Source organism: Melozone crissalis, unplaced genomic scaffold (assembly GCF_028551555.1).
Source record: "Melozone crissalis strain CALT ecotype California unplaced genomic scaffold, PUWL_Pcris_2 ptg000017l_1, whole genome shotgun sequence".
In the NCBI taxonomy this organism is placed as follows: domain Eukaryota; kingdom Metazoa; phylum Chordata; class Aves; order Passeriformes; family Passerellidae; genus Melozone; species Melozone crissalis.
Genome location: NW_026535795.1, coordinates 8,288,019 through 8,576,376, shown reverse-complemented (window position 1 = coordinate 8,576,376; position 288,358 = coordinate 8,288,019). Strand labels below are relative to the sequence as shown.

Sequence of the window (288,358 nt, the reverse complement as noted above, 5' to 3'; positions counted from 1 at the left end):
AAGTAGAAGTGAGAAGGACTAGCACTGTCTCTGAGCCCACCTCATTCCCTCAAGCAGGCAGCCCTGCCTGGGAGCATGGCTGTGGCCCTGGATGGGGAATGATCACATCCCCACAGCTGGCCAATACTGGAAAGCAAGAGAGTGGCAGCTCAGAGCAGGGCAAGAGTTCTGGCACTTTCACCCAAGCTTGTTTCACAGAAAGAGAAAAGAGCAGAATCTGGCAGCACCAGGGCATCCCCCTCTGCTTTTGGCAGGGGCTGGGGTAGGACTCAGGACGCAGCCAGGAGGATGAGGAAAAGCAGAAGGACAAGGCTGAGACAAGTACCTCTCTTAAAGGCATTGAGGAGTGGCTTTGCACTGGGGTTATGCAGAGCCCACCAGCACAAACAGCTTCCCTGTGAGCCTGCTGTGGCCTCTTATCCAGATATTTACAGTTGTGTGAGCACCAGACATTGCCCTGCATCCACAGGTCTCATGTTTGTGGCCAGCTAACTTCAGTTCTTTTCTACTGACAAACCCCCCCAGGACACCTTAATATCCCTGAGCAGGTCCAGCTGCCCCTTCCATGAACAGGAGGAGGAAGAGGAGGAGAAGGAAGGCTCCATCTGCTCCGCAACAACACAGCAATGCTTGAGCAGAGAAAGCCACCAGACAGCAAAGAGTGTCCCTGAGCACTCAGGAGTAATAAAGTGCCCCACAAACTAAAGAGCCCCCGAGTGCTACTGAGGACTAAGTAGTCCCTGAATACTCACATCTCTCTCAGGTCAAATTCCACTCTTTAAACCAATCCCCATTACATTTTACACATCGGGCTGTAGGAGGCCTCCGAGGGGCTGTTAGAGTCTATTGTAGGGGAATAAAGAAAGTGTCAAAAAGACTTTTAATGCCCGGTTAAAAGTGGCCAAAATACAGTCTGCAGTTACCTGATAAGCTGCAAGGTCTCTATTGGGAGAAGTATTTTGGTTTTTCAATTGTCTCAAGCCTTGCATACTTCTAAGAGGCCGGCCTTAGCTCTGAACCAAAGCTTTGTCAAGTATGTTAAAACATTATTAAAAGCCTGGCTTTTGTTCCATAAAGACTTTTAATGCTTGCTGGTTTGGTTTTGGTTTTTTCCTTTATAACGTTTAAGACCAGTAATTATTGAAGATACCAGAGCACTGCAGATTGCTGCAGCCTCTCTGTGCTTTGCAGCATCAATACTTTTCCAGCACACTGGCTGTCCTGCCACTGCCATGCCCACTGTGCAGGTGTGGGAATCAAAGTGTTTGAGGGGATTAACAACTCCAGAGATGAATAACAGGGCAGTGCCAGAGCCAGGGGACAATGCCTGAGTCCTGTGTTCATGGGCTCTACTCATTGCAAGAGAAAATATTCACATTCCTCTCTTGGTGCAAATTACCCTCTCTAAAGGGAAACTTGGGACATTTCACCTACTTGCTGGCTCAGTTACCCTTTTTCATGAACAACTACCTATAGCTATGGACTACACCTGGTGTTCATGGCTCTGGTGGTATTTTTTATGGAGATGTTTGGACATCAAATTAGGTATTTGAACAGCTAGAGTTTTGTTGGTTTTTTTTTTGTTTTTATTTTAAACAGATCTGTAATTCATTCAAAGGTTCAATCTCAGAGTGTGAACAGGCAGGAGCTGCCAAGCTGCTGGAAACAGGGTGTTTTTCACCACCCCCTGTTTGCTCCTCTGCACTGTGAGGGCTCTCTGGGGTGAACAAGCCCCATGGTGCTGTTTTGCTGTTATGCTGTGCTTTGGGAGGGGTGTTTGCATAGTAGCGAGCAAGGCCAGCACACAAAATTAATGACATTTGAAGTTCAGTGCAAGTCTTGACTGTCAGGAATGCAGCACTGAAAACAAAACTTTAAGCTTCCATATTGCAAAACTTATTAACTGCTTTACCGCTTTTGCAGTCGTGCCAGCTCACTCATACTGGAGCTTTTACCAAGGCATGACAGCTCATTTGTTTAGCTTGGGCCAGGCTTAAAGTTCTGATGAAGCCTAATCTTGTGACCTGTATTTATTTTGGCCAGGGATGCTTTTTGCACAGACGACTTCCTATCCTCCCTAATCTTTCCCGCAGGAAAGGAGCTGGGAGTTACGAGGCAGGGGAGGGAGGCAAAGCCAACCAGACATGCAGGGAGAGAGAAACAAGTGCTGCACATGTCAGTGGAGTGATCCAGGCTCAGGGACCCTGTCTGTTAGGGGAAGGAATTAAAGGGGGAGTCAACACCTCCATGGTCGTCGTTTCAGATGTGTCAAATCCATTATGCTTTCTCTGGAATTTTACCCATCTGGAAATATGGCTGTCTGTAACTTGGACAGCTTCACAACTTAAGGATGGAAATGTCTCTTCTTGGCTCGAACTTATCACACATCCAACTGAAACAGAGAAGAATTTTGGGGGCATAAACCCCCAGCAACCCCATGGGATGTGTCACAGGTTTACCACAGCTCTCCATGGAGCAAGCTGGCCCTCAGCAAAGTGTCTGTGGGAGGAGTTGTTCTCTCCTGTGTGACTACAGAGGGAGGACAGACCCTGTCACAGCCAGCCCAGCTGGATGCCAGCAGTTCCATAATGTGACCTCCCTCACTCCTCACTTCCATTTCTTCTAAAACCAACTCAGAGAAACACATTTAAGTACCTGCCTTGGGCATCAGGCTTTCACCACCCCTCTAAAATCTGCCTCTTCACATCCCCTGCCACCACAGGCCACTTGGAGATTATGTGTCCATTTACTGGAAAATCTCTGAAAGAAATCAGGGAAGGTGTAATTGGTTCCAGTCTTTCACCCTCTGCTTTGACAGGCAGGACAACACCAAAGTGTGTGGAGAAGCCCCATCAGGACCCTTCTGGTACCTTTGCAGCTTGAGCTACACCAGAGAACACCCAAATGTGTTCCTTCCCCTTGGCCTCTCCTTCAGATCCCCTACACAGTAGCTGTAAGATTAAAAACAGGGAGAAAAAGAGAGAAAACCTCAGCACAGCCTTCTGGTTGTTTTCCAGCAGAAAGCCAGAACCCCGTGGTGGCATTTCCCTGCTCTGAAGGCACAAGTCACCTGGGACATGGCACCACTTTTCCACTGGAAGCCAGATGCTTGAAGTACCAAACTGCTTTCTAAAAATGTCTTTACTCTCAAGCAATGTGGTAAGCACAAACCTGCCTTTCTAATGCAGCAGTGGGACTCTGCACTGTGCTGGCGCTAGAATGGCTGGTGACCTTCGCAAAACCCCTACTTTATATTCAGAAATAGGGCTCTGAATGCAGAGCCATGGAAATGGGGCAGAAGGGTTTTCTGAAAGACAAACCACCAGTCAGGTTTGGTTTCTGTTTGGTATCTTGAGTTTGACCAATTCCCATGAGTTGAAATAAAAAATTTCTGAGCAGCTGGAAATATTCCCCAGTTTCATTCCCATGGAAGAAAAGTGCTTAAAAGCATTCTAAGGTTAATGGGAACATAATGAAAGAGACATTTCTGTAGAGCAGCATTTTGAGTATGTGCCTCCTTTAAATACATTTTCCAAGTATTAAAGCAGAAAAATTTGGGATAGAGTTCAAATCCCTCTCTAACCTCTGGAAATTGGGTGGCAAGGAACCAATCTATTGCACTGCTGCAGGGATGCTCCAGTTCAGGGCTCTGCACTGGCTGTGCTGAGAGTCAGCACCCACATGAGCAAATCCCCCACTGAGTGGGAAACAGAGCACCCAAATTGCTCTGGTAAAAGCCCTGAAACCCAGCCCAGCCAGGGAAAAGGTGTGTGCACTCTGCCAGCAGGGATTTGTCCAGGAATCACATCTTTGCAAGGCTGACTGACACTCTTTCCCTCAGAGGGGAAAGTGTCATCCTAAAGTTTTCCTAATTAGGCAACTGGGGAGCATGTGGGCATTCTGCACACCTAATTCTCATCTAACCACTGTCCAGGAGCTGGGATTTGGGGAGATGGTGAAGTTGGTCAGTAGCAGGGTGGCACTTGCCTCCCACTGTCAAGCAGCCTGTCCAGAGGTGCTTTACAAACCCAGAAGTGCACAGAAGACTAAATTAATTACTAAATCAGGGATGATTCTCCCTGCTCCAAAGGGGCTGGGATTTGCAGAAGGGGTCACAGCAGGTGCATGTGCTCATTGTGTGCTTTCCCTGCCTGCCTATGTGCTATCTGTGACTGCATACAAAAGTTGGTAATGCAATTACACATATATCATGTTAATCAATTGTACCACCATTTAAACCAAAGAGAAACATGGGCATAATAAATAGTTTAATAATAAATAGTTTAATAATTAATATTTCATTATTGTATTTTATTTGTGGTTTACAAATATACTGACATTGGACTAAAGTGGTTGCAGACGTTTTGGTAAGAATGTCAAACCCACAAGCAGTGGGTTAGGAGAGAGCCTGAATAGGCCACTGGCTTTTAAACTACTTGAGAGCTGCTTAATGTGCACTGTGTCCTGCAAGGTTACCCTTACTGTGACCATTTACAATAAATCTTAAAAAGGCTTCACCATCATTGCACATTTCAAACCCTGAGGACGTGTTGTATGCAGAACAGACACACACAAATCCCACAGGTGATTTGCTGAATCAGGACAGTAAAGTGGGAACTATTTTCTGCCACTGCCCTGTGCTTTTCTAAGGCACTGAATTTTAAGTGCCCTGCCAAAGAGGGGCACTGATTTCACCACTGATGTGCCCTTGTCCCCTTGCTCCAGTGCCACCCTGCCTGGATGTGTTGCAGCCCAGAGGTGAGGGTGAGATCAAATCCATTGCACAGTCCCACATTACAGATGTTAGCAGACAAGCTCCTTGTCACTCCTGACCTTTCTGCCACGGGAAAATGCTGGGAGGCTCATTTCCCCTGAGAGCAAACAGCAGCAGTTCCACATGTCAGGACAACAGCCATTGAGGAGCTCCCTTTGCAGTGCAGGTAAACAGTTGTGCAAGCCATGAGCAAAGATCTCAAGAACTGCCAGGCTGAGGACACAAGATTTCATTTCTATTGACTCAGTTTAAGTGCCACAGAAGGCTCTGGGAATAGGGATGCAATGAAAGGCTGTGGTGATGGACAGCCCAGCTGAGTCAGTGGGAAGCAGTTGGAGCAGAGCAAAGCAAACACGGGGCTGGCTGTGCCAGCAGGCTGTGCCTCCCATCCTGTTTGTGTTTATGGGACACAGCCCCTGCCACCAGCTGCACTTGCAGTGATGGATGGCTTCTGCAGAGCCCTGTGTACCTGCTGGGCCATGAACAGCACCCACTCCACATCCTGGTCTGTCCTAGGTGTGCTGGGCCCAGTGCTCAGATGCTGCACAGGGGACAGCAGGACAATGTGTGTCCAGACAGACACACAGCAGCAGCTGCCTCCTTGGGAGAGAGGTGAGCTACAGAGAGCTGACAGCCACAAGGAGAAGGCAATGGGTGCTTTAGCAGCTGCCTGTAGCTCACTGACTCTTTGTCTCTGCAGAGCATACGTGTAGAAAGACAAGCCTCACCTTGCAGCTTTGCAGCATTCCCAGCATGTGTTTTTAGGAAGCCACAATGATGTTCAGGCATCGGATCACCCCTAAAAGCCAGCAGCCATCACCCTTAAAAGCCACCAGCCATCACCATGGCCCTTGTGTCAGCCCTGGGCAGCGCTGGTGCTGGAGAATCTGCAGAAGACAAGCAGCACCTTGCAGCCCTACGTGCCGCGTACCTGAGAAAGGATTTAGGAAAGGAAGAGGATTGAGAGCAGCTGTGTTCAGGCATGAATGGTAATGGTTTGTCAGGGGTTTAGTCTTGTGCTTGTAGAAGAAATGCTTTAGCAGCTCCTCAGCAGCGTGATGCCATTATCTTGTTGACAGTGCTCTGTGTCATTGATACTCTCTCTGCTGCAGCTTCTGTTCAGACACATTTGCTTTCATTAAGCTCTCCCTTTTGCAGGATATTTCCCTTCATTTTCCCACAGGTTCTAGAGCATCCCTCAATAACTGTGCAAACAAAAGTTGCAATGAGGGTGTTTGATATTAAACCAGCATTAGGAAGAAATGAGGTAACCAACAGCTCAGGAGTCTTTGCTGCCTGTGGCATGACACAGCTCATGCCACAAACCATCTTAGGGCAGGGAAGTGAAGAGGCAGCCCATTCCCAGGACCCACAGTCATGTCCCCTCTGAGACCCTCCAGAGCCCCATTTGCCCGCTCTGTCAAGCAGGCTCGCCACAGCCGGTCTCCAGCTGCGCGATCTTTAATTTCTCATCCCCCTTGACCTCCATCCCGTCCTGTAGGGAGCACTGAGGTTTGTGCCCCCATCCTGCAGGGAGCACCGGGGTGTGTGCCCCCATCCCATCCTGCAGAGAGCACCGAGGTGTGTGCCCCCATCCTGCAGCACCGAGGTGTGTGCCCCCATCCTGCAGGGGCACGGAGGTTTCTGCCCCCATCCGTGTGTGCCCCCATCCTGCAGAGGCACGGAGTTTTCTGCCCCCATCCTGCAGGGATCACCGAGGTGTGTGTGCCCCCATCCTGCAGCAGCACCGAGGTTTCTGCCCCCATCCCCATCCCGCAGCCCCGGGCTCCCCGCACCGAGCAGCCCCAGCGGAGCCCGCAGCGCTCCAGCTGCCCGCGGCTCTGCAGAGCACAGCAGAGCACAGCAGAGCAGGGCAGAGCAGAGCGTGTCATACTTCTAAAGAGTGACAAATTACCAGGAAGGGCCCCCCCCGCACCCCGGCTCTGCTATGCGCTGCCCAATTCCCCCGTGCCGCATTAACAGCTAATAAAACAATAGAGCTTTTAGTGGGGAACTTCAAAGGGCTCTCAGGCAGATGAATGAATTTCGCATTTCTTCACTTACTGTCAGCACTAAGGGAGAGAAGGGCAGGCTGAGGTCGAAGGCTTCAGCAGGCAGCAGCAAACAAATACAGCCTGGTATTCGGGCTACTGCAGAAAATGGAGTGGGAAATCAGCTAAGCACTTAGCAAGTACCAGGATTTTCTTCCACTCAGCTCATCCACCTCAGCTGCCCTATTTTCTTTTTTGGTCTTCAAAAAAAATACTATAAAAAATAAATAAACCTCCACAGTTACACCTAAACCATAGGCTGAGCCAGCAACAGCTCATTTCAGTGTGGAGAATCTTTAGGCAGCCTGGCCCAAACTCAAACAAACATAATTATTTTCAGCAACACAATTGTATTTAGTAAATGTGCCTTGAGGTCCCACAGCTAATTCACAACTTTGTGTCCATCTACAAAATATATTCTGCAAACCATTAGCTCATTGTAATGTGCAGCCACAATGGGCACCTACATGAATTAAACTATGAATTGAGTGACTAAGAGTGGGTTAATACTGCTTGAAAGAGATTTCCGGTTTAGGACATGGAGAAGGAAGTAAAATTAAGCAGGAAAAATGGAGAGGATAATATTGTATAGCTCAAATAATCAGAATTATTGTATAGCTCAAATCAAAGAGCCACAGAATTGTTTGTGGTGGATTTTAAAGCTCGTCTCATTCCAAGCCCCTGCCATGGGCAGGGACACCTTTCACTATCCCAGGCTTGCTCAGACCTCCTTCCTACCTGGCCTTGGACACTTCCAGGGATGGGGAAGCCACAGCTTCTCTGTACACCCTGTGCCAGGGCCTCAACACCCTCACAGGGAAGAATTTCTTCCTTATATCTAACACAAACCTTCCATCTTTCAGATTAAACCCATTCCTCCCTTGTCCTGGCACTCTCTGCCTGTGTAAAAACCATACCTCACTGGCTACGTCGATAAAGATTCTCCTGCAGGTTCCTCTCACATGGAGCAAGGAAAACCCAGAGCTCAGGACCATAAATTGCACCTACAACTGAGATACTCACTGGTGGAGGAGACTGTCAAGGCCACTAGCAAGACTCTGCCAGCCACACCTTCACCAGGAGTGGAGCCTAGAAGGCAGTTTGGAAGGAAATAGGGATGGAAAAGGTTTTAAACAGATGAAGCGTCATTTCATAAAACTGCCACAATCAACATGGCTCAGTTTCTTCTATTTCTCCTCTCTTTTCTGACCAACTTTTGCTAAGTCACAGCCTTTACCCCCACACAGTATCTGAGGAAGAAAAGAAAAATCTGATTGTTCTCTGCATGGCTTTTTTTTTTTTTTTTCAATCCTTATGTAGTACATGACACTCAAAACAACAGGAATAAATTACTCTAGCTTTCAGAGCTGGCGTGTTTTAGCCCCTTGAATACCATCATCCATATTCTACATCACATCCCAGCACAGCCCAAGCGGCTTCTTCTGCAAAACAACTTTAAAGGTTGCAATCATTTATGTCGCGCTCAAATCTGCTGCCAGATTTTCAAAGCATTCTGCACTTGGCTGTCCTGGCAGCCACTCCTGCCTTGGACTCTGTGCCAAGGGCTCCCCGTGGCCATGCAGGGGCAGCGTTTGCAGGCAGGGAGCTCCCGGGGCGCTCAAAGCAGCCGGCTGGCAGCAGGGGAGGGAGGCTGCCTCCTGATAACTGAGCTGACAATTTCTAGGTTCTCTAAAACCAGACTCTTCCAAGAATGCCCTTTGTTCAGCAGTTGCTCCATTCAGTCTCTCTCCCTGTTTGCTTGTAATTTATTCCTTCTAAAAGCCTTGCCCTAGGCTAGCAGAAAATGAAAACAAGGAGCCAGATTTTCTTTTTTTTTTTTTTCTCCTCACTTTTGCTCTTTCATCAAGAACAGTGAAAATTTGGCACAGTCAAATATTTTGTTCAGCTCTTTCTTTCAGTCTTTGAAGTCCCCTAAAGCCTTGGTAGGAGTCTAGGCTTCCACTCACATCTGCTTTGCATGAAGCCATTTACCGCACTTTATTTGTGCCATATTAGATTTTTCAGGACAGGGACAGAGCTAACGAAGCATTTACATTCTTGGGAAAGTGGCATAGATACAACTACCACATTACTCTGATAGTAACAAACTCTAACTGACATATTTCAAGTTCTCAAAGCAAGGAGCTATGTCATGCCACAGGCAGCAAAGACTCCTGAGCTGTTGGTTACTTCATTTCTTCTTAATGTTCATGTAATATCAAACACCCCCATTGCAACTTTTGTTTATTGAGGGATGCTCTAGTACCTGTAGGAAAATGAAGGGAAATGTCCTGCAAAAGGGAGAGCTTAGATGAAAGCTTAAGGAAAGCAGATTGTGTCTGAACAGAAGCTGCAGCAGAGACAGTATCAGTGACACAGAGCACTGTCAACAAGATAATGGCATCACGCTGCTGGGGAACTGCTAAAGCATTTCTTCTACAAGCACAAGACTAATCCCCTGACAATGCTCCATTCCAAGACCTCTATTGCTGTTAGAGCAGGGAAAGGGTGTTGACTCAATCTCTGTCAGGAGGATCCTGGCAATGCCTAAAGGAATATTGATTATCCTGCTGTTTTCTATTTTGCACTTCTCTCTACAATAACCAAACCCCTCCCTTAAGAAATATACTTCTCATTGAGAGTATTATTGAGAGAGTTCTAAGTTAGAAGTGATAAAGTAGCAACTGAGGAAAATATGCCTTGGAGGAGGCAAGAACAAGAGCCCAGCAAGCTCATCCTCTGAGCATGGTCTCCAATGGCCTTCTGAGCTTAACGAGGGGGAGTTTGTTAAAAAGCCAACTGGAACTTGGAAAGTTCATCATAAGATTGCCTATCCAAGCTCAACAGAGCTCCAATCACTGAAACTCATGGAAGAAGCATTTTTTGGAATCCAGCCCTTTGCCAGCCAGGCAAAGGACCAAATCACAATTAAATGGAAAAGAATTAAATGTACTTGGATCTGTTCAGCTTGGGAGGAAAAAGTCACTTGCTGGTTGACTGTGCATCTGCAGGTGAAAGTCTTCATCATATTGCTTAGCATTACGTAGGGCAGAAATGGCCAGATCAGGCTCTTACATGTGGCTTTGAGCAGGCAAATGCCAATTTTGTTGTCCATACAGACATGGAGATCACACCCCATGTACATCTATGAGCAGCTGCAAGGAAGGTCATAGCACAGCCTCCCACCTCAGTTTTTGTCTGTGTTTGAAAGTGAGAGAATGGGGTGTCCAGAATGGAAGTTATTTACCACATCCTGACTGTGGGATGTAGGACTGTGGATACAGGAGGATAATCCTGGGTTTGATGGAAAGCATGGAGAGGGAGCAAATCCCCATCTTTGTAAAGCCCCATCCAGTTTCCCTCACCTCAAGGTGAGCAGTGCTGGTCCCCTCCCTTCTGATACATCTTTCTTCCTAACACTTTCTGCTTCTTCATCTCTTTCATGGACAGTGTTTTCAGGGATGGAGGGTATAGAAATAACCCACAGATTGCAGCTCCCAGAAGATGACAGCCCTGCAAGAGATGTCACATTCTTGTAGGACACCCTCACTGCTGCCAAGTGTTTTGCTGCTGAATTGCACAGCCCTTACAAAAATATTGAGACATGATTCAGGTGTGCAAAAGCAGCTTAGACCCCAAAGCCTTCCCCAGCCAGGGCAGGGGATCAGGTGCCCCATCAGTGTTCAGGTGTCCCCTGTCCAGAGAGACCCAGCTCTTGCAATCACTGGAGCAGGGGTTGAGGTGGATATCAGGAGGTAGGGGCCCAAGAAAGGGATGCTTTCCCCTGCTGCCCTAGCAATTCAAATTATTTCATGATGGCAGAAAATTAGGAGAGGAGAAAACCACAGCACTATGTTGAAAAAAAGAAAAAAGAAAAACATGATTTTAAAAAATGCTGTGCCAGGTAAAACTCCTCTGCTTTGTTATTATGAGAGTTCCCAGCACTGATAATTTCTCCTAGTTGCTGGTTTGTAAGTTACTTCTGAGTAGAAAATTCAATTACATGGGCCAAGTCAACAATAATGTTTTTCCTGGCAATGGTTCATTTTGCCAGTGGAAACATTTCCCCCCCTCCCTTTTCTGGATTCAGCTCTGCAAAGTTGCTAAATTCTTCCAGATCTCTGGTCTGATGTGATCATAAATATCCTGATTGTATTCGACTGATTGACAGACTGGGGATGGATTAAGTGGGGATTACAGCCTGGAATGATCAAAATGTGCTTTCATGGTCAGTAACTCTGCAATAAGTCATAGTTCCAATGTACATTAACTATATAATCTAATTAACATGGCTGTTTATGTATTTAATATTATTCTTAAAACTTTTTAATAAAAGAGGTTTTAAGGAGAATTAAATGTTGTTTAAAGTATAAGAACCTGTTCCTTGAATGAACAGTAGTTTGGGGTTTTCTCTGTCATTAAGATGACTAATAAAACTCTCTCTTACTATTACAATGAGATTTGAGCAGTAGGAGAGGCCTAATCCTGCCCTAACTAATAGGCGTGTAAACTCAGGTTTTCTCTGTTTTATTTAAAGTTACTTCAGATGTAGAAACTATCAGAGCAGAATTTAGTCTATTAGGATTAGAAAACTACTTTTAAATCATTTGAGAATATTAAATATAGGTCCGTATAGGTACGAAACAAACAGTATTCTAAGATGCTCAGCACTCACAGCTGTCATTATTTACTGAGCAGGAGCAGCAGGAATTACCCTAATGGGTACAAATCTTAAATGTTTTACTGCACAGGTTAATACCCCTCCATACATACCTGATGATATCAAACTGAATGAAACAATTCATCAAGGCAAAGCTCCCAACAACAGCAATGTGTTCAGCAGCTGCTCTTGTGAGTATAAAAAGAGCTGGCTACTCGATGGCAAGGGCAGGGAATTACAGTGGAGATGTTATGCAGTTGTCCATAAAAAATGAAATATGATCCGAGTAAATATTTCACAGGACATTGGGTTCTCTGCTGTCTCCAATGCTCCAGTCTCAAAGTCAGCTCCTCAGAGCTGTGGATCAAATTGCCCTGTAGCTATAGGGCTCCTCCAACACCCTTTTTAATTTTTCAGATTTTGCATTTTCACTTGAGAGGTTCCCAAGGCAGTTTGCCATGGTGTGTGAGCAGTGCTGGGCCGTGTCCATGGACAGCAGGGGAGAGGGAGCCCTTCTGCCCTGCTCTCTCACACCCACCTTGGTCTCCTCCCTCCACTGCATGGCAACTTCTCACCTGTGTTCTTACAGCTTTTTCCTGGACCTGAGACCTTCTAAAAGGAGCTCAAAGTTTTCAGCTTGTCCAGCAGTTGGCTTCTGATGTCCCTCCCTGCTGCCCTCCTGGCCAGAGGCTGTGATCAGGGACAGCCTGTTCTGGTGTGTGGCATCTCCAAACCAGGGCCAGGACAGACACCACTGACCCTGGAGATCAGAGAAGGGCTCAGCCCCCTGCACACCCCAAACCTGGGGTCCTGGCACACATCACAACTCCACTGGTTGTCACCAGAGATCAGGGACGGCTTGCCTTGAGACTGGCCTTGCACGAGTCAATCCATCAACACCAGGATGGAATCCACTTCATGGCACTGCTGATCCCCCAATCCACACAGAAAACTCTGCCCAAAATCCCTTAAATGAAGCAGGAATGTTTCAATTTAAAGGAATTAAAAGCATTTTTAAAATGTGATGGTTCCCATCATCCCAAGTGCCTGCACAGTGCACTGCCCGACAAGCCTGATTATTCTCCAGCCAGCCACGGGCTTAGAAAGTATGCTGAGCACTCAAACCATTTTAGATCCCACTGCACTGCACATACCCAGAATTTGAGCAGAGTTCACATTCGAGGGCTTATAAAAACTTGAACACACTCCAATAGCTTAAATCACTCACTGAGGTTTATAGTGATTTAAAGCCATTGGAACTCTCCACGTTTGGTGCACAAGGGCTCCAGCTTGGAAAAGAATCAAGGCATGTTCCAGCATGGCAGCTCCAGGCATATTGAATCAATTTCAGCATGTAAAAATAATTAACAATGATAAAAATACATTAATAATACTGTAATTATAAGGCCAGACCAACGTTTCAGCCTGAAGAAAAAAAAAAGAAGAAATTCAGCAAGGTTTGTGAACGGCTTGGACTGTTACTAATGAGAGATTTCTGTGACAGGAAAATGAATGGAGGCAAATCAAGAGTAAGGAGCAAAGGAAGATCACATTTGTCAGTAGTTTAAAAAGTTATTCTGGCCTGAGCTGCAGGACTTGCTAAATTCTGCCCTGGAGGTGTGCCAACACAGCACTGCTAGGCCAAGGGATCAGACACAATCCAAGGTCCAAGTTCTTGCAAGCCATCAGGACAGGGATCAAATGCTGTAGATCATGGAGCTGGCTCATAAATCTCCACTTTCTAGTAGCTTTGAGTAGGGAGGCCAAAAGTAGCACCTGTCTGGAAAGGATGCCACGCTGTCTGGAGGATGCTTTTCCAGAACCAGCTCCGTCCCTGCAGGGTGATGTCAATCCCCCAGGGCACCACAGGGCTTTGGCTATTTCTACATGAACTTTCCAGCACCTGGTGCAGTGGCTTCAGCTTGGACCAGCACCAGGAAATGCCGGAGGCTACAGGAATAAACACAGCCAGGGACATTAACCACCAAATGGTTTAGTCACATCAAACAACTGATTTGTTCTGCTCAGCAGTCCAGGATGATTCTTATTTCATCAAGGCTGATTCACCCTTCCCACTTGTTCTGTACTCAGCTATCATGCAGGTGCTTCCTTGAGCCTTCCAAAACAACTCTGCAGAAAATTTTGTACAATAAAGCACAAGGTCTGTCCAAAAGCTGTGAGAAAAAAAAAAAAATTAAAAATGAAAATTTCTAGGGTTTGAGAGAAAAGGGTTGGGCACAGACAGGTGATGTCACCTTTTTGTAGGGGAAAGACACGTTAATTGGAATTCCCCTGGCAGAAGTATTTTCTCATTTTTCATGATAAGGTGAGTTTCTGCACACAGAAGATAGTGACTCTGTTCCCAGAGCCACCAGGAAAAAAAAAAAAAACCAAACCAAAAACCCTCATCATATTCCTGCCATTATATCCCCAGTTCTACTGCAGTTTTGAAATTAACATTTTGCTTTGGCATAACTCCCATCTCATTTTCTGTGAAACACAGCAGAGCTCAGGACAAATTCAACCAGGAGAGATTTCTACGGAGGGAAAAAAAATAAGCCTGTAAATCCTTTACTATCTTTAATCATGAAAATAATTCAGTCGCTGCAAACGTGATATTAATGGCCAGGGCCCAAGGACCTTGCAATTCACAAAAGCACTGAAGGGATCCATAAAGAGTGGCTGGCCATGAGGAATTTACACTTGTTTTTTAAAGGGAGTAAAAATGTGGCTGCAGCAATTTAGAAGAGTTTATATATTCTGGCCTCAGAGAGGCTTAAATCACTCAGCTAAGAAAGATGCATTGGTGCATTAGTGAGACTTCAGGAAAGTGTTTTGGGACAGAGAGTGCTCTGAAATCTTGCTCTGCCCCTAAGTGGAGTCCCTGAGTCACACTCAGAGCATCGTCCCAGCTTCCCCTGCATCCTTTCCACCCCTCCACAGCACCAGGCAGGGCCCCTCACCCCCAGCTCAGGTCCCCCGGAGCCCCTGGAGCTGCCCCTCACATCATCCATGCCTGGGAGGTCCCTTGGTCCCCTGGGATGGCCAGGAGCCCTTGGCCAACAGAAACATCCATGGCAGCGAGGCCCAGGAGGAAAAGGGCTTTCAGAGGGCTCAAGATAAGATGTGGTCTTTGGGAGATAATGACACTCCCCAGCCTCACAGCATGCAGGACTAATTGCAAAGCCCATCTCCCTGACCCAGGTCTCCAGCTCTAAGCCCTTCTCTGTTTCTCATATTCACTTGCTAATTCTCTTCAAGCATTTTAATCCCACCTACTGCCAGGACAGAAAAATAAGAACTTACTGTTTGGAAACCAAGCTAGTGAAAACACAAGAATGCAGGGCAGGAAGAGCTGCTGCTGCAAGGGCAGTGATCTCTGGTTCTGCAGGATCTCAGAGCCCTGACCTGGGTGCCCCACAGTGCTCCGGGTACCTGGGGGTGCTGCTGCCCATCTGCAGCCTGGGATCAGCACCACAGCTGCTCAGCTGCCCTCCAGTGTCACACAGCTCTGACAGTAAATGCCATCACATGCTGCTCCCTCTGACAAAGGTTTTCTGGCAGACTGCAGGAATTCAGGGCGTGACATTTCTGCTGCCTGCAGGGGAGGTGACACAGCAGCAGCTACAGCAGACCTGGAGATGGAGAAACCCAGGAAAAGGCACCTGATGCCAAGACATTGAACACAACACTGACAAAGCATCTGACTCTCAAGTGGCACAAACTTTGCAGCTCAAAAAGCCACTATTTCACCTCTGCATCTCCCAAAGCTCCCATCCCAGGAAAAGCCCAGCTGGCATTTTTGGCTGCTCGCAACCCCCAGTCTTGGGAAGAATATGGGGAAAGGCACTTTTCTTGTTCAGCTTTGGGTGTGTGTTTTATTTGCCTTGCCTTGGTGCCCTCAGGGTGGCTGTTGGCTGTAGTAGATGGTGGGTTTTATTTTCCTGACTGGTTGTACCCCTCTTGAGAGAAGTTGTTACAGTTGTAGTTGTATTTTTCCAGCTTTTCCAAGCTTACCAGCTCCCCAGGGTGCTGTTTGCCTGAGTGGTTTGGTACAGTTTTATTTTTACAATAACTATTACACTTTTAAATTTTATTTTTGTATGTTAATTAAATACTTTTTAATCACAATGCAGACGCAGTTGCAGGGGCCAAGAAAAATACATAAACAAGAAGAGAATCCAAACATATATCTGCCCAGCATGGTACAGAAAAACTTTCCAAACCCAAGTTCAGCCTATCCCAGTCCTGGATCTCTGCATTAAAAGTTTAATAGCAGAACTCAGCCACCAGTAATTTGCTTTTCAGTTCACTGCAAAGCTTTTCCTTGCATTATGGAGCAGGATGTAAAGTGCCCAGAGAGCAGCCACTGGCATATGAAAAATGCTGACCTGTGGCACCAAATCTGCACACCCAGTGCCAAACCAGAGAAAAATATCCTACAGTTTTCTGAAATAGTGTTTGTCAGATTGTGACTGTGTTCACAGGGGTCTTAGGATGAGGGAAGAGATAAGGATCTGACTCCATGTTTCAGAAGGCTTGTTTTATTATTTTATTATATATATTACATTAAAATATATTAAAAGAATAGAAGACAGGATTTTATCAGAAGGCTAGCTAAGAATAGAATAGAAAGAATGATAACAAAGGCTTGTGGCTCAGGCTCTCTGTCCAAGCCAGCTGGGCTGTGATTGGCCATTAATTAGAAACAACCAACATCAGCTAATCAAAGATCTACCTGTTGCATTCTACAGCAGCAGATAACCATTGTTTACATTTTGTTCCTGAGGCCTCTCAGCTTCTCAGAAAGAAAAATACTAAAAACCCTATTTTCCATAAAAGATGCCTGCGACAGTCAGATGATGCTGAAGAAATGCTGAGATTGGACAGCAAATGTGAGTTGTTTCTCACCCCTGGAGCTGAGCACCTGTCAGGTTGGCAGCTCAATCAGCTATGCCATACATTTTCTCCCATTTTCCGTGCTTGCCCCAGTAAATTCCACAGGGAATCAGCTTGCCCACCTATGCAAATGCAGCAGAAATGAAGCAAAGAGTCTGTGGACATCTGGAGAGACAGGCCTATGGGTATAGCATGGCCAAAGCCACCTCCTTAGAGTGCAAGTGCTGTAAAATTCTTGCCATGCCTGAGAAATAAAATGTGAGGTTTAATTTAAAATGAGAGATATTAGAATGGCGAGCTGCAGGTGATGAGGTGATGGCATTTCCTTGGCTCAGGGCCAGGAGGGTAGGAAAAGAAAACAAGTGAGATGCATTATATCCTCCATTCCTTGGCAGCTCAACAAAGTGACACTCATGGAGGGCTCATGAGCGAGGCAATTAATGACAGGGAAGTGGCAGAAAGTGCTCTGTAAGAAATTAGAGCTGAAGTTCAAAAGCACAGGACAGACAAGACCAATAATAAAATAAAGAAATCCAGCAGCACTGTGTATATGAAAAGTCAGTGAAGTGGGTATGCAGTGAAAATGGAAAAGGTATTTCTTCTGAGAACCTGCGTGTGATCCTTGCATACCTGTCACCTCCTTTTTATTAATTGTTTGACTAAGTGGTGATTTCTTTAGTATTTCCATGTATCTTAATCATGTAAGTGGTGAACACAGTGGTGCTGGGTTAACAGCTGGACCCAATGACCTCAGAGGTCTTTTCCAACCATAATGATTCTGTGAAAGGCTGGGAATGGTAAAGGTTGGAACAACTGAGCAGAGGACCCCTTGTCCTCCAGAACAGGTTTTCTACAGCCCTCTCAAATTTACCTGATGAAATTCACAGCAATGGTGTTATCTGGATAGGTACAAAAGGTAAATAATAATATTCCAGGTGAACACACATGCATTTCTGCATTTCTATTGTCAGCACAGTGGGTGAACCGCCAGGCCACTCAGTGGGGAGTGAACCCTGCTGGAGACAAGCAATGGGTGACTGTGCTCCCATTTTGGCTTTCCCATTCTGGCATGAGCAGTGGCTCTGGTAGTGACTGAGCAGGGAATTTTCCTGCTCTCTGTGTCTGTTGTGGGCCCAAAGACCCTTCCAATCACTTGGAGAATTTTTGAGGCTGAGTCACATCAGAATGATATTTTCTTCCTATAAATTATTATTACCACCAAAACTACTTATACTCTTTAGTTTGAAAACCCAATTCTAAAATAATGTCCCATCTCTCAATTTAAAGCTGGGCAGAAAAATCAAAGCAGTATGACTTCATAAAATATATTTTGATTAAAATAGATTGTTTTGTGATGTTACAAAGAAGATTTGAAAGACAACATTTTCTTGGAAATATCCATTTTTAGTTCTTTCCCACAATTAAGTTTATTCTAAGTTTGTTGCTATTTTCATGGTGGTGGGCTGTGCTCCCCTTCAGCAGAAACTGCACAGTATGCCTGGCATGTGATGGACTTATCAAATCTGCTGTAAATAATTTTTCAGTTATTTATAGCAAATTGATTAGAGCTTTTGTGAACAGGCAGCAGCTCTTCCACTCATAATTTGTCCAAAAAGACAACAGCAAGGCTCAGCTGCTGGGCTGCCAAGCAGAAAGGTCAAATTACTGACCTCCATTTTGGGGTATGAGTTACAGCCACCTCAGCACTCCCCAGTGCTGCTGCACTTGTCTTCTAAATATAGCTGCTCTCACTTGCAGGATATTCTCTCCTTGTACACAATGCCAATAGGGTTCATCACTCCCCCAGGAAAGCCTATCACAGGATACTGGCAGGATTTATCATTAAAAGTTACAGGCTTTCTGTTGTCTTATTTATTGAGTGTTGACAGAGGCTTTGGTGCTGCTGGTACACCCAAGTAAAGACAACCTTGTTTGAACAGTTTAAGCCTAAACTAGCAAAGCTGAGCTGGGAAAGTTGGCCAAATAAAGTCAGATGAGTGGCTCAACAAAATCTCAAGTCATTTTGCACAGAAAAATTAGGTCCATAGATATTTTCTACACTGAAGATTATTTTACATTTCTCTCAAATCACAGGAACACAGGTTGACCTGAAACTCATGATTCAGATAGAGCAGTCAAAGAAATGCAGAACTGGGAAATAAGACCTGGAAATAAAACCTGGAAATAAGACCTGGAAATAAAACCTGGACGATGGAATCAGCTCAGCTGCCCATGGGCCTCATTTCATCTCCAGCACAACAGATGGTGGGGACAAAGCCAACCCCAGAGCTGCATTCTGGCTTGGCCTAATTTTAGACACAAATGTGTTGTTCATAAGAAAGTCTCAGGGTGTCTATTGGTTTGGGAAGTCACAACACAACAGTGGGAGACTGATCCATCTTTCTTCAGGGAAAACCCAGTGGTTTTGCCAGCCTGCCACAGCCTGGGGCAACCAGGGACTGAGCAACACATTCCTTCACAATGCCCCCTTCCTCTCCTGCTACAGAAACATAAATATATAAAACTTCTGTCCCTAGAGGATCTTTTTCTTTGACTAATAACTGGAGGGATCCCTTAGTACCAACAGGTACCTACAGAGCTCACCCTGCAAGGATAAACACCAAGTGATTTCACTGCCCATCATCTGGGACCAAGGCTGGACTTTGGGGACAAAGAAAAAAGTCTTTCCAAATATGCAAGGGATAAGTGAGTAAGTTTGGCTTGTGCAAGGCATTTTTGACATTCCCACATCTCAAATGTCCAGAGCTTAAACACAAACAAAATCAGTGGAGATTGAAAGAACTTTGACCCTATATTCTTCTTGCCTTTAATTTCAAAAGGAGAAGCCAAAAGCCAAAAGCTTGCAGGCACAGGCTGAGCACCCTGGCTCAGGCCATCTTTCCATCTCTTCCAGGGGGATGAAACTCCCCACTGGAGCCTGGCCAGGCTGTCCAGGGCACGTTGTGCTTGTTTTCATATCTTCAGTCTCAGCAGAGCAGTGAATAAGTGCTGTCAGGAGTGTTGAACAAACCCTATACTTGACTTTTCACTGGGCTCTTATGGGCTCCGAAGAAAAGCCTGAATCTGAACCCACAGAAATTTTGGGGCATGTCAAATCTGAATCCAGATCTGAAACTTGAGGCTGGATTTCCACCTCTAGGGTTTCAGTTAGAGTTCAGTTCATAAACACTTCTCCCATGGCCTTTTTCTATTTTACTCCACCATGAATCAAGAGTTACTGCCATGAAATTAAGCTAGAACTGATCACAAGTGGGAATAAAGCAAAGTTTGCTCATATCAATAGCCATACCTTTTTTGCACTTCCATTTCTGTAATATACCTATAATATATAATATAATACAATACAGTCATGGATGTGGCTCAAATGTACACAGATTGTGAGCACAGCTCTGGGCTAAAGCATGGTGAAATGATGGTGGGAGGAGGTGAGATTAAACAGAAGAACAAAAAGTATTTAGAAGTGGTTATAAAAATTCATCTACCTCCTCTGTCAAATGCTCTGCACACACTGCAGACCGCCCTGACTGTTCAAGCCTTGCACACATCCACCAACAAAATGTTCTCACTCATGAGCTCCTCACCAAAAATTCAGCTCCTGAGCTTTGCTTGCCATTCAGAGCAGGCAGGAGTCACATATTTGAGACTTCACCAGGCAAAGTGATTCAAAGAAATAATAAACAATTGAACATAAATTAAGAAAAGCTGCCTATGGGCTTGTAACAGTAGAACTCCAAACCTGCACACCCTGTCTCCAAGCGCATTGCTGTAAGAACCACTGTAAAGCTTTTCTGCTCCCTTTCCATGGAGGGGAGAATCTGAACTGAGAGATGCTCCCCAGTCTGCCCCTAAAGCTCTGTGCAATGGGGAGCTCAGAGTACCAACACACTGCCTCATCACACAAGGTGATGCTGTCACCCTTCCTTCTCCCCTGAGTTTTGGATGCTGCTGGTCCCATTCCTGCATTACAAATTCCCCTCTCACTGAAGACTCTGTGGCACAAGGTCTAACAAGGAGTTTTATTCTTTGTTGGCCATTTTCGTGGCATGATATCTTTTTAAGGCTAAAATCTGTCAGGCAGATCCTTCCCACAGCTGATGTATCCTGCTTGTGCCTTTCCTCTAGGGCCCAACAGCTCCTCTGCATCTCTGCTGGGACTGCTCATTGCCTCCAGTGCACAGAATTATTTTCTATTTGCAGAAGGAAAAAAAGAAAATGAGCTGCTTGTGGGGGGAGCAACCAGATATGAACCATCATCCAGTTCATCAGAAAACTTTTCACTAACCCTTTGCATATTCAGTGCTTCAGGGGTTAATAAAGTCTCTTAGAAAGCAAAAGGTTTCCATCTGTAATTGGATCCTTTGTATGTGCTTTCCGCTGTAGGAATCAACTTAGCATTGACATCCTCGTAAAAATTTCCATTAGATCGAGCCCTGAATGCCCACTAAGGCTCTGTGTGGTTTTGCAATTGATTCACTGAATGAAATCTTATCTAAAATCTTTTTATTTTATGCTATTATGGGCACAAGGGAAAATAGTGATGTAAAAATTTTCACTGCTTAGTTAATGCACAGTGCCTCTTGGAAATGGCCTTCAGGTTAGCTAAAAAGATTGCCATTTCTATTTCCCACTATTTTGTTTCATATTACCAGTAATTGAAAAATGTTTCATTTCTTACTGAGTTACATATTGACACTTCAAATTGAATTCAGAACCTTTATCTTTAATCTTCTCATTAGATCTCTTCAGACAGCAGCTCATGCTTTTGAGGGCAGGAAGGCACAGTTCATCTGTTGCATTTTTTTCAGCAATAGATAACTTTCACAAGATATAAGTAAAGCTGTTCTTGTGCTTTAAAGATGTAAAGGGCAGCCTGGCCACGTGGAAGCTACAAACCAGACCTTGTATTGTCCCTTCAGTGGGGGTGCTCCCCAGAGAAAGGTGGGTCAAAATATTGCTCACAAAAAATGTCAAATCTTTTCGTCTTTAAAATTATATCAAATCCACAACAGGGAGAACCAAAGGGAAAGAACACTTTGTCTTTAAGAAAGATCTACAGGTATATATGGATTGTCCACTACATCTTTTCCTTCTTTACAAGTTTGTGGGGAATAACCCCCCAGACCAAATTCAGAAGTTGAAGCCACAATGAAGGTTGAACTGAGCAATTATCAGAATTCTTTGCAGTGACTTCTTATGTCCTCCCAGCCAAGCAGACTGGACATTCCCATCCATCCACCACAGCCACAAAGAGAACCAGATACTCACAGCCTGTACTCAGAGTGCACCCAGCCCTCAAAACACCCCTCAAACCAGGGGCAGAAGCCCTCATACAGCCCCTGCACACTCACACCCAGTGCCAACTGCTCAGATGTGCCCAATGCCAGCACTTTGTGCACAAATACTCAGCTCAGACACATGGTCTGCATGTGCACAGTATGTATCTGAAACTGTCAGGTTTATTTTCCTTTTCTCTTCATTGGTTCTGGCCTGGGAACATCTCATGGCCAACAGCTGTTGCAGCATCCCTTACTCCAAGCTGGAAGACATTTGGGCCACTGAGTAGCACCATCCCAATTTAAACAGGATCCTTATAATCTGCTCTTGGGCACCTCAAAAAGCAGACAGGAATAACAGCAACAACAATAAAATGTTTGCCTCTGCCTTCCTGCCTCTCATTTCAGTTGCTGGAGGTCTTTGCAGTGCTTAGAAATTAAAATAAAACAATCCTGTGCCCTGCTGCTGGAGGGCGGGCAGTGGAGCACTGGAGCAGCCAGGAGCAGGGTAAGGCTGTGCCAGCCTGGAGGAAATTCACATCCCAGGGTGCAGAACGTGCCCCATCCCCTGGACTGGAGGCAGTTGAGGGAGGAGGAGCAGCCTCAAGCCTTGCTCATGATGTCTGAATGATCCCTGCCTGCCCAAGTTCCTCCACGGGAGCAATGTCCACTTTCCATTCTATATGGTTCTCTACACAACATTTAATGATAATTGGAAAATATCCTAGCAGTGCTGTGTTGTCAAGTTTCCAAACATCTATTTCAAGCTGAGCTGGCTGGCAATTTTCTAAATTTTTTCTCTGAGAAAGCTACCTTCCTAATATTTTTCAGATAACCTTAAATTTTTCTTTTAAATCAATCTCAGATTTCAAAATTAAATTGTAGAGCTTTTACTCCAAGTGTTATGAGAGCTCTACTCTTTCCTCTGCTTTCCCTCACCTCCTGAGTGCAAAAACAAGAGAAAGTAGAACAAAACAGCAGGAAAGAAATTATAAAAAAAAACAAAGGTAGAACCAAACTCAAAATTTCAAACTAAATTTTCTTGTTTTCATGAGTTTTCTACTGAAAATGCCAAAGCCAGTTCTTTTTCACAAAGCAGTTTTTAAAGTAATATTAATGAAAACAGTCATTTTTCCTAACAACTCACATCTGGCCTGAGTAATCCTGAAGGCACCTGACATTAGACGAGCCATGGGACTGTTGGCTCAGTGGTGATATTTGTCATTAGTCCAGCAAGAAACCTCAAACTGGCAGAATTTTCATTCTCTGCATACACGAACACACACAGTGTGACCACAGCCTGGAAACTCCCCAAGACGACAAATGAGCTGAATCCCAGATTCCATTTCAAAGCCAACCTCGGAATTTCCATGGTGCGCTGAGCCCTCCAGCCTTCCATCCAGAAATCAATGAGGTGACATTGGCATGGAATAAAAATAATGTAGTGATGAAACAGGGCCCTAAAGTGCTTCACAGTGACATTTTAAAAACTGGATGCCATGTGAAAAAAATGAAGAAATGAAGTCAAATGCCCTTTAATCTCCATAACTCTGTAGTGTCACAGACTAATTAAACCCTCAGCCTCCACTGCTGACTTGGAGCTACACCCAGTGAAAAAGGATGCCCTGTGATAGACATTATTAGTGACCTCCTCCACCCCAACATCTGCATAAGTGCCCTTAGCTCTAATGAATGCACGAGCTGGAAGAATGATGGGATTTCCTACAAGCTCAAATTCACCCCATAAACTGCAGAGCATTGCTAATGTTTCTGTCTGTCCTGCTAAAATCCCATCCCTGGATCAGACAGGCAGAAGGAATGAGCTGGACCCCTCAGCTGAAGCCCTGTGCAGTTTCCCTCAATATAAATCTAATGCAGGAATAATGGCAATTTATAACCCAGGCAGCCAGAAGGCAGTGAAATGGAGCAAGCAGCCAGTTCACAGCCTCAGCAGTGCTTCTGAGACTGAAATGCAATTTCTGGCCCCAGAGGGTGGTTTTGGGAGAGCGATTCCACTGTGCTCACGTTCCTGCTGGACACCATTCCTGTCCCCAGCACTCCAAGCAGGAAAATCTTTCCTTTGGCTGTGGCCTCTTCTCCATCCACGTGAGCAAACCAGGTGCAAGGAGAGAAGCCACAGAGTGGGTCACCATGCTGCTAAAATTCCTCTCCCAGGCAGCTTCATTTGGCCCCTTCTGCCCCATCACTGAGCTCAGCACTTTTGGGGACACACCTGTCACAAGGTTTGACACCATTTCTCCCTCAATCTCCATCCAATTCCTCTGTGCAATTTAAGAGCTCTGCAATATAATATTTTGAAGACCAGTAATATTAGTGAGATTATGACTAAAGCAGCCATCTCTCTCCCAAAGAACCCCTTGGCAGTAGGGATAAAATTCTCACTGGTTTTGATGGGCATAATGCCAGTAGAAAACAGCCCTGCCTGTTTCAGGGAGAAAAGGACAGATTTGTCCTTCTTCTCTCATGTATGTAGCAGTGGACATTTCTATTTCTCTGCATTCTCACGTCCCTTCCAGACCACAAATGCCCCACGTTGAGCTAAGGCACCATTCAAATTCCTTGCATAGAAACTTTAGAAAGAGTAAACAATAATAAAATTGTGTTAAAACACAGCCCTGCTTGCAGTGGAGATCCATAATCATAGACCACCCCAAGACAAAGTTTTCACTGCCCAGTTTGAGCCATTCCCCAGGTTACCCAGCAAATCCAGGATGGACTGGAGAAAATTCACCTCCTTCAAGCCAGGCCTGCTGCAGCTGCTTGCCCTTCCTGAGGCCAAGCTGCCTTTCCCAGGAGATGAATCCACCCAGACAGGCTGTGTTGCTGTCAAAAGTCACTCCCCCTGCATCTTCTGAAGGAAGGTCCAGACTGCAGCAAGCAAAGCCAGGGGCTGCAAGGCAGCAAAGAGGGAGCAGAGGGGAAGCTGGCTGGAGATACAGATGGGACCACCAATGGGATCATTCACTGATGGGCACAATGCATCCTTATCCTACGACTATTGCAGGGTGCAGATGGATTCTCAAAGCAGTTTCAGACGCTTGAGCCCCAAGTTTGCTCTTTACAGTGAACCTCCACACCTGGATGGCAAAATGATTCACAGTTGGATGCTCCCAGCCTCCTTCTCGGTGCACCTCCTGGGGACAGCAGGCACTGAGGGGCTGCAGAAGGAAGGAACAGCCCCCAGCACCCAGCCAAGTCATTTCTAGGAGAAGGGCCCTGGCACCCTGCACTGGGGCTGGCAAAAAGGGAACCTGCAGCCATAAAGCAGCAAAGAGCCAATTTCTGTGCTGGCACCACTTGAGCAAGAAGAGAACATGTATCCACAGGCCACAGTGCTCATGATTTACACTGACATGAATGAGATCAGAACCAGGCCCTGGTCCTTTGTTACAACAGTAAACACGACAGGGAGCTTTGCCTCTCCTCCTCAGGGTATATCCCTATGCCTTTGTGGTACCAGCACAATAAATAATGCATTCCTGGAAAAGGAGATCCAAGGAGCTTTCCATAAACAATTCAGGGTTTCTCCTTTAAAAACCTCTGAAATATATTCTTAATGCCTGAGCCATGTAAGTCATTAGGTTTCTGTTCAGTGTGCTCAATACTTATGTATGTGCCAGAGACCAGAATCCTGGTGGAGTCTGTACTGCAGGACATCTATAAAAGAAAATTGCAGTTGAAGTGTCCAAAACAATGATCTGTGGGTGGTCCTCTGGTTAGCAGATGGGTTTCCACAGTGCACATATAGCTACCAGCACCAAACACCTCCTTGTTTTTGTCTCAGCAGCCTCTGCATGTAAAGAAGGGTTGGTGCACAGAGGATTCACTGCCTACAGATTAGCAGTTCATGTGTCTTTGTAAGACAGAGTGTGCAATCCTATCTAGGCAGGTTTGAGAGCTCTAATTGCATTCTCACTAAAAAAGGAGCTCCTTATAGACATTTATCATCATAAAATAACAACATCTGACACACATAACATCATGTCTTCCAGGGGAAGCCAAACCAGAACAGGTAGGGTGAAAAAGGAAATTAAAACCTCTTTTCCTTAGACTCATGGAGACACCCACACAGCCAGTGGGATGATCTGCCTGCTTTGGCCACAGACCCAGCACGGAGCCTCCTCAGAACAAGGTTTCTCTCAAACAGATCAAGTACCACCTTGAACATCACAGTTTAACCTAAAAAGTGCCGCTCTTCTGATTTGGGAAGAATGGGAAGAACAGTTGCATAAAGAAAATTGAGGTGGAGAGAACAGTGAGGGATGGGGACAGGGTTGTCAGGAAGGTCAGAAACCTTTAAAGGGAGCCCATGGAGACTCACACATGCCAGGAGCTCACGAGGGAGGGAGAAGGGTTTAACCCACACATGGTCTCAGTAGACAGCAGCCAAGTGATCACAGCATCCCCCAAATCCTCTGCACACCTGGGAACAGCCCAGACCTTTCTGGATGTGATGAGAAGATAGAGCAGGCTCACCACGTCCTGTTGTTCTGCATTTCCACATAGAAATGTTGCCTTTTACAGAGCTTTAGAAAATTCAGAAGAATTGACCAACTGGCCTCTAGAAACTTCCTTTCCTGCCTCCAGAGGCCTTTGAAGAGTAAAAATTACCTGTGTGAAAATGAACTGATTCTAGTTTACAGTTCTTTATGGACAGAGATTACTTTAACGCTCTTGGCTTTAGCCCTTATTTAGTCCACAAGGATCATTGTTGGAATGGGACAGTTTGGCCAAAAAAGCACTGAAATCATGAATGTTCTAAAACATTCACTCCAAAGTGAATTAGTGAATTACTTCCAGAATTACTTCCAGAGCACATGATGTTTCATAAATTTTCCATCTGGGTGTAAATCCTGGAAGAAGATGTCACCAGTCAATTCTGAGAAGTGAGAGTGTCATTAGCATGTTGCTTTAATTGTGTTTTAAATATTATATTAAACAATTTTTAGTACATTTCCTAAGAAGAGTCTTCTTTCATGAGGTGTCCCAAGTCTCATGTCAACTTACTATGGCTCAGATGTGTACATCAAATCAAATTAGCACATTCCAAACCTCATTTCCACTGAAACACAATCAATTGTAACTTATTTTTGAATCACGCTGCTTTCTCTAATTGTTAGCTCCAGCCTCTGCTGAATAGGTGGTTAAGCAAATTATTCCATCTCACATATGAAAATTGTGCTATTTATGCTGGCAGCTTTCACAGTTACTGATGAGGTTTCTTGAGCTAATGAAATAATGAAAACACAAAACAGATTTAGCTTTCTTAATAAGGAAAAAGATAATGAACTAAAATTAAAATTGAAACTCTCACTATACACAGAGTTACTGTAATATCATTTCTTTTTTAAATTAATGCCCATGCTTTTTTATTTTATTTTTTAACATGCCAGTGACAAAGCTAGTTAAAAATCCACTTCAACCATGGTAATGCAAAGATGCTATTACTTTATTGCATTTTTTGTAATGTAATTATGGGACATAGAGTTTTAGTGACTTTTCTGTGTGATTAGGGTAACACTTTGATTAGACACTGTGCTTGGCTTCATGGAAGGGGAAAGGTGAAGATGGAAGAAAATGACTTTTGGTCACCTTTACATCCTTTTATCTTTGATGGATGGGCACCTAAGGGCTGGCACCTTCCTGGTGCAGATCTGCTGGGATTTGCCTTGCTGGAGCCCTGCAATGCAAGCCAGTTTCCTCCCTCAGCACTGAGCAGAGATCTGGCTCATGAGGAAGTCTTGCCAAGGAGAAAGCCCAGCCACACTGTGCTTAAAAACCCCATCTTCTCACCCCAGGGCCAAAGAGGGGAGGAAAACTCAATGTGCGCTCGTCACCTGTATGGCAAAACCTTCTTGCTTCCTCTGGTTTGCTCAGGCTGGGTTTGTAGGGGCCTTGCAAAGTGTTTTTCTGTCTCTCTCATGGTCCCCAAGGACCGTGGGGCTCAGGTGAGGCTGAGCTGGTGCCCCTCGGGTCAGCCAGGAGGGAGCCTGGCCACAGCTGTAACAGGAGATACCCCTGGCACCACTTCAGAGCTGGAAGCCTACAGGCATGCGGTCCCTCTGGTTTTGAAATATGTGCTTCTAGAGCTTAGCACCATTGGTTTTCATTGCAGAGAGATTTTGGCTGGGAGTACAAAATCGGAGAAACGTGATACAGGGCAACTGTCAGGATACATTGGTGTTTCTGCCAAATAACCTGCACAGCAGGTCCAGAAGATGCTCCATGTGTCAGTGATATCGCTTTGGAGTTCAGCTGGATCATGAATTCATTCCTCAACCCTATAAGTGAAGTTTTCCTGAGGAAGAGCGAGGAAGAGGAGCAAGAGCAGAGCCCATGCCCAGGGTTCTGGCTACCTGAGGATCCCAGTGCTGACACACCACACAGTACTCCTGCTTTGCTGTATCAGGAAATTGTTGCTAAAGCCCCTCAGGCTCCCACTCCCTCTCTGAACTCACACATCCTTTATGCTGCAGCACCCAGTTTTGTCCTTCCCCTACAACAATTAAACATTCCTCTCAATAAATACCATACCATGAATTAGAGGGCTCGCTGGCTCCGTGCCTGCCAGTGCAGGAGGAAATGGCCTCATAAATATTTGTGCAAGACATCAATAAATTTGAAGTGTTGACTCGAGTACTCAGCTTCCCTATCTGAGACCTGGAGCTGGAGAACAGTGAAACCCCGGGGATGCTGAAACTGGAGCTGCACAGAGAAACCCCTCAGGAACCCCTCAGCAAAGCCCCTTCATGCTGCTGGTCCAGGTGGAAAAGGTCCTGCCAGTTCAGACAGGGGAGGTTTTGAGAAGGAAGGTGCTCCCTTGCCCACTCCTGCTCCTCAGTTTTTGGGGTTTTTTTTGTTTTATTTTAATTTCCCAATTTTTACTGTGTATTACTACAGAAAAGCCATTGTTGTAGAGCTTCACGTGGGCAACCCCCTCCAGCAAAGCTGCTTTAGGCTGTACACAAGACCCAGAGGAGGATGGGTGACTATGAGCCTGCTTCATGCTGTACAGCTTCAGAACACAGGGACATTGGTTTTGGGAGCCCCCGGGTGCTTCTGAGATCAGAATAATTTAATCTGGGTTAAAAATATTGTTTTGAGCTGCCCTACTTTCCTAATGTTTAAATGGCATCACTTCAGGCTGTGGGCTGTTTTGCTGCCGTTGGGGTACTACTCCCCAGCCTGGATATTCAGAAGCCTTTTGACTTCACTACCAACTTGCCCAGGTTTGCGAGGTTCTTTTTTGGGAAGAATTGCTTCTTTTTGCAACACCCCCACACTTGCATTAGTGCTGGATGCTCTTCTCCAGATAAACGGTTTTCACCAAGTGCAGAAAATGGGACCAAGCATTGGATGAATTTGATTTTCTCTCTGCTCTGTGTCCATGGTGTATGCACACATGGAGTGATCTGAGGAGCATGCCCTCAGGAACAGCTCCCGTCCTTCCTCAGGAGATGGTCCAAGTGGTTTACTGAGCCTTTCATTTCTTGTAAATCAAATATTTGGGAGTCTTGTATAGAAGTCCTCTCTTGCCACTTATGAAAATATGACTGTTGGAGGAAAAAAGGCTCTGAGGACATAATGAGAAAAGGTGAGGGTCAGGAGGTTTCGCCAGCACTGTGTGGAACTCCTCCCTTCTACCCCAAGAGATGATCAGCAGCCAACAGCTCCATTTTAATGAAACAGTGTTGATTGGAAAGACAAGTGTGATATTTTGTTCCTAGCCAGGCAACAGGCTCTCCTGTATTCTCAGTCTGTGAGGTCTAACATCATGACAACCAATTACAAATAGCTGTGAAAAAAGCACATGTGCAGAACTTGGATTGGAGGGTGGAGCAGATGTACAAGGAAGGTGCTCTCTGCCTCACCTTCTCTGGTGTTCCCAGCTCACTGTCTAGACTCAGCTCTCCTGGGGGGAAAGAAGGCAAGGAGGCTCAAGGAAGAAAAAGAAAAAGTGAAACTCAAGCCAGCAATTGTCAGATCTGTGATAATGCTAAATTCCATCATTATTATCCAGGCTACTCAGGAAACCATTTTACAAGGCTTAGAAGACATCTGGGGCTGAAGTCAGATATATTTATTCAGCCACTCACATCCATGTTTGCTAAAGCAATTGCTTTATCTCCTCATTTCCCATGTGTTAAGATGGTTACTGGGACGCAGACGTGGAGAGAATCCCCACGGGCGCTCCAGCCCAGCATGGATGAGCAGTGGCACAGCCAGACATCACCCAAGGCACCTTTTCCTGGGCACCAGGCTGGCCCAGCCCACTCCCCACAGTGCCCTTGGCTGCTCCAGCACCTCTCCCTGGTGCTGCTCCCACCAGCACATGGGCACTGTGCAGCTGCTGCCAGCACAGAACTCTGTGTGATGGGTTCCCAGCCCCACACCGCTGCCAGCACGCAATTCTGTGTGATGGGTTCCCAGCCCCACACTGCTGCCAGCACAGAACTCTGTGTGATGGGTTCCCAGCCCCACACCGCTGCCAGCACACAATTCTGTGTGATGGGTTCCCAGCCCCACACTGCTGCCAGCACACAATTCTGTGTGATGGGTTCCCAGCCCCACACCGCTGCCAGCACAGAACTCTGTGTGATGGGTTCCCAGCCCCACACCACTCTGCAGTCACATTCACAGCTCGGTGTTTCCCCAGCCCAGCCTGGCATCCCCAGCTCCCACACCAGGATTTGCCATTTGGCTGCACCCAGGAGCTCGGCATCATGATCCTTCTTCCCCACTGGGGCCTGGCTGCAGATTATTCTTTACGTGTTCTTTTCAACACAAGAAAAAGCACTTTTCTTCCTGCCCTGCTGGAGGGAAATCAAGGAGCAGGGCAAGAATTCTTCTAAGTTTTGGGAGGTCTTTTTGCTTTTTTGCAAGAGGACAAGGGCTGGCATGCAGCAACTGTGCTTTCCCCCCAGGTTCTGCTTCATGAAATGGATGTTTTAGAGAAAAGAAAAAGCACTGCTGGTGAAGTAACCTGAAGAGGCTGTAGAGCTGCTGTTTGGGTAAATGTGTGTATATCAGTTGGGTTCACCTCAGCAACCTCATTCTCATCATTTCCCAAACTTCATCAACAAGAGATTCAAGTTCAACCCCACCAGTCAGTCTTCCTGGCTTTAAAACATGAGTTGTTATGTCCCTTGTTCTGATAAACCTTGCAACAAATTGGAAATCTACACTGAAATTACTGCTGTGATAAAATCAGCTTAATACAATTACTGTAACACTGGCTATAAAGATGGTAAGGGAGTCCTCTCAAAAATAATTTCCCTTAAATCTGCAAACAGCCATCAAGCATTACCAAACTATTGAGAGAAGATGGCAAGAAGACAGCATTTGTTTTGTTTGCTGCCACATCTGCTTGTCCTGGTTACCATGTACTACCTTCCTTATACTGGTTTTCTTCCTCTTGTTAAACATTTTTATTTTGTTTTCCTAAGAAAAGCAATGCTGCAGAACAGTAACATCAGTGGCATGCATGTATGGAGGGAGAATTGCTGACTAAGGGGATTTATGCTGGCAATGTCACACACAAAAATTATTCCTCAAAGGGAAAAATATATGCCACACTTTTTTGGCCATCAGAGATCACTGTTCTGACAGAGAATCTGTTCAGCTGAGCTTATGGGAAGGACTCTCATGAGCAGCTTGGAGTTACTGGCACCACACCTGCAGCAGCTTTCTGGAGTTCGCCACTTGCAGCCCAGCGCCAGACCACAGAAAAAGGCAGAAAAGGCAAAGAACAGCCAGATATTCTGTGCAGCTATTGTGACTCACTAGGGCTCCTATTCTCAATTTGCTGTGACCTTTAGAGAAGTGGAGCTGATAGAGAGCAGACAATGCAGCTCCCTGCTCCCTGGCAAGCCGCAGCCCATGCCCTGTGCCTCTCTCAGAGCACAGCCCAGACACACACAGCACCTGCCCCGCCTGCCAGGCCGGGATGACGCACCAAGTCAGCTTGAGTTGTGGCACCTCCCTGGGTAAGATGGGCCAAATAAAGACAGATGGCAGTGGATAAACTCCAGCAACTGTGGGGCTGCTATTAGCAAGAGCTCCCACACTGTGTGCAGCGCCCTCAAATGAACCTCCCTGCGGCCCCAAGCCCCTGGTAACACACAGAGATACTGCAGCCCATCTCTTAGAAAGAACTTCTGTGCCTGTTACCATTTTACCATCTTGTTTTGCTTTACATTTTCTCCCAGTGTCCTGACTTTCCTTTTAATCCACCACCTTCCCACAGCTGTTCCTGCAGCCATCGCTGTCCAAGTTAGTGGTGGTGCCTTGGCCAAGAAGGGAGGTCTCACCTTCAGGGTCTGTGTGGGAAAGTTCCTTCCAAATCCAGGCTTTCCACGTGTTCCCATCACAAAGCACTAAAATGCTAGCTCCTCCAAATTATTTTCTCCCAGGATTTTTGCAGCATCACCAAACCACACAGAACCTCAGCAGGAGGATCCAGGTGATAATCCAGGCACCTTTCTGCCCTGGGGGCAGTTTGGCTTCTCTCTTTATTGTTCATGCTACTTCCTAGTTCAGATGCCTAAGGTCTGCATTTTCATATTTCATCCAAAATAAATGCAGGCACACACCTCTTTTTCCCTGTTTTCTGATGCTTTTTTTCCATAGGTATATCAATAGAATTCCACCACTGATTGTCTTTTCCAGAAATGAAATTAAGAGGCAAAAATAACCAAAAAGCAAAAGCCATTCTGGGGTAGCATTTTTATAAGGAACCTCTGTTTTGGAGCCTACCTGTTATCTTCAATAGTCATTTTTTCCACCATGGATTCAGGTCAGTTTTGAAGAAGAATCCTACCTTGCTGACATGCCTTTGCAATTATTCCTTTCAGCCTTCAAAGTTCATCTCCCCCCCAGGTATACAGCAGGGAGAAAACTGGGATGGTTTCATGTGAGTTATAAAATCTGAACCTTTTATGAGCAAAAATACAGAAATGAATGACACAAAGAGAACAATAACCTTTCTGGGGTTTAGTCTGACTATTATTGATGTGGAAGATGTGATAAAAGAAATGCCACACATTTCCAATGGAGAGCAATCTGGCTCTGCCAAAATTAGTTCCCCAGCCCAACAGAAGCTCAGTTATAGACTCTGGTAGCCTCACCAGCAGATTTCCAAGTCACTCTGGTGAAAGCAAAGAATTTCCTCATATGTGCAAACATACCTGATGATTGGCATAATCCCAATGAACACACATTAGGTAAGTAAAAATATTCCAGTGTATTGATATTAATTCCACAGCTCAGACCCAAGATCAAGTTCTCATTTGTCTGAATAACAGAGCATTTAAATATTTAGTTCAAATATAAAGAATATTTCAGCTTATATACAGTGTGTGGGGGGGAGAATTCCAAGGAACAAAAGTTTTCCTTGTAGCATGCACAGTGCTGATTTCCAACCCTTGGCAGCCACAGCACAACACAGCCATGGCAAACGTCTGGCCAAGACAAATCTATAAAATTTGCACTGTACATGCACGCCTTCCATGCATGAAGGTCTAATAAGCCCAGATACTTTCTGCCTCTCCAAACAGTTGAGCTAAAGAGGTTTCCCCACGGATTCTAGCAGGGCCAGGAGCATGGAGACTTTATTATGTAACAACCCACATTATTTAGTGAAAATCTGGAATGTGCTTTATTAGTTGGGCCTTTGTTTGGTCAGGAAATACCTCCAGACAAATGTGATGACACAGGCATTTTTAATTTGCCACTTCACGTTCACAGCAAATTAGGAGATTTTATGTGTTATTCCCTCCATTAAAAGCGACAGGCTGCAAGGTTTGCAGTTTCCCTCAGAAGCTCTTGATGACATTGCAGACACACACAGAAAGCACAAGCCCATCAGAATGAATTAAGATCACCTCTCTTTGCCTGTAATCTGAAAGATTCCATGTGGTCTCTCTTAGCACCAGTTCCAAATGCCAACCCTCTGTAGCAGCATGTGCAAGTGGTTGGAGGTAAGGGGAGGAGAGGTCAAATTCTGTGTGCTCCATACGATCAAATTTGTGGTATTAAACCAACAATTACCAGTGGAGTGCTGAGTGAAAAACAAACCTCCTATCTATTACCCAATTTCAAATGCCAGTGAGATGCCTGCAGGACTCTCAGTCCTCTGGCTTTTTTTTTTTTTTTTACATACTTGGTAATGTGTCAAGTCTTAATACCTGCTTTCAAAAGGAGTTGGGTTTTTCCATTTGTGAGCTTGAAGTCATTTTCATTTCAGAGCAGACTTTAAAAAAGGCCAGTTAGACTGCTGCTAGTGTAGCTGGTGAAAATACCCATTGAGGATATTTTCCTTAGTGGATTACACTTCGGCTTAGGATAAATAGGAAAAAATGCAGGAGAAATTATGTTAAATACAAAATATTTGGTCTTGACTGAACACCACTGAAACAGCTCAATGAAGACCTAAAGAAAACACTGGTAGAGAAAAAGAAAGGGGAGGAAAAAGCTGACGTCATTTTCGCACAGTGAGGATTAGGAACCGCAGTGCGGCCAGCATAGGAGCATACACTTCTGCTGGACTTCAGTCCGGGTAATAAAAGCAAAAATAGAGATTGTGTAGAGCTGGGTAATAAAAGAGGTAGCAGTGGTGAGTCTGCTGCGGCAGGTTTTTTGGCTGGAGCTTTAATGACTGGGGCTGAAGCTCTGCCAAGCAGGGCTGAGCAGCTCCTGGGGCTTGCCTGAAGAGGGGAAGCAGCCATGGAGGTCCGGGAGGGAGAGAGGGAGAGGCGGAGGTCTGCAGGCTGAGAGGGAGAGTGGGAGAGAGGGTGGGAGCCTGTGCTGGAGCTGCTGCTCAATGCATCAGCAGGGAGGGACACACTGACACCTTCCCGAGCTCCAGTGTTTGTGCAGGCTGCAGGACACCCTGAGAGCCTCCCCTGCTGCACTGGGCTCTTTTATGGCCGGGCAATGAGGTGTGGCTGGGATTTTGGGGAATAGCAGGTGTGTGCTGGAGAAGCTGATTTCCAGCTTTCCAGGTGGGTGGCCCTGTGCCTGCCACTGGCATCCCCAGCAGAGCAGGTGACTCCCCTGAGCTGTCACCTCAGCCAAATGCCAGCAACAACCTTAGATGGATGTGCAGGGAGCAAGGAAGGAGGAGGCAGAACTCCACATAGAGCTTGTCTCCCAAAACCAGGAGCTCCAGACTTTAATCTCTTCTCACCTCTTAATGAGGCTCCGAACTTAAGTTTGATGTTTTTCCCCAAACTTCTCTGAAGCTGGGCACCTAAAACTGTCAGTGAAACTCAGGTTTCAGCACAGGAGGGATAATCTGGCTTCTCTCTACACACATATTTGAGAATTACTCCCACAGCCAGGTACATTTCTGCACAGTGGCTTTGTGTGTGTTATTGCAAACACCTCAGTGGGCTCTGGGTAGAGGGAGGCTTTTTTCCTTCAGGTCAAGTGAATTCAGGCTGTGTTTGTAATGCAGTTTCCAGGTGTTGGATGGTCACTGGCCTTGGCAGGCACAACATCCTTTCAGAATTCTTTCCAATCTCAAGGATAATCCCACTATGCAAACATCCCCTCACTAGCAAGGCACACGTCCTTGGGAGCCACCTCAGCAGGTGAGACAGGGGTGGTTTGCAGGTCCTTGTCTTCAATCTCAGAAGGTGCAGGCTCTGGAGCTCAGTCAGGTGTGAGTGTGGCACTGAGCATCTGCTCCTCTGCCTTCTGCTACTCAAGGCTCAAATGCAGGAAATCCCATTCTTGCTTTTTCTCCCCAGCATCAGATAATAATCTTTATTTTTAAAGCAAGAAGAAGCACCAGGTGTATCTCCATATCTGCCCTACTGTTGTTTGCCTCCCCCCCTTGCCACCACCAGCGTGCAGTGAGCACTCTTTGTTGACTTTGTCTGCCTTGATGTGTTTTAAGCCCGTGTTTAATTGCCGAGAAACCCTCTCTGCTGAAGAGTCAGAGGAGAGCGTTTCTTTGTGTTTCTTTTTGCTCAGAAGGAGCTGAAGCAGCAATCTTGACTTAAAGGCTGACTCTGATTGGAAAATAAACAACTATAAAGTACAATAAATCCCATTGAAGAGCCCAGTCAAAACATCCCAATGAACAGCTAATGCTCCACTAACCAGCTCCAGATGTCCCAGCCTTGTCTGGCACTAATTGGTTGACTGGAGAGTCAGTAACTGTGTAACCTGGAGGAAATCTCTACTTCTTGCACTTGAGATGAGTAGCTAAGACAGAAAATGGTTTTGTTTTGTTGTGGTTCCTAATTTCCAAACTGCAGAGGAGTCACAGGTACCTGCTGATACCTGCCCAGTGGCAGGGCATTGTCCAATTTTAAGGCACCTCACAAAAATTTTCTCAAGAGCATGAGAAAATCCTTTGACAGCATCTCGGATGTTCCTCCATTCCCAAGATTTTCTGGGTTTATTTGTTTAACCAGAGGACATGCCCTAGCAGATTGCAGCTAAATTCTTAGATAAAGGTAGTTGCAAATTCCATCTGGACATGTGTGAAGCACCAAAAACCAACTAAATAAAAAACCCCTCAACCAAAACCAAACTAAAACCAAACAAACAAAATCCCAAAAAAGTAATTGCTTCCAGTTATAATTAAAACACATAGAATCAGAAAGATGGGTTTGGAAAGAGAAAATAATTTTTTTTTTAATTAGATGAGCCTGGTGCACCCCAATTCCTACAGGCTGAAAATTCCATGTCTGCCTGCATTGGCCAGGGATGTACAAAGTGGCTCACCAGGATTTTCCAATGGGCTTTTTTAGGGATTTGACAGGATCATATTATCTATTTTGTGTAATAGTACAAAGCAATGTGTGCCTGCAGGTATTTTCTCTTACCAGAATACCTCCCAGTGCCATGACTCTGCACACACTTATGTTGCTTATCTTAAAGCAAAAATATCTCACTGGCTTCTGAGACTTCCATGACATTAAGAATTGCTATTCATAATTCCTTCTTGTGGGGTTCCTGTCATATCCTGAGCACATAGGAGGAGGTTCTGTGAAAGACTTTCCTAGAAAGTTACTTATAAGTTTCTGTTTAAAATCTACTATTGATATTCCTTATTAGATTAACCTGTAAAAATAATTTCTATTTAATTAAAGTTTTTAATAAAATGGCTCACATGCATTTTAATAAACATTTCCCTTAGTGTCACTGACATGTTGTTCATACTTTGTAAGAGCATTTTAGAGCTACATAAATTTGCACACCAAAAGTTGATGTAAAGCTTCTGCTTGCTTGCATATAACAGATTTTTTTTTTTTTAGTGCTTGTAAAAATACTCAAAAAAACCCAGTCTATAACCTGTTTCTCAAGTGTCAAAGCCATTTTTTCTGCAGAGTACTGTGCAATGCAGCATCTGTTTGGACACATCCAGCCATATCTTTCACTCCTGATCTGCAAGGGAATAACACAGGATTTGAAATACAGTAGACACTTGTGCAAAGCATGAACAATGAAAATTACATCCAGCCCTTAATCCAGGGGATTCTGGGCTGAGCTCAGCCTCTGTGGGTATACATATCCATTCTGCATTTAGTTCCACATATTCCAAGACTGGATGTTTCCCTATAAGAGTCACATGGGAGCAAAAGTGGGATTAAGTGGCTTTCTCTCTATGTTTTGCTATTAGGTTTACACATGTAATATGCAGCACATGAGCAACTGTGCTGCACCATGGTCAGTGATGAAATTAATTTCTTCCAAGTTGCTAGAAGGTTTCATATTTCAGGTATCATCTTTATTTTGTTCACAGTCTTGGGAGAGAATGGGTGGAAAAGAAGCAGGAGGTTAATCATACCCCATACATTGAGATTCAGAAAAACTTTGATAAATCTTCCTCCTTTGAGCCTGAATGAAGGTCTGGTTCCTGTAACAGGGAGTGCAAAGCTGGGTCCTTCACCAAACTTACCCTTTGTGCTTTTAAATCTGCCAGAAGCTGGTCTGACTTTGGCAATGGTGACACAACAGAGGATTTCTCTGGCTGCTGAGTTTGTATTAACAGAAATAATACCCCTCTCCTTGCTGGTACAAAGGTTGGGTGCAAGGAGCACCTCATCTGCCTGGTCTGTCCTTTAGCTCAGGCTGGTCCCTCTCACCAGCAGGAGTTAGATCTGTAACCTCAATATCAACAGAAATTTTTTAAAAAATGCAATGCATGAAAGTATGAAATTTAAGTAGATGAATATTGAACTGTTAGGGAGAGGGGATTGAATTTTCTGTTAATTTCTGTTCTGTTCAAAAGTTCCTACAAAGAAATTGTGGGACATTAGGAAGGAAATGCCTATGGAAGTTAAATTTCTGTTTCTGTTGAGCCAAGTAGATAAAAATTCTAAAATAGGTTTTATATACCATTGCAGAGCTTTTTGACATTCAACATTAAATATCTCTGTTTATCACTAACCACTTTAGAACACTAAAGTACATCTTTAAAAACTGGCCTTTGATTTTGGCAGCAAAGTTGTCTGTTAAAAGAAACTGCTAACATTCAGTTGAGTGGCATTTGGAAGAGAACTGGCAAAGTAAACTCAAGGGTTAATGAAAGTAAATGAGATAATCCTCATTGATCCCCCATAATCCCCACGGTCTGAGTGCAACTGTCAATCACTGGGAGAGACTTTTTCCTAATCTGTCCCTCTGTGAATAAGTCATTCCAAACTGAGTATACTTGATACACAGACATGTATTCAAATGTACAAACACACACTCTGAACATATAACAGAAAACTTAGCACAGTCAATTCCAAAATGAAGGGGGAAATAAAGTATAGCTAAAAATATGGTGCATTAATTTAAAAAAGTGAAAGTTTCTTTTACTAGCTAAAACATATTCCAGCTGTCCTTACTAACTCACTGTTTCCCATGTAAGCTGGTAGCAACTAATGAATCTGTTAAATCCCTCCTCTGTAAAGGAGGAAAGGCTGTTCCCATAAAATTAAAACTTACTGTTTAACAGATTGACCTAAGCCAAATATGGTCTGGAGCATAAAAGAAATTATTTCAGTACTTTTCAGAGAAACTGCTGACATGAATAATGTATTAAATCAAATTATGCCGTATCTGAGGCTCAGAGGATGTTGCAGGAGGAGCTGGGTGAGGGAGGGAAAGGCACAGAGAGCTGTGCCCATGACTTGTCCTGGCTGCTTTCAGGCCCTTCCTCAGCAGTGCCAACCCCACCAAAGTTGTCTCTTCTTTTGGGAACCACATCCCTGCAGGGCCACCCCACACTCCTATGGGGTCTGAGGTCAAAGACAGAGGCACCAGTCTCTCTCCTAACTCTTCTTTCACTTTGGTCCTTAAACCCTGGAGCAGTTCTGGGCTCCTCCTGCATGGGCACAGCCAGGGAGGGATGCTCATGGACAGGCACCAGGTGTGCACTCCCAGGGCTGGAGAAAGAATTGGCTCAGAGGGTAGTGTGATCTGGGGATGTGAACACATCTGGACTATGAGGGCATCAACTCTCCAGTCCAGATTTGCTTCAACAGCTCAGTTGTGAATTCATGCTTGATTTTGTGAGAAATCCTTCCAAGATTCCCAGTGCACAGACACTGTTAATTGCAGCATTTCTAATTGCCTACTTATTGTGGGTAATCTCCCTCTAATACTTTGCATCTGGAATTCTTGATAATGCAGACATGGCACTTAGGGACGTGGTTTAGTGGTGGACTTGGCAGTTTTACATTTACAGTTGGACTCAATATTAAGGGTCTTTTCCAACCTAAATGACTCTGTGTTTCTATACTAGAGTCACTTACAGAGAAACTCTCTGCCATTTAGAAGAAAGACAATCTTTCTACAGAGCATTCAGACACACCTGTAATAATGTTACTGCATTCTGCAGAGGAAAAGGAAATTGTCTGTCAAAGGTTTGGGATAGAAATGCTTCACACCGCCCAAAGGTACCTCTTGATAACACAGTGCAACACCCATTTTCCTCCTGTAAACACTCAGAGCCACCACCTCTAACCTGAGGCTGACTTGGAAATAAATGCCCCACTCTCAGGTTTAAAGAAAAACCAGCTTGGTAGCCATTTGGCCTGCAGCCAGGATTAAAGTGTTAACTCAATGTCTGTCAACCTGTCACTTAAACATTTACAAAACTACTGACCACTTCTATTAAAAGACCATTAAACCAGGATTAAGCTTTTCCAGGGTTAAGCTGATGTAAAAATGCAAGGAATGTCACACCAAGGGCAGCTCATTTTATTTGTATTGTAAACAGGCAGAAGTTGGAGGATAAAATGTTACATGTGTATTAAATATGGGGATATACCCCTGCTTTGCATTTTCCCTTTTTTGAGCTTCCTAAACACAGATCCTATTACTCTGCAGAGCACAGCAGAGTGAACATGGAAACCTCCAAGCGCCTTAAAACCAGCCCTGGATGCTTCAGAACAGGCTGGGGTAGCTTTGCCTGGAGGGCAGATGTGACACAGTCTGGCCATAGTGCTGGGAATAGCCATGGATAACACAACATAGCATTTACTTAATGTGTCATACTGTAATCAGAGATAAATTGTTAAAAAAGGAGAGTCTTATCAAAAGAAGAAGTCCATTTGGAGCATTCCCTGGATTTATTTTGTAAAAGCAACAAAGTCCACCAAGGGGTACCAAGTGGAACTCCTGCAAGCTGAGCTGGGCAGGTGCTGGGATGGGACACTGAGATTGTTCTGGTTTCTTGCATTTCTTACCCCTTGCCAGCCCTTGCAGAGAGGGTGCAAGGCTGGATGTCCTGATGGCCTGATCTGCTCTGTTTGCATCTGCCACATCATTAGCTGTAAATAAAAGCATGCTGGCCTGAGCATCAGTGCAGAGACTTGACTCACAGAATTATTGGTCTTTATTTATTAACCACTATCCTGCAAAATTTCAAAATATATAAGCCATTGAGCAAGTCTGTCTACATAAATATTACAGAAGTGGCCATCCCCAAAAAGGGAGGTGCACACATTAAATGAAATTTCTCTCCTTCCCCACAACCCTGCCTCCATCTAGCCTGTTATCTTTATGAAATATAATTTTGCTTTCAGGAAGTATCTATGACACTTCCATCTGAAGCAGTGCTTCCAGTATTTACAGATATCAAAGAACTGGTCTTAATTTCATCTGATACTTTAAAAAACCTTTTATTCTAAAATAAATTATTGAAATGTGGTATTGGTAAAATGGGTTGCTCCAGTAATGGATTTACTGTGATGGTGCAATCAATTTCAGAGATTGGATTTCAGGATAGAAACTATTCATCACTCTCCATGTCAGGGCAAGGTTTACCTTCACACTGCGGTCACCCACTGCAGCTTGTGGATACCAAGGGCAGAGGAGGATCCATTGGAGGAAAACACTTTCTGTTGCTTTTTTTCCATTGTTGCTGAGGTGAGAGTTTGACAGCTACAGCAGCTCCAGAGCATCCTAGTGCCACTCAGGGGTGCAGAGGGACTCACCTATGGAACAGCAGATGTGTGTGAATATCCAATTTATCTGTTCTGCCATGACTCAGGGCAGGATTTGCTATAGGAGTTTTCCAACTTTTCTGATTCATTTCAGGATCAGCAGAGCCTTTTATCGGGTAGAGGCCTTCAGGGGTAAGAAATATAATGGTTTTAATAGGAATGATGAGGAGAGACCTGCATTGGTACAAATCCTTCCCACCCTGTAACACTGGGCATTCAGCATAAGTGATGCTACTGAGGGGAGAGGAGGGGAGCTGTGACATGAACCATCCCTCCTTACCCCTGCACTGACCCTCTCTTTCACATCTGAGGCTTTTCACAAGCTGGAGACCCCAAGAGCTGCAGGTCCACCCGCCCTGCCATAGCTGGAAATGGATCTCCTGGACCTCTGCAGCAAAGGAGAGGGTTGAGAACAGAAGCAGTTTAGTCCTGGAGGTCAGCAAAGACAGGGTCTTTTTCTCCATTATTTTTACTCCATAGAGGCCCATGTGCCTCTATTAGCACAAATACATATTCACAGTCTCATTAGTATCTCCTCTTTCTCTCTGCCTGGCAGAGCCACTTCAAAGTGGGACCACAACCCAGAGGGGCTCTGCAAAGCACCACAAAACACAGCTTGTCTGAGGTATCCTGACCTATCACTGGCAGGAACAATTGGCATATCTAAGCCTTGTGACACAGAAAAATGAAAGCTTTTATCCCATCCTCATCACCAATGAATCTTGCTCTTCACTCCTAGAAAGCAAAGGCAGCTCCATAAATCAACAAGTCTGTGGATTTGGGGTTTTACATTAACACCTTCAGTTCATGCTTTGCTGTGACCTCTTGGATGGGGGTGAACTATTCTACTGTGCTGGGAAATGGCAGCTCCAGGGCCAATTTCAGCACCTAGAAAATTTCCCTTGGCTCTCAGATGCCTTAGTTTTAAATCTGACCCCCTCCTTAAAGACAAACTCATGTCTACGTTTGATTTCAGGAGTTACATACAATAATTTAAGAAGTTATGTGGGGACCCAGCAAGTCTCTGACTATGGAGGGGGTTGGAAAATATTATTTGGAGACAGAATTTCAGATTTCTTGGCTATGGTCTATCTACCAACCTCAGCTCTGCATTTAGTCTTTCACCAACTTTTTTAAGCACTACAAATGATGGAGTTTTGCTCAGCTGGAGAATCACCATCAATAAATACAGCTGGATTGGAATAACTAATGAAGGGTGAAAAACTAAGCTTGTTATAGTTATTTATAATGCCTCTTAAGACAGTTAAAAGTAACTGAAAATTCTCTGGTGTTTTAAATCTTTCTTCTCACTCCACTTCACTACTCACACTCCTTCTTTTCCTGTTTTTTCATATGAAATATGGACTATACTGAAAGTTTATTTAAAAAATCAAAACTCTGAAGAAACTCATAAAATGGCTAAGACAGAGTGAGCCTTGGCAAGAAAACTGCTGCTGATGTGAAACGTGCAGAGGAAGGGCTCCTGGAAGGGCACAGATGCCAGGGAGAGCCAGCTCTAAAAGGGGTTCACAGCCATGGGGGTGCTTAATATTCCTCTTCATGCTGCATTTGAATGCACCAATCCTGCATTTAAATGCACAAATCCTTCCATCCATCCATCCATGGCTGAGCCTCTGCCTCCCTCACTGTGGGGCCTGTCTGCAGCCTCAGCAGAAAGGTGACTCAGTTCCCACCTTCCCAGCCCTCCTGTCTCTGCTCAGGGCTGTTGATTTTGCTCAGGGATGAGATGAGGCTGCTCTGCCTGGGCCAGGGACTCAGTGTTTTCCGCCATGTGGTAACCACACTGTAATGAGCAGGCTCCTGGGGTGCTGCACCCCTGCAATCCAGCACTGACCAGAGCAGATCCACACAGCCCAGTGGTCACCCACACCACTGAATCTCCTTTGGAAGGGTCTAGGAAGAAGCAGCAACACTGAATGGGGAAAACAATATTGTAAATTAAACTTTTACTCAAAATTCCAAATTTTGAATTTTGCATTTTCAAACTGCAGTGGTGAATGAAGAATTACTTTATTAATGATCCAGCACTCCTCACTGCTCAAGTAAGATGTAAGAAATCCAAATATGCTAAATAAAAAAAAATAATCTATTCCCAATTCTAACCATCATGTTATAAAAACCTCTTCCTGCAATTATTTTGTGTTTCCTATCTTAGGAATATCAATGGACTGGAAATAAATTAAACTCAAAAGACTCTTGCAGCCTTCTTAATTCACTGCAAAAAGGGGAAAAAAAGAAACAACTGGAATACCTGGTTAATGACAGCTGGAGTGCAGGACACCCTGAAGTTATCAGTGCTGTGTTAGACATTTCACAGCAAAGCAGAATCAAACACTCTCCAAGGAGCTCTGGGAGCCATGGATCTGAAATGATGATCTGACTCTGGTACTCCTTGGGATCTCACAGCCCTCATACCTGGTTCATCCATGGAGGGATGAGCTCTCAGATCCTCCCTGGATGAGCCAGCAGTGCCTCCTGCTGTACTCCAGCCTGCATTTATCCCCAGGCTCCCAACTCTTGTCAGGTTTCAGCTACCAGTGAAGCCACTGCTCGCATTTTGAGAGCTGGGATGAGTACAGGGAGATGTGTCTAACCAGCCTCAACACATCTGGAAACATCAGTTTGTGCCACAGGAACCCACCCTGCCCAGTCCAGCATGGGATAATGGGGAGCTGAGCAGTCTGGGAACACCCCAGAGATGTTCTGCCCATAAACCAGCTTTTAACACATTTCTGAGTGTGTTTGAGTATCACAGGGCTAGTCTGTGGAACCCAGAGGGCTCCAGCCTGCTCAGCCATGCTCCCTCCTCTTGCTTTTACACACTTCAGCACTAATCTGCAGGAAGTCCTGCTGCAGTTCCACGACCTTCTGCTGAACAGGCTTTCACTTGTGCTGACCCATGACAACCCATCACAGCTAGGGAATGCTGACTGTATCACAGCCCACGTGAATGCCAAGCCTGCCTTAATCCAAAAACATCAGAAAAAGGAACTTGGGGTCAATCTCACTTAAGGAATGTGCCAAACTTCCTGGAGGTCACAGCAAGAGAACAAGCCCGATTTTTCACCTCTGAAGCGGAGAGACTGAGAGGTTTTAAATCCTTTTGAGTCACCAGCCTGCAAAGCAGGTAACTGGCAAAATAAAAGAGGGGCTTGTCTCTACTCTGGGCTGTAACTGGAAGTCTTTCACTGGAGAGGGTTCTTCCTCCCCCTCGGGGTGGTTTTCTGCATATCAGGTAGAAAATCTCTTTGAAAAACAGCAAGGCAAATCTTTCAAAACAATCATTATGATAACAAAGAAGAATGAGACCACTCTGTTGCCACAGCTACCCAAAAAGTTCATGAAGGCTTTGCAGAAGCTGTTTATTGAACCTCAGCGGCTCTGGGCAGAAGCATCACCATCGATCTCCTCCACATCTTGCTGTGGCCATTCCTCAGTGCAGTTGGAAGAGCGCTGAGATGGCTCCAATTGGAGAATGCGGCAGCAGCCACCACCCTTCCCTCCCCAGGGCTATGCTAATCCTAAAAATATGCTCCCAGTAACTGATATCAGATGATGGCACTGCCAAACAGGATGTCTGTCTGTCTGCCTGTCCCACTCTCACACCATTTGAATCAGTCCTGTTTGCTGACTTCCAGACACTGGCACCAGGTAACACCCACAAAGCAGTCCAAGATCTTGGATTCAAGGATACCATGGGTGCAAAGTAATGTCTTTTTATTGCCTGACAAGTTTTAGACTACTTCTAATTTTCTATCTAATTCTTTTCTATAGAAAATAAAAAAAATATTAATTGTAAAAAATTTTCTATAGAACATTTTTCTATTTTCTAATTTTCACAGCACATCTTTCACACACATTTTCACACTTCTGCATTTTATATTCAGACAAACCAAGGCAGAAGGTCACATGGTTTCCAAAAATGACTAAATGAAGCTGTGGGAGTGCCAGATAACCCTTCAGTGATCTCTTCCATTACAAAAATCCCTTTAATATTAAATTCCCATTAAGAATTGAGAAATACTCCAATATATGAAAGTAGAGAAGGACATTTTTACCCAAAACAAGTTTAATCAGGGAATGGGGTTACTAAACAACCTTGCTTTATGCAAGTTCCAGTTCAGTGACAGGGTAGGAGTGACAGTAGACCTGGAAGCTGTGACACCTCCCTTGCCAGGACCACAGTGCTCCTGCCAGCCTGGCTCTGGAGGCTTTGCCAAGTCCAGCTTTGCTGCTGTAATCCCCTACCAGCAGCATAGCCAGGAAAAATGTGGTCTGCAAGCTGTGATGCCAACAATGCTGGAATGCTGAGCCCCAGGAGGGAGTGCCAGGGCAGCCAAAGGCCCAATGAGCAGCAGTGCAAAGCCATGCAAGGATGGCCTCAGCTGAGGAGAAGGCTCAAAAAGCAAGGATGGGATGGTTTGGAGGCAAGAAGGGGCCTGTGAACACTGATAGAGTCATTCCAGGCTTATTCTGGGATAAATGAGGGGGAAATCTTGATCTTATGCATGCACAGCCACAGGTGAATGTATGAAAAACCTGAGTAACACAAGGGAGGTATTTCTTCTCTTTTCCTTCCCTCTATAACCATTTCCCCCATAACCATTTCATACATCTTTTCTTCTTCCTCATTCCATAGGAAAAACCTGATCCATCAACAGACAGGCAATCCACTCATGATTTCAGCTTTTCTTGAAACTCTCCAAAGAAATACTTTTCCTTAGAAAATTATCTGCTCCCTCTGCAGACCAAAGAGAGCATCATCCTCTGAGCATCTGTGCAAGCCAAGCCAAACTTCTAAATTGTTGGCAATTCAAAACTCACAGTTCAAAACACAGCATAAAACTGAGAGATTTCACTTTTCCACAGCTTCTATTGAATTCTTAGAACAGAACAAGCACTGCATTTGGGCAGTAATGCAAAAGTATTAATTTGCATTATTAAGGCTGTTTTCTTTAGCTTCATTGACTGCTTTCCAAAATTGTCCTTGAGAGTGAGGTTAATTAGAACAGTAATCCTTCTGGCATTAATGGGAATGTGAGCATGTGCCAGGATTTCTGAAATGAAATAGTTGATACTCACTGTCAGCCAGAGGAAGGAAGATGTGACCACAGCATCTCTCTGCACAATTATCACAGACATTCTGTCCACAGCAGCAAGAAATGCTCAGAGTGAGAGTTTTTATAAGGGAAGGGGAAGAGCCTTCTCGACTTCACACTCTGAGATCTGGAAAGGAATATTTGCAGAACGGAAATTTAGAATTCATTTAGGGAGAACTTAAGAAGAAAATGTAACATTAAAGGCTGAGTTCTTCAGAGACAGAGATCCTGTATCAATCACCCAGTACCAACCTGCAAATTCACAAATTAATTACTCCCACAACTAATGGAAGGAATGAGCTTGCATCAGGCTGCTACAACACAGTCCAAGAATATAACTTAGAATATGTTAATTGCTGTTAATTCTGGGATCTGCTTTAGTTGTTCCACACTCTTTTTGATTCATTGTTTTTCACTTGATGTTCTGTTGTATTTAAGCATCCCAGCTCCCTTTCCTAGGCCGCCACATAAAGGGACTGACAAGAGCAGGTCCCTTAATTTTGAACAGTGAGACAGGAAAGGTAAAACTGCAGAATATTGTCCAGCCAGCAATTAAATCTGACCAACTTTCTGGCTGCCACAAGTCTTCTGGAGCCTCCCCATCTTAGCAGAGGAGCAGTTTCTGAGCTAAGCTGAAAAGACAGGCAGCCAGGAACTCATATTTTCTATCATATTTTGCAATTATTTATTTTTTATGAACTAGCCCAATTTTGTCCTTCTCTGCAGAAACAAGACCTTTTCTAAGTCATTGTCTTTCATGCATATTCACATCTTTATGCCAGTGAGACTCTAAACCAAAGCTGTCAGTCAGTCTCAGACAGAATAATCTCTTCTCACAGTGTAAATAAATACTTTTTGGACTGGTTTCCTTTCTCTCAGGCATTTATAGGTGATTATCAAGAGGCAAATGTCATATTCCTCCTTTGTCTGAGAGGCTTTTTTCCTTCTTGTCTCTCTATTTTCTGAATAGCAATTAAAAAGTTGGCATTTCTGGGGGATTTCCCAAATTTCTGACCACACTTGCCATGGGGTTGCATTCCAGCATAAAATCCCAACAATTTCCTATTTTTCTGTTGCAACTAGTAAACAAGGTCCACAAAGGATCAGCACATATAGGGAGGAGCTGTGGGTAGTCTGCTGGCAAATGACTGCAGTTAAGCACAATTTTATATTTATGAAGTACCCTCTTCTCATGAAAAAAGACAGAGATATTTTTCCTACTTACTGTACACTTGAGAATGATGTCTGGCTGAGCATTTTATTACAGTTTGATAACCAGAAATATCCTTGGAGGGATTCAATTACCTGGTACAATCCCTATGAAGAGCCTGGCAATTAGAAGCAATTAAGATCCCCGTTAGCTTTTGGTGGCACCCACCCAGCTGCTTCCTTCAGCCTCCTGAGCATCTTCCTGCCCCCTCACTGCCCTCCCTTCCATTTATTTCTGGGGGAGCCCAGGACCAGCCTTTCCCTCCAAAAGGGGTCACAATGCTGTGAGGCAGAGAGGAATCACCATTTTCTCCAAAGTACTGGCTGTGCTTTCATTAAAACACCCCCATGTGCCTTCATCACATCTGTAGTCCTTGTTCCCTCCCTCTCCTTGCTTTCCCTGAGAGGAGATTAATAGATTGTTTCAACATAGGTGGTTTTCATGTGTCCTTTACCTTTGCATAGTGCAAAAATAAAGGGAAGTGTTAATGATTTTGCAGTAGTCTCATAGTTTTGGGAAAAATTTATTCTTAATTTCACCTACTTTGCAGATAAACTCTGGGTGTAGGAAAGCCTGAAGGAATTGAAATGGGGCCCAAAACTGAGCAAATGTTAGACAGCTGCGTGCATCTTTCTGAAGTAAAACAGATACTGAATGTAACTGCTTGGAAATGAAGATTTTCTGCTTCTGCCATGCTTGTCATCCTGCGAGTTCTTCTTGTTTCATTTATCAGTTTGGATGCACCTGACCTTGTCTGTTCCATCTTGAAAACCTCCTTGTGCAGAAACAGCAGCTGGGCACCCATCCCACTCACAGCCCTGAGCAAAACAGCCAAATGACCCCAAAAGTCTGTCCATCTGTTCGCTTTGCATATTGTTGGAGCACAAAAGGAGGGGGGAACTCAGTGAGGTTCCCCAGGAGACATGCAGAGGGAAATCCCTCTGGGTTCTCAGCTCACTGCCACTGCTGTCCTGTGGCTCCCTCTGACCTGACCACCCTGGCTGCTCTCCCAGCTGTTCTTACCCTAATGGAGAATAAACTCATCTGGGGAAAAACACCCTAGAGAAGCAAGGAAAAATCACTCTTTGTACAAATTTCTGTCCTGTTGATGAAAATGGGAAATGAAAAGGCATCTCCTCTTCAGTCATGGGATGGTGTTGAGTGCTCAGTCTCTTCTCCCTGCCCTGCTCCCTGCAGTGCCTGTGGGGTGATTTGGGGAGCTCTCCCCCAGCCCAGTGGGGACCCAAAGGAGCTGTGGCTGCACACCCCAGCCCTGCCCTGAAGAACCCTCTCACTGCTGCCAGATGTTCACCTTAGTATCCCTTCAGGCTCCCTTCAGGGACTGGCAGGCATCTCCATTCTCATCAGCTGAGAACAAGAAGAGATCCCCTTGTATCCAACCTCCCCCAGGCTGCTGAGGAGTGCTGGCCTGGCTCTTCCCTCCTCTCCTGATCTCTAGGCTGGTGACACCATGCACCTGTGAGTTGTACCAGGATCAGGAGAGGTCCTGCTCTTGTGCTCTGCCTTCTACATGTACTTGGATGGTGAGATTAAAGAGCTTGATTTCATCTGATGAAAAAAGGCTTGGTGCCCTGGGCAAATGCAGAGGTCACTCACTCAAAGGCAGAGGCTCCTGGCCCTCAGCCCTCTGGAGATCTGGCTCCACCCAGGGCCTCTGGCCTTGTAAAGATTGAAAATTGAGGTTGGACAGTCCCCCATGCTGTCCTGTCCCCTGGAGCAGTGTGAGTGATGGACCAGGGTGACCCCTGTGCTCTGCAGGAACCAGAGCTGATCATCTCCTGTCTGCCACCACGGGACAGCATCACTGGGGCCACTTCTCACCTGCCCTGCCATGTGGGCTTTTACACCAAGGAAAGGGCCTGCAAAATTTATTTAAAGCAGAATAGCAACAGCCCACATCTACCATACAGCACGGAATTGAGTATGTGAGCATTGAAGAAGTCAAGGATCAGTCCTCTCCTGCACAGCAAACAACTTTCCCATCTTCAGGATCATTTCTTGGCTCCTCTCTCTTTAAATCATCAGTGTCACAGTGGAAAAACCAGAAGGATGCAGTCCCTTAAAGCTCTTTCCTCTTTTTGCCTGTTGTTTAATTAAATTATCCTATAATGAAATCTTTCCCTAATGAGTCAGTGTTTAATAATTTATTAGCCACTGAAGCCCTGCTTGGAGTCTCATCAATTATGTATCACAGCACCAGGCACTTTCAATCTCTCTTTTTTCATTTCTCATTCACTTCATTAAAAGCCCCAGCCTTGCTGCTTCTGGGTTTCAATTCACTTGCTGGGCATAGAGGTCAGTTCACTGATACCAGTTTTGCCCAGTGCCCACCAACAGATGTGTGTGCATGTGCTGCTGGGCTAAAATGACACCTGGCATCTGGGTACACCTCAGTGCACACATGGGACAGAGGTGGCACCTGCCTGTCTGCCTGGGAGCAACAATGAGCATTTATCAGATCTACAGAGATTGTCATCTAGGTGCACATGTAAATAAGTTTGGAGATGTATGAACCTGTCAGCACTTGTGCAGCCACATCTGTAAGGTCAGATTTGCAATAGGAACACTTCAATACTGGCATTCCTACCTAGGTCAGCATGTCAGCACACCCATCTAATTGCAGGGAATCCATTTGTCTTATTCCGCAATCTTTATTTTTTTTATTTTTGGTGTACTTAAAAAAAAAATGCACAGATAACCCATAGGAATCAGTGAGGAAATACACATGAAATACAGGGAGTTGATATCTACTGAAGAGATTGGGAAGGGATTACCAAGCACACATTGCTGCAGTACTGACTGTCACCCATGGGGCATTTGGGGAGAGGAGCTGGCTTTTTAATGAGGTTTCCCATCCCATTCTCTATCAGCCTTCTGCACTAATATTTTATGTGGATCAAGCTCCCCCAGTGACACACAGGTAATTATGGAGTCACTAACCCAGCTAACTGTTTATCCTGGATGCAATTTTCTGTGAAGAATTATGTAAAATACACTACCATAAAATACTAGTCCAGGAGAAGTTTTCCTAAAGTACTGTTGGCCTTGGAAGAGTTGTCATAAAACATTCCCCTTTTGCTCCAGCTTGTTTCTGTGTCAGAATTTTTCATTTAGCAGGAAAACATAATCGGTTTTATCTCCATTTTGGGAATGGAGAATCGAGCTCAGTTGTGTTAACTCATGCAGTCTCCTGGGTAATCCTGGTGTGTTGGAGAGCTGGGGCAGGAGAAGCCCCTGGCTGCACACACCTGTGCTGCGGACACAGCTCAGTGGCACTGGCAGTAGAAGAGCAGATCTGGTGTTCAACTTACATTGTCCTGCAGAGACAGAGAGTTCTTTGGTTTCTTTTCCTGAGCAAATCCTTGCTTAGCCCTCCCTGGATCTGAGCACATGGAGGCACCACTGATTTACCCTGATGTTTTACATCCCCCTGAAACTGTGGGTTGGGATAATCCAGCTGCAGCAGGTCTGAGGTTTTGGGTTCAGAATGATGCTTTTCACAGCAGCCAGTTTGAAGAGAAGAGCAGAGGAGCCACGGTGCTGGCTACCTTTCACTGGGGTCAGATTTTGACTCTGCCCAATTCCCCAGCTACGCCAAGAGAGAAGCAGACCCAGAGCACATGCAGTGGGTCGCCCCATGCCCCCAGTGATCCACAGCACATGCACTGGGTCACCCCATGCTCCCAGTGACCAGGAGGAGCCAGGGGCACAGGGGATCCCTTCCCCTCTGGACAACCAGAACAGCCTGGCTCTGCTTCACCTGACCTCTGGTAGATCAGGGCTGCTGCTCCTGTCCCTGGTGACATGAGGTGGGGTGTAAGTGCTGCTCCCACAGTGCTCCCAAGGATGGCAAAATCACAATCACTCACATGTTCATGCATTTGCATTTTGAATACTTAACTAGACAGCTGTTCATGGGAAAGATTTTTTTGATCAATTTATACCCTGAAGCACAAAATTTGATTTTCTTCTTAATTAGCTTATCAAGCATTTCTAGAAGAGCTGTTTGCTGTAACAATCTCATCAGGCCATTCAAAAAATCTACTGTGATCTTAGAGGATCTTTCTTTACCTCAAATTGCTTCTTTCCAAGTGAACACTTCCCCATGAACATTGCAAGAGAATCTGTAACAAATACCAATAAAGGGCATTTTACTAACTAATTCTTAAAAAAAAAGAGATGCAGCCCTCCAAACCAACCCTGTATTGGTGTCACTGGAACCCTGTGTTGCTCATCAGTAAATATTCTGTGTCAATAAGCCATTAACTATTAATCCCTGTGCTGGCCATTTGAGAACTTTACATCAACACTCTTGTTATTTTACACATTGCTTCTCATCTTATTAAATGCCTTGTGCATATGGACAAGGGCACAGGTTCTCAAATGAGCCCACATCAATAACACACGGGACTCCACCTCCGATAAAGAACGGAGAGAATCCCAAGAAAATGAATCTGTCTGGGGCTATCATGGGTATTTATTTACACTGAGAAGAAAGAGAACCTGTTCTTGAAGAGCTTATTGTATTACTTAAGCTGAACTTCCAACATATGTTCACTCTCAACCACATCCTGGCTTCTTTTTTTTTTTTTTTAATGCTTAAAGCAAATTTGGTGTTAGTGAAAGATGCCAGACTGACAGGCAGAGCTCCCTGCTCACCGTGCAGGCTGCTGCCCAAATGTGCTCCTCTCCTGCTCAGCTCCCTGCTGCTGCTACCTGATGCAGAGGTATGATTTCCAGGGTGAGAACTGAGCTTGCTGATCCAGTCCTACAGTGCTACCAAGGACACCTCTGGGAATGTGTGCTCCAGAATAAGAGACAACAAGGGGAGAGTTGAATTGCTTTGATTCTCACCCTTTTCTTCAACAGTATCTTTCAGCTTAATTGCATTAAATGCAAAAAGCAGGAGCAACACTTTAATAATGAAAAATGGTGCATCAATAAACAGTGTTTTTTCAAATTATTTCAGTATGCTGGACATTGTTCCTCCCAACAAATTTTCTCCAGGCACCTAATTTATGATCTCAAATCAAACCCTGACCTGCTGATTTTAACCTGACTCTTCTGTAAGTCACCCTAGAAATATTTTGATTCCCCAACTGGCTTTTCACTTCCTTCCAAGTAAGAGTCATGCAAGTCCACAAAGCTACTCCAAGCAATTATTCAACTGGACAAACTAAGAAATACAATATCCTGTATCCAGCTACTAGAGATGTCCCTATAGTATTCCTCAGGCTGTTACAGAAAGTGACTGACAAAAGTTTTGAAAAGTCCTATTAGTGACATATGTAGTGAAACTGAAGGGGAAAAAATACTCCCTTCTGGTTTTCTCTCTTGCAGAGAAATGGAAGTGAGGGATAAGGGAGGAACAGAGATTTGCAGTAGGTGTCAAGAGGATGCAGCAATGTGGCAGCCAGACAAATGGACAAACATGAGCACACATGCACATAATTGAATAATATTAACATGGCAATTGCTGCTCCCTGACTGCATGGCTCTAATTCCTGCCTTTTAGTTGGTCAGAACCCAGCAGGAATCGGTGTGTCTTCGACAGGGAGACATGATGACATTGCAACAGCTGTGCTCTCCAGTAAAATCTGTAATGATACTCAGGTTTTATGGCTCTCTGGTTTGATTCCCAATAGCAACTCTCCCATTATCCGTGGTTGAGACAGGTTAGCACCTGCTAAAAGCAATTTCCCATAAATTACTCTGCGTCAGCTCGTGAATGGCTGACGGTGGGGCCGAGGCCTGCCCGTCCCGCGGTGCAGATGGCTGTCCCCACACAGCTGGGCTCAACAATCGGGCCCTGTGACAGCCCTGCCAGGTTCTGCTGGCCTTGTGGGCACCCACACCTGTGCAGGGCAGATGGTGCTTGTGCCCCTTCCCTCTGGGGCTGCAGAGGAGGAGTTCTGTGGGCATCTAACACTGGGTATCTCGGCAGCCATGGGTAAGAGAGGGCCTTGCTCACCACAAGAAGCAGAGCCCACTCTGTGCATGGAGTCCCTGAGCAAATTGTTTGTGTCTGGTGCTGGGAAATGGGACATCTCTCAGGAGTCAGCACATTCATGGCTCAGACATGAAGTGGGCCCCACCCATCCATGGTAGATTCTTGCTGAACATTTCTTGGGTTCTCTAGCTGCTCAGAGTGACCTTGAGAAACATTAGAAAGTCTCTTTCCCCAGCCCGGCGCTCCAAGAAGAAGCCAGAGCTCTTCAGTTCTCGGTCTCAAGGTTGTTTATTGCATCTTATCTATAAATTTTTTTCTCCTGTCCAGCCAAGGTCTGCTCAGCAAGACAGTCCAAGGCACTCTGCCTGCCCCCAGGGAGATGTTATCTTTTTATACAAAAACTACAATATTTACAATAACTTCCCAATACCTAATGTTAGACAGTGAGCTTCTACTCTAAACCAATCTAAAAGTGCCACCATCACAGCAGAAGATAGAGGCCAAAAAGAGGAAGGAGAAAGGCTGGACACACCCAGATCCCTCCATCTTGTCCCCTGAACCCCCATTCCAGAAACCCCAAAAATCTATTTTTCACCCCGTGATAAATTCACTATCATTCTACTTAAACTTTCGTGGCTTGTAATTCTTCATATAAGGTTGTTAATTGTTTTTTCCAAGGGCTAAAACAAAGGCACAGGGGGCTTGGGCTCTGTGCCAAGGTCTCTGAGCCCCCCGGGCAGGGGCTCGAGTCCTCCAGGGCAGCCAGAGGAATTTCCTGGGTTCCGACAAACATTAGTCATTATTTTTGCATATTTCCAACCCAACACTTGAAGGTAGATTCTTTACCAAGCTGCTGAGGCCAAACTCAGCCCTAAGTCCATTGTGCTCTGAAGTGTCACCATGATGTTTTCTGAAAAATCCTCTCTGCCCAGGGTTTTCTTCTGGGAAGCTGAGAAGCCTCAGAGAGGAACAAACCCAATAATTATCTGATAGCTACTCCTGTGTTTGCTGCTTTGGAATGTAGCTTAGACATTGTTTACCAACAATTGAATCTTTAATTGGTTCCATGTGAATTGTTTTTAATTATTGACCAATCATGGTCCACTTGTGTTGAGGCTCTGAGGAGTCACGGGTTTTTCTTTATCATTCTCGTGGAGCCTTCTGATGTATCCTTTCTCTTTCTTTAGTATAGTTTTAGTATAGTATTCTTTTAATATAATATAATATCAAAAATAGTAAATCAGCCTTCTGAGAACATGGAGTCAAATTCTCATCTCTCACCTCATCCTGGGGACCCTCACAAACACCACAGAGAAGAGTTAAGAGCAAAATTTGAATCACTCAGCAGTAGAAATGCAGGTCAGCCCCCAGTTCCCCCTGCCCTTTGGCTGCTAAAGACCAACACGTGCTTTGTGCTCTCTGCACAGACCCAGACGTGTCTATTTGTGCCCACTTCACGTGCAAATACAGAGATGGCATCATGGAACTTGACCCACAAGCAGCAGCTTTGTGGGCTGAGCTGCCAGCGTTGACCTTGGTGGGGATGAGGCGCTTGCAGGACGGCGCAGATGGAACATTTCCTTGACACTGATATTACACAGAGTCCAGTAGGTCACTGTGAGTGCTTTGGATCAATGAGGCATCTCACAAGAGCCCATGCAGGCCCCCAGACTGGGCTGAAATCTGATCTCGTGGCTCGATGTGTTAGAACAATTTTTCAACTGCACTGAAAACAAGAGGCTACAGGGAAAGCAGTTGTCTCTCTTGAGGAAATAGCAAGGAAAGGATGAGGTTTACATGAGGCACGTTCAGGATCACCAAACAAAAAGTAACAGTTGTGAACAGTGGGGAGCAACAAAGCCTGATGCCTGTGAGCTTATCTGGCAGTGGTCAGAGCATGGGTGATCAGCACAACCTCAGTCATGGCCATTTCCTTGGCCTGGCATCATGGAGCAGCATTTCCTGCAGATGCCACAATTATCCCCTTGCAGACCATGGAGCCTTGTTCCACCTGCCCTGCTGGGCTCCACACCTTCCCTGCCCCTGGCCAGAGTCTCCCAGGCAGTGACCACTGCAGGGAGCTGGCAGAGCCTGCCCAAAGGACGCACAGGGCTACTGGGGCACACCACCTTTCCCCATGTCCATTGCCATGCTTGTTTTTACTCATTTCATAACTCTAGACTTCCTTTTGTATTTCTGACAGTTTTGTTACCATTTTATTTAATTTCAAGGGGATCATTTTATTTTTTCATTTTTTCCTGTGTACCTCTTCCTCCTACACAGTCTTTCTTGTTTTTCTTATCCACTCAGTCCTACCACCACCTCTGCTCTGGAAACAGGACAGAGCATTTCCACAGCTCCTTCTTCCTCTTTATTTGTGGCTTTTATTTTTAACTCAGCAATTTCTTTAGCTGTTGGACAATGTACTAAACCCTACCAGAGATTTAGGTTTCTGTCCAGAGGGAGGCTTCACTTTACTTTTCACTCTGATAGTGATAGCATGTCACACTTTTCAGGCAGAACATGGACATAAGCAGTTTCAAATTCACATCAGCTAAACTGACTGGCACACCTTCACCCACAGTCATGACTACTGAGAAAAACATTAAATGTCATTTTAGTGACCACAGAGCAGACCTGAGCCCTGTATGATGGTGTGGATATGCACAGGTGCAGAGCCCCAGGCAAACCTCCCTCCCCCAAAACCGAATTTCCAGCACATCCAATTTCTCAACTGTTGAAACACAGCGACAGCAAAAGCCAGAAAGCAGACAGCACATATGCTCCAGAGTTAAATAGTCACAGGGACAGGTGCACCCACCGCCCAGGACAGCACTTGCCACATCTCTGAGCAGCAAAAAGTTACATGGAAAGCTGGAAAAAGCCAGGAAAGTCAGTACAGGAAAGTCACGGTCAGCAGCAGCATAAAGACCTCAGTTTACAGCACCAGACAGGGGGAGGAAAAAAAAAAAAGAAAAAACCCACCAGAGTCAACTTCATCTGTCATAGGCAAGCTGCAATCAATAGACAGTTAATGGTCTCTCAGAGTCCCATCTGGGCAATTAGCAATAGCATTAAGCAAGCAAAGACGTATTGTAAGTCTGTTCCTTCAGTGGAAGTGACAGAAAAGAGAAATAAGAAACCAAATTACATCTTTGGATCCAAATTCTTCTCTCATTAATACTGCATGAAACCTACTGTCATGGTCAAAAATGGAATAAAACTCAGTTTTGTTTTCTTTCTGCAATTTTCTGGTGCTTTTTTCCTTTTTTTTTTTTTTTGTTTGTTTTTTTGGAGTTTTTTGGGGGGAGTTGTTTGTTTTTGTTGGTAGTGGGGGTTTGTTTTAAATTCAAAAAATTCAATCTCAGTTTCAAACTGTAATAAAATCTACCAAAGTTGGGAGATAATTATGAATGGCAGTGAAAGAAAGAATGGCCTTTGGAGCCATATGTATCAAGAAATAAAAAATAATTATTTTGAATGTCCCAGATTTCACTGAAATCAAGGAAAATCATTTATACTTTCACTCTTTCAACCCTATAATGCAGCAGACATCCTTCCAGGCCTTCTGAGGATAAAAATCAGCCCTAGCAATAACAGGCAAAAGTAAAGTTTTCCATACATCTTTTATTTCATTAATGAAAAACACTGAAGAATAACTTATTAATCAGGCAGAAGTATTTAGTGTGCTTTCAGTTTTATTAAATATGACACTGATGCACTATAGATGACAACATTATATACTACAAGTCATGCATCTGAATTACTGTCTCCACTGTGATCTCAGGACACTTTTCCTGAGAAATGAAGCAGATCCTGTATCCTGCACAAATTTAGTTGATTATCCCACATTTTTCTCTAGCAATTCAGCTGACACTATTGAATAAATTTTGACCTGTGATTTCATAGAAAATAAAGACTAAGGTTGTTGTTGGCTTGAAATAAAACTTTCTATTGTAAGTTGTGTTCTTTTATTGTCTATCTACCTAGATCTTCCAAAAACAACAGAGAAAGTCAATTATGAGTACAGTGAGTTCCTATGTGAGGTGTGCTCAATATTGCACAAGCAAAATGGGAATCTGTGCACACAGCCAACAAACTGGGTGCACTCTTGCTTTACAAGTAATTACCTGTTTTGTGTGCCATCAGTGATGGAATTAAAAGATTTTGAAAGCTTTTTCTCAGCTCAAGACTTCAGAGTTAGACTGGAGTGTTAGACTCCACAAATTTTGGCAAGTTATTAGCACCTTTCTGCATCCAAGTGGGGCTCCCAGGATCAAATTTGCAGCAGATGCTTTTAACTTCATCTGTGAAATTCTGCAGACAAAACAGACAAATTGCAGAAAGTATGTCAGTTTGCCAATGGAAAGTCATATCCTGTCTATATGTAAGTTCTGGAAAGCAATTAAAAAGGACTGGTGAGATGTGCATTCCTCATGCCTTTGCTTTGTGGCACAGCTATGAACTGAAAATGGTAATCTCAAAATGATGGAGCAGGAAAACTCCCCAGCCCTGAGCATGCTGACCCTGCGCTGTGATAACTTTCTGCATCACTTACCAGTGTAACAGAGACTCCTTTGAGCTCTATATTGCCCCTCTAAGAATCAAATTACATCTTAAACCTGCAGTGCTACTATTTTTCTTATCTTGGACCTACTGTAGGAAGCAACTTTAAATCTGCCCTGAGTGAACCTGTTTTCAACACACTTTTAAACTTTTGGACTGGTGGTGAGCCCTGAAGTCCAGAAGCAGCAGCTCAGTTGTAAAAGCTTAGTAAATCATTTTATCTGAAACAGTTGCCAGTGAGATAGAGCCTGTGTTTCTTTGCAAAGTCATGTCTAAAAAAGGGTTCTTTATAAATGCTTTATTAGATACTGCAAGAGTGACAGACATAACAACTGAGCCACAACCAGATGCCAAGAGTCTGGCCATGGTAGCAATTATATTTGGCAAGATAGGTTGCTGAAATGCTTCTGGTCATTGAATTTCTTCTTTCAAACCCCTTCCTTTCCTCTGCCATAATGAGTTTTGCAAACATATATAAAAGATGGCACTGGGACAGCTTGTAACATATTGACTGGGTTAACCAGGTCTGCCTAGAAGGGTTTTCAGTAGGAAACTGATACTGAAAGCAATCCTGAATCCTGGCTGCTCGCTCCTAATTGATTTACATAAATGTTTATGTGACTCCGATTTCGTAAACATTACATGCAACGTTAAGGGATTTGTAGGACAGATTTCTACAGCTTTCCATTTGGTCTCCATTTATCAGCAGAGACAGAGATCAGACTGAGAAGGGCCAGAAGGAGAGGCAGAGAAGGACCAGGAGATCTGGTGTCAGAGGTACTATACATCAGATTAAGTTCATAATTTCTAATGGGCTGTTATTAAATGTTTCTGGGCTCCCCAGTACAACAGAGATATGGTTATACTGGAGGGAGTCCAGCAGAGAGCAAGAAAGGTGATAAAGGAACTGGAGCATCTGACATCCGAAGAGAAGCTTAAGCCAGGACTGTGGAGCCTGGAGAAGCCCCTTGGGGAGCCCTTATTAATGTGTACAAATATCTGATGGGAACTGGATGAGAAGATGGCTCAGTGATCCCAGTGGCAAGACAAGAGGCAATGGGCACAGAAACAAACACAAAAATGCCATTTCAACAGATTATAAACTTTTTCTATGGTGAGAGTGGTCAGAGTTGCCTGGGGAGGTTGTGCTGATATCCAAAACCTGGCTGGATGTGGCCAGAGAGACCTGATCTGGCTGACCCTGGCTTGAGCTGGGGCTGGATGGCCAGGGAGGCCTCCCACCCTCAGCACCTCTGGGTTCTGCTGTATGGGATGGATGTCCAGGAATCACTCCCACCCTCAGCACCTTTGGGTTCTGCTGTATGGGATGGATGTCCAGGAATCACTCCCACCCTCAGCACCTTTGGGTTCTGCTGTATGGATGGGTCTGAGCAGCAACAGCCACATTACTCTGCCTTACTCCATTGGAAAGGTTGGCTCTGCAGCAAGACACTGAAGGAAAAAATTATTTTTATTACATTCTTTGTCCTGTAGATTAATTTGGTGGCATGCAAAATATGTTATAATTTATCATTTATTGCTGTCAAACGCTGTGGCAGCACTGTAGATAATTTTTCTTTTCTCTGAACATGCTGTGGGTGTCTGTATGTTAATTACAATATCCTGCACCTGGGTATAATTGTCATTATTAATACTGATGTAAATGAAATGTTAATTCTTGCTAATACATCAAACGATGAAACGCTTTAAGAGCAGAATTGCTGTAATAAAAGCAATTGAGCTGTTTCTTTGTAATTTGATGGCCCACAGAAGTGCAGAAACATGTCTTATGGCTTCACAAATCTGTGATAATTTCCTTCAATTTTTCCTTTTATTGCCTTGTCATTAAATTCTCATTGAGTTCTTAAAACAAAAATGTTTAAAACAGATGTGGCTGTTAAAGTTACAATATGAATTTTACAACCTTAAATTTTATGACACTGAAAGAAATTTCAGCCACCAAAGTGACAAGAATTGAAGCAGAAGGCAGCTCTAAGGGTGACAAAATTCCATAATTGCCAAAAACTTAAGTCAGTATAACACATACATTATAATCTAATTGTGTAAATCAGTATTCAGAATGATAATTATCCAAACCCCCATGAATTACCAGAATTGAATAGCAAAGAAACAAGAAAATAAAATTAAAAAAATAAAGGAGGAAAAAATAAAAAAGGGAAAAAATGAAAGAAAAAATTCTTAGTTCTACTTCTGTCCTTTATCAGTTTCCTCTATGGATCTAATTTATTTGACCTAAATAGTTCACTTGACAGTGATCCACACAGAATTTTTCAAGCAATCTTAGGGCAAAGATTAATTTTTTAAAAATTAGTAATTTTCATCGTATTTTGGAAAGGAAATTCAACTTCCATTTAATCTATCTATAAAAACCCTGATATCTGATTTCACCAGAAGTCTCACTATGGGTAGACAGACAGACAGAAATGTAGACATGGTCTCTTTATGTCTTAAAATAATTCCCAACAAGTGTAGGAATGACCCCTTGCAGTATATTATCCCACACAATATGTTTTCTGAACTTTTATGTGAATTGCTCCATGATAATTCCTCATTTCCTGGATTTAAGTCTGCGTGCCACAACCCTTCACCAGTGTGTGCATGTTTCCTTTGCTCCCTTTCAGCAAGAAACATCTTCCCATGCTGAATATTCTTTCATGCTGAATATTCTCAGTCAGTTCAGCAGGATTACATCATGGCTATCCCAAATGAGAAAGGTAAAATCTGATTTCAGACTTCTTATTTTTTGTTTCTGTCAATTTTTTTGGCCTTTCCAGTTCTTAGGACGTCTGAAGCTTTGTTCCTCCTAGCAACTGCATTTTTATTCTTTTCTGAGGCAATTAATATTAATGGTCATTTGCTAAAATTAAATTCAACATATTTCACATATGGAGTGGGTAGTTCTCTTTACAATGAAATATCCATAATTTGGTTTAAAACTTATCTTCCTTTTGTTGTTTATCAAGTTCTACACACTTCAGCTTTGTAATCAATTAAATAGTTTAGTGAGGGTTTTAATCTTATGCTCAGGGAAAGTGAAAATTCAGCCCCAAATAATCTTTAGTAAGCCTGTATCATCTCCCTGTGTGCTGTGAGAAAAACTGTGAAATTTTCCTCTTGGGTTTCAGTGGGATATATATTTAAATAAAGGCTGGTATCATCTAATTAACCCATGTAATCAGGGTGCTACAAAGCCTGGTGTTTATTTCTATAGTCCCCAAGTTTAATGGCTCAGTTTTGTCCTTTAACCCCTGTCAGCAGCAGTGTCCCTGCACCACACTGCTCCGCTTTCTTCTCTCCAGCTCTCCTGCAATGAGCCCTGCAGACTTTTCCTGTTCCCCAACTCCCTGTTTTGCTTGTATTTTGCTCAGGATTGGGCAGAGCCTTTCCAGCTTTGTTCTGATCCCTGATTTACTGCTTTTCCTCCTGTGCACCTCGCAGTGACTTCCCCGTGCTGGTTATTCCCAGAGCATCAGGCACGTTCTAGGAAAGGCAGCTCTGTCACTCAGCCACATGATGACGTACACTTTTGGCTTCAGCAGAGCAAAATCCTTCACCTCTTCTCTCCCAGGCAGTCGCAGCTCCAGCCCCTCTTCCCCAGCAGCCACATTACCTCATGGTTTCAGCAGCCCTGCCTCTGATCTTCCCTTCTCCCGTGACTGATCTCAGCTCTGGCCAGGTAACTTTCCATATTAGCAGCTAATCTCTCTGCTCCCATATGGCTGGGGTCAGTCATCATTTCCATGACTTATTTGTTTCAATATCCGTAAAAAGTGAGGAAGTCCTTGGCATCAAGTCGCTCTAAATGATGTCAGGGGTCAACTGTGCCTTTGTTCCAGTGCTGTGAATGTTCCCCCGTGCCTGTGCTCACCTCTGAGCACTGTCCTGCAGTGTGCAAAGGATAACACAGGTGCCCTTCCATCTCCTTTAATTTACTGCAGACATCATTATTTTATATCCATTGCAATTCAGCTATTAATAACATGGTCCCTTTTCTATCAGCCAAGCATGAGAAATGTCTGTTAGGAAGGTAAGTCTGGGGCTTAGAGGGAAATCTGATAAAATACTGTCTCACTTCCAGAATCACCATGTCAGCAAGACTCAAGTCTGTCTCAAAATCTGTATCATCCATGCAAGGTCACAAAGGCAAAAGAGGGGAAAATAGATTTACAAAATGATCTTTGAAAAACCCAGAGATCTGAGTTCCCAGAAAACAGAAGCTCCATTGCTAAGGGAGGATGTAGCTTGGTTTGACAGTCCAATTTGCTCAGCCCTATTAAACTTCACCTATTTTTAAATTATTTTCTTATGATTTCTTATCCATTACTGTGTAAGGTCTTTAAGAACTATATATTCTTTTAAAAATAAAGCATATATATCTGCCAGCATCTCAGCTCCCCAGTCCTCTAGACATGTTCAAAGAGGGATTGAATATCTCTGATTAATGCTAATGCTTGATTAGTGAACTAATGCTCTCATGGATGGTAGCAGGCCACCACACAGACAAAGTGCTACATGAAACATTTAAGAGACTGGCATGAGAAGATGATCTAATAGGCCTCTTAACATTTTGTTTTATTATTTATTGTAGCTAATTCATGTGCAACTTGCATGCTATAGTGTTAACATGATTTGAAAAGTCATAAATCTCTTTGAGTTTAAGAGACTCATGCACATATATACAGAAATTTTTTAACTACTCTCCAGACATTTACAACCCAGCTATTGCATGTAGCTTCGGAAAAGGCTTTTGCTTTTTTTCTGGAAGTATCACCATCAGTTCCCATGCACAAATAGTTTGGTCGTGATATAATGACAACAGAGCTTCAGCCCAGGCAGCCCCCAGATTTCACAGATGTGGTGTGTAACTGGCTGCCACCCAAGTGGTGATACACCCCTGTCAGAGCAGTGCAAAGAGATTTCACCCAGACAGCCAGGCCAGCTTTTCCCTCAGTCTGCAGAGTGCTTGTGCAGTGTTTGTCAGCACTGACCTGCACGTTTTCAGCAGCAGCAGCAGAAACAGATGGGGCATCATCCACAAGTAGTACCAGCTGGGGGATCCTCTGAGACACAACTGTTTCCTTTTGTCCTTAGGGAAAAAGAAATACACAAAGAAACTCTGGGGATAAATTCCACCTGCCATTCAAGGACATGATCAAGAGCTAATTAAGGCTCTTCTAGTCACAAGCCAGAAGGAATCAAACAGGAGGAAGAGCTGAGGGTCTGTGTAAGGTTTTCATCACATTAGGAAGCTCCAAGTGCTGCTATTCAGATCTTGACATCCTGACCCACCTGGATGATGTCTCTGAAGCTCAGAAATGCTGTAAAAATAACAATCTCACACACATTTCACTGAGTTTTTGCCTGATCCCATCTTTTCAGCAAGGCCTTGACATTTGTTGGTATGGCAATGTGTGTGGTTCCTGGATGTTTTGCAGTCCCCAGTTGTGACTACAGCTCTGCCTGTGTCTAACTCAGGCAGTTCAGAATTGTTGGTCTGCAAACACTCATCAGAGGCTTATGGAAGCCGTCTGTGTTCTCAGTTTAGCTGTGAAAGGGGGGGGGGGGGGGGTAATAATAAGATTGGCTATTGCAGCATTGATGCAAAGGTGAAATAATTGATTTTGAGAAGCATTCAGATAGAATGGTGATACCATGGGAATGTACACAACTATATTCACTTTCATATTCCAGAAGCATTGGAATAATGTGCGGTACAAAACATGTGGGATCGTGTATTAAAAGGGGTTAAAAAGTCCTGAATAGCCACTGAGTGTCCAGTGGATGAAGAAAGACAGGATGATGCAGTTATAATTTAACTGATAAACTATAGAGAAAAAAAGTCTGTGTTAAAGTTGCAACATAAATTCCTAAATATTTTTGGTTTTGAGTCCTTGAATGAAGAATTTCAGCATATTTTAAGTAAAGTAATGTAAAAAACGTTGTGCATCTTAATGACTCCAGTGGAAGTGCATGCAGGTTTGACTAGGCCATGTATAACAGCCCTAACACTTTTCTCTCAGTTACACTACAGCTGAGAAAGTAGAGATACATGTGAAATAGATACAAACAGGCATCCATTTCACTTTCCAGCTCTGGCATTTAGAAGTACCTTGGATCTCAGCTCTGCTTCAAAGTTCCTGTGGAGCAGCTTCCCAGCTTTTTGCAGCTTCCCTGAAAAATGCACTCACAGAAAATTCCTGTAAGAAAACTCGATATTACGTGAAACTAATCTGGTTTCGCATTCTGTCAAAGCCTCCAAACCAAGTACCTCCCAGCAGAAAGATTTGTGTACCTGTGACTCACTATTGTGCTGCCATGAAAACTGAGCAAAGACAGGAACAGATGCTTTAGACACACAAATGAGATTATTAGGACAGTTTAAGCTAAGCTTAACCTCTGGATTTGGGCCTCATAGTCAGCAGCTGAGTGATAGCCAGAGTAGACACTCTCTCATACATATAAACTGGGAAACATTTCTGCAGGGTCCTGGGAAATGAAATGCCGAGCTGTAACTGGAGTCTTCTCAGCTCCTCAATATGGAGATAACATCCCCAATGCCAAGAAGTGGCAAGACTGAAGATTGGCAAACCGGATTTTGGGATGTGTGCCCCCAAACAGACCCTATAGGATGCTGAAATAGCCTGGACTTTTGTTATGAGCATGCAAAATGGAGTCACAATTACAGATTTTATTCTTACACATGAAGATGGTCCCTGACGTCTGCACAGCCCCTCTGACATGAGCAGCTCAGCAGGCAGTGAAGATGGTGACCAAAGTGATCATTCACTGATGTGTTCATGGCAGCACTGGCCAACAGCCTTCCTGTGGCTCCCTCTTGGCTATGGCAGAGGAAGCATCTCCCTGGTGTATGCTCCTGATTGTCCCTTCTCCTGCCATTCCACATCAGACCTGGGACAAACACACCATGTTCCTTCACAATGGAGCAGCCCAGCCTGGGCCAGGCTGAAAGACTTTGATGAGAAGATGAATTTTTTAGTTGATTTTCACTTCCTGTTGGGTGTACACATGAGAATTTATCAGTGTGGCAGTGGAGGCAGAACTAGTTTGGTTCTGTTTGGCTCTGAAAACACCAACATGGAGTATTTACTCCTTACTTTGCTATAAATGCATATGTAATATGCAAGTAAATACTATAATAAGGTTTGCATTTTCAAGACTATAGTCTGGTCTGTGTGTGTGAGTTCCTGCAGCCCTATACCTTCATCGTGCATTACTTTGTTGGTTAAATTAGAATCTCAGCAATATTTATGGTAGCCCACTTCCTTAGTGAGTTTAAACAGGCAAATTCAGTGAACTTGGATTTGGATCATTCAATCTCAGTTTGCTGATTCTCCACTGGTTTTTGTTCTTTCAGGCTAATAAAAGTAAAAATCAGTAAAAACTTATTTTTGGCACTAGAGACAGCGGGTCTGACTGAATAGAGAAAAACAGGAGATTGTCTGAAATGGTTCCATTATTACATGGTCATTTTGAATGTTGAACTTCACTTCAAGCCAAAGAACATGCTAAAGAAAATAAAGCTTGAATATATTGTTCCCACATTTGCAAACCACTAACATAGGAATATTTTTGAGCATCCTAAATATTCACCATTTTTGGCTATGACTTTATCTCAGTCACCATCTCCAATGCCAAGTTTATTTTTAAAGAGCAGTCTAGTTCCTGCTCCTTCAGGTTTCTGCAGACAGCTGTTTTGTTTTGCTCTTCCCATGCTATGAAAAATCTGTCATTCAGTATTTAATTCTAGCACCTAACTGCCTCTCTTGAGACAACAGAGGAGCCTCCAACAACTATGAACCCATCAAGATTCCCAACCAGGATAAAAAACCCCAAAGTGAAGGTTAAAGCAAAACAGCAGGTCAGGAAGCTCAAAGGCTTGTAGCATTGATTTCTTTGGCACAAAAACCACTGGGTTAGTCCAGTCTGTCCTCTGATTTAAAAGGAATTATCCTGAGGTAAAAATAAAGGAATGCAGTGGTGAATTGGGCTCATTGTCTGGGTGTAGCACAAAGCTGAGATGAAGACACTGGTGCAAGGTGAAAATGAACAACACAATGAGCCAGGCCTGATCTGTTCCTTATGGCCTGTGCAAAACTCCTCTCAGGTGCTCCTCTGCACAGCTCCTCAGGCCACACAACATTCATCTGTTTTCTAATAAAAATATTGAGCTGATACAGCAAGACCTTGAAGAACCATTGGAGCCAATGCAATGAGGCTCCATCATTTCTCTGTCAAAATTTGGAACAAATCACTTTTAATTTGTGAGGGTTTAAAGGCTGCAAGCTCATGTTTGTCAACATTGCTTGGAAGTTTTGCTGTCCTTCTACTCCTTCCCTGTGATTGCCCAACAACTGCACTGGAATTCTTCACCCCTTTTGAAGGTTTAGGGGCTGCTTCTGCTGCTGCTGCTTCCCTCCTCCAAAGCAATTGCTGTTTTCTGCCCTGAACAACCTGCAGAAAGCAGGGCTTTGGCTGGCCAGTCACACAGACTGCAAAGGTTCATGTGGGGAGAGGCTGTGGGGAGAAACCAGGCTGGGTAAGAGCAGAGCTCATAAAGTCCTTAATGTGGCTTTCAACAAATGTTGCTCCACTGTGCTTTAAATCCCTTGGGAAAGCTGTTGGCAAGTGACACAGCCTGACTCAGGCTATTCTAAATTCTATTCTAAATTCTGGTGTATCAGACATGAGCAAGGGGCCTATCAGACCTTCTGGGTGTCCTGCAACAGGACAGTTCCACCCTCATGGTATCAAAGCTTTCCAATTAGACTGGCATTTCTGAGAATTGCCTCACACAATTTTTTAAGAGGGGCCCACAAGGCAGAGATAACCAGAGGAGCAACCACAGAGCTTTTCCCCCAACACTGCAGTGTTTGGAGTTCTGTTTAAAGCACCAGCCCTAATGGTATGGCTCTGGATAATGAGATGTGACTTCATGTGAGATACATGGAGTGCATCAAACCTCATCACAGCCATGAGGACAATCTAAACCCCCAAAAGCTCAAAGAGCACAACACAATTGTTTTAAGCATCAACTGGCCTTTCCTTATACTGGCAAGGGAACCTCCCTGAGGTGCTGGAGCTGTGGGATTAGCAGCACAGCCTGACTTGCAGGGACCACGACCTGGGTGCCCCCAAGACTCCCAGAGAGGCAGTGACACTTCTTGAAGCAGCTTCCTGCCTTTACAGAATGCCTCTTCTGGAAATTTTCATATCTCACTATAATCTGGCTGAATTTTAAACAGAAACTTAGGTGAAAAGGGGCTTCTCACTGTGTTTCACAATAGCTGGCACTGGTTGTTCCAACAGTGAGCACAAACGCCCTAAGAAAAACACTAGTTCAGCCATAATTTCCTGTCTTTCTGTTTCTGCTTTTCGGGGTTATGCATACCATTACCCAGGGCTTAGCAGTGTTGTGAAAGACACTAACCAAGTGTAATGACTTGGGGAATTCAGCTCACTTTAGAGTTTCCAGAAATCTTTCTCCCCCAAGAAGATTTTTCCAGCTATTTTACAGGCAGCAGAAGGAAAAAGTTTTTGCCCAGACAGCAGCAGCGTGAGCTATCTTTGGATCCACACTGTCAAATGCAGAAGGCATTTTCTGGGCAACTCTCAAAGTGTGCATACCACAAGATTTAATCAAGGAAACTCGAGTTCATGTCCTATTTTGCAAGAGGTATATTCCCCAAAAGGGCTGGGCATGTCTCCAGAGAAAACTCATCACTGCTATGGAGCAAAATGGAGATGGCAAATGCTTTAAGGTTGGAAACACCCATGTGCTGCTCCTGCTCTGCCTGGTGACCCCTGGCCTGCAGAGCTGGGACCACAAACTGTGCCTGGGCTTTTGCAAACTGTGGGGCACTGGCACTGCTCTCAGCACTGTGTTCCTGGTAGCAGCCCACGCAAAGTCCCTTGGTGGATCATCTAAAAACTCAAGAGGGCTGTTCAGATTTGTGAAAAGTTGTGACAAGTGCTTTTTCCCTTTGTTAGGCAGATAACTGATTTTCAAATGCTTTTTTAACTCGGAGACAGATTAATTTGGGAAGCCCATTTTGTCCCACAAATGACATTGGGGTTATACCAGCCCAACTAGAAAAACTCTCAAGAACCAAGACAGAGAAGAGCAGACAGGTTCTGTTATCTTTGCTCACCTAAACTAACAATTCTATAAAAATAACCCCACAGAAGCAGACAGTTATTGAACAAGAAAAAGATTAGTATTAAAATAATGTTCAAATAGCATGAGAATCCCTCTTTTAGAATATCAAAAATTAATGTCAAGTGTGATAACGATCAAAATTAATAAGGAGCAAAAAGGCTTCTTTTTAATGGGAACACATCTGCTCTGCTTTGCTTTTTCCCTGATCACTGCAAAAAAAATAGGTTTTGCCTCAGGAGGTAGAAAAGGTCTCACTCCTCTAGCCATGCCTTCATTTTTCCTCTGACCCCTTGGATCATTTAATTGGGCTGCTTTTCAAGCCAGTCTGTAGGTAAACTGCATGCATAATTAGCCAGCTGTGTCCCCTGCCAAGAGTGTGTCATCTGGTATCTGTGGGTGCCAGCAGGGTCAGGCATGACACATGGTGCAGCTCTGAAAAGCAAACAACCTTCGGGTCCCGTCCATAAAACAGGGAACACGTTCAGGGCTCCACCAGGCTCTTTCAGCAGTTTCTCATGCATGACCAGAGGTGTGGATTTTATGTGCAACTCATAAAGAAAACTCTCCAATTTGCACGCCACAAGCACTAGCAGGTGATGGCTCAGGGTAGCAGAGGAGGTGAAAAAAAGCTTTGGCAAAGACATTAAAACTCTGTCTGCATGTAAAGAATATTCTTTTCCATTTAGTGCAGGCAGCAGTTGCCATGTGATTGCTTAAGCAGCTAAGCAGCAAGTTAGAAATAGCTTTGTGAAGCACTTCTTTGTATCCCAGCAGGACTAGCTCAGACCCTTTGGAGGGTGAAATTTTAGGAATCTACCTGTAAGTGCATTTTAATTTTAATGAAATGCTCTGGCAGGACCTACCCTTTGCTTCCAGTGCTAGGGTGGTGCTTTGCATGGCTGGCAGAGAGGTAATGGTGCCTTGGCCACATGGTGGCCCACCCTGGCTGGATCTTGGAGCAAGTTGTGTGTAAATTGAGCTCCAGGCATCTCTGCAGCCACTTGGAAAGCTCTTGCAGTGCCAGAGCTGCATTACACTGAGCTGGGTGTTACCTGTGGCTGGAGGGTCTGCAGCAATGAGATACACTGAGATTTATCTGGATCTGATGGACAGAGAAAGAGTTTCCTGACCACAGTAATCTCAGCATTATTATAACACCACTTCCATCAAGTCACTCTTCCCTGAAGTATCTGCCTTGCCTTCCCTCCAAAATCCAAGTGAGATTCACACAGGTGCTGAAGTGTTACCTACCTGCCCACAGTGTGGAGCCATCAGACACCACCTGTGTCAAGAAGTTCCCATTTTCATCAGTCACCTCTGTTCTTCCCCTGGCTCTGCCACTCAAGAGTTATCCATTCCTTGAGGGTGAATTGCCAAGTCCTTTGTTGCTAAATAAATGCATTTTTTGATGAGGAGAACTTTCACACTTCATACAAGAAACTGAACATGGAAATCACTCATAAAACCAGTGATTTAGGTACATAGTGACATTCTTACCCTGCTCAGACTTAAAGTCAAGCCCCAGATGTGGATCCCAGCAGTTCTTCACTTGTTAAACCCTCACATTGTGTCCCTTTCCAGCTTGCAGCATCTCTGTAAAACACCCACCCACCACCTGTGTGATTCCAAAGAGCCACAGGTGAGGGATGAGCAGGAATTCCTGAAGTATGCCAGGATCCCAGGATGCCCACACCACCTCTTACCACTGACATTTCGTTATTGTGGACACTTCATAGGCCACTGCTTTTATTTTCTGAGGGATGGGCAAACTTGCAGATTCAAAATTTGCCAGATCTGCCAAATCAGGAACTGTTACTTCTTTGTATTTTACTATCTGAATCTTTCAGAGTCACATTTCTGAGCTTTTCTCCACAAGCAGCAATACCAGTACCTTGTCTGCGTGCTTGCTTATGTAAAATACATGGAAATGCTGACAAATTCATTGATTCCAGAAGCTGGAGATTCAAGAAAAACACCCGGTATTGTGAGACTCTCAACAGTCACAAGACTTTGATGTTTTGAATGATGGAGTTTCCACCACTTCCACTGGAGTTTAGTCCAAACCGGGCCCCTGTATACTCATGTTGCTGTTACTCAGCAGTTTTGTATTTTCACTACAAAACCACTCCTTTCATATCATTCTTGACATCCCATACAGAGGAAATCCAGATAATGGAGGTTTCTCAATTCTCCATAACATTTAGGAACATGAGATTAATACATTCATGTGGTCCATTTAAGGTTATCATGATTGTCTTCAGGAAATGAAAGGGGCCAGAGCTTTCATGCAGTTTTTGAGCATACATAAAAATAATTATTGAAAAAAAAATCTCTCCAATCTTCCTGTTTAACAAAGAAGATATTGTTTGGAAGATAGAAAATAAATTAATTTTCTACTATGACCTCATTAAGATTGGATTTAAGTTCCAACCCAGAAGAATTTTAGAACAACATTAGTCTCCTGCCCTTAAATCTCCATCCATTGAAGCTGGTCTATTTATTAATTTCCCTGCTGGAGAGCATATTTTGACTGGCCTGTGAGCTGAGCAGACAGTCTCTCCCCAAAAGCTCACACATGAGGGCCATTTCCTTATTCATTTCTTCTCAGTAAAAAGGGTGTTTCCAGCCATATCATTTTTAATCAAAGCACTCTTGACTCAGACGCAATTGTTCACATTGATGGACAGATGGGGATTTGATCCAGACCCAAGAAAACAAAAAAGCAGAAAGGGCAGTGCCTCTCTTATCTTCAATGAATGAACAAGATTAACCATAACCTGTTCTCTTCTCACCATACAACAAATCCAGTGTGTGCTCCCAGCACAGCCACAGATTCACATCTTGTAATTTTTAATACAAGACATATACAGCCTGAGGGAACAAATTACTCCTCTGTATTCAACATGCTTCAGTGCCTTCAGAGGACTGTGCTTGAGAAATACAGTTACTTGGCTTGGCAGAAAAAGCCTTTGAAAACAAAGGAGAGGGCTCTGTGCGATGAAAGTCAAGTTCATCCCAAAAGCAACAAAAGAAAGCAGTTTGGGAAGTTGGACAGGCTCAGGTGGAAAATTGTCCAGACACGAGTTCACTTTCTAAGTGGCACTGTGCAGCAAATTGGTTTTCTGTGCGATCCCAAAGCATGACTGTCTTTAAAAAACCCCAACCAAAACACAGAAACCGCAGCTCAAAATAGGCCAGGCTCCATATCCCAGTTTTCCTGTTGGGACCCGGAGCTGAGCTGATGGAATGAGGGAACCCTTCTGCTCCTTCTCCCTTTGTCTAACTATCCTAAAATCTCAGCTCCTCAGGAGAGGCACCATGCTCTCATGTGAAAGTGCAGGAGGACTGGGATCTCAAATGCTACTGAAATAAAAATTTCAAAGGGAGATGAAAAGTGTGGGGGTCTCTATAAATAAGCCTGAGTGGGCTCCTTGTCTGATACCCTTGGCAGCTGTGCCAGCCCTGGGGCACTGAATCATTGCAGGGCTGCTCCACACTCACACTAGGGCACTCACCCCAGAATCATGGGATTTTAAACCTTACAGAGCTGGGGAGATCTCATTTGTTTCATTCAGCATGAGTTGATTTGAGCTTATGAAAGACGTGAAAACTAGAAACTTACTCCATATTGGAAACAAGCAAAAAATGAAAAAACAAACAAACAAAAATCTCCAAAACAAAAACCAACCAAACCAAAAATGAAAAACCACGAAACCAAAACCCCCAAAACAAAAACCAAACAAGCATACAAACTATAATAATAAAACAAACAAAAAACAAAACAAGGGGAAAAAAAACAAGAAAGAAAAGAGATTTGTCTGTAATGGCCTGACTTCAGAAACAAAACCCCACAAACAGTAAATTTATTTTTACTGAGCAAGGAAATGGGAGACTTTTTTATATTGAATATTTGACCAATCACATCAGATGCTCTGTTCAAATTTTTTTTCCCCCAGGCTTTTCCACATGAAAATTTCTATAGGACTGCAAATGTCAAATACAGAAAATGTTTCTATTTCTCTCCCTGCTGTACTCCTCACTAACCCAACTACAATACTTCTTTTTTGAAAGTGCTCTTCATAAGAATCTTTTTCAAGAAAAATCCAATTACAGAGACTGCAGCTTTTCTGTTTCCAGAACTGTTTTCAAATATGATATAATTCTATTTCCATTCTAAATGGTCCAACTGAAAATATCAAAATATTGCTGCTTTATACTGCATCCGTTCAGAACATAATTATAGGTTTTGGCAACTGAACATTTTTGTTTTCCACCTCTGCTGGCAGGGCAGGAAGGTTTCCAATTTCCTAACTTTCTCCCTCTACAAAAAAACCCCAACCAAACCAATAGATCTTTAAAGAGACATGAAAAGAGAAGTAAAAAGGTTAAATAAAAGAAAGAGTGATACTGCTTTACCTATGGGATGCAAATGATGTTTATTTGCCCCCTTTGTCTCTAAAATCTTCATAAGATTTAATTAGAATGCCATTTTCAGACACAGCTTGTTTTTTATGATTGAATTGAGATTTTCTTATGCATTAAAGTCCAACATTCAAGTCCAAACTACAGTCCTATTATCTCTTAAAAATGTAGCTAGTTCTAGATGCCATTCTTCTCAAACAGTTCCATGGGTTTGGGAACAATGCAGGTTGTATTTTCTAGTTTACAAGTAATAAAGTGTAACTTCCAGGAAGGAAACCCAGGATAAAGTATCCTGTCATCTCTTTGTGCAATGTCTGGTATATTCATTTGCAGAACAAAGTATGCAAAAATATAAAGAGACCAAATCAAAAGTCATTTTAGTGCAGACACAATTGCATAGGGAATGATAGTACTTTGTTAGTTTGTGGATGTGCTACTTTTTCTCTAAGTGCAATGTTTCTTAGATTCTGAAATCTGAATTCACACACAGCCAAATTGTATTGAATATCCTCCTTGCTAATAATTGCCATAACAACAAAGAAAAGACATATGCAAGAGTTGACATATGCAGTGCCTATTAACACAGACTCAAAAAAAGAAATCTTGCAAAACTGTGTATTTGCTCCCTACCGTGGATTTGATTTTGTCTGGCCTGTAACTGAGGTCCCTTGATACTCGTTTTATGAGAGTGTGATGTAGTGGTAAATCAGGGCCATACTGATGATCTAAATCAGAACAACCAGCATGTTTTTCATTTCAGAAGAAAAAAAAAAAAAAAAAAAAGAGTTTGTGAGAGAAAGTTTGCCAGTTTCAGCACTTCCTGGCCGCCAAGAACATTTACTGAAAATCAATGGTCTGTCCAAAACCTAATGTGAGCAGGAGTCGTAGTGCAGCTGTTCAGAATCTATACTGCTTCCTAGGCAAAGTTTCTAAGCCCATTCAGTCCTTTAGAATAATAAAAATGATTAATGGTCTCAAACACTGTGAACCAAGTGTTTTGAAGTGTAACCTGCTACTTGTAATGCACTCAATATTTCTGATCTGTATTGTACTGGCACACGGCGCCTCTGGAAGTTAATGTTAAAATGGGCAACGTTTGAAATGAATGAAGAGAGGCTCATGAAGCCTGGTGGCAAAATCATTTTCTCCCAAACCAAGATATTATTTCCCATCAGTTCATAAAGGAAAAAAAAAAAAGAGAAGTGACTATAAATATATATAAAATATATAAATGCCCATTATTTTCTATGAACGTGCTCTAAGAGAGCAATGTGGATACCTCACAATGCAGGAGGAAAATGATCCATCTCCTTCAGTGCTCTAAAGAGACATCAACTCGTTTGGGAGAAAAACAAGCTGGGTCTTCTCAGAGACTGTGCAGCAGAAAGAGGTTCAAAAACTTCATGGAACAACTTCCTCCATCTGGGCCTTCCCTATTTGTGCCCAGTTGGGCACAGCCCTTGCCATAAACACAGTTTAAGCCAGTTTGGTCTATGCCCAGCGTTGGTAGAGTCACACAAATAACAGAACCCAGCGAGGCTCAGAGAATCACTGGTGGGCAGAGCCAGCCGTGCCTGCAGGGCAGTGACACAGGGCACCTGGGCACTGTGCTGGGCACAATCCCCTCTCCAGCTGGCACACAGCTCTGCCCGCCCCCGGGCTGCAGTTGCACAAGGAGCTCCCTGGCAAGGCCTGGAGCCGAGCCCGAGCTGTCGGTTGGCGCCTGTTTATCCCGGCCTGTTTGCTCATGCCCTGCACAAACTCCAGCAAACAAACAGATTCATTTGGAACACAGCTATTGCCAGATATTGGCAGCACCCTGGAGGTATGGAGTCCTTAACTGCTCCGAGCAGCCTCACCTGGGCCTCCACCCACAGCCCCTGCCCATGCCCATGCCTCTGTTTAGGCTCAGCCTAGGGTACCCAGTCCCTCTCTGGGCTAGAGGCATTTCTGTGTCCAGCCTGGAGTCCTGGGTGAGCTTTGCTCCTGTCCTGTGGATGGTTTATCTCTGGTGTCCTCTTTGCCCCCTCCTGTCCCCACCTGGATGGGCTCCCTGGATGGATTCTGCTCCTCACCTCTGGGTTCTAAATGGGCCCCATTGCTGGCACCCATCACTGCCTGGGCTGCAGCCACACTTGGGTCCTGGGCCCCCTTCCCTAAGGAATCTATTGGCATTTGCTGCTCCCTGAAAAACATAACATTGAAGTGAAAAGTTGTTAGGGAAAATATCTACCAAACAAGAGAAAGCTTGTCCACTTCATACTGGCTACCTGTACTGCCCTGTCTTCTTGTTGGGTGCAATAGAAGCTTGGGAAAGCATTTTTAGGAACACTCAGTTAATGTTTACAGAAAGGTAATGTGCCAAGTTCTTTTATAAAACTTTCAACTATAAATTTACAGGCCTTATATGCTATATTATTTTGGGGATGGCATATTGTATTCATTAGATATTTAAAATGGTATAAACAAGGCAGTAGAAGTACTCAAATTGCTGCAAGCCAGATGGAGATCTTATCATAATACCTCCCACAATTTGGAATAGCTTCTTTTTGAACATTTCTCTGTTCACAACGTAGCAGAGGAGTGGATCTCCTGGGTCAGCACTCATCTGGGCTGTGTAGGGCAGGCAGCTGCCTATCTCCCCTCTGCCAAGGAAGGACATGAAGTGCTGCTCCTCTGCACTAACACATGGGAGCAGAAGGGGCATGTGGGCTTAAACAAAAACAAAGTAAAAAATTAGATCATGCAAAGTCACATTTTTGGAGCATAAGGGAACATTTTAGTCCAATTATCTTCTTGAGCACAGAAAGAAAAGGAAGCATTTTACCAGAGTCAGTTTTTAAAAGAATTATCCTGGGTAAATTGATCTGCAGAGAATTACCCCCAAAACTATAAATCATATTGATTTGCTTGCTTTGCGCTCCTAAAAGGTGACCAGTGAGTGATTGGAAAGATGCTTGGAGCTCTTGGCCTCAAAGATTGAGGATGGGGTTTATTCCTGTCTGTAATATGGATTAGCAAGATGCAAATGATCTCTGTCATAATAAACAGGAAGGGAATTATTGACCAAAAAATTGAGAATAGATTATTAGTGATTTCCTAGCACTGACTTTCTTGAATTTTGCTGTATTTGTATAGAAGTTAGGAAAGAACACTTACTCTTTTAACTTAGGGAGGATCATTGCAGTTTGTAATCCCAAGCAATATGAAATGCAGTACAAGTTGCACTCTGGAAGCACATCTCCTTTGGTACATTTCACTTCTTCCAGCATCTGCCCTTTCATTAGTTTGTAAAACAAATATAAAAGTCCAATGACTACTAATGATGGGAAACTGGCAAAATGCTCTGAGGCATCTATTGTATTCTCAGATTGTTTCAAAATACCTAACAGCCATGGTTTGGAGCAATTTTTTTTAATATTGTGTTAAATTTGTAATTAAAGTTTTGCGGCAGCCAGAGTGGCTTATCTGAACAGAAAGATTGGTTTGGCAGAATTGACTCATGGTCATTCTACCTGACAGCATTGCCTTTTGTGGGAATGTAACTCTGACTGTGAAAATGTTGTACTAAGCAAACCTTAGTTCCGCTCGTAAATCAGTTTGATGAAAGGTCTGAAAGCCTGTTTCTATGGTGCAGCTAAATTACATTCAAAGTACAACTGAATTTGCCCCTACTTTGCCATCAAATATAATGTGATTTAAAGAAATGTTCTTTAGAGATAGAGAACAGTTTAGAAAGCCAGATGAGAATTCCTGAATGAAAGTAGATAGAATTTAGGTAAACATTCTCCAAGTTTAAAATAACAGACTGAAGCATTTGTCTTCGATTATCAATTTTAATGTACATAATAATGAGACTCATTCCCACTAGGACAGGCATACTAAAAAAGTTTTGGAGCGCTCACATTCCAATTCCTAAAATCAAACTCTTCCTCGCAGTCAAAATCAAGAATGGCTTTTGATTCCTGTGTGAGTAAACTTCCAAAATACTTGCAGTTCTACAAGATAAATTAGATGGAATATTTCTGGGAGACTGCTCATGCTCTGTGTCCCAGCAATGCTGCTCAGTTGCTGCTGCAGCCCAACCAGGGCACTTTGATGCTGTTGCATCAAAAGCCAACCAGTGCCTAATTTGGAGCCCACCCAAAATTCAGTTTTTTTTGGCTTACTGAAACATCAGCCGCCTAGAGAAAGATACAACTTTATATGGGTCAGAGGCAACTTCAAATTATGTTTTGCCTCATGCACACTGCTCCAGTTATAAAGAAAGAAAACCAGAAGTTGTAACTCATGAGGGGGTTTGCCAGCCTATGGAATTCCTGAAGAGGAAGCTGATATCTACAAAATGTTTCACCTGAAGTGTAAAGAAAAAAAAATTTTAAAAGACAAGGACCTATGAGAAAATAACTGCACAAATCCCTTCCATTTTTACTCACGGCAACAGGAGTGGACCATGTGCCTTCCTTTTAGATCACCAATACATATTAGATTCAAAGGGAATGTGCTTTTATTAAAAGTTAATATAGATTTTATTAATCTGGCTTTTAAGGCACGCATTGATTAGAACTGAAAATTGATCATTTCTCAGCTCTACTCTAGTGTAAAAAAATCCCCCCAGTCCTGCACCTCCTCTCCAAATGGATCAATGTCCAAATTCTTCCTAGTGATTTTTTTTTTTATTGCTGGTAATTGAAATAACATCAAACCTTAACTTTAAAGTATTGCTTTAGCTCAGGGGCAGGTTTTCAAATCTCTCCTGCAGACCATCATTCCTTCCACCAGCAGAGCCATGGCATTTCCCACATTCAGATCTGGGTTCGTAACTGCACGTGGAAAAGTGAGTCAGCAGGAACCATGAATTTGCATATAATGCTCCATGCAGGCAGCACAAGATAAGAATTTTAGTCTCACATTATGTTATTAAAAGAGGTCTTGAAAAAAAGCTCATGAAGAAAAAGACCAAAATGGTCATAATACTTATTTTTCATTTTAATACCTTTCTATGCAAACTAATTGTTTTTCAGCTGTGCTCAAAGATGAAATTTGGTTTACTCCTATTGTTAGAGATGTCTGCAGTAAGAGTGGAGGATCCCAGCCTGAAACAAATCACACATCTTCTGTCAGTGGATGTTTTATTTGTGAAGCTGCATTGTCTGCACAGTCCAAAACATTTTTCCTCTAAAGCATGAGGAAACAGGAAGGATGGAGTAGAGGGATCTACTGTTTCTACAGGAGAAATTCCAAGCAAAATAGTAGGAGAGTATTGGAAAAAAAAGGAAAAAAATCAGTTTTTTTTTCATTTCAGTCCAGTAGTGGAAATTGATTAATGAAGCCCGTCTGCAGCCGGTACAAAGGGCCAGATCTTCAGCTAATATTAAATAGCAAGCTTCTACTTTTGAAAACCAGAAAGAGGAAGGGGACATAAAACTAAAAAACAAACAGGCATATTTGATCATTTAGTGGTGAATAGATCAGGCAGTCCTCAGTTGCAGGGTTTTATTTTTGTGCATTGTGTCAATGATTAGAAACCATATGTTTTAAGACCAGCTTCAATAGTATCAGTAGCTACAGTCCTGCTCTCAGATTACTTTTTACTGCCTGCCTAATTTTGAGCTTTAATAGCTAACATGCACTTTGTTTATCAGTTACAAATGTTCTGAATGTTGATGAAACAGGCTAAACAACACATATTGGCTTATCATCAATACCAAAGACTGAGATAAAATTTGTTAAATGCTATGGCCTGTGACTTAGCAAACAAGGAGTTCTTAGAAATAAGAAGAATAATTTCAGAATTGATGGCTCTGGTTCTGGATGTGAGATGTTAGCACTCAGATCCTGACACAGCTCTTGTTATCCACAGAAGAATCCATCCTACAAGGATCAGAGCCTTCTGGCACCAAAAATGCAACCAAGAACAGCACAGTAAAGCCCCCTTAGATGGCACAGCCCCATATGAAATGCTTTATTGCACTGGAGGCATTCAAGTTAAACATTTTTAAAGTATTTCCAGAATCAGACCCTTGGTGTCTTGCAGGCCTGAGGACTAATATGGGAAATAGATCATTTTTACATAATTCTGTTTAGCTGCACAGCAAAGAAAATTAAAATAGTCTCTAGATTATGTTGTTTATCCTCTAATTACTTGAGGACAGAGTACCTATCCTCTGTTTTTAAATTACTGCATAAATTAACAATGTTCTAACAATAACAGCAGCAGCAATTCAGGACATTTACCAGAGAGAAAGCAACCATTAGCCTTGAGAATGAAATTTCACTGGAATCCACAAAATATTGTGTTAGGAAATATTATGGTTGCCAACTTTCGCAATTTTGTTGAAAGTCTTCTTAAATGTGAGGGTTGGGGTGTTTGGGGTTTGTTTTTGTTTTTTTTCCCCACAAAGCCTGAGCTCTGGCATCATGTGAAAACATGAAAATGTGAGATTCTCAGTTTTAATTTTAGAAGACAACTAAGTTACTCAGCATTGTGGTTGCAAACAGAAATTGAAAACATGAACCCAAGGACCAGAGAACAATTAGGAAGAGCCCAAGAAGGATTATTTTTAAATTATTACACTCTGTAAAGTGATTTCTGACTTGGTGTGTTTCTGTGCTCAGGGTTAACCACATTCAGTACCTCAATAAATTCTCTGCATCCTTTTCAAGGACTTCTCACCTTGGTTTGTTACAGAGGGTGATATCACAACTGTGAAGGAGGGTGATGAAGTTCAATACTGGCTAATTCCTTGTTTTTAAAAATAGAACCAATTGTTTGCACTGATGTAGTTCTCTTCATTTTGACAATGAGGTCAACAGCAGACACTGGTAACATTTCCTCATGGGAAATGCATTTCCACAGTAACTAAAATTTGGGATCTAGCTCTTCACCTTCTCCTCAGAGAGGCTGAGGTGTGGCTGTCCCACACTATGGGGTAAACCCTCTGGATCCCAGGTCTGGCAGAGGACAGCTCCCCATGCTCCCTAAGGATAGGGCATTTTCTGCCTGCTCAGGTGCCAAAGGAGGACAATTATCTCTTAAATCTGTGCAGGACACTGGCACCCAGCCCATGATTAGGAGCATTTCCATTTGGAGCTTTCTGCACCATTTCCATTTAATATTTGAGTTTACAATATGTGGAATGAACACAGAGTAACAACTCAAACCACCTCCTAAACCTGCCTTGGTTTTTGACCGATGAAAATTCCACTGGTCTGAGAAATCCTTGGCAATCCCTGATGATGCCCCAGCTTGATGAAATTTGAGACTTTTATCAAGCCAACTACAAGGAGTGGCTCCTTGTCTCTCACCTTGCAGCCCCATGCAGCTGTCTGACCCACCCACAGTCCCACTGATGGGGAAGGATCCATACTATTCCCTTGCCTTTCTAAATGGCTTTTAACATCTACAGGTATTTTTCTGGATGCTAACAATGATGAAAATACTTAAAATACCTAATCGAAAAAAATCCTTTATCTTCCTCTTTGCCCACCCTTTTCCCACTGTGCCTTTATTACTTTTCTAAATATTGCATACAATGTTTTCGGTAAATAAGAAGGATATTAGAGTAGACAAATAATGTTTACTCACCAGCTCAAGAAAGGTGTTTCTGGCACTGATTCACAAGTTACTCACAACTTACAAAAATTACTTATTCTGAAAGGGACAAGGAGTGTCTTTTTGTGTGCAGGTTGCTGAACAAACAATGAGGTCCTGGTCCCTGCCTGGCTTGCCGTGGCATTACCACAAACAATACTAATTCTTAAATACCTGCCTGACTTTAAGCACTTAGGTAAATAATTGTATTGATTGTTGTAGGCCTATTCACATGCATAAAACTAAGCATATATTCAAATATGTTGTGAAATCAGGGTCCGGGATAATTTTGCAAACAAAGCATTTTTAGATATGAATTTACTTGTTAAAACCAGCTTCAAAAGGAGCTAATGTGGCAATCAGGCTTTTGGGCACGGCAGGTTGAGGAAGAAAAAGATTTATTTTCAAGATGGATCCAAGGACTTTCTTGTACTTCAGAGACTCCTCAGCAGAACCCCAATTACAGGTGAGAAAGGCAGCAAGGAAACCCCCTCAGCCAGTGATTGCTCAGAGTTTAATGTGAGAGCAGTGTAAACTCAGAACTGCAGATAATCCATGGGGAAATCAGGGGGTTAGTGCCGAGAACTGATGGGGAATAACAACTGAAAGAGCTTTGGTTTTTCTAGGCTGGCGGGAGGTAGCTCATGCTAGGAAGGCTGCCAGCTCCACACTGATGCTGGGAGCTTTGTCTCCTTTGGACTGTAGGAACACACTTTGCAGTCAAACTGATCTGAGAGATTTTGATAGTAAAAACAGCTGTCTCGTTGCAATGATGTTTTTGTTCCATTGTCAAAATTTTGAGTTAAATCCATGAGTGGGCTGCAGCTTGTTCAAACCCTGAACTCAACACCCTTTGTGCTCCTTTGGCTTTTCCACTGCGGTTCATGGGATATCTCCTTCCTGAGGAAAGGGCTAGGTGTAATAAAAGCCATCAGGACAAGGATTTGAAGGTCTCCCCCGATGCCTCCCCAGTGCTGGAGAGAAAGAACTGGAGGACGGCACTCTGTCCCAGACTGGTGAGGAGGGGAAATAAGGAGGAAGAGCAGGGTGTGAAAATGAAACCCTCCAATGCTGCTGTGGCCAGGCTGCGTCCCCAGCAAGCAGGTATGCCAGTGGAAGGGGGAAATGTCTGGTACCTGAGCAGGGACAAGGCCAGCAGGGGCAAGGGGAAGCTGTTTGTGGGGTGTACAGCACAAGGGGATTGGGACGGGGTGTGCGACGGGATGTCCCAGCCCCATCTTCCCAGCATAAACCATCTGAAGGTGCCTCCTGCCACTCTTTGGATGTGCAAACAAGCAGGTGAGGTGCCTGATTGAGGCGTCCAGCACATCAGGCAGGAGCACAAGGGGCACATGCCAGACTGCTTCTGTTTTTGTGCTGACATGAGAGGTGGGACAGCACCTCTGTACGGCCACAAATCCATTCTGTGTCGCTTGAGGTGATGGGAACTATGGGCAGGGTTTGGCCCTCTGGGGAGCGGGGAGCCGTGGGATGCTCTGTGAGTGCAGAAGGGTGGCTTGTGGGAGTGATGCTGTTTCTGCAGGTCTGTAGGACCCATGGCTTTGTGGCACTGTGCGTGTTAAGACCAAATAGATGTCAACAAAAGCCCTTCCTTTTAAGTTGATATTTAAAAAATGTCACTAGAGACCCGAACCACAAGGACTGTAGTGAAAGTGACTTGTTTTCATGGAAACAGAGGCTACAGACAAGGTGATATTCACATGGCATTCAAAGGTCCAAGTTCTACAGGAAAAATTGCTTTCAAAGACTTGCAGCTCGATGAACCCTGATAGCACCAACATAAAACCATAACCCACGGGCAGGAGCAAGCGCGCCCGGCGCGTACCTGCCGCCGGTGAGCGCGCAGCCCGGCCCGCGCCCGGCAGCGGCGGCTCCGCGCTCCCTGCGGCCCGGGGGGCAGCGGGCAGCTCCGCCACAGTACTGGGGACACCGGGCAGCTCCGTGACAGTACCGGGGGCACCGGGCAGCTCCGTGACAGCACCGGGGGGTGCCGGGCGGCCCCGGGAGCCGCGGGAGGCTCCTCCTCCTCCGCCCCGGCACCGCGGGCAGCGCGGCGCTGCGGGCGCCGGGACGCGCCGCGGTGCCCCACGCGTGCGGTAGGTGCGCCCCGACGGCGGCGGCGGCGGCACGGGGGCAGCCCCGCGGCGCTGCGAGGGACCGGCGGCCCCGGGCTCGGGCTGCCGCGGGGGGCGGAGGGGCGGCTGTGCCGGACGAGCAATAAGGCAGAGGAGCCGAGGGGAAACCCCCGTGCCGAGCGGTTCCGCGGTGCTGCGGCCGTGGCGCTGCGCTCCGCGCCCCGCGCAGCCCGCGGGCGGCTCCGGCGGGAGGCGCGGCGGGGAGGGGGCGGGTGGGCGCGCCCGGGGCGCAGCGCGGGGCGCGGAGCCGCCGCCCCGCTCCGCTGCGCTCCCTTCCGCGGGCATGCGCGCCTGCCTCGCACATGCTCACTGCGCCCGCGGCGGGCGCGCACACTCCGCAGCGCCGCGGCTCCGCGCTGCACCGCCGGTGAGTGGGGCAGGGGGCTGCGCGCCTCCGCGGGTGCGGGCTGCCCGCCGGGCTCCGCGGGCTGGAGCGCTCCGCGGGCGCGGGGCGGGGGGCGCGGAGCTCCGGAGCCCGTCGGGGGGCGGCTGCGGCGGAGCGCGGGTGCGGAGCCGCGACTCAGAATTAGCACGGGGGTTAATTGCTGCGCAGCGTGCGGTTCGGTTTTACCGTCAAGCGAGTCCTGCTTATTAATGATTTTAATAGCTTTTAAATAAAATTAGCCGCTGCACTTTCCCGCGGCTGCTTCTATGAGGAAAACTTGTATGTGATTTGTGCTGCTTCTATGAGGAAAACTTGTATGTGATTTGTGCAGTTTGAGTAAACTTTTCGGAGTGTTAAATTGTGCTTGAGCCCAGTGAATGGCCTCTAAAGGAAATTATTCATGGTATACAGCTACTGTTGTTCAGACGTTTCAAATTATGATATGTTCTGTTGTATAAAGTTGTGATTGCTAAAATACATGTAGTGAACCAATAAACAGTTTATTGGTGTGTATCAAATATTAACAGAAATTTTGTTCAGCGCAATATCAAATTCACGCATCCCTGAGTGCCTTTAAAAGCAGTGGCAGGAATGGTTTATTGTTTTGTCTCTCTTGTGGACTTCATTAATTTACTGAGAATTTCTTCTCTCTGCAATGCCATCCGTGGAAGGGTCCCTCCCCTTCTTCTCCCCCAGTTTATTGAGAAAGCATGTTTAAATTTCTTCATGCTATTCACATCTGTGGGTATTAGGGCAATCTGGTCCACAAAAGATGGCATACATTTAAACTAGTAAATCTGTGTCTAAAGTAATGCTTCTTAGATAGTTTCATACATTTAGCATTGCATTGTTTTGTTACTTGTTGCTTCAGACAGGATAAATTCTTTCTCATCATCCGTTTTTACGTGGAGAAACTGTTTCCATGTCTTAATAAAGCTGAATTTTAATTTCTGCTTTGAAATTGAAGGCATCGTGTGCCCTCAGATGTAACACAAGCAAGTAGGAAAGACTTGTAGTACAAATGCCTTGAAAATAATCAGTACTCATAGCTTTGGAGACATTCCAGAAACTTTTTAAGCATGTTTTGAAAATTTACTTGAAATGGTACAGCAGCTGATAACTTAATTGTTCTAACTTAAAACTCTTAATTAAAAAAAAATATAAATTTATGTTGTAAAATTGAATTGTGTAGTTACAGAGTCAAATTGTCCACGTAATTCTTGTGCCTCTTCGACTCACCCACCAACAGGTCAAAACATTTGGCTAAATAACAAGTGGTGTATGCTTTTGGTTTTACACTCATTGATTTGTTTTGCTTTACTTTGCTTAGCCCACTCCCCTCAGCTCATTTTCTTTTAAAATTGTACGTGGAGACTCGATTCCCATGACTCGCTAATCTTATCACCATTATTTGGTTGAAATTTTTTGAAACGGCCTCCTGTTTCAAATACCTCACAACATTGGCAGCCTTAGGTTCCATTAGAAAAGCTTCATTAGGGAGAAATAAAAATGTTGTTGATAACTCCCCCTCCAACAATAAGCCCCATATTCAACTCCACGGTGTGTGCGGATATGCCTTGAATTATAAGAAGGAATTAAACTCAGGTATTCACACAAAGAACTTGATCTCAGAATATCACTTAAAGAGTCTCATGTGTTGCTATGCACAGCTGGTTAATATGCTTTTTTTCCCTGCAAATTTAATAATTTAGCTATTAATCCTGCAAATATTATGCATGTTTAACTTTAAGCCTGCGAGGTGTTGGGCTGAATTCTGCGTGGCTGTGTTTGTGTGTGTGTGTACACACTGCTGACAAAGAAAACAATTAGAGACATTACTAATTTTCTGCTGTCTTCCCAACTGTTATTTATGATGTGTAGTAGTACAACAGCTATTCTGAAATCAGCTATAATTCTCTTCAGTAAGATTTGTTTCTTCTGTGCCAAATTTTGCAGTAACCAGATGGTCTTAAGGTGTCTTCAGCCGGAGAACAAGCATGAGCAGTGCTGAAGACTAATTATTCCTTGCAGTAAATTCCTTCTGCAATAAATTCACAGGTTGTTAGACCTAATCTGTGGAAATGATTGTTAAGATTGCTTCTGCAGTGAAAAATGCTTTTATAAATATGTGAAAACTAGCAGAAGTTCTTAGAATGCCAAGAAAATATTTTCGAGTTAATTTTGCCTGGCTGGGGTAACTTTTATTTGGGACAAACTGTTAAATGAAGTTGCAAATTCAAATCCTTTTCATAAGTCATGGAACACTGCAGTTTTAATATGAATATTTTAAATGTATCCTATAAGTGGAGGGGTTATTTGGTAGATGATGTAGAGAAGGAAATTTCACACTGCCGTTCTCAGTGTATCGTTAGTTTCATTGTACCTGTGTATTTTTCACAGCAGTAGCATTGTATATTTGGGTAGTGCATGGAGGAGCGTCCTGGATTAACAGTCAGGTTATTTTCATTAAATTTCACATTGTACTGCACATGACAGGAAAATAGTTAGGAACAAAAAAATATATTCAGTTATAAACAATGGTATATATTAAGTAATACCATTCAGGCTTAAATATGTCCTCCTTTTTGGTGGCATAATTTAGTTAAAAATGCAAGATTTATTTTTATTTGTTTTTTTGTATATGTCTATAAAAAACTGTAAATACTCAAACCTCTTGGCATTTTACTTACTTTGATATGAATTGGGAGAACTTGTCAAATCTCTTTCCCTTCCTTTTCTGCTGAAAATCCTGTTCATTAAGAGATCCCATCAGAAAACAATGGTTTCGTGGCAGTCAAATTCTTAAAACAATACTTCATCGTTATTTGCAGATCTTAACTCAAGTAATGATGTTTAACAAACACCTTGTTTTAATCAGGTGAGGATAAGCCCTTCAATTAGGATGCAAATAATTACTCCTCGTGGTTGGGTCATTTGGGGCCTGGAGGTGTTGCCATTTGCAGGTAGATTTGGTGCTACCCAAGGTTGAAGCAGGAGAGAGGAGAAATCTGGAGTAAGAATTTAAGTCTTGTGCAAAATAATTTTTTATTGCAGCATTCAAAACCCGATCCAGCTCCCTTCTTTGTCAGGCTGTTCAGTTGATCTTGATTTACTGCTGCAAGAGGTGTGAGAGGAAAATTGGATCCAAAATAGTGTTCACTGCAGAGATGGTTCCAGTGAGTGTGTCACAGAGTGAATAATTAAAAATAGTCAAACCTCTTTTCACTCAGTCTTTCTGCTTGTGCTTTAATTATATATTTTAATTATTTCAAAGATGTGTAAAATGAGATGAGAAAGATTACACGGGCATAATCCTTCCCATTTAAAATTATTTGTCTGCAGCTGCCTAAGTCCTGGCATTAGGAGTCACATACAAACATGTTTATTTAACATCAGCGTTATCTGTTAGATTGTACATGGTTCATTAACATGGAGAGAATAGTTTTTGTTTAATAGTGTGTGGGAGCTGCCAGAGGTCAGGAGGGGTTGTTTGCCTGAAGTCGAGATGGCATCTTGGCTTTGCTCTCCTCCTGTTTGTCACCTCTGCTGTGCCCGGAAAACGCTTCCTTAGTGCCGTGCTGAGCTGTTTTCCCTTGTGCTGAGAGGCTCTGTGCAAAGCCAGAAGTCTGCTGCAGGGTTGTGGTAAGGTTTATGGGGAGTTTCAAGGGAGGTTTGCTGTAATTTGTGGGGGATTGTTGTAGTTGGGGTTCAATTAGAAAAAGCAGCTTGGGAAGGATGGAGCGGGAGGGGACAGAGGAGCCTGAGGTATTGTTGTGGTGCCCACAGAGTGTGTGGCTGTGATGGAGGGATTTTAAAGATTTGGGGTGATGGCTTGGGAAATTGAGAGTGCTTTGTGTGCCAGTGAATAAGGTTTTGTTGGTGTGGCTGGGTCAGAGCTGGAGTCAGGACAGTACCTGGTGACGGTGCTGAGCTGCAAGAGGTGGCAGCTCCTGTGCAGGGGCAGCTCAGGATGGGACCCTTCTCTCTCCACAGAGCTTGTGGAGGTTCTCACTCTTTCTTCTGCTGGATTAGAAACGTGCTTGGACATATAAAACCATATCAGGCACTCCAGAAATACAAAATTACCCAGAGCTTCAAGTTTAAAGAGTCAATTAAAGTGTTTTACTGTGACTTCTGTATATAAGGTAATAGCCACACACTGCACACAGTATTGGGAGAGAGATGTGCACACCCATCTCCATGCACGATATTAATTTCAGCTTCTTGAAAATGTTTCTGAATGTTTCCTACAAGTCAGTGAATTTCTCCATCCTCATTTAGATGATGGGGGCTCTTTGGGCTTTTTGTGCCTTGGAGGGAGAAGATAATTTAAATTTCCATTAGAAAAAGGTAGAAAATTGCCTTCTTTGATTTTTATCAAGCAAAGATCCGTGGTAGATAATAACCAAAAGGCGTTGAATAAAATGAGCATTATTGTAGAATTCAAAGTGCAGTGGAAGATGCAATGTGACTGAAGCGTACCGCAAATGTGCAGTTTTTAAAAAGCATAACAGTAAAAATAGAAGGTCTGAAAAAAATAAGCTGAACTACTGTGTTGATTATAAGTTGTAGCTGAATCACTCTTAAGGCCTGGACATTGTTTTTAAAAAGCCAGCAAAACATCTATTTCTAAAAAAATAGCAAGTTCCCTCAGAAGGGAGGGGAGAGAGAGAGAGAGAGAGCAAAAGTGTTATCTTGGAGGAGGGAATGTCTGGGGTAGGGTTTTTTTCCTTTGAATTATTTTCAACAAGTACTTACTCTGTTCTGTATTTTTAAGAAATTATGTGGACAGCAATTTTGTTGCTTTACCAAGGCAGTGAAAACACCAAGAATCCTTTTTATAATTTGGAAAGAATGTCAAAAGAATGAAGTAGTTAAACCTAAGTGTATTAGATCATACGCCTTAAATGCATAAATAAGCATAGCTGCAATCACAGAAACCAATGTTAAAACCACCAGGAAAACTCACCCACAAACCGTAATGACTTAGAGGGAATGACCTCAGCCATTGTGAAATTTGTGCCTATTTGTTGACTGACATTTATTTAGTAGAAGCAGGGTGCATGTTTTGTTGGGGTGTGGGATTTCGTTATTTGCAAGACTGCTGGGGGTTTTTTTTGTTGTTGCTGCCAGGTTTGAATACAAAGAGTGAAAATGGGCTCGAGAGCCTGGATATGATTTGGGCCGTAGCAATTTGAAAAGCAGGTGAAGGGTTTGTTATTGATGCACAGAGTGTGGTGGAACTGAAGTTTGTTGTTCAGATGTTAGGAACTTCCTTGATGACAGCCCACTTCTAACTTATTCCCAGCTGGTTTTCTGTTAAGGAAATGAAGGTTTAAAGTATTTGGTTACAAACCTGAGATTTCTTCACGTCCGTGTCTTTGCGTGAGTGCTGCATGAAACGCTGGTGTCATTCATCTCCCCTCTGCTTTTTGGAGAGGAAATTGATGCATGGTAGAACCTCAACTTGCCTTTGCTGCAACACCACTTAATAATTCAGGGAAATGGAAGTCTTGAATTATTTTAACTATAATAGACTTCTTCAGGAATGTTTTTACATAAAGCAGCATTACAGACTCCAAGCTCGATCAGAGCCATGTCTGTCTGCAGACAGGATTTCTCTCTGCTGCCTGCTCCTGGCTGTGGGCTCCTACTTTTATGGGTTGCAATAATCAAAGAAGTTCCAGTTTTAATTGTGATGTGCAGAGAGGTTTGAGAAAATTGGTAAGTTTGTGCTGTTGGCTTGAAAACCTAACTCTAGACATTCGGTGTCATTGTGCAAAAATTCTTGTTTGCCATCCCTGCTTTTGAGAAGGAAAGCAGCCCAGCTAAATAAGTAATCCTAAATAAAGGAAATTATTTAATACTAGTCAGCCCAGATAGTAACTGGTCAACCCATGGAGAGTTGGTGCCTCTGTCTATGCTGGAAAGAACAGACTTGACAGAGAAACTCAACCAGAGCAGGACTTCCAGAGACAGAGGGACGTGGGGAATGTTCCTTAAACTCAGCAAATGCCTTAAAAACTGGACATGCCTCTGGGATTACGCAGGCACCCACAAGAAACAGTGAGGGGAAAGTGGGGCAGCATCTGAGATGTTTTTGTTTTTTAAATAAGTTGAGTAAGCAGAGCAGACTGGGGGCCCCAGTTATTTACAGCTCTGTCTGTGCACCACACAGAGAGCCTCATCAGCTGTCCTGAAGACAAGTTTTCCATCTATTGCAAATCGTGTCTTTTGATGACACATTTGATTTGGCTGTTTGCTGTGTAATTGTCCTACAGCTACTTTGGAAAGAACTTTGATCAGTTTTGAATATAGATCTGTATCACTGGTTTTGATTCCCCTTGCAACTGCTCCTCTGTGCTCAGTTACCATCCATAGAGTTTAATTGCAACTATCTGACAATTCTTTGTTTCTAAGACAAGTCAAAATGTATTTACAAACTGCTTTATCCTCTGTAAATGTTGACAGTGTGTACTTCATTTTTGTAAGCTATATAAATTTATTATTTTTCCCCGCTACTGTGGGTGAAACAAGACAAAATCTTGTCTAAAATTGAGCAATTCTTTTTATTTGAAAAAGAGAGATTGTTTTTTCCACCCCTTAACAAACTGAAAAGCACCATTTTTTTCTGAAAGACGACACTTTTTTAAGTAAAACATGTGAATGTTATTTTCACTGTATCCAAATTTTCCTTTTTATTCTTCTTTTGTAGGCTGACTTTATTTTTGAATTTATAAACCCATGTTTTCTGCTAGCTTACATTTGATAAGTGCTGTGTTGATACTACTCCTCTTCACTGAGATAGATTTAGGATTAAGTCAGCCTTAATGCTTGTAGCAAAATACATAAATTTTCTCCTTCCTTGTGTTCAACTGTGCATAAATGTATTAAATCCAGTCGTGCTCTCACTGCAGTTGCCAATCATTTCACTTTAGGGTTGAACTTTATTGAGTGGGAGCAGTTTTAAACCTTCTGTACTTGTTACAAAAGTGCATATTTAATTTTTTTTTCAATCCCATCATAACTGCTGCCAGTGCAAGTCCAGCTGACTTCTTCAGTGCCTGAGCCTTGCAGAACCAGAGTGGGAATCATCTTTCTGTGCTGTCCATGCTCAAATGCCTGTTTGCAAATCAGCAAAGTTTCCAGCAGCAGTTAAAAAAGATGGTAAATCTGAATTTGGTGGAGAGAGGGAGGTACCACAGCCCTTTTGGTACCAGTGGTTGGAACCTCCTGTACCAAAAATTTGCAGAGAGATGACTTAGCCCGCGGTATCACATCTCTGACCTGGTACTCCTAAGTGTGTTGGTGGAGTTAGGTGTGCAGCAGGAAAATAAGGCAGACACCATTCTTCTTTTTATTTATTGAAATAAAATTATGAGGTGATTATTCTGTGTAGCCTTGGTGGCCTGGTGTGTAAATACCTACATTAGAGGAATCTTGTTTTTAATAAAATTCATTTCTCTCTGAGTAAGAGGCAAGCTTAGGTCTCTGACCAGAAATACATAATCATTCAGCAATGCTGTAAATGTGTGTCACCCTGCACAAGACAATGTAAGATTATGTTCTGTATAGCCAATTTCACAGACCTTTGCTGTCTTTCCCTCTTCAGTGTCTCTTCACCTGAAAACTTTTAAGTTGTGGTTTGAGGGAAGGCGTGTTCTGCCTACTATATATGATTTCATATTGCTTGTTTGGCAGCCATCCTTCCTGTTCACTGCAGCAGATGAACATAATTTGGGGAGGAGAACTAGATGGGGAGGGGGCTGAGGAAGCCAAGTGAGTCTGCCGTAAAAATATTTGAGATGCAGCAAAACCTTCTGGGCTAGATTAGTTCTGAAACACCATTTAGGCCCCCCTGATAATTAGGGGTGGGGTGTGGAGACAAATGCTTGGTTTATAATTGAATGTAATAAAGGAAGACAAATCTTGGTTTCTAACTGAGTAATAAAGGATGCTGCTGCTCAGAGTCAGAGGTGTTGATGCTGGAGCTTGATGCTTGCCCTCTTAAAGCCCAGGGCTTCTCCTTGCCCCAGCTCCCTGCCACAAATCAGGAGTATTCACTCCCAGCCGTGGTTTAACCGTGTCTGTGGTGGGGCAGCGTGGTTCCTGAGTGATGCACAGGAGCACTGTGCCCTGGTTGAGGACGGGAAGTGGAAAATGAATATTGTTTTGAACTTGAACCCTGAGAGCAGACAGAAGGTAATTATTGGAGCTGGAACTCCCCCGGGAGAAGCGGGGGAGTGATGCTCTGCGCTTGTAAGGAACACTGTGGGATCTTAAATATCTCGTAGCGTTTAACGCTTTGGTTTTACCTTTCTGCTTTTTAATTGATCTTCTGCTCTTCTCTTTTCTTGGCAAATAGAGGAAGAAACAATTGGATGTAGACTTAATGTGCTGTATTTATTGATAGACACACTTCAGCCTTCCTTTTGCTGGTGGGGCAGGACTCTTAAATTTCAGTCTTGGTGTTATTTTCTGTTGTGAAATTAACTCCTTTGCTGCTGGCTTACTTAGTGGATCTATTATAATTTGAAAAATTAATTAGTTGATGATTAAAAGCACATAAATGTATATGAAGCCATTTAATCAGAAGCTGTAAGCCACTTGTGTAGTATTTAGCTTTGATTATAAATTTATCTGTTTTATGAAGTAGAAAACCCTACTGTAATGACACAAAATATGTGGTTGTAAAGTTAACATTTTGAGAATCAACTTTTAAATAATATATTACTACTAAAATCATAGTAGCCTTCTAGAAAAAAATAAAAAGGTAAATCTTTGCCTTCAGTGAATATTTTGCTGTATTTCAGTGGCCTGTGGCTTCAGTAATCTACCTAAGTGTTTTTACATTTTTTTCCCTTCTCTTTTGGCTGCTATTTTAGAAGTTCTTCAACAAAGAATAGTGAGTGCCATATTTCTCCTTTTTTTTTACAGACTGTGTGGGGTCTTCTGGAGATTTTTAAAATACTGTTCCTTATTAGAAAATTAAACAAGGGAAAATATTTTTCTGTTAATTTCTACCTATGGTGGTGCACGCGTTTTCTTCTCAGAAAGGAATAATTCCATATTTTAAAAACACCATTTAAAGTATGAAAGTGAAATCACATTATTTTCAAAGCATAATTAAATACATACTATTTACTATAAAGTCTCCCTGACCAAGTTCAGAAGACTATTTAAATGGTGATGAAGTTTTAGAGGCAGTAAAATTAAGTCACTATAAAAGAAAATTGTGTGATGATTTATTGTGGCAGAGCAGGTGAAATTCCTCTCGAGGTTTTAATATCTTCCACCTGGTATAGAAATGAAAAGAAAATATTCTCTAGCTGGTGACTAATTTGTCACTAATACCCAGGGGTTCCTTCATTACAATGCAGAGATGTCAGTTCTAAGAGAAACGCACAGTGAAAAAAACGAGTGCAACTTCCCGTTGGAGACAGTTACAAAAAGGAGGAAAAATAAAGGTCTGGAAAGCAGCCTAAGTCGTGTGAAGGAAGGCTCTGAAGGTATCAATCAGGGTAAAATGCCTGGGGAAGGATTTTACCTGCAGGCTTCAGTGGAATTCATGGGGACAAGTCTGAGGAGGAGCTCTGGCACACAGCAATGCCCAGTTCTGCTCCCAGCTGCACCTACTGCATCCTGGTGATTGCTGCAGGAAGAACTGCGTTGCTAAAAAACTAGCAGCCACACTCTGCTTACTGATGGCTTTTATTCTATATCATGGTGTTAAATTAATTGAATGCAAGGCTTGGGTGAAAAAGCTGCTAGGGAATATCTGCACCTCAAAGCTTTCAGCAGAGAGCGTGGTGTTTGTGCCACATCAGTGTTTTGACAAGTCATTTTTCCCCAACAGAAAGTTACTCCAGTGTTCAGAGACTGGTGTGGTGTCCTCACTTTGCCTTTTGCTGCAGTAACAAAATTTTAACTCCGCTCTTGTCCTTCCAGTGCTGCCATTTCCAACAGCTTGGAGTGAGGGGAGCGTGAGCCAACGCAGGCCCAGGGGAGAGTGAAGTAAGGATTTCAGTCTCTCTCCCTTAAGAAACAAGCTGCTGACCCTGCAGCAGCAGCACTCTTGCTTCTTGAGGGCTTTCTGGTTTAGTCCAGCCCAAAAAGTTGTTTGGGAAGAGTGTTTGCAGTAGATGTTTATGGTAGAAGTGGTGATGCAGTGTTAGGACTCCAGTGGTGTTAGAGATTTGGGAAGGAGAAGTGAGTGCTGCACCAAACAACAAGAATGTTGGAAAAAACCTGCCCAATAAACAACATGAATGTTGGAAAAAGCCTGCCCAACAAAGGACATGAATGTTGGGAACAACCTGCCCAAGAGCTTTGTGGTGGAGGTGTTTATGTCACAGCGGAAGCCCTGCAGAGTCCAGGCCGTGGTAACACAGTTGTGTTTCTCACTGGGAGGATTTAATCTCATCTGTTCTATGGTTAGTTGGAGAAATGGAGGATTTTATGTTCTGTCAGAAGGAGATTATTGGAAAGGAAATTTATGGGATTTGCTGCATTTCTTCCAGTTATAGTGTATTCTTCAGTCAAAGCACTGAGATGAGTACCAAACACCCTTGCATGTGGGCTGGGTTCAGGATGACCAGATGTCCACCCAGCTCCTCACCCGCTCCCCATCCTTAACAGATCAGGGGAGAAAATATGAAAAAAGTTCAAGATAAGAACAGGGAGTTCACTCACTAACTCCCATCACAGGCAAAACAGACTCAGCTTGGGGAATGATTTTGGTTGAAAATGTAATTGTACTTGGATGGTAACGTGCTGGCTGTGAAATGTGTTGTCTTTTACATGAATTCCTGAACTAGGGACACTTTTTTTGCATGTTCAGGATCTTACATTTCCTAGATATGTTTTCTTAAGTGTGTTTTTTGATTTTAAGTTGCCAGAAAATTTGTAACTGCTCTGAAGACTGGAAAGGCTCCTGTAGGGGACTTCTCCTCTTCCCTGCCTCTCCAGAAGCCAAATCTTCTTTAATGTTTGGGGGCATTGGCCTGTATTCTATTAATATTCATAGCTAAAGTGTAGAAACAGATGAGATGGTCTTGCCAACAAATGGTGGCCATCCTCTTGATTTTAATCATGCAACCAAAGCTTAAATAACATATAAAATTTTCTTGATATGTTGGGCTTCAGGGCTTTTCAGCTATTAACCTTAAGCTTGCATGGCAGTATTTTTTTACCTTATTTATGCTCCAAAAGAAGGCATGTTCAGTTCCTCATGAGCCACTTGCCATTCCTGATGGTGATGGCAGCTCTGTGCCTAGGAAGAGCCTGGAGAGTGGAGGGCAGAGGTTTTCTGAGGAGGGTAAACGATCCTGCTGTTCTCAGTGGAATTAGGTTTACTTTGAGAGGAGTCTTGCTGAAGATTTGCCTGTAGCTGCTAACAAGGTGGTAATGAAAGTGTGCTGCTGGTGTTATCACACATATGAATGTGCCAGATGCTCTGGCAAACTAACATTTTGTTGTGCTGCTTTTTTTCTCCTCAAGATAGACTTACATTTATGCTCTTGCCCTGGGAAGCAAGTTAGAAAAGTCATTTGAACAGCAGTGAGCTCAGGAGAGAGAGCTCTATGTAAGCATTTTTATGTCTAACCTGACAAGCCAAAGTCTTGCCCCAAAATGTTGTCTGCTACTCTCCAAAGAAGCTGTCAGCCCTTCATTAATCATTTAGTGGTCCTTCAACTGCACAGTAAACAAAACCCACCAGGCCTGTGTTGTCCTGCTTGCAGCCAATTCTCTTTTGCTCAACACCTCATGGAGAACTTGGTTTGAAACCCAATCTAGCGAGGTGCAGCCTTCCCCAGCAGACTGCTCTTAATGGCCCAGATGTCTCCTTAATGAAAGGGCTTTGTTGTGCCAACACCATGCTCTCTGTCTTTCCTCAAGTGGATGCTCTCATCCTTGATGCAAATACCATTACCAGAAGAAGCAGAATGGAACCTGCAGTGTTATAGTCTCTGGAACTCAAAGTTTTGTAATTACTCTTGGCATAAATTATATACTCTCGTGGAAGTTATTTCATACAGGGGTTTTTCAGCATCACTGAAAAGCAAGCTCCAAATTTTGTTGTGTTTATTTTTGTAGTGCCTGAAGTGGCTGATACACCCTTGTGACTTTTGGAAGTGCAATTTGGATTGGATTCTGCAAATTAAACGTTAGTAAAGAAGAAATAGCTGGGATGTGATTTGTTGAGGTGTTTTTCACATGGTCCCCTGACAGTGAACAGTTGGGTGCTCAGATGTTGGTGTATTACTTATGCAAAAGGAAGTCAGAGTTTAGTTGCCAAAATCTGATTTCTTTAACTTGTGAGTGGATGGAATATAGTGTGCTTTGCCCTGAAGCCTTAGCCTAGAAGTTACACAGCAGTTCCCAGCACGGTAAATTTGAAGATTTCCAGGCTCACTTAAGTGCTGTCAGCCAAGGCTTGTGTTCAGTCTTAAGCATTTTTCGCTTCACTTAGGAGAGCCCAAAATAATCAGTGCTTGGAAAGGAAGCTGTGTTATCCTGACATGAGTTTAAAAGAAATATTACTCCCAGATTGCACATGTCTAAAATACACTTCTCAGATTTCTTCTGCTGAATGTTAACTTACAATGGTGAAGGTAAGTGACTGTGAAGATAATTTTCATGTTTAATTAGTTGTGTGCATGATTCATATGTGTTTTATTCTCATTTCAGTTTCTTGCCAGCCTTGTATTTTTATATTGCTGTAAATCTGTGAGTTTGTATTTGGAGGCAGTACTTGTGGAGTGATGGCCACCAGCTCTCATCTTTTTGAATGTACTAAATGCATTTTTAATCTGAGGGTTTTAACCCTCTAGATGCTGACAAGGCAGATTTATTTTTTTCAATACAAAAGAGATACAATCCAGTTGTCTTTAACACAATGCATGTAATCTCAGAAGAGTAAATCCCAATGCTTATCCCTTTAAAAACTCCTCAGAGAAAGAATTGCTTGGAGGAAAGAACCTGCTAAGCTTTCTTTGGCTCAAAAATACTTGCAAGTACCCTGAAGCCAGCCACTGTGTTCACTGATACTAAATGTCAGTGAGCAGCCTCCCACCCATCCCTAAATGCAATTTAATTTTCTGGTTCTCTAGTTGAACTTTTTGGCTCTGTTTTTGACTGCAGTAGATGGCTGTCAAGCTGTAAGCATGACAAGAAGTAAACACCCAAAGCTGCAAATACCTGAAGTAGATATCAAATAAGAATTGCTTAAAAGTCTGTGTATGAGTATAATTTATGGATTAGGTGGTATGGGCAGAGTCCTCAAAGCCATTAAATTAATCTGTTTGTCAGGTAACATTATAATGGTAAAAGTGGTGCCAGCTTCAGCTGTGTTGGAGTATTTAATTGTAATCCTGTGTTTACAGGGAAGTGCAGGTAGCTGTCACCTGAACAGGGGAGTAATTTGGGTTAGTCTTAGGTGGAACTACAATCACCCCATGGGCAGTGGGACCCTGCTGAAGCAATGGTGTTGATAGATCCCATCTATGACAAAAATATATCACAATTCCAGACTGGATTATCTGGCTGAGATCCGTGTCCTGCTCAGCCTGGCTGTGTGTTCCTGTCTCCTCCTTGGCGGTGGTGCCATTGATGTGCTGTGGGCTGGATCAGCAAGTTCATCCCGTAGAAAAACAGTAAAAGATGAGTTTGTTGGTCACTGCAGGAGGCTGTGGCTGGCCCAGGGACAGGTTATGTCATTGGTCAGTAGTAAAGCCTCTGAATGTTTGCAATCAATAGGGTTTAATCAAATCTCAGGATAGATGATGATACAGTTTTGCAATTACCCTGGATAGCTGAACTTCCAGGCAACAATTTGGGAAAGGAGCCAATTTGCAAGTAGTCATTGTAGCTGTTGAGGATTGATCAGCTTAATACTTCAGTTTGCTTGGGTTTTTTTAATGTTCTCTTTTATTCACTTAATTTATAAAATTTCAACCCTTACCTGGCTTGAACTTCCAACAGCATGTGCCAAGTCCTGTCCTGTTCATCCACCCAAGGGCAGTTTTAGGTAGGTATTTTTGAAATGTGCATCTTAAACACATTCCAGAGGAGATTCAGAGGAAGATGGGAAGTTTATTGCTGTTTTCTTTTGTAGCATCAGAGAAGCTGGAGGAGAATCATGGTTATGTACTGAATGACAGGAGTGCTTGCCCCAGTCATAGGAAGCCCAGGTGCAGGCTGTGTGAGACATCCTCGGTGTATCATAGTAACACACTGATCCTTATTTAATTCCCGTTTGGAATCTTGTCAGAAGTGACTTGCCCAAAATCCGACACTGTATTAGTAGGACAGTGATGAAAACCAGGTATCCCTAATTTCTGAATTCATTGGTGCATTGCCTACTTAAAACCTCTCTGAAATGAGCTGTAGCAATCCCATTTTCTTGGTTGCAGTTTGTAAATTGTATTTTAAAATAGCATTGTCTCTTCCTTCAGTGGGGGTTGATAGGATTGACTGACAAACCATTTTAATTACTGCATATATACAAGGAAAACTTCTCTCTGACAAAAACATAATATAGCTTGGCTCTTGGTACTAACCAGCTTAACTTAAATTTCACATCTTGCTGCCAACAGCTGCCTAACTGAGACACAGTGCTCATAATAAATGAAATTTCATGAAAAAGAAAAATGAAAACTTTGTTCCAGCTGGATTGTAAAGGCAGTTGGACCATTTCTATCATCCATATAAAGCTGCCATCCACATAAACATTGCAAATTAGTTTTTCATTTTTAATAATCAGGATCAGACCTTTTCTTATTATTGAGGCAAATGCAAGCTATTAGAACCATACCATTTCGTTCAACGTCCATTAGCTGTTGAATCCCGTCCAGAGTTAAATGTTGGAGTGTTTGGGGAGAGACTCACCTTTTAGTTTCAGGTTTTCAGGTTTCTGACAGGCTGCTTGGATGCAGAGCCTGGAGTGAGCAGGCTGCTGTGGCCCTGCTGGGCAGCACTCACAGGGGTGTTAGTTACATCATTTGTTCTGGGAGCTGGAGCTGTGCATTGTTGAAAGCCCTGCAGCTGGTGAGTGCTTGCCCAGACTACCAACAGGAATCTCAGCTGAATTATCACACACCCTCCTCTCTGCACATGGAAGAGATTAATTCTTATAGCCACAAACAGAATGAACACTTTGTACTTAGTACCATCATGTAAGTTCATGCTGAAATACAGTGCCAATATCCAGCTTTTTAACCAATAAAGTCACAGTTCTAATAACCATGTGTTTTTACAGCATCCTCATCCCAAAGGATCAAAGCAGCACTGATTTATTTAGCTTTGGGTCCCATTCCCTGCTGTTCTCACTCCTTCCCCTTGCTCCCCATGAGCTCAGCAGAGCCATAGATGAGCTGGAGCCCAACTGGTGGTGTGTAGCCCTCAGCAGGGAGGGACACTCTGGAAAACCACACCAGAGAACATTTCAGCCAGTAGAAGTGACAGGCAGTGTTGTGGGCAGACAGAACACAAACACCAGAGCCTGCTTTGGACAGGGGTCAATATTCACATGTCCAAACTGCTGTAAAATTTGTTACTGACAATAAATGGATTAAAAGTTTTAAAATTCAGCCTCTTAAAAATTATACTGTGTGTGACATACAGCTTTGCCTCTGTATAGAAAAATTTCTTAAAGGCAGAGCTGACCTCTCCAAAACCTGGCTGAGGATGCCACAAAAATTGTTAGTTCAAGACACTGGAGGGGAGAAATGATAGTGTGAGTGCCTGAGGCTGCAGGTATACATTGTGCACTTGAGGTGCCAGCAGCAGAATTTTGTCCTTGAGTAGGAAAAGGTAAATAAAGCTGTCAAGGAGCTTTGCCACCCCACGGCTGAGCTGTTGGTAATGTGATCATGCTGCTGTAAGGGCCCCTTGTCCTGGTGCGAGTGTGTGCTGGCCATGGTGTAACATCTCTCCTAAGCTGTCCCTGGGGGCTGTCAGGATATTTTTCCTCAGGGGTTTCCACAGTTGCAGGGCTGGTTGAAGTTCCTCATCAAAAGGCAAACTCAGTACAGGAAGGTTTCTGCAAAGTTCAGTGGACGGAACTGTTTAGCATGCAGTGCTGAGGCTGCATTACAGAGTCTAGTGGTTCAGTGTGTGGTGGTTCTTGATTACAGCAGCAGGTAGAACTCCAAGACCTGCTGTGAATGTAGATGTAATCAAAATGTTTCTTGCTTCAGAGTATTTCTTATGATCAGAGAAAAAACCCATGTGGGCACAAGATACAAATTGCCATAACCAGGTCACTATTTTGTTGAGAAATAAACCAAATATTTGGGGTTTGCCTCTGAATTATAGATCTTTAGAAAGGCTTAATAATTCCTAATGGCTGAGCATTTTACTTCTATGCCTAAAATTCTGCTTCCAACTAAAAAAAAAAAATCCTCTTTCTGTAAAAGAACCTGTGGCTGTACAGCTACAACTTTCACTGTTTTAAATGCTTTTCCGTGTTAGATGAGTGCATGAACAACTGGAGAACAATCCTATTCTGGCATAATCCTTACTCCAAGATATTTCTGCTGCTGGGGAATATTGTCACCTTGAGCTGTGCCTTGTTTGCTGCTGCCTGGGGTCTGTAAAGCAGAGATTGCAGCCAGTACTTGAAGCAGCATCAATTTTTGTTACCAACAAGAGTCAGTGTTGTTGGGAGAGAGGGCAAGATTACATGTTTTGTGCTCAAAACGGTGTTTCTTCTAGGTGTTTATGGAAGGAGAAGGTCCAAAAGTGTTTGCTGCAAAAATGTCACTACTTTGTGTCTCTGTAGATGAGAATGGCAGAATTACTTACATGTGTCTGCTTCTAGGGAGAGAATAATTGTTGGAAGTATTTAAAAATGAGAATGATTGAGTATCTAAAACTGTTCCCAACACAAAGTACAAATCTTTTTTTGACATTTGATCTATAGTGCTCATAGATCTTTTATATACACAGAGGGATTTACTGCTTTGTAATCAAGCTGCTGAAGAAAAACGTTGTCCTTTTATTCGCTGGGGATGACTGTAACAAATTAAAATGGTTTCCCATTAGCCTTCCCTACTTAGCTGAACCACTTAAAATGACTCGGGACTCTGCCCTTTTCCGACCTCCTCACCTTTGCTCAAGCATTTCAGCTTCCAGGGGTGCAGCAGGGCTGGTCCCACAGCCTCACCTCTGTGCCTGCAGTTACAATTCATGTTGGGCTGCAAGCAGAGAACGAGACAGAGCCCAGATGAAAAGAAATGTTTAGTTTTAAAAGCCTCTTGCACTGCAGGTGATCTCTGACATCAGAGGCTGCTGATGGTGTCAGGAGCTAATTGTAGCTTGATTGCATGTGTATTTTTTAGTCAGACTGTGCATGCAGATGAAAATAGGTTGTTTTGATTCTAGGTTTTTGTGGGCTCTTGGATTTGTTTGTTTGTTTGTTTGTTTTATTGCTCCTGTGAGGTTTCTGTGGCAATAATGGTTTTACCAGCTTGTGGGCAGAACTGTAGAGCTGAAACAACCAAACCTCTGAGGCTTGTCTGAGCACAGAAGTACATTTTAAACAGTATATGTCAAATTCTTTGTTTCTCATTCTTATTAAATTCAACCAGAGTTACACGGATTTACAAAACAAACTGCAGGTTTGAAATGGCTTTTCTGTCAAATATACAAGTTTTGTTTTGAACTGACAGTGCCCTAATGTTAAATGCCCACACATTAATCAGTTTTTATGATAAAGTAAGAAGAAAGTCACAACAATATTTGGGTAGTATATATATGTTGCTCCAGTTACAGGAATGCAAGATCTATATTTCATAATAAATTCCTAAATCTTGTTTACTCCTTCCTGTTACTTCTCTTTGTACCCAGATTCTAAATTCAGGTTTTATACCTCTCACTGGCTTGGGCTTGTAATAGTGACTTGGAGGTGATGTGAAGTTGTCTTAGTGCAGTGTCCTAATCTGGAGAGCCTTAGAGAAGATTCTACAATTGGAACAGGGCAGAGAAATACATGGCATTGCTGAGTTGGGACACAAATGTGCATAAGGAATAGTGATGGGACTGAAAAGTTTTTTATCAAATAAAAATCACTTGTTTATGGATAGAATCCTGACCAGACTGACTTATTTCTATGCTGGGAAAGAATGCAGGGCAGACCTGGAGTGACCCCAAGTTTGTGGTGTGCAAGGTGGCTCAAACATCTGACTTGGGAGGCACCAGGAGTGGAAAATCCCCCTGGCTAACCCCGGGCATGCACACCCCGAGGGATGGCATGCTGATTAATGCCTACAAATCAAATTAATGTCTTGTTTTAGAGACAGCAAAGCTGGATAGAGCTCCAGCTCTGTCTCAGCACAAGTAAATGCAGTGGGGAGAGAGGCAACAGGAAAACAAATGGAGCTCAGCAGAGGTGTCTCATGGTAGCCTCCTGTTACAGGAATTAGTAGCTAATGCCAGCCCTTAAGATTGAGGAAAAGTTCCAAAAACTGTCCAATCAACCCCAACCGTTCCAGTTTTGAAGTGTTTTTGTTAAGCAAGGGCTGACTTGTCAGAACAAAAAGAGCAGCTGTAGGATTCTTGGCTGGTCATAGTGAAGATCTCATATCTTAAATATTTTCAGCTATCTGTGGTTATTCCACATAGGTAAAAATAACTTACAGTCTGCATAAATGGGGAGAATGAACACAAGGAAACACAAGCTGACTGCAAATGCTGCTTGTAAAAGAACAACATAATCTGTTTGTTATTAATCAAAGGAATAAAATCATAGCTGGGGGCAGTTGGGTATCACTAGTGTCTTCTGGTTAAAGGTTTGCTGGGATTTGAGTAACTCTTGGGGTGTTGTGGGTTTCAGGTGGGTTGTACAGCATAGGCAATGTCTGGCAAAGAAATATGAAAAACTTCTGAAGTTTCTGAGACTGTGTTTGGATTCTCTGCTCTTGTATCTCAGGCCATTGGGGTGCCAAGGACAATATTTTGAGCAGTTGAGAAAAGGAAACGTTGCCTAATTTTGCAATTGCTGGTGAGAGCTTGCATCCTGGGAGGAGAACGGCCCAGAGTGTTTGCCTAGTGAGGCTTGTCCCTGCTCCAAAGCACACTCTCAGCTTTTTACATATGGAAGTATGCAAGAATTCATAACCTGGCCCTCTGTTTTATTTGTGTGTATACATAACCCGCAGTTCATTACAGAGATCCTTGCTGCAGCTCTGCCCCTGCCCTGTCTGGGAGTGATGCAGAGTCAAGAATGGCCTTAGAAATTGCAAGAGGTTTGATACAAAACCAAGAGCTTATCACTGGTGAGAGAATGATCTCTGGCATTTCATAAATCATCAGCAGGACTGACGTGCTGTTTGGAGATTTGTATCCTTAGCAAATTAATCGTGCTCAGGAACTCTTGGGTAGCAATGTTGGATGAGACTCTGTGCCAAATAAACTGCAGGGAGAGGGTCCTGGGGGATGGGAGGTGGAGAGGAGCAGCCAGGCTCAGCTTTCACATTACCTCAGTGTTGTCCTTGATAGCAGTCTTTAAAAACTGTTCAGCAAAATGACAGTGAAAAGCTTCTCAGCAACTTGCCTTGCTATTGGCAGGATATGAACAGAATATGGAGTGATTTCTGCTTCTGATACCTTCGGTGTCATCCCTCACATGAGTTATCCATAGGAGGTTTTCCAGTTGCCTCCCAAGTCCCATCTCAGCTCTCCTCCAGCCCTGGAGAACACATGGTCATCAGGATGAGTGGAGGTGTTAGGAGGTGCCACAGGAAAACCTCTTTTTGGAGTGAAGTTCCCCTGGAATTCCACCCACCTGAGTACTCATGTCAAAAACCATAGAGCTTTTCTTGGCAGGAACCCAAAGTTTTGGTGTAACCAAGGGTAATTTTGCCAGCCTTTCTAGAATTTCATTGACATGCTCAGTTATTAATAGATTCTTGTGGTATTCACACAACTGTTTTTCCCTTGAATTCACCAGACTTGACATTTGAATTCTAACCCAATTAGCAATATTTGCCATACACTGCAGTCTCAAATGCACGCTTAGATGTAAGTTTCCATACAGCTAAGGATGCTGTTTGTCCCTCAGCTTCTCTGGTGTTATCTCCTTTTCTCCTTAAAAAATAAATACAAATGTATACCAAGAGCCAAAATAAGTGTTGAGCTATTAAATCATGCCAATTTTTTCAGTTGCCATGTGTAGCCTGCAAATTCATTTCTCTAGCAATGCAGAGACTAATAAACCCATTCTTGCACAGGTATTTGATAAACTGACTTGTATATAGCCTTTATTTGGCTTTTTCCTTTGACTCCACTTTTTTATTATCCAGACTGGAATGCTTCCACTAAGAAGCAAAGCAATTAATTTCAGCATCCTGGAGCCAGGGCTGTATTTTGGGGGTTGCCATACATTGCATTAATCTGGAGACCACCACTGCTCATTCAGTGTTCTGGTGTAAGTCAGATAACCACAGTTAATGACTAAACCCTTGGTATAAATCTGCTGTATTTCCAGACAGCTGTTAGATTAGTTCTCTCAATTCTTCTGCTGTGCCACTGGATGCCAGCAAGTTCCTGATTTAAATGCTTTTTAATGCTTTGTGCAGCACTGGACGCATTTTATAGAGCTGAGTAGGAGATATGCTATATTGTGCTTAATAAACTATTCTTTAAAATATCCATGATTCAGCTGCTTGCATGAAAAAATGTATGCTTAGCTTTGAGAAAAATCTTAACTCTTCCAGCTTTCACTGTCAGGCTGTTCTTAAAACTTGGACTTTTGCTTAAGGTGTGTGTACGTGCTTTTCATATTATTTGTCTCACATATTTACTGGCAAAGTGGTATGTGGCAGGACAAGGAAAACGTTGCGTTTTTCAATTAGATGTTGTTAACTTCTCTCCAACAAGCCAGAAACTCAAGTTTTTGTGGGCAGTCCACAAGAATTAGAGGGAAATAGATGGAGTGTAATTCTAGCAGAAACTTGTTTTGTTTGTTTAGAAATTGTACTGAAAGTTTTTGTGGGTTTTGTTTGGGTTAGTTTGGTTTAGGTTTTTTTTAATCCAGTGCACAGAAAGGTTTCAGAAATTCTGTTTTTCAGTAGTACTGCACAGCATTTCAAAAGGCTTTTCTCAAGCCCACATCTCAGGAGATTTTTTACTTCTGTGTCACACATTCTTCTTATTTTGTGCTATTTTCTTAATGATTTTTGTCTTTCTTAGCTTTCAACCACTGGTACATGAATAAGGAAGCAGTTCCTAGATGAGTTTAGGAGATGGAGGTTCTGGCACATCTTGTCCTCCCCTGTGAGACCTTGCAGTTTGGAACATTTGCACCCATTTACTCTGCAATATCTATTGCTGAAAACACACCCTGTGAACCTTCAGAAAGTGTGTTTGAAGTGCAGGATTTTAAGACATCAGATGATGCCTCACTGCTGGTTTGTGATTAGAAGCTGAACTAAGCAATGCTGATTCTCGTAATTGCGGCATTTCAATTCCACGCTTACATTTGCAGCTGAACTGAATGAATGCAGTTTCTGGGCTCCTAAAGAACCAAACCCCTGCAAGCAGGCACACAGGCAGCCTTTGTGATGACAGCCTGTAAAACCAGCAGCTGTCCAGGGGTTAGCACATTGCTCCATGTGGAGCACGTCAGGACAGGCGCGAGCAGGAGATGCACAAACCTGGCACCTCCTGCTCCAGACAGGGACAGACCAACTGCAGTGACATCAAGAGTTACACAGCCAAATGTGAATTAAAAGGGGAGTTTAACCATGCAGAAGCTGGGTGCTGGAATGGGGAGGGATGTTATGTGGTCTAGCAGGAAATAGGAATGTGAGACTTGGGCTTCAGTTTGGTGCTGACAACTGCAGGCAGTGCCTGCTCCCTGCACGGGCACAAGAGCAGGGAAGGGTTCTGAAGTGGCAAGCAAAAGTCAGAAATGCTCTGGTTTCATGGCATTTTTTGAGCAGAAAAAGGTTCTGAAGTGGTAAGCAAAAGTCGGACATACACTGGTTTCATGGCATTTTTCATAGGTGTAGGGCTGCTTGCTGTCTTTGGTGTTTATATATTTTTCTTCCTCGTATCCTTGTGCTGATTTACCTGAGTGCAGCACATAATCTTCATAATTTTAAGCTCAGCGTGCTCAGAAGTGGAAAAATGCAGAAACCCCTGTTTTACAGAGGAGGGGAATAGAGGCAAGCAGGTTTAATAGGAGTTGGCTCTGTAAATTACTCTGGTAACAGGAAAACTGTGGCTGACACAGGGCTGAATCCAAGTCTTCCTTACAAGAGCCTTGGCCCCTGGATCATGGCATCAAACTTGCCATTTCTGACAATTCCACTCAAAAGAAATAAAGTAAATTATTTTTCTAATTGTTCTATTTGTGTTAGCATTTTAAGGTGTCTCTCTAATTAGTGATTGAGGGAAATTAATGTAGAACTGTAATTTGCTTGAGCTCAGATACCTTTGCTCTAATTTTTGTATTACTCCTGTATATGCACTAATTAAAATTTTTGAAAAAGCAAAACTGAAAAAAGCAATCTGAAATTAGACACAGTCTTGTTTTTCCTTGTTTTTTTCACTAGAGTTATCTGATTTTCTGTGAAGGGGAAAAAGAGGTGAGCTGCTGTATTTCTTTTGGAAGCCAAGCACTGCATTGGTATATTTTGCACTGTTGATTTTATATTTTAATTTTCTGGAAGCTCATTACTGCAAACAGTTGGAGCCAGCAAGAGCATCTTTGCATGCTGCTTGTGAGTGACTTGGACACATCTGTAGTAGCTGGAGGCAAGAAATGACTTTGGTTCTTTTGTCTGTGCTGGAAATTACTCCATAAAAGTGTCAGAGAGGAGCTACACTGGAGGTGATGAGCTGAAGTTAATCCAATGTCAGGAAACACATCCACTGTTGAACCAGGCTGTCAGGCTGCTCCTCTGGGCTGTGGGAAGGTGAGGGCCTTTGAAGTCCTGTGTGTGTGAGTGAAATTTGCCTTTAAGCTAAGGAAATTGCAGATCAAATCTAAGTTTTAATTCTAAGGCAGTCACCTTCTCCATGGCACATGTGAGCTTGCTCTCAAATATCCAAGCAGTGAAAGCTGGCTTTTATTTGCAGCTGGATTTTTTAATCTGCACAGATGATAAAACTCTTCTCTTAGATTATCTGAATGAGATCCAAGAGCTGCCATTTTCTGTTCCTTCGAGGAATTATCTGGAATTATCTGGGAATGGCACAGTTGCCTCTTGCTGGTTTGGATCCCTCTTGTTCCCAGGAGTCCCAAATGGGATTTGAGTGGTTGCTATTGACAGGTGGCCTTAGAGGTGAGGAGCTGTGTCACAGAGTGGCTTCTTGAGAGTTCCACTGGGGCTCCCAAGGGTGAGTGGTGTATAATATGATGGAGGAAAGCACTCATTAGAGAAAAAAAATGGACTTTAAGATGCTTGTTTTGTCACTGAAGCTGTGAACATCTAATAAAAGATACTATGGTTTGTGGCTATTGAAAGTTGCCCTTTGTTTTTGGATTTGAGAGGATTTTTGAAGAATTTAAAGCCATCAGAAAGTAAGTTAGGTCATAGTAATCAGACCCTGTTTTTTTTCATTTTGTTTGATTTTTGGTAGTGAGGGGGGAAAGTGCATTTTCACCTTGAAACAAAGCTGCAAAAGGAAATCTGTAACTTGTGTGTTTCTCCCTACACAAACATCATGCTGGCTATGCCATTAGGAGTGCTTGTTGGTACTGCTGATGAAAGTAACTGCTTGAAATCTGCCTTGAATGTTCTGACATATTTTAGTGCTAACCAAGTGACAAAAAGCTGTCACAGCACCACACATGCTTCTGACTTTTATCTCACAGGTGAAGGTGGTCCCTTATTTGAGAGTTGGTGCTTAAAGAATTTTTAAATTTAGTGACATTTGGGGTGGAATATGGAGTTTTTCTGCTAGGTAATCTTTAAAACAAAGGTTTCTTTGAAAAAAAATGAAGTAGCAATTGAAAGATGCTGCTATTACACGGCTGTCTGTGTGAAATAAGCTGGTGGCATCTGTCCAGTTGCAGACAGATGTCCACATCACAAATCATCAGGCTCCTTTTATAGAGCAGAGAAAATCAGCCCACGCTCGCTCAGTTCAAGCCAGGAGGGATCCAGTGAGGAAACCTTGCATTTCTCCTCTGTTCCGTCTGCATTTAAAGAAGAAAAACACACATTTGTGTCTCTTTCCAGAGAGCTGTTCCAGCATCACTGAATAGGAGCAAATGTCCTCCCGGGAAAGCATAACTGAAAAGTACTGGAAAGAGGAAAATTTGTTGAGACAGATGTGCTCTTGTACAGATCAAGTATTTTTCTTTGAATAATCTGGTGGAGCTTGCAGTTGTGCGTGTTAATTCTCCTGGCTGACAGGTAGCTGGCTGGTGGGTTCTGTAGGCTCAATTTGGTGTGATGGACAGATGAAAGGCGCTGTTATGTTACACTTTGGTCCCTGCTACTGCTGCTAATTTTGACATGCCGTTGTAAAACTCTTTACTTTTCATATATGAGAAGGTGTTAGATTAAGTGGTTGGCTAATGGGCATCTTTGTTCCAGTTACAAACTCACGGTCTCTTTCAGCACTTTTCCATTTGCTGCCCTGACTGCTGTTTATGGCAGCAGTGGCAAGTGCAAGGCTGCCAAATTTATTTTAAAGATCATGGTGCATGGTGCCAACCCTAATCTCTCTTGGTGCCAAACTTGGCTCCAGCAGCAGTAGCTCTACATTGTTATTCTTGTGCAACACTTGCATTACATCATGCTGAAAGGAGGAAAAGAGATTTTAAAAATTTCAGTTATTCAAATGCAATATTCACAGTGGGGAAAAACAAGACGGAAAACAAAACTCCTGCAGTTCAAATGTCAGTGTCCCTCTGTACTTCGTTAAGTTATCTGAGGCCTGTTTAATATCATAAAATGGCACTTGCAGGAAGTGTTTTTCATTATTAAATCAGGCTTTGCGAAGGAAAATAGAGATATTTGTATGCATGGCATTGGGTTGGTACACTTGTTTTATTTGGGGTTTTCACCACCATGCTGTTCTGCAGTGCATGGCAGGATCTCTGTGACTCCTCTTTGTTAATATCCTCTGGTTATCCCTGCAAAAATTCCTTCCCTCTGCCTTGAAAATAAACCTAACAGCCAACAGCTTTGGGAACTCGAGCCCAGGTTAACTTTCACCTGGGCTTAAAGAAAAAAGCTTCAGCCTGTTATCCCACCAAAACTCAAAGGAAATCAGACCTTGGCCCACCTGAACATACAAAGTGAATCATGCTGTCCCATTTGTTATTCCCCTGTTGTTATTTTAGCCTGACTTTCAAATACTCACAGAAACAAATCATTAATGGAGTTAATATCAAGGAAAACATTGTGAGCATTTGTTCTGAGTAGATTCTTGTTCCTCTTGGCTGTTTCTACACTATTAATTGGTATGAGTAACAAAGTGCAGTTTGCTCAAGCATTGCTTTTGATTATTGTCCTTTTTTCTCCTAACATCTCCAAGGTGAGTAGCAATTACATTGTGCTACTTTGCCCACTGCTGTTGTGCTGTAGCTCTTTAAAACAGGAAATCTGCTGCACTTTTATCCATAAACTGCCATTGTCAGCCAACCTCTTGATTCAGTTTGTCCCCTTTGAGCCTTCCAGTTTTAGATACAGGAACGAAAAAATTGGTATTTCAGTATTCCTGCTGGTGAGGTAACCAACTTTCATTACAGAAATATTATGCATAATGACAGTTGATTTTTATTTTATTATGAGTCAAGAACAGAGGAGAAAGGTGGCTTTAGTTATATCTGTGAAGAAGAGGAGGGAAGGATAACTTCTTGGAGTTCAGCTGAATGATAGCCTCTCTTCCAGGAGTATCCTCTGCTCTTCTCAAAGAGCAAGGATTGTGACTAAGGGAACATTAGAAGTTCATTAATTTGATTTATGTAACCATATATTTGGTAAATCCAGATCGGTGACCTGACTTACTTGGTATCTAAACAGGGAAGGTGTATCAGATACAGTTGGATTTCCTCATCCAGTCCATGCATTTGGGAAGCAGCTTCAGGGTTAAAAGGTGTTGAGTGAGCAGCAGCATTTGCAGGGCTGGACCAGCCTCGCCTACAGCATTTATGGACAGGAGTGTGTGTTAAGCAGCATCAAAAGGAGAGGAGCAGCTCTTGTTATATTATAAGGATTAACTGGTTTGGCTCAGCATGTTTGAAGATGACCCAGCCAGAAATTCACTGTAGATCACAGAATGGTCTAAACTTTGTGAACCTGGTATTTCCATGAATTGTAGCACTGGCAGAGCAGTTCTGTTCAGAAGTGCCATAGTCCTATCACCATCACTGCTCTTCTATTGATAAGGAAAACTAGGCAGAGATTCTTCAGCCTTCTACACACACAACAGCTCTTTGCTGCCTTCTCTGCTCAGAGAAAGTCTGACCTGAGGGATTTAACCAAGGAGAGAGTACGTCATTCTCACTCCAGCCTCACCTGTACTGTTATCCTAGACTTTTCCCTCACATCCAAAGTCCTTTTGCTAACGTACATTTCATAGTTCTTTTCCCATAGCTCTGTCTGAATTATTATTCCCCGAGTGCCCCTCCTTTACAGGCTGAGAACGGAGGTGCTGACACAGGCCTGTTATAAAGGGGCAGCCCTACCTTTCTTAGTGGGTTGCTGGAGCCATTGCAGGACTCTGACAGCTTTGAAAAGTAAATCAGAATGGTGAAGAAATTCTCATAGTCTGGGAATGGCGAGATTTTGGACCCAAAATGAGTGAGAGAACATGCCCTGAAGGACAGGTCTCGTGCCTCACATCCTTCTTGGCTGTCTCATGTTCACGTTGGTCATTATTCACTGGCATAGATATCAATGCTCCAGCACTGTAACAGGTTCCACCTCAAGATTTCAGAGGACTTTCCAGCCCCTAAAAAGAGTTTAATTGGCAAATTATACTGTAGTTCCCAGTTTTGCAGAGGCCTTAATGTAGTCTTGAGAAACTTGCCCAATCTCATAGCAATTGGAAGAACTCAGTAGTGTTACTTCAAGGTAAACTGCAGCGCTAGGGAAAATAATATATTTACATATATATATATATATATATATATAGTTACTGCAGTTTATTTAATACTGCAGTGCCTGGAGGTCTCACAGACAGTAGGACACCATTGCACTGGTGAATACTTCATATACATAAAGAGGAACACTTGTCCTGCAGCTTCTGCAGGGAAGACACACAGAGAGCACAGAGGACTCAGGAATCAGCTGACTTACCCAGGGCAGAGCAGGGAGAAAACCCCAGATTTTCTGAGTCTCACACCAGGGTTTGATCTGTATTTCTCTGTGACAAGAATTGATCTCATTGTGTCCTCTGTGAGAGCTGTTCCCATATGAGTGAGCACCACTTTTTCTTGCACACACTTACCTGTGGATTTTAAAAAGAGCATTACTTCTCAAGCAGCATGAGCAAGTATTTTCTAATACATTGATTTTTCTGTGGGAACTTCATGGACTCATAGAATGGCTTAAAGATCATCTTGTTCCAACCCCCCTGCCACTATACCCAAGCTGCTCACACCCTGAGGCTTGGGGCAGCTTCGTGAATGGCGCATCACTGCCTTTTGAATGAGGAGCTTTTTGTTAGGATGTGGGTGGTATAAACGTTCTAAACTTTCTAGAAAGTGTTTTCCCTTGGCACTTGTTCCAGCTAATGGCCAACTTTCACTGCATTAAGCTGTGCAGGGATAGAATTCCTGCTGCCCTGCACCTCCAGCTGTGTGAGGTGCTTTCCATCCCAAGCCCTCTGCACCTTGGGATGATTTGCATTAAATAGAGTTTCAGACAAGTTATTACTCGCCTCATTGAATAGTTAGTTTTACAAAAATAATTGCCTAAAAGTAGTTTCTCTCATGCCACTGGGCAGGTATACCCAAGGCTCCACAGATAAGCCAGGAAAACTCTGTTTTCTATTTGTGATTTTCCACTACTTTTTGAAGCTTTATTTTTTTCTGTGATATTCAATGCTTTATTGTCTCCACTTCATCCTGGTATGGTAGAGCTGAAGTAGTTTCTGGATGCTTAATTTTGCTTATGTAATTGCTTTATGTTACAGTGTATTGATGATGCAAATGTTTTACAAAATGAGGCCCTGCAAGCACACACACACACCTGAAAATGAGTTTTTTCCTGGTCAGATCAGAGTTTCATGTTCTGCCCTTTACTCACCATGACATGTGAGGAGAAAGCAGAAAACTGAGGGGAATAAACTCTAATTTCATACATATACATATACATACACACACACATATACATATATATACATATATATAAATACATATATACATATACATATATATACATATACATATATATATTTTTTTTTTTTTTTATATATATATATATTTGTGTCTTTAGCCCTTGTGATTCTTAGGAGAAGGAGTAAAAAATGTAGTTCTTCAAAGTGGAAAGAGGTGCCTAAATAGTGACAGTTGTCATGAGCTGGACTCTGCAGCCCTTGGTTTGGGAAGCTCTGATTCTGGAAGCAGGTTTTTTTTGCAGTTATTTTACATGAAGGGCCCTAATTCTGCAGCTGGAGCTGCTGGAGTGGTTTTCTGCAGTCACATGCAGCCCTTGCATGCCTGGGGGATCTGAATAGGAAGAGGTGTGATGAAATTAAAAAGCTTGTGAATGTCAAAGAAGAATGTGGAAGCTGAAAGGGATTATTTATGTACTTTTGTATGTATGCATAACATACAATTTTATATTTCAAATCACTGTAGGCTGTAAGCTCATAGTGTTTCTTTGTCAATGTATCCTGTGTGGTACTTGCTTGTTCACAGTAAGAAAGCTGAGTAATTTTATGCTTTGGAAAATAATATCTTTGCTAGGGTTATTCCACTTAGCAAATAGACCCAACAGATCCAAAAAAGGCATTGTGAAAAATTCTCCTTTCTCATTTTGACTTAGAATAAGTGAAATACTGTTGCTGTAATGAATTTTAAAAGACCCAATGACCCCAGCCAATGTCATGATGTGTTCCTGCTCGGGCTGCCAGGCTGAAGCTCTGTGGTGTGAGCCCCATCATGAGCTCACTGGAGTTTCCAAGCTGAGTGTGTGTGATTTCAGAGTGAATGGTGAAGGTGCCTTGTCCTGGGTGGTTTTATGGGCACTGAATCCCCTCTCCTGTGGGCTGCTCAGCCACAAAATGCTGCTGCTCCCTCTGCTCTGTCTTCCTTCAGTCTCTCCCATTTTAATTGCAGGAAAGGCAGGGGAATCCCAGCCCAGCTCATGCCTCTTTTTCATCTCAGTCTGCTGTGTCTGCACAGGGAATCAGGAAAACAGCACCTGGGGAAGGCAGTAATGAATTCCTGCTCGAAGGAGTAAAAACATTTATTTATATGAAGACACCCTACTTTTAATTTTTTTTTTTAAATGAACAGGTCTGAGCCAAAAAAGAAATACTGTATTTAAAGAAAAAAAAAAAAGAAATAATATATTTATAATATATTTAAATAAAAATCAATGAAAAGCAGACTGGAATAGCAGGTGATGAAGCCTGGTGAAGCAAGTCAATGCTTCTGGAAATTCAGGACTTCCAGGGAAACAAGGCATGCAATTATTTGTGCTGGTTCCAAGCACTGAAAAATCTTAAGGCTGACTTTCCTTCCAAAAAAGAAAGGGGGAAAAAAAAAGTTAATGTGGCTCAAAAAATTAATGAGACAGGAATTTTCATCTGTTTTTCACTGTCTGGTCTGTGGGTTAGAGCAAGACAGAAAACTTCCAGTGAAAGTAAAATTTTGATAAAAATGACTGTCTCATTTAAAGAAAAAAAAAAAAAAGACAAAACACAGAAACCATGTGGGGAAAGATTTTAAATCTAATGGAAGACTTTGGTTATTTTTAAACAATAGTGGTTTCAGAAGTGTGAAAGAATTGGTCTATTTTGTTGGTTTTTCTCAGTTATTTTTCTTAAACTTGTTTAGAATTAACACATAAAAAAAAAAAAGAGGCATTTGACAATCTCACTGTTAACCCAAGCTGGTTTTTTCTTTATCTATAATGTAATTTTTTCTTGTTTCTCTTGGTTTCATCCTCATCCTGAGATAACACGTGCTGGAGGCTCTGTTATGTGTGCTACAGCCACACTGAGGACTCCTCTTTCTTTTGTGTCTGGAACAGGCTGGGCAATGATAAATCCAGACAAGAACTGCTGCTTTTATTGTGCAGTTCCATGGGTAAAAAGCAGCTCTCAGGAACTCAAACAGCCCAAGGCATGTGCCCTGCAGGTCACCTTGGAAGGATATCTTGTCAGCCTTGGACATGAGCATTAATGCCAGCCCAGGGTGAGCTTGGTGCCTGTCCAGGCTTTTTCTGCCTGCATCTCTCAGATGTGCTTGTGGCTGAACCAAGGCTCATTATAAAAGAGAAAACAGGGTCGTGGCTTTCACCTGCTGAAGCATTTGTGAGTTTTTGAAATGGAACAAAGAAGCTATTATGGATGGAGAGAGGAACGGCCAAACAGTGTGGGGAGGAATGTACTGACAGAGGAAATGAAATTACTTTCCTCTGCTTTTGAAATGTGTGGATGGAAGTGGCCAAAATCTTCAGTGTGGGAGATTCCCTATGATTATACCATGTGGAAGGTGGCTGCAAGATAATACTGCTTTCTTTGCTTATGAATGATTCCTTTCTTTTTGTACTGGAGCAAAGTAAAATTGGGAGCAGAATTTTGCTACCAAAAGTCCTGGCAAGGCTGCCTAAGCTACTATGCTTCCCATGGAGTTAAAACAGTAGAAGTTTTAATTCCCAATGAAAATTAATGAGGCATAGCAGGTGCTTTTGAAAATTTTATCCATATGGGGAAAAAAATTAATCTTGTATTTCCTAGGCATGAATTAAACCCAAACTTTTTAGGAGTGGGATGGGTTTTGTTTGTTTTCTCTGAATCAGAGTGAGAAGGCCATCTTCAGATTTTTCTGCATGTGATTCACTTCTGAAATAAAGTGGGGCTGTCATCCTTTTAGTGATGAGTACCACTGGAATCATCAAGTATTTCTTAGCAATCTGCACCATTTTTTTGGAGGGTAGAAAGATGAAAGCGGTTGATCAACTAATTAAAACCAGATAAAGTCAGAGAAGCAATACAAAAATGTGACTCTTGCAATTCTGCTGCAATCTCAGTCTCTACTCCTCCCCTTCCCAGCAGAGCTGAAAGCAGAGGACTTGGCTTGTTCCACTCCTGCCTAGGGCTCTGTGCTGGCATATGCAGATGTTTAGGAAGATCTGGTGGTTTAAGCTTGTACTTGGCCTCCATCCAGATACAAGTAAAAATTCTTGAGAAGATCATTGCATGGGATTGATGCAGGGAGCATGATTTCTGAGAAACTTTGCAATTTCTCACTGCCTTGAAGTACTTGTCCTTTCCACTGTAGGCTCTGGCAGATTTCCCCCAAGGGGAGGAATTTTACCTTTTCACCTGCAGGGCTCCCCCTCTTCAGTTCCCTCACTGATGGCAGATGTAGATCTCATTCTCCTTTTTCCCACACCCATGCCAGCTTTCTCCCCTTAGTGTCTTTTCCTCCTGAGTGTCCTTTCTGTTGCTCAGATGCCCTCCAGCAGACTGCTGTCATTTTGGGGAAATGCCCTGCTCTTCCTTGCACATATTCCCTCTGAAATCTCTCAATCCTTGGCCATTGAGTTTACCTGGTACATCATACTACCCAGATGTCTTATTTGCTGAAAATGCCCTGAAAGCTCTCCTTTGAACTTTTTTTATCATTCAGGCACATTTTGAAGCCAGAATTCTGTTTTTTCACCCCAGAACTGGAGTGGAGATGAGTGAGAAGTGCAGATTCCCAGGCAGAAGCCCACTGCCTCCTTGGGGAGGATGGAAATGCCCTGAACTGCCTTTAGTGTCCTGTGGGCTGATGTTAATAACAAGTGGGAGCAGGCTGAGAGAGGATTGAGGTTCTGCCTGAGCAGCAGAGCCCCAGGCTGTGGAAGGAGACTCCTTGATCTGTGTTGGTTCCTTCTGCCTTGCCAGCTGTGCTGGGCAGAGCTGTGGTGAGGTTCCATCTGCCCACAGTGCCATTTTTGGTTTCCTCTTCCACCCTCTCAGAATATGATCCATGGAGTTCTCATCACCTTGGAGGCTCAGTCTGCACACCTGATGCCTTGAGAGGCTACCTAGAGTTAAAGGAATAAGTAGAGATTTATTAAAAGGCCTTCACAGGATACTCCTTGGGCAGTACAAGAGCCTGGCCACAGCTCCACCCAAGGTAGGCAATGGGTCACAAATTTTCACACTTTTGTAAGTGTTGGTCCATTTCAATATTGGGGTTAATTGTCCAGTTCCAGCTGCAGGTGATGCAGTCCCAGATTGCTCTCCTCAGTTTGCTGTTGTTGGCACTTTTTGGGCCTGAAACTGCAATGGTGTCCTTAGTTCTCAGGCTGAAAAGGGATTGTTTGGTGTGACTGAACTGTGAGGAGAACTTGCTAACACTCTATTTGAAGTTCAGAGTTATGTACTAATGCAGTGCAGAATCTGGAAAATATGAAAGCTAAAACTTAAGGCATCACACCAGGTCCCTCCATGGCATTGGACACCCATTTGTGAGGACTTTGCTGGAGAGAGATTGGATCACTCAGGAGTTCTGTCTTCAGCACACATTTGACTGCCTTGCCTTGGGGTCTGGAATCACTGCCTTCAAAACATCACTGTAAAAGAATAGGGGATTTGCCAGTTGCCCCAACACCTCCATCAAAAATCTGAAACCTTAAATTGTTTAATCTGGCTTTCCTAGCTTCATAATGACTGAAAAGAAAGAAAAAAAACCCCGTATATTTCTATTTTTCCTTCCTAAACATTAGAAAAAAGTTTCTGTTTTTGGCAGAGATTTTGTGGGCTAACTTTCAGGGTGAAATACTGGGGTTTGAGTAGGGGATTCTAATGGAAAAGCTGAGCAACAAATTCACACAAGGTTCTTCTTAATTACAGAAGCCAAAAGCTCTTCCAGATGTCTGTCAGCCCTGCATGCTAGATGCTGCCATCACTGGTTTTAATAAAAGCTCATATTCAGCAAAACTTTATTACTGATTTACTGTACACTGCTTAAGCCAGAAAATGTTTTTTCTCTAAAAAGAAAACAAAGACCTGATATTTTCATCAGTTGCACTCTAGCATGTCATTTACTGTGTTAAATACCAGCCCTGTTCCATTATTTGACTGTTTTCTGTAGCTTGCCATCATTAAAAGTGGAATTTCAGAAACTCTTGTCAAGAAGTCCATAGGCAAGAAATGCACGTGAATAAATCAGTAAATGGTGCGTGCAAAACAGGCAAAGCCACTAACAGCACTCAGACGTGACAGGCACAGCCAGGCAGGCAGCTCTCTGAAAAGTTACCTGTTTGTACATGCAGCTAATGCAGACTCTGAACTAAAATGAGAGCTGAAAAAACAGGAAAATACGATGTGACTTGGTGAATGCAAAAGTGAACAGAACAAAACCAGTAGAAGAACCATCAGGCAGAGGGTAGCTAATGAAATCTCTGAACAATGATGTAATTAAAGGGCATTAATCACTATAAAAGATCATTTCCCTTTAAACATCTGCTCCTGTTCACTTGGCAACAGCCTGGGCAGTGTCATGAATGATGGGGGTTTGGATTGTGCTGAAGGGTATGTGTTATCTGAGAAACAAGGTGGAACAGCCCCAGCTTGACAGGATCTGGGGCAGCAGTGCTTCCCCTTGGTTCAGGGATAGCACTGAGGAAGGGGAAAAGAAATGAGATGGTGCCTCAGAATGGGAAGGAAAAGCTTGTATAAAATGGAACCCCACCTTCTCAGCCGTGCAGACAAAATTTAATTGGGTGCTAGTGGATTTGAATAAACGAATTCCTTAAATCTTCTGGGAAAACACCCCTGCCCACCCTGCTGTTTTCAGGGAGCATTAGGAGCCATAGCTCATACCTTGTTCTGCCCCACTGAGAACCACCACAAAATTCTCCCTGAGCCCTTTCTCTGTGGCAGCCTGGCTGTGCCAGCAAGAGAGTGCTGGCTTTTCTGGAGAAAAAGCTCTGGCACAAGTTCAGTGTGCAGAGGAAGGGTTGTGACCATCCCTTACTGCCCTGCAGTGCTTTGGTACGGATGGAGCAGAACGTCCTGCAGTGCTGAGTGAAGCCTCATGAGCTGTGTTCTGAGTTGAGTGAGGAGTCATGGATTGTTGTTTCAGCTCTGGACTGTGTCCCTTGAGTAGGATTTTTTGCACCTGGGGATTATTTTGTTGTATCTTTGCACACCTCTGCCTCCTTGCTGCATTTCCACGCCATTGGTGGCATGGGCATTGGCTCTGGGCAGAGTTGGTGGCCCTGTGCTTCTGCATTTTCAGCTTGTCTGCATCTAAGGCAGGGATGGGGAGCCAGCTGTGCTCCTCTTACAAGGACACATCTGAAGGTGGAACCCTTTGAGACCCTCTAGCAGCAAAGATGCAGCTGCAGAGCAAGGCTGATTTTTATGCTGCTCTGGTTTCCTTAGCGGATCTGAAGCAGGTAGCACTTGGGGACAAAGGGATGACACAAGTGTTGGATCCTGAGAATTTCTACCACACTGGTAATTTTTAAGGTCTCCTTCATGGCACATACTTGGGAAGCCTTTTCCAGCCTCAGGAATTGAGGCTGTGTTGGTGATGAGATACACACTTGGATTTCCAAGGGAGGCAGATCCCAGATCCCACCTCAAAAGAGGATTGGGATTGTACATGGTTATGCCTCTTCATTTCAGCCTATTTTTGGTAGTTCTATGAATTCACAGAGGGTTCATGTTTTTTGTTGGGTTGTTGGGTTTTGTTGTTGTTGTTTTTTGTTGGGTTTTTTGTGTGTGTTTGTTTTTTTGGGGTTTTTTTTGTGTTTTTTGTTGTTTTTTTTTTTTTTGTCTGGGCAGCTGTCAGGTGAGAAAGCAAAAATGAATTTAGCTTTGGTTTTACTGTTTAGTTACAGATGAAATTATCTGGTTTGTGCTTGTTCTTAACAATACTTGTCCTCCCTCACAGGCTTTATAAAAGGGATTGGGGAGGTTCAGATAAAAAGGATGTGGTTTTCTGTTCCACAAAGCTGGTAAAGCCATACAGGGGTATTTAAACACAAAATCAAAACAAACCTCTTGGCTTCTCCCAGAACACATAGATTGGTATTGCAGCAGCCTGATGATTTCAGCTTTGTGTGCTGCTCTCTGTTGCTCTGGGATGTTTTAGGTGTGCTGTGCGTTGAGAGCAGCCAGGTGCTGCCTGCCCAGTCCAGCCCAGGGAAGTGCCAGCCTGGAGCAGGGATGTGCCAGCTGCCTTGGCAGCCACACTCAGTGATGAGGGGAGGGAGCCTGAGCCAGCTCAGCCAGGATCCACTCACCACCACCTTCCCTCTCCCCCATCAGCTCCTGCTCTGCCCAAGAGCACAGTTATGCTTTCCCCTAACAGCCCTAATTCCACCCAGTGATTTCAGGGAGCTGAGCTGAGGTTGTGCTCTGTGTGGCCACAGAAAGCAAAGAACAGCACAGAATCTTTGAGTTCTCTGTTCTGGGCTTGAACCAAAAGCTGCAGGTTTAGTCTTGGAAAATCCAAATAGGTTTCCATTGCATTGTGTGTATTTACAAAGAAATAAAGACATTTAATTGAGAAATTTAGCTCCAAGTTTTCTTTGCCCAGTGGGTTCTTCAGTTCTAGATGCAGGCATTGGTTGCACAGGGAATGAGGAGAGATTATTACATTATGGGAGTAAATGTTTCAAGGAAACCTGCCCTGCATAAAAGGAGTTGTGCAGGTATCAAATGTACCAGACCTTATTGTACTCACCCCATTGTCTTCACCAAAACATAGGTGTGTAAATTTGTGCACTTAATGACATATTTTGTACCCATCCAAAATATCCAACACTTCCAAGGGAAGCAAGCAGGTCTGTAGCTGCAGTTAGGCACATGAATTGAAAATGGTGGTGTGTACAGGAATAGACATATTTATTTTATACATAAAGTCTGAAATAAGGATTTAGTCCTTGTTTCTGGGCTGTTCATGTAAAGCAGAGGTTGTAAGCTGTCATGGTGGTGTAGGTCATGTGCACACATGGAGAATTGTGTTTTTCTTCAGAGATGCAAGCCCTGGATGTTGTTAATTTGAAGTTTTTGGTTGCATCAGAGAAGGTTGCTGATGTGAAAGGGACTGTCCTTGTATCACTGCCACCTAATGGCCAGGACATTGTAGTGGGTTGCCTGGTTTAGGTGTCCCCTGGAAAACTGATCCTGTCACCAGTCCTGACTTTATTACCTTGTAAGACTTGATAATGATCTTAACTCAGCTTCATTTCAGCCTGTTACAGTCTGTTCTGCAGCCTCACTGGACACTGGGGTGTGTATTCTTGCTTTGATGGCATATGAGAGATCTGGAAGTTTGTTTTTGTGTGGCAAAATCCAGGCAGAAAGGGAAATCATTAATCAGATGGGTGTAATCTCCAAGGAAGCAAGTACTGCATTTTAATTCAGCATTTCCCTTTGATGAAAACTTTAGTGAATGTTATTATGTGGAATTTATATGAAGCCTGGGTTTAGGTAATCAGCTTTAATATTTATACTCTTAGGGAAAAAAAAAATTGAATCATTAGTAAGCATGCATAATTAATGAATAAATTGTATTTTTCCTTTGTTTTCCTTCAGGTATAAGGAAATGCTAGATCTAGTGATATCACCCAGCCTGACTGTAAATAGAGAGTGCCCTGACAGACTGAAGCTTAACCTTTCTCACATTTATGCCACGGCTCCAGATGACATAGAAGGTAGGCTGCTCTTCTGCTTGCTGTTTGCTGCTTTAACATAAAATAAATGAATATAGGTTACCAAAGGGAGCTGGCCACTGCAAGGCCTCTGCTTCTGGCACTTAGTTCTACAGTATAGTGAGCAACTGAGATTCTTGAGGGTTTGTTGGTTCTTTTTTGTATACTCACCAGTTGTGGTTGAATCCTTTAGTTCCACAATGGCTTGAATGCAAATGGAATAGAAATATTTCATATGTAAATATTTATCTGTGTATAGTTGGTGCCTGCATTTACACACATGCATGTGTAGATTTTTGTTCCATTGGAACAATTGCAGGTGTAAACTGTATTTTGTGTGCACCTGGTAGTTTTTGCTGGAGCCCTAGTGATGGTGTGAACTTGAGCCCTGGGCTTTGGTGGCTGTGCTGCTGCTGCTGATGTTAATGTGGGGGCTGTGGGGGCTCCCAGGCCCAGAAATGTACTGAGCAGCCTGAAAACCTCCTGCCAAAGCAGCTCTGTGCCCAGTTTGCATTGCTCTGAGACCACTGCTGCCATCCCCTAATGGTTTTAGCCCTGCTGGCCCCTGCTCTGGCGTTTCGCATTTGGCAGGTACCAGGGACAAATTCTTTCAGTGGTTGAGGCTCTGATGGAAATTTATCTGCTCTCCTCCTTCTCCCCCCCTGCCCCATCGTACTGTTCAAGTGAAGGAAACAGAAGAATGTTAAATCTGCTAAAAAAATTATTGGCAAGTGATGCAGCTGAACTAGTTCTTGCTAGTACAATCCCAGCTATTGTTTGCTGCGGTCAGGATCTGTCAGCCTTCCTGTTAGAGGGGAGGTAGGAAAAGGCACTGGCTATTATGTTTTAGGAGTATGTTTAACCCTTCATTTAGAGGCTCTTGGAAGGCCAGGAGATGTTTTGTTTGCATGTTTGCTCAGGCATTAGGAATTGCATGGTTAAATCACACCCATCGTGGCTGCCTATTTACAAAAGCAGCAGAAGGAATTACAGGAAACATCCTTTTAAATGGTCCTGTTTGCAGAAAAGATTACAGCTAGGAATGATTTTTAGGTACATCTATTTGTAAAAGTCTTGGTGCAGGAACTGTTTTTTGTTATGGGGTATAAATAAGAGCCAACAGAGGAGCACCACTTTGCCAGTGACAGCTCACGTTGATTTGTTTCTTATAGAAATATTATGGTGTTTTTTCTACAGAATGATCCCCTGTGCTACCAAGATTGTGCTCTTTCCCTTGAAAATACTTGTGGTTAATTTGAAGAACAGGAAAATACTTGTGTGTTTTACAATTCTCAGACTGACAGAGCTCTTCATGTAATAAATGCACACAAATTTGTGCTCTGTATTACACATAAAGTATTAAATTTAGCAAGCCTAGTCATGGTACTTAACTCATTTAGATGTCCATGTAGGTGTCTGGTCTGTTGTTTTCATGGGTGCTTGTCGTGAGGTGTGCAGTTATATCAATGTAATTTTCAATATAATAGAAATATTATATGTATAAAATATATAATTTGCACATTTTGCCTGTAGGATCAACTTTGCCTTTTCTTGTCAGTGACAGTAGCATATTGCATATTCACACACAGTAAATTCCTACTTGGAATACTTGGCAAACTTATTTACTCTGTACCAAAATAAAAATTTGATGCTGTGGTGTTTTTCAAAGAGAAAAGAAATGAGGCTTGTGCTCAAACTGTTTTGTTGGTTTTTTTGATGTAAAACCCATTAAGAATTAAAGAAATTAATTGTAAATGTCTATTTTTAAGTGCAGTTCTGTTTGGTAATGAGGGACAGACAGAAATGGTGTAATTCTTGTTTTCACAGTCTGAAAATCTAATTTTCTAAACTATTCTCTTTCAGGTAAGTCAAAGCTAATTTTTCATAGTGAGTTTGAAGGTGACTCAGGTAAGCCCAGTTTTGGTTTTAAACTCAGTCTTTTTTCTGTGGAGGTGTAAGTGAATAGATATGTGTGTATAATATTATCCTTTGTCAATAAAATGTGCATTTTTATAACACTGTCCTTTGTCAGTATTTTAAACTAAACCTCTCTGCCTGTTGCTTGGGAAATAGGTTGCTGTACCACATTTTATAGGTACAGAAAGCAAGGTAGGGTTGCAGGTGGGTTTTACTTTTCTGAGGCGTGGGAGGGTTGCAGGAGTTTGAAGAGTCTTTCTGGTTTTGTTTCTGTGAGTGCTTAGGGTAATCCTGTCAGTGATTAGACATGTAGGGGTTTCACCATTAATTACGCAAATTAACATTCTAAAAAAAGAATGATACCTAGTAATTAATATTTCAGCAAGTACTCATATTGATGCAATTTTTATTGAAATTTAGTCTAAAAAGTTACCAAATGATATGGCAGTGTTGTTAAAAATAGTTTGATGTAATCTCCGTGTTATAGCATAAAATGATCAAGCCATGTAAAATGTTGTGAAAAAGGGTTGTGTGTGAAAAACAAATTCAAGAGATTAAATCAGGAAGAACAAACATTTCAGATGAGAGCATGTTGGATCTTTTTGGTCATTCTGTCCATGTTTGCAGCACAAATTACCCAAACCCACAGAACTGTTTGCGTGCATTTAGAATTTATATGTACTTGCATATTTCATTAAATGAAAAATGGTGTAAATATTTAATTTGCCAGCTGACCAATGTCTGAACCATGGAGGTTGTGCTGGAGTTTGGTCACTGGAGGTGTCACTGGAGTTTGGTCACTGGAGGTGGCTGCAGAAGCCATGAGCAGTGAGTCTGGTGTGTGCATTGATGCACAGCAGACACAGAGGCTGAATCAGTTGTGGCTTGTCATTATTGATGATTGTGAGAGTGTTTTGGCATTTGTAGTGCTGGATTAATGACAGCTCCAGCCAGGAACCAAGGAGCAAAGTTTGGATGGCACTGTGGAGGCAACCTGCAAAATGTACATGGTGGTGTTTTGGTATGACATTTTCAGTGCAACTTGCAGGTTTTAATTTAGCTTTTTTTGTTTGTTTGTTTTTAGTTTTTAATTTGATAAATATAAATTTATCTCTGAATAAAGGTGGTAGCATATTTTTCTTTGGTAGTGTTACAGCACACAGTTGTTTGGTCCATTAGAATGCATCTTGCACATATAACTCGCATGATAGGTTTTCTACTGATGTAATTTTTGATTGCTGGTAGTTCAATAAAGTATGCTCTAGTTAACTCAAAAAATCAAAATTAAGGTGATTTATGATGTTGTATATTTAATATTTACTATTATTTGATATATTTTAATGGACATTAAAGAAAGTGAGTCATGGTCTAGGAGAATACCAAAAAAAGCAAAAGATCAAAATGTGCAGTGAGCTTAAATCACTTCAGCAATCATAGTATTGGCTTTTATAGCCTTTAGCATATGAGTCATTGCTTCAAAGCCCAGCTTCACAACTGATATCAGTCCCAAGAGAAAAAGAAACTGGTAATTCAATCAACTGGTATCACCCTCAATTAAAAACTAAATCTATATTTGTTACGAAGCACAGAATATCTTTCTTACCTACCTCAGCTTGGGAATATTAACTAAAAAATAAAAAGTCTTTTGATTCCTGTATATTTTTCTCAAACCAGCAGTGGTAAAAACAATTGTATCAGCTTGGCCACGGAGCAGAACACAATGAAAATCTAAGACCCTTTAATTTTGTTTTCCAGGCAGCAGCAAAGCAGCACCACAGTGTCCTCTCCATCTGTACACCACAAAGTGAGTGCTCGTGCCAAGTGCTGTAATTTAAAATCCCTGTTTTGCTGAACAGCCATTTTGTGCAGACTTCTGTCACCTTAAAAAACATCTGCCCTAAGCCCATCCACCTGTTCCCCCACACGTCTCTGGCACAGGGAAGGAGCTGGTTCTTAATCTGCTTGGATATGGAGTGAAATAAGGTTTGAGGTAGTGTGAACTGTGTTTTTGTGCCTCTGGGTATTCAAACCTTATCAGTTTGAATATTGTTATGTTTATGAGTAACCACAGAGGGGATGTGTCGAAATGTCTGAAGTTTCCCATCTCGCTTCTTCGGCAGACTCAAAAGGAAACATGAAAAATCAGTGTTGATTTTATTTTATTTTTTTTAACTTGCATGTATTTTGCACTGTCTTAAAGTCACCATGCATTTGGGTGGCTTAATCTGATAGTTCCTAAAACAAACTTCTGCCTCAGTCAGCTCAATTCCAATTCCCAAAATATTCAGCATCCTGTGTTGAACACTATTTTAGCAAGATGTCTAGAACTGTTCTGCTTGTGCTCTAGAAGACCATGTGCAGTAACTATTGCCTTAAACCCTTTTTTTTTCTTGTTCTGAATAGACATTATCCCCACATAGTGACAGTCCCGTCCTTCCCCACGATGGCAGCCTATGGACAGGCTCAGTACAGCACGGGAATCCAGCAGGCTGCTGCCTACACTGCCTATCCCCCTCCAGGGCAGCCCTACGGAATCCCCTCCTACAGTGAGTACCCCGCAGTCCTGCTGCCTCTGAGGGCATCGTCCTCCTGCTGCTGGCAAAACAGATTTGGGGTCTTTAAGTTTTACACTGAAGTGTCATTTGTGTCTCAGCAACGTTAGGCTTAGAGGAGAGTCTGACTTTTAAAATGTTTGGTTTCCTTTGAATGTTACCAGCTTTAAACCTATCAACTTATCATGTCATGGGTTATGTTTTTGCAAAGCAGGTAAGTTTGGAGCCAGTCAATTGTAGACTATGAGAAATTCAGGTTCACTGGAATGTGCCACTTAGGAGTAATAGCTCGTGAGTGTTCCCATGATTCACTGTCAAGACAAAGTACAGTAAATATGATATTTATGAAAACTACACTTAGATATTTATGAAAACTACACTTTGCCAACCTTGATTCTTCCTGAGGTTTCAATAACACAAGCTACTTCGAGAAAATTTCTGTGCATGTTATTACAGAAGAACCAAAATGCAGAGTAGAATAAGGCATGGGTGAGATGTTACAGAGTACCTTGGTTTTGGAAGACAGTTTGTGTTTAAATGGACACTTACTGGCTGTATGTGCAGTCAGCATTTCTAACCCCAGTCAGCTTTGTTCCCTGCTTTTCTGCACAGCCTTGCCAACAGCTGTGGGGAGACAGTGCTGGGCAGGAGCAGCTGGGGCAGCTAATTAAACCAGCACTCCTGACAGAGGAATGCCTGCTAAACCAAGCCTTAAGTGTCCTCAGGCTCTGCATGGGGATACCGAGCTCTTGAGGAAGCTGAAATTTCTTTCCACTCCTAAAGACCAAAGAGATGTTGCTCTTATTTAGGTGCAGCTCTTTAACAGAAAACTTTGGGCTTCCTCCTTCTGGCTGCTCCCATGAGAGCTGAGTCTGGCACCATTAAAATGGTTTCATAGTTTTGTTTCCACTCCTGTTTTCTCTTGTGCTCCTTAACACCTTTGTTTACTTGGCAAATACAGGATCTCTTCCCAAGAAGAAGTTTTTATACAGACAAAGCTTTTACTGAAGGGGAATTTCATGCAGCGCTGTGGAAGGCTGGGGAAGTGGCCTTGGCAGAGCCAAAGCTCTACCAGGATGATGAGAGGAATGTTCAGAGACCCTTTCTGGAGCTGTTTGTGTGTTTGCATCAGCTGGCTGACTTCCAAGGAAAACTCTGAGCAGTTGTCCTGTTAGAGCAGGTGAAAGCAGAGCCATTTGCTACTGCCTAGAGGCTTTAGGCCATACATGTGTCAGCCCCATATGCTGCTTATAAATCCTGTGGGTGACCTCTTAGCATCCTTGAGCACTGATTTCCCTCCCCCAGACTGTACACCCTCTCTAAGATACTCAGCACAGCATATGAAAAACTCCACCTGGCTGACAACCAAGAACAATGAAGCAGTATTGTTTTTAGGCACAAAAAATAAAACTCGGCCAGCTCCTAGACAAAACAGAACATTATGTGGAAATTAATTCGGTGCTAAGGTATTTTGCTGTCTGACAACAATTTTTAGGCTTCCAAAGAGGCCCATTTGCTGGAGATTAATTGAAACTGAGGTGGGCAGGTTGAGTGCTGGCCTGTGGAGTGCTGATGGAATAGAAAAGCAGGGGATGTTGGGGAGAGGGACTTCTCTGCACACTCCTTTCTGCCCCAGCAGTGATGAAGCCCCACACTTGCACCAGAATTTGTCCCTTCACTGTCCAAATAAACTTCCTGCCTTTCACAGTCATCTTGTGATGAGCTTGTGCTCAAACTGCATCACAGTTCTTCTCACCAAAAGCTATAATAAGTGATTTTTATTAGAGAAAACATTATGTGGGAGAGTTTACTCCCAACCTGAGCAAACACAGACTTGCTGCTTCTAGTCAAGGTAGAAATGAGCATGTTTGGGGAAAGGCACCTGAATTCAACTTGTCTACAAGTTCTAAAAGATGACGACAGCATGGAAAGTGTGTAAATCCAGTGTCCAAACATCAGCAAGGTCTTTTTTTAATCCCAGCACCCAGGGAGTATCCATTGGCCATCCTTTGTTGTGCAAATAGGATGCAAAGAAGGGAAGGATCACACCCAAAGGGTTCATAATGTGTTGCACCTTTGAGCTGTTTATTTTAATAATACAGCTGTACAATCTCAGCTGCATCTCAGAATAAAATATCAACTCCTTTCATTACCAGCAAGGGTTTCATCTTGCAATGTTTAATTCAGCTATTGCTGTTCCCCCTGTAAATTGTCAGTTTAATTGCCTAGTTTTAGAAATGAAAAGATTTTTGTGGCTTCAGGGCTTACCTGTTGTTCCTGAATTGTTTGTTATATCCAACTGAATAGATGATAACCCCCCTGTAGGACTTGCCAATAAATGTTTTGATACCAAAGCTGAAAATACAATGCAAGTAAAAAACAACTCTTTTGAGAACAGAAATCTTGAGGTTATTTTGCTGAAGGTCCTGTTCCATTGTCAATCATTGCTTGCATCTGATAACTCTTCAGGAAGTTTATGTGTCAGTTTCTTCAATTCTACAATAGGAGTTTCTTCAATTCTTTAACCAAACTGTATCTTCAGAAATTGCTTTTGAGAACAGTATTATTCATGGTTGTTTACCCATCTTAGCAAAAGTTCTTTTGGTTGTAGATACAGGATGTAGCTGCCTCAAGTAAATTAATAAATCACAAATAAATTTAGGATTAATTTGTTTGGCTGCTAGGAGACCTGTTTGAGTAATGCAAATAATTAAAACACACACACACACATATATATCTATATCTCTATATATTATATTATATTATATTATATTATATTGTATTGTATTATATTAATGCATAATATAACTGATATATATATCACATATACATATTAGATAGATATATCTCTAATATGTGTATGTGTGTGAAATAAAGTGTAAAAAAAGAGAGCTTACTAGGTTAAAATCCAGCTGAAAAATCGTTAATGTACCTCATGGTGCATGCTGAAGACACCTGTGTTGGATGTGGCACCAAAAAAAAAAAAAGAAAAAGGAGTCCTGTGGGTTTGGGGTTTTTGGTCACCTGCTTTTTGTCCATGTTTCCATGCCAAGCACTCATGTTTTGCTCTTGGCTCCCCAAGGCATTAAGACCGAGGACAGCCTGAGCCACTCTCCAGGGCAGAGCGGCTTCCTCAGCTACGGCTCCGGCTTCAGCGCGCCCGCGGCGGGGCAGGCGCCCTACACCTACCAGATGCACGGTGAGTGAGCATCACCTGGGCACCCACAGGGCCACCTGGGCACCCACAGGGTCACCTGGGCACTCACGGGGTCACCTGGGCATCCACAGGGCCACCTGGGGCATCACAGGGTCACCTGGTGTAAGAGCCAAAAGGAGGGATGCAGGACTCCAGGCAGCTCTCCAAAATGCAGTTTATTGTATCCAAGATGTCACAGCAGTCCAGGGCCGTGGGTGACAGAGCTGTGCCCACAGCTGTCAGCTCCAGCTGCAGACAGGCCTGGAGACCCTTCAGTTTTGGTTACATTGCATTATATACTTTTCTTTTGGTTACAATACATTATATACTTTTCTTTGCTGAGCATCTTAATACAGTAGAACCAATCTATACCTTAACTATTATCTATAGCCTGTCATAACTACTATAATTACCATATCCATGTTACTATTCTCCAATCACTAAAAGTACATTACAGTTGAAGCTAGAAGTTGTTTTTCAGTTTTCTTGCAGTGGAGAATTCTGAGACCTTTTTTCTACTTGCAACATTTGCTGGCTTGTTTGCCTGTGCTCTTTTTCTGCTTGGTAAAAACATCTTGTTTGGGGTGGTTTATCCTTTGCTCCAAGCCATAAAAACCCCTTCTAACTAACACACCCTTTGCCTCCTTGGTTAGCCAGTAAGACAGGCTCAGCAATTCTTTTCTTCTATATCAAAACTTGCTTCCATCTCTATTCCTTCATTAGACTCTTCATTTAAAAATCTTTCTGCTAAGCATACATATCTGTGAGACTTCTTGTCAAACTTTCATTCTTCCCAACAACCCGGGACACTCAGAGCCCTGTGCTGGACCCATCCTCCTCCTGCAGCTGCTGTGGAAATCTTCTAGGTGCAGGCAGTCAGCACAGGGAAGGAGGTAAAGTCTCTGCTTGATCTGTTTTGCTCATCAAGGCATTGATTTCTGGCTGAGGGACTGGATTTAACAGTCTAATGACCTAGCAGAATTCCACCTATGATCAATATAAGCTTTGTCTTTCTGCAGAAACTGTGTTTTCTTTCTCTTGATTAGTTCTGTGACTGCATACCTGGGATTGTTGTGTTGGTGTGAGTTCCTGCATTCTGATGGAAGCAAAACAAAGGTGGTTTTACACTTCATGCAAACAGTCCTGTCAGTATTATGCTTCTCTCTGCCTTATGCTGACCTGAACAAACTGCTCTGTGCTTAAACTGCTGCATATTCTCCCTACTAGTATTTATTTAACAGCCTGATACTTTGATACTAAGAAAAATGAGAGTGACTCTGCTTGAGGAGAGTCTGCACACGAGGATAAAGCTCTGTGTTGGCTTTGTGCATCCCTCTGAGATTTTCCAAGGGTTGGAAAACCAAAGAGGAATTGCATGGCTTTCCCAAACTCTTGCAGAAGCTGTGGAAGGGGAGAGACATCAAGTCTTTCGCTTTGCTTTTTTTTGATATTGTTGAGGACTTTATGCAAAAAGCCCTTTTGTGACATTGTACTTAGCTGTTCCATTGCAAAACTGTCTTTTAATTCTTTTCAATCCTGAAAGTGGATGATGAGCATACACATCCACTTTTCTTTTAAGTCTGAGACCAACTAAAATGAAAAGAGAGAAAACAAGGTAAAATCCATTTTATTCCAGATATTATCTAAGAAAGCTGAAGACTAAGAGTTGACCCTTGGCTGAGCCTTCACCTGCTAGTTTTGTTAGAGCACATTATCACTAAGGTGGTTTTTGGGGCTTGAATACCTCATAGTACATGCTGAAGACACCTGTGTTGGATGTGGCACCAAAAAAAAGAAAAGAAAAAAGAAATAGAAGGCCTATGGGTTTGGGTTTTTGGTCACCTGGACTTCTGCCTACTTCTGATCCTACTTCCACATATGTTCTCTTGAGAAGACAGACTCTTGACTTTATTTGGACTGAGGTTTTTAAGATATCCCCATTTTCAAGCGGTTTAGGCGAGCAAATTTTGTGCATCAGCACTTGAAAATGTTCCACTTGCAAGCAGCAGTGACATCCATGAGTTGTACCAAGACAGGCTGAGGAGAGCTTTGTGTGTGAGCATGAATCTTTCCTATGGCCATGTTGTGATATTAGGAAAAATTACTTCTCTTCACATATTTATTCCAGGGAGATCATTCCAGCCAGCTCAGTAAGCCTTTAACACCAAAGAAAACAGTTTCTGCAAGTGGCAGGTGCTTTCTCCAAGGCACAGGGAGCAGGAGTAAATGTGTCTTCCTGTAAACAAATATTTCCACCCTTCCTCTGCTGGCTTGTGAGAGGAGCAGTGTGAAGCTGCCTGGCTGCGTGATTTATTTACCTTGCTGAGTGCTAGTGAAAGGTTTGAGTGAGGAGAAGGAGCCTTCCTGTGCTGAGTGCTGCTGAGGAATGTGCTCAGGGCTTTCCCACGCCACAGCACTTGGGGGTGGGGAGGTGACCCCTGCCTGTGCCACCAGCCCCAGGGCCACTAGGCTTTGCTGCTGATGGGCTAAAACAGCTCAAAAGGACAAACTTTTATCAATATATTTTTATTAAAAAGTCCAGTGCGGCTTTAAGAGTCAAGTTTCTAACTCCCAGTTCAATGACAAAATGTTTTTTGCATCATGGAGGAAGAGAAATTGTGAAGAGGATGATGGTCAGGGGCTCAGCAAGAAAAGGTACCTCCAACTGCTGCTCAGTGTTCTATTATCAAGTGCAAGGAAAAACATTTATTTTTTAAGCTGTTCTCTGCTAGTATTTAAAGAGTTAATAGCTCAGGTACAGAAGTGAAATAAGTTGGTATTGTTTGCCCCCAGTGAGGACCAAATCCCAAAGCAACATAATGATCTCATTTGTGGGTGAGGGTGGGTGGTCAGATTGCTCAGCCCTCGTGATTCCTCCTCACTGTCCCCTTAAATAGGAGTTACAGCAGCAAATGAGTGCCCACTGTAGGTGTTACACCACTCACCAAGGAACAGACAACCTCTTGGGTGACACATTTTTGTCTCACAGGCTCTAGGACAAACGCTGTCCTTGGTTGGTGCTGGTTTGTTCCCTCTGGTGTTTGTTTGGCAGCAGCACTGGCAGGCTGTGAGCAGTAAATGGTACCTCTGAAGGCAGATTCTGCTCCCTGCTCAGGTCTGTTTGCTTGCAGTACAAACACAGGTGATGCAGGTGTAAAGGGGCAGCATTCAGCTTTTTGTCCTGATCTCCAGCTGTCAGTGGTATCCTGGTCCTTGAGCAAGAACAGGATCCACTAAAGAGCAAGAATGAAGGGGTAACTTCCTTTTGGTCAGTAAGTGGTAAAGAAAAAGAGCTATTTTACAGCCAGCCAGAAGGGGAAATCTATTTTCATACTTCCCTAGCATGAAACTAAATTGATTGTGGAAGAGTTTGTTAGCCAAATAACTAATGCAATGTGTCACACATATATACAAATATAGAAGATGAGAGTAACAAGTTCCATACTCATAAAAATGACACAGAACCATATTGCAAAGGTGCTGTGGATTGAAATAAAGATTTTAATTGCCAAGTAAGAGTGGCTATCATCAGGCTTCAAGTAACATTCAGACGGAATGTGGTATTCATATATTTGCTCTGAAGGAGTGACTTTTCCTCTGTTATATTCCTTTTTAACCTGTGTTGTGTACAGGGTTGTTTCATGTCATTATTACATTTAGAAAATTATTTGTTTCATAGTGAAGAGATCTGAAATATGCATGTGGCCAGTCTGGGGATGGCACTCACTTTGAGAGTCATGAATCTGGAGTGGAGGTAACAGCTTGCATTCGATTTTTGCCTTTAAAGTTTGTCATGCTGGGAAAGAAATGTTTCTTCAAGGTCCATTTCATTTCTTAATCAATCCTCATGTAAGTGTTCAATTATAGCACCAAATCACCAAACACCCTGGGCTTGATGTTAGAAATATATTTTTGCTTTTTTTACACATTTTTCTAAGTTTACATTTCCTGACAGTTTAGCCATTCAGTGATTTGCTCAGACTTCTGGTAAAATTATTATTCAATGATAGAAACTGAACATGAGACACAAAGATTATCTTCCAGTTCTGCCCCCAAAAACTTACAGTCTTAACTGGCCGCTGAGGAAACTGCTTGTTGCTGAGGGTGGGGGAGAAATCTGTGGAATATAAGAAACTTAGCATTTAGTGAGCTATGTAAAATACAAAGAGAAAATTGTGCCAGCACATTAGCTAGCCCAGAAACCCATCAGCTCGGCAGAGAGTGCAGTAACAGCCAGCTTATAGAGCATTTCCTGTGGTTGCAAGAGCATGTGCTACCCCTTGATTGCACATTAGGCCATCTCTTCTCAGCTTGTCATTAATTCCTAGACAATGCCTTGCTCTTCAGTTATAATTGCTGAAATGACAGCTGGCATGAAACTATGAGGTTGCACAACAGTTGAAGCTGTGGCCAAAGACCACTGTGGATGCTGTTGTTGGGCAGGAAAAGATTTGACTGCTTTTTGGGGTTTTTTTTAATATCCAAATCTATCTACCCACAAAATACTTTTTACGTTACAAAGGAAAAATCAGTTATGTAACTGGGATAACTTTCCTTTGCCAAGGAATTGCAGAATAGTGTTGAGCTTGGGACAGACATAAATTTGGGACCAAAGACCTATGCAGTGAAATTCTTTGCTACTGCTGAACATTTGTTTTCTTTGCAGAGCCCTTCTGATGAGCTGTGAAGTAGTGAATGAATAGAAATTAGCATTTCTTTTGTGCAACACTGATTTAAAATTGATTAATTATATATATATTGCTTATGTTTGTGGAATGAATTGTTCTCCTGGCCTGAGAACAAGTAAAATCTGAATAATTAATCAATTAAAATGCTTTCTTATGCTGAAAACATTTTGACCCTTGTTGATATCTGGATAATCTAGACAATTTTTTTTCCAAAAGATGCCAGAATTTCTTACAATTATGTGCCAATCTGTGTGTTAAAAACTCAATACGAGGTCATAAATACCAATTTGGTGTGAACAGTTACCTCTGCCTGCATGAGTGTTGCGAAGGAAGTCCATGTTTAGTTTTAAACTTGATTCTTCAAGTAGTTGGTGATGAAAATAGTGATGAAATTTCAATCTACACCTGAGAAACGTGGATCACACTTTGGCATCCAGATCGTGAATCCATGTGAAGTCCCAAAAATAAAGGAAAGGGAGAGCGTGTTCTCAGCAGCCTGTCACTCAGATGCCTTAGATTGATAAAATTAAACCTCAGTGGAAAAGGAGCAGCCTCTTTGAAAAGCCTCTACTGGACAGCTGGTTTGCATTACTGGCAGTCTCAGAGCGTGGCAGCGAAGTTGTGCTCCACGCCGTGGTGGGTTCAGCAGGGAGAGGCCTCTCTTCAGGAGGGGTCAGACCTCACTTCTTGCAGTGTAAATACAAGGCTCCTCAGAATAACAGCACAGTCTGCCTTTCAAAGATTTCTAAACACCAGGGGCTGACTGTGCTCCATTTACTTTGTTTTAAAAGGAGCTGACTTGCAGGAGAGGGGAAGTCCGTGGGAGAGGTGAAGGTGTTGACAGTGATGCACTGGAGGCTGCAAGAGCTGTGCTACTGCTGCCCAAGGGGAAAGCTCTGCTCTATCTCTTGCCATTTAATGGAAATTAAATATTAACTGGTACAGTCAAGGCAGGAATCTTCTCTGAGGCAGAGCTTTTATTTTGGAGGTGTTTTGTGTCTCCTTGAGAGTTTTGTGTGACTTTGTCGTCAGGCTTGCAGAGGTGGCACTGGGGAGATGGGAGCAGCTGTGGCAGAGAGAAGCAGTAAGGCAGGGGCAGTAGTAAAGGGACTGGATAAGGAAAATACAGAGAAAAGTTTGTGTTGAGAAAGGGGGAATCTACAGAGAAGAAAGAAGTGACATTTCCCTCACATGCTGCTTGACTGTCTTGGGAGCATTAGTGGAAGTCAGATAAACATCTCAAAATGTGGACTAATGTGCAAAATCAACACAGAAAACAGTCACAGAGATGTTTGGATGTTATAGAGACTTCTCTGTGGATTTTATTTTCATTGCTTCTGTAGGATATAAAAAAATCCAAAAACATAGGATAGTAACAGCTTGGGAAATCATGAACTTGGCCTTGATTATTCAGCTTACAGTGCAACTGGCAAAGAATATGCTAAAATGTTATGGAAGCTTCACTGAATAATTGATTCAGTGTACCTAATGATTTTGAAAATGTCTAGAAGGCAATGGAAGAGCTAGTGTAAAATTACATATAAAAACCTGTATCAAGAAACATCATACCTGCATAGTCAAGCATTTGAAAGTTAGGAAACATCAGATTCATGATGCTGTGCAGTTCTGGTACTGCTTTTGTTGTATCTCATCTCCAAGCACTGTGTGAGGTAATGCTGTGGTGGAAAACACAGAATTCAGCCATTTGATGAGAGACTGGGATGATGTGTGTGGACAAGTTCAGCCTGACCCTGCTTGAGTCAGCACAGGCTGTGCAGCTCAGGAGTTTCTGAACTGCTCTGCTGGCAGTGGATAACACTCTTGCTTGGGCCTTTTTATTTGTAATTTGGATGCCCCTTCTGTTTGTATTGGCAGGGTTTAAACACTGACATCTCTGCACTGCAGCACTGTGACCTCTGTGAGAATATGGGCACTGTGTGAAGAGGAGCCCACTGAATTATCACAGATAAAAAGAGGAAGATGAAAATTTGACTTAGGAAGTCTGTAACTGGCAGATTTAATTGATGCTGACAAGTCATTACCAGGACAAGGATCACTCTGCTGTTGTCAAGTATCTTACATTTTTCTCTGTTGTGGCTCTTCTCCTGGAGCCCTTGCATTTCTGAGGCTGGAAAAGCCTCAAGACCAATGTCTGGATCTGGAGTACTCAGTTGAGGCTTCCAGGGATCCCAAGTAACAGGTCAGAGTGGAGATGTGCTGATCCCTCCCTCTTTTTTACTGATATTTGAAGATTTATTTTGCTCAAGAGGAAGAGAATTGCTAAATACCAGCTGTGCTGACAGGACAAGCTTTTATCCCCAGTGGCATGACAGTAGATGTGACAGGGCTACTTAGATTTAAATGGTGACCTGGGAACTGGAGGTTCATGGCCACTAACGAGCCTAGGAGGAGGCAAATCCAGATTTCCTTTATCATGTCTTGTTATCCATCAGTGAAGGATTGGGTCCAGGATGAAACTGCAGCTGGAGGAATTTTTGTTCTTTGGTGTCCATGGAGTCACCCAAATGAAGCCAGTTTTGCTGGTTGGTTTTTTTCAACAAGAAAGAGTCTACATCCTTGCTGTAAGGATGTTCCCTTTTTGGCCCAAAACATTTCCTTGCGATTTTTTTTTGAAGACAGACCAGTGTGATTTCCTTCTATAGCTGTAGCATTGTTAGAAGTGGTTAAAAACACTTTCTCAGAGTACAGTAAAATCTTAACTGCTTTCCCATGGTTCAAATCCTGAGAGTAACTGTAAACCATCCCAGCACTTTCAACACCATTGTTGATCTGGATTGAGCTATACAAATGACCAAGCTCAAAAGGATGGTAAAAGCCAGGCTCTTAAAGCTGCTTTGGTCATCACTTATTAAAGCTCTTTGAGGCTCTCTGGGTTGAGTACTCCCAGGAGCAGGGGAAGAACTTTGACTCAGAAAAGCTGAGCTGTGAAATGTGCTTTATATCACCATGCAGAGTGCCCTCAAACACCTGGTCAGGCTGACAGGACTGCATGGGATTGTGGTGGGAGACAGATGGACTTATTTAGAATGGGTTTTGTATCTGAAAGTATCTGCAGGAGGTGTTCAAATGCATTTGGGAGCAATGTCCTTTACCAGACACTGCTGATGTCAAGTGGTGTAACACTGTAGAATAATACTTTTCATCCAGGTTAATGCAGTGTGCTCTTCTCTGCACTGTCTGAGCCCTTCCAGATAGAAATACAAGACTTTTTGGGGAAGGGTTCATTACACCTAATGGCAAACAGTTGAGCAATCTGCTGCAAAAGTACATATGGGTTGAGTTTTTGTTCTCCTTTAACAGGTTGGATAGTCTTGAAATGCCTCCACAGCTGACAAGCATGCAGGGTTTTATGAGTCTTCTTGCCCAGTAAATGCAGGCAGATGTTGTAAGATTTGGAACCTTACAAGGCACTAGAGTATAGCTGGTGGGAGGTAATTTTGATGAGTGCTTAACCTCTCACTAAAAGTGTAGCAGCTTGGAGAGGGCAGTATTTACTGCAGGAAACATTAGCTTGTCAGAGAGCTAAAGCACTGCAAAGAACCCCTCTGAATGGCCATGGAAGTCTTCAGCAGATGTTGTTCATAGCTCAGGGTAAAGCACACAGTGCAGGGAGGAGGACTGGGGTTTGCCTTCATCACCCACAGCCAGCAGTGCTTCCTGCAGGAACACAGCCTGATGATGTCAGAGTGCACAGGCCATTGTGTGCAGGCTTGTAAAACACCAGCAATTCAGCTGACCCCTGCAGGCATTTATTTTATTAGTCCTAAATGGTCCTAAATCCTTTGAGAGAACTCTCTGTGGAACCATTGTGTGTTTCATCTAAGACTTAGAGGAAATACTTAGGTCTGAGCTTCCTCATTCTGTTTTTTGGGAGTTAAATCATGACACAAACCTACTCAGACATACCCATGGTAGCCACCCTCAGTGTTGCATCTTTTCAGTGTTCCTGGGCTCAGTTGACTGCCCAGAGAGCTGTGATAAACACTGAAGCTGTCCAGCTGTGTTGAACCTGGCCATCTCCTCTGACTGTTGTGTATTTCATTGAATGTTGGAAGTGCAAACCATCTGTTAATCTAAATATAGCAGTTTATTCTCTTTTGAGCAGTACAGGAGGCTTGGAGAACACCTCCCTGTTGGCAGGGCTCCTCTGACCTGTGAAAGACAAGGACACAAACCTGATTCTCAAAGCTTGCTGTGGTTTTGATCTGAGCTATACCACAAGCCCATCATGTCTTCATAATCACCACTCCCTAAGACACCAGTATTCCTGTATCATTCATGAGCTGAAAAAATTATTTTTTTTTCTAGCAATGCCAACGCTTAGTTCTGATTACACTGAAAATAACCATAAATATTCCTTTCTTTTCTTTACTTGCTCATACCTGGCAAGGAGGGGAAGAAATGCAGCCTATGCTGCAGTGACTGAAAGGCAGATGTAGAGGGTGAGAAGCTGGTATGAAAGTTTTTGCAGGCCAGATCACGCACCATTGCAATGATCACTGACCATGGCAGAGGCTTTTTGGGAATGCTCGAATTAAAATGTGAATGAGGGGAAAACAGCAAATGAAATCCATCTGTTTGAGAGCAGGAATAGAACATTAATCAGCTCACAAAGAGTTTTTCTGTACATGCTGCCCTTGGACACTCCCATAGAGAAAGGGCCACATCTACTTATCAAGGGAAAATCGTGGCACTGGCTCTGCCTGGCATGTGCACTCCTTTCATGCAGTGTCTGTCCATGAGAGTGTGTTTGTGATAGAAATACTTCACAGGAACACTTACAGTGCCACACATCTGAAGAGCTGTTCTGCTTCAGAGTTCAGATTGTTTTATTATGAGTTAAATGTTCCTTAAGCTACCTGTGAATGAGGGCATTGTGACATTTAGCAACTGGCTTGATTGAACACAGATGTGAGCCATATTCCATATGGAGAAGATCCAAAGGGGGAGATCCTAGGCTTGTTTCTGATTTGCAGGGAGTTTGGATGCAATTACTTGGCATTGAGCTACCAAGATAGATGGAAACAAATCGCCTGCTCCCACCTCTGCAGTATTGCAAATGTAAAACCAGCCTCAGTTTGAGAGTGTGTGTTGTCTTCAGAGGTCCATGGGAAAAAACAATATATGTGAAAGCAAAAATCCTGTAGAAATAGGCAGAAATGAGAGGGGGCCAGGCATTCATGTGCATTGCTTACCAAGGGGCTTCCTAGAAGTGCCCCTTTCCACATAGCACCACTTTCAAACTTCATTCCAGTCTTCCTCTGAACATTACAAGAAGTGCTATAACTTGGGAAAGTGTTCGAGGGGAAAAATGGTTACGTGGGAAACAGGGCTAATTTGCAATATCTGTTGATAGTTTTCCAGTTTCTTGAGTGTAAAATTTACTGATGCAAAACTGAAATTGCACCTGGCAGAATTCATTTTGTTGTGGAAGTGTTTATTTCCTACCAACAACTTACTGAGGAAAAGCAAACATTTGGGGCTGGTTCTGGTATGTTTTCTGAACTGCTGAACTCTACAAGGCTGCTCACAGAAATTGTGACCTGCAGGCCTCATTCTCTGTTTATGGAGAGAGAGGGTTTATCTCTGTCTACATTGCCTGTGGCACTTGTTTGCTTTTCTGCCATTTGAGCTGAGGGTGCATCATTGAAAACGTGGTCTCTGCAGCTGCCCTGTGAAGTGGAACAGGGTCTGAGCTATAATAGTTCCCAAGACAAACATTGCTGAACCTGAATCTTTAAGAACTTTCTTTTCCATACAGATAATTGATTTTTTTTTCTCCCTTCTTTTCATCCTTGTTCAGCTGGGAAGAAATTCCAAGTGTTTACTGACTTGGGTTGTCCCCAGTGTCCTTATCTGTAATTATTCTGCTGTAACACTGAGCTGCCAAGACATCCTGAGCTTAGCAGCTCTCAAGGTGTGCTTGGGGAGGGGGTTCAAATCTCTGAATGCACTGCTGGAGGGCAAGGAAAAGGCTTGTGTTTGATCTCAGTTAGACAAACAATGCTGAGATGGTAGTATCAGCATCAGTATCCAATGCTGGATGGATGTATCCTCCTTGGTCAGGATACAGTGATAGGAACCAGAAAAACAGAAAAACCTGAGTTGCCAGGTTGAACTTTGGTTTATAGGGAATAAAAGTCTTCAGCACTTTCGCAAATATTTAAGTATGTGGACAAACAAATCTGTCCTTCCTTTGGAAAATCCCCATGGCAGAGGGAGCCAGCCTGCAGTGGCCTGTAGAGACACCTGAACTTGGGTAGCCAAAGGGGCAAAAATACAATTTACAAACCCCAGTGTAAAATCCACCCCACTGGGTCCAGTCACAGTGCACTGTGGGGAGCTGTGGGGTCATTCCCCATCCTCTCATCCCCCATTCCTGCCCTCTTCTCCCTGCTCACTCACCTGTGTGTGCGTGGACACACTCGCTCCTCACAGCTGGTACTAAGTTCTGAGTAAATTCTTTAATCCAGCTGTGTGAATCCCTCCTTTCCTCACTCCCTCTGACTGTTTGGAAAGCAGGAAGCTGCAGTATCATGTGCAGGTAGCACAGCAATAAACATGTTCTCATCACAATTTACACATAAAGCGTGAGTCCCTCGAGGTAACTCATCCCCCTCCTGACAGCTTTAATAAAGGATGATGGATTGTTTCTAAATGACAGTTTAGGAAAATCAAAAATTCCCCCCTGTATTGTTTCAAGCTCTGGTGTACAAGAGCTGTTTTGTCTTCTGTGGAAGTTGTTTTTGCCTGTAAGCACTGGGGCTCTATTACTCTCCTTTAGAGTGGTGAGAAATGCTGCTGCCACAGGAATATATTCCTGCTGCTGCATACCTGGGGCTTTTGGCAAACCTGTCAGGGGTGGGAAGTGGGGAAATGCCAGGAGCTGGATGTGTTGCTGTCTCTGGGATGCTGCTCTGGGCAGATTCCCCATGTGGCCTGTTGGAAGGGATTGGACACTGATGCACCCAGAGCTGGCTCCAAGGCAGGAATGCCAGGAGAAGGATCCCCAGTCCCACCTGCACTGGCTCAGCTCCCAGCCAGCTCATTCTGGGCCCTGGGGACACCCAGGCCTCCAGGTACCTGGCAGTCACCTGCGCTCTGTTTTCTTCCTCTCTGCTATTTTCTTTTTAAAGACCACATGTGGCAGCAAATTAGTTCAGGAGGGCAGAGTCCTCTCTCTCGTTTCTTTTTGGCCTGAGGTTTATTTCTCAGTGCATGTGCTTTGTAGTTGCACTTGGCAGAGTGGAGTTTGTTCAGCTGTCCATTCCCCAGCTAATCTGGTGTCCTAAAATAAAAACAAGCAAGTGGAACCTCAGAGGATGGTTGCCACATGAAGACGTGCAGAGTGTCATATGGTTAAAACAGCACTGCTCAAAGTCATTCACAGGGTGAGAAGTCAGATGAGAAAAAAGGCCAGAGGTCTGATTAGGTACAGATTAGGTCAGTCTGATGGCACACTGAGGTGACAGAATGAAGCCAGAATGAGCCCAGTGCAGCCAGGCAGCACCAAATCACACCTCTGACATAGCACGTGAAATGAAAAATGCTGAAATCAAAACCAGCATAGAGTGAGGTTAAATCAAGGCTGGAACTTGAGAGGGGAGGTGAGCTTATGGCTCTGCTACCTCTGCCTGATGGGAGGCAAAGACAAACCATTCCTGTAGATCTTACCTGGACATTTACTTCTCCAAAGTCTTTGTGGTTGCTTCCTCCAGCTGAGCGAGCCTGGCTGAGCATCAGCTGCTCTGCTTGGGGCAGAACCATGTCCATCCTTCTCTTCCTGATATCCCAGGAGGAAGAAGTATCTTTGCTGTCCCTTAAATCTCAGCAATATTGTTCTCACATTGGGAATAGCAACACCAGGGAACAGATTTTTTTTCTGAAAACTCCTGGGTTCCTGATCAATTAGGACAGATACCCATGCATGAAACAGCACATGTGGGAGGATGTCTGTGTAATCTGAGGGGTTTTCCTACAGGAGAAGAAGATAAAAAATACTATTCCATTACTTATTGTAAAAATAAGTAACTGAATTTTAAATCTGGGCAGAATCCTTGTGTTCCAGCTGTATTTCCCAGCCCAGTAATCAATGTTTCAGTGCATGTAATGAATGCCTTTCAGTCAGTAAACCCCAGTAACAGCCCAGAGTTTTTACAGCCTCAGATTTGTGCCCTGCTTTTTTGCAGTGAGCTGGTACTGTGCTTCCTGTTGGAAATTATTTGAATTAACATACCCTGTTACTTTGATTGCTTGTGTATCTTATGACTGTGACACTCTTTCCCTCAGGCACAACAGGGATTTACCAGGGAGCCAATGGCCTGACAAATTCTGCAGGATTCAGTGCTGTGCATCAGGTATGGTTCAGCACCCTGTCACTTATTTTAAACCACTTGGAGGGTTTATAGATCAGAGAGATTATTTTAGTGTTCACATATATTTAAGGAAGGTGTTGCTTTATGTTTTGCTGAACACCATTCTGCTCTGCTCCTTGGGCCTGTCTGTTTGCTGGATTTCAGGGTATCCTGGTTAATTTTCAGATGTGTCTCAGTGCCCACACACAGAGTGCAGTCCTTGCAGGAGCAGGGTGCCCTGGCTGTCTCTGACTGAGTTTCCTCATCCTTCTGCCATCTTACAACTTTCAGCTATGTTGTGCATCCTCTCCAGAGGGGATGGCTCCTACAGTCCTGTCATCTCTGTGCTGGCACTGCGCAGTGAGTGTGAAAATCTGAGAGAGGCCTTGGTGGATGTTGAGCCATCTGAGCTGTCTGTGCACTTCCCTCTTTGAGGGCACACCTGTCCATGGATCCATGCCTCAGATACCTTGGTAAATGTGTGTGTATAAATAAAACACAGGACAGATGTTTTCCAGTAGCAAATGGCTCCTCTTGTTTGGAGCAAACAAATGAGTACACTGTCCCAGAAAATGTGTTTTGGTTGGCCAGTAATTTCAGTTCCTTGTTCTTAGGGTGATTGTTGACTTGTATTTTTAATGGCAACAGTGGGCAATTTCTTTGTGGCTGCAGTTTGGCCTTAAAACATCAGCATTACTGACAGAAGGATATTTGATTGAAGTATGGAGGTTGCCTAAACAGGGGGAAAAGCTGGGCTTTTAAAATTATTTTGTAATCTTCTGTAGGAGAAAGCAATGAAATTATCTCATTTCTTTTTCAGTCTAATTGTTCTTATGGCAATTTGAGTCTTTGTTCTTGAGAGCTCCCTGGTGACTGGAAGTTAATGAAATAGCTGTCACAGACAAAGATGTAAGCTGTTAAGGAGGAAAGTGCTTTTAGTCTTTCTAAAGACTATTTATTAATTAATTTTATTTAATACCAGAGGCTAATTATAATTTCTGAGGGAATAAAAGCATTCTGCTCAAAGACAATGCCCAGAGCATGAAAACAGTTTTTTGTGAAAAGCAAATTCAGTGGACAAGGACAGGAGCTGCAATTAAAACAAAAAGAAACAAATTAAACCCTTTATGCTTTGATTGTTTAGAGATGCATTTTATGTTTTCTAGTGTCCTGCTTTTCACAATACACCCACCAAACATCCAAGGATAATGCTATGGGATTTCTTTGGGTGCCTTAAAATCAAGGCAAAGAGTTTTATGATACCTCAGCTCCCCAAGATCACTTGCACCTCGTATTTTTAGTTCATTTTTCTGTAGGTAGGCAAGATCACTCAGGCATTTATTTATTGCTGAGATAGTTGGGCAGACTGTTGTGAGCATTGCTGCAAAAAATTGCTAGTTTCTTTTCATTTTTTAGCCTAACAGCTGATCAGAAGATGTTGCTGATCATGGAAAAATGCAGCCTGTTTTGCTCCTTCCCTCACCCAGTTATTCATTCTGTTCTTGCAATTTCTTAGGTATTGTTGTTTGCAAAGATTATGTGTTCCATCATGGCCCTTTTCAGAAAGCCGCCCTACTTCACTCTTACATTAAATTGTTAAACTCTGTAATATAAAATGTGTCAGCACTGATAACTAAAATCCTATCAAAAAACCCAAAACTTGCCAGATTTCTGACCTCTTGTTGGTTAGTCTATCATAATAAAACAGGAGTATGTTTGTGAGAAGCAGAAATGTAATTTCCTAAGTGAAGGCAATGCAGTTCTTCAGTGAAATATCCCCGAGCCGTGAATTGCTGCGTGTGCGAGTAACACAGCTTTTGTGGTGGCTTGCTTGTTTGTAAGATAAAACCAGACACATGCCAGTTGGAACTGTTTCTTTTTCTCCCTCCAAGGAATACTCCTCGTACCCCAGCTTCCCTCAGAGCCAGTACTCTCAGTATTACAGCTCGTCCTACAACTCCCCGTACGTGTCTGCCAACAGCATCAGCCCCTCGGCCATCCCCACCTCCACCTACTCCCTGCAGGAGTCCTCCCACAACATCACCAGCCAGAGCACAGAATCTCTCTCTGGTAGGTGCCTCTCTGGTGCTCCCAGGCTGGCAGCCTCAGCCATCTGGAGATATAAATGCTGTCCTCTCGTTGTTGGAGTTTTTTAAATGCGTATTTAAAATGCGTATTTTAAATACGTGTTTTAAATACTCGGGTTTTCTAGCACTGAACAGTCCTTACACAGGGGTTTGGGAAGAGATTGCAATGTCTCTAAACCGTCCTTTGTTGGTTTTGTGAGTCTGTGAGGTTTGATCTCCTCTAAGGTAGTACAGAATGACAATGACAATGACATAGCAACCCCAGAGCAGCACTGAGGGCTGACATGGATGGCCATGAATTCAAAACAAACAGCCATGCTCTGAAAAATTCTCAGTTTCCTCAGTGTCTGATAACTTTTTAGCCCATATCTTTGTCAAGGATTATATTCACCTCTTAAAACAACACTTAATATTGTGCATTCATAAACAACATCAAGAGAAAGTCCCTCTTTAAAAATCCAAACTGTGTCTAATATGAAAGTTTGAGATTACTCCCATGCCATAAAAAAGCTTCAAAATTTGCGTCCTCTCTTTGAATGCCTAATTTTTAAAGTTTCAAAGCTTAAGTAGTTTATGGAATTACTGGTGGATTATGATCCCCCAGTGTCCTGTTCAAGAGCAATCTTCAGATATCCCTTCCCTGCTAGTTTTCATTGGCGTGCAATAACATTTATATAAAACACCACACAATTTGTGGATGATCACAGTACACACCCACTGAAGGTCTGCTGACTTAAAAAACAAATCTGAACATCTGTGGTTGCTCTAAAAGAAAAATAAACTAGTATTGTTATTTAAAAAGAAGTGATCACAGACTGCTCTAAAAGCAGTTGGAGGATTTTCCGTTCCTTAGATCTTATCTCAGCCCTTTTGAGAAAGGATAATTTCTGAAAGGCTTCCTAGGCACAATCCCAGCTTCTCTGAAGAAGAGTATGGTTATTCTAGGAAGTTGCAGAGGCCACAACTTAGCAAGGTGTAAAGAAAAATATGTTTGAAACGGATTTGTAATGTAAGGTGAGTGAAACCCAGACAGATCTGTGAAACTCAAGCCAATCAAAACAGATACTTTATACATGGGAAGTTTGCTTTTAACTGTGTCTTCTCAGTTATTTCTAAAATACCATCCTCTGAGAAATGGGGTAAGGCTCAACAGGTTAGTTCTGTATTTTTAAATAAAAGTTGATGTTAAAAGTATATTTTCAGTCATTCGCATTCATTAATTTTAAAAAAGAAAACAAAACCAAAAAGATTTGAAAAAAATATTCAGAAGTCTGTAATTAGACTTTCAGAAGTCTGTAAATTTCAGAAGTCAAGTAATTGGTCTTGGGTTCTGTTTCTATTGCCTTTCCAATTTCTTTGAAAAGAATGGGGGGGGGAGTAAAATTCCAAGTTTTTTCTTTCCAGTGAAAATTTTGATAAGGTTTTTTGAAGTGACATGTCCTTTTTAAAATGTTATATATGCAGTTTTGGTGATTCCTGAAATCGTTTTAACAAATCTTAGGAATTAAAACTTTCTTCTCTTACACTGTTAGCTACTGGTGTGAAAAGAGTGAGATTTTCTCATGATGTTTTCACAGTGTTTCTGTTGCTTTTCAATAAAAGATTTTATGTTCTAATTACAGTGACACAATGCAAAGTTTTGGTTTACAATGGAATTTCTTTCTTCTAATAGGAGAATATTCGACAACACCAGCAAAAGATGTAGAGACAGACAGACATCACAGAGGGTCAGATGGCAAGGTACGAGCCCGGTCAAAAAGAAGCAACGATCCTTCCCCTACTGCTGACAGTGAGATTGAGGTAATAACTTCAATTTATATTCCTTTGGTACATCCAGCAAGGATGAACAGTTGCCTCTGTTAGCAAATCTGAGAGACAGAACAGAATTAGTAATACAACTGGAACCTGCAGGCACGAGTAGTCATAACAATTGCTCAGTTTCTCTGTTATCAGCATCTCAAACTATTCTTCATACGTACCCTTTTTTTTTTTCCTTTGGGCTTTTTGTAAGTCTGATGTTTTGTTCCCCTGACTTGATAGGCAACAGGGGATTTCTGTGGTTGTCAGGAGAGCAGGCTTTTGGGATGGCAGTTCCATAATTCCTGATGTTTCATTTTTGCCTGCTTTCACAAAACATCCAGTCAGTGCTCCAAATGGCTTGAGATCTTAAAAATCTCTAGTCCAACAGGACATATTTCCTGACTGAACCTGTTCTTGCAGTTGCCTAATATGTAACTATATTTCTTTTTTCCACCCCATCTGTCATCACAGCGTGTGTTTGTGTGGGATTTGGATGAGACGATAATTATTTTTCACTCCTTACTCACGGGAACCTTTGCATCCAGATATGGGAAGGTAAAATTTAATTTTTTTAGCATTACTGCTTGTCCAGCCAAATTGCGTCGGGAACTGTGGGGGCAGCTAATGAGCCAGCTTTACAAACAGATGCTGCCTGTTTTATTCAGACATATTTGTATAAACGTGTCCTGTGGTATTTCCTCTGAACATGTGAAAATTTAATTTACCTCCCTTTCATGTTGCAAGTAGCCCCCTTGTTTTTCCAAGGCTTGTGTTGTTCAGCTGCCACTTGCTGGGATGTTCTTCCAGTGTCTGTCATCTGCAGGAGAGAGCATCCAGCAGCCAGGCTCCATTAACTCCAGCCTGAATAACCTAACACTTCTTTTGTTAGACCAGTGTTTTCTTACAAATCTCAGACAATTTTTTAAGAGAGATTTTGTGTTCCTCTGTCTGGGTTGCTGTGAGGAACTGGCTGTGCTTCCCACATTGCTGCTGAAGCTTACATTTCTAAGGGGGCTTCAAAAACATGTTTAGCTGACCATACTTTAGATACTCTCTTTGAAACACAGGCAATTCCATTTTTTAGAGAACTGTGGCTGAGCAGCCTGAACTTGGCTGCTAAGGAGAAAACACTGGTTCAGATTTAGTACCATGTGCTTCAGTTTCTTCCTAAGGCAGCTTTTTATGATAAACACCTAAGTCACTTTGAATTACAGAATGTCAAGCACTTTTAAATGGGTAGGAAAAAAGACAATATCATTACCTAATTAAAGGTGGATGACATAGTTGGCAGCTGTTTCCACACATGGCTTTGAGCACTCAGCTTCATCAGGAGACTGGAAAATAACCCAGCTTCTCTCCAGAAAGCAGAAATATGATTTGACATTATTTCATGGCTTTACCAGCTGTACTTTTTTATGATGGTTATAACAAGCTGAAGGTGTAATTAGTAAGATAGATTTATTGTTCACTGTTAGATGTGCACAGTTGTAAAGGATATAAAATGGTGTTTGTGGTGTGGAAGTCTACTGCAGCACTTGGAATGCTGCTAACACTTCTAGCAGCACCCTCTGAAAACCAAGCACGTGTTTCCAGGCAGGGATTTACCCAGGGCCATGTTGTACAAGGTAATTGAAGTGGTGACTTTTCCCAGAGAACATAATGAACGAGGTGTGCACGTGCAGGCTCAGACCTACTGCCTACAAACACCAGAAGGAATTAGGCAGGATCAGGAAACAAACTCAGGGTGTGCAGATCTGCTCTGTGCTCGAGCTCAGCCTTGGGCAGGGGCTGCTGAACTCATGGGGAGAATTCCCTTAATGGGCTGGCTTTGTCTGAAGCACAGCACCTCTGAAGCAGATGCCTTCACCTGCACATTTAGGGGTGTAGAGTTGGAATCTGCTGTGTGGGGGCTTCTGTTGGCTGTTTCCTTTATTCTAATTTAGAGAATTGTATATTTAGAGAATTATTTTGGAAGAATCAATCACCTTCTCTATTGAGTTATGACAGGTTCCTTCTCTATTGAGTTGTGACAGGTTCCTTGAGAAACTTCTCTAGAAGGACTCTTTGCTTTGCAGTTCTTCATTTGTTTCATCAGTATTAAATTCCTCAGGACACTCCTGCAAGGGAAATGGTTTATAATACTTATAAAACTATTATAGGGTGGTGGCTTGATCCAAAGACAACCAGAGGCTTTGGTGGGCTTTGGAACAGACCTTGAACCAAGAGGGAAATACAGCACACTCAGACAGGCTGTCCTGGGAACTGTTAAATAGTAGCACAGTTCAAAACCATCAAGTACAAGTGAAGCAGCCAGAGGTTAAGAGTTTCAGAATCTCTTACTTCAGTAGTGTAGGAAGTGTTAATCACCAAGTAAATTAACTATCAAAACCAAAATTCTCTATAAAAGAATTCACATGCCTGTAATTAGACATGCATGTGCTTATAATTAAATCTCTTACATGGAGATCTTGGTTCACTCTGTCTTTCTTCAGAAAAGGTGTGAGTTTATGTGATCCTGACCATCCTCTGGCCAGCATTTATCTCCCACTATTATCCTGACTGTTGCATTGGTGGAGCTGCAGGTGCTCAAAGAATTAGTCTGTAAAGTAGTTCAAGCTGAAGAATAACATCTCTTTCTGAGATGATTTTTCTTGAAAGATGGGAGCAGGAACACCAACCACAGCTTCAGAGATTTGGGTCTAAATTCCTGTGTTCTTTAGCTACTTAATCACAAATGGTTGTGTCTGTTGTCCCTTCATTGGTGATGGCAGCAACAGGCAGCTGTCCAAAATGAGGAAAAAAAACAAAAGGAAGAAGGAGGGGAAAGAACTCACAAAAAGTCATGTTATTAATGGTTAATGCTTCAATGCATATTTTCTGACCTGACTTCATGGGAAAATTCTCTTTGTTTTCTCTGTGGCTCTCAACATACATATGCCCTCCTCAGGGCACTGAAATTACTCTCAGGTGTTTAGAAAATACTTTGCCCACAGCACCAATAGCAGTTAAAACCCAAAATGTACTGTAAGTTGAAGCATGAATGAATAGCCCAGCCTAGGCTGCTCCTTTTTGTCCTCTCTCCCCAAACCCTTTGCTGTAGCCCATGGATTGCAGAGTCATCAGAAATTGGGTCTTAATTTCTTTGCCATAGGGTGACAAGAAAAGGCAACTCCCCAAAAGTTGCAGAGGCAGGTAACCCTGGGTATTATGTGCAGGAGGGTTTATAAAACCTGTTCTGCAGCTTTCTGATCACTGAATGGGTGCAGAATATTTACCATGTGCCCACAGACCTCAGCAGATGGAGACCCCTGTGGCTTTTTGTGTGTCCATGGAGCCTTTTAAACCCTTTGGTGTGTGTGATGGAGCTCCTGCTCCACAGGGCTGCAGGCTTGGCCAGGTCAGCAAAAGTTTGTCCCCAGATCATTGGCATTGAATATAGTGGGGGGAAATGGCTCAAAATCCATAACAGTGCTGCTGGGCTTTCACAGGAGCTGGGTAAAAGTCAGGGGGCTTGTTTGACATAGAAAGACTCTTTTGGTGGTAGTAATTCAGAAACAATATGAGGAGACTGCTTGCAGTCCTGTGCCAAAAATAATCATGACTCTATTCCTCTTTCCCCAGCTGGGATATTTGCAAGATTGTTCCATAACCTGTGTTGTCTAAGCCTTAAAATTTCTCAGACTGAAAGAGATGCAGAAGTTTTTGTTCAAGTGTTATACTGTGGTTTCATTCTCATGCTTTTCGAAGAACTGGTATCAAGAAAAAAAGGGAGCAGTGGGAGTGTTGTTTTCCCTAATTTGAGGGAACTCTGTGAAGCCGGTACCTTTTCTTAGTATTTTGTATTGTTACAAGAATGTGTATTCTTGTTCTGTGTTGCATCCCCACTTCTTGGGATTGAAGTGTCCAATTGACTTGTGATTAAAGTAAAAACTGGAGTTAAAATTAATTTTTATATGCAAGATACTCCAAAATCCTTTAATCAAATGACAAGGATTTTATTTTAATCTGGGCTTAGAGATTTGAACACATAAGACAGTCTAAGTTCTTGAATTGTGTTGGATCTTTATCAGCACTTTGACAGTGCTGCTGATACCTGGGAGTTCAGATCTAGACAATTCCATGCAAGAGCCATGTAATTTCTGAGATTGTTCAGCATTTGGAATTAGCTCAAACTAAGAAATAAACACACTGCAAATGTATAAAGCACATTATGTGCTGGTTTAAAATCATGCAAAGCTCTGGGTGTGGGTTAAGCTTCAGTGGAAGCGATGTGGCTCCGCTGTGTGACTCTGCCCTGTGTGGTTGCTTTATGTGGAGCAGCCTCTGCACTCAGTGAGGGCTTGCAGAGAGCCCCAGAGGTGCTTGTTTGAAGCAGGTTTTCTGTGACAGACACGTTTTTTTAGTGCTTTTGTGTTTCAGAAGTGGCAGCATGAGGTTTACTCAAGCCGTGAGCAGACAGGAGATGCCCTCAGCTTTCCAGCCTGTGCAAACATGGGCTTGGCTCTCTGATGAGAGACTTGCAGTCACCCAGGAGAGGCTCCACCAATCATAGCAGGACCTTTTGGAGAGAGTAGCAAAAGTTTCTGCTTGGCCCAGTTGAGGACAGGACATAAATATGATTTTCTATCATTGGAACAAGTGTTATAGCTGCTGTATGCTGGCTGTGAACTGGACTATCTTGTTCTCACCAGAAATGATGTTGTGGATCTAAGAAACCTTATTCCTCAAAAGTTTCACTGGCTGTTACATGTTCTTATGAAAAGCTTTCCTTTGAATGAATTATAATTTCCAATTTAAAAAAAAAGTCATTGAAAAGTTCCTCCTTGGCTCTACTCGAGATCCTTGTAAAACCCTAGGTTTGATTTTTTAATTTCTTTTTTTTTTTCCCGCTTCCCTGGCTTCACTGTTTCAAGTAGCTTGTGCTTTTCCCTGCTTTGTTCTCTCCCAGGACCCTAAAGGCAGGACCTGATTGAAACACCATGGGGATTTAATCAAATCTGCTGGTGATTCATGCTCCTAATGGCCCAGCCTGTCCTTTACTACTTTACAAACTGAGAAGGAATAAAACCCCATTTTATTGCTCGGCTGTTAAAAACTATTTGTAGAAGTTGCTAAGGTTCAAATCAAAAGGGGCCTCCCCTGAGAACTATTAGTTAATTCTGAGTGCCAGGGCATTGCTTTTTTCCCCTCCTCTCGCTTGAGATGTGGCCTTATATCATGACTGCTGCTCAAACATCTGAGAGTTTTCCATTCCTTTGACAAACATGAGCCAAAGTGCTTAAGGACATCTGTTTATTTTATTTCTTTAATGAGAAAACCTTCCAATTTCTTCCTGGCTCAGCTGTGTTTATTTACATTTTGTTAGTCATATGTGTGGGGCACCTTGGGACGTTGAGAACCTGCAGAGGCCTCTGCTGAGGGCTGCTAGCAGGCATCCTGGGCAGAAAGGCAGAGTAAGCCCTTCCTAAGGAAAACACAGCCCTTGGAACTCCATAAAATAGATTTTCAAAACAAATAGAGCCTAATTCACTCAGTAGATCATGGATTAAGTCAAGATGAATACAATTTGGAAAGGATTTTCTGAGGAAGTCGGAGATTTTTTTACCCACTGGAGGCTAAACCTTGTGTTTAATGCCTTTTTAAGTTAAATTAAAGAACCATTCAATCACTGCAGGTAATAAAAAAGTCTGTTACTTTAGACATGCTGCTATATCAATTATTTAGCTCATTATTGGAGAGGAGGGAGTAAATAACTCCAGCCATTTGATTGTTTCAAACGTGTATTTCGGGAGCAGACATCTGCATTTGTCATCGGGATGAGGAGCAGCAGAAGCAGATCCCAGCAGGCTGGAGGTGGGCACAGAGATGCTCTGAGCTCCTGGGGATGGAACCCCTTGTCCTGGAGCTTAGGGCAGCAGGAGGGGCTCTGGGCAAGCTGCACACGTGGCATTTGGGGCTGTTAAAGGATTATTTTTTAAAGGACATAAAATAAATAGCAGAAACAATGCTGGGTTATTAAGCAAGCTCGGGGAAAGGGAACCTGCTTTGGTTGAATTGGGACTGAAGTTTTAAGGGGGAAAAGTTTGAAAAACCAAGGGGACATGACTTTTTTTAGGAAGCTGCATGTGCAGAATATGTCATTTGGGTTACACTCCATGGTGTGTTTCCACCAAGCTTTCCAGAAGTTTTGTGTTTTTCACAGGGCAATCAAGGGCTTTCATACAGAAATACAGTGACTTTCCTGTGCTGAGGGGAAGGAAATGAAGATTAATTTGGTTTAAATTCCACTCCCTTTTCTGAAATGCATGCCATGTACAGTAAAAAGAAATTATTTGTAGCTTTTTGGTCATGAACCTTTTGTATTACTAAATAAAAATAATTCCCATTTATCCTCAAGCCTCATGGCCCAGCTTTTAGCCTGTATTTAAGAACATATTCCCACAGGACTGGAATCCACTTCAGGCTTGATGGGTTCAGACCATGGATAAATGAGTGTGGTCCTCACTGCCTGTCCCCAAGCACAATTCCTTTCCACAGGGAGGAGAGACTTTTCACCCTCTGTGTGACCCTAAATGTGAGATTTAGTGGCCTGTGTGCCCATTTGGTTATTGGAATAATTTCCAACCATATGTGAAGAGACATGACAGTAAAAGGAGTTGTTCAGTAGACAGTAAGAACATTTAGAAGTGCCCCTAAAATCACAGGAAGGGTGAATATGAAAAGGTATCTGAAGAAAAGGGATTCAGTTATATTTGCTCTCCATCATGGCCTTCCAACAAGGTCACACTGTGCTGTCTTATGACACTAATCATTTAAATTCAGTAAGTTGTCCAATAAACCTGGATGTATCAATGCTTTCATAAACAATGTCTTTATTTTGGTGGGGAAAAGTTTGGACCCTGAAAAACTGAGAGGTTCTGTTTGAAAATGGATGGTCCTTTCCAAAAAATCCTGAGGTGTAGTCCCTTAAGTAAATCACTTCTGAAAATGGCTTTTGGGTCCTCAACTACTTTCCTTACTTTAAACAACTTTTCTCACAAATACTCTCACTGGGAAAGCTCTGAGAGGCTCAGTCTGCTGTAGCCTGTGTAGCCTGTGTTATTAAAGAGATAAAATTGCAAGCTGAGCTACTTAGGTGTAGTTAGTAAAAGAGTGAAATGTGGTTTTTTTCCTGAAAAAGACATGAATTTACTTGAACTAGAACTCAGGCACATGCTTAATTTCCTATTATTCTGGGAAAGTCTTGTTCATGTCTCAAATTTTGATCAAGGTATAAAATGTTACAACGAAAGGATGATTATTCTCACAGACTTTTTTTGTTCAAACATGTGGCCCTGGTATTTCTATATTTGAATTTTTTTTATTATTATTTTTTTTATGCTACCAACCAAGCTGGTCCATTTTCCAGGCGTTTCCAAGTAATTAAACTCAATTAAAACTATTAAATTCTTTCTTTTGGTGACAACTTTGTTATTAACAGATAACCACAAGGCGGAGATTTAACTTGGAAGGCCCTTGATTGTATCCTAATCCGTCTCTCACCTCTGGCTGACACCTGTGGCAGATAAACCCCATAGAATAGGAGTCTGCTGAACACTCTTAATTAATACTTTCTTCCTTGTAGAAAAGTAATTATTTGCTCACGGCATAAATAGGTATTTGGCAGGGATTTAAAAGGACTGATTAGTTTTAAATACCGGGGCTTTATTTTGGTGGGGTTTTTAAGGGAGGTGATGGTGTCTGAACGCAGGATCCAGGCTCAGGATGACTTTGTGCTGACAATCCCAATGTCGAGGTAATTGTCACGTTGCCGAGGAGAGCAGAGTCAGACAAGAAGCAGATTTGTTATCAGTGTCAGAGGAGCCAGCTCTGCCCCTGTGCTAATGCCTGCAAGTCTGAACAGGGAACCTGCAAGGCAGAGCCGGGAGAGGGCTGTGGAGCCAGGGCTGGAGAGACCTGCACTGAGAGATTGCCAGAGATAAACCTGCTTTCTGCTTCCCTCCAGAGCCACGGTGTGCAGGAGGGGAGAGCTGCCTGTGGGCATGCAGCCTGGACCAGCTGCAGGTGCTAACAAATACAGGGCTTTTAGGGCATGCTCTAGGGCAGGGAGAAGCAGTGCGTGAAAAATCAGTGTTCCAGGAGATCTGGGGGAAGGTGGTTTTAATTCAGAGCCCTTTGGGAGAGTGCTGGGGGTGCAGTTTGTGTAATTCAAGGGTCATTTTAATGCAGAGCCTTTTGGAGGGTCCTGGGGGTGCAGTTTGTGTAATTCAATGCCCCAGAGTGGTTTTAATGCAGAGCCCTTTGGGAAGGTTCTGGGGGTGCAGTTTGTGTAATTTAAAGGTGGTTTTAATGCAGAGTCCTTTAGGAAGGTGCTGGGGGTGCAGTTTGTGTGTAACTCAATGTCCAAGGGTGATTTTAATGCACAGCCTTTGGGAGGATGCTGGGGGTGCAGTTTTGTATAACTCAATGCCCCAGGGCTGCTGTGGAAGTAGAGCCAGCACCCCTGCCAGTGAGGGCTCCAGCACAGTGCACGCTGCAACATCCTGGCAGCACTTAAAGCTGATTTGGGTGTGCATGCCCATTCTGCATTCCCTTTGCTCTGATAAATACAGAGTAGTGGGAGTTTCCTGTGGTGTGAGCAGATCTGCCTTCCCATTGCTTGTCATAGGGAAATATTTCCTTGCTCACCTCCAGTTTTCCAATTTCCAATGGAAATTGTCTTCAAGACAAACTGAAGGCTGTTCAGCAAGGTCCTTTTAGCAATCTTCTGTCATATTATTACTTGAAACAAAGGTTAAAAATGAAAACTGAAACAGAAATAAATTTTAAGTGAGGTATTAGTAGCTCAGAGGACATAACTATACTCAAATTGTAATTTTTAAAACATAATTAATTTCAAATGTAGAGAACTACTTCAAGGGTTAGAAACAGTGCATTCAAGTGGCCAAACTAAGAGCAACACCGGCAACAAATGTGTGAGCTTGTGCCACTGGGATATGAAAGAAAATGTGCTCCTTGCTGAATGGGTGTTTTAGTCTTCCTTTACAACACACAGGCTGCTGCTGCCCATGTTTTCCTCGAGCAGGGATATGTGCTGAACAGGCAGCAAAGTTCCCCAAAGCAAGTGGATGTGGAGCTGGGGCTGGCAGTGCCTCACTGGGAGTGGAAATTATCTCACTTACAAGGGGTGGCCATTGCCAGCAGTGGCAGCAGCCCATCAGAAACAGCAGGGACATGTCCAAGGATGCTCTTTAGAGAAAACATTTCTGAGCAAAATGTTGAAAAAGGACTTGCTCTTGCTATGTTTTGATCCCTTGTTGTTTATGAAGCAGCAGTAGGGACTGGGGGCTTTTCTACCTCTGGGTTCTCTCAAGGTGTGCCCTGAGGAGAAATGGGCAGCTCTGAAACTGTGACTCTGGTCTTTGGAAGTGGGAGTGGAGGGTGTGTTGAGAAGGAATGAATAATCCAGAATGATCCCTTCCCTCCTGATGCTTGTCTCCCCCAGGTTTGTGCATGGGAGGATCCGGAATTCTGGGTCTGAGCACCGGGGCTTTGCACTAAAAGTAATTTGTGGGGCTGTTACATTTTGACCCCAAAGGAAACTCCACCAATGGAGCATGGCAGAGATGAGGCATGTGGGGATACTCAGTGCTGCCGTAAGTTTTATTTACAGAAGGAGTTTATTGCCTGTTTTGCACCCCTGCCTCTCATTGTCCTTGTTTGTGAGAGCATGACTCTGAGATTAGCACAGGGAGGACCTCGCTCTTCTAGAGTTACTGAACAAGCACTGAGGGCTGAGTTTTTAGATTAATCTGTTTTCACTGCAAAAAGTGGTTCCTGGAGGAGGTTTGATTTCAAGCTGTCTGTGGTCCTTGGGCTTCCCATGCATCAGGAGGCCTTGGCTGGAGGTGTTAGTGAGGAACTCAGTCCCAGGGCTCCTGGGCACACTTTTCCTACAGCAGGATGTTAGCAGGGATCCCTGGGAACTTCCCATTGCTCTGCTGAACCCACACTGCTCCTACACAGGCTCTCACAGTCCACCAGGGCACCACTGGCAGCACAGAGATGTCCTTTGGTGGCACTGGGTTTCTGTGCCCAGGAAGAGCACTCCTCCATCAGCATCTTCACACAAATTCCATAATCCTCTTTCTGATTATTTACACACTGTACAGAGGATTTGGATATGCCAATCTCATATTGGTGCAGCCTGATTTTCCGGTTTATTCCTCCTTGAACTGACAGCTGTAGGAGCTGTGTCTTTCCTCAGGGTGGGCACAACCTCAGTCTGGGTCTGGTGCTTCTGGATGCCACAGCACTGCACATGAATAACTGCAGGAGGAGCCCTGGTCTGGTGCCTCTGGACACCTCTGTCACTCTGGGAGTGCTGCTTGGCCTTACAACCTTATCAGCCTCTTTAGGACTTGGAATTGTGCCTTTCTGAGGGGGAAATGTCCACACTGTGGAGGCAGTGGTGCCAAATCATTTCCCCAAATGACTTCCCCTCTGGGTGGTAAAGTGCATTTTTCTGTTTTTTCATTCCATCATGTTCTGTATCTCAAGAGAAAGCTTTTTTCCCCCCACCCCCCTCTCTCATCTACAGTTTGGTTTCCATATTGTTTAGTTAAAGAGAAGGTAACTTCATACACTGTGGAAATGTTTCCTACTCCCCATTAGTGATTAATACCAATAAAGCCAAAATGAAACTTAGAGGATAAATGACAGATAGCAACCAATGAGATTTCCTGAAAGAGTTTTAAAAGCTAATGATCCTTGAAATGTATAAAAATAAATTGCTTCATTAAAAACCATTTTACAAAATAATTTCTTCCTAGCAGCATATTTTCTTCAAAACAGTTCCCCCGTGTAACTACACCTGGGCAGTAAAATTTGATTCAGTGCTGCTCCTGTGGGGCCACAGTGAAATGCCCTGATTATGTCTGTGTCCCTGTGCCTCATCAGGGGAGCAGGTTTGGGGCTGAAAATGAGAGACATGTTCAAGGCAGGCCTTTTGGAGTTTTTACTTTGTGCCCTTGTTTGTGGGGCAGCAACAAGAATGTTTAAATGTGAGTGACAGAGTTCTCTGTAATGGGCATAGGGCTGGTGAGTCACACATGGCTGCAGCCACAGCCATTCTGCTCTAATTAAAGAGAACTTCACCAGGAATGTGCAGTAATTGGCTTGGTGTGTAGTGCACCACCCATGTGAGCAGTGTCTGCCACAAAGGTTGATGGAAATGTGCTCACCCTCCCTGCACTGTGCTCCCTGTTAGAGCTCCTCATTGCTGTGCTGTCATGCAACAGCAGGAGCCACAGAAACCTGCAGAGAATTGGAGCAGAGGCTCTGTTTGACTGGGTGGGTTTCCTCTGTGTGCTGAAGTCACACACCATGCTAAAGCAAGGCAGATTTACACACCAAAATGAGATGCCTGACCTACTGAAGATGAATTAACAGCAAAAAGAAAATTCTGTGGTGGGAATGTGGGCTTTTTCCAAGTTGTCTGCTGCTGTTCAGTTTGAACAGGCACAGTGCTTTTGTGCTGCGACTGTTTATCAAATTAAATACAGATTATTTTTGCTTCTGTTTTTGAGCTGTTTGATAAATGAGAAAACACACTGCTGGTAACTGTTTGCATCAGTGTGTTCCTGTGCTCTTGCTGTGGATTTAGGAGCAAGGCTGGTTGTCTGGGGGCAGGAGGGGTGGTTGGCTGGCTTGGTAGGGCAGTGGAGTGACCGCCCTTCCACAGGCTCAGTGCTGCCTCAGCTGGGAAAAACATTCATTTTCTAGGATGCATTAACCAAACCCACTTGAGTAGAGCTGCAGGTAGCACCATCCCTCTCCAGGGGAATTCACTGAAGGTTTTGTCACTGAGTGTGAGAAAGTTCACATGTCCTTATGAAGGTGCAGGAGATATTTCAGAGCTTCTGCACCTTGTCCTTCCCTTCCAGGAGGCAGTTTGGGATCCTGGGAGGGGCTGAATCAGACCCACAGGTGTTTGGGAACACAGTCAGGGGCATTGGGGGCGTTGCCATTCCCAACACCAGCTGCAGTGACAGATGAGCCTGTCCTGAATTTGTGCTGTCTTGTATTCTTTTCTTTTCCTTTTTTTTTTTTTTTTGTAAATTTTATGTTATTTGGTTTTTTTTAAGCAATGCTGTTAATTTGGTGTTGCTGCCATTGGGGTTGCAATTGAGGCTCTGCAAGGCTGCTGCCCTGAGCAGCAATAGTTATATTGGACAAGGATTTTACTGTGTTATTTAGGATGGGGCTGTTTTAACCCTGCTGAGGCTGGTAAATAAGTAGGCAGCTTCAATGGAAATGGGATTGTTGGTTTGAAGGACAAGTCAGGAAAGAATCACCCTCTGCATGTTGTGTTGCTGGGTAATACCCCCCAAACCAGTCACTAATGATGCTACTGGAAATCAATTTTTTGTCTAACCTATTGAAGCAATTCTTGCATAGTTTCAGGTGTTTAAAGGAGCTTTGTATCATCTGAAGTGTCTGGGCTGTCAGTGGTCAGGGGGAGTCACAGACATCCTTCAAAGAACAGAATTTGTTCATCTAGGGGAGCAAAAGGATGGGAAAATCATGTTAATGTTAAAATACACTTGGGAAGTAAAATTACTTTAATAAATGTGTCTTAAGAAATAGAATTTGTAGATCCTGGGTTTGGTCTAAGATCTCCCACCCCCCACACCTATCCCCAAAAAAGAAAATCAAAGTGAATGAAAAAACCTGATTTTCCCCTGACAGGACACCACAACCTCTGTGAGGATAGGTCTCATGATGGAAGAAATGATCTTCAACCTTGCAGATACACATCTGTTCTTCAATGACCTGGAGGTATGTGTCTGTTTATTTTATTTAACATCTTTCTCTTGTAAGCATTTGTATGTGGTCTACAAACTTGGGGGGCTTTGGCCAAGAAACTTTTTATTTTGACCCCAGAGAAGTGGATCTTAGTTGGCTTACTGGAAGCATCATTTTGACACTTCCATTCTGTTCAGGTTTTCTTTTTTTCTAAATATTCAATTAACAATGATGGCTTTTTGCAGGCTTACTAAATTCTCAAATTTATTACATTTAATAATTTGCAGGTTTATTAAGTTATTGCTAAATGTAATAATGAGGATATTGCTGCTGCTTCTCCTGAAATTTGCTATTTAATAATTTTATTCAGCTAAATTGGCACAGATCCTATGGGGGCAGGCAGCAATTTGCTATGAGCCAAAGCAGAGATTTTGAAAATGTTGCTCTGTTTTGAGGAGGGTTTTGCAGAGACAGAGCAGGAGGTTCTTCTCAGGCTCAGGAATGTGCAGGATGAAATTATGGGAGTTTCAATGTAACAGAACAAGAGGAGGAATTTTTCGTGCTGGTGACATGGATAGACCTGAGTATCCCTCCTACATAGCAAAAATCCTTCAGAGTGTGTGGTAAAAGCAGGCAAGGATGCTGGCAGGATGCTGAGGAGCAGCAGGGGTGGAAATGTGCTGGAATTTGCATCCAGAGCACTCAGCTCTGGATCAGCACAGGGTGATGAGGTGGGGATGGAGCTCTGGGCACCTGGAATCAAAACCCTGCTTGGAGGCATTTGGAGAAGAAAATCCTGGCATCCCTGGGCAGACTTCTGTGGTTTTATTTTTTTTTTTTTCCCCTTCACTTGAAAAAGGAAGGATTTGTTTCTGTGCCAGATGAAAGGAGAGAACTTTTTCTTTGCCAGAGGAGTTGAGTGGGAATTTGTGGTTCCTCCAGTGCTGGGTTGCAGTGTGGTCCCCTCTGTCAGGGCAGGCACAGCCTTTCCTGCCCCTGGCTCCTGCAGCCCTGAGGTGTCACTTGCTGGGAATTGTTATTTCCTTTCAAAGACAAGCACCTGAACTGACAGATTTTTCCTCTTTCAACTTTTTTCATAGAGGGAGTTTGTGATGGGGGCACGGAAAGTACAAAGTAAAATCTTTCTCTTCGGGATAAAAAAATATAGAGCTTCTCTTTGGTAGCCCAGGGCATTATTTAAGTAGTGATAATATTTGCTACAGAACCATCACCTTTCACCCATCAGATCTCAATAAATGATGCAGCAAAGCTCCATGTCCTGCACTGTGACCCTACAAAACCCCTCTACCTTTTAGACTTTTGCAAGTTTTAAAATAAGTTTTCTCCTTTTTCACTTACTGCCCTAAAATTTTAAATGAAGCAGCAAATTGTCTGGCCTTCATCAAATTGTGCACATTTGTCACTCAGTAACAGCTCTGGGCACTGGTGGTTTGGTTTTAGCTGAACTTTTTCAATGAAAAATTGATGGATGATGGAGAATTAAAGAAAAGTAAATGTGCCTTACAGAATTTTACTTTCCAAAAAAGCCATGTCAGTTTGGAGGAATTTGCAGCAACAGAGTCACCCAGAGCTATCCACCCTACTCCTTCATTTAGGATGATAAATAAAAGCCACCTTTGTGTATTCACAGAGTGGTATTTAAGGATCATACATCACTGAGTACTGGGCTTAAAAAATGCAGTGAATGACATCCTTAAAAATGAAAAAAGGATTTGTAAAAGCCAGCAGAGGAATAGATTCAGTTGTGGCCCCACAAGCATTTCCATGTACATTAGCACCATCATGTGGTGCAGTGCTGGCCTCTACCACACGGAATGAGCTGGAACTGCTCAGGGCAGAAACCATTTCTGCGCATCTCTTGTGCTGCAGCTGAGCGAGCAGGGGGAGAGTTTCCCACCTGAAACCACAGCAGGAATTCTCTGAAACACAAAAATGCTTCTCTGGCACAAATCCAGGTTCAGCCATTCTGGGGGGTCCAGCAGACTGGAATAACCAGAGCATGGCTGGCCCAGAACTGACAGTGGAACAAGGGGAAAGAGGGGAGAAATTGTCACCCATCCTTTCCAGAGAGGCAGGCTGGACAAGGAAATCAATTCCCTTGCCTTGGCACAGGGGAATGGTTTGTTCTGCTGGCTGCAGTTTGCAGTGCTGTGCAGAGGAGAAGGTGCAAAGCCCTCTTGAAGCATTCCCAGAAGTGCCTGATGAGGACAAAACATTTGTCCATAGGTACAGCAAGGTTTGCACAGCCCTTGGTGGAATTTGTGTGATCCTCCTTAGTCTGGTGAGGATGTGATGTCACCTGGCAAAAAAATGGCTTCAAAATGTGAGGGAGGAGCCTGAACTGGAATGTAACCAAAAAAAAGAAAAATCTGAAACTCTGGTTAGCCAGGGCTTTATCTTTTCTTAGGATCTGCCCAGAAGGGATTCAGGTAATTGTTTCCTGGATGCATTAGCTGAGTGCATTTTGGCTGTGCAGTTCCATTCAGGTGGAGCTATTCAGATCCATCCTCTGTCAGTGCTGCAGTGCAGTGCAGCCAGGTTCCAGCTGATTCACCCCAAAACTTGGGGCGGTTTTGGGATCCCTGGTCCCCAGGGCAGAGGGGTGACTGCTGAAGTCTGAGACTCCTACTGAAAACTTTCAGTCTTTTTTCAGAAAGGGATTCTCTGTCAGCAAGTTAAGTCCTACAGGCAGGTGAAATCCCTGCAGTGTGCAAGTGTGAGCCATGCAAGGTGTTTGCACAAAGATCATGCTGCAGAGGATATCAGCAAATATTCACCTGACAGCAGATATTCTCCCTCTCTGCTCCCCATTCTAGGGGAATCAGGGAGAAAAGAACTTCCCCAGGGTTAAAAATCACAGTTAAAGTTAAAATACAGTTAAAATACAAACTCTGGGCTTCCCAGGGTTGTGCTTTTTTTCCCAGATGCCTTTTGTTCACAGCACACAATGCTGGCTAAAGAGCAGCACTTTCCACCCAGCCCCTCTGTGGATATTATTGTCCAGCTGTCTGGAAAACAGGTATTAGGGGCAGGAGGACTGGCAGGGGGATGAGGAGCTGACAAACAAGGGGATTAGTGTGTGTTTACAGGCTGCTGCCTTTGGGAGCCATCCCTGGAGGTTTTGTGTTCTGGGGAGTGTTAACCCCTCCTAATGAGGGATGCAAGCTCCACTGACCAGTGAATCCATGAGATGTTTGAAACTCTCTAGCACAGCCCTGATCCCCAAATAGACTGTGTGGGCCTTTGTGAGTTGTTTTCATACCTGCATGAGATATTCAGGGGGATGTGGGGGATACCAGAAGCAGCTCTCAGGAGCTCTGTATTTCACAAGGAGGCAGCAGAGGTTTGCTCCAAGCCAGCAGTGCCATTTCAAACAGCTCAGGCTCCCCTAAATGTGGCTGCTCCCACCTGGAGGCAGCTTGTGCAGCACCCAGAGACATTCCAAGAGTAAAACCAGCTCAGTGCCCAGAGCTGCAAGGGCTGGCTGAGGTCTCACACACTTGTGTGAGGTACAGGCTGTGTGTGTCACACACCATCCCCACTGAGATCCCAGCTGAAGAACCAGCAGATGTGAAACCTGGGCCGGGTTTCCTTGCTGCCATTGCAGCACCCTCCTCCTCTCAGCAGCTGGGGTATCTCAGTGTGGTGCTTCCCCTCTCACTGGGGTGCCAGGGCAGCCTGCAGGGATGCAGGAGCAGCCTTGAGCAGGGCTGGAAGGAAGGTGCAGGCTGTGGCTGGGGTAACACGAGAGGCTCGGCTATGAGGTAGCGTCTCAGGCAGTGTCAGGGTGTTTTATTAACCCAGAAATGTGATAGCTACTGTTGTCACACTTCAGTGTACAGAACAATCCATTCACAAACGAGAAAAGCAGATCCCTGCACAAATGCCTTTCCCCTGACTTCATGCAGTGGTGCAGCTGGGGTGCAGGGGGCTGACCCAGCATGTTCACAGCAGCTCTGGGGCTGGAGGAGAGAGGTGCCAGCAGGATCTGCTGTTCAGCTGCTGGGCTGCAGTTATATACAGCAATATATACTCCAGGGATGGGGTGATAAGAGGGCTGATGAGATGAGAACAAGATGCAGTTGTGTGTCCTTTTGAGAATTATCTAAAATGCTGCAGAAAATCTCATTAATATGGACAAGAATATCTGTCATGTTTTGCCATTGACAACAAGTTTGGTTACTTGTTTGGGGATTTCTTTTTTCATTTTTTGAAAGGGGCTAGCTTAAAGTAATTCATCAAACTCATCATTGTGTAAGGAAGGTAAAACAAATTCTGTGGTTTACAGAACACTGAAGTGGTGAAGAATTACCTTGATTAGCTGCAGTTGTTCTGACTCCATAGTTCTGTGGTACCAGCTGTCACAGCTTTTAAACTCTGTTGAAAAATCAACCAAAATAAAATATACTGTTCACCAGCTTGCAGGCTTTCTGTTCTGCTCTCACCTGTAAGGCTCGTGGAAAAAGGAGAGTTAAGATGCAGGGGGAAACTTCCCAATTTTTCTTTCTAATCCTGATGCTGAGACTGGGAAAGAAACCAGAGGAATAACATTTCTCACATTTTTGAGGCAGGGCCTCCCCCATTGAACAATGAGGATTTTGGAAGATAAGATCTCAAGCACATACTTGATGCAGGCTGAGCTCCAAGTGTATATTCTGGTTAAATTTCCTGTGCACAGATTTCCTCATTACTGACACACATTATTCCTCAGCTCAGTCTGTCTGTTGCCTTCAGTGTTTCAGCCCAGCTTCCCTGCACATCAAAGGCAGCTCAGAGCAAACTGGGAAAAGACCAGCAGGACAGACAGGACAGGCATCTCTGGAAATCTCCCTGGGACAGATCTTCTCCCCTGTAATTATGTGGGCACACACCTCCTGTCCAGAGCAGTGGGGAAAGGCTGCCAAGTCTCTGCCTTATCATGCATACAGAGCAGAAAAAACTCGGTTTTCCTGGCTAAGCCACAAGCATCTCCATCTCTGTCTGCATAAGGAGTTCCACTCACTGTGTTATTCAAGAGCTGTTGTGCCCTTAGATAACAGCAGATCTCTCACACACACTCTCTGTCTGTTCATATTTTGTGCAAGTGCTATGTGATACTTGTTGCTAACAATTAATTGGCTAGACTTACAATACTAGCAAGTTGTAAGATTTTATCTCCTTGACATTACACTTAAAGTAATTTTGCATAACATTATTTCAGTTTTTCCCCACAACATTTACTCACTATTGTTTGTTTTTTTTCATCTGTCTCCTAGGACTGTGACCAGATCCACATAGATGATGTCTCATCAGATGATAATGGTCAGGATCTAAGGTAGGGGGTGTCCCAGGCTGGAAGCTGCAGGACAGGCAGTCCCAGCCAGCTGGATATAGCAGGGGGCTGGCCAGAGATACTCAGACCTGCACTGTCTCCCCTCCTGGCTCCATGCTGTCTGCATTCATTGAGCACACACAAGTACAGAATCCCTTCTCTCACATTGTTGTGTCTGTGCCTTCTCTCAGGCCCTGATTATGCTGAGATTTGGACCATTCTGGGAAATATATCTAAATTAGGTTCAGCTCCAGTCTGACCACACCAGGTTCATATATGATTTAACCAGACAATTGTCACAGCTCTCACCAAAATGCTTCAAAACCAAACTGAAATGTTTCCCACTGTCCAATCTGTAGTGAATGGGCTTAATAGAGAGAAGTTGGACTTTGCCATGCCAGATCCTTGTTGAAACTTTCACCCAAACTGCACCAAACATTATCCTTACCTGTGTGAGTTGGGTCATCATGTTCACAGAAACTACTTCTGTACAATTCCATCTGCTTTTCCCAAAGTGTTGCCTGCAGAGCAACAAAAGGAAAAGAATGAAATGTGCAGAGCTCATATTGAGCTTTGCAATTAGTGGTTTTATGGATGATTATTGTGAGAAATCGATGCAGGAACAGAACTTTTTTTTAGATCTGTGCTGCTAATTGTGCTGAAGATGAACTTCAGTTCTGTACAGCGTGTCCTGTGTGCGCCTCTTGTCCCCACATTTCTTTTCAGCCCTTTCCCCTCCCTGCTGGCACTGTGCAGGCTGTAATTACACTGACCTCTCCCCTTGCCTCCTGCAGCACGTACAACTTCTCTGCAGATGGCTTCCACAGCTCCAGTGCCAGCGCCAACCTGTGCCTGGGCTCGGGCGTGCACGGCGGCGTGGACTGGATGCGGAAATTGGCGTTCCGCTACCGCCGGGTCAAAGAGATGTACAACACCTACAAGAACAATGTGGGGGGTGAGTGCCACTGCCCAGGCCCCAGCAGGCCTTCACCCTCCCAAAAACTGCAGAGCCTCTGGGGGAGGTGCAGGAGCCTCATGATGTGAGCTGAGCAAGTGCCCCCGCAGTCACCCTGAAATGGGGATCTGTGCAGGGCTGTGGGAGTCACACTCAAATACCTGGTTAGTGGCTTGAGAAAGACTCACATCCCAGTGTGGGGGTTTGTTTTGTAATTTATTTGGCAGAAAAGCAACCTTCTCCAATTTTCCAGAATGCTTAGCAGGCAAGCAAACAGTTCAAAACGAAGTATCTCCTTTTATTTCTACACAGCATGTCTGATTGCTGCCTGAAGGCTTTCTTGTATTATAGCTACTCATTTTTAACTCCCCTAAAACAATACCAGAAATCAGGATTCCCTGGGTTCCTTCATCTCACCTAGTTCCAGACAGTTCTTCCAAGAGACTCTCAGCTTCCTTTTCAGTACATCAGGGCAGGTTTCCCTCTGACTAGGAAAAGAAAGAAGCAAAACTCAGAGCATCACCACAACTTATTTATTGGTTGGAGGACAAGTCTACCCTGCATGCACTGGAAATGGGGCATGGCTTTTCAGGAGAAACAAAACCATCCTGGCCTCAGGTGTGTCTCTGCCCAGGTCACTGCCCACTTCACACAGCCCTTCATCTTCTTGCTCACTTCCCATGCAAGCTTCATGCTCACTCCAAGAAAGGTGTTCCAGGGAGGTCCTGCTGTGTGTGCTTGACTGAACCATCCCAGCAGAGGGGAAGGAAGCTGAGCTGCAGCAGCAGAGGATTGTGCTGCAACTGAGCCTTAGAGCTCAGGTGACATGGCAGTGACAAAGGGAGGCAGTGGCACCAGGGCCAAGAGAGGAGCACTGGGAGAGTTCAGAGCACAGGCAGGTGCCCTTTGGCATCCCCATGCAATTCCCTCTCTGTGCTTTCCCTGCTTGCAGGTTTGATAGGAGCTCCTAAGAGGGAGACCTGGCTGCAGCTGAGAGCAGAGCTGGAGGCTCTGACTGATCTCTGGCTCACCCATGCTCTGAAGGCCCTGAATTTGATACATTCCAGGTAAGAGCAGCTCCAGGAATGGCCTGTGGGTTTGATCCAGGAGCTTCTTTGCTTCCCTTGTTTTCCCCTTCTAAACAAATTGAGACACATTTACAGGGCTTTGCTGGCCAAGCCTGTGGGAGGCCAGTCTGCACATGTTTGCCAGGCTGAATTATCAAGGGTTGGGGTGAGCTTGGGATGGGGAACTGAGAAAAGCAAAAACAATCCTTGTCTTTGCCTTTCCTTGGCTCCCTCAGCCATGGCTCCATTTTCAGGTTTACAAAAAAGGAGAGGGAAGAGCCCTTCTGTCCCTGAACATGCTCACTCACAGAACCCAGCATGGACATCACTACATTGTGTTTAAATTCCCACCAAAGACATCCTGGCAAGCTTGCAGTGAGGCTGCATCACTGCTGCTCGTTTGGTTGATGTTTTTTTCATTCTACTGAGCTGATCAAAAGACACTTCTGGTTCTCACATTATCTCCGTCTGGCTGCAAAATCCCCCATTGGCTCGGGAACTTCCAGTGGCAGGAAGGGTTTGCTTCCTACTGCCTTTCAGTCCAGGATGGAAGAAATAAACCCAGATTTATAACAACTTCTGTTTCCTAGGCCCAACTGTGTGAATGTGTTGGTCACCACAACTCAGCTGATACCAGCTCTGGCTAAAGTGCTTCTCTATGGGCTGGGCACTGTCTTCCCCATTGAAAACATTTACAGTGCAACAAAAACAGGTAAGAACAAACTGACTGAGGCCTCACCTAAGGCAGGCTGAAGTTTGGTCCCTAAGTCATGCAATGAGTAGCTTTATTTTTAGCCCCCTACTTAGAGATGTCTAATTCACATCCTGACTTCCACACTTAACCTAGTACAGACTGCAGGGTAAAAAAAATGTCTAAAAAACACTTCTCAAGTGTCTCCAAGGGGAAGTGAGCCAGATATACAGAAATGTAGCCACCCTATGGAGCACTGACTGCTCGTGGGATGGCCAGCTGCAGCCAGCTGGAAGATTGGACCTGTTACAGAAACACTTTTTGGATCCTCGTGCTCTTGCAGAGGGGTCAAGTGTGCTGAATGAGCTTTGTGAGTAATTTGTACTGGTAGGGTTGGCTTGGGGCTTCTTTGTGTTCTGTTCTTTCTGGTGTGTTTGAACCTCTGAGGATTGCATTTTCATGTGTGTACTGCAACCAGAATGAAGAGGGCTCTGGAGACTGAATGCCACCAGTGTCACATCATTTTGCCAGCTGGTGGCCTAAGCAGGGCACCACAGGCACACAAAGCTCACAGAAACCTGGCAGCACTTGCAGGTCCTTGGCTGGAAAACAAGTGCCAGTGACTGTCATGAGATGGAGAGGATCTGCCTCAGAAGAAGATCCAGTTTGAAAAGAAAGCAAAGAACTTTGCAGACAGTTCAGTTAGGGGATAACTGTGCCTGAATGTTAGCTCTGCCTGTGGTGTGTGTCCAGATAAAAAAATGTATCTTCTCTTGTGTTGCCCAGGGAAAGAGAGCTGTTTTGAAAGAATAATGCAGAGGTTTGGAAGGAAAGCCGTGTACATTGTAATAGGAGATGGTGTTGAAGAGGAACAGGGAGCAAAAAAGGTAAAGTTTGTGGGTGCCATGCTGAATTCTTCCAAGTTTTGATTGCAATAACTCTTTATTTAAGAATACAATGAAGCTCCCTCCATTTGAAGCTTACCATTTCTTAATATGTAAAATACTCAACAATCACCTTGTCAGAAATTCCATACTCTAAATCCCCCCAGCTTTGGCAGCTGGTACAGTATTTCAGGTAATTGCTGTGTCACATGTTCCAGGAATCATTCTTGCTTAATGAGGATGGCTGTAAAGACATGTAAAGGGAAATTCCAGTGTGTGACCTCAGATGAACAGGCAGAGTGAATTTCTGATCTACACATGCTGATTTGTAAATTCTAACTTGTTGGAATTAGTTTTGAATTACTTACTAGACTATGCCTATATCCATACATGTGTTTGTATTTATGACTCATTGAGATCATGAGTGTAACTTCATTATGGCAAATACCAAAGGGCTTGTACAGAGTTGCTGCCTTCATCAACAGCTTCTGGATAAATGTGATTAATTTCACAAGCAAAATGAAATTAGAAAATTGTACTGAGTACAAAGAACATAAACTGCAAAAGCAGTGTGATCATGAATAATGAGAATTGGAACAGCCAAAATTTTCATTTCCTAAACTTTAGAACAAAAACATGCCTGGAACTTCCATTTATTTGGCTATACAGGGCCAGGAGTACAATTTGTTAATGGCAAACAATATTTGCAAGATGTCTTTGTGTATCCTGGGTCCTGTGTTCCTGAGGTGACTGGAGAAATGTGATGGAGCTGCCTTTGCTCCAGGAGCATTGCACATGAGTTGAGGTGCAGGAACTGGCCGAATGAGCTCCATCTTCAGCAAATTTTAATTTTTTAACAGGTACACAAATGCTGTAGCTCAGGTGATGTTGAACTATTCTATCACAGGAGCTCAGCTGTAGAGCTGAACCCTTTGCTGTGGGACCTGGTGTCTCATTCTCACTGCAAAGACTTTCCAAGCAAATTTGAGCTCTCTGGTTGCACAAGCCCAGTAACAAAGGGATCCCAGAAAATAAGGTGGGGTGCACATGTTCTATCCCCAGAACTGAATCTCAGGTTATCTTCAAAGCAGCAGAAACCTGGGCTTTTTTATAGTGTGTTTTTCTGGCCAGTGGAAGCAACAATATCTGCACCCACCTTGGAAGACCACCTAAAAGTGCAGATGGTTGTGCAGCTCAGCAAGGGTTAAGGAGCTGTCAGGAAGAGCCCAAATGCAGGACTGGGGCCGAAGTGACAATGGCCTGCTGCTCGTGGAGCTCAGTGCCACACTTCAAAGGCAGAGGGTCAGTGACAGGGGTGCATCAAAGGCTGCAGGGGCTCCTTTCTGCAATCTCCTCCGCTGGGATTTCCAGGGCCTCCTGTCCCCTGGCCAAGCAGCTCAGCCATTAGCAGAGCACATTCTTTGCTGGGCTGTTCATCCTTTGATTGATGACAATCGTTAATCAAACCTTCTACACACCTGAGCTTTATACAGAAAAAAAACAAAAAAAAAAAAAGGAGGGGACAGGCAGAGAGCCTTTTGCTGCTCTGCTGACAGCACTGATAACATCTCCGGTTTTGTGGGTCATTTTTCTTCACCTGTCTGATGAGAGATAAATCTGTAACTGCTGAACAACAGGAGTGGCTGGGAGGCCAAGTTTTCTTCTGGTTTAAGAAAGAAAAACATAATTTAATGGAAGGGTTTTAATAGAAACTGGGAGAGGGGGAAGGAAATAAGTTTTCTTCTTAAAGTGAAATTGCAGAGTAGTGGATTTCAGTCTCTTTAGCTGTCTTGGTTTGCTTTGTTCCTACACTTACAGAAAATGCAGTATGACCTACTGTTCCAGTTAATTGGGAAAAGGAGTTGTTAGAAAGCATCTTGATTGTGTGGCATTTTATCCCTTTATTTACATTTCTATACATTTTAATTACTTCCCTTTCCAATAGATGGATTTAATTTGTCTGTGAATCACGGATAACAGTTTCCACTACTGATGCTCACTTAAAACTGTTTCTAGTAATACTGCAATTCTAGAAATATTCCTAATTAATTTGTGGGGGGAAAAATAGGAGCAAAGTTTAGCATCAGTCCACATCCTCCATCACCTGTGAAGCAGGATACTCCTCAATTGTGGAGGATGTGTCTTCCTGTCTGCACAGATAAACAGAGACAATTCCCACTTTGTCCCTCCCCAAGATGAGCCTCCTTGCCTCTGGCACTGTGACAAGTACAAAACTCTGTTCCTGAGGGTACAAGCTAAGAAAGTTGTTTTGATCTCAGTATTATACAAAATCAGAAAAAAAACCCTTCACTCTCTTGGTTTCACTCTAGCACAACATGCCCTTCTGGAGGATCTCCTGTCACGCTGACCTGGAAGCTCTTCGGCACGCCTTGGAACTTGAATATTTGTAGCAGACCCCAACATCTGACATTGGGAGGGCTTCACTCAGACTCTGACATCGGTTCCAGCTATTCCTCAATTTTTTTTAGTAAGAAAAAATCCCACAGCAACTGCAGATTTTCTTTTTTTTTGAAGGAGAACCCTTTGAGTGGAAGCCTTTAAGAACTTGCAGCCAAAGAATATTGTCCTCCTTCCTTTGGACAGAGGAAAATGCTCCTCATCAGTCACTGGGATGCTGCAGTTGCTGGCTGAGGTGGAGGCACAGAGCTCCAATGGCCTTTTTGCCATCAACAAGGCAAATGCTACAAGTCTGGGTGTCCCTGTCAGCATCCTTGGTTTTCAGAGGGGAAGAAGGCACAGCAAGGAGTCTCTGCACAATCCATCACATCACACAGGACCTTCTGAAAATAGGAGTGAAACTGTTGATTTTTTTTTTGGTTGTTTTGTGTCTTTTTTTTTTGTATTTTTTTAATTTATGAACTAATCTCATTACTCTGGTATTAAGCTCTGTACCTGTTTTTCATCTGGCTTTTGGGGGTTGGGAGGGGTGGGGAAAGTCTTACTGTTCTAAATTAATAGTTCATTTCTCCAGAACAAACCCTGGGGAGAATCATATTGTGTACGTGAGTAGAAAGGACACCTGGTACTGCTGGTAAGAACTGTGGCTGTGGTTTTGAACCTCACCAAGAGGGTACATGGACTGTGCCTGTGCCTACACGGTGCCTTATGCTGCCTTCTTGGGGCTGAGGAGGGGGGAAAGTACCTTGTGATGAGTGAAAGGCATTAAATAAAAACATGTTTACATTTTGGGGGACTGGAGTACCTGCCTTCTCTCCCAGCACTCTTGGATCTAAAGGTAGCAGGTGGAATGTGTGCTCCATGTTTCAAGGCTGGCCTGGTATTGTTGCTGTCCAAATATTTAAATTCTCTGGGCCTGGGTGGATCTCTTAGTTTGAAAATGGCTGATTGTTCCTTGCTGTGGCACCAGGTAAGGTCAGAAGGAGCAAAGGCTCTCTGGAAGGAGGGATCAGAGATGCAGGAAATGCTGCAGCCCTCACCTCTCAAAGGGTTACACAAACCTGAGGGATACTCCTGAGCTCTAAAAACATTTAGGGAAAACAGTGCTGGATCTGAGAGGGGATTTTCTGCCAAGCTAAAGCAGAAAATCTGACATTAATCCAAGGCAGCAGCCCCACAGCAGCTGTGACACATCAGCCTCTCAGTACACACTGTGGGGGCATTTGCAAAGAGCTGCTCTCTGGGCTCAGCACAACTCCATGCAAAATGTCACTTTTCTAGCACAGGCATTGTAGGTCTCAGGGCTGGCTGAGCAGAACTTTTTCCTCAAGGTTTCCCTGCTGTAAGAATGGTTTCCTTCACTTGTGATATAACTTCCTATTTGTGACAAAGTCAGAGGAGAATTGACTAATGTTTACAGGGTAAGTGGTCTGGGAAATAAACTTCTGAAAGAATGCCAGGGATTGCAGATTCCCAGAGCACAACTTCAGCTTTTAAGACCTCATTCATCAGCTAAGTGATCTTCCTTGAAATTCCAAATTTAACACCTGAATTAATCACTGACTCTGGGTTTTTTCTTAGGGATTCTTGGAAGATTTTGCTTTCAGAATATATTTAAAGGTTTGAAAGCTCTTGGTTTTGTTATTCTTAGCAGAGCTTTGGGTGGGACACACCAAGGGTCAGGAACACATCTGTCACACAGGTGTCACCACTTCCTTCCAGTCACTGTGGCACATTCATCTCTCAGAGTACCAGCATTTACTGTTCCAGGGAGTTTATCATGGACAGAAGAGGGGATCTACAGCAGTTTTGCACTTAGGAACAGCCAGGAGGCCTGGGAACATGCACAAACACATGTACAGGTCTTGCCCAGTTCCTTCACCTGTAGTTTTATGTATTTCTACATTTTCTACATACGTTACTAGGATTTAGTCACCTGTTGTTTAGAGGAGGAAAGAAAACATATCATCTTTAGAAAAAAAACAATGCTCATTAATAAAAAAAAAACCCTCCACAGGCTGGAACAGGTGTCAGAAAGCAGTGGAGTTTCCTACAACAGCTTGTGCATCACTTTCTTTTTCCTCCAACACAAGGCCTCGTTTCAGCATCCAAGTTTCAGCATGGGGAAGGCCAAACCTCATTTCAGGCTTTCAAGTTTTGTGCTTTTCTGTAAACACTAGCACTGGGAACACAAACTGTGGTTGCTTTACAAATGCCCAGAACAAGGTAACTGCAGGAGCAGGAACTTCAGACAATATTCATAGATTTTACAATGCTTCATAAGCTCCCTGTTTCTTTTAACTTGTAATTATCACACACACAGAGAAGTCTTGTCCAATTCATGCTCTCTTGAGGGGCAGCAGTTGCACTCAGAGGCCCCATTTCTACCCACAAATACCCCTAACACTGATATATATCTGTCCAACCCCAATCCAACCACTGAATAAATGATACCCAACATAAATTGGACAGGCCTGGATCCAAAGGTACCACACTTCTGAGACAGAAGATGCCAACATAGGTGAAATCATCTGTGATCTGGAGACTGTGCAGAAATGAACATTCCTCCAGACTGAACCAAAACTGGAAATCCAGGAACACAGAACATTTTTCTAAAACAGTTTAATAAAAAAATTGTGACGTTTCTTGAAAAACTGGAGAAACCCAAAGCATATTGTGTGTGTCACCTGTCTCAGTCACAAAGAAACACAATTGTCAAAAAAGATATTTAAGTTTAATACAAATTTTATACAAAGAAAATGTGAAAAAATACTTCCATATGCTAAAAGCAATTATGCTTCACAAATAAGGCCAGCTAGGCTAGTTTTGACACAACTGCAATTAATGAATATTCTGTTCTCACTTTTTTTTTTTATTCTAATACTTTTTTTCCCTCTAATCTGGGTACTAGCTGGAGACTGTACAAACCGCATTCTTATATAAACAATGGGAGAAATCAACATGACTAAAATGTACAACAGGATGTACTGGAATGATATCATACAGTTAATTTTCTCATATACATACATCACCTTTGCTTTGTTCAATGCTTTCGTTTTACACAACATACAAAATGGGACTACAGCCTCAGTGTAACAGACAGCATCTCCAGGGGGTACTTCCTCTCATACTGCACTGCTTCATGCTTACAGAAAAACATAAATTCCATCATATAAATAATACATGCTCTGGCCCAACATCAAAAGTCCTTTGCCCATGTTTCCCAATGCATGTTTTTCTCCACACTTCGTTCTTCTTCCAAGTCCTTTGGGAAGAGTTTAAAAAAGTAAGAAAACGGTGAAGCATAGCAACAAACTTTACTTTCCTCATTCTTTGATATCAGTAATCAGAAATCCTGCTACAACCAGCTGCTATTACACGTTGCAAATTTTCTGATCTTAGACTGAATGAAATTTAAAAATAATTTTAACCTGTAAACAACATTAAGATTTGTTGTCAGCCTGGTCATTGTGAAAAACAGTTTACATTTTTATGGATTTCAAGTCCATAATTTGCCTAATAGAGTTAGTTGAAAAGAGATATCCTTCATCACTTGGTTGTTCAGAAAAATTCCATAAGAGTTTCAAAGTGCAAAAATTTTTTTCACTCCGAATGCAAAAAGTTGTTCAGATTTTCTGTATCAGATTATTTGATGCAGTTTCCCAAGACCAGTTCTCAGCATTAGGTTGTGGTAAGGCTCTTTTAAACCTTCCTTTTCCAACTTCAAACACTCTTTATAAGTTAAAGTCAATACAAATATAAAAAGGAGATGGTATTCTAATGACATCCACAAATTGTACATTATTTACAAAAGAAGCATAGATTTAATATGGATCTTACCTGTCCTTAGCTTTTCTAAGCCAGCACTAATGCTTTACATTAATGTAGTGTAATTAATGCTTTGTACACATACACAAAGCTAAAGTCTGAACCTCTGAGGTTAATCCAAAAAAACTGTGTTTATTTATCACATTTCTATTATATTTTTTTATTCCAACAATTGTATGAACTTCTTGTTAGCAGTTAGACTCTTCGTACTTGGACTGGCATTGTGGTCTGAACATACTGAACTCCAGTTCTCATTGCCACTGTCCCAGCAGAAGGACTTACCACTACAGGAATGGTCTGTGGATTAAAACCAAGAGAAACAGATTGTTATGTTAAAGGTCACATAAACATGACCACAGAAATAGAGATTTGTTTTCCAGGGGAAATCCAGAACAAGTTCCAATTTTGTGCAAGAACTAATAATACCTTTCTTACCACAGTATTACCTCATTCCAGGGGAGGAGTAGTGCATTACTTCCCTATAGCCAAGAGTTTCTGTGTTCTCATCACTGCTCTAGAATTACAGGGACAGCAGGTGCTATAGGGGCTGCACACACTGCCTGTGCTTGGAGGGTGAGGGTTTCAGAGTTACATCCAGTTATGTATTTTCTGCAAACTAATACGTGGGAAGAGGAAAACGGGCTAAGAAAATCCTTTGTCATTTGAAAAAGTTCTGACAAATCAAACTGGAGTACAAAAATACCCTTGTTTATAAGTATATTCTCATTACACGTTACTTAAATCTTTTTCCCCAAAAGGAACTTTCCCCCATGCATTCAGTCTACACAGAAGAGAACAAAGAACATCCATTTGAACAAAAAAAAGGTACTTAAGTTAACTTCTGCACAAATCAATAGCAAAAACATCAGCATTACTGGGAACTGTCTTACACACCCTGTAAAAATATTAATATAGAATAAACTTTACACTTCCATCATACTGATCATGATTTATACATCTCAACAAATGGAGTTTCAGGACATCTCTATAGGTGGTAATTGATTCTACAGATGCAGAGACAAAGGCACAAGAATGTTAAACAATCTGGTCAAGGTCACATCACTCTGGAAATCTGTAAGAGGATTTATTGAACCTAAAGTCTGTATCTTAACCTTCCTCCAAAAACGTGAGAAAGTCTAGAAATGTCTCTACCATACAAACTGCAAAGTGTGTTCCGACACAATTCCAGTGATGCACAACTGGTGATCAGACAAACGCATCCATTTCAGTTCACAACAGCTTGTGGAAGAAACAGGGAGTGAGATTTTGAGGAACCTGAAAAGGATGCAAAGATCTTCCCCCATGGCAGTGTGACATTCCAGAGAGGACATGGAAGAACAAATACAAGTTCACTGAAGCCCAATGTTTCCCCACACTGATTCAAGAAACCACATGAGTGTCTTAATGATATTCCACAGAGACTCTGAATATCCCTGCTGAGATGGATTACAGCTCCTTTGTGACTGAGTCTGTGCCTTCCAGAAGCCTACTCATTCCATTCCCTGGAATGCAAAGAAGATGGGTTCATATTTTTACATTATTTTAACTGCAGGAAGAATAAAAAACAAACATGGGACCAATTTGCTAAATAAATTCAAAATTACTGCCATTTTGTAATGATTTCAGATGTGTTTACAAGGTTCAGTGGAAATGGTACCCAGAAGATACAATGGAAATTGTTCCTAGTTGGACACAAAGTGCAAACTGAATTCTAAAGAAGCCATTATGTAAGTCACTGTCAGTACTAGAGGTGGGGAAATTAAGGTTGCCACAGTTGCCTTTTAAATATACACACTTACACACATGGAATTAATTAATTAATTTCAGTTCTTAGCGCGATCGGAATATGGAATGTGCGAGACTCCTTAAATGTGTTAAGATCATTCCCTGAGAGGTAAATTTTCCACCTCTGCCAGTTTTACACATATGTACATTTTGCATACATATTAAACATGCACTAAGTTTTAAAATTATTTAAATTGCACGTGCAGTCATTAGAATACAGAGGTGTCTGTAGCTGTGCAAGACTAATGCAAATGTGTACAAAGTTATAAACATGCACAAATAAAGTTGGAAACCTTTCACACCTTCCAATTCTGCTTTACATAACTCAATACACTTTGTGTTACAGAAAACAGATGAGGGTAACTGCCATTTTTCTGAATATTACACAAAACCACCGTAGGATCTTACAGCCTCACAGCTATTCACAAAAGAAGCCTGATGTCTTAGAAGTCTGCTATTGGATTTTAAAACACATACAAAACCTTATTGTTAATGGTAGTTCAGTCCAAGCAACTCAGGACCAATGCTGCAAAGGTGCACAGTGGTCTCAGGTGAGACCAAGTGGAATTGAAATGCTGTGAGGAATGTGGAATGTCTCCATCCCCACCAGAGCTGTGTTTGTGTGGAATCTGATGGCTGTGAAGTTTGTGCATGAGTGTGTATCCACCAACACACACACAGGTGTGTCCTGCAGCTGGGGTGTGCACAGGGAAAGAGAGAGACAGAGGAACATCTACAGCACATCAGGCCTCACAGTCACAGTGTGGGTAAGGTACACTGTTAAATCAGATGGTTTATAACAGTGTTTTAAGTCAGATATGAAGTTACCCACACATGGCTTCCCTACTGAACCCAGCACAGAGGCAGAGCACGAGCTGTCACCAGGGCAGCATCAGCTTAGAAGCTGGCTCTAACATGAGCACTGCAGAGCACAAACAGCTGAAACAACAGGCTAATATGGTGTATAAAATACAAAAATCCAACTCACTTTTGTCCCATCTACTGTGACTGACACTAGGGAATTCGGATGTCCTTGGTTAAGCCTTTGATGGAACATAACCCAGGTCTGATTCCAATGCGATTTCTTGTTTCATAATGCTAATGTGCAAGACTGCATGGGAGAGACACTCACTGCTGACAAATGCATATTCTTTTTCACAGGTACTGAGATGTCACAGGAATATCAACCACAGCTCAGAAATAATTAAATCTCTAATTCTCTTTAGGATACCATAGACAAAAACAGTATTTAAAAGATATTTAAAATGAATTCTATATATTTACATTGATGTTGTGGTCAAGTATATACATGAAACAGACCAGTAATGTGAAATGGCCTCTGCCTGTTGTCAGTGCCTTTGCCAGACTTAAAGATTTCTGAATTCTTGCAATCACAAATGGAATGAAGGGGTGGAATGTTGCACAGCAAAATAAAGCATTTTGCACTGCAAGTTGAGACTATACCAGTGAATTCATCTCTTGATACAACAGCAGACGGAGACAACCCCCCAGAGATACTGAGCAATTTTAATGCCAGGAACAGCATTGCTGCAGACTTTAAATGATGGTGCTGTACTTACAATTGTGGGATGAGTAGTTGGAATATAGGTGGTGGTCTGCGGCACCTGGACCAGTTTTATAGGCTGGGTGCTTGTCACACCTGTTGCTATCTGCAGAGACAGCACAGGCAACCTCAGTAGAAGCCTCAGCTTGTACATAAATTCCACCTAGTTGTTACATTATTATTGTTATGATATGCAATTTATGTTGGGCGTTTTCTTTGTGTTAAAAATTTGCATCTTAATGAATTCACAGGTTACTTCTTTGTTAATAAAACAAAATCCAGATTATGAACATGATATTGTATACAGCGTGATGTTTCAGGTAGAACATCTATATAAAAGCAATTCCATATCTGTGTAACTGGAATATTCCCTGGCAGGTTTTTGGTCTCACATTCCCTACTTCCCCAGTAATACAAAGCTTGTGCTGCCATAACAATGCATACAAACATTAAGTGAGTGAGCCAGAGTTTAACCAACTTCATCAAAACATTTAAGTGAAACAGCACCTCCTTTTCCCCCCTTCAAATCTGTTCCCCAAGTTATTCCCTTAGATGACATTTCAAGCCCAGAGATCTAACACCAGACAGTAGCAAAAGTGTCAAGAAATGAACACAGCTCTCTAAATTACTATGCTTCCCAATTCTACAGGACTATCTCGATGAGACATCATGCTGGAATCACAATACTACAAAATTAGTTTGCTTTTAATATTTTAAAATACAACAAGGCTCCTACTGATGTGGAGGATCACGTGTAAGGGTTTGAAGGATCAGCCCCATCCCCCCCCACTAAAATTTTTCATTTAATAAATCTTGCAAGGGCAGAAAAAAACTGATGCCAAAATTGCTAATAGTCAAGCCCTACCTATAAAGCAGAATCTTCTCTATAAACATTTTCTATATATGCAATGTTAAGTCCCTTTTTTTTTTTTAGAGCATTTGCTCATCCTTGCCTACTGAAAACTATCAGAGTAGATGCTATGGAGGATTTCAAAACTGCTCCGTTAACCGTAGATCCAGGTGAAGTGTTGTATCAGTGCTATGGAACATTGTGGTACCCTAATGGCAGTCTGTGGTGAGAAAGTAAGTTGGTTTGAATGCAGGTCTTGAGCTTGGCCTCTGAACCCCCAGGCAAGAAGGGCTTGGAAGTGCTGCAGTCAGTATTGCTTATCAGAAGGCAACTTGTATCGAAAGATCCAGACCAGAAGCTACACTGATGGGTCCTGGAGAGAGAGAGAGAAAGAGGTCCAGTCCCCCTTGGCTGGAAGGATCAGTCAAGCCAACACAAGGTTTTTTTGGAAATTAGTGAAAGGGAAAGGGTGCTCCCAAGGGGCAGAAGGAGGTTTTTTTACAAGATGAAGAACAAAAACCACAACTCTCTAGCACTCCCCAAAACGCACTTTTTAAAATAAATAAATAGTTATAAATTCCTGGCTTATCCAGGGAAGCCTTTAGGGGTAGGTTTCAGAGAAATCTTACACATTATTCTTGTCTGAAGTGATGATACTCACTGTAACACTCTCTTTGCTTTTATCAGCTGAACCTTCCTTTTCCTTAGGAGTGCTGGCTGTTTCTGTGGGTGTAGACTGCACGCTTGAACTGGGCTGGGAGGATTTATTTAGTGTTTCTGTGCTAATTTCAGTATCTGTTTCTTGCTGTGTTGCAGTAGCTAAAATCAAGGAAAAAAGAGAATGAGGCCACTACTCAAGGGAGCCAGTCCACAGTCCCTCCTCAGAGTCCCATCTGCACATAAAGAACAGAGTCACTGTGGATCCATCCACCCACCCAAACCCCTCAGCTGTGTAAGAGGCACCATTACCTGACTGTGTGCAAGATTTCATGTGCTCAGGCCAGTGAGCTTGTTGGCAGGGGTAGTCACAGTAGCTGGTATTCCAACAGCAATAAAAGATGGCCTCTTTCTTGCAGTTGGCACACCATTGCTTCTTCTTGGTCTCATCCACTGCTTGCTGCTTTTCCAGTTCCAGCTGCTTCTTCACCTCAGCAATCAAACGATCCCGTTCCTGTTCCAGGCTCTGACGCATTTCAGCCATTGTCAGTTCTACTCAGAATCCAGAGAAAGGTGGGTTTGCATTTTCCACTCCCCAACAGCAAGGAGAAACACAGTAATATTCATAAGTTTAAAGACAGCATGAAATTAAAGCTAGCAGTCAAGGTATTCCCTGAGTTTGGGCATCTGTTTCATACCTACTCAACATCTTATTTTCTTATTTTGGCACCATGGTTTTTAACCATTACCTTCCATTTGTTAAACACTTTAATTCTAGATGTCCCAGAATACAGCATCAGCACAAAAAGGACATATGCAGCTGCTGCTAACATGTTTTGTCTTTGCAAGCCCAAACTTTTGTTCTGCTCCAAATTCAGAAAATACAGAGGATTCCATCTCTTCTCTTATCTCATTTGTTCATCGTATCTTAGTTTTTTTACAAAGCAAAATGTGTTAGTTTCAAGAGGGACAATGTGATGAAGGTAACACATACTATAAACATTTCCATTTTTTATGTAGGACAATACCTGACACTGTTTTGGACTGTCATTTTCATACCTAGATTATGTTTCATTTCTGAAAGTTCCTGTTGATGTAACCATTGAAGTTTTTCTATCTCAATCCTCAAACGCCGAATCTAAATATTAAAAATTTAATAGTTAGTAATAACAAACAAGGCATGGTGTGTAATACATTATTATTACATAAAAAACCATGCCCAAAGCAATGAGATATTGTTTACATCAAGGCTCCTTCATATTAACATGAGGACACGACACTATTAAACCCCAAACCAAAGAATGAAATATTCTAAATATCTGTTTGCTGAATTTGATCACCATAAAGAGCACAGGACTCTTTGAAGACAAAAAACTTCTGTTAAACTTACATTAACTTCTGTTAAACTTGATTCCTCTGAAACATCTCAAATTTCTGACTCAAGAACCTGTTCCTCAGTGCTGTTTGCATTTATTAGCATGACATTTCATGTCTTTTATTTTAACTAGATGAGGCTTAGAAAAGCAAGATTACCTATTCACTGTAGAATGGGAATACAAATATCTTTGCGCAAAACTTTGACTTCCTTATTTTGGTTAAAGCAGGTAAACAAATAACCACACTTTGAGCTTTATTTGTTCCCATTTATTCTTAGTTTGCACTGCTTCATCTGCTTTTTCCAAGGTTAAAAAAACCTCTTAGAAGATACTAAGTCCTACCCTTATGGAACATTAAAAGCAATGTATAGCATTTCATTAAAAATGCAAAGTGTTTCAAAGTATTTCAAAGAAGTATTAAAAACTATGGTTGTAATAAGCTACTGCACTACACAGTTTACAAAAAATTTATTTTCAAAAAAACCAACTTCATTTCCAATTTTAAAAAAGGTGGCAAATTCTTGACAGAAGATTGAAGAACCTGGGTTTGATGGCTTAATGCTTATCTTACAGAGCCCACCTGGTATTTTTTCAGCGGTATTTTCCACCACTCTAATCATTACATCTAAAACAGCACAGAAATTACTTATCTCTTGACAATCTCTATATATGCAACTTTGTAGATACAGTTATGTAGCACATTTAAATATATATAAAAATACTAATTTGCATTTTTCAAACTTAAAATGGAAGGGTTTTTTTTAATCTTACACTAACCTCAGCTATTGTACTTCCAGTAGTATTTTTTGAAAGATCATTATATATTTCAGTCATTGTTCCTTTGATGGCATCCATCATCTGAAAGACAAAAAGAAAAAAAATTCTTTGATATATATTTTTAATAGATTTCCACTTTGATTTTCATTCAATCCCTCTACTGGGAACCTATATTGCTACCCTTCTCTCTCTCTAAATATATGACATTTACCTGGCTCTACTTATTTAGAAGGTAGAGCACAACAATTTTGATCAGGACTCTGATTTTTAAGTGTCCTGAACAGGTGAACTGCTTGACCTTCTACTTATCAAAGAAATTGCTATTGATATAATTTATAAACAAAAAATATACAACCATGATTTTGGGGAAGAAACTCAATGCAAAAATACATAGTATTCATTGATTTTTTTAATCTAAGTATCTAAGAGAGTATGGAAAGCTCCCGTCCCTTCCCTCAGTGTCACTATGATGAGACCACCCCTTCTCTTTAACAATTTAGCCTCTCTTTAATGTGTGAACACACATTTATCCCACTTGATGAAACTACAGGGTGTTTTAAAAGACAGGTACAACTTTAAAAGAAAGGTACAACTTCATGAAAACCTTCCTGCAGAACTCACTTTGCTGGTGTATTTAGCAATATCTGCAGCCACATCAGCTGAAGCTGTTGCAATTGGCAAGTCTGTGCTGAGTGAAGAAGAAAGTGTGCTTGCAGATCCAGAGCTGGTAACCATGGAAATGGGCTGAGTGCTTGTGACCAAGGTTATAGTGGATGTGGAAGTGCTCTGGGTGATCTCTTTTTGCTGCACAGCTAAGAAAAGAGAACATTGAGGGGATCAATCACACAAGGAATTATGAAAACAACAGGCAAACTTCTACCTTCAATAGCTAACTAAACTGTGTGCATTTAACCATTTCAGATTTGTATTATTTATACAATGGTGCCATCTAATGATTAATTACACAGTGCTCAGCCACTGAACTTGTACATAATTGTAAGGTTTAGAGGCAATGAAGTAAATATAACTTTGAAACTTATCATTTTACACTGGCCAGTGCAGAAGTCTCCCTCAGTTCTAATGACTTATCTGCTGGAGTATTGTTAAAATGGTGTTTTTTTAAGAATAAAACTTTTCAAGCTATTTTTACTGATTCATATTAGAAAACATGTCTTTATTGCCAATTTCCTCAGTAGTGGAATTACTTAAATAAACAATTTATTCATCTTTATGTGCTATATTTCTGTTTACGCCAATATAAGAAATATACAAATTTTATAGTTTTCATATGATAGATTTCCAAACTATAATATTTAAGATGGAACATTGCCATGATGTGCTCAATAGTAAACAACATTGAGAAAACAAACTCATGGGCTGAACACAAAGTTTAGCCCCTACTATTAAGGTATGTATTAAAGTATGATTCTATTTAGCATTTAACTTCTCCAATTTTCACATTTATTTTTCCTCACTGCATATTTCTGTAACAATTTGTGCAGTCTAAAATCAGAAAGATGCCACTTCCTCAACACTGCTTAAATGACAGAAACAAAAGCAGTTTGGGACCAGAGAAAGGAGCCTCTGTAAATGTCTGTATGTGAACCATCACCCAAACCTCTCTCCTCTACATCACCTGTGTGCCAGTGGTGTCAGCAGAGTGGAGAATGTCTCCTCATCAGGCACAGCAGTAAACATTTCAGTTTATTAACTTGAAATGACAAATGAAGCTGATTTACATAAACTTGCTGTTAAGTGAAGGCAAGCATCAGCAGCACAGGCTTGTGTCACCCTGTGCCAGCTATTGGTGAAGGTTCCAGCAAAGGGATGATGAGAAAACAGTGAAAACATTCTGAAATGCCAGGGCTGTTTGCTCAGTAAACTAGCATCAAAGTCTTGTTAAACAACAGGGATTTCAAAGACAAATCCTGGAGCCTGGGTAATTTCATTGTTGTCAAATTATACTCTGAAAAACCCTTCAGATCTGTCAGATAAAACTGGAAGCAATTTGTAGATACTGAGGTGACACTGGTAAACATGCAAGTGGAATAGTTAATGGTTTTAGCATGTGATCCAGAAAATTATTCAGTTCACCCTTCCAAATCTGTTATAGCTATGAAAAGAAAAAATATTTACACAGACACACAATTTTTTTGTCATTAAATAAGAAGACATGACTCTAAATACACAGCAGAAATAGCAAGTATAGTGAGTAGCTTTCATACTAAAGACACTTATCAGAGTAGAAGCAGACTTTGAGATTTTCTTTACACAGAACTCTTGGCTGGGCACCCCTGGAGCACAGGGATCACTACTGGGGAATTATGGCACTACAGGCACATTTGAGTCAGAAAAGTGTGTACCTTTAACTGCTTGTCTTGTCTGGTATCTTGTCCCCTGAGAGGACTGAGGCTGCTGTGACTGAGACTGCTGGCTCTGCTGCTGCTGCTGCCTCTGTACCTTCTGCATGTGCCACTTCTGAGAAGACGTCTGGAATTTATTTGAAGAATTCCACACCACCCTCTGCACAGCAGGGGCGGTTTCCTTGGGCAGCAGAGGCCTCTGCTTTTTCGCAGGGCTCCCTGTGGCAGCAGAGGGAGCACTGACAGTAGAAGCAGCACTGGTGGTTGCTGTCACACCAGCTGGGGGGGTCTGTGATGCAGAGCGGGTGAGCACTGGAGTTTCTGGTAGAGGCTGGGTGCTTGCACTGGAGGAAGGTGGAGTTTTACCTACAACTAAACAAAACATAAAATGTTATGGCTGCTTTTCACCAAAACATCTGATTTGTAATTTTCCATCTAGTTTTTGGAACTGCTATATATACCTTCCAATCTGCTTTGAATTGTTTTCCTCAAAAGTATCAATATTCTACAAGTAAAGTCATTTCAGTCTAGTTGAAAGTGGTGGCAATTCAGATGCATCAGTGGCTAAGCAAAACAAGAAGTACAAAACCAAGAAAAACGAGCCTGACCTCATTCAAAAGATATGTGAGACGTTAGCACTTGTTAGGGTGTTTCTGCCTTACCACTTTCACCTGTCATCTCAATTTCTTTCAGGAGAAAAAACATTCTAAAGGATTAATGTCTGAGCAGTAACTGAAGAAACGATAAACTTTCTAAACAACAGTGAACTGACATTGACAACCACATTCAGATGACACCACACTGGGCAGGAGTGTTGATCTGCTCAAGGGCAGGAAAGCTCTGCAAAGATCTTGACAGAGTGAATCAAGGGGTTGGGACAACTTAATCAGGTTCAATAAGGCCAAGTGCTGGTTCCTGCCCAGCAAAAATTATGGATATTCTTAGTTCCATTCTGCTGAAAGGAAACAGTAAAACTAATTTTATTTAAACCAGAAACTACAATGGGAACTGAAAACGTTTTTCATAGTCACAAAGGATGAACAATCACTCCTAAAAATATCTGTATCAAAACAATTTTTATCTTAATGCAAAAATAAAGGTGGCAATTCTACCTTTGGCAAGAACAGAACAGAGGGTAAACAAAAGGAAATAATTTCATCCTACCATCTTGTTTAGGAGAAGATTCTTTAGATTCTTTCTTGTTTTTCCTTCCTTCACGAGCACAATGATCATCTCCTAGATCGATGACAAGTTCACTCTCAGAGTCAGAGTCCAGTCCTAGATGGACAGTTGGAGAGTCTGTTTCATCTTTCCCTTTCAGCTTTTCTTTTGCAGGATGCTGTAAACTCTTTCCCTTTTCAGAAAATTCTTTTTCAGTGTCTGAAACAGCCTTTTCCTTGACCGGTTCTTCCGTTTTCTCCACTTCTGGACTTGTGCTTTTAAGTTCCTCCTTGTCTTCATTCTGTGCTGGAGGCTTAGGTTTTTTTTTCAAGCTCAATGATTCTTTGTCACTTCTTGCACCTTCCTTGTCCTCCCCATCCTCTTGATCATTCTTTGATTTCTGATCCTCATCGCTATATTCACTGTCACTGGTATCAGATTTTTCTGAATCTTCAGAGTCACTGTGTTCTACTGCAGTATAAACAGCTTCAGATATTTCATTTATTCCTAATTGTGGGAAGGAAAGTACATTCCATGCTGACATCAGACTGACTGACATTATCAAGAAAATACTCTATATACTGGAACAAAGTGTACACATACCATTACCTTAACTATCAGTCCTTTAGCTACAAAGCTTAGTGCCCTATCCCAGCACCGTAACGTATAAGAATGAACTTCTTCATACTCCAATTAATATTTTTATTTCAGTCAATGGCCCTCCTTTCACTGCTTTTTCCCACTACCTGCAAGGTCTATTGTTCAATTCAGGGCCCAATGCTGGCAAATACAAAAGTGAATTATTTTTATCCACAAGAAGCCACCTTAAAAATCAGCAACACTATTCACCTGATTATAGTTAGTTACTTACATTCATTGTACTTTGTGCAACTGACAGAATTTAGGCAGAATTCTCCAATTTTTCAACATGCAAAGCAGATAAGACTACAATCCTCTCATACTATCTACATCGGAATGGTACCAAAACAGGTTAAAAGATGAAAGGAAAATTTGAAGCATCAGGTTTCACTGTGTTTTAAAACAAACTAGTTCAGTGCATTCTACTCGCCTCAAAGAGCTTGAATATTCTCTACTCTTTTTTTAAAACATAAAGTATTTATGGTTTTACTATCCAAAAACTTGCTTGACCCCCAATTTGAGTGTTCTTTATAGCTGATTGGTTGCAGGCCCCAATGAAGGAGGAATGATGAGGAGGGCTCCATTGATATCAGAAGGCTGATTAATTACTTTATTATACTATATTATTCTATAATCTAAAACTGAACCTGCTAAGCACTCAACTCTGCTCATAGTCCCAACACACACAAACACTTGGCCCTGATAGGCCAAGGAAACAAAACACCATCACTTTGGGTAAACAATCTCCATGTTGCATTCTACTTTTGCACAAACACAGGCACAGCAAATGAGATAAGAATTGTTTTTCCTTTCTCTGCTGTTCAGAGAATGCGAAACCCAGAAATATCCTTGGGAAGAACGGTGCCTTGCTTTTCTCTGTGAGGAGAAATGCGGCTGCAGTTCTGGAGGGACACTCACCCAGCTGTGCCTTACAGCTCTCGATGGTCTTGTCCAGGTTGAGCTGGAACCTGCTGCGGATCTGGCGCTTGGGGGAGATGAGCTGCACGGGGGTGCTCTGCTGCTGCACAGACTCACTCAGCTCCTTCAGATCCATCTCGGCCTTGCTGCGATCTGCAACAACAAACACAGCTCAGAATAAAGATTTTACACAAAGAACTAAGATAGCTATCCAGATAAAACACTGTCAGAACCCAGGACATCCCTCTGGCTGCCCTGGATGGCACAAGTCCCTGGCAGAGGGCTCAGAGACCTTGGCATGAAGCCAAAGATACCTGTGCCTTTGATTTTAACCCATGGAAAAAATGACCAACTTTATATGGTCAACTCTCAAGCCATGAGAGTTTAAGTAGAATGATAGTTAGTTTGTCACAGGGTGAAAAAGTAAAATTTTGGGTTTTTAGAATGGGGTTCAGAAGCCAAGATAGAGGGATTTGGGTGTGCCTTGTCCTTCTTTCTTCTTCCTAGCCTCCATCTTCTGGGTGATGGTGACACTTTTGGATTGGTTTAGAGTAGAAACACACTGTCTAACATGGGTAATAGGTATTGGAAAATTCTTGTAAATAATGTACACGTAGTTTTTAGTATAAAAAGATAACACCGCCTCTGGGGCGGTCAGAGTGCCACAGACAGACCTCAGCAGGTCAGGAAAAGAATGTTCTAGATAACAGAGAATAAACAACCTTGAAAACCACAGCTGAAGAATCCTGACTCCTTCTTCAATCTCAGGGCTGGGAAAAAGAGACTTTCTAACACCTCAAGGTCATCTCGACCACAGAAACCCTGAGAAAACACATTTCACCAAAGAGCAATGCAGACAATCTGCAACATACTGCAATTTTTTCTAATTGTGGGGTAAATAGTAACTCTAAAATGACTTTACTACAAAAAATGGATTCTTCCTCTCTTCATGCACAAAACACATGTATCAATTATGGGGTCATTTTCTCCACCAATGTGAATTTATCAAGAAATCCCCATCCAGGTTTGTAAAGCTGTCTGACAGCACTTCTACTAAACTACTGCTGTTATTTACTACTACCTTCACAGAGAAAATTAAATAGAAATAAAATCTTTAGAATATTGTAAGACACATAAAATCTTTATAGTCATCATTTAAAATACAAAACTTAGGTCATGAGAATACATAAAAAAGTAGATTATTTCACTGGATAAATAAGTAAATTCAAGATAGAATAACACATTTTTCAGTATATGTCAATTAGCAAGTGTGCCAGTAGCAACAGATGGTTCATTTCTGTTATTTTTCCTTCCTTTTTGCTCAACTGCAGACCACAGAATCCTCCTAGCACTCTCCTGAAGATACAAAGTGTCTTTGTTTTCTGGACTCTCACTTTTGTTTTTGTAGAGAGAAACTCTGTTCACATCACATATGACAATGAAGTACTATGAGTTATATTGGAAAAATTCTAATATCCACAGAAGAACACATGCCTGGCACAGCTGACACTATTAAATCAAGAAGGGTTGTTCACTCTCATCACCAAAAAGTATAATAAAGGAAATTCCCCTAAACCTGAAAAAAAACCCAGATATTCTACTTGAGAGTGTACAAGCACTTCTTTTATGGTATTACTCATGGACCATAACATCAGATTTTCCAATCTAAGCTATTTATTCAAAGTGTTCCACCTGATGTCTCCCATCTGTGGCTCAAACAACTGCAGCACTATGTATTTTTTAATGTTTTTCCACATGCATTGTCACCTCAGATGAGGTGACAAACAGCTGCAGTGCAGCAGAAATAAATTAATTCTACAATTATGTCCACGCATATGACCCATTGTAAAATAGACTTGTGAGCTTGTATCCAGAATCAGAATACCTGTAAGGCACTGAAGACATGAATTCAATATTTGAACTTAATCCTTTCTGAAGTACCTGGCTAACACCAAGGGGGCAAAATCCTGGGTCTCTGTGTAATATCACATGGAGGTAAAAAGCAACCAGAACTGAATCAGAACACTCACAGGAACAAAGCATGACTGAGGAAACTGATTTACATGTTTGGCTTGCAGAGCTGTTTCACCAACTTAGTACTTACCTACTCCATCTTTCAAAATTCCACAATCCCAAAATTTACTTCTAGGGAGTTTCAAGACTTCAAGAATTCTGCTAATTCCTTTCATCCATCTATCTCCCTAGAGAGGGATGGTCAGTGAGGAGGTGATGTGAAGGCAGCAAGAGAGAAGCCCTAGAAAATCCTAAATCCTAAAGATCACAAGAAAACCTTGCCAGCAATTCACTTGAGAGAGACTGAGTGGTGAAGAGCAGCAATGTTCATGTAATTGCAACCTTTAGAAACTTACCTACTGTTTAGACACATTCATTTTTACAGTTCAGCTGAGAAAAAAATTATCCTTTAACTACTTCCTTTCATCAACAAGAAACAATAATGGAAACTTTCTTTCACAAGATAAAAAACCCAGTAAATCTGATAAAACAATAATTACATGTGTGCCTCATTTAAAGACCTTTGCTCATTTAAAGTCACATATAAGCACATTTGTTTATATTATGCTGCATTGACACCACCATAATTTTTTCAGCTGTAAGAATATTAGGTTTTCAAATATCAGAACTAACCAAGGTTAAGATTCAGAATGCTTCCTGGCGTGGAAGTTCTTTCTTGCTTAGCAGAAATTGGTGTTGATGCTTGAGGAGAGAAAGGTTTGGGGCTGCCTGACAAGCTCCCTGATTGACCTGTTCTTGTTGGTGCTGGAGAAGCTGAAAAAGTACAAAATTAATAAAGACAGACAGATTTAAAACCAGAACATCTACTCATGAAAATTATATTTTTTTTATTTCCACTCTGCATTCACTTTAATAGTTACAACTATTTCTTCTATTTAAATTGAACGGGTTTAGTCACTTTTCAAAATTATTCATTCCTTCTCAAGATGATAGAAAGAACAGTTCTTTCTTATCTGTGATACTGAAAGTTAAATGCATCTCTTTTTTTAAAATTTCTTCATAAACAGCCATAGTTATAGCATAGTCCATGATAGTCATAGACTATCTTTCAATGATAGTCATAACACAGCCTATCATTAAAAAGTGCATGGAATAAAACTAGTCCATTTCCAAAGCTCTGTTCCTCCTTTTTATTTTTTACCTGTATTTTTCTCAATGAAGTCCATGGATTCCTCACTGGCACTAAAATGACTGGAAGTTGCTTTTTTCTCTGCATCCTGTTCAACATCAGAGCCAGTGTGAACTGAGGAGTTTGTACTCATTGGTGACCGTGGCATATCTGTCAGTGAAATCCTGCGACCTGTGCTACTGCCCAGCATGGACTTGCTCATCAGGATCTTGGGTGATGCTGTCATATCAAAATTTAGTTTGATTTTCTCTTGTTTGTCTGTCTTTGCAGTTCCAGCAGCTGGGTTTGCAGGGTCTAACAACATTTGGTATTGATTGTTGGGAGTATATGGTGTCCGGAAAGGTGCATAATTAAATACTCCAAATTTTCTACGAATGTTATCAACATAAACCTCCATTTCTTGCATTGCACTATTGAAGATGCTTTTAGTCTTTTTCACAGAAAAAGGAATTTCTTTAGACATGAGGTAGCAATTATTTATTGGAACCCAGGCCCTATATATAAAACAGAAAAATAATATAACTACATTTCATACTGTGAATTGACATTGCCAGCTTTTATGCAAATACTAATTTATTTTTGCCTATTCATAAAGATGTGAGTAGCTAGATAATTTTAAAGAACCATAATTACATTATTTTAATATTTCAGTGCTTAGTTTTGTAAGTAAGCAAGTTGCATGCCTTGGATTATGAGTGGCTTATTTTACTTTACCCAGTAGCAATAAAACATGACTTAACACTGGCCAAATGACAAAATATTCCTAATTGGAACAGTCTATGTAACTGCAAGTCAACCATTGCTAAACAGTCTATCTGTCATAGCACAAATGTAAAAAGCAGGTAAGGAAATGAACACTTCACAAGTACCTTCTTAGAAACATTTCACACCCCAGGCCAGGTTGGCCAAATTCCTCAGTGCCAGGAAAAGTTTCATCAGCAAGTACTGGACAGATCTTATTTATAATGAAATTAAGCAGACCCTGAAACTGCCTGCCAAGACCCTAAACCAGCAGGAACTTTGACTTAATTATTCCATGGCCCTGTATAGTTGGGGTTTTTACACATGTTATTAAAGATTTATATTTCTAATTCATGACAAATCAACTTGTGTTCATCATGGCTGTGTCCACCTAAGCAGAGGATTCACATGTACAGAGAACTCCCTTCAGAGCAAAACTAGCATTTTCAACACAGGTTATATTTCTATATTTTTAAACCTACAGGTGTGTACTTATTCCCATAATGTTTAGATAACATAAATTACTTCATTGGTTTCTTCCACCTTTAAGAACTATAGTTCTCCCCAGCACGGCACCAAACACAGGAATTAAGCTGCACACTCACCAGATTATCTTACAATCATGTAAGGAACTAAAATTGTGTTTGCTACTGTATTACACAGTTTTTGTTAGAGTCAAGTTTCTAAAGACAGGATCCAAAAACTTGTAAGCACACAAAATTTCAACATAAATTTCTTAAGTACAGCCAAAGACATCCATTTGTTCAACTCCCACCTGTCATGTTGGCCAAAGAAACGGGCATCAACTTGCCCATCTTTATCCCTCAGTGCTTTAGCAGGCCAGAATGGAAAGCCTTTGAGTTTAGCCCAGACCAAAGGGTGGGGATTGCTCTAGAGGAAGAAGCAAAATACACAGTAAGAAAATGTAAGCAGTACTAGCTTCAAATCTGATAATAAACATGATTTTTTTAAAATTATATGGATTACTTAGATTCAATAAAGATCCACCATGCACAAGGCATTTGCCATATACAAAATGCCATTTCACTATAAACAAAATAAGTCCTAAGAGGACAAAATGATAAAATTATATTAAAAAAACTTGCTAAACATAAAACCTTACACAACCTAATTAAACCGTTAGTAATTGCACTTCTTTATTGATTTATTTTTTATCAGTCCTCTCCAAATATATAGCATTACTTAAGCTAGAGCCAATCTTTGAAATGCTGTAATTTTTACTTAGGCTTGTGTCTTGGCAGATCATAAAGACACTAAAAAGTCCTTGACTTAGAGTAAGCACTACTTAGCAACAACCAAAACATCAGTGTGTCATCAACGTTATTCTCATACTGAATCAAAAATACAGCACTGTTCCAGCTGCTAAGAAGAAAAGGAACCCTTATCCCAGCTGAAACCAGGACAATCCAAGAAAGAACTTGATGGATTACACACTTCTACTTGAGAATCTTAAGATGTCTTCCCAAATTTGGTTCAGTATTAAACAGGAAACAGACAACCTATCAATAGATCATGAAAGAAAAATCAGGTCTCAACTGATGCACATCTGCAGAAAGAGACGTTCACATTTCAGAAATGCTCCAACCACTGAGGGTACCACACATAAGCACTGCTGGCACAAGGCAGTTACCTTATATTTGAGGACAAAGAACTTGTGAACTGGTTGCTGACAGCCTTTACAATTATTTCTGACTGGATCAATCCTTTTGTGAAAACCTATAATCTTACAGCTAAGTAATTTGAGACAGTCTGACTCCACAAGGATGATATGCCAGCACATAACTAACTTGGTAAACAAACTACAGCAGCTTTCCTTGACTCAGGAACCACCACAGGTTTAAAACAAAGAGGGCATAACAGTCAAATGAGAACTGCTAGTTTAATGTAGAAGCTAGACCACCATAATTCTCAACTTACACAAGGCTCACAAAACCAATTCTCGCGTTTTTGGCAAGCAGCTAAATAACATTCCGGACATACTTCAATTTCATTCATCTGGAAAGAAAAAGCAAAGTTATTGGAGAGATTAAACAGTATCCAAAGGATGGTCATTTGCATTTATTCAGAGGAAAATCATATTGTTACAGTAAAAGAATCACAAAAAGTACATCTATGCATCAGAAGATGTTGGTCTCTTTTTCCAGCTCCAAATATTTATTAATAGGATAGGTGCCTTTGAGCAGAATCTATACATCCACTTTCTCTTCTTCCCTCCCCACAAGGCTTAATTATAAATAGTGAATATCCTAGTGGAAGACATATAAGCAACGCTTTTACCAAATGCCATTCTGTAGGCCATGGATATGCATACCTCAATGTAAGGAAACCTACAAGAATTATAAATCTGCAATACACATCTTGGAAAATATGTATTAAGTCAGTCACTCACAAATACATGACATGGGACACTAAACACAAAGAACAATTAATTTAATTGGGGCACTCATACCTCATGCTCACAGATCTTGATGATGACTTTTGCTGTTTGTGTCAATTTGTGATTTCCTGAGGAAACAATAAAATGCTTTAAACCAAGAAAATTGTTACAGCAGAACTATGATAAAATCAACAGTTTTCAGATATAAAAGTCATCTGTAAAAACAAAAGAGAAGATCTTAAAAAACTATGTAAAAACATATGCATGAACTACATGCTTGCAAAAGCAGAACATCAGCACTTTCTTCTTAATGTAACATTTAATAATCTTTAAATGCTCCTTTTTAAAACCTGTTGTATCCTTCCCACCACTGACACACTCTTTCAATGAGGGATTTGCTGTCTGATCTTCTCAATTATGTCTCAATTAAGTGCTGTATGATGCAAAACATTAAAATAATTCAGGGGTTGGAACTAGATGAGGCAGATTGGATCAGATCATTTAAGACCTAAACCATTGCATGATTCTACCTAATTTGAAATGTTTTCTCTAAGGTGGAATGAGTAAGTGACAGGACAGGTTGTATCTGGCCCTATAGTTTTATTTATACCACTTACTAAAAAAAATTGTTGTTTTTAGGCACTATGGTTATTAACAGGAAGGCACTTTCAGTGTAGAAGTCCACAAATTGCTCCATGACTTTAACTATGTCAAAGTTTCATATCTGAGGATGTAAGTACACATTAACACCTACCCCCATTGTAAATAATGCAGTTGTGCAAAATCCATTTGGCATCAGCCAAAAATGCTTCAGTGCAACCGTACATTTTCTTTTTAACATTCTGGAAACAAGAAATTAAAAATGTATCAGGAAACAGAAATCAGTAAAAAGTGACAGCTTCTTCCTGAGTGCTGTGTTCCATCAGTCATACAATAAATAAAACTGACCCCTGGAGGTGTTCAAGGCCAGGCTGGACCGAGCTCTGAGCAACCTGGTCCTGTGGAAGGTGTCCTTGTCCACAGCAGGGGGCTGGAAGGAGATGAGCTTAAAGATTCTTCCAACCCAAACCAGTCTGTGATTCCATGATATTTGTTTACTGCAGAATTATGATTCTAAATGCTTAAGAATCTCTCAAATTCAAGGTGCCTTTTGACTGCCCTGAAAATGTATTAATTGTCTAAATTGAATGTAAATAGTGAATTATTTAGATCAACATCTCAAACATTTCCAAAAAAAAACATGTTTCCTAACAGTGTTAGGAACACAATGTTTCTGCAGAAAAGTCTTTGGTTTCTTCTACTGATGTATTATCCCTCCACAGCAAGACCCAGAAAAAATAGTGGTCACAGTACATTAGACAATATGTTTGATATTAGAGTCTACCTAGTGGGTAAAGCAATTTGATTAAATAAAATTAGTCCCATGGTTTTTTTACCATAAAGGCATCAGCCTCCTTTGTAAGGACACAGAGAATGAAAAGTTGTCTCTTCACCAGGTCCTGACAGAACAAAGCTCTGCAATGCTTCACTCTTCATTAAGCAATGGAGAATTTCTTCATTATATGTACTTTCAAATTACTATTGAACTGAGAACGAAAGTTCCATTATCCACCTCTTGACAGTTTCTTTTTTCTTCTACACCTCAGGTGCAGTGGAGATTACAGTATTTGTTGAATGATCAGTAAAATGAGTCAGGAATGACCCCTGGATATACATCAAATGATCCCTAATTAATGAACCAGTGATCCATAATGATCAAATGAACCATAATACAACATAATGATCAAATGAAAATCCTGCTTTAAGAAGTCCCTCCTGGAGATCATTCATGGAATCAGATTAATTTAATAGAAGGAAATCAGCAGTGTAAGCTTGTCTTATTCACACTATTTTTTCCTGAGCATTTGTTACTGGCTCAGACAAAGAAGAGAAGTTCAGTTAACATATGATTGGTTTTAAGCTGAAAATGAACTCATTTTCTTAATAACCAAGAAACCACCACATCCATCAAAATAATTTCAAATAACCTCTCTCCTCCTGCCATCAAACATTTTAGAAATGTTACAGATAGCAATCAAACTCAAGGACCTTCCTCAGCTAGCTTCATACAAACCTTCTCTAATGTACAAAGGTCCATTGGATGAAAGATATATTCTGCATAATCTGGGTGTTGATCCAGTGAAACTGGTTTTTGAAATGGCTCTGTCTGTTAGGGGAAAAAATAACCACACTGGTTACTAATACTGAACAGTTTCATCAATGACACAACACTCATTTTCTGTGCTATCAGACAAAATTCTTCAAAAGTAATTATAAAATGTTGTGAGGTAATAAACTAATAGTAGAACAACAGGAACTAAAGGGTCTCATTTAGCTGATCTTTCATATGCTGGACATGATGAATTGCAAAAACCACAAAAGCTAGGGGATTTGTAAAAATTACTGTTGTGATTTACAACAAACAATGGTACATGTTTTAGACACACTGAAGGAATTTCCTCAGCATTTTAAAAGTATGTGATACAACCAACTTCTGTGGTAAGAACACTTGCTAATAACAGATAGAAGCAACATTTTCAACACATATAATTAATAATGCAACAGTGTCAGTGCCTAGGGCTGTCTATATAAATATATTGGGAAGAGATCATGCCTCCACATTCCCCTTTTGTGTCTGATACAGCATTGTCCACTTTCAGAGAGTGAGAAATCACCACCTTCCACTGGAAAACCACACTGTACTTTCATTACATCTACTGAAAATACATCCAGAAGTTACATCACAAAAATACAGTTTAAATGCACTCCAGAACAGTCTGTACAACCTAAACTAATCTGTCTGTGCTAGACAGGTGGCACATAGAACAGAAGCTGCCACAAACAATCTGATAAACCAAGCATTCATCATCCACTAAAGGAAGCAAACCCCAGATTATGACAAACACACGATCCAAGTTTTTAAAGAAGAAAACAACAAAAATGTCCTTACCCCTGGCTGTTTCATTTTCTGTAGTGCAAACTTCAGTAGATATGATAGCTGTTCGATGGTGAGCATTGTCATTGCTTTACTCTGTGTTTCTATGCATTCTGCAACTGTGATTTTCTAAAAGTTCAGATTAAAGAAACACTTTGTCAGCAAACATTTCTAGATAAATACTTCTCCACTGACACATTCTACCAATCAAATGAAATATAATAGCTGTTCTATGAGAAACAAAACATTTCTGATAATGTAATATAAGTACTTCAGATGCCTGTTTTACCTGGGTTTTGGCCTGTGTATGTTATCAAAAAAGAAGAAAAAAGGAAAAAGAGCAGAAAATTATGCAGCATCTTCAAGATCACACAAAATGAATATGTGAATACATAGAATTCCCAAATACAATATGGGTTCAGAGCAATGTGAGCAAGTGAGAAGGTCACCTGGGCTCTAATAAAATAAGTGATCAGAGGAAAACATGCCATAAACCAATTTGCTTTCATTACAGATATTTGGATGCTAAGTATTCTCTCCCCAGTAATCACTGGAGAGGAATGATTAAATTCTTCCACAGCAACAAAATACCCATTTGTTTATGTAGACCCTATAGTGCATTTTTTTCTGCACTGTTGAAAAGCTGATCAGCCCACAAGAAGAAGTACAAGTTAAACCAGTGAAAACTTCAGAATGATTTCAGAATTACTGGTGCCTGATGCAGGTATCACTGTTTGAAATGGTGCTTCTCTAGAGCTGGAGACACAAATCAAGTTGGAGACTCGTGGTAAGAAGGCAAACACAAGGCAGGTAACACACAGAGAAAAAGTGGTGAAGCACAGCCATGGATGCCTCCTCTTCTGCACAAATTTTTCTGGTACCTTGACCAAGAGGCAACAGGAATAAACCAGAAACATTTCAGAACACAGAAAAAGCTGCTTAAATCTCAAAACCAAGCAAGAAATCCACTCCTTATATCAAACTAACCTCACATTCTGGGCAAAACCAATCCCCCTCTGGTTCGGCTGTCAGTTTCAGACACTTAGCATGATAAACCCGAGGACAGAGTTCACAGCAGAGGACTTGGCCTTCCCGATGACAAACCCAGCAATAGAAATCATTCCGTCCATCCTGTGGTACAACATCAACAGGGTCTGTGGTGAGTGGCTGCTTCATATAGTAAAACGGACCATGTCTTAGTTCTGACTGAAATGTAGGCAAGAAAAACAGGTTTGGTTTCAAAACAAATTTGCATTTTTTCAAATCATAATAGTCATCATATATAAGCAAACAGCAATTTACAGAGTTTGATTAACATTTATGCAAGCACAGTATCTTAGTCATTGCACAAAATCATTCATAAAGAAGTTTACTGCTTATTCAGATGCTGAATGACAATTTGCACTCAAGACCAGAAATAAATTTTTTGTGGCAAGTGAAGGCATTGAGTGCAAGACATGCAATCCAACAAGAGCCAGCAAACACTTTCACCTTCAAGAAAGAAGTATTGCTATAGAAGCTATTAGGCCCTCTCAACTCAGAATTTCATGGGGCCGTGCAAGCTAAATACTGAGATATTTAGTGGTGGCTAAACCTGGGAAAACTGAAGAGGTTAGTCCTGAAACAAGAAGTTGAACACCATGCAAATCTGTGCTAGTTTGCAGCAATTTATAGCTTTGTACCATGAAGCAAGCCAATGCTGATTTTGATTAATAAGGCACACTGTAGAGAAGGATGACAAAGGAGCAAATTCACATCCTGAGCAGCCATCTCCACTACAGGAGAGATTTCATTCACCACCTAAATGCATATCACAATTTGAGACTCACATCTGTACCAGTTTGCCTGCACTAGAAACCAGTACTAACTTTGTAATCTGCATGAACTGGTCTTTGCCTTGAGCCTGACAGCTCAAAGATGACACAGCTGATGCTAAAACACAAGAAGTGAAGAGCCTGGGATGGCTTAAATGGGTCCAGAGTGACCTAAAGCTTGTTATATCAGCTCTGAAGAACTGCCAGCATGGAAAACTATTTATTTTATTTTTATTTTTTAATAAAAAGAAAAAAAAATATTTATTAATGACAAGGGAACTCAATTTATTAATGACAAGGGAACACAAATTCTCTGTTTGGTATTCATTATAGAGGTGGTTTGCTGAGGAGGGAAGTAGCCTTGAGATTTTAGACAGCTCATTTAATGTGATTTTTTTGTTTAATGTAAAACCACTTGCTTGTGACTTCACTTGTAATTATCCAAACACTTGTAGTCTGAAGAACTATTTTGTTTTATTCTCAGGTCATTTTTCAAGTGTCCTACACCATTTACAAATCTGCAGCTTCTGAGAGTCTTGAGCTGACACACGCCCATGTAATTCACAGGACAGGGCAACAAAATGTGTTCTGTAACTTTGAGGCATCCTGAACAAAATCAGTCACATGGGGCATAAATAATGTCCCCAGAAAGCACCAGCATGCCACTTTGAACCATGGTATTTCTAGATACCTAAAGTTACACAGGAGGTGTAATTATCTGCAGGAGTAAGGGATCTTCAAGGTAGAAGCCACAACCCACCTGAAGATGTTGTATCTCAAAAAAAACCCCAGATTATCTAACATTATACAATATTTTAGGCAAAGAAAGGATGTTATCCATAAACACTGTGCTACCTAAAATTTCATGTGATTTTGTGCCAGTTTTGGTGGCTTTCATTTTCTATTCTACAGATGATAAAGCCCAGAGACACTTTGTTCCCCCCACAGAAATGGGCAAAGTGTTACTTCTGTACTTTCTATACACACACATTTAACGACACAACGTGACAAAAGTTTCAGAAGGATGGTTCTGTGAGATCTTGTGGAATAAGTGGGACAGAATAAGGATTTCAGTCTATTTCAAACTAATTACTACAACAAGCATTTAAACAAAGAAACCAGAGTGAGGAAGGGAGAGTTGTAATTTCCAGTGCAGAAACATGTTTTGTTTGCAGCTCAGCGCACCACAGCTGTGAGACCATCTCAGTCATGTACACATGGACAGGCAGCTGTGGGGCACTTCCTCCACTGCAGATAAAGGAAATTACCAGAGGAATTTAATACATATTCTGACTTTGAAGTGGATGTAAGTAGTATATCCACACTAACTTTGTAAGATTCAAAGATTCTGCTTTAAGACAAATATAAAACCTGTGAAACTTCCACAGAAATCATAACACCCATACTGAAGAGAAGTCAATTTTTGCTGGCAAATGAGATTAATTTGGTTTCTGTTCAAGGATGCTTTTATCATTTAGACATCTATCATCTTATTTTGCCTAAGCCAAGTTTAAGAACCAAAACAAAAAAGGGTTTAGAGACTCAACAGAGACCCAAAGAACAAAACTAAAAGACTGAAAATTAATGATTCAACTGCATCAAGGGACCTTTTCACTTGTCCTAGTCAGACTAATATGTTTTAAGAGTAAAATTTTAACAGTTATTAAAGTTCAAGTTCAACTAGGTGGTAGCTTGTTTTAAAGGCATTACTGAAGTTATTAAGACCTGTAGAATGACAAAGGAAACTGAAGAAAACAAACATCAGTACTGCAGTGCTGTTTTGGAGAGAAAAAGATCACTATTTATATTCAATTTAAATTACTATTGAAACTAGTAGTAAAACAAGCTGACAACTTTAATTACATTATACCTGTCCAATTAAATGTCAGAAGTTCCTGATTTTTCGCCTTAGTTACATTCTACAATTTCTTAATTCTTTGATTGATTTTTAGAACTTTAAATACTTGATGGCAACATTTTGAAGATCTGTGACTGCACCCACAACGTGTATAACAAAGTTTTGTGCAACTGTAACTTTAGTAATGGTATCTTGTAATGTTCAAGCACTATAAAGCACTTTGTAATGTAGAATATTAAGTTAGAGGTTTCTAGGGAGGTTGTCATACCTCAAAACAGATTTATCAGTCAATCGGAACCACAGCTATCAGCTACATCATACTCAAACTCACCCTGAGAGCAAAACTAGAACCTGCATGCTCAGCTCACATCTGCTCAGCAGTAAAAGAATCTTTAAAAGCAGCTCCTGCTACCACAGAGAGCAGAGTTTGAACCTATTTAGACACGACAATCTTCAGGCATGCCCACTTCAAATCTGACATGCAAGACAACATTAAATGAAAAGCAGCTTGTAAAAGCTAAACAGAACTAAACAGATGATATTTTCTTGCTAACTTGAAATAAGCACAGCAAAATAAGCAAGTCTGATAGGATAGGTTTTCTTCATTAGATACACAACTTTATTCTATCCTGCACAGGTCTGAGATACCTGGAAAACAGAAAAGTATTTACCAAGGGGAATTTATCAAGTTCAACAACTGCAACTACGTTTTCACATATATTTTCAAATGCAGGAAGAAAAAGTGGAAATCAATACCCAAGGATTCAATTCCACTGTTTGCAAAATTATCTCTGCACTGTACAGTTATAAGCTCAGATGTCAGAGGGGCAGTATCTGCCCAGAAAATGTCCAAGATGTAAAGGAATAAACCCAGGCTGCAGTGAAGCTCAGCAAATGCCAAACTGACCCCAGGGCACCTCCACATGATACAGTTACATCTCCTGATTATCCTGAAATAAAATACAATTTATACTGAGTTTTAAGGCCTAGTTTATTAACAGCTTTTGTTCCAGGACAACTGCAGTGAGTATGAATTTCATTTTCTTTCTTCACCAAGAAAGAACTGAATCCTGTGTTTATAAGACACTGGCAAAAAACCCGGTGACACAAAAATGCACTTTGAAAAATACACAGAACATCAGGTGTGAAGTAATTTCAGTAAGGCTGAAGACTGCTTTAATGTAATCTACTCCAAGATGATACAGATGCTTTACAACATTTGCTATTCAATACAATTCATATAATTCTTTCATGTGCATCATACAATGAATCAGAAATTGTCCAAGTCTTGTGGAGTCAAGTTCTAAGAAGGACAACAAATGCTATCAATTCAGCATTCAGAAGACAGTAAAAATAAGGTTATGAGCATAAAGACTGAAAAGTCACTGTGACTCTGATTTAACTAGCTTAGTAGGAGTGTACACTGCCTGGAAACTCCAAGGTGGAGCTGACTAAAGGGCAGCAGGAAAGGACTGCAAGCAGATGAGGAACTTCACTGACATTATGAGACCTTTCTTAATCTAGATTATCACACTACTGAACATTTTCTGTTAATAGTTTTAGTTAAAAAACAGCTATTGTTGGTTTTGTTATGGTTATAATTATTCATAATAATTCTGTTCCAAATTGCATTTATTGGTTAAACATCTTATTACCTTTATGAAATCACTAAGCAGGACACAGGTGGTCTTTTTCAACAGATGTAAAACAATAATCAAAGAGCATTGAAATCAAAATTATAATACCAACTCCTACCCCCACTGCATTCAAAAATTAATATCCATCCCTTAGGAGTGCAAAAAATGGAGCTTCCTTGAAGAAGACTGAGTTTCTGCTCAGCTATCTCTACATCCTCTATTTCATATTCTAGCATAATAAAACCATGGCTCCTCTTACCTGCTCTTTATTATTACTGTTCAATAGACCAGGCTTCTTTTTCTTTTTTATAGGACTTGTTGATGCATCTTGAGGTGAGTGGCCATTGGAGGAATGTGGAGGGCTGGGAAATTTCCTTTTTTGTGCTGCACGTTCAGCAGAGCCAGGATCTGTAACAGACACAAACAATGGGGGTAAAGACTGCAAACTGATGAAAAATATTCAAAAAATGGTATGGTTTGTCATTCATACTCTTCAAAGGTTTTTGTTTCATGTTTTTAAAATAAAGGTATTTGGAACTTCATTCCTTCAGAACAAAATTTCAGTAATCCCTAAAGAATACAAAATGCTCATCTCAATTAAAAAGAACTTAATTTTTGTTTCTTTTGAAAAATGCTATTTTTCAAAAGAAACAAGTACACAATCAGCTGCAAAGGACAGTCATAGAACAGTGATATGATTCTGACAAAATACAAGTGAAATTTCATCAGAGTTGGGTGAACAAGTTTAATTTTTCCCTAAGCCTTTAATGCATGCAACAAAATGAAATTATACACAAAACCACAGGGGTCAGAATTCAACAATATCACAAGAGAAACAACTGAACCATCCCCCTAATATTTAACTGCACGGAAAAAATTAAAAACTGCAGTGGGTTTGACCACTTTCTACACAAATCTATGGAAAATATTGTGCTATATGATGACTTCTGATAGACCAAAAGCTTGGTTAACATGTGTCAAGATAATACTTAGGAAAACTATACATAAATATGAAAAACACAAAAATATAGGTGGAGGGACACAGAACTGAAAGAGAGAAAACAAATGTAGGAGTGTTTGCCCATCCTGTGTTTTACTACCCTAGAATAGCTACACCAGGCTAACAACATCTGGAATTTCAACAATTCTAGAAGTGCCACTAATTCTGTAGGCACAGCAGATATATTACTGTGAGCTCTCAGAGAAACTCTTGTTGACATAAGCCATAAAATGCTGGCAAAATGTAGTAAACTGGTTTAAATAAACAAACAAAAACCTGTCATGTTTTGAGCTTTGACACTAAAACCTGTGACTTTTTTCCCTTCCCACACACCCTTCTCTTTTACACATACTGGCAGCATTTAGCACCAGTTATCTGCTGACATGCCTTGGCTGAAATCAATCAATACAATGTGCCTGAGACCATTATTGTTACTAGCTGTGTTTGGAGTCAAACAAATCTGCCTCCTGCTCCATTTAGCCCAAAATTTAGATTGATTTGACAATACAAAGAGCTGCTATGTCACCTATATGTGTGAAAAATCCAATGTCTGTTTCCTCCCCTCCTCAAGCAATTAGGACAACAAAAATGCCAACACAGTACAAGTCTGCTGACAGCAAACTCGGAGGCTTTGTCAGTTTGGCTGATTATGCACAGAAGGTGGCAGAAGAACTCCTTGGGCTGGGAAATCTTCATATATCCCAAGAGAGATGTGTTAACCCAGCTATCCTGGAAGAAACTGCAGCATCAGTGTCAGCTAAACCAAAGCTCACAACTAAATCAAAATGATCAAACCTAAAACCAAACAGGCTCTGAATGCTATTTTTTTCATCAAAGTAGAATGGAGCTTTTTCAGCATGGGAGCTGTTTGCATTCAGAGTGACCCACAAAAAACAGCATCATACCATGTCTTTTCTCATCTTCCCACCATCACAATAAAGTCTTTGTTTCTTTATTATAATTTGCAAACAATATCCTCAAAGGGGTCTCTAAGCCCAAGTTTTTCACCAGCAAATAAACCCTGTAACTCCCTAAAGAGATTTGGGCACTTATTTCCAGACTATACCTATGCAGGCACACCTTAAACCAGGAGGGGAAATTGACAGTAGAGTTTTTTTGCCTTTATTTCTTACTTCCAGGCACAAAACTGCCACCAGTGGAGCACATCAGTTTCTTTTCAGCTCTTCAGCCTCAGATTGTGAGGTTTACAAAGAAGCTTTGACACTGCACATTGAGTCTCATCTGTGAGTATAAAAATCATAAAGTTCCTACCCCCTTCATGTGATCCATTTCACTTTTAAATGTTGATTCTTTCCTAAACTAACTGATTCAGGGTCAGGAAAGTGTTAAACTGTTATTAGCTAAACCAGAACTGAATGACTATTCAGTCACAGCCAAATCCAAGCTACAATTCAGCAGAAAAGGTGCTGATTCAATACTAATCTTATTAAATGGTCACACAAACATGTATGTTTGGTTAAGTAATTTCAAAAACTACTTAAAGTGATGTAATTTTCCTCCTTGGTTTAAGAAGCCTGAGTATACTGGGGATTTTCAGATCAACTAGTGGTGACTCATAGGCAACGTACAAAAACTGACCTGAAATACACTTCCTTTTTTTTTTTTCAGCTGGCAAGTTATTCAAATGCACAGAGGTTTTCTTGAGGCAATGTAACTGGAAAAATTAAGGAATAGACAGGAAAACAGCAATGCACAGGCATATTTTTTCAGATTTAGTTGTGCTGGTGGAATAGGCCAGTGGCTTCAACTACCACAACTGCCAATTTACCAAACTGAGGGACCTGATGATATAAATACTCTTTTAATCCAGTTCAAGTAATGAAAGAATGGTAGCATCTTCTTAAATTGTTTGAGCTATAGTTTTCAATTCTAATTATGATAAAAAATTGCATTTTGTGTGAATTTCTTTCAGTGGGAATACCCTATTTAGCACAAACTGCTGCTTCTCCCTCCCTGGCTCTCCTGGTTTGGGAGCAGAGTTCCTGTATCTGAGATGTGAGCCAGATCAAGAGACTGATCCCTATTAAAACAACCTGTAAGGAGGAAAGTTAATCTTTAATTTTGAATCATTTCCCTAGTGTAGGGTTACTTGAAAAAAATGAAACAAATCTGGGGGGAAAGAACAAAAGAGACCAAATTTAAGCTGTGCAATAATTTGGTGACTATATCAGTTGCTTAAAGGGTGGATTCAAGTTTCTGCTCCAAAAGGGAACAGCCAGAATTTCTGTGATCTCTTCTATGATAAGTAAATATTTTTCAAAAAGTGTTTAATGTGCAAGAATGGTCTCACCTTAGGAAGGATCTCACCATGCCAGCTGGTCACCACTTGGTTTGTGATTGAGCAATTTCCCTGCTCCTACTGAACTCTCATCACACCCTGAGCATGTCACCCTCATTCAAACCTCTCACTGATAAACCAATTGTTCTAAAAATATTAATTTTGCTAAGCAATCTTAGTCTGCTTATTTCTTGATTTTTTTTGTGTGATTTTGCTTTCTTAGCACCACTTTAAATTAAAAATGTGCTTCCAGCTCAAGTGAAAAAATAGACACCTGAAACAACTTTTGAAATTCTCATTAAAAGTTCCCTGGTTTTACATCACTAGGTTAGTATTAATTGGTCTGTGATGTTGTCAGGGTTGACAATAGGCACCTCTGAGTGCTCTTACCAATCACTCACTGGGGAGCAAGGAGCTAACCTGAGCTTCACCTGAAGCTTAAATCTTTGTTTCTGTATGCCATCATGTGACTAAAGGATTAGTAACTACTGCTCCCAGGGGACAGACTAAAGCATACTTAAACCCTAAAGCAATTTCATTTCAGACTTTATGACTGCTTTGTAAGTCCAACTTTATGTAATGGCAATGCACTTTGTAAGCAGATAACTACAGTAATGACTTACTATAGTTTAGCTTTAAAAAATTATAAAAACAAACAAAAGTGTATTATTTATGTCAGAGATCTTATCTTGCTGCAGCATATGGAACACAGACCACAACCAAATATTTTTATACTCTGCGTATTGCAAAGTGCTGCACTGTAAACACTCCATAGCAGGGATCCCTGACAACTGAGAAGTCTCACTTTTCTCAATAGAAGCAGGTGCCAACTCAGAAAACCTGTAACAGTAGGATGTTGTTTTCTTTGCCTTTCCTGTGATATTTAAATGTAACTCTTCTTGAAAACAAGCACCATCAAGACGCCTTACTGTAAGAGCACAGCACAAACTGCTCAGTACCACAGACTGACAGCGACACCTCCTTATGCCCTTCTTTCCGTACTTCTTTTTTGTTATTTTTTTCAATTTAAAAACTTAAGTTAAATGCAATCAAGGCAATTCCAGACTAAAACAATGGTGAAATCATGTCTACATATGTATTGTATGTAGGCACCCCTTATATTTGGATTATTTTCTCTCCCAATAAAGCCTTCACGAGAGCTGAAACCCACACCTAAGTCAAGGCTTCACAGCACCCTTCCACAAATAAAATTTGTTCCTTTTATTTTTCTCTAACACTGTGGCTCCTTCACCCAGGAAGCAGGATGGCTTGGAAAACTGATATGGCCTAAATCAACAACAACCCTAAAATTTAATTTCAGTTAAATCAGCAGAGGAACAATTCCCAGAGTTGAAAGTGCCTATGGGAAAAGGATGGAAATGTGACAGTGAAGGAGGGATGCTGGTGTGGCTTAGACCAGGATATATTGTCTTAGCCTCCCATCCTCAATGCAATGGATAGCAAGGCAAATGAGAAAAGCCTGAGTAAATCAGATTTCCAGTAGACCATGATTTTCAAATTCAACCTCACAAACAAGATAGGCAAGCAAAACAAAAGCCTTCCCAAAAAGTGTAGAAATTGCAGGATAAAATCTTTTACTGTAAGTGAAGAACTAACCTCTGAGATTGTGGGGATGGGAAGAAAAGTTTTGCTTTTCAGAGTAAAGTGTAGACAATAAAAAAGAAAATCTTAACTATATCAAGTTTACTTTCATGAAGAGTATTACTTATTCAAATTCTGTACCTAATTTTCTTTAATTGTAGATATAAATCCTATAAAAATAAGCTTCTTACTGCTTGGAGAAAAAACTTCTGCTCTGGAAATTTTCAGAAAGTGAGAAGAGGGAAACTAAGAAACACTTTGTTTGAATAGTAATGACAAAAATAAAAAGAAATTTTTAAAAAAACTTTTAAAAGTTTTTCAATATGATTTGTGATAAAGATGGTAAGATGAGAATAATTTTAGTTCTTCAGGAGTCAGAAACAGCAATGTGTTTTTTTCAGTGAAAAGTATTATTTTAGTCTCACAGGAGACATCAGTAAACTGAGACTCAGTTACACCAATGAGTTTCCTGTGATCCAAGCAAGTTTTTGATATCTCAATGCAAGTGGGTCAAATATGCAAAATTCTAAATAACATTTCCAACCAGAAACACAAACAATTGTTTCACATAAGACAATCAGCAGAAGTGTCACTTAAACTTTAATTCCCAATGCCATGCTATGCCTTTTATTATGGCACAAACAGTTCTGCCAACATTTGGTGAACCAAATCAAAGAATTAAATTCAGTAAAATGTAAAAACCAAAAAATTTATTAAAAACAGTTGCAGGAAGAATTAATTGAATGGATTTAAGAAACAGCTATAAGTCAGTCTGAGAGAAGGTATAAGAAAAGAAAGGTGACTGAAGATTGTTTAAGCTGTCATTACCCTGCAGAAATGTGTATCTATACTTTTAGAAGGAACAAAAAAAAAAACCACCTAGACTGTCACATCTCTTTACTCCTTCTCAAAATCTCTGAATGCCCATACTTTAAATGGCATGGAGTGTAATCAATTAAGAAATCTGACAGAAAATGTAGCAAAACTAACTTGTCTCATTTGATAGAACAGGTTTCAATTAATAATTTAGACAAATTCCAGAACTGTGAAGCACTCCAGTTAAATTTATTATCCTAAATGGTTGTTAAAAGATTTCTGATTTTTCAAATCCATTACCTGTAATATTTTAGCAAACAAATAACCTTATATAAATAAAAATAAATATCTTTAAAACTTAATAAAATCATGGATAAATCTGTTAGAACTCAGCTTTGAGGAATTTTAATTTTCTGCCAGAGTTTTGAAACATGATGCAGTTGCAACCAACCACTAAAGCCCTGTTTACATTCCAGAAAATTCAACTGATGTAATTAATCCAGTCCAGTCACTTAATGCAATAAATAACAGAGGTTATGTAAATTCTGATGAACTCCTGCCACGTTACAGTTTTACACAAGTACAAAAAGACACTGTTAGCTGTTTCTTCAGTGTAGGACTTTGGGAGATAAAGAAAAAGAAACACTTCCCACCAATTTGCAAGGTAAGACTGAAAGGCAAGGATCAGCTGGAGCCTGGCTGTGCGGGACTCGCTGTCCCAAGGCCCTCCCAAGGTGGGACAGCTGATAGCAAGGGCTCTGCTCCAGAGACAAAAGCCCAGGGCTGCACTTCTGCTCCCTGCAGGAGTCTCAGCTTCACACTGGAGTAAGAATCTCATCTCTCTGTGATTAAATACTTGGTCTCACTACAAAGAAAGCTGATAGAGATGTACTACTATGAAACTGTAACAAAATGTATCATGCATTCTCAGAATTCCATTTAATTAGTCATTTTTGTATTTAGATTCACTGTATCTGAATATTTTACCACTGAGAGGAGCTCCTAAGATCAAAGCCTTTAACACAAACCTGAAAAAAAACCCCAAACCTGTAAATGTCAGAATTCTCCCCATTAATCAGTAAGGCCTCAGTATATGATTTTATTCCAAGCTAAGACCATCTAATGACCAGCTGTCCCTGCTGGGGCAAGGCTGCTCCCAGCAATGTCCAACATCTGCTCAACTCCCCAGTAATCTGGTTCAAACTCCACCCAAGTCCTAAGAGCCAGCAGAGGTGCAAAGGCACTGTAAGAGATGTATGACTGATGATGGCAAGAAGAGAGTTAGAGCTCCTCTTGACTGGGCACTAAACAGGCAATGGCTCCAGTATCAGCTGAAATACATCAAAACCTACATGGAAGTCCATCTGCCACCACAGCTTGCTACTGTTAGCAGCTAAATTAAACTAGCAGAGAGGATTAAAAAAAACTTCTTCCATGTAAACAGGAAGAACACATCCAGTGGAGAGTTCATTCTGTCCAAAGAGAACAAGTACAAGCAAAGACAGAATTTGCACTGAAACCACAACCTGGAAATGCTTAGACATTTATCCAGAGACCTTGCAAGCCCCATCTTGAAATATTTAATAAACAAGGCAAAAAGGTAATCCATAAGTCTGGAGCAGAAATATAATAAGATGTTTCTGCTGGACATGTTAATATATGATATACAAAGGACAAAATGTAATCATGTAATCCACAGTCTCCCTCCTCACTAAAGAGCAATCCTCTGTTCACTCCATTTTCTGGTTTTGGATTCCTTGGATTTTGGACTCCTGTTTTTGGATTCTCTTTAAGCTGTCATTTCCCACTTCCAGTTCTCAGATGCCTTATGCTTTCTTGCTCTCATCAAGAGAGCAGTGTATTTTAAAACCTTGTCTTTAACAAGGCTGCACATGCACAGCTCATAAGCAGGTCTACATTATAACTGCTAGAGTAACTCTACTCCTCTTTCCCACCTGACCAGCAATCTGCCCCCACAACTTTTGGGAGACAGTCACTTGTGTGTAACAGGAGGGTTAATCAGTTCATGATTCAGGCAAAATCTGGTACTACAAAAAATGATCAATTTTCTGCTGGATCAGCTGCTTGACACAGCTGAGTGTGCAACAGCAGAAGCATTACAGCCATCAAACAAGAAGGGTAGAGAAATGCAGCTGAACATGTAGGACTCCACAGCCTTGACCAGCTACAGACTCACTTTAGCCATCACAATGTAAAGTAAGAAGTGGCAGTGATGACTTTCAGCTCTGCTTTCATTCCAGCCTGGCCCTGTCTAAATGCTTGCTAACAAAGCTCCACACTTCCTGCACCCAACTGGTGTATTCCTGCACCCAACTGGTGTATTCCTGCACCCAACTGGTGTATTCCTGCCTTCCCTCTTACACCACTGCTGGCAATCCACCAAGCTGTTTCATCACACTGAGCTAGTAGAAAACTGTTCATGTTTTATGGTTCAGTTAGTTTCCTGCCAGCTTAGGCATGGAAGGAAGTGGATAAAACTGCTGCACTGAGCAGTTTGACCAGCTCAGGCTGCTCTGAAACCACCATGTTACCCAGACCAACTCAAAGGCTGTGTTCAGACCCATGTTACAGATTAAACAATGCATGGTTTAGTTTAGCTTCAACTGAATTATAGCAATTAAACTGCTTATACCAAAACAAGAATGTTCATGAGGAGGTCTGCATCAGGGTAATTGGTATTACAGCAATTAAATTTATTTCCTTACAACTTTCTTAAGACACAGCCTCAGATGAGCTGTACAAACCATAACTGGGCAAGCAGGTTATGGACTTGCAGCACATCTGCTGCTCAAGGTCAAGGCTGAAGTTGTACAGTGCCATGGACTGATCTCCTGCACAGGCTTCTCACACATCAAAAAACCCAAACAAAGCCCAAAGAGCTCTGTGCTCCCCACCAGATTTGCCTAGATAGGGTCAACTTCCTCATCTATATCCTTTCCAAAACACACAAAGCAAAACTCTGCACAAGCTAATTGCTGCAAGTGGAGACATTGCTGCCACCATCCCACCAGTTGAAAACTTTGCTGCACTTTTTCTGCCTTGCACAGGGCAGAGTGACAGTTTTAAAATTCTGGTTTGTGACTTCTCTGCTGCAGAAATACTGCACTGAACTATCAGAGAAGCTTGTTTCAGTCCCAATAACAGGAGTACAGAAAGATTCATTACACCAGGCCTGCAATGTGGCCAGCTCTTGGAGATGACGTTTATGATTATTTTATTTTCTGTGAGAAACTGTCTTTTCAACTATTATAAAGTTATATCACTAATTTACAGATTAGGTTGAGTATACAACAAAGAGAAATGGTTTACAGTTAAGTCTAAAGAGTTCTTTATATCCCACATTCTTCACTGGAAAAAATACAAGCCTGTAAGGGCTTGAGGTGGGTGGTTGTTATTCCTGTCCTTGGAGTGGTGCTGGCAGGGGTTTTATCAACATACATGTTAAATTTAACAACCAGCTAAAGCAAGTCAGTATCTAGCTAAACAAATACCAATTCCCTAATTATTAAAGTGATTCAACACTTGCTAAGTTTTATCTCTACTATGGTGATACAGAAATGCCATTTATATCACTCCCACTGCTATTTAAAGCACTAGGAGAACATCTATGCATGGACCAGTGGCTTTCACACATGACAGCTTGGGTCAACCTAAACCAGCACTGTGGTGAGAATGGCTTTGGCATCAGCTGGTTCAGGGAGTTGCAACAACAGTAAACAGTATGAAAACCTGAGTCTCTTTCTGCCAGGTTAAATCCCTCTGAACTGGCCGTTTCTAATTGGTAAGAGCCCACAGTGCAAGGGAAGCTGCAAGATCATGTGTGTGACAAGGCTGGGACATGACAGACTGAGCTCTTCAATAACCAGGATATTAAATCAGCTCACTGTCCTAAAAAGCTTCCTCTTAACCCTACCAAACAAAAAGCAAAGTTTTCTGTGAGCTTAATTCACTGAAACAACATATCCTGAGGTCAGGACAGCATTACAACTACCACAAGGAAATGGAAACTTTTTGTATGGCCCATGCACCTGCTTGTGACTGATTAAAGTACCAGAACCAAAATGTAAACATCTACATAAGTAGATATCAGATTTTTAAGTGTCTTTTAGACATTAATTACATCAGAGTGACATAAATAATGGTTTAGCTCAGTTAAGGCATGCAGAATTCTTATTAGTACTAGAAAGTGGGCCAGTGCTTCTAAGGAGAAATAAAGATGAGATTTCATGGGTAGCTAAATGTATTTAACAACCCCCATTGCCTGTTATACCAAGTTCTTATGTCATCAGACTCTTTCACAAACAAACTGGTCACTACAACAGCAGAAAAATGTTTCAGCTTTTAAGCTGGTTAGAAAGTTCAAGTGGCTGGGATGTGACAAGCACCACAAAGGAAGTAAGTGGTGGAGTGCAGAGCTGGGAGCTCACCCCAGCCAGCAGCAATCATTAAAGCAACAGAAACATTTACTTTCTGCTGGCTTAGAAAACCGAAATACAAAGAGAAGTAAATATTGAAAGCAGTCCAGTGGTGGAGACTGACATACAAGATCAGAAGGAGAGAAGGGAGAAAAAGACAGCGAGAAGGGACAAAAGGAGCTACTGCATCTCTTCTGAGGTGTCAGATCTCATGTACTACCTCACCTAACCATACTATGAGAACTGAAACATGAAATTTACTGTTAGTACAAATAAGACCTGAACCCAATTTTATAACCATGTTATCCAGCCAAGCTTCCTCATTAGAAAACATGCAGATGATCTGTGCCATGCCTTCAAGACAATCCCACCTGCATTTTCAGAGTTAAGCAGACTTGTGAGCCCTGCTGTAGGAATGTGAAGAGTAACTGGGTATGCCAGAACTTTAAAAGGATGGTAGTAAATATTGCTGCTGTTTTAGAGAAATGGCTTTCAGGTAAACTCAGCTGAAGTACAAAAAGAGATGGACAGGAATGAATGTCCATGAAATACATACTGCTCATGGGACTAACTTCTGTGGAAACAGAAATGCTACTGTGACTCTTTATTCTTAGAAAAAAAAGAATTCATTACAGTAGGAAATACTACCTTAATAGTTTTGCTGCTACTACTACTTTCTCCTGTCTTCCCAGTCTAGAAGTACTATTTTAAAGGAAGCCATGATAAGTGATACAAGTGGTTGCTGGTTTTTGGTAATTTAACCTTAGTTATTCATAAACCTGAAATAACACTGAAATATTTGTGTGTGTAGAGAAAAATTAAAACACTTCCTAACATACAGTAGTCATTGTAAAAAATACAGTGAATCTTGAGGCTCCACTCAAGAGCAGCTTCATGGTAGATGATACAGCTCCACTATCCTGGTTTACAAATAACTGTGTTGTAGAACCTAATTGAAATATTCCTCTTACTCACCTTTGGATCGAGTGGAGATGTCCATCCCCTCCACCACCTCCTGCTCCGCCTTTATCTCCTCTTCAGCCAAGCTGCAGGATTCAGAAAGGTGAATTAGATCACTTTATGGACTGTATTAATCCCATGACTAACTTCTATCCATTAAGTTTAGCCCAACACTGCCAAACACAACTACATCAAAATTTCTGATGGAATGAAAGGTTTGCTTTTTGCCAGAACTGCATTTGATACATTAATCAAACCACAGTGAGAAACAATCCAGGTACACACATATATGCTGCAAGTTACCAAGCACAAAAATTCCATTTTTGTACCAAAGACAGTCCTGTAACATGTACTGAAGATTATGGCAATATATGTATGAACTGTGGGTGACAGACAAATAGGAATTCTGTTCCTTGCAGCTTCTAATCTCAGATAAACCATGGGACAGATGCCTGCCAACATTTAAATGCTCATCAGCATTTGTGAACAGATTAGCTGAAGTAACAGACATGGCAACACAGAACAATTTGCAAAATTAGAAGGTAAAACGTAATTTTTTAAACAATAACATAAATAATTTTAAGTATTTTGGAACTAGACTGTATAATAGAAAACTAAATATTTATAATTTATTGGCAATACAATTCCACTAATTGTAAAGAGTAAACAGTGTAGAGTTGTTACCATTCAATCTTACACAGTCACTTTTCATTTGCTCCAGGCAGGACTAAACTATTACAAAGTACATCTGACTTTCTGATATTCTACTTGTGATATTCTAAAGTGATGCCATTCAAGAAAACAATCAATTTGGCTTGTTAAGTCACTTTGGGGAAGGAAGATGGAAGGGAGAGGAAAAATGAACACCATGAACACATGACAGAGCAGTTCTGAAGATGTGACTACCCTAGATGAAAGGTAAAAGAAAACACACGATGTTGAAGCAAACCCAAATTCAAAATGATGGACAAATGGGTTTCTGGAGCTTCAGGCAGTGTCCACCAGAGCACAGCAGCCATGAGGGATGTGAGAGATCCTCTCCTGTACAGGGACAATTTACCCTTCGGTCTGTTAGTAGAAGTTGTTGCTGATAGCAGTTTGCACTGATATGGCAGATTATGAATTTCTGCTGTTATGGAGCCACCCCAACTCCAGGGACAGGGCCAAGAGGGCTGCTGGAGACCTTTGCCTCAGCCACTGTGTACAAATCTGCCTCAGACATCTCAACAGAGCTGGGAAACAACAGTGAGGACTCGGTTACATTTACACCAGAGAAACTCTTCAGCCTGGCAAACAGTTTATATCAGCAGGAGTTTTGTAATGGGTATAAGTTAAAAGAGATTCCTTAACAAAGTCAAACTTAACACCAGAAGGTGTTTTTAGTTTGCTATTTGACAAAACTACTTTTAATCAACTCTGAGCTACTGGGGAGTTTGGCTGCAATTCCTTTCAACAGTTCTAAACAGTACAGTTATGTCAGCAGAAATTTTATATACAAATTCACCAAGCTCAATGCATGGAAAACCCAAAGCTGAGAAGTACCCCAAATGCCAGAAATCATTATTCTTTGTCATAGGCTCTTTAAAGTCACAAAACACTGAAGGGAAATTCTATTCTACCAGCATCTACCTCCCAGCTACCCTGATCATTTCAGCAGCAAGTCAAGGCACCCATGTGACCAGAATTATGGTAAATGTGTAGCACAGTTGACTGTAACACAACGCTTCTCACATTTATTTTGCATGGGCAGATTAAATGCACAACACAGCCAACCATACTACAATGCTCACACATTTACTATGCATGGGCAGATCAATTATTCTGCACATTTGTTACACCCTTTCCCAGGGGCCTCAGCAAAGAGGAGCTGGCAGTGGCCTGCAGACACCAAAACATTTCATGCACCACTTGCTTTTGCCTGTTCCTCTCCTAAGCAAAGGGTAGGGATGGGCTCATGGGATGGGTTCATTGTTCTCTTCCAATGCTGCACTGGAGGTTTTTCCTTCCCTTTCCTCTTTATAAAATCCTATTTCTATATTGCCAAACTGTAACAAACCCCATATTTTTAAAACATCATGAATATATGACCAGTAATGCACACAGGTAAATATGTATTCATACCCAGTAATTCTGTAAGATTGGGGTAATCTGACAGTGCACATTAAATGCTTCTAAAATACAGGTCCAGTTCCAGACACAGACTAGGACATACAAGGCTTTACAAGACTCAGGTTGAACACTCATGCTCATTTTACATAGGTTGCTACTAAAAGGAATGGTTTCCCCATTCCTTAACTTCTTGTTCCAGAAAGGATGACCATTTTATCCAAATCAGTTCTGGAATGTAACTCACTGTGCAGCTGGGCATGCAGAAAATGGGAGAGAACCACACAGGGAGAAAATGGCAACTTTTAGCAGCTCACATCTAAGTTACATTAAAGCAATCATAATATTCCAGACTCATCCAAATCTATCAGGTCATTTTGTTTAAAACAACCTCAGGGGAACATGGTACAACATGAAAGATACAGTAGTTGGCACAAATCATTATTACAGTCCAGGGAGTTGTGCAGGAATCCTGGCTGAGAAATGGGAGTGATGGATCCACGTGGCAACACCACGGCAGGAACTGCTCCCACCTCCCTGACCAAAGGACAGGAGATGTTTCAGACTCACTGAGGATGTTCTGAGCCCCTGGGCCCAAACCCAGCACTGCAGAGGGTTACAGGGCAGGACTCCTACCCATCAGTGACAGCACAGCAGGGTTTTCAGCTCAGGATGTGTTCTGCTCATGTAACGAGCTTAATTTAGGAAACTGAGTCAGTTTCCTCCATTACCCTTTAAAGTGCTCTTGCAATAGTGCTATAAACAAGAAAAAGATTCTTCAGAAACACTTGTAAGGTGAACAAAGTATCTTGCAAAATCTTGATACAAAGAATCGTGGAATGATACAATGGCTTGCCTTGGACAGGACCTAAAAGGTGATTTAGTTCCAAACCCCTGCCATGGGCAGGGATGCACACATCACATAAAGGATGCCTGAAAACAGCCTTCCCAAAGATTTTTAACTATAAATGAGCAGTCAAAACTGCATTCTCCACTTGATAGCAAGGTTCTCCACTTTCCTCAGCAATGGACGTGCACATTTCCCTATACTCACACAAAATCCAGCAATTGCCTACTACACTATGAAACCTGAGCCTCAGAGGAACAGAGACATCTCCATATTCTCTGCAATTAATTAATCTTTTAAGGGCACAAACATTTCAGTATATAAAAAAACCACAGAGACTGTTCTGAGAAAAAAAAATCCCAATGTTGGAGAGGAACAGTTAAATAAAAGTTGTTAGACATAGCTATAAAAGACACTGAACATTTACAGCTCTTCAAAAGCATCTCCCATTGCTTTATTTGCTGTAATGTATAATGACTTCCACAGCATGACATTGTTGGAATGTTGGCAGTGATGACTGCAGTGGTCATCTTTGAGATTCAAGTTTATAAATACATACCAGCAATTCATAGCAAGTTTACAGTAACTTTTCTAAAGCTGACATCTTTTCACCTCTGCATGCTCCCACCAATACAAGGAAAATTCTGAAAATGCTTTATAAAGCACAAACTTCCAAGTGCAGATATTAGTAAAAAATTTCCAATTAAACAATTCAAGAAAAACAGGTTCTTAATCAGTTACCTTACTACTACCCACAATAAAATAAAAAGAAAATTAAAACCAGCAGCAAAATAATTAAAAACAAGTATCTCATTCTATGGAAACAATAACTGTGTGGTCAAGTAGACTGTTCTAGAGAGTTTTATTTTGAGAATTCATTTTTGCAGGGCTCAGAGCAGCTATTTCAGCCAGCATGTGTTACTGTCATGCATGTATGAATGGGATGCTCTGAGGCTGCAGATCAGAAATTATACTGGAATATACTCAGTTAAGTACATAAATGAATACAACAAATAGCTTATGTAATTCTGAAAGCTACCCTTATTTCCTCATTAAGTTGAATGAACACAGAGAAACACGTATTAAGAACACAACTGAAATTTAAGCTTTGCCAGTTTCCCTGTCAAATGACCAGAAAACCAATTAATCATTTAAAACTTCCCTACTCATATTGACAAAACTTGCAACAACAACAACAAAAGTTTGTTTTCTAAAATGTTAAGCTAATTGGTTTCATACAAACTAGCTTAGCATGTCTGAATAAGGGTAGAAGGGGTGGAGGTTATTCCTTTGGGGAGAGTTGGGCACAGAAAGAAAAAAAAAAAGATTGCAAACATACACAATTTATTGTTACTTAGGTAAAAATGGAAAAATAACTCAGCTGCCTATTTTTTAAATATGTTCTCTATCAAACTGAAAAGAGGGTGGGGTTTTTTTAATATAAAATTCAGGCTTTCAAATTTCTCATCCCTGAATTATATACTGACTTTTCTGTTTAGGAGAATCATTCCTTTACAAATAGTACTATTTACCTGAGAAATGTACATATACAAGAATATATAAACTGTTCTAATCCATAGTAACTACAAAGAGCAATTAAAAGTTGCAGATGAACTACTGCACCTTGACATTTAACCAAGAAAAACTGACAGATATGGAAAACCACTCGAAACAGCTAATGCCCACATACACAATCTAGATCTACATCAGGGAATAACACATGAATTTCAGATCAAGAACTACATATTTCTGGAATTCATTTTTCCTTTTAATTAACAGAAAACAAAACCAAACAAAAAAACTGATTAAAGACTATAAGCACTAAAACTGAATTTCATCTTTAAGATAATTCCTGCCTCTCATGCATCACATTTGTGAGCAGCAATTCTAAATAATGATTCCAAAAAAAAAAACCTGCATTCAATAAAAGATTTAAAACCAAAAACCACTATTTGCATGCCATTGCTGAATAAATAGCAGCTTTGTATGAGCACTCACCTATAACAGTCTCTTACTCATCGGTAGCTATGCTATTTATGCAGGGCTCTTAAAATGGCGTCTGCCAGCACTGCACTGCCTCACTCCTGCTCTGGAGCTAAAATGGTAGCACTTTGTTCAATACCAGCAGCTCCTGTTTACACAGCAGGGCAAGATTCAAAGGCAGCATCTAAATATCAGAAATGGTAGAGAAGGACCAAAGGACACCTGACATCCGAACGTTTAACTAAAAAGGCACAAGACAGGGAGATTTGTGAAGTCACAGGTTACTAAGGAAATCACTCAATTTTAGCTTCACCCTCCAGTGTGAGCACCTCATGTTTTGCATTTCCCTTTGCAGAATTCCCTGCAAAGTGCTCCATGTGTATTAAGTAAATAAGACTCTGTATTAAGGAATTAATATACACAAAAGGCTCATTCAGATATCTATGTACAGCAATGTTTAAGCTGGTTACCTGTGATAACAAGCAAAGTAACTATTTTTCATTTAAAGAACATTTCAGTTCTTTTTAAAACCTTATTCTTTTCTGGTTTCCATTTAAAATAGCAGCACAAAAGAGAAAAATCAGGGGAGGGAGGGGGATCCTTGGTGCCACACAGTCATCTTTTAAGTCTATAAACTATACAGCTGAGGCCCAAGCAAGGCAACCAAATAGCTACAGATTTTAGATGCCACAAATATAACTTGAGAACAATCATGCTTGAAAGTAAAGGTTTATATCAGCTGAATTAAGAATGGTAACATCCTGTTACAGCATGGTTTTAACCTCACAGTGTGAAGCACAGATGCTTTGACAACAGGCAATAAAGGGTTAACATGAGAATGACAGACAACTACCAAATACATGAAACTCACTTCCTATGTAGCTATGGCTAAATTAGTCCTTAACCTATGAACACAAGACATGTTTATTAACAAATGTATTTAAATTACTTTCTGAATACAATTTAAAGGGCCAAGCTTCATGGCCTACTGCTGGTTTCCAGTCTGCAGACCCCTCAAAGCCAGCGTGCCACCACAAAGGGGTTTGCAGACAATAACCAAGTAAATCAAACCTAGTCTAACAGGCTTAAAGTCACTCTAATGGGATTCATGTCCCCATGGGAAAAATACTGGGGATCCACAAATAACAAAATTTGAAAACTGCTGTCTACTCCATTTCATATGGGCAAAGGTTTTGTTCAACTTTCAAGATATTTAGAAAATTCAAATTAATACCTGAATTTCAGACAGAGGAGAGCTTCTACTGAGATTTATCTCCCTTTAACCAATTATGCTGGAGTAGTACCCACCACTATGGAAAACTGACCACCAGCTATCACTTTTCAGCTACTGGATCCACAGTAGCTGGGAAGTGAAACAACACAATACACTCGAAAGCAAGGCAGAACAGGAGAAACAAAGCAACAAAACCAGAAACAAAACAAAACAACAACAAAAACCTCAAGCAAAAGTGATATCACAAAATGGAAGACAGCTCAGAAAGATGAGCCAATTGAAGTTTGTGGACACGATATGAAGGGCTAAATTTGTAATGTAATCTATCTATTTCTGCTTTTTGAGCATGAAGTTCCTTTCATTACATGCTCCCTTAGTAGCAACGTAGGTTTTCTGCTACATTTCATACTCCTACCTACTGCGAGGGGGGGGTGACTGTTACATTTGGAGTGGTTTATACTCTGCATTTTTTTCATTTCCAATATGTTAAGTAGTGTCATTTGTTTAAAGAAATTACTCAGCTTTTCCCTAGCACTATTTAGCTTCCAAGTAAAACAGTTTGCCTGCAAAGAATGAAAAAGGCATGTAGCTTTTAAAAAGCTACTGTTTTCACCATGATTTATAATCCAGATCACTCCTTTGTTTTCCCCCCACTCCATTCTTTGTCCAGTTAATTACAAAAGTAACTGGATGTTGGCACTAAATAATAATGCCTAATCATATTCATCCTGGGCAATTCAAATTACTCTCTAGTAGCCAGAAAACTTACAGTGTAATTATACGATTAACTGCTAGTTATAATCAGAATAATGGCCATTTGCTCCAAGCTGAATAAACCTCAGCTGCATTGCTTCATACATGTCCTGTCTAATTGTGATTGTAACAAGATCCAGGCCAGTAAAATCTTGGGGAGAAAGCATACGTGCTTTTTCCCTGCATCTGTCACTTAAAACAAAAACCCACATTCCATCTGTCCTGAGCAGGAAAAATACAGCTTATTACGCAACCTAGGGAAGCGAGTGCTAACACTGTACCTTGACAAAGCACCAAAAAATATATACATCTGAAATCCTTCAGCTTGGCTGAATTAGCTTTGCTTAGATGGAACAAAGATGGCAGAAATTTCCAGAAGGCCTTTCTCAGCCCTGCCACCGCAATTGTCAATCTTTAACCTGCCTGCTGCGGCAATTGGCTCCGGCGCTGGCGGAGCAGCGCCATTGGGCCGAGCCGAGGCACAACGCTGCTGTCTCTACCTTGCCTCAGACATCTTGCTGCAATGCAGACATTTGTTTTTTGTGAACTATAAAAGAATTACACTCCAGTGGTTGAAAATAGTGAACTTTTAACAGACTCACGATGCTCCGTTTCATTACATGCACGAGGGCAGCTCACACAAATGCGCTTCACTGTCAGCAGCGTGTCTGGAGGCGCAGATTTGAAACAGATCCTGGTTTAACAAAACCTGTGGGAGCCATTTTAATACAAGCTTTCTGATTGCAGATCACTTACCCCTGCTTCCTCACATTAAACAAATATTATGTTGTTCACCCTTAAAGGCTGAAAGTAAACTGCTCACATGTATAAACTACTACTAGGAAAATTGTGTCCAAATGTAATTTCTGGTTTTTTAGCAACTGAAGAACAAAAACCAGAATAACTTCTTAGCTATGTCAGCACTTTCATGTATGCTGAGAAATGCATTAAAATTACATACAGAAATACTATCACATGAAATTCAGTGGTAGCCCAGCAGTATTTCAGGTTTCAAATTGAACTAGACATTCTTATAATCTAATCCTAGGGGATTGGGGGGGGTGGGGGGGGGGGGGGAACATTGGGTGGGGGGGGAAGGAAAGCTTTTAGCCAAAGTGAGATATTCAAAGTAAGATATTCACACTGGTAAACAAGTAACCAGAGGTAAATTGCTATGTTAAAAGAACGTTATCAAATACATGGCAAGGGTCTATAAAAGTTTGCATGCACTGTGCCTCAGCACAGTCATTTATTTACAAAGCCAGCCTAGCTTTCAGTTCTTTCCTAAAATAATGAATGCGTATGGACTTTTAAAACAAGTGCAAAAATTACATTAAAAGCACAAAAGAGCATCCTTCCTCTGCTTTGGTAACAGCCCTGGTGATCACTGAATAACAGCCTGTTCAAACAAGCATGCAGGCGCTACAATTAAAATCTTTATAAACAGCACAAAATGTTTCTAAATTAGTTATAAACCAAGGAAGCTTGTCTGAGGTTATACTTTGTATAGTATCAGAAACATATGCTCATTAAGTGTTATTTACTTTACTTCATAAGGTCACTTCATTGCTGAGCACTAGCACTTTCATCACACCCGAAAAGCCCAAGGAACGGTGAAAACGCACTTTACCCTGCAAACACGGCAATTAATGATCTAGGAACAAACAGCAAGTAGAATATTTTTCACTGGCCTAAGGTAAACGGGAAGTAAAAGCTTCAAAATTTAGAGACAAATTATCAGAAAAACAGTGCAATCAAATAGAGCAGTTTACACGTACAAGTCCCTTAAAATGGACGCTAAGCAAATCTGATCTTTTATATGACTAATCAGTAACATCACTTCATCTACTGCACTGACTGACCCAGTAAAAACAAAATGTTTGGAAAAGTATTAAAAATGTTCAGAGAGTAGCATGCTGCTTTACTTACCAACTGTTCAAGCACCCATCTCATTTTTCCAGTTAAGGAGATACAACAGGCTGGCAGATTTGGGAATTGATCAAAAAGGAATTTCTTGAAATAATTACGTAGCATTTAACCAAAAGTTAAAAAAAAATAAAAGGGAAAAAAAACCCCAAGAACGAACAACATGTACTACTGTCATGAACCACACATGATTTTATATCTTCTGGACTCCACAACACAGAACTGTGGCTGATACAATGTAAAACAAAAAGGCACAGATAAAAGTTGCATTAGTTTATTTGAACTATGCAAAACAAGAAAGCTAACAGTTCAAAAACATTTTCCATAAAGCATCAGATTTGTAAACAGATGCACTGCTGCGTTTTACTGAGCAGCACTCCATTTCCAAAATCTGCAGCATAAAAACTCCCTTTTAAAGGAACAAAATATTAACCATACATTGTCCCTCAGAAAGAGAAAAGCGTTGTATTAACTACTCCTGCAAGAAAAAAGGTTCAATAATCATTTTAAGTTAAGATAAGCTGCATAAAAAACATGATGCAACAGCACACCACCACCTAGGCCCAATATCTACAATCTGCCATTAGCACTTTTTGCTGATGCCTAGGTTTTTAAAAATCCCATATTTTCTCAGAGATAACTTATCTTAGCTGTTCCATTCACTGTTTAGAAAGGTAAACTTGCCTGTTCCTCTGTCTGCCATTATCCCTGCTTGACTCCCTGTAGGGCAGTTAAATGCATCTGCTCCCTAGCTTCCATTTTCTCTCCAGCAGGCATGTGACACAACAGACAATAGTGCTGGCAAACTGCTCAGAGACACAAACCTCCTTTGGTATACCAGGATCTTGATAAACTCTAAAAACACCATCCTCCTGTGAAGAAGTAGGCATGCCAAGGCTTTGCCAGACTGTAAAATAAAGCTGTGGCTAATGGCTACTAACCATGTGACCCAAGAAAGCAAATTTAAACAGTTCCAACTTAATATAAGTGCTGTGGTGTGAGTTTTGCACGAGAAATCACAGAGAATCACACTCTCAACCCACAACTCATAGGTCTTAGAGAAAAAGCAATGTAAAAAGCAAGGCTTACCTCTGTGGATGCATTGTTAACACAGTGTTATGTCAATACTTATAAAACATGGAGGACAGGCTCTCAGTACTCGGGCAGGGAGGGCTTGGCACTTGGGCTTGATGATCTGTCTTCCCCATGAAAGCCGCCCCCGGATTGGCTGCCCCGGCAAATCCTCATGTAAAGCGCCAGGGGATTGGCTGAGACACTTCCTGAGCGATTATCTTTGTGCGGCTCCGGGAGCAGGAGCCATCCCGGGCTCGGAGCAGGCCGGCGCGCTAGGCCCGGCCGCGTTCGCCACCGCCGCCCCGGCCCCGGCCCGGCCCCGGCCGCGCACCGCCCGCCTCGGGCAAGGGCCAGCACACCGCCGGCCCCGGCAAATGGGCCTCAGCGTGCCGTTTGGTGAAGGCAGCTGGCTATTCTAAACGCGAAGGAGGCACAGTTTGCCCAGGTCGCAGGAGCTGTTCTTTTGTTTGCACGGAAAGCGAAATTTCGCTTGGCCGGGGCTCTGCTGGCCGGGAAAGCGAGGCCACAGGCAGAGAGCAAAACTTACCGAAAGTGCATGTGCACAGGAGGGACTGGAATTAATAATTCAGGATTCAGAGAAAGGTTGTCCTGCTCCAGAATTTAAATACATAAACGTGCAGCAGAACAACCATGTACCTACAGTGTGATTTCTTTAGATACCACGGTATGCTGAGTCTTAATAGGAAAAAGGAGCCTTAAACAGAAACACTGCTGTCTCCTTTCCCCAAAAACCATTCCAGAATTGAAACTGTTTCATCACAGAGCATTGCTACCACTTGGTGCAGGCCCTCCCTGCGTTGAAAATGCTGCAGAGCTAAACTAAAAATATCCATGTCACCCCAGAGCCTGAGCTCTCCGTTCCCCCCCGGCCCCCACCTTTCGGCCTGGCTGGGCTGTTACACAAAAACTGACTGACTTCCTTAGGAGCGGCTGCAACTGCAGCTTCCTGTCCGTTAACCCTCTAGCCCTGGGCGCTTTTTGAGATGCTGCTCAGGCCCTGCAAACACTCATTTCTCGACGTGGCAATCGGTCTGCCCCCCCCCCCCCCCCATGAAAACATTCACACAGCTTTTCAGATGATTTTGCTTTACCTTTTTTTTTTTTTTTATCTCCTGCGAAAATGCTGCGAATGAAACAATGAGAAAGCAGGGTGTAAGCAATCGGTTTGATCTTGGGCCATTTTCCAAGGTTTTGATTAAAAAATGTGATTCCGTTCTTTTCCCTAATGCAGTGAAAGTGGGAGGGTTTATCGTTATGCCAAGAAGGAAGCCTTAACTCCAGATGAAGATTTTAAAGGTTAAATTTTTAGAAAACCTTTGTATTATTGTTCAAAATTTTGCATCTGTGTTATATAGCTCTGTATTATCATTCTGTAGCCATGAAGATTGCAATGGAAATTGCAGATGAAAGGGTGATTCTGAATCATATTGAATATCAAATAATTATTTATTAAACAAAGGGAAAAAAAACAAAACAAGGGAAGGTGTAGAGGGAGACGCTTAACATTGAATCAATAATAATTAAATAATGAGATAGAATAACCAAAGAAAAATAAACATTCTTCCAGTACAACATGCAGGATCTCAGATTGTGCAAACCCAGCTATAAAAAGCCCTCTTCCATAAATCTACGACATTTGCAAAGAGAATATGCATGTCACGTTTAGTTAAGTGCTAATAATCCCAGAAACAATCACCACAACAAAACCTAGTGCCCTCCCTTACCTCCATACAGCACCTCTCACGATATAACTACTTTACCACACAAACCTCTCTGCCTGAGAGCCGGCGTGACTCATAACTGTGCCACTCAGTAAAATTAGTCATCCTGCTCAGCATTGTCCCATTCTGCATTCAGATTATTCCTTGAGATAGCATTGTAACAGGGAGCTGCCACAGCAGCCCATGGCTGTGCTTACACTTCTGTGTCTCTGCATTTCAGGCTGCAACAGCAGATTAACAGCCCAGAGTATAAATTATCATCTCATAAGGAATTCTGGAGTCCCTGCTGGAAGCATTTTCTCTTTTTAGATTTTGCAATGTTTTTCAGGGCAGGGAGCAGGAAGGCTTGTGGATACACTGACCGTTTGTTCTGTTTTAGGAATGAAGCAGAAACTGGGGAGAGTGCTGCTATAAAGGGAATCATACAGCCCACTTCAGCAGCAGGAACACACTGGAAATTCATGACATTCAGTGAATACTTGCATCAGTTTCAACAGTGCAAACCATTCAAGATAGATTTCTTTTTAATTGAACACCTAAAGGCCCATGTTGCTCAGAGATATCACCCCCAGCACACAAACATCCAAATTTTGATTCCCCTAAGCAGTAAATGTGAGGATTGTCAGCCATTAACATTTATGCTCATTGTGTGATTGCTCTGCTTTAATATTATTCTCTTAAAAAAAAAAATCCTAATCCCTATGAAGAACAGCATGAGAACAAAACTAAATACACAGAATTTGTCAATGCTTTGTGCTAACCCAGACCCGACTCCGGGAGTGTTGTAATGCTGATGGTGCCTGGGAACGCTGCCAAGCTGACACACTTGGGCCTATCAGGCAGAATGAGCACACAGTGGAGGGAGAGGCAACAGCAGCCTTAGGAAAGGCCTAAGGCCCCTCTCCTCTTGATTCAAGGAAGCAAAAATGCAAAAGAAAAATTTATAAACCTGCAGTCATTAGCAGGAACAAAACCGTGGAAAGCACATCAGACACATATAGCGTGTATATTCAGCCACTCGGCTACTCTGCTCAAAAAGACATAAGAATTCTGTCAGGAATCAAAGGGGAAGCTTGAAATATATTTCTCTTTATTCTCTTGTCCTCGTGCTTATTTTGCAGCAGGAGGTACAAGCCTGGTATAACACCCAGGTACATGTGGAAAATACAGATTTTTGTCTTAAGTCTCCATGATTGTGTGTCCTGCTGCAGCTTGAACATTTCTTTTATGTAGGAGGAGTGATTTTTTTTTTGGGGGGGGGGGGGGGGACGGGGAGAGGGGGAAGGAAAGGTAAAGAAAACAAAGCAAATTTCAAAAAGAGCATGAGAGGGGAAGCTAAAAGCTTTGTTAAAGCAGAAAAGAGGGCAGAGATCAAATTAGCTTGTATTTGTCCTTTTCAGTTCTTTAGAGATATTAAGGGAAAACAAGGGGGAAAAAAGGCTAAACAGAGAAACCAAAGGAAAGATGGAAAGCACATTCAGTCAAAAGGAAATTAAAGGACAGTAATGTTAAAAGTACAACCCATTATACAGGCCTTTGCAGAGACCTCACCCCCAGGAAGCACACACACCAGGCATCACAGAGTTATAAGGGACTATACTCCAAAATATACACCAGAGCCTCCAAATTAAACAAATACCAGTAAGGAAAATGTCTGCCTGTATGACAGAGGAGGGGTTGATATTTATCCCTCCCTGCAGTGGCTGCCTCATCGCTGACAGTGATGGAACATTAAGTGATGGACAAAAGATGGAGCATTTTGAACATATACACAAAAGGGGAAGTGTCATATTTTTCAAGTTTATAAATAAATAAATAAAAACAGAGGAAAGAAAATGCAATGAAAGCATGTAGCTTGATCTGGGATTTCCAAGTCATTGGCTGATAATCCTGATTTCTAGAGTAAGAACATAAAACATTGTCCTTCAGTGTCTTGAAAGAAAAAACTCTTCAAGTGTTTCCCCTTTATCATAAATCTGACAAAATATTGCTTGAAGACCAGTAGATCAGTGTCCAATACAGAGTCCACCAATAAATATCTATAAAAAAAGTTCCTCGATTTTTAAAAGTAGACTGGATTCTAAAATTAGTGACCTGTCAAAGAAGGTTGGTAATTTCATAAATTATTGGAAACTAGAGGAGAAAGTATCTATGCACAGCAGGCCCTTGGTTTGCCCATGAGCTTAGCAGGCTTTGCATGCCTTGGTCCTTCTGAAGAGCAGCTTTCAGTACTTTGGGCTGACATTAATTGTTCTGGATTGAAATGGGCACTCATTGTCTGCACATTAAAACCTGGTTCAGTTTGCAACACATAACTGAATATCTGCTGCATTATCTAAGTGTCTCTTGACAGCCATTTTTAATGTGCTGTGCAATTGCTTCATGTACATTTCTTTCTAAAGGAAATCTCCATTCATGTTCAATCATCTGCCAGAAATACCTGGAGGGGAAAAAAAGGCATCTTTGAGCCCTTTAACAGCTGTAGCTTTTTAAAAGAAGTGCTATGTTTTCTTAAGGGATAAGCCCATTTCATCACTTTCACCCCAACTTTGAACCAATCTCTCCACAATTAAACACCTGGGCTGTTGGATATTCTGTATAAAATTGAATTTTCATTATTATGTATTTAAACTTTATGTTCTATATTGAAGGCCTAACAGATACAATTGCTTTCATATTTTATATGCAGACAAATACTTTTCTAGCTCCCCAGAAAGCAGCTGTGGGACACATGCAGACGTGGTGCAGGTCAGGCCTGAAGCACACCCACAGTGCAGGTGAACAAGTGGATTAATCAGCCCTGCTCTGTGGCCATGGAAATGTAAATACCCTGCTTGAGGCCTAAGTACAGAATCTTGAAAGAAGTTTGTACTTCATCAAGTGGTTCTAATGGCCAAGTGTGAGACATCTTGTATATATCACTTACTCTGGCATGGGGCTCTTCTAAAGGAAACAAAAGGAAGTTACTGCTATTAGGGAGGAATTATTCAGGACTACATAATGCTGAACTCCAATCCTACAACCAGGATTTCTTTCTCGATTTTTTCACATTCAGGAATCCGTTGGTTAGCAATAATCAGATCACATGACTTCTTCCATGTTTTGGTTTGTTATTACTGTTGTTTTAGTTTGGGGCTTTTTAATTAAATCTGATCATGTCCCAGAAGCTAAAGCTCATACCAAAGATGTCGAGTGACAGAATTACAAAGATAAAGTTATTACATTATTTTTTCCTGCACAACCCACTGCAGATTCAGACTATATCACTTTCACTTTTAACCTCCTGCATGCTTCTTCACACACTAAATTCACAATTTGGCTTCAGCTTTAAGGCTCTACATATTCACACCTTTCTCCTCTCTGTGTACTATTCCAATTGCTATTTCATCTCAGTTTTGTGGTTTACCTCTCACCAGCAAAAAGTCCTTTCTTTTTCCACCACAAGTTTCTTTTCTTTTTTCAGTCAGACTTACTGGCTTAAGCATCTCACCCTTCCTTCCAGCCACAGCACTCAGCTGCACTTTGAGCAGAACTGTCTGTACTGTGACACTGAGAACAGTGAATCAAAGATTTATTGTGTTGACTTCAGCCAGGAAAGGCTCCAGTTCACTCCAGTTCACACCAGTTCACACTGATAGCTGTTGTCATGGCAGGACTGGGAGCAGGCTTGAGCAGCTCCAGGTGATTGAAATAATCACTACCACCATGAGAAGTTTCTGTGAAACTAAGTGATTGAAATAATCACTACCACCATGAGAAGTTTCTGTGAAACTAAGTGATCAAGTACTACGTCCAGCTCTTCATCACATTTGTGATATTAACTATGTTTTCTCCATGTCTTAATGTTTGTAGATCTGACTTTTTGTCTCTTCAAGAATGAAAAAAAAAGCCTTTGAAATAGAATCATGTCCCTGTAAAGAAGCAACACATTTTCCAGCTGTGGCTTTGCTTTCTCAAGCCAGGTGAAAGCCTTGCCTGTAATTAGCACATGTCACTCACATTAATTAGCACGTACATAAACTGTTGAATTCATTCTCCCACCTTTACAGATTGTTATTTTTCTTGCGCTGCTGGACTCACAGCCAGTGTTTACTGAGTTCCCCTTATCAGGTGACAAAAATGAGGACATTCCTGAGATAAAGCCACTGCAAAGTTGTTTTCAACAATTGTTTCATTCTGTTTACTGTAAAGAAATGCACACCCACATGAAAGTAATTCTGAAAGAGCAGAACAAATCATGCTCTATTTAACCTACTTGCCTTTAACAATCAAATCCAAGTGTATGCTAATTATGTACATAAAATAAATCTTAAGTATGTCACTAATCTGCAAGTTTTGTTATTAAAGGCCACAATATCCTCATATGACTTTAGAGTGATGTCACAGTTGAGAGATGTCAAAAGTGAACCTGTATGCAGCATTTTAACCATATAAAGAGCAGACACTTGGAGTTATTTGCATGTGTATGCATTTGCTCAAAACTTAGATCTTGATAGGTAGCATAGAATACCACAAACATTTAAAATAACACCCAAAAAATTACCTTTTTTCTGATGGCCCCAAACCCAACAAAGGGACTCTGACAAACAAATGCTGTATATCTTAAGAACAGAGCAGCATGTCCTAAGGTAGGGCTCTCAGCAGAAACTTCAAACACAGCTGTCTGTATAATTTAACATACCAAAACTGGTCCTCTATAACTCACATATAAAAATTTTAAATTCTCCTTAATGTTGCTTCTATTTGCAAACTTTTGCAAAGCAAATGCAATATCTAAATAGCAATTCTTTGAAAAGTAAGCTCATCATTCCTACTTGTTCCAAACTCATTCTTTCAATTGAAAAATGTAACTTATATCTGTTTTATATTTTGTTTTTAATTGTAAAATATTATGAAAATTTACATAATTGTCAAATATCTAAATATTTATATTTTGTACAGTTTTTGTTAGCACTTGAAAACAATGTGAATTGTTTAAAGAAAAAACAATTTCTAGTGCAGGATGACCAGCTTTGCTCTGTAACAAATTTCAGACCTACAAATTGTTCTGTGTTTATTCTCAAATGTCAATTTCTATAATTTGAGCCCTGGACTAAAGATCTCTGTAGATTTGTGTATAGTGTATCTTATGTTCTCTACCTGCTTCTGCAAGCAATTTATTGAACTGGGATCATGTTCTTGATTTAGATGTTTCAATATGATTAATATTTACAAATAAACCTCCTTATACACACATAAAAAGGACATTTATACCTAACAGGACAGACAATTAGCAGATAATTTTAAAAATCATCTATTTCTACTCACTTGAATACTTACAAATAAAATAGCCTTGTTGCATAGAATGATCAGAAGCTTCTTTTCTCTATTTTCTTCTGTGGAAAGGAATAGTGATAAGGCCACAGGTGCAAAATTGTGTAGGAGTGCAGCATCCTCTAGTGCTCATTTGTGGGACATTGCACTCACTAAAAAAACCACTTTTTTAGTGATGTCCCCATAGAACATCAGTCCTAGGATTTGGTGAGAAAGAGGAGCTTGCTAAAGCACGATCTCCCCCTGTCCACATCAAATACCTCCTGCAGTAATTTAATTCTGTGAAGACAAGCAAATAAAAAGCATTTGAAATAATTTCAGGTTCTCAGTCTGGATATGGTTTTGGCCATATAATTAATTCACTGTTTAATATCAAGTATTGTAGCAAATCTTAGTCAAGGTGGCAGAAAAGACACAGGCTACAAGCAAATGGGTTCTTGTATAGTGCAGCAGCACACAGAAAATCCTGAATAAACTGGACCTCCTACTAGAATGCACACAGCAGCCACACATACTTCAATATACACTAAAAAAAGCTCAACAGATTAATGGTAAGAACAAGACATATGGGCCCTCAAAATTCACCTCTAATTTCATTACAAATGATGAGCAGATATCTTCAAAGTTTTGTCAATACCCAGTGACATTCAGAATGAGTGCTCTTGCACAAAGCACATGATAACTTTGAGCTTTGATGTGTCAGATTGAAATGCAGCTCCCTGAAAAGCTCAGTAAAAGAAGGAAGGTCTGTCTGAGCTTTTGGAGATACATTTCATTCGCATTCAAGTGAGCTGTTGTAATCAGAATAACATTTTCGGAACTGAATGTATTCCCATATTAGAAAATTGAAAAAAATATTTCTTTCAAGTGGTGTGAGAATGGCAGTGTTGGAGTTTAAGAAGTTAATTTCAAATGGACATAAGAGGTTAAGTCGGAGTATCTGTGTTTCCTGCAGTAACCCAAAACTGAAAGAGCTAATTTACAATCCTCTTCTCAATTCACTTCTAAACTTAGTGGTTTATCGCATTTTTGGGACTGACAAAGGTTAAGGATGGATTAAATTCTTTTTAAATGTTTAATCCTCTTTCAGGTGAGTTACTGCATCAACTTCTGTGATGCTGTGGTTCTGTTATTCCAGGATTCTATGGTTCTGTTATTTTGTGATTCTGTGGTTCTGTTATTCTGTGATTCTGTGGTTCTGTTATTCCGTGATTCTGTGGTTCTGTGGTTCTGTGATTCTGTTATTCTCTGATTCTGTGGTTCTGTTATTCTGTGTTTCTGTGGTTATGTTATTCTGATATTCCGTGTTTCAGTGATTCTGTGATGCTGTGATTCTGTTATTCTGTGATTCCGTGATTCTGTGGTTCTGTTATTCCGTGATTCAGTGATTCTGTGTTTCTGTTCTTCTGTGTTTCTGTTATTTTGTGGTTCTGCGGGGCCCCGGCCGTGCGTGCACCGGCCCCTGCAGTACCGCGTTCAAGCCAACAGGCGGCAGCAGCGCAGCGCGGGCGGCCGGGGCTCCCGGGCGGGGACCCCGAGCCGGGTTTGGGTCAGGGACAGCCCCGAGCCGGGTTTGGGGTCAGGGACAGCCCCGAGCCGGGTTTGGGGTCCGGCACAGCCCCGAGCCGGGTTTGGGGTCAGGGAACAGCCCCGAGCCGGGTTTGGGATCGGGAATAGCCCCGAGCCGGGTTTGGGGTCGGGGACAGCCCCGAGCCGGGTTTGGGGTCGGGGACAGCCCCAAGCCGATGTTTGGGCAGCTGTGCCGCCAGGCGGGGGTTTGGGGCAGGGCTGCATGAGCCTTGGGTGCCCATAAAGGGTTGGTGTTATCCCTTAGAGCTCCGAGGGCCTTTGTGCCGGGGTTTGTTCACGTTCCCCTGACTGCTCCTGCCTTGGGATGATCTTTGCGGAGCTCTGCAGACAGGAGCCCGTAGTCCTTGGTGGGATTGTGTGGTCATTCCCTGATGGTGCAGGGCTAATCCCCGAATAAAGCCTACAAGAAGGAAGAAGAGAGACTGTTTATAAGAACATGTAGTGACAGGGAAAGGGAGGACGGTTTTAAAGTGAAAGAGAACAGGTGTGGATTCAGTATTAGGAAGACATTCTTTACTGAGAGCATGGTGAGACACTGGCACAGGTAGCCCAGTGAGGATGTGACTCTTCCAGGCCAAGTTCCAGCTCCATTCCAATCCTTTCCAGTAATTTTCCTTGCAGTCTGCTGATACTGGTAAAGTTACTGCTGTGAAAATTTAAATCACCTAAAACTGCTTTAAATTGGACTTGGGGATAAACAATGTTTATTTGACGAAAGCTTTAATCTTTCTTCTAGCTATCTGTTTTCTCATTTCCCCAGTTACAATTCCTGGGGTAGCACTAATTGAGCCCTACTGAAATTGATCTCTGAGCTTTATAATTTGGACAGTTCTCCCACTTCCTCTTCCGTAGCCTTGGTCACTTGACAACCATCTACCTGGGATAATAACTTGGTGCCTTGTAGCTTTTAAAGAATAATGCCTCATCACACACAAATACATGTGTCTATATCATACTTTGTGTTACAAGATACAGATTTGGCAGTACATGCTAGTGAGATACTCTCCTAATCACCAAAAGAAATTTGTTTTCTCTTGTGTGGAGATGGTGTCAGCTTTCCATCAGATCTATTTGATTTGATGACTTCATTTGATTGTTTGTCTGGTGCCTTTGACTCCAGCCATGACAATCTAAAAACCAAGCATGGTATCTTTCTGGTTTAACAAATGCAGGTAAGATTACAAACAGAATCATCTGAAGCAAAGCCAAGATAGACAACAAGTAACAACAGTGGCAGGGTGCAAGTGGGAGACAGAAATAATGAACAATTATCCTCTGTAGTTATCAGAGTTAAGGAGGTTGGAACACTTCCTTGTGTAGGAGACTCACCTGATACAGAGCTCTGTTAAACGTGTTCCCAGATATTTTGTCTGTTGTCTTTTAACATTTGCTCTTATTGGCTACTTTCCTGCAACAAACAGATAAGCTTGATGATTTTTTTTAACTGAGACGCTGTTAAAGTTATGTAAGTGCTTTTTTTTTTTCTTTTTCCTTTAGCATGGTGGTGGGTTTTTTCCTGTTTTGTTTTGTTTCCCTAAAAGGAAAGATCCCAATACTTCACTCACCATCATACAGTAGAGGGTTAAAATTTTCGAAACATTAAATACAGCACCTTTCACTATTAGACAGCAAGGATCATCATCTTACATTCACCTGCTACATCTTCAATAAAATACTGGTTTTATTCTGTCTCAGAGTTATTTGACTAGTGGATATTCTCTCTCAAACCCTCATATAAACATGCCTAACCCCCAGCACTCTCAGCCTTTGACTGCCTACAATTTGGATGGCATTTAATGAGCTTCCAGGAAGTGCAGGCCATTATTCAACCACAGCCACATCTGTGCAGACCCTTTCAAACAAAGCTACCAGGACCTGAGCTCAGAAACTCCTCTCACAAAGCCTGCACAGCACTGTTGTTATTATTGGGTAACACTCAGTGCAGAAACAGTACACAAAAGAGCACTAATGTATTTACAGTCATTCCAGAAGCTTCATCTCACTGTCCTCCTTCCAAAAGAGTTCATAGCACTGAGTTTCACGACTAAAAAGCCACCAAGAAACCCCAAGCACCATTCATGCTTTAACAGGTGAGTGAGCTGGTTTACACTGGTGGCTCCATGGGGAATGGGTGCTGCTCTGTCAGAATGACCAGCACAGATCCCTCCAGGTGTAACCTCATGGTGAGAGGCCCAGTCCTCAGCCCAGGGTCCTCTGCAGCTTGTCACCTGTGTGGGACACTGTACGTCCCTTGTCTGGAAGGAAAACTAAAGACAGACTTTTGACAGAGCAGGAGGCAGAAGGACAGGCAGACAATCAGTGACTCACAGACCTGGGTCTCTGAAGGGTGCAAAAGGCAATTCCAAAGCCAGCATGTGGTCACCCAGCAAAAAGAACCCAGGAAACCTGATGACTCCCAAACTGGCCTCCTTTGTCCTCAGTTGCACCACAAGTAATCCTGGTTGGACTAGCCAGACATACACATCCTAATCCTGGTTAAAATGCAGGTATGAAAAACAAGTGTGAAGGACTGACTGAATGAAATCTGCAGGAGAATAAGCGTGACTGACTGAAATCAGTTTTGTTTAAAATAAAATCACCTTCCCCTTCTGTACAGGTTCACATTTAGCTTTGCTATGTTCATTTTACATCAGTAGCTACTCACAGCTGATTGTTTAAAAATTTCAAGAAAACATAAAAGTGTGTGCTTACAGAAAAATATCAAAGGAGAGAGAACTGTTTAGGGAAGTGAGGACATGGCAGGCTTGAAATGGTTTGTGTTTTTGAGGCAATACTTTTTTCCCCTTTTGCCCAAAGGAAGGGACTTGGCACACTTACAATTTCTGCTGTTACACCAATAACTTATTTCACAGTTCACAAAGAAGAAATAACTGTTGAAACAAGTTGGTTTCTCAAAACTAGCCCTGAGTATGAAATTACAGGAAATGTCCTGAACATTTGTGTACAGTGACACATGCACTGCTGTACTAATATGAGCAACCTGAACAGAGAGAGCCAGGAAAATGAGTATTTCTGTTTACCTGTGTGTGTGAGGCTTAGAAACCCAATTTCAAATATAGAACAGCAACTGCATGGCTTAAAGCCCTGAAGATTTCAAGGCTTCTCAGAAAGTATTTTATATTGAATGGAAAGAAAAAAGCCAAAATCAATTGCAATAGTCAATGTTATCATTGTTATTCCCAACAGCAGCAGTTTAAAAATAAAAATGGTGAGGTATCTGGTACCAGTGACTGGTTCTTTCTGTGTGTAGCCACTGGGTCATGCCAATGGTTATACTGCTAAATATAAAGGATAAACTACTGCAGTTTCTTTTATAAAGTTATTTGCTATAAAAATTCCAAAGGGAAACATTTTATAGACAAAAGGTCTGACAGTGATTTAGTGGGATGGGACTAAGACACACTTACAGTGCCAAATCTTGCCAGTTTGCACAGCTGTAAAAAATGAATTCTACTCACTAGAGATACTAAGTTTTAGGGGGGAAAAATGTTAAAAAATAAGTGTTCAAGGTAAGCTGACAGTGTTATAGATATTCTCTCTATAAAATTATTATGTTTTCAGGGACACAAATGGATAGTATCAAAGCCATAACATGTGACCTATCTATGCCCCTTCCCTTCTTTCACAGTTACAAGTGGATTCAGACTTTCAAAAGTAAATCCTGTCCAAAATAGTAAAGTTCTGCTGTTAACCTGTCTCATGCTTATAGGAGAGCTGCCACCATTCTCTGACAATGGGAAGCACTCACCTTCCTGTTAGAGGAGTTTCATTTGCCCAAGAGAAACAAACAAGGCAATGAGACTCACTTAACTCTCTAAAATGAAAATATAGGCTGATCTCTTGCCTTGGAAATAATCCTCAGGAAGTGCCTTTGTTTGATTGTCATGTTTCCAATCTCTCCCCAAATCTTTTTCACTCTTACTCCAGACTAACAGATGAGTCCAGTGTGGGACCTAGATGGATTAATCTCTAATTTAGCCATAGTCATGCATTCCAGTCTGACCAAATGCTTTCTTCCTGGAGGAGCTCAAAGCAAGCACAGGGTGTGCTCATGGCCAAGTCAGATGCCAGGTCACTGCTGGCCAGAAATGTCTTCAGTCTGATTTGAAACTGAGCAAAGTTGTGTGGCTGTGAGTAAAGATGAGCGGCAGAGGCAGCTCCAGTGTGCAGTGCTGGGTTCTGCAGAACAGGTTTGGGTAGTTCAGGTTAATTCTGTGCCAGTGGCTGGGGAGAAAACCTCCCCCAAACCATGACAGAGTGCTTGTAGCCCAGTGTACTGTGGGCAAGACCTGTTTCTTGGCACTCATATATTGCAAAGAATTCTCATTCAGAGTCAGCATTAGGCACAGTTATCCACTATGGAACTACACTTTGACCTCCTAACTATCTTGTTACATCCCTTCTAAATCTGTAAGTGCCTGTCTGGCCGTGCTGCAAGAACAAGGAGAGGAATGGAGATGCACAATAGAGCTGCAGGAATTTTCCAGGAGAAAAGGGACCACAGGTGTGACAGAGCTGTGGATGGTGACCCTGCTTCTGGGAGAGGAGTTCCCTATGGCACGGTAGCTGCCCTGCTGGCAGGGTGTGCCCTGCTTGGCAGCAGGAACAGCCATTGGGATTTTCCAACGCTCTGACGCAAAAAAACCCTGATGGCATCTCGCTGACTCCCCAGCAGCCTCTGTCCTTGGCAGCTTCCTGCTTTGCACACTGTTAGAGTCTCAGCAGTGCACTGCCAAGGGAGCTGGAGAATTGTGGAATTTTAGTTTCCTAAAACTTCCAAGTTATGCACAGGCACAGCACGTAGTGCTACCTGATGTCCTGCTGAAAGAGAGGAGGCCTGGCCCTGACTCAAAGGCTCTGTTGACAGAGATGCAAGCACTTGGTCCCAGGTGAAGTCTTGCTTTAAATTCTCAGCACAGATTCAGTATTGCCAAAATTCCACAGCTACTCTAGCAGTGCTGTTGTTCTGTCCAAGGTCACACAACAAACAAGATCTGAAGGATGGAACTGTGTTTATTATACCAGCAGACACAACTGAAAAGATGGAAAAGCTGTGGGCATATTGTGATTTTTTACACAAGGTTTCTAATTATTTTAGAGAGCAGCTGGAATTTCAGTGAAGTCATTGAAATACAGTATTTATATATATGCTGATACTCACTCTCCCCTCCCTTTTCTTCCTTGATTTGGTCCTTGATTCCCTTAAAGCTTCCATTGCCTTTATGCCAGATCCTTTTCTCTGTCTCATATCCCCCCCACCACCTCCAGGCTAGGCATTCCCCCAATACCTCCTTCTGATGACATTTCCTCTGACTTCATTCTCCTCTTCCTCAGTTTTATTTTTCTTCCACTCCAATAAACACCAAACCATCATTCTAGTTCAGTTTTCTCCATCTTTAAGTCACATTTAGTTTCTTTCATTATTTTCATTTTCTCCTCTTATGGGGGAATATTTCTTCCATTAGTAAGATACCAGAATGTCTGAATTTCTGCTTCCCTATAGCGTAACTTTCTATCTTTAATTTATCTATTTCTCTTTTATCTCAAATTTTCATTTCCTCTCCACTTCTGGCTGTGCTCCATCCCAATTCCTGATCTCCTTAATTCTGCTCCTTAATCTTTCACAATTGTTTGGCTTCTCTCTAATGACAATATTTTCTTCCATCTCAAACAATTCTTTCCTTGGCCTTTCCAGCTATTGCCGCATTTTCCTTGTGGTTACCAGCTCCCTGAGCACCCTATTTACAAATCCTGTGCCAGTTCATTTGATACACTCCAATTCTCTCCTTTAACATTATGAAATTCACACATCAGCTTGTTGTGCAGCCTCTCTTCACACAATTTCCAATACACCCATTTTACCCTTCCACACAGTTAAACATCTTGTCCAGGCTTGTTATTTTATATCTTCTTATGACATAATTCCTTTGTACAGGATGAACAAACACTCACTGTCTTGTGGGCTAAGCTGAGCAAGTGCTGAACTAACAAACAAAAATGGCATTAATAGAAAATAGATCAGGAAATACAAAAAATCATTGTCACCAATTGACTTACAGTGTATTTTTCCTACAGGATGATGTTTCAATTCTGTTTCATTAAAATCACAAAAGCATACAGAAGAAACTGAATGAGTTTCAGAAATGCACAACATATTCAAACTATGGTATCAGCATGAAAAGAGACTGGGAAGTCTGATATTATGTAATTTGGAGGAATATAATATCATAAGACATGATATTATAGAGAAATACAAAGCACTGAACAATAAAGTGAAGCAAAGCCTTGGGTACCTTTTAATCCTGACAATGTGAAAACCAGTGGATCTTAAATGAAGAAAGGGAATGTTTAGAATATTATTTACACAACTCATAATTAGCATGTGAAACACATTGCTCTAAGGTATGAAAAACCAATGAATCTAATGGATTCTAAAAAGGAGGTGGCTTGTACAAAAAAAAAAGACAAAAAACAACAACAACAACAACAACAACAAAAGTGGTGTTTTCAGGTCAGTTCTGTACTTCCCTCTTTTGGGAACAAATGGCCAAATGATTGAAGGTGGGACAGACTTTTCCTTCACAAGATGATAGAGAAAGAAATATCTAGTGAATAATTATCTATTACATTGCTGTGGGGCTTCCAGGTGGTGTTTGTGAGCTGGCTTGAACTGGCAGATGCAACACTGGACAGACACAGCGCTAACCTCCCTCTTTCTATAAAACATTTTATCACTCCTTTCAATGGAGCAGTTCTTGAGATGGATGTGACACACAGTCTGCAGGCTTGTGTGTCACAGGGGTTGGGAAATGGGTGACCCTTCACCGGAGGACACAAGGTGAAATGCACTCACTGTGGGCAGGAGCCGCAGCACAGAGCAGGAGCCGGGCAGAGGGGGCTGCAGCAGCCCTGGATTCAGCCCTGGATGCAGCCCTGGATTCAGCCCTGGATGCAGCCCTGGATGCAGCCCTGAGTGCAGCCCTGGGTGCAGCCCTGGATTCAGCCCTGGATGCAGCCCTGGGTGCAGCTCTGAATGCAGCCCTGAGTGCAGCCCTGGGTGCAGCCCTGAGTGCAGCCCTGAGTGCAGCCCTGGATGCAGCCTTGGGTGCATCCCTGAGTGCAGCCCTGAGTGCAGCAGCCCTGGGTGCAGCCCTGAGTGCAGCCCTGGGTGCAGGAGCATTCCCTGCCCTGCTGAGGTGCTCCCTGCCCCGTGCAGCTCAGTCAGCATCAGGTGCCTGCAATGAGCAATGGGGGGAAAGTGTCACTGTCACAGCTTTGACATCAAAATCAATGCCCCAAGGGCAGCTCAGCCACACTCGTGTGTTATCCCTGACAAATATGCATTCAGGTTATTCTTAATCTCCATGGGGGAAAAACAATTAATATTTTGACAGCCTACTCAGAGGGTCTAGCCAAACACTCTTCTTCACTGCCAACATTTTTATGTTTCACTTCAGTGTCTTCAGTCAAAGACTGAACTTTTTAAGACCATTACTCCTTAGTTGGCCTCCTCTTTCTATAACCACTGTTCATCTTTTTCAAAAATCATAATATCTCTGCAGTTCTCTCTGGTTTACACTGATTCAGCTTGATCCTTCTATTTTTTTAAGCTCTCCATTCTCTGTAGTCTTGACATTATGGAGCTGAGATTAGCCCTGGGCTAGCATAATGCTTCAGCTGAACAACATTAACAACAGAAAAGAGCATATTTAAAATGTCAATGCTCCAAGGCAGCTTTTAATGGCACTTCAGCCACTGTGCCCTTCCAGTTTGATGGTGATCCACTGAAGCAATGCAGCATTTGTTTTTTTTTAACAAGTTATGCAGTTAACTAATAGAAATCTTGTGTAATCAGTGTTTCCAAAGTGTACTTATGAAAATACCCTGTGGGATTTTGTTGCAAATCCAAGTCAGCATGTGGTGATAGATGACACTTCGTTCTTCTCCTCTGATGGGCTCAGCTGACTTCTTGGCATGTCTTAGCTGGCTGTTATTCATCTAGATGCTAACAAGTTCATCTCTTTCAGTGTTTTCCAGGAATCTGAATCAAACTAGTTGATGTCAACTGTAATTTCTCAGCTCTTTTTCATGCCTCTTGCCCCATTTCATACATAGATACTGTGCTTGCCCCTTTCTGATCTTATGAAATTTCCACCCTTCAAGTTCTTCAAGGTAAGCACTAACATTCCTGAGATTGCTTCAGTCTCTTCTCGTCACTGGAGATAAGTGAGGTGAAGTAATAATGAAGAGACAAAATACCTTGTCCAGGTCTGTGTAAGTGTAAGGAAACAGAAGTTCCTGTGTGTGGAGGGCAGAAGAGAGAAAGAGACATCTGTGATCAATTTGCCAGCACTGATATGGAAAATGAAGGATTAGCCTGAAACAAAATGTTATGAGGCCATTCTGACAAATCCATTTTCTTTGTACCTATAGAATTTCCTGTATGTGCCAATGAAGATATTTTAACTTTTATTGTTCTCTCTCTAGAGTAAGAAACTAGATGAGTAACCACCATCGAAACACAAATTGAAGTCATAATTTGTACTTGCTCCAAAATGAGTGTTTTATTTTATGGGGATGAAGTTTCTCTCCATGCAGGGAGAGTTACTGCTCAGGATCCACTCATCAAAGCTATTCCATGCTCAGTGGTTTGTCAAGTTACTACTAGCTTACACTACATTTACAGCATTCATACCATTAGTATAATTCACAGAGACTCTAAGGAGGGGCTGACACAAAAGCATTACTGTGGTGATCCCCAAAAAGGGACCAATGAGGCAAATGAAAAGTTCTGGGGTTTTTTTCCAGACTTATGAGTACACTCATAGGGAGGGGACCAAATTAATTTGATTATGAATGTATACTTTTATTGCATGAATACTCAACTTTGGATCATCCTGGGAAGATATATTAATTTATACTGACTCAAAAAACATCCCTTGCCGAGTCATGCATCATTGCATGTGAAATTCTGGATTCCAGGTATGCAATTAAATGCTCTGCTTTTCTAAGCATCTCATCAAGCTTCTGGATAAATGGCCTGAATTGCACAAGTCCAATGTCTTATAACCCATGAGCTAATATAGGGTTACTAGGAAGTTTACATGACCACTGGTATGACTTACCTGCCTCACTCACCTAATGTGAATTATAATTGGTTTGAGCATAAGGACAGGCCTAAAGTTTTCCCTATAAATGCTGCAACACAGCCAGAGCTTGAAGTCTTATCATATAGGTCTGCAGTTGCTCACAGCAATACAAAGTCCAAGGCAAAGAGGAGCAAAGGAGCATGGCTGGTAAGTTTTAAAAAAAAAGTCTCTTTGTTCATATGGAATGGGAAAGTGAATAATGTAACGTGTGTTAGCTTTCTCTGTGGGGTTGTTTTGTGAAGGGCTCTGCACTTTTGAAGTACAAAACATTTTGAGAATTATGCATATGTTGTTTCAGTGTTTTTCTTTCCCGAATTTTACAAAAGACACAAACAAGCGCAAGAAGATAATCCATCCATTGCTATACTGAAGTTAAATTTTAAAATATTATAAAATTGCAAATAGAGCAGAAGGAGTTAGGGCAAGCTGCAAATTTTATTTTAGCATTAAATTTAATGAATCAAAGATTAGGTTGCATATGAATGAATCTTGTTTTAATGGAAATTTTTATGCAAAGGATACACTACAGACTACATTTCTTCCTGCAGATCCAGAGCCAGTAATGCCATTTTAACTATTTTTTTAAATTAGTGTGAAAGTCTAAGGCACTTTAAAATGCAAACAAAGCAAGCAGAAGTCCAGCAGTGAAGTCTTAGGGGGAAGGAAATTAAATCAACACCTTTTAGTGAGACTGGCCATGTACTCACTTAGGCCTGACTTGCTGGCACCTGTATAGAAATGTATGGAACCACAGAATAGTGTGAGTTGGAAGGGATATTTAAATGCCATCTGCTCCAGCTCCCCTGCCATGAGCGGGGACATCTGCAACCAGATCAGGTTACTCAGGGCTCCATCCACCCTGATCTTGCATTTTTCCAGGAATGGGGCGTCTACCACCTCCCTGGGCAGCCTGTGCCAGTGCCTTGCCACCTTCTCTGGTAAAAACTTTTATCTAATCTGAGTCTTTCAGTTTAAAACCATGAGCCCATGTCCTATTGCAACAGGACCTGCTAAAGTTTGTTCCCAACTTTCTTCTAAGTCCCCTTCATAAATACATAAAATGAATCCTGACTTTGAGATGATGCTGCTTTACCAATCCTAGGCAGAACACATGCTGTGCTGGCTTTATGTGACTTAGGCTTGAAAAGCTCAGGAAATTAATAAAAAACATCCATCCACAGATCAGGGGCTCAAGTGCAGAAATTGCATGCATTGTTTTCCCCTCATGCAGTTTAAGAGAGGCACAGTTATCCTATTCTCACAGTCCTAGGAGAAGTGATTGCACAAACTCTTAGAACACAAGTGTTTGTCCATATATCTATTATTTGAAATGATTCCTGGTATTGTTTTGACCTTTTGCCAGCATCCCTCACAGCATCTGCTGTTTGCCTGGCCTGATGGTGGTTAATTAATGACTATCTCAGTGCAGCTGCTATGTGTGATACCATCTATATGTTTACTTGTTTAAGAGCAGAACTGAGGCTAGGAGGGAATTGGGTCCATGCAATCAGCATAGGGCTGTAGATTCCTTTATAAATCTCCTCCTCTGAGCAGAGCTTAAATAAACACAATTTCATAGGTGAAGGTGAAATAGTGGGCTGAGTAGAAAAATCCTTCTTTTTAACAAAAGAACTATACAGTAAGGTGGACAGTTAAAACCTTCAGCATGGGGGAAAACCCCACAAACCAATTGTTTCTGCATTATAACACTTCCGTTTAAGCAATGATTTGCCAATAACTTAGAAAATTTTATCAGACCTCTCTCTCAAAACTTCCTCTTGAAATTTCAGACAGCAGTCTATCCTTCTCAACGACAATTTTCTTATTGCATGAAACTCAAGAAGCATTTAATGCAGCATTTAACAAACAAACAGGTATTTGCTGATCATGACCAGCACTTGCTTGTGAAATACCCAGGATCCAAGAAATACCCAAGCCCTGGTTCAGCTGGAGATGTCAGAACTGCACAAAGATGCTCCTCATGTACCATGCACAATTTTTAATGTAAAAAACTGAGAGTTTGTGTGCTGGTGTGTGTGCACTGAGCTGTTTTCACTCTTTCTCTTCCTGCCTCCCTACTCCTCCCATCCCCTGACACACATCCTGCAGACAGACACACCTTTTTTCACAGAAAATATGCATTTCTGGGCCAGTCTCTAATGAACCTGCTTTAACACAATCCAGAAGGTATTGCAGAAAGAAAAGGGAAAAACACCTAAAAGGTTCCTATAAGCTTGCCTGATTTTTAAAGTGTTTTGATAGTCTGCAGCACCACTACTGCTACTAAGGATTTAACAACTTGTTTCATAGTCTTACACTGAAAATAATTATCTCAGCTTCTTTCTGTCACTTTTAAGCTTCAGTGTCATTACAATTAAGTTGTGAGTTACACCTGCAAGCATCCTGTTTGTGCATTAGCACTGGGAGCGCCTGCCGCAGAATGGGCAGCACGCTGCACCCTCAGAGAGGGGCAGAGCAGGGCAGGGATGGAGCCTGCTCTGGGCTGTTGCTGGGTGATGAGTGTGCAGCAGGAGCTGGGAGTTAAAACTGCCAAATAATGCCTTTATCCCATTCCAATGGAAGACATACGTGCAGAAGTGGGAGAGGTAGGGAAATATATGTAAATATCATAGGCTGTACATTATAGGCGCTGTGTGATGATGTGGGAGCTGTCAGGAGAGGCCAGCAGAGGTTGATCCCAATCTGTGCACTGCCAGTTTGGCTTATTCCTGTGTTCTGGTCCCTTGGGAGTTTCTGAAGGTCACATATCAGTGCATGTCACTATTATGTCGCTGTCAGCCTCCCTTCTGAACAAGCCATCTCACCTGGAATGAGCTGAGATCTCAAGAGGAGATCTGAGCCCAGCTAACAGGACACCCTTCTTACACAGACAGCACGGAAGGGGATTGTGCCAACTTCTGCTGTCTTCAAAGGAAGAAAGGCTGGAAAGGCTGTTGGCAAACTTCAGGAACAGTCAGGAAGTTCAGGAAGATTTCAGGCTTCCATTCCAAATGTCCTTGCTATTAAGGCATGTGAGTGGAAGACAGACAGAAAATGAGACGTGTCGTGGACAATATGCAAGGCTCAGAAGAGATCTTGGCCAAATATTTTTCCATATGGGCCTGACCATTGTCTGTCAGGTGGTTCTAGTCCTGAAATGTGCTGATGTGAGTCAGTGTCCCAGGTCTCTCCCTAGTGTGGGTCACAAATAAAGCACAGCAGTAGAAAACCACTTGAATTCCTTTATCTGGGATAGCAGTAGTGGGGGTTGCTGATGGAATTTCTTGCTTAATTATTCAAAACCAGGATGTGATAAGAGATAGGATAGCCCAGACTTCTCAGGATACTGAATCACAGAATCAGAATAATTTAGGTTGAGAAAGACCTGTAAGATCATCGAGTCCACTGAGGCGGTCCCAGTGAGTCATGGCCATGTGGTTGCAGCATGGGGCTTTAGGGATATGTTAAAAAAGAGCTGTGCTCAGAGAGAAGATAGGAGCAGATAGACTATTATAGGTACTGATTTCCCATCCTGAACAAAATTAATAATAGGTGACATTTCATAAAATTCAAGTATCACTGAGGATTCACATAGAGTTGGTGTGAAAGAGAACATTCGAAAGAAGAGAAAGGAGTTTACTGAGGGGAATTTGCCTGTTAACAACTATTTCCTTCGCTGTTCAGTGCTGAAACTCTTAGTCCTATATTTTCAATGCTTTAACAGTAACTGAGGTGAGGGAAAAGATCTGGGTATTACTGGAAAAGGATGTTATGAATGATATGACTGGGGCAGTCTGCAAAAGATGATTCTGATACACCTTCCTCTGGGTACATGAAACAATATACTAACATGGTTCATAGCTTCAGTTTTCTGAGGTCCAAGAGTCTTCTCTTGCTACCCACAGAGTTCCAAGCTCCTGCCTGTGCAGTCCCTACATTTACAGCCCCCATCCAAGCCCTGCAAACACTGCTTGGTGAGGAAGCTGCCTGGGTCAGATGCCCTGTGCTTGACTGACTGCATGTTCTGACTAGTGTTAATATTTCTCATTAATTTAGCCCTCATTCTCAACCTTTGTCCATAATCTTTAATCCAAAGGTCCAGTATGTATCATTCATCATGTGTTTGTTTTACAAACAAAGCACACCAGAGGCCCGCAAGGCAACTCAGGCAGAGCTGGGAATAAACACCAGAAGCTGACACAACAGCCACAACTTGTTCTTCCTGACATACTGTCTGCCAGCATAAATGGACTCCTGCTCTTTCTCTTTCAACAGTAACTAACCTTCCTGCCAAAGAAAAATGGTTTGCTGTGTATCCAAGGATAGGCTGAAAACTTAAATTTATTCTGAATATTGTTTGTGTGACATTTAACAGTATTTAAAAGTATGGATAGGAGAGTATGTCTTAACATCAAAAAACTCTAATCAAATTCTAAAACATTTTAAATTTGAGGATTAGTCCTATCACTTTAAAATCACAGTTGGGCTTTGCAAGTTATAAAACTATGGTCCCTGTTAAGATTAAGATAATTAGTGAACAAAGAGTCAAAGTAGCAGTGTGAATTATAGCCAGTTAAAAACTGTTTCTTCTAACAACACCATTTATAAGAAACATGAATAAAACATGTCTGTATATTAAATGGGTTGAGCAAGTTCCAATTCTAGATGTTACAAACACGATCCAAACCAGAAAACAAAACAATTTGGCTCCTGAATACTGAGCCCAGCCAACCAAAATGATGAATTTGGGAACGTGTTCAGTTGTGCCAGTCCAGCATATGGGTGTCACTGAGAGGCATCTCTAAGATGTGCACTGAGTTCATTCAGTTTTACAGGTTGTTTCATAAAAGTATCAGAATTAGTCTACCTCTTTCCTAACACAAAGTGGAGCCACCTGCAAAGCAAAAGCAAAATTCACTCTCCTTGAAGTTAAGTGGAAGATTTTTGGGCAGAAATTGGCTTTGCCAGTAGCATGGTCAGAGATGTCTTATGAAAAAATAGTAGAGCACCAGCTGAAAAGAAATATTTTATCACTAGTCACAAATATACTTATTTGGTGTCACTGTAGTGTGTCATGCAAATATGACATGGAGTGCTTGTCTATTGAAGAGGGTTAAACAGAAATTATGTGATAAATAAAAACTTGGTTCTTTAAATTTGGCCCTGACTGGTCCTGGGACAGAGACAGTAGCTTGGTCATTGTTTTGCGATTACTACAATGTAGGGAGGGGGAAAAAAGTAGCTCCAAAACAACAGATTTAGGGACTTAATTTAAACAAAAAGTCCATGTAATTATTTCTGATGGAGTATTTTAAATTAAAAATAGTGTTTTGCAAGAAGGAGTTATGCTGTTCCTAGAACTTTAGCCCTACAACAGGAAGAAAAGCAGCTAATTGCTGAAGTTCTTATAGTTTTAAACACATTAAGAAACTCTTAAGAAATGGCCAGACTGTTAGGAATAAATATTGTCCAAGCTTCAGATGTTAACTTGCAGGGAAATAAGATGAGGACGTAAGAACTGAGAGAGGAAAGAAAATGAATGAAAAATGAATCCTCAAGCTCCACTGGTCAGATCAAGGCTGGGGGCAAAGACAGCTACTCGAGCTCCACCCCCAGAGGAAATATTGCAGAGTTTAAAGAAGTGAAGGCACCAGTGGAACTCATTCCTTGAGCCAGCAGAATTACAGGAGGCCTTTCAGAGGAAGCTCCAGAGGACACATTGATCAGATATGGGCCAAGGTGAGCAAGGGGAAAGCCCATCCTGTGATGCTCTTTGTTACATCCATACTTCATGTTCGGCTCTGTCATGGACACTGAGAGGTCACTATTTCTCTAAGGAGTTTCATCCAATACAAAAAGAAGTAGGAGGAAATTCTTCCATTGAAAGTCAGGATTTTCAGAGGAATTGCATTTTTTCATTTGTTGTGTGCATGGGAAAAGCAAGCTTGTCAGAATGAGGTTTGGCAGCACAGGTATTTAACTGACATAAAAATGTTATATTTTGCAAATAGGAAGGGAAAACCAGCAGCTATTTGGAGTTTTCAGAAAAGGGCAAAACAACAGACTGACAGATATGACATAGGAGAAAGAAGCAAAGCAGAACTTTGGGAATGTATCACTGCAAAGGCTGAGGAAGGCTACACTGAGCAGAGAAGGATGAAATCTGAAGCTAAGGCAGAGAGGATACAAAAGTTAGGGGTTTGGGAGGATTTTCGGCAGTTTCTTTGTCGCTATGGTGGGGTTTTTGTTCACCTGCTAATATTTATAGATATGCAAACAGACCAGTTTAATAATGATTATAAAGTGTTTCATGTTGCTTTTCCAGCTCCTGCCTTTCTAAAGGCAAAACTCCCTGAGCTCTCAGCTCATTCTACAATAGATGTGCTTCACTGCTAAGTTTCTGAGGATTTTATTTAATAGTAGATATGTTCTTCAAGAATCATCTGTACTTCTCACCTCAATATTGTAAAAAACCCACATTCCTCTACATTTGGACAGTGACTGCATTGCTAAAACTACCAGTGTAGTTATTTCAAGGCTTTTCTGAACTTGATAAATTTAAGATCATGCTGTAAAAAAATCTTTACATTAAGAAATCTCTTTGAACATAGGATGCTTTTTTTCTTTTACTCAATAATGGCACAGGGTAACAATTTTCCACTCCTAAGCCTCACACTCTTACTCTTTCCTATCTCCCTCTTCACAGGGGAAGAGAAAAACTTTTTCATCTATACTTCTGCACTTCAGTTAAACCATCAAGCCATCTCCTACTAGAAATCCCTCCATAGGCTCTGATGATGGCAGATCCAAGCCAATCTTGGATCTTTGTTCTCTGGCCTCTGACTGAAGCCATAGTTCTCATGCAAGAGCATCCCAAAATATATTTTAAGAGTGCTCTCTCTCCAGTTCTGCCATCTCTCCCACTGCCAAACAACATCCCAGTGTCCATCAGCATGTTCCTGTTAGGTGCTTCCAACAGTGGCAGCTGTGTAGGCACATAATGGGGCTAGAGACCACATCATGGCTTAAAATTCACGGGGTTTCTCAGTTCAGTCAGGTTTCTTTATTTCTCATTCAGAGGCAGCAAGGCTGTGCCTCTCTTAGGGTGACACCATCACAGAATGGGAGAATTAATAGAGTTCAGACAGATTTTTATCTAAGTAACTCATGAATATTCAATTTTCTCAGGTTTCTCTCCTCTTAAATGCCTTTCTGATTTTAATTTAGTACAGGGTATATCTTTAGTACCCTGTACACTACTGCTTCTATATTTAATTATGCAGATAACCTCTAACAGCCTATGCAAGATGGAGCCTCTTAAAAAAAATGCTCACATAAAAATTATTTCTAATTTTAGCAGAAGCCTCACATGGGTACCAGTTACCTGTAGAAAGTAATAAGCAATTCTTCAGTGTGTTTGTGCTCCTTCCTCTTTGGTTGTACCCTCAAGCTTTTTTGCTCTTCTCATTTTTTCATAGCTGCAACGCAGCCGAGTACCGACTGGCACCTGAAAGAAAATGCAAGAGAACACCACACAAGTAAATTTTCTAGTGAAGAACTGATTGTGAGGAGAGGACAGGCCTTCACTATCACCTTCAATGGAGCAGAACGGCCTGAGCAAAACTTAATATTCATTGCAGAAACAGGTATGGCCCCCAGCTTCTTCCACAGGGACAGCAACGCTGCCTCAGGACATTCTTCTGGCCCAATCTGCACTACAGAGCAGCAAGAGAAAACCTCAGAGCCAACGTGCTCATTCACAGCCATGGAAGTGTGTGAGGTGTTTGTTGTACTGCTGCCACCCCAGCCAGCAGCCACAGCTTCCTTCAGTTGCCAATATTTGGCACAAATTCACCTGATGGGAGGGTTGGGAGGGTTACATCCCTGCTGAGTTCGTTGATGACTAAATCTCTATTTCAGCATGGCATGGATAAAAAAAAATGTTATTTGTTTCTCTCGAAAGGTCCAAAACCCTCAAAGGCAACCAGGACCCTGGCCACATTTGATATCTCCAGCACAGTGAGCAAGGAGGGCTGGGGTGCAGTGGTGCAGTCCAGCAGTGCCAGCTCTGTGAGCATCTCCATTTCCAGCCCACACAATGCTGTCATTGGACGTTACAGGCTGAGTGTTCAAAGTGGCAGCTCCTCTCCACAAAGTCTTGGCACTTTTGTTTTGCTTTTTAACCCTTGGGCTTCAGGTATGAATATGTCGGATTTCCTTTTAAGACCTATGTTGCTTTTAACTTCATTAATATTTGCAGCTTCTCCATTTGATCTATACTTTAATATAGCAGCTGAAAATTGACAACATAAGGGATTAGTGACCAAAAAAAAAGGTGTCTAACAGTTTCTTAGGACCTTCTGGTACATAGAATCAGCTCTGTAGCATGTACATACTAGAGATCTCATTGTTCTAAAAGAAAAGGTTCTGGTTTTTGACAAAGCTTCCCTATTTCTGCAGAAGTTTAGAAGAGAGTGTCTGGCCTCTGTAGAACCAAGAAAAGAGTCATATTTACCATTTTCTCAGAGATTTGGCAGTGTCACACCTCCATCTTCACTCAGACACCTCCCACCCCTTTCTCTAATTGTAGATCCTGAGTTTCACAATCTGTTTATAGCACCAAGAACAGCAAAGGGTGGCTATGTGCAAGCACCCTTATAGATTAAGAGAGCTCTTGCCTTATAGAGCAAGACTCCTGAGGTTTTGTTTTATTTTGCCTGTCGTGTTTGTACATCTCTCTGTTTTGGTTTTTCAGGTGATGATGTGTTCATGCCTAACGCGGCTGAGTGTGAGGAATATGTGCTAGAAGAGTTTGGCATCATTTTTGCAGGCAATAAAAATCATATCAGCAGCTTTGGATGGAACTTTGGCCAGGTAAATGTAGCACTGAAACACCAGACATTGTTTTTGCATCAACTAGGTCATTTGCTTTTTCCAGTTCATTGCATACATCTCTGAAGAGCAGGACTCTGCTGTTGCAATGAACCCTTGTGCCAAGCCCTGTTTCACTGATCAATATGAGGATTTGTAATTTACCCTGTTCTGCCTTGGAAGAGCAGCCAACACAAACATTAATATCTTTACTAAGACTATCTAGTCTTAACTTAGTAAAGTACTATAGCAATGCTGAGGCCTCAAGTCCACAGATTCCAAGGTTTTGAAAGCCCTGTGAGTTCTGATTTTCAGAGTTTGTTGTGGCCACATTTTTACATGGTAATGCCTGGCTTAGCTCTGCAGCATTTCAATCAGTGATTTAAAAACCCCATTCAACACTAATATGGCTGTCTGCATCCTTATTTTTGTAATCTGTGTTTTCAAAACACTGTTTTCTTTCCGTACCACAGTTTCAAGGAGACATCCTCAATATTTGCCTGGCCATAATGGATCGGAGCCTGTACTACCGCCAGGATCCCATCACTGATGTGTCTCACAGACACGACCCCAGGTACCTGGGCCGTGTTCTCAGTGCCATGGTAAGCAGCAGCTTCACAAAGTGAAAACCCAACTACTAACTGTCTTTTAAAAGTAGTCAGGGAAAGTAAATATGAAGCCACTTCATAGAGAATTTCAGGCCACTGGCTGTATGGTGAAGTATGGGCCTACATGGTCAACTGCTCTGAGCCTGCCAGTTTTATCTCCTCTGGTATAGTTTTAATAATTATCACTTTGATATCCAGTATTCATACTGCAAAAATAAGATTGGGGTGGTTGAGGGACCAGTTCTTTGGAGGTCTTTAGTCCAGCCACCCATTTGAAGAGGAATTACTGGGTGCTAGATCAGCTCAGCTATGGACTTACCAGGCTGCTTTGAAACTCTCCAAGGAAGGAGGGTTTGTGGCCTCTGTGGGTGACCAGTTCAGAGCTGCCCTACCCTCCTAACGAGGAATTTGTCTCTTATGTCAAATATGATTTTCCCAAGCTACAGCTTTCTGCTGTTGCCTCTTGGTATATAAAAGAGAAAGGTTAGTCACACTTTCCCCAGTGCAGCCTACTGTGAGCTTTCCCTTTTTGATGAGAGAGCACTGCTGGCTCAAATTCAATATGGCATTTACTCTAACTCCCAGGCCCCTTTCAGTCAGGCTGTAAACTCTTAATTTACCTCATCATAAATTTAGTGAATATCTTCTCAGGTCAACGCCAATGATGACCAAGGGGTGGTGCTAGGAAACTGGAGTGGAAAGTATGAGGGTGGCAAAAATCCCACCAGCTGGACAGGAAGTGGTGAAATCCTGCAAAGCTGGAAGAAATCAGGATTCAAACCTGTTAAATATGGACAATGTTGGGTTTTTGCAGCAGTACTGACTACAGGTATGTTTTATGTCACACACATGACTGACATTGCACAGATTCTATTAAAAGAAGCACTAATATTACTTCCTATATAGAAGCCTTTGAAGACATTACTATGCTATATGAAACCTGCAGAAATATTACTTTTTGACTGGCTTTCTCTTCACTCTTTAGTGCTTAGATGTCTGGGGATTCCCACCCGCACAATTACAAACTTCAGCTCTGCCCATGATGCAGATGGAAATCTGCGTGTGGATGAGTTTTATGATGCAGAAGGAAATCATTTGGAGAGGGGAGCTGACAGCGTGTGGTAAGCCTCAATATTTAATAGTAGAGCTTATTAATGTCTACAGAGCATAGATTCTAATGACAAATGCTATATCTTATTAAGAATTGCCTTAAAAACTACTACATACACACAGAGGATCAATAAAAAATACTACAGAATAATATTACAGGACTTGGTGTTTTCACTCTTTCTCAGTTAAACAAAGAATTGTGACACTAATTACAACAGCTAATTGAAGCCAGGGCAGGCAAAATTATAGTTATGATGCCACAGATGGCTGAAAATTTGCAATATTGCATTGGATGTATCAAACAATGGTGACTTAATCTAGTTTGAAACTATTTTCAAAACCAGTAAAAGTTCATCAGAACCAGCTTTCTTGCAGTGGCATCATTTGGAGTGAAAGTAATTTAACTACTGCCTCTATTAAGCATCAAATGCAGCTCAAACAAGCCTGCATTCAGCAAAGAGCAGAAGTAGTCCCTCAGTTTCTGTCTTGTTTATTCCCCTTCTTGTTCTGGACTGTTTCTATCTACATGTGACATGTAGAACTGTAGTGTTGTGCCAGAAGGAAACCTAAAGCTAAAACTAAGGAAGTGTATGGAGATTTTGGAAAAGAACAGGCTCAAGGCATTTTTTACAACTTCACAAATTTGTTTTCTGCCCTTGAACATTTGTATTTTTTCCACAATGCAATTTTCAGCACATTTCTAGTTAATGTAGTGAGGTCAGGGTAGAAGTGATGAATCTCAAACAAGGACTGTGCAAATAAAGGCATTTAATCCATGCAACTAAGATGGCTGATTAAAGGAGGTGGACAGGAATCCATAAACACATACTAGTAGCTTACTTAGTTCATTCTTGCACCCAGGAATTTCCATGTCTGGAATGAAAGCTGGTTTATACGCAATGACTTGGGCCCCTCTTACAGTGGATGGCAAGTTCTGGATGCAACTCCCCAGGAAGAAAGTGGAGGTACACAAATTTTATTTCAGTATTAATGCTGAAAAGATATAAAATCAGTCACTTTTAGAGAGAAGAAAAAAGAGAAATCATTGTAAAAGCAATTTGTCAATCTGCTCAGAAATAGTTGCAGAAGAAAATATTTCATTGGTTGCATTAGAAAAGCTCCAGATCATCTGTGAAGGTCAAGAAAGAAACTAGGATTCCAGGAGCAGTTTTTACAGCAATTCCTATGTTTCTAATATAGGTACCAAATGCTATTAAAAATTAAGGGATAATATAAAACAAATCAAGTGTACTTTCAGAATAAAGACAAGATACATTGATGAGTGACCTTGTATGAGGGTTTATGTGAATGAAAGGGCTTGAATGGGACAGAAGCACAGGGCAATTCAGGAGTCAGTGATAAATATCTGTCTAATAATCTGCTTGCTGTCAAAGATTATGCCTAAATTCTTTTTCCTTGATGCTGTAGGAATTTATCAGTGTGGTCCTGCCTCACGGCACGCCATCAAAGAAGGAGAAGTAGAGCTGGACTACGACGGCCCATTTGTGTTTGCAGAAGTGAATGCAGACTGTATGTACTGGAATTATGACTCTGCAACTGGAAAGAAAACTTTGATATTCTCTAAGTCTACAGAAATTGGTGCCTCCATCAGTACCAAGGCAGTTGGTAGAGATGCTCGTGTAGATGTCACCAGGGATTATAAATATGAGGAAGGTAAGTAAAATCTCTGGTTCTTCTGATCACAGCTGCTTCATTCCCAAAAGGATATAAATTTTCAGTTAGGAGTGTATTTATAAAGTAGGAGCAGAATTTATTCAATTCCTACACAAAAGGGGAGAAAAGGTACTGAGTAAAAACAAAAACACAAACAAAAACAAAAACAAAAACTGCCTTGCCCTTTCTGATACAGAGCTACTTTGTGGGACCTAAATAAGTCAAGTCCAAGTATCTCCAAATAAAGTGTTCCCTGTTCCATCTGCCTGTTGCTGACATGCACTGTCTGCCTCTGCTTAGTGAGAATTATGCTACAGACCAGTTATTTGTCTGCAGAATAAAAGGTGTGTTGCAGAAACCTGAGCTAAATCAGCACTTAGGCCCAGAAAAGCAACTCTGTCAAAGGGTGCAAGAGCACAGCACCTTCTCAGTCCTTCAGATCTGATCATCCTCATGTTATATTTATCTTTTTCTTTGGTTCATCAGCAGCTTCTGCTTCTGTTAAATCTCTATTACCTCAATCCATGAGCCTTCTCCTTCTCCTTCCATAGGAGTATGGAAAAGGGGAGTGAGGGGCTGGGTGGATGCTTGGCTGCCAGCCAGACTCAACCCACCACACAGTGCCATCAGCCTTCCCCAACATTTGGTCCTTTCTCTGTGCTAGCAAATAAGAATTCACATTTCTAAATGTTATAGCCATAAAAAGGGATAGAAATGGGGAAAGAGAAACTTTAGACTTAAGACTTTATGTTTTAAAAAAATGTTATTAGAAGGACAGTGACGTTACTGACTGCAGTTGCAGAAAATGAGCTATGGCTGTGGAAAACAGAAAGTTTGTTTATCTCTAAGCACAGACATTATGTCCTGGCTAGCTTCTCTCTAGCAGCCATGTAAAATAAGAGATGCATGTTAACTGTTGAGGATGATTTTCATGGTTCTCCCTGACAGGCTCTGCAAAAGAAAGAGAGATTTTCAAAAAAGCCCGTAAGAAGCTTGGACTTGAGGATAAATTTGATCCTACAGCACCAAAACAGGAGGAAGTTGAACAGAAACCTGACATCTCAGGAAAATTCAAGGTGGCTGGCTCTTTAGAAGTTGGCAAAGATCTCAACCTACTTCTGGTTCTTGAAAATTTGCAGTCTGATGCTAAGACTGTAAATGTAAATATGACTGCATGGAGCACTCTGTATACTAGAAGACGAGTTAATCAGATCTGGAAGGACTCCCTGTCTGTCACTCTGGCCCCAAAGGAAGGTAATTTTTCAAATACCTTTTAAACATAGTGGTTTTATCTGTAAAGGGGCATTAGAGGCTGCTCAGCTTGGCGGGAAAAGCTCTTAACAAACTGTAACCCTAAATCCCTGGGTAGAAGAGGCTGAGAAAAATATTGCATTACACATACATTAACAAGGCATGCTTCACACTCTCATGTCCCCAAGTGCTTTTCACATTTTGGAAAATGTTATCATTAGGAGCCTGGGATAAGAGATGTGTCAGCATCTCCAACATGAGGTGAAAGATCATTGGATCACAACTGATACTGTCTTGTATTAATCTTAGATTTCAAAGTCATTAGTGAGAAACAGAAAAAATAATTCATTTCTTTAATATGTAATTTAACTTCTGGAGAGGCACCAGCAAACTCCTTAAACTCCAGCTGTTGTATCTTTCAGAGCAATAGGGGGGGAAAGAAGCCAGGCAATACAGTAGTATTTAATGGAGAAGGGATAACATTGAAGAAATCACTATCTACCTAAAGCAAACAGATAGATTTGCATTAATTAATTTTGGCAATGATGGCTGAAGACCCTCCTATTCCTAGTCACAGCATAAAAGGAAAATACTAATGTTAGATATGCTTATAAAAGCATATACCAATTCCTTTTTTAATTTTTCCTTCTAGAAAAACAATTCCCCATTAAGATAAAGTATCCTGAATACCAGCAGCAGTTAACTACAGACAAAACAATCCAGGTCACAGCTTTATGTAATGTAAAAGATGGGATTCAAGTGCTTGTGAAAAGAAACATCACCCTGGACAATCCTGCCATTGACATACAGGTAAATTCCCTTTGCTGCAACTGCAATGGCAGAGAAAAGGGAAAGGGAGTTCTTTGAGAGCACTGTATTCCCTGAAAGAAATGCTCTGCTCACATTCAAAAATTCTGCCATGGTTTATCACAGCCTCTCATAATATCTCCCCTTCTGACTCCTGGAAAGGCTCAGCTAGAAAAGAACACAGAACCTGGCCTCATAAGTGTTTTCTTTGCACAGGTTCTTGGTGAAGCAAAGGTGAATAAAGAGGTGGTTGTGGAGGTGGCATTCACCAATCCCATCAACGAGGAGGTGAAGGACTGTGTGCTGCAGGTGGAGGGCAGTGACCTGCTCCAAGGGATCCTGGAGCTACGGTGGGTACCAGAACCATCTCCTGTATCAAACACACAGGAATGTGGGCATGGATGAGCTGGAACTGAACTGTGGGATGAGACATCACCTTTTTCTAGCTGTCAGCTGGGAGGCACAGGTTATGAGCACACAGTGCTGAACCAGCTCTTCATCTAGGCTGGGCTTTGGCTCCATGGTTTGGGAGGTCAAATAATTGCTGTCCTAATTGGACAGAACTTGTTTTCCTGCCTATCTAGCAGGACCACACACTTCCAAAGAAAAAATTCATGCTTACCCAAGCTGTAAATGTTGCTGAGGCTGTCTATCCTGCTATAGGCCAGACAGGTTGCACCTTCTTGAGATCAAAGGCCAACAATAGGATACACAACTATTTCTGTCCAAATTACAACATACCAGGATATTTTTTTCACTTTAGTAAATGGACTGCAGGTGCCAATCTGGGTGTACAGCATTGTAAACATACAGAAATACATGTAAAAAGCAGATACAGCAGTGTCTCAGCTTTGGGAACAAAAATTATTACTGCTTAGACACAAGTTGTGATCTCAAAGGATGGGACCTCTGAAAAGCACAAAGCCAGGTCTGCTCCATGCTCAGCTTTTCCAGACACAGCAGATCACAATTTGAGGAGGATAGTTTTTGCAGAACAGACTAAACCATGGCAAGCAGTTTTTTCCAAAATGAGAGCTCCAGGCACACTCTCTGCTTTCAGAACTCTACCAAATTATTATCTTAGGGAATTAATAAACAGAGTCAAGAAACTATTTGATGATGTTGAGATTGAGAAGAGTGGAATACAACACTTTTTTTTTTTTTTACTATAGATCCCAGTTGCCTATTATCTGCTTGGGTGATTTTGTAACTTTTTCTGCCCTTTTCCCTTCAGTATTTCATAATTGAAACAGAAAGATTAAATTTTCAGACTATCCCTCATTTTGTACAGACGAGAAATTACATAAAAATTTCAATGTATCCTCACAAATGCAGTTATTTCTGGAAAATACCTGGGATATAAAAATATACTCTTTAGCTGAATACACAGACAAACACAAACAAACAAACACAGCAACTTAACATTGCCATTTGCACTTGAGCAATTAGGAATGGTTCATCCCATCATTTATAAGCTCTCCTGAGGGAATTTACCAACCTCCTGTTGTCTATCCCACACAATTTTATCCTCAGGCAAGACAAGACTATATGTCAGAGTAAGAGAAAAACATTAACAAGTTTCCAGGAGTTACAAAACATTCGGTGTAAAACATTTTCATTTCCATTCAGAATTTCCTGCTCTGTAAACATTGAGGTGTCCTTGGTGCTATACTCCTTTCTAATTCCAGAGTTGATATTAACATTCTGCAAGGTCTCTGTTTATTCTTTTGCAAGGATTCAGTGATGTGTTTTACACCCTCTGTTCTGCATGAAATCTTATCTCACATATTATTGTGTCCCCCTTTGTGGGCTTATCTGGGTTAATGCATAATGAATTTGTGAGAGCCTTTAATGTATGGATTTGAGTCTTTGAGTACTTATCATATACTTATCTGATAAGTATTGTGTTATCAAGCCATGTGTGATCTTTTCATGGCCATCTTACTTTGAAGTGATAAGAGTTCTTACTCCAGGTGGAAGATGATTAGTGAAGAAACTGAAGCATGTTGCATAAGCCTGTTTTTGACTTGTATTTTCCCTCTGTTTCCTTTTATTTTAGCATACCACCACTGAAAGCCAGTGAGAAATCCAGTACCAAGTTTAAACTTATCCCTTCTGAGGCGGGACCCAAACATCTGCTTGTTAATTTCTTCTGTGATAAATTTGCAGATATCAAGACCTTTAAGATGGTAAATGTGATTAACTAACATGAAGATGTACAAGGAGTGGTCTGTGTGTGTATAAACTGAACAAAATGTGATAAGAAATCGTGTATAGAAAGCAATGAGATAATCAGCAAAACAAATCTTCACTTCCTCTGATAAAGGGTCACCAACACTATATCATTGCAATTTTACACTGTAATTTTAAATAAACTGAGGAATGGTTGATTGTTCATTTACTGTTGTGAATATCCGTATTAAAAAGAATATTTTACCTTCTACTTAGAGACTCTTTGATTTATGTCTGGCTTTCTTTGGAATTAATTCCTTCTGGCTCCAGATGCCTCTGCACACACATTCATAAACTCATTGTTACTTAGTGAAAGCCTTATCCAATGGACTTACAAACACTTCCAAAGTGTTTCTCCTTACTGAAACTGTGATACTTCAACATAGTGAGGATTACTTTCACAATTTATATCATTTAGCTTTGTTTTTTTTTGCTATAAACTGTCCTGACAGTTTCCTCTTTTTTCTTTTTTTTTTTTTTTTTTTTTTTTGTTTTGTTTTGTTTTGGTAAATCACAGTGACCAAATGAGGCATAGGAGATGTTAATCAGGAGTTTGGGTGGTGTCCAATTTGAGAGGCATTCAAAAAACACATGGGGGTAATTGCCCAGCTCAGCGTACATATTTTGTGCATAGTTTAGAATGCTGATATTTTGCATTTGCTGAAAGTCTTCTTTGGGAATAAAAGGCAGGGCAATATAAGTCTGAGGGTATTTTTACTTGAGAAGAGTTATGAATTCTTCACTATAGATTATGTGTCAGGAAGTCATCTCTTAGATTTGAGTTTAGTAAAGCAAACTTCAACCTTTTATGGGGGACTGGTACAGGCTAAATGATGGGTTCCAGTGAAGTAGGTGTAGCCCAGTGAGTGGCTTGGTTTATGGGCAATAACTGTGGAACAGTAACTCAAGCTCTGACTAAAAATGACTGTGTAGGTAAAGTGGATGGAAAGACAAGCTGCTGCTCTGGCACTGTTGGGCCAGGAAGCAATAAAACCTTAATTCTGTGCCCAAGCCTCCACCACACTGAACAGAGTACTGTGACCTGTCACAAGGGCTTCTCACTGTTGAGGAACACAAGAGCAGACTGGTTATAAAGTCCTTTTGTCCTTGTAGCCAGCAGAATTGCTGTAGCAGGGCACCTGCAGCCCCCCTGTTTCCTGCTGCAGGATGTCAGTGTGAGACCACACTGGATATTAGATGGGGTGAGCCACAGAGAGGCTGTGCAAGGAGCCCACAGTGGTTCCTCCTCTTTTCTCCTGGTGTTCCTCAAGGTGAGCCAAGAGCTCTCATTGTGCAAATCACAGATTCACAGAACTGCTTGGCTTGGAAGGGACCCCAAAGATAATCTGGTTCCAATCCCCCTGTTGTGGGCAGGGACAATTTTCACTAGACCAGGTGGCTCAGAGCCCCATTCAAGCTGACCTTGAACAATTCCAGGGATGAGGCAGCCACAGCTCCTCTGGGCAACCTATGCCAAGGCCTCAGCACCCTCACAGGGAAGATTTTTTTCCCTAATATCCAATCTAAACCTAGTCTGTGTCAGTTTGAAGCCATTCCCCCTTGTCCTGTCACTCCACACCCTTGTAACAAGTCTCTCTCCATCCTCCTGGTAGGCTCCCTTCAGGTACTGGCAGACCACAATTAGATCACCCAAATTCTCTTTTCCAGGATGAAGAAACCAAATTCCATCAGATTTCCTCACAGGAGAGGAGCTCCATCCCTCTGATCATCTTGGTGGCCTCCTCTGGGACGCAGTAAACCACAGTAGAAGTTCGAACTCAATCACAGCCTTGAGTTTAGAATGCAGATATACACTAGATTAATTCATTTTACATCTCTTGTGTGTTTGAAACACTCAAATTGTGCTAAAGTCAAGTGAATTGCACAAGCAGAAATGAGAGAAACCTTTAAATCAGACCCTCCCCAGCAACACTCCCTGCACATGAAGTTAATGAGTATAAGTAAAAGACAACTTCAATACAGACTTACGGAGGAGATTCTGCAATGTTTTTGGGCTTTTGCGGGTTTTTCTGTGTTTTTGTTTTGTTTTGAGTTTTTTTGTTGTTGTTGGTTTTGGTTTTTGTTTGGTTTTTGGGTTTTTTTTGGTGGAATTTAAATTGCTTTCCTCTTTGTAACAAAAAGTACTAACAAGACAATTGTAAGGTGGATTTAGTTACTCTGGGGATATGAACAGTAGACAAAATTATAAAGGAGATAAATAAAATCTACAAGTTTTTCTCTGAAAAGTTAGCAAATTGAACTGCAAATCCAAGACTCCAATACAAGGGGAAAAGAGGGACAAAGTATTTTGAACCATTTTGGATGGCAGGTGGGTGGAATTGAGCTACGAAAAACACCTGTGACAAGGTTCAGCCATTAGTCACTTAGGAACCATGACTGCTGCATTCCAAAGGGATTGCAACAGCAGCTGCTGCTGCTTTGCTGTGGTGAAGGTGAGACTGGCAGGTGCCAGTTTGGGATGTAGGCCAGGCTCAGAGAGGCTCTGGTGGCTCCGCAGCACCACTGTGGGCGTGCCTGCAGAGGCCAAGGAGGTGGTTACAGCCAGGACAGAAAAAGTGTTCTGAGACTTAATTACGTGTGTGTGAGCAGCGAGGAAGAAGAAAGGAAACAGCCAAATGCCAGTGGGAGCAATGTGTAACATCTGAGGCAATCACTGTAAGTACCCAGCGCCTGAACTTAAGAACTGGTCGATGCGGTTTGTCACTAGGGCCCTGTGTGAAGACCGGGCAACATCAGAGGCTTGTGGCTCTTATGGTTTCCAAGGAATATGAATTAAGGAAAAGAGAAAAAGACCAACTGAAGTAGCTCTGGACAGCAATCAAACCCCATTTGAGGTGATTCCCGGAAGAAGCTTTGGCAGCCTGAACATCCTGGAAACTTCCAAGGGAAGGAAGAACCGCTGAATTATAATGTAAGTGGGGATGTGCTGTGCCAGGTGTGCTGCTGCCTGCTGGGAAAGGCTTTGGGACAGGGCTGGCATGACTGTCATATTACTAAGTACTCTTGGTCTTTATAATAGGAAAGAAAAGTTTCTCAAAAAGGTACAAAGCCTGTCTTGTAAAATCAACCTTAGAAACAGCTGCTGGAACTTAACTTTTGCTATTTCAGCTGGTTTTTCTTTCTCTGTAACTTAAAATTCAGACTAATTTATTTTTAAGTCTATACTGAGTGATAGAACATGATCATTGGGGCTGCAGAATCTTAAGCAGGTAATCCTCTTCAAAACTACATAGTTTTATTACTCGTACTCTTTTACAAAGTGATGGTACAACACCAAAAATAAATGTATTCATAAATCCAAAAAGTCATGGTTGTTAAAGTAGACAGGCTTAAAGTTTATGCTGACAAAAAGTACTCAAGGTTATCAGTTTGTGAGTTCTTTTTGAAATAAAACTTTTGGGAAATACTAATATATGGAGCTAACTTAACAGGTAAACAGATACCTGTTTCTAGTGGGAGCTTATAATTTTATTTGTCAGAGGGTATTGGAGATAATATTAGACCAAAAAAAAACCCCTCTGAAACCAACCCACAGCTATTGGACAAACCCAGAAGTGACATTAACCAACTTGGAAGTTAAGTCATCAGGAAATGCTCCTTTTTCCTTCAGACAGCTTTTACGTCCCACCACGCTCCCCATTTCCTCATCCTTAAAGATAACTTATTCATGGCACACCTATTATCTCTGTAGGAAGTTCTTCTTCTCTTGGGATTCAAGAGCATGCATTTCCTCTGAGTAAATAATTTTGGTATCTCCTCCCATAATTACACCCACGTTGAGTAGGAACTCTGGCATTAGACAGACATATATTACTGGAACCAGTTAATTCGTTTGACAACTTTACAGGTATTAATAACAACTGCTAAGTACCTCTCCCTTCTCTCAAATTTCAGCTGACAGCTCAAAAAGATTGCTGGGTTTTTCCTTTTTATGATTGATGTGACTTGGACATCCTTGAAGAGCAAAGTAGAAGTTGTATGCAATTCTAATAAGCTGAGGGAATGGCAGGTGAGTTCTGCAAGTCATTTGCTTCCCTTCAGCAGATATTTACTCAGGGCTGTTTCCTCAGGATTCATGCCCTGTAGGTATCTGCTCAGATTTCTTATCTGAAGGTAATTTTATGTTGTCATTTGTTCTTGCAGTTCGTTTTCAAATTTTTAATGCTGTTATTATTAAGAGTTGGTTGAGAATAATTTTTGAGTTAAACAGAGGATATTGGGACATGGAGGAGTAAAGAAATTTTAATTACTTGAAAAGGCACCATTTTTTAAATGCTTTGTAAGATATGTGTTATGCTTGGTATTGACAAAATTTGTGTAATCCATTCTAATGAAGCTGTGAGCATGGAACCTATAGATGGGAATTAAAAAATACATTAAAATCCTAACAAAGGAAAATAGCAACTGAGAGCATCTCTGCTTTTTTCAAGTTTTAAATGAAGATGATTATTGAGGTGGGCAATTGCAAAGCAGGGTTCTTTCTCATTTAATGCTGGAAAAAACATTTACAAATCAGCTTTGCAGGGCAAGCAGCAGATAACTACAGTTTGCTGTTGTCTCATACATTGATGCTAAAAATTCTCCTTTTCAGCTCATCAATACTTTCTCACATTAACTCATTGTGGTCTTAAACTACCAGAAAAAAAAATCTTCCTTGAATTTAATTAGAACACTTTTTTGCAAAATAAGTTTTACATTGTCTTCAAAGATTAAATTGTGTTTTAATACGCAGATATATTGTTTCAGATCTGACTTAGTATTTCACTGATAAGCTCTGTGGTATAGACCTAGAAGCTTGTTTGAAGATCCCTACAATAATATTGCATAGGCTTTAATCCATCCTTTCCGTCCTATTCTTTTTGTTGTTATTATTGTTTTCTTTTGATTTCCCTTTAAAATGGTGGTGGTCATGTGTCCCCATCCTGTCCCCACTCCCCCACCCTCAGCCTCATTGCACTTATGACATTTTAATAAAAATTACTTAGAAGAGCCTTCACCAAGGTACTTGCCCTGAGCATTTGCCAAAACTTGGAACACAATGCTCCAGGTGTATTTTGTAGTCTCCCAGAGCAGATATAAACACAGAATGTGCTTCTCAGCATTCCCAAAGACAGCATAACTGCTCAGGTTTGAGCCTGGCAAGAAAACAGGGAAGGGAAAACAATCTTGCAAGGAATATCATATTCATATTTGCTTGCCAACAAGGCAGTTCAGCATTTGAGGTGTCAGGAACCACTTTATGGGTTTTAAACCACAGACCATAATAACAGCATATGTGCAGGAGGACACAATATCAGAGAACTCCAAGCACACTGCAAGAATTCTTCTATGACATGAAATTACTGCCTGCTAGAACAGGAACTCCAGTGGTCCAGCTGGAGTTTGAGCAGAGCTGGATTCAGACAGATGGATTGATTTGTCAAAAGCTTCAGCATGTCCTCAAATACCTCTTGTTCATCTATATGAGACAGATGATCTCTCACTATGCATTCTCCTTGCATCTAGGCCAAATGGCATCAGGATCTAAGCAGGAAAAGTAAGATGTCCTAATTGCCATTCCTGTGACCCTAAAAATATGTATGTTGAAAACATAGAGGGGCTACAGGACGCTTTCTTTGGTGCTGATTATGAAATTACACCAATTTGCCCCTGTAAATTTCTTTTTAAGTCCAGTGGTAAAAGAGCATCCAACCCCGTAAAGGAAATACATTAGTGCTCTGTATGAGGGCTCTTTAACAAAACCCAAGGAAATATTTCCATTATTGACCAATAGACTTAATTTAATGGGGCATCTGCTTTTTAGTTGTACTTCCTCCCACAAAAGGTAATTGCTCTTAGTAACCTCACCCTGCCACTAAACAGCAAATGACCTCACGCTAGCTGCTTCTGCATGACTTTTCTTGTGTTTTATAGACCTGACCCCAACACACATCAGCTGGCAGCCGTCAGTGAATGCAGCCAACCACCACACTGACAGATATGCCAACACCGAGCTGACCGTGAGGCGAGGACAGCCCTTCAATATCACCCTGTACTTCAACAGGCCGAGGCAGAATGGGGAGAGCCTGGGGTTTGTCACTGAAATAGGTAACACTCCCATAGCTGATCCATGTCCTCAGAGAGCTCTAATCTTTACTCCTTGTAGTTCTCTCCTTATTTTATTTAGACATATGATTTTTCTGCCTGTATTTTTAGTGCTTCCCGCACCCCAATGTGCTCAATTTCAAGTGTGAGGTTAATGTTAGTTTATTTTATGAAAATATGTTTATTTTATGAAAAATCCTTTCATTAGGATCTTTTCTCCTGAGAAGCTGGGAAGCTTCAGCTTCTTCATGTTTTGCTGCTTTGGAATTGTTCACCCAGCATGTGAAATTGTTTTTACTTGATGACCAATGACAGCCAACTGTGTCGAGGCTGTGAGCAGTCACCAGATTTTATTATTATTCCATTCTTTGCTAGCCTACTGATGAAATCCTTCCTTCTATTATTTTAGTATAGTTTTAATATATAATTTTCTTTGAATATAATATATATCATAAAATAATAAATCAGCCTTCTGAAACATGGAGTCAAGATCCTCATCTCTTCCCTCATCCTGGCACCCCTGCAAACACCACCACAAATGGTGAAACCACGCTCTGGGATGGAAACCAGCGACTCCTTCTCTCTGACAGGGCCATCCCCCTCAGAGTCCCATCGCACCAGGGCAGCATTTGGCCTTTCTGAGGCGGGGGGCAGCGGCTGGAGTGCTGCCCAGGGACCCAGTGACTCTGCAGCCATGAATTTCACCATTTCCAGCCCGCCCAACGCCGTCATCGGGCGCTACAACCTCACCCTCCGCGTCACCGCAGGCAACAAGATCTTCTCCAGATACCTGGGCCAGTTTGTGCTACTCTTCAACCCCTGGAGCCCAGGTAGGTGCCAGTGCCTTTGCTCTTGGGCACAGCTGACCTTGTTGCTTTCCTGCCTGCACAGAGCTGCTCCCTCAGGCTGTCTCTCTTTGGGTCACCAGAGGCTGCAATCTCAGCCCAGTGCTCAGAGGCCTGGTTTCACTGCATTAAAAATCTGCTCCCACCCCCTTGGTACCCCAACACAATGTGCTATATGGGGCTGTATCACAGGCTGTTTCACTGCTGCCACCCACTTTGTACCCCAACACAATGTGCTATATGGGGTTGTATCACAGGCTCTTCAGAACTGAGCAGATCACTTTTTCTGGAGACAAGGCCTTCTCTGGGCGAATTCTTCCAGTGCATCACTGCCCTCTGCTAAAGAATTTCTTCCTAACAGCTAATCTGAATCTCTCCCTTTTTAGGTTATAACAACTCCCCTTGTCCTAGCACACTCAGTCCACATAAAACATTGCTCTCCCTCCTTTTTATAAGCCCTTTAGGCACTGGAAGGCCACAATAAGCTTTCCCTGGAGCCTTGCCTTCCCCAGAATGAACACCCCCAGCTCTCCCAGCCTGGCTCCAGCGCAGAGGGCTCCAGAGCTCAGAGCAGCTCTGTGGCCTCCTCTGGAGGCTCCAACAGCTCGACATCTCCTTTGTGCAGAGAAGCCCAGAACTGGATGCAGTGTCCCAGGTGGTGTCTCACAAAGCTAAAGGGGAGAATCCCCTCCTTCACCCTGCTGCCTACCCCTGCTGGTGCAGCCCAGGATGTGGTTGGCATTCTGGGCCACAAGCACACACAGCTGGCTCCTGTCCAATTCCCATGTTCTTCTCTTGGGTTGAAAATGGACATCTCTTGTTACTCCAACTTTTCTGCATTTCTCCTGCAACATGCTGAGGCTGCAAATTTCTAACCTCATATTTTGCAACTATGCAATAGTCTAGAAACCTGGATTAGCCTGCAAACGTGACATCCTGGTGCTAAGAGAACTCTTAGCCATTCCAGTGAGTTAAGAGCTTATAAGAGAAAAGTAGCCACACTCATCCACTATTTTTTTTCCATGACCATATGTTAGTCAAGAGCCACTAAGAAATGCGTCGATAGCCAAGATGAAAAAAGCTGCTAATTAGCTCAGCAAGTCCTGGAAGACAGAAATAATTACACAAATATGTTCAGGAAATTCAGACCATCTCTGCACAGTCCTGAGGGAAAAAACCTCCCCAGAAACCTCTGAAAAATAATTTGTGTGTGAGTTGTAATTGATGGAAACCACACTGTAGGGACAGCAATATGTGACAGCTCCTGAGCTGGAACACCAGCGTGGCTGTGGTACACAAGAGACCAAACTCTTCTCAGATGAAAACAGACAAATTAAGCTGTGCCCATTGCAATTTCAAACTAATGATTTTGTGGAAGAGTCCTCCAGATCTACCAGATGATGCATTGGCTACTGACAGATAAAAGGGAGTATCCTTAATGCTGAATGAAGGATGCTGCTGAATAAGTTCTGCAGAATGCAATAGCTCCCTGGTCCTGAAAAACAGGAACAGATTCAGTTTGAGGGTATTTTACCACTATTGTAAGTGTCATAGCAGAAGGGAAAGGGAAATTTATTTTCTTGGCAAAGGATAAATGGCAAATCTGGTCTGTAGATATAGTTCCAGGTGGGAGATTAGTCCTTGAGCTGACGAATACAGAAATTAATTCATTAGCTGTAATATCAATAAAAAACTACTTATAAGAAAACAGGACTAGAGATGAAAGAAAAATACTGGATTGGAGCACAGCTACTACAGAGTGGATCCTTAAGTGTAATCTGAAAAAAATACTCAGATGAAATAGTTCATCGCTGACTTTGGCACAATGACATTAAACAGCATTGTCCATGATCAGATGGGCTGGGACAACACACAGAAGTAACTGGCTGACCTTAGTGAGTGGAGAAGGTGAGAAGAAATAAGATATTATAATAGGAAATAAAAGACCACACCTCTAGGGAGAAATAACAATTATTTCAGTGACAGACTTATCACCTGGAAATCATGAAGAATGTGAAAGCCCTTGTTAATCAAAGAACAAAAAAGTGAACACAGTGAACACATTTCAACAAAGTGAAATGGCCCTGAAAAAGGAAAATGCAATCTTCAGCTGTATAAGAGAAAATAGTTATACAGATTTTAATGTTAATGCCATTGGATGAGATGACAAGAATTAAACCATGTTCAGTGAAGGGTTACTAGGACAAATTAATACAAGAAAAATTTTCTGGACCAAAAAAAAAACCAAAAACCTAGTTTAGTAAGCTATAAAGGTTTATTGAGAGCACATAAACCTTAGGAAAAAAACGTTCTTCATGTGATTATACAAGGACATTTAGGTTGCTCAGAATAATTAAATCACAGAGCTAGAAGGATCTTAGAAAGTCATCTAGTCCCACACCAGGGCTCTATGAGAGGTTCAGTTCAGCACTTAGGTCATTCCTGAGAGGTCTTGAATTCCTTCTCAGTGACCAGCCATTAGGGAAGCTCCAGCACCTCCCCTGGCAATTCCCTCCAATAAAGCACAAGCCTTTCTATTAGATCTTTATCCTATTAACTAACCAAATCTTTCTTGCTTTGACTTCAGTATATAATTTCTCATCCTACGTATGATTGACACCAAGAAGAGATTTTATTTCCCCCTGCCCCATCCTCTTCCCAAGAATTTCTGGAATTAATTACAATGTTTGCCCCATTCCTTGCCCCCATTTATTTCCTACCTTAAATAATTCTGAGTGAATTCATACTTCAGATTTTCAGGAATGCTGAGCATTCTTAGTGCTCCTCCCACTTTTCCCAACTGGTCCACACCTTGAGGTGCAGCACCTGAAACTGCACACAGGTCTCCATGTCCATGCTACCCCAAAACTTCAGGAATCAACAGTGATGATATTATTTTTAAAAAGTGTGGACAGCAACCAGAGAAATAGATTTCTATCACATTATACAATTTTTAAAATAAACTGCAATTTCTTTATTTGCAGGAAGGGAAGGATGGGAAGTTCCTATAGGAAGGTAAAGAAGTTGATTCAATAAAATAGAAAAGCTGATCTTTTTGTACGTATTTCCTGCAATCCTGAACCTTTCAGAAAATATCTTTAAATATTATGGAATTAAAAGCAGAGCTAAGCAGATATTGCTACCTAAAGAGCAACCAAAACAACCTCAACCTCTGTGGGAACCAATACTTTCACAGCAGCTAAATACCGTGCCATAAACTTGGAAAAACAAAGAACTCCAAGTGAATGGCTGAGCAGATTATCCTAATAATATTTCTCATAGGACTTTGGATCAGGCAAGCAATGGTCTTCATTTAGGAATCTTAAAATAAGACAAATGCATCTGGAAAAAAAGAGAAAAATGTCATCTGTGTCATTCTTTCCAAATCTTTTTCAATCTGTTCCACTTCTAACTACCCTGAGAAGACAGAAAAATGTGATGAGCTAGCCTGGACTTTTGTCTATCTTCCTCACAAAAACACAATGTGCAGACAGGGGACTTTTAGATAATACACAAGGCTACACTAAAAGTAGGGGAAAAAGGTTAAGTAATATGTTATGGATCCTTCTGTCACCTCCCACACCTTCCCTGGCCATATGTAATATCAGACATTATCACTGAACTGCACCTCTTCATGGAGCTGTAACAATTCTATTTTTCAAATAGAAGTTTTCTCCTTGCTAAATCAGGACAAAAATGTTTCTGAAAGGTTGCTGGTATTCTCAGCTTTAAGCCTGCCCAACTGGTTTCCAGGTGATGATGTCTACATGTCCAATGAAAACGAGAGACAAGAATATGTTCTAAATGAAAATGGAATAATCTTTGTGGGCAATGCAAGGTACATTGAAGCAAGAGGGTGGTATTATGGACAGGTAAGTCACAAGGAATTTGTTTGAACTCTCCTTTTGTCTCCAACAGCATTTATCTTATTATTATTTGCTGTTTATTTAATAACTGCACCAACCTGGGTGGCCTTACTTGTGGTTTGCTCGCAGTGTGCCCCACTGTCCCTATCACCTTTGGGGTGGGATGTCTCAGAAGGGAGGAACTGCAATAAAATCTCCTTTAATTCTGCTTGTGAAACCATCCATTTTCTTAAAAATGTATCTTATCTGATCACAGTTTCAAGACCTCCTAAACATCTGTCTCACCATGCTTGATCTGAGCCTGTACTACCGCCAGGACCCAGCCATGGACGTGTCCCGAAGAGGAGACCCCAAATACTTGGGCAGAGTCATCAGTTCCATGGTAAGGAATGGAAAACTTAACCCCAGCCCCACAGGAGTGAGCAGAAAGCACCTCTGAGGCTCAGCCATGAGCAGTAAATGAGGTACATACAGTGCAGTGCAGACAATTCACTTTGTTCATTCTGTCCACTGATAGATCAATGGAAATGACAACGACAATGGAGTGCTCCTGGGGAAGTGGCAAGGGAGCTTCCACTCGCATGAGAACCCCTCCAGGTGGGATGGCAGCGTGGTGATCCTCAAGAAATGGCGCCAGGACAATTACAGACCTGTCCAGTACGGCCAGTGCTGGGTTTTTGCAGGTGTCATGTGCACAGGTAAGCTGTCAGGATACAGGGCTGGGCTGAAATGCTGGGACCTCTGCTTTTATCAAAACTACAAAGCAATAATTTCTACAAAAGGAACAACACTGTGAAGACCATTAAAGCTGAAGAATCAAATTATTTAGACACTTCATTTCTCAGATATTTGTGATCATTGAAGCTTGTAATTTGTAATCACAAAGCTGCGTGCGTTCTGTTGCATTTCTTGCTCGTTTGTTTTTTTTATAAAATGTATTTCAGTTTTGAGGTGCTTGGGGATTCCAACTCGTTTGGTTTCAAATTTTAACTCTGCCCATGACGTGGATAGAAACCTGAGTATCGATAAGTACTATGACAGCTCTGGAAGAAGTCTTAATATCAGCAAGGATTCCACATGGTAAATATAATTTCTTCCATCTCATCAACAACAATAGAGAGAATCTAGACCTAAAAACACTAGTAGTTCAAAAGCAACTGAGTGGGCAAAATGTAATACAACCATCTAAATTAATACTGCAGACATCCATTTGGAAAACAAACAAACAACATGCTTCATTATTTTCTCCCTCCCTGCCCTGAGGTGTCTATACCTCAAAAGCAGGCAGTAAATCTGTGCTTTGAAAGAGGTACTGTAACTTGATACTTTGTGCCTCAGTTTAGAGTTTAGAAGTTTTTTTTTAAATTCACTACTCGTCTCCAATTGGAAGTTTGCATGACTACTCTATATTATTGTTCTTTTTAGACATTGTTCTTTGTCTCCAGGGATTATCATGTCTGGAATGAAAGCTGGTTCGTTCGCCCAGACCTGGGAAGGGCATACAATGGGTGGCAGGTTTTAGATGCAACTCCACAAGAACAAAGCAGAGGTAACAGCCTGAGCTCTCAGCCTGACTTCAGAGTCCTTCTCCAAACTGAGCACAACTAATAAAGTTTAACCTATTTTTTTTTTTTTACATTTTAGGAATTTTTCAGTGTGGCCCTGCATCTGTCTTAGCCATCAAAGAGGGTGAAGTCAACCTGGATTACGACACCTTGTTTGTGTACTCAGAGGTGAACGCCGACTGCAACAGATGGATTGTGTACAATGATGGAAGCAAGAAAAGAGTTTATTGTGATACTGAAATCATTGGCAGGTCCATCAGCACCAAAGCTGTGGGCAGCAATGGCCGTGTGGATGTCACTGCTAACTACAAATACCCAGAAGGTAGAGGAATTAGCACAAATTATCTCCTTTTATTGCCTACTGAATCCTTGGTGCTGGGGAATGGATAACCTGCTTGCTTTAAACATCTCTACCCTGCCTTCAGAAAATATTTCTGCCAGTGTGCTCAGATTACTTTCTTAATACAATGGGTGCTATATTTCTGGGTTTGTGCATCCAGTAGCTTCCTTATTAAGGGACAATACAAAATATACTTTAGTCTCTTCCACAGAAGTGTAAAATTTAATGCATACACAAAACAGGGCTATAAAATACATTTTACTACCCAAGGCAAACAAACCCTCAGGGTTTCACTCCTCAGTGTTTTACTGCAACCATATTTAATACAGAGGCTGGCTGCCATCAGATCAGCAGAGTATCCCTTAGCACATTACTGCATGTTCTGACCAGAGAAAAAGAAAACTCACTTTTAAACAAATACAAAAGCTCATATTTCATTTTAGTGATTTATTCACCTTGTCATGGTATATCCCCTGTGAAAAACCTGAATGGAGTTTAATGAAGATACAGGCAGCTTTTAGGTATTGCATATTTCTGAGTGATGCTGATAGCCTGTATTGGTCTGAAAACCTTTACAGCGAGGAAGTGCATTTGCAACAAAAGTAGAATTTTACTTGGTCCTCTGCTTCCACCAGGTTCTTCTGAGGAAAGACGAGTCTATAGAAAGGCCTTGAGTAAGATATTGGGAATAAATGTCACAGAAGGACACACAGACTCTCCTGGGGGAAGACCTTCAGAGACAATGAGGAACCCTGGCATTGCTGGGAAATTCAAGCTGGCTGAACCTCCAGTTTTTGGCAAGGACATTAACCTGGTCCTGGTCCTCAACAACCTCTCCTCGGACCGCAAGAGCATCCGGGTGGACATGAGTGCCTCCACCATCCTCTACACAAGGAGAGCAGTGGCAGAGATCCTGAAGGCAGCCACTGCTGTGGAGCTTGGTCCTAAACAAGGTAACTTTTAATGTCCTTAAGGAGCCAATACAGCTCTGCTCCCAGCCACAGGAAGGCAACTGGAAAGAAGAAGCATCCATATTATACCTGTATCAGCTTTTGGTGCAGCTACTCATTGTTTATGAGTACTTTTTACATTATTTTTTTTCTTCTGAAAATTTTGCACTACTTAAAGCATTAAGTAGATGTCTCATGAAATGTTCCATAGGAAGCTACACTTATGTTGTAGCTCCAGAAGCAGCACTATGTGTGTGTATCATGGTTTCTATATGTATATATATGTGCATGTGTGTGTGTGTGCTGATTAATTCATAGGAACACATCTTACTCTTAACAAGTAAAAAAAGTCTGATGTGTGCCTTCTGGCACACAACAGGCAACACCCAAAAAGAAACCAACTAGGAAAAAGCTTAAAAGTTACAGTGAAACTCTGTCTCTCTTTTGAAGAGTAAAGACTATTGGAATTATTATAGAGATCTTTTTCATCCCCAGGAGCTACAAAGATAAACATTTTTCCCATACACAGCAGAAAAGTTGTAGGACTACAATGAGCAGCTGACCAGGTCACTTGAAAAGGATCTCTGTGAAACTTGACCCAAACTTTCTTCTTGACTGAGGTAAAATAAAAAGGATTTAACGAGGGAATAGATTAAAATAATTATACCTCTAATAATAAGAGATACAAAGGGTCAGGAATCCAGTGAAATGCAGATAAGCAGACTCCCTCAGTTTCAGGCCAATATCATCTACTCAAAAGTGTAAGGGTCAAATGAGTTAAAGTAGGGAAAGATCACCAGAAGAGGGAAATACACAATCAGTCTCACAAGAAGGAAATATAAACAAACTCCACTGCCATATTTTTTCTCTTCAGTAATTAATGAAACCCCTCAATGTAACTCTTTTCTCATTAGCTTGCTTTGAAAATTTAATGGTTCCTAAATATATCTCTGATTTCTAGGGAAGCACATCCGGGTAAAGATCCCTTATACTCATTATGGAAAATATCTGACCACTGACAAAAGGATCCAAGTGACTGCTTTGTGTGAAGTCATGCGCTCGCAGGGGCTGAAGCTGCTGGTGGAGAAGACAATCATTTTGGAGGACACAAACATCATCATTAAGGTGAACAATTTTCTCCCTGATGTTCTAAAAAGATGCTAAAAGGTCTTTCTGGAGCTCAGATCTTAAGATGAGAATCTGGAGATAAATTTATTACATTTAGGCTGCCATTTCAGATGTTGTTCCAAAATTTTGCCTGCTTGAATTGAGAATGCAAGGACATGAGAGGCCAGTTCTGAACCTTGGCCTGAATCTGCCTTGTTTTTCAGAACAGCTCTGTTACCTTCTTTTTTCCCAGTCACAAGCCACTGCCTTATGTTCCACAGTCCTTGTTTTCATTCCATGTATTGGCAAGTGCTTGTATTGCCCTTGAAGAACATTGCCAAAATTCAGATTTAAACCCTAAGTTCTAACCAGTGCCAGTTCATATTGTTTTAGCACTTTAATCCTAATCAATTATGAGCCAAAAAAGAAAAAAAGCCATTCAGCAACCAAAATATCAGACAGGTTTAATGGGACATGTTAGTGTAGAGCCAGAGCTCTATTTCACTGAAATGATGCACAAAATATTGCAGACAGCTGGACAGCCCTATGGAGCTGAGCCACATCCAGCTTCAAACATGAGGAAAGCTAATGTTTGTCACATCCAGCTTCAAACATGAGGAAAGATAATGTTTGTCACATCCAGCTTCAAACTTGAGGAAAGCTAATGTTTGCCAGCTAAATGCCACTTGCAGCTCCACTGAATCCTGACTCCAGGGAGCAGAAACATAAGCCAGGGAGTGACCAGAAAGGTGTTTTGTGCCTCAGGTGCCCCGGAGGGTTGTGGTGAACAGAGCTGTGTCCCTGGAGATCTCCTACGCCAACCCCCTCCCGGAGCCCGTCAGCCGCTGCGTGCTGTTCGTCACCCTCATGAACCAGCAGGTCAAGATCAAGTAAGTGCAACCTGCAGCAATCCCTCACTGCCTCCAGCACCACCAACAGCACATCTGACTTCTCAAACAGAAGGAAAAAAACACACTTGGCTTGTCTTTTTTATATTTTCTACTTCTGAAAACAAAAGTGACACCATACGATTCCTTCATCGTGTAGTGATTCCTTAATCCTGTGGTGTTTCTTCCACATAGAGCTTCCTTAACAACTCAAACCTGCTAACATTCTTTTTTCCTGGGAAAGCAAATGCACCTGTCAAATTCTTTTGTCTCTCTGCAGCTTATTCTACAGTTTGGCGTTCTGTTTTTATTTTCATATACAATACCCTGATACTACAAAGATAATTAGGCTAAAGCAAACAAGTCAGACACTCCCCTTGGTTCAGCCCAAACAGAAAGTTGCTCTGTTCTCCTTTAAAGCAAGAAAAAACTTGCCTTTTCAAAACGTAAAAGCAATTTGTTATTTTTATTGTTTTCTTTTTCTCTGGACTCTGCTGCTGACTCTTTTTCTCTGGACTCAGTGTTGAGTAATAGTTTGTATTTCCTAATGCTTCTTCTATGGTAAAACAGCCTGACTTCCTTTGGCTGTGGAACTATTTGGACTTAATAATCCATAAAAAAAAGGAAAACACTGTTCCATAAAAGACTAAACCAATTTAGGCCAAAAGGAGATACAAGCCAAAGCACAATGGCCATTAGAAAAATCATTATTGCCAAAATGGATATGAACCAAGCAGGCATTGGACAGAGCACTGACCTTTGACATCAAAGAGTTTCTATTCTGAGTTTGTGCTGACTATCCAAATTTGCATCCAGCCCTAAGATGAAGCTGTGACATTGCACCTCTCTTTTCCATAATTCCATTTGAGAATAAAAGAAGATGGTTCTGTCCTTTCTCATTTCTTAGTCTACACAAAGCCTCAAACCCTAAATAATTCTCAAAACACAAGGCTGGGACTCAAGTAAATGCAGTTCTGTTTCTTGGGAATCTCATAAAAGACAATGCAAGCCTGAACTAAATTTCTTTTTTTCTTTTTCTATTATTTTTTTTTTTCAGTTTGGCACGACTGGCGCCGAGGGAGAGATCAAAAATTTTCTTTGAGTTCACACCTCGGAGGGCTGGGCCCTTACAGCTGCAAGTAGACTTCTCTTGTGACAAATTTTCACACGTTAAGGGATTTGTAACAATTGCAGTAGCCCCTGCATAATGTGATGGAATCAGCCTTCCATTTCAGCATTAACACAGCAAGACACTCTCCTCTGTATAGGGACAGGGGTGACAGAAAGGAACTTTGCACAAAAATTGATGACCTCTTACATTGCAATAGAATCAAGTCTGCTTTCATGGTGCTTAACTATTTAGTCTCCAGTTGTATTTCTCTTCCCTCCCACCCCCTGACAAAAGAAAAAAATGCAGCCCCTTCTTTATAGAAATAGTTTCACTATTTTCAAATCTCATTCTGTTAAGCTCCCAGTTTTGACTCTTCCCTCAAATAATTAATACAATCTCCCTTTGACCACATTCTAATTATCAGCAATAAATAAAAATCATTCTCAACTGTATTGTTTTGTAATGATTTATACATTCTATCGGGTTTTGCAAGAAATCACAAGTCTGAGGAATAGGGTTTTTTTTTTCTTCATTTCACAAGCCACTAACCTAGAATAATGGAACATTTCCTCCATTGTTCACCTAATATCTAATCTGTATTTTTGACACCTACAGTTCCATGAATGGGGAGAAAAAAAGCCTAGGGAGGATGGGAAAAGTGATGCTTGGCAGTATTTGTGTAGCCTGTGGGCACAGGCCTGTCACAGAGTGGAGAACTCATGTACATATTCAAAACAGTAACTTAATTCTCATGCAGCTGACAGAGTCCCAGGCTCCACAAAGCAATAAGGTTTTGCAATAGCGTGGCAGCCCAGCAGCACAGGGTGAATAACTCCTCTTGCCCACCACTGTAAGGTCATTAGGACAAGGAACACATCTGGCTTCAAACCTTCCCTGTGGCTCCCTCAGGGCAGCCCTGACCCCACACCTGTCAGTGTCTGCAGACAGAAACCTCTTTTGTGGGTTCCCAATCCCAGCATCTCCAGGGCTGCCCCAAAAGCCACCCTTAAGTGGCTTTGAGGATTCCCTGCTCCTGCAGCCTCTCCAGGTGACGACTGAGCAGGTACAGGAGCTGCCAGCTCACCCTGAGAGCAGGATGTGGGGCAATGGTGGTGTGCAAACAGCTCTGCCAAGCCTGAGGAGTTGTATTTGCTGTGTGACTTACAAAAAGTTTAAATCAGAATTAATAAGCTGGAAGAGAGCTGTTGGGAGTTATGAGCATGGGCACTTTTGTCTGACAGTTCAGAGTTTGAGGTTTCAGAGTCTGAAGGATCCAGATATAATCACAGATTGTTACAGAAAAAAAAACCATGCAAGAAACCATAAAAATCCCCTTTGGATTCCCTTTTTAAAAAATTTATTTTAACTGTAGGCATTTAATTTGCCTTTTTGGTTCCTGACAATCTTGATATGAAAGTGGAAACAAAACAGAAAACAGAACTGAAAGGAAGACACAGGGCAGGATGTAGAGGTGAGGAAAATAAGAGATCACCCCTTCTCCTGACGTCCCTTACTCCTCATTACAGTTCACTGGAAGTCCAGAGCAGTGTGCAGCCTACTCTTGGGACAAATGGCCAGGGCATGTTTCAGATAAGCTGTTGCACAGGATGAGGGAGGAGAGGGCAGGAGGAGCTGCAGGAGCAGAGCGCTGTAATTACAGAGGGCAGGGCTCACACCAGAAGAGCAGCTCTGCAGCTTCCTCCAGGGCCCAACCAACCCTGCCATGCCAAACAGCTACAGAGAAGCCATGTGCATGTGTGATGAGCACCAAACTACAAAGAAAAATTATTAGAAGCAGAGGCAGCCATTAAAGACTTCTCTTTACTTAACCAAGTCTCCAGTCTGAGCTGACTGCACAACAATGCCCCCTCCCTGGGAAGTGTTTCTCCTTAGAGAAGAAATGCAGATTATATTATGCAGATTATAATCATGTCAGAAACAGGTAATGAGAAGGAAGCATTATTACAATAATGTGGCAAAGACAAAATGAATTATATGCAATAATATGGAAGATCTTCAGATAGATGTTTTTTTTAAAAAAAAGTGGGGGAAGAAAGCTACTGGCAGTAACACTAATTATTATAAATTTCCTTGGATTACTCCTTCTCCCACACAGTGTGCTGTACTATAGGTACATTAGTCTACACTTGCCCTCTGTACACACTGTCCCCAAAACCCTAAAATGACACAAACCAAACCATCTAAAATTAGGTTGCTTCTGTCTACTTAAGATAGTATTTCCTTCATTAGGCCAAATTTTGGATGCTTTCCTCTCTAAAATGCCAGAAAACTGATTCTCATCTTTCCTCAGTCCTTCACCAGTTTTACATAAGGATAATTGGATTCAAGATTGTGCAATTAAAGCAGTCATCAGTGGATGCTCACGTAGGATATCACTACAAAAACAGTAGCTACCAACCACAGGTCACACCCAGCTTGTATAAACTCCAGCCTAGGTAGCCAAGTCCAGTCCTGAGCCTTTCATTACTGGTGCTGCTGGAAGAGGATTTAGAATGTTCTTGCACACCTTTGTAACTGTACCCTGAGCTACGCACGAGGGTGGAAAGGAAGAAGGAATCCTTATGGCAGGTAAGTTCATCCAGCCTCATGGCTCCAGACACCCTCTTCCAATCCAGATGAGCAATATTTACTGAGGAAACGAGATAAATTACATCTTGCTGCTCTCTCAGGAACTCTGCTTTTTTAGGTTAAGTGTATTTATTGGTTTTTCTACTAGAACTGATTTTCTTTTTTTCTTTTATTATCATGAGTCTTGAACCTTATTTTTCCAGTAACACAGAAAAGTAGAGTAAGAAAATATTTTTCTATCGTATCAATTAACTGCTCTATTCAGTGCTTTTGCAGCTACCTAATTAACTATTGGCTGGTGATTGGAACATCAAACTGCTACACGGAAATTCCAGGCTCTAAGATAGATGGAGTCTGGCCTCAGCCAGGTCCCTTGGTGGTCTCTGGGCTCCCCAGAGGGGCTCTGCCAGCTGAGCGCTGTTTGTCTGTCTGGGATTGCACTCACTGTGCTCACTCATGCTGCCTGTAAAGATCTTGAGTTAGACATGTGCACCATGGAATACTCACACACACACTCCACATTTTACACAATGTTTTCCTGTTAGAGCTTCAGCTTTCAGTCAAAGAGAACCCTGTGTGCACCATGGTCAGCATCTTCAGCAGTGACCACCAGGCTTTTCCTCCTGAGCATGCTACCAATGTCTGTCCATTACAGCAGGGACACCCAAACACATTTTTGGTCAATTTTACACTGACTGACTTACAGGAAATAATCCTCACAGACGCTGAAAGATGAAAAAGAAATAATAGGATTGAAATTGAAACTGTGAAGATCAAATCAAGGATAAATTTGAGATTCACGTGGAGAAAAGACTGGCATCAAGCTTTACTGTGCTCTTGCCACGTATATGGAACTTTTCTTCCTGATCTCTTGCACAGGTTCTCTGGAAATGCCTGTGTAGCCATGAAATTCACAAGGCAAATCAAACTATTGATGCAGTAAATTGTTAGAGGAAACCAATGCTAGCCACTGCCTTCTTTATCTTTCCTGCTTCTGCTCACTTCCCCTCTTCCATATTGACCTTGCCTGTGACACTCTGACAGTGTTTAATAGCACTGTTAGGTCCTTTAACATCAGAGCCTCACTCATATAATTAAATCCTCTGTGCATGACATTTTTATTTACAAATGTGCAAAATGCTCTCAGTTTCCTGCATCCCTGCCCTGCAGAGCCTGGGCACTCAGGATACACATGGATAAAGTGCAGCAAGGCAAAACGACTCCTTTTCAAATCCTGACTCCAAGTGCCCTTCAGAAACACCTTCCAAGTCACCCTTAAATTAGAGGACTTGATATTAGGAATGATGCTTTCCATGGTCCTGTTCAATTAAACATGTTTAAGGCAGGAAAATGAAGTGATGATGCAAGCAACATGCTTTCCAGGCATTTCACACCATGTGACTCAAACATCGGACTCCTGCCAATGGAATTTTTGTCTCCAGGTGATACATCTGAAGCAAGACCCTCAACTGAAAACACTCACATATGCTTATGCACACAGACTACAGGAAAGTCACTTGCTCCAGGCCTGTACTGCCTGAAGAATGCCTCAGAAATGCACAATTCTTCCAAAAAGCTGAAAAAATCATACAATTGAGCCTTTATCAAGCCTTCACAGAATATAACTCTGTCCTGCAAATGCAGCAGAAAACTGAAATCTCATCCTATTATTATAGTAGAAGGCTATAGATTCCCTCAGACATGAGCCCCTTTCTTGGTTGAGTGAAATTATGGAAATGCTTACAGCAGCATTATTCTGCACAGGGTTAACAGGCTCTACTCAGAGCAGGAGGTTTTCTTCACCTGAAACTCCTCCGGAATATCATACTGGGAAAGGGCGCTTTCCAAACACCTGTTTTCATAGGGAAACCTGCATTTTTCTGCTTTGTTCTTGCTTGTTGTTGTGGGAAGTTTTTAATTTATCAAGGAAAGAGAAAGCTTGAAGCTTTTATAATCTAAGCTTCAGTGCCTCATTTTCAACATTGGGCAACCTATCATGATACAATAGAGCAACCCGTAGCACTGCCTCGAGATATGCCACTCCTCTGCTTGTAATCTTCCTTCAACAGAGTGTGAAATAACACCCAGCTTCAAGCTACAGACTGTAAATTAATTTAGATACAAGATACGTGAGAAGATAACAAGCAAGTTCCACACTGAAGATACCAACCTCCTAGCCATCATTGGCAGGCAGTGTTTCCAGAACCAGCCTTGCATTTCCTGATGAGAGTTTTAATGCTTTAATAGTTTTAATTTTTCTTTCTGTAAATCTGTAAAACATGATGGGAACTAGATATCACCACAGAAAAAGGACAGGAACATGAGGAATAGAACAGTCTCTTCAGACTTTAACAATGTCTTATCTAAACACAAAAGATTTTGAATTTTTGTTTAAATCAAATACAAGTTCTCTGAAGTTTGGATTTTTTTTTCTCTTTCTGAAAGAACTCTACGGAAAAGAGTTCATATTTTAGCTGTTTGGCTAACTCCCTGGCCTTTTTTCAATTTTTAATAACAATGGATTTTTCTTTGTTCCTATAGCACATAATGCCAGCTATATAAAAATATAATAAAATTAGTACACAATGAAAAGGTGTGCAAGTCTGAAGGAAAATGTTTTTCATTAACATGTCTTGTGTCTTCTCAGCCCTAAAAATAGGAAAAGTCAACTGGCAATCCAAACTAAACAAAGCTGCACACCACACCTCTGATTACAGCAGCACAGAACTCATCTTGAGGAGAGGGCAGCCTTTCAACATCTCTCTGAACCTCAAAACAACAGCACAATCTTGGGACAACTTGACCTTTATTGCAAGCACAGGTAATCTCCCCACGGCAGTCATCTCATATCCAGCTTATTCCAGCTCCAAAATACTTGTGCCTTACAGGTGTACACGGAACACTCTTGAAACATTAAAGTTTGCCCTGTTCCCCTCAGGATTCCTTGCCCTTTTAGGCTCAGGAGTTCCCATTTTAAAGTTTGACCTACACCTTAAGGCAAGAGACAGTTAATAATTCAAAGGAAGGCAGGAGCCATCCTCATTTCCACACCAAGGCTGTATCTCTGCTCCTAAGGACATCCCCGCAGCGCTGCGTGTTATCTCCATAACATAATTCACCTCTACCTCCCACAAACCACCATTCCCTCTGGCAGGACCATCTCCAGAAGAGTCCCAGCAGACCAAGGCCATATTTAGCCTTTCTGAGGAGGGTTCCAATGGCTGGAGTGCAACCCAGGAGTGCAGCGAGCCTCGCTGCCTGAGCCTCAGCATCCGCAGCCCAGCCGACGCCGTCGTCGGGCGATACAAACTCCAGCTCCAGGTCCTCGCTGGGAACAAGCTCTCCTCCAAAGTCCTGGGCCAGTTTGTGCTACTCTTCAATCCCTGGTGTCCAGGTATGCTCTGAACCTCCAAATAACTCATTGTCTCAGCCAGGAAACCTGGGTGTCACAGTGAAGTCTGTGCCTGGCAGTCACAGCTACAGAAAGTTGGTTTTTTGCTTAACATCAAGGATCAAGTTTTTGTCCCTTCTTCAGTGTTGAAAGGCATCAAAGACCCAGACTCTTGCTTGTAGGATAAGAAATCAAAGGGAGTAAATATTCCAAATATTCATTCTAGAATTTTTTCCTCTGGTTCTTGCATTCATTTGTAAAACAACTAACAAGTACCAGTAAGATACATACTGTGCTTACTGCAGGGACAGGAACACAGTCAGTTCCCCTGAAAGGAATTTCATGCTTATTTCTCTCACTCTCTAAATGGTTACAGAGGTGTAGCAGAGAGTCCTAAGCCTGAATGCATGGGCAGTCTCACCTGATCCCTAGAACTGCTCTCTATTTGGGATTTTCAGTTAGAGCTAAACCATTTCCTTCCAGCCATCATGTCTCACTCTGCTTGCAGATGATGATGTCTACATGGCTAATGAAAAGGAGAGGCAGGAGTATGTCCTGAATGACAGTGGAATCATCTTTCAGGGAGTGGAGAAAGATATTCAAGAAGAAGCTTGGAACTATGGACAGGTAAGCAGCACCACCTCCTCCAGAACTGTAAAAATAAGAGTAGTGGGTAAATAGGGTCTTGAGGAGAAAAAAAATCATTCTGTCATAGTATAAGAGTTCAATATTCCTCACTTCAGATCTTCTTGCAGATATGTATCTTATTTTTCATTACATTACAGACAGCAGCATCAGAATAATTTCCTCTGTGTGGCATGTGCTCATACAGAAATGAAAGAAACAAAGCATAATTTTAGGCAAAAGTTTTCTTTTGCCTGTTAGAAAAACTGGTAAAACTATATTATGCAATGTGTTCAGTAATGGGGCAGAAGACCCTAAAAGGATACCCCAAATGTACTCAACTGAAACAAGTCCTGTTGGAATTTTTGAAAAGCACTTTGGCCCTCCAAGTGTAACCACTGCAAACACAGTCAGAACTACAGCCCATCTCCAGGCACACAGCCATCCTGCCCCTGCCCAGGCCAGCCAGGACCATCCCTGGTCACTTCATGCCCTCCAGCATCTGCAGACAGCATTTCTATTGATCCTCCTGATCCCATGGCTGCTTTTACATTAATAAATGAAACAAGGCCAGGGTTCCTTTCTGTCTCAGGCCAAGGGCCATCCTTGCCTGGCCACATCCATCCAGCCATGCACTGGGGCATTCTCTGGGCCCAAGCAGTGTCTTGGTGACCCTAATCCACAATAATTATTTTTGTGGGTTTCTTTCAGATCAGATCACCTGATACGAGGTGAGGGCAGCCCATGAGAGTAAAGCTTTCACAACAGATAGGTGCCTGAAGGGGCAGGGCAGGATGTGGGAGGGTGTGAGCCCTGCTGAGCCAAACCCACAGTGATCTTGTCTGTGCCACCAGGCACATAATGTCCTCATGAATGCCAGTGGCCATGGACCCACACTGTGCCCAGACATCTTTAAAATACTATGGAGAGTTGGCAGCTTAATGATTATATTTTCCTCTTGCCCCAGTTTTCTTTAACAGTACAGAAAACTCTTCTATTCCCATCTTCCTTCCAAGCGCAGAGAAGGAAACCAGGTGGGGAGTTTACCCTTGGGTTTTCTTATGAAATCAGCTTTGATATATTGCTTGTTTTGATTCCAGTTTGAAGAGGACATCCTGGATATCTCTCTGGCTGTTCTGGACCGGAGCCTGAACCACCGTGAGGACCCAGCTCTGGATGTGTCCAGGAGGAGCAGCCCTGTCTATGTGAGCAGGGTTATCAGCGCCACGGTAAAGTCATCCTGCACTTACAGCTGGAAATCCACCTACCAGCAAAACCCCAACTCACACTCATGCTTGAGCATTAATTCCTCAATGTTTTATAGGTGTAGCCAAGCAAAAAATAGCTACGAAATAGGTAAAATGGAGATTTATTCTCCTTCCCAAAAGTTTGCTTACTACTGAAGGAATGTTTCCAAGAACTTCTGAGAAACGTCAAACCTCACATGTGTTTTCCTGACAGATTCTCAGTCCATTAGATCTTTTCACTAATTTGGAAAGCCTTTGACTATTCTGAAATCACTTGCTAAGTTTTTCAAACACCAAGAGAAGCACAAAATATTTTGGAAAACCAGTGCTGGTTCAGCTGCATTTAATGTCTGAATTTAGCATTCTTTACTTAAGGGATATTTGTTCAGTGAGGTTTTTACCATTTCCTGCAACAAATAGTTACAACTCCTCCTCATAAACACATAAATGCACAACTAGGCAGCTGAAAAGTTTTCTATTTTATAAATAATACATGCCTCACCACAACTCTTAGCAAATTCTTCCTTTATAACTGAATATAGTTATATATATCAGTTATATATATAAAAAATATAACTATATATATATAAAAAATATATATATTAAAAAATATATATATATAAAAATACAACTGATATTTTTCAGTCTTTGGGACAGCACACACTTTAGGCATTCTCAGCCTCAATATAAAGTAAATAACTCTACTCAGATGTACAAAATTACTATAACTACAAATAATTAAGGAAAAAATATTAAAAATAACTTGCTGCATCCTGTACCACCACACTTGATACTTAAACAAGGCTCTACAATGGTTGTGCACAAATTTATGCAACCACACCTAACAAGTTTGGGCAAGCTGTACTATCTGCACATTTGCAACAAATGCACATTCAGAGAAAAGATGGATTTCTCAAGGCTTCCATAAATCACTTGAGAATGTGAAGCAACATGAATGCAGAGTCTAGCAGAGTAATGACATAGAAGGAGGTGAGATCAATGGATGAAACAGAGAAAATGTAAATAGGTGTCAGTCAGTACATTTGGGATCACTTGTACTGAAAACAAGGCAGTTTTGAATCACCAGATTCTACAATCTAGTCTGGGTTTGGTCCAGCTGTGTGTGGCCTTTGAGAAGACAAAATTCTGTCTAAAATTCAAACGCTCTGTCCCATCACCCAGTAAACAAGAACAGCGCTACCCACACAGGGTCACCTCTAACTACTCCCCTCTCTCTTTTCCTGTAAACACTTTAATTCTCTCACGAGGAGGACTCTTTCAGGTGAACAGCAACGATGATAAGGGAGTGGTGGAAGGGAAGTGGAGCGGGAGGTTCCGCTCGGGGACGAACCCGCTGCGCTGGAGCGGCAGCGTGACCATCCTGCGCCGCTGGCACCGCGCCCGCTACCGCCCCGTGCGCTACGGACAGTGCTGGGTCTTCGCAGGAGTCACCTGCACAGGTACGCTGCCACTGCTGGAAATGGCACCGCACACGCAACTTCTCGCGTTTTCTGTGCTTGAAATGGCTCACAAGGTATTAAAAAGACTTTTCCCCCAGCCCCGCGAGTGAAGAAGTTGAGGTTCCTCAGCTCTGCTTTTCAAGGTTGTTTATTTTCTCTTATCTATTCCATTCTTTCTCTGACCTGCTGAGGTCTGTCTGGCAGGTCGGTTTGTGGCACATTGACTGCCCTCGTGGTGGTGTTAGCTTTTTATACTAAGAACTACGTGTACATTATTTACAATAATTTTCCAATATCTGTCACCTATGTTAGACAGTTTGTCTCTATCCTACATCAATCCAGAAGTGTCACCATCACAGCAGAAGATGGAGGACAAGAAGAAGAAGAAGAAGGACAGGACACACCCAGAGTCCTCCATCTTGCCTCTTGAACCCCCATTCTAAATCCCCAAAATTCTACTTTTTCACCCTGTGACAAATTAACTATCATTCTACTCAAACTCTTGTGGATTGTAAATCCTCACACAAAGTTGGTAATTGTTTCCATGGGCTAAAATCGAAGGCACAGGTGTTTTTGACTATGTGCCAAGGTCTCTGAGCCCCTTGCCAGGATCTTGAGTCATCCAGGGCAGCCAGAGGAGTGTCCTGGGTTCTGACAGCAGCTCATTATGAGTTCTGCAGGCTGAACTTTGAGAAAATTCTGTTCAGGCTGTTTCAGCTCTGGCAGGGAGAGTGAGGAACCTCTGCTGTCCATGTGTGAAGGGTTAATCCTTCAGGTTACAGGTTGCAATAATGCATGCCAGCTTTGTGAGTAAACACAAAACTTTGTGAGTAAGCAAAAACCAAAAGGGTTTTCCAGGCTGGGCTGGTGAAAAGAGCAAGGTTTCCTGTTTCAAAGCAAGGATTCAAAGAAAACCAGTACTCTTTCAAGTTCACCTTCTCACACTACCAGTTTTCTACTGCTGTATCTTACCAGCTGATGACAAGAGAAAGTCACAATACTGAGGACCTGTAAAGGGAGCTGCAAGTCAGGAAAATAATTTAATTCTAGCAGTGTCCAGTCAGAGCTGCTCTGAGACACAAAAACCTCTGTGGGGAAAATACAAAGGAAAATTGAGAGGTGTATCTCCAAAAGTGGAAAAAGAAACAAGGAACAAACAGAAGGAAAATGGGAGAGAGAACAGGATAAGGAACCAAAGATTAAAATAAATGGGTGAACCAAACTCTTATTAAAAAGGCCATGACAGCTAAGAATGTCGTGTCAGTCAAAGTGTCTTTTTAGCAATTTTGCACAATGAGTGTGGCTTGCATCATGGCTGGAGGGAAATTTCTGAGGGCTTGTTTCACCACTGAAAACATACACTAAACTGTGTGACCAAGAGAAAAGCTTTCTATATGTCTGCAAAATAGGTTTACAGAGCTTTTATGGTATTCTATATTGCAGTACTGAGGTGCTTGGGAATACCTACTCGTGTTATTACAAACTTCAACTCTGCCCATGACAAGAACCTAAATCTGAGTATTGATAAGTACATTGATGTGTCTGGAAACAACCTGCACTTGAGTGAAGACAGTGTGTGGTAAATATACATATTTCTTTAATATTTCTTCCATTCTATTCCCCACTAATTAAAATATCTAGAATCATGCTCCTGAAAAACTACCCTGACCTCATGCTCTCAGTGATATAAAACTCCACTCCAGACCTTTGGCTTTTTGTTCAGGAATGTCCAATATTGAATTATTGACTCTGAAATGAAGTTTTTTTCTTTTTAATATTTCTTTTTCATAACATCCCAACCTTTCTCAGAGGTATAACACAAAAAGCTGGCAAAAAAGGGGAAGGAGGTGCTCATGTAAGGAGTACAGCAGCTGCTCTCTCCACAGTGGAGTTTTCCCTCACTCAATTAGGATTATTTCTTGCATTGTACAAATCTGATATTCTGCATTCTACCTCCCTTGCAGGAATTTCCATGTCTGGAATGAAAGCTGGTTTGTTAGAAGAGACCTCGGATCTTTCTATGATGGATGGCAGGTTCTGGATGCAACACCCCAGGAAAGAAGCAAAGGTAACACTGTTGTAAATATAAAAACCTGTAGATAATGTTACTCCTAAGGATTGCCAGGAGTAAAAGACTGAAATTTGAAATTACCAAAAATTTCAGGACAATTCTCTTCTATATATCCTCTGTAGATGTAGCATTCATTTGGCTCTGCAAGAAAAGCAATACCCACATCAATCTCCAGTAAGGAGCTTTTCTATCAGCCTCTGGATTGCTGACCAGCATAACAATTCTTTCTTTTTTCATTTCAATTCTCCGCCTCCACAAAAGCCAGCACATCTTAAGTTCACTCATCTCACCCCTGCTTGTCTTAGCTGCTCACATCACACAAGCCAAATCTTCCCTACCAGGTTTAACAAAATCAGTTTCCTGGCTCTTCTCAATGCACACCCAGCACTGCTGATTCCCATCTCTCATTCTGACTCCTCTCCTTCCCTCTGACAGCTTTGCATGCAGCCTTTGGTGGGTGAGACCATTTCTCATGGCACCACCACCAGAAGCTTCAGCTGTCCCCACCAGCCTCCTGTGCAGCCCCACCTTTTGATCCAAAGTGCACCTGGAATCTCTGGGCACGCTGTTACCACATCACACAGACATTAAAACAGTGTACTTGACCCAAATGTGTCTTTGGAGCAGCTGCCTCTCCCTCTTGCTGTCAGCATGAGGATTTATGTTGTTTTACTTCTCCCAAATGTGTCTTTGGAGTGGCTGCCTCTCCCTCCTGCTGTCAGCATGAGGATTTATATTGTTCAACTTCCCCCTCTGTAACACAGGCATCTATCAGTGTGGTCCTGCCTCCACCAGAGCCATTAAGGAAGGGGATGTGGACCTGGATTACGACAGCCCGTTTGTGTTTGCAGCAGTGAATGCTGACTGCGTTACTTGGATTCGCTACAGCAAGAAAAGAAAAGAGAGAATTTATTCTGACACCAGGAAGATTGGGAAATTTATCAGCACCAAAGCAGTGGGCACTAACGCCCGTGTGGATGTCACTGATAATTACAAATATCCAGAAGGTAATTCGTTATTACAATAGTTTTGCCACTGATGATCAGGTGTGAAAAGAATTGAGGCCTTTGTTGGACTGAGTACTGACTAAATTTCTTTACTTCGAGAGCCAAAGAATTGTGAATTTTCAAGGTCTTAGGGCTCCTTACCTGCTGATATTGATTCAATTGAAACAACAGCCATTCTGGAGAGCTGTTTGGGGAGAATTTCTGAAAAAGGGTTTTTTCATCCTTCTCAGTTTTAGAGGACATGGTAACTGCCCCACCTTATGCAGAACTGAGCTCTCCCAGAATTACCTTCCTACTGCCCACAGCTTCTAAGGGGTGCCCATGAGCAGCCACCTGGGCAGGTTTTACTTTCCAGCTTTCATGGCCATGCACATTCATTTGCTTTTGTGCCAAAATTCACATTAGGGTCAGACCTCACTTTCTCCTCTTGAATGTCTTTGCCCTTCTCATCTTCCCTAAATGTCTGAGATCAGCCATGGCTCCATGGCACCATACCCTGTACCTGCACTCTGACCATGGTACCTTTCAATGCAGGATCCCTGAAAGAAAGGCAGGTGTACAAGAAAGCACTGAAGCTGCTGGGTGTGAAAAGACCTGGGAAAAGAAGCAGAATTCCAAGGTCCAGAAGAGGATTTTCAAGGGCACAGCCTGCACAAACCCCCAGCATCTCAGGGAAGCTGCTCCTTGATGCATCTCCCGTGGTTGGCCAGGACATCCTCCTTACCTTGACACTCAAAAACTTGATCTCAGATTTTAAGACCATAAAGGTTAAACTGAAGGCTTCAGCCATTCTCTACACCAGAAAACCCAAGGCAGAGATTTTGCAGTTGCATAGGTCTGTTAAACTTGGATCTGAAGAAGGTAATTTTGATTTTATTACAGCTTTTATTACTGGACAAGATATAGTTTTGGGTTGTGGTCAGATCACATTAAATTAAAGAATGGCTCATGAGGTGTATGACCTACAAACAGCTGTAGATCAAGGCTATTCAGGGGAAAAGAAACACACATATTTTCCCTGTCTTAAGCATTTGCTTTCAGGCACTGACAAAAAGGAGACTGACCTTTTCTCTGACCCAGCACAGCCACTGTTGGCGCTACATTATGACCTTTTTTTGCTAAGCAAGAACAATCAAGAGACATAGACTGGAGAATAGTGAGATGCTGGCTCCCCCTAAGCAAAGCAAAAAGAGATTAAAGGGGGGAAAACAAGCCTACAACTTTCACAGCAGCACAACAGAAACCACCAACTGCAGGAAGAGCTGTGCCACCTGCAGAGGGGTCTCTGCCCTGCTTTTACAGGGACAGTGCTGAAAAATGAGAGGCAGCCCAGATGGACAGAGCTACCCTCTCAAGCTAATATATAACATGTTAGAACTCATTCTACAGCTCCAACAGAATTCTTCTTCTCACTATACTGAGTTCCATTGCCTTCCTCACTGGCACAACAACTCTGATTGTGCTAGGCAGAGGCTGAACAGCTGAATCTGCACCTTCTGACCTCTGCCCTCTTTGCAAAGAGGGAGCAATAAACCCCAGCTTCAGATTAATGAAAAAAACAACAGCAGGTATTGCCACATCCATCCATCCATCCATCCATCCATCCATCCATCCATCCATCCATCCATCCATCCATCCATCTGTCAGGTACCAAACTGTACCTGATCATTTAGTGCTTTATGTAAATGTGAGTAGAAGTCACCCATGAGCATCATTCCTGTCTGTTGGTGTCAACACTCACAAATGTGCAGCCCCAGGGTGATAAGAGAATTACTCCTTAAAACACAGGTATCTTGCAGATAGCTGATACTCAGGAAAAAAAAAAAAAATAAGAGAGGGAAATTTTGTTTCTGTTTCATTACAGTGAAAGAGATTTCTTTCAAGATCTCCTACTCCCAGTACAAAAACTCTCTGGTGGACGACAGGAAGATCCTGGTGACCGCTGTGTGCCAGATGAAACGGGGAGCCTCACTTCTGGTTGAGAAGGATATTGTGCTCCAGGATCCTTTTCTCACCATCAAGGTAAAAAATAGTCCCCACTGTGACCCTTGAGAAGCAGCAACTGGAATTCCTACTCCATCTCCTACTATCTCCTACATCTTCCTACTCCATCCCTTTCCTCATGGGAGGGAGTATGGGAAATGAAATCATGCCTGATCTTGGATCTTGTTGCTGTAGTAACAGGCCATATGATACAAATGAAATTAAATACACTAAAAAAAAGAAAAATCTTTCCATGGCATAGCTGTGCTGGGGTATTCGTGCCAGTGTTTGTTAATGCGGCATTGATAAGTGCTACAACAATTACAAGTTTACCTAAGGATGGACAGGCAGAACAGACGGAGAAAGAAATCTCATCCATATTTAGACCTCCCCTTCTGTTAGAAAAGTCTGATCAATATCTTCCAGTTTATTTAGGAAGACTGATTTTTACCGAAGACACCTTCACTGACCAGCTGATAACACCTGGGGCTGTAAATCTCTCCATTACCAATATTCAAAGAAAGCTCTTTAACTGTATCACGGTAAATGTCACTTTTCACCTTCTGCAACACTTCCCAAGTGATTAATTAGAACTGGAGGCTTCCTCTTTTTTCCACTTTTAACTGACTTTTGACACATGTAATACAATGAATAAAAAGCAGTTCTCAGCCTGCAGGAAAGATCCTGCACTGTGTTTGCCCAGGGACAGTCCTGGCTTTGCATGGCCCATCACATCCACATAAACGAGCTGAACTGGTTTTGGACAGAAGATTTAAATGCTGCATAACTCATGGGATCAAATGCTATCTGCTCATCTTACTGTAAATAACGCAGAGGGAATATGGTAATGTGCAGAGCCCTTCAGGGCCTCCAGACTGGATTAGTTGTCCCAAACCACTCTGTCAGTAGCATACAAGAAAAGCAAGGTCACACACAGGAGTAAAAAGTGTGGTTTTTTGCAGGTCTGGCAATTTCTGAATGCCAAGTTCTAGTAAGACTTTGTAAAAAGTCTCTGTGCTGTGTCATGCAAATAACAAAGCCAGTTTATGTAGGGCAGGCATCTGGATTAAATTACTCCAATTCAGTGATTAAGTGTTAAGAAGCATTTATGTTTCTGTTGATTGAAACTTCCCTATAAACATGGAGACAGTAATAGAGAAATGCAATTGGGACCTCTCAGTGATGTTACCTCATATTACATTATTTACAACTATATACCAGATATCCCAATTCCACATTATCTCAGCCAAAATAAGGTAATGAATATGTTTATTTGCTAATTTGCATTCTTTTCCCTGAGACACCACAATTCACCTCTGTCTCACACCCCCTATGTTCTCCAGTCCCAAACCTTTAATTTAGCCCAGTTAAAGCTAATTTAAGGTGCCTCCAGTAGTTAGCCATGTATGCCAATACTTGTGTTCTCACTCTGATGAGTATCATGTAATACATGAAACCATGCACCGACCTAGTTAAAAAGGGGACTAAATGGTAGATTCTACAGCAGCTTGCTGATTCTTAGCCACACTCATTCAAGGCTGAACTCTGTTGCCCAAAACCATGCACATCAGCTAATTCCTGGCTCCTTCCTGCCCAGGTGACCCTAAGGGTGAGTGGTTTGCAATGGGAATGAAAGGAGAAAAGCATTATGAAGACACGAGACTGATGCAGAACGTTTTCTCTCTGTAGGTCCTTGGTCCAGCTATGGTACACAAGCCTGTCAATGTGGAGGTCACATTCACCAACCCCCTGTGTGAGGAGGTGACAGACTGTGTCCTGAGAGCTGAGGGCAGTGGCCTGCTCAAAGAGCAACTGCGAATCTGGTATGTAAACACTTCTGACTGGTCATTGTTCACTTTGGTGGGAAATCTGGAGTACCAGTGGGGTTTTTAAAAAGATTATTCTGTCAACCTCATGACTTTCATCTGCACCAGCCTTGGACAAAATGCCACGATGTCAGTACTCTCCATACAGCAGATAGCAGATTGCACCTCTTTTGCCACAATTTGAATTACAGAATGCTCAGGGAGTGGAGAGGTGGCATACAGCCTTAAATTTGGGTACTCAGAAGAATACAGAGCAAGAATTTTTCAGCTGCTTTAACTTACAAATGTGTTCTCTCTTTTAGTGTGGAAAGAATGGCCCCCATGGAGACTTCAACAGTGGAGTTTGAGATCATTCCCTACAGGAGTGGCACCAGGCAGCTCCAGGTGGACTTGGTTTGCACCCACTTTTCAGACATTAAGGGATTTGTGACGCTCCATGTGGCTCCTACTCAGTGATATAACCTGCCCAACAGTTCAGTTTTGCCTGTTTATGAGGCTGGTGCAGTGTTCATGCATTCTTGTGACTGGAAGCACAGAAATGCAGATTACTCAGCCAAAATAAAGTGATGTAATATGAACGGAAACCAATAAAAAGGTACCAGGGACTATACTGTAAAGACAGTGTCACCTTTCTCATTCTCTAGCCTGTTTTATGGGCCTTCACACATACAATTACTGCTGGGAACCATTATATAATTAAACTTGAAGGAGAGGATCAAGTGTGATGGTTTGCAGCATTAGAGCCTGTAGCAATAATAGCAGCTGGATTTCCAAGGAACATCATTTAAGATCACTGGTTTTATAAGCGTCATGGAATGCAATTTAATTATCACAGAATTATAAAATGGTTTGAGTTGGAAGGAGTCTTAGAGCTCATCTTGTTTCAGCTGCCTGCCATGGTGGGGACACCTTCCACCATCCCAGGCTGCTCACAGCCCCATCTAACCTGGCCTTGGACACTTCCAGGGATCCAGGGGCAGTGACAGCTGCTCTGGGCACCTCTGCCAGGGCCTCAGCACCCTCTCAGGGAAGAATTTCTTCCTAATATCCAATCTAAACCTGCCCTCCTCCAGCTTAAGGCCAGTCCCTCGTGTCCAATCTCCCTACACCCTTGTGAAAAGTCCCTTTCCAGCCTC

General features: G+C 41.8%; 4 protein-coding genes and 1 pseudogene across 9 annotated transcripts; 4 read left to right on the top strand and 1 right to left on the bottom strand.

Moving 5' to 3' along the window:
* The first annotated feature begins 82,696 nt into the window (after window positions 1-82,696).
* On the top strand, window positions 82,697-169,282 carry EYA2 (EYA transcriptional coactivator and phosphatase 2). 2 transcript variants are annotated; one of them, XM_054274510.1, is made up of 16 exons: window positions 82,697-82,754; window positions 119,457-119,575; window positions 123,245-123,293; window positions 123,893-124,035; window positions 127,124-127,240; window positions 140,236-140,303; window positions 142,193-142,370; window positions 144,060-144,127; window positions 144,659-144,742; window positions 156,938-157,027; window positions 162,271-162,329; window positions 163,121-163,281; window positions 164,234-164,348; window positions 164,939-165,060; window positions 165,826-165,926; window positions 168,254-169,282. In XM_054274510.1, exons 2-16 carry the CDS (start codon window positions 119,467-119,469, stop codon window positions 168,332-168,334), a joined length of 1,545 nt encoding a protein of 514 aa, XP_054130485.1. In that variant the 5' UTR covers window positions 82,697-82,754; window positions 119,457-119,466; the 3' UTR covers window positions 168,335-169,282. The 2 variants fall into 2 exon arrangements, with proteins under 2 accessions (XP_054130485.1, XP_054130484.1); XM_054274509.1 differs by having other exon boundaries at window positions 144,060-144,187.
* A 1,771-nt stretch (window positions 169,283-171,053) lies between these two features.
* On the bottom strand, window positions 171,054-219,985 carry ZMYND8 (zinc finger MYND-type containing 8). Of its 5 annotated transcripts, none has more exons than XM_054274375.1 (21): window positions 219,896-219,985; window positions 209,973-210,043; window positions 199,104-199,252; window positions 194,523-194,741; window positions 193,551-193,664; window positions 192,675-192,767; window positions 191,316-191,403; window positions 190,634-190,689; window positions 190,102-190,179; window positions 188,939-189,054; window positions 187,435-187,916; window positions 186,906-187,046; window positions 184,260-184,412; window positions 182,706-183,209; window positions 181,542-181,913; window positions 179,800-179,990; window positions 179,179-179,259; window positions 178,085-178,163; window positions 177,338-177,577; window positions 177,030-177,187; window positions 171,054-176,741 (listed from the first exon to the last, which is right to left on the bottom strand). In XM_054274375.1, exons 1-21 carry the CDS (start codon window positions 219,907-219,909, stop codon window positions 176,727-176,729), a joined length of 3,414 nt encoding a protein of 1,137 aa, XP_054130350.1. In that variant the 5' UTR covers window positions 219,910-219,985; the 3' UTR covers window positions 171,054-176,726. The 5 variants fall into 5 exon arrangements, with proteins under 5 accessions (XP_054130350.1, XP_054130355.1, XP_054130352.1 ...); XM_054274380.1 differs by having other exon boundaries at window positions 194,523-194,666; XM_054274377.1 differs by lacking the exon at window positions 219,896-219,985 and adding an exon at window positions 219,491-219,569.
* A 23,439-nt stretch (window positions 219,986-243,424) lies between these two features.
* LOC128935910 (protein-glutamine gamma-glutamyltransferase E-like) lies at window positions 243,425-254,223 on the top strand. Its single transcript, XM_054274522.1, has 13 exons — window positions 243,425-243,434; window positions 245,174-245,341; window positions 245,659-245,892; window positions 246,451-246,569; window positions 247,040-247,168; window positions 247,826-248,003; window positions 248,160-248,295; window positions 249,146-249,249; window positions 249,713-249,958; window positions 250,907-251,212; window positions 251,862-252,019; window positions 252,233-252,366; window positions 254,076-254,223. Exons 1-13 carry the CDS (start codon window positions 243,425-243,427, stop codon window positions 254,221-254,223), a joined length of 2,070 nt encoding a protein of 689 aa, XP_054130497.1.
* A 4,048-nt stretch (window positions 254,224-258,271) lies between these two features.
* Window positions 258,272-271,121, top strand: LOC128936159 (protein-glutamine gamma-glutamyltransferase 6-like; annotated as a pseudogene).
* A 5,120-nt stretch (window positions 271,122-276,241) lies between these two features.
* Window positions 276,242-287,678, top strand: LOC128935981 (protein-glutamine gamma-glutamyltransferase 6-like). The gene is made up of 12 exons (XM_054274631.1): window positions 276,242-276,434; window positions 276,768-277,007; window positions 277,513-277,631; window positions 278,729-278,857; window positions 280,158-280,335; window positions 281,779-281,914; window positions 282,300-282,403; window positions 283,171-283,413; window positions 283,948-284,274; window positions 285,278-285,435; window positions 287,086-287,219; window positions 287,525-287,678. The coding sequence occupies exons 1-12, from the start codon at window positions 276,242-276,244 to the stop codon at window positions 287,676-287,678; spliced, it is 2,115 nt and encodes a 704-aa protein (XP_054130606.1).
* Window positions 287,679-288,358: the final 680 nt, after the last annotated feature.

Excerpts from the sequence above, each read along its gene's own strand:
- EYA2 (XM_054274509.1), top strand. The coding sequence starts at position 119,467 with ATGCTAGATCTAGTGATATCACCCAGCCTGACTGTAAATAGAGAGTGC. Across the intron at positions 119,576-123,244 it reads GGCTCCAGATGACATAGAAG|GCAGCAGCAAAGCAGCACCA; the intron begins GTAGGCTGCTCT and ends TTTGTTTTCCAG. Across the intron at positions 162,330-163,120 it reads GATAATGGTCAGGATCTAAG|CACGTACAACTTCTCTGCAG; the intron begins GTAGGGGGTGTC and ends TGCCTCCTGCAG.
- ZMYND8 (XM_054274375.1), bottom strand. Across the intron at positions 179,260-179,799 it reads TTGCTAAATACACCAGCAAA|ATGATGGATGCCATCAAAGG; the intron begins GTGAGTTCTGCA and ends TTTGTCTTTCAG. Across the intron at positions 178,164-179,178 it reads CTGGAAGTACAATAGCTGAG|ATTCGGCGTTTGAGGATTGA; the intron begins GTTAGTGTAAGA and ends TTTAATATTTAG.
- LOC128935910 (XM_054274522.1), top strand. Across the intron at positions 245,342-245,658 it reads AATATTCATTGCAGAAACAG|GTCCAAAACCCTCAAAGGCA; the intron begins GTATGGCCCCCA and ends TTCTCTCGAAAG. Across the intron at positions 249,959-250,906 it reads GGATTATAAATATGAGGAAG|GCTCTGCAAAAGAAAGAGAG; the intron begins GTAAGTAAAATC and ends TCTCCCTGACAG.
- LOC128935981 (XM_054274631.1), top strand. The coding sequence starts at position 276,242 with ATGTCTTGTGTCTTCTCAGCCCTAAAAATAGGAAAAGTCAACTGGCAA. Across the intron at positions 278,858-280,157 it reads GCAGGGTTATCAGCGCCACG|GTGAACAGCAACGATGATAA; the intron begins GTAAAGTCATCC and ends GGACTCTTTCAG. Across the intron at positions 285,436-287,085 it reads ATCCTTTTCTCACCATCAAG|GTCCTTGGTCCAGCTATGGT; the intron begins GTAAAAAATAGT and ends TTCTCTCTGTAG.